General features: G+C 40.5%; 4 protein-coding genes across 6 annotated transcripts; all 4 read right to left on the bottom strand.

Annotated features, from left to right (window-relative positions):
- Positions 1 to 4,193: 4,193 nt before the first annotated feature.
- Positions 4,194 to 37,674, bottom strand: SMAD4 (SMAD family member 4). 2 transcript variants are annotated; one of them, XM_063453894.1, is made up of 12 exons: positions 37,491 to 37,674; positions 26,270 to 26,574; positions 24,747 to 24,921; positions 21,688 to 21,717; positions 15,791 to 16,009; positions 14,620 to 14,739; positions 14,094 to 14,207; positions 12,859 to 12,909; positions 12,405 to 12,588; positions 7,264 to 7,432; positions 6,241 to 6,379; positions 4,194 to 5,817 (listed from the first exon to the last, which is right to left on the bottom strand). In XM_063453894.1, exons 2-12 carry the CDS (start codon positions 26,507 to 26,509, stop codon positions 5,606 to 5,608), a joined length of 1,653 nt encoding a protein of 550 aa, XP_063309964.1. In that variant the 5' UTR covers positions 26,510 to 26,574; positions 37,491 to 37,674; the 3' UTR covers positions 4,194 to 5,605. The 2 variants fall into 2 exon arrangements, with proteins under 2 accessions (XP_063309964.1, XP_063309965.1); XM_063453895.1 differs by lacking the exon at positions 37,491 to 37,674 and adding an exon at positions 27,392 to 27,542.
- Positions 37,675 to 39,852: 2,178 nt separating this feature from the next.
- Positions 39,853 to 50,545, bottom strand: ELAC1 (elaC ribonuclease Z 1). Its single transcript, XM_063456819.1, has 4 exons — positions 50,497 to 50,545; positions 44,960 to 45,162; positions 42,110 to 42,577; positions 39,853 to 40,899 (listed from the first exon to the last, which is right to left on the bottom strand). The coding sequence occupies exons 2-4, from the start codon at positions 45,114 to 45,116 to the stop codon at positions 40,430 to 40,432; spliced, it is 1,095 nt and encodes a 364-aa protein (XP_063312889.1). The 5' UTR covers positions 45,117 to 45,162; positions 50,497 to 50,545; the 3' UTR covers positions 39,853 to 40,429.
- A 3,452-nt stretch (positions 50,546 to 53,997) lies between these two features.
- On the bottom strand, positions 53,998 to 97,896 carry ME2 (malic enzyme 2). Its single transcript, XM_063453893.1, has 17 exons — positions 97,693 to 97,896; positions 90,544 to 90,661; positions 89,312 to 89,445; positions 88,285 to 88,434; positions 87,647 to 87,722; positions 86,572 to 86,733; positions 85,111 to 85,214; positions 82,489 to 82,598; positions 81,171 to 81,268; positions 80,312 to 80,425; positions 78,610 to 78,724; positions 74,852 to 74,994; positions 73,356 to 73,458; positions 69,630 to 69,700; positions 67,797 to 67,895; positions 67,090 to 67,223; positions 53,998 to 54,098 (listed from the first exon to the last, which is right to left on the bottom strand). The coding sequence occupies exons 2-17, from the start codon at positions 90,649 to 90,651 to the stop codon at positions 54,062 to 54,064; spliced, it is 1,758 nt and encodes a 585-aa protein (XP_063309963.1). The 5' UTR covers positions 90,652 to 90,661; positions 97,693 to 97,896; the 3' UTR covers positions 53,998 to 54,061.
- Positions 97,897 to 161,398: 63,502 nt separating this feature from the next.
- Positions 161,399 to 287,852, bottom strand: MAPK4 (mitogen-activated protein kinase 4). 2 transcript variants are annotated; one of them, XM_063453891.1, is made up of 6 exons: positions 287,664 to 287,852; positions 232,438 to 233,827; positions 187,005 to 187,149; positions 174,390 to 174,551; positions 168,939 to 169,140; positions 161,399 to 165,631 (listed from the first exon to the last, which is right to left on the bottom strand). In XM_063453891.1, the coding sequence occupies exons 2-6, from the start codon at positions 233,020 to 233,022 to the stop codon at positions 164,950 to 164,952; spliced, it is 1,776 nt and encodes a 591-aa protein (XP_063309961.1). In that variant the 5' UTR covers positions 233,023 to 233,827; positions 287,664 to 287,852; the 3' UTR covers positions 161,399 to 164,949. The 2 variants fall into 2 exon arrangements, with proteins under 2 accessions (XP_063309961.1, XP_063309962.1); XM_063453892.1 differs by lacking the exon at positions 232,438 to 233,827 and having other exon boundaries at positions 287,664 to 287,851.
- Between the last annotated feature and the right edge of the window lie 506 nt (positions 287,853 to 288,358).

Raw genomic sequence — 288,358 nt, 5'->3', positions numbered from 1 at the left:
TGTAATTCCTTAAAACTACCGATTACTGACAACCTTTATATTTTTAACGAAGCATTCTCCATGCCGACAGTCATGCATATCCGGGGGGACAGGGTGAGGAAGGCTAGGGGGCAGGACCTGGAAGTGCCAAAAAAAAAAAATGTGAAAACAAAACGAGACTTGGAATACAAAGACTTTATAGGTGTGGACTGAAAAAGATGCTTGGAACGCCAAAACCAGAAAGGCTCATGAGAGGTATATTGAAATCAGGTAAGAACAAATAATGCAGGGCGACTATATTGACTGCGGAAGCTTGAACATGTTTCAACAAGAGTAAACCAGCTTTTACACCTATGCCTATATATTTTTTCAGTTTCTTTAGTGTATATTTTGTTCATAATATTAATAAAGATCTTTTTTTATTAAACTTCTGAGAATTGTACAATTTAATCTACCACCCCACATATAGACGCATTGAAATACAGAAAGAGACTCATTTGTTTATATATATATATATATATATATATACATATATATACACACACACACACACACACACGTTTTATATAGTAATTTTGGTGTAACTTTTTGTCACATGTATTCATTTTTCATTTACACAGACTTATTTTTTTTTTTTTTTAAGTGCTCCACTAATTAATGATAACTTACTTTTTTGGTTTGTGAGCTTACCCCATTTGAGGCACTGTGTGATGCGGAGAACATCCCATGGAAGGGCATCTCACTAATTTATACAATGTTAGTGAAAAATAGATGCTCACTTTTATTCCTGTGGGCACGAGGAGGAGCTGGGAATTAAATTATGCTTCCAACGCACAAATTTAGTAGCTCGACCACTGGTATTTAGTACCTGTACCGCTGGTATTCAACACAGTCATTACATGCTAGGATGCCACAAATACCTGACCAATAGTGGAGATGCTCAAAATGTATAGGCAGAATGTTACACATATGGTAGGAGTGCATGGGGGTACAAGACTTTTGGAAATTGATCTACAGAATTCGCAAATGCTTGGAAAACCCTGCCCACCTTTACGCCCTGTTTTACATTATTACAACACACTACTCGCTCCCTTAAGGCATACTGGACCTTAGTTGTGACTTGCTTACTATGTGCTCCTAAAACAAAAACACAGCCGACTTAGGTTAGTGCCAATCTTTCAATCGATGGGTGGCGAACGTGGAGCAGATTAGGTAGTTTGAAAATATGTCGGCCACAAAGGAGGTCAAAATGCAGATGTATACGAGCTGCGGTTTTATTTTTGGCTGGATTTTGACGCCTCTCTTAAAGCACAGACCCTTGTAACTTCTCTTTGGTGGATGGGACCCAGTGCCTTCACCACCAGTGAGAGGGGGAATGGTCTTATCTTTTGTGTAGATAAAAACTTTTTTTCTTTTCTTACCTGGGGAGGTAAAGAGCATTAACAATATAGGGAAACAAAAGGGATTAAATGAAAGCAGGGAGAGATGTCTGCTTCCCTTTGCACGCATGCTGCCTGCAAAGGAGAAGTTCATGATGCCAGTCACCAGCTTATCATCAGGAAGCCTGCAGTAGACTTAAAAGCTGCCTAAGTCATTTATGCTAGGGGTACATCTAGGCCCTGGTCCAAAACTGATAAGATCTCTGCATACATAGTGTTTCAAGCAGAAATGCTGCACATATTGACTCCTACCACCGTGACCAATTCTAAAAGCAGAAATGGTCATGGTGGTTGGATTAACCCTTTAAAAGGCAATTTGGCATACCAAGGACTTGGATCCTAGTGGGAACAGATGAAATAGTACATACGAGTAAGAATTGTCAATAAGGCATGACAAATGTAAGAATATAGCAAGCCTCCCATGTTAACATTGGGGTACTGTGACGTAGTGGTTGTCTTAACACAATATAGTTGTATGTTGGAACTGAATCTAAGATAGGGGATTTTAGGTAGCATTGTAAAATTATATTTGTTGTGTGCACGCTGTTCCCCAATCTGCATTTTGTATATATTTTAGTCTTTACAGCATCACCTCTACTTACAAATGCATGTTCTAGGTGTGCCCTTACTTTCCCATTTTCTTAAGTAGATTTCAACCTACCCTGGAACATGTTATGCAGACACACACACACACACACACACACACACACAAAAAAGCCAAATTAGACCAGTCTCCTGATTTTCCTATCAGTTACAAAACAAGTTATGATTAAATAGGCAGATAACAAGTGGTCAACCAAGAAGTGGCAATATGCATGCAGGGAAAATACTCCAGGCAAAAGATGCATAGATATATATATACACACACACACAACTCATTATGAAGAGTAAAAAGAAATAAAAACGTTATAATAAACAAATGACTGTTTATTGAGAATTAGTAATTTGTTAGAACACAAGTCACTTTCTACTTTTCATGTCAACAAATAATGACGCTACAATTGATGCAGTATATAAAAAGGAAAACAGCGTAATGCGATCAGATATGTGCAAGGTTCCTTCAGCATTTTATTTGTACTAACATCTAAATAAAAAGCATACATATCCTCTTTTGAATAGATATATCATTGCCACTACTTTCTATACAAGGCCATTCCCAAATGACATGACCATCCATGGTATTGTGTATATGATATTACATATGTAGTAGTTAGGTTTCTTTTAGACAAAGGGAACATGTGTAAAGACTATGTTATTCATCCCAGAATACAAGTTAAGACAGATTGGCAACTTAACCCCTTAAGGACACATGACGTGTGTGACACGTCATGATTCCCTTTTATTCCAAAAGTTTGGTCCTTAAGGGGTTAAAAACATTTGATATATACAACGCATGATATTACAATAGTTTTCTTTTCCCTCTCTTTCTAAAAATGTAATGGGGCAACTTGCTCAAAATGTACAATTTGGTATTTAAAAGTAAGAACAAATAACAAAATATTTCATAATTTTACTTTTGTCTGTTACATCTTGCATGTCTGCAAAACAAAGTAGTAAAATAAAGTATGGTAAGCAAACTATGGCACTTAATATACGAAACAAACAAATCAAGGAATAGGTGTGTTGTAGTCACCAGCTAATGATTAACACTCAAATCAATAAAGTTCAATTATACATTAGCTGTGTAAAGTGTACCACATTAAATGCTGGGGCTATGAACCAGGTCTATTTAACCCCTTAAGGACCAAACTTCTGGAATAAAAGGGAATCATGACATGTCACACATGTCATGTGTCCTTAAGGGGTTAAGTACTAGACCTCCAGCTATCAATCTACAACTATTTTCAACCCAAAACACAAACTAGTGAAAGTTGTATTCTGCAAAGACCTCAAAGGCAGAGTGTGAATAACCCTGCCATTTGATCTATGCATTGTGTTAGCCAGATCACTTGTTACTGTACAGTTATTTTAGGTTTACAGAATATACAGTATCTTATCACCTTTGCCATATGCACCCATGTGCTCGTTTAGTCCACAATGCTCACTCCCCATAGTGATGTACACGGAACGCAGGGGAACACTGGTAAGCGCGCACACAAATAAATAGTCCAGGAAGCAAACTTCTGGTCAAATAAGTTTGCTGCAGATTTTAATAGCATAATGCATGTATATATTAAAATGACAGCATATCCAAAGGGTCCTTGTCACCCACACACTTATAGAGGACATATAAAGTATTACAGTGGTATACATGCAGTACATAAAGAGAAAATGTTAATCGGGTGAAAGACACAAGAGTACTAACTTGGTTAGTCTAGTCTATTATCCAGCCAAAATGCCCACTTTTAAACTGAATTTCCTACTTGGTGTTGCTTCCCAAGCAATCATGGCCCTACATTATTTGTAGGTTTATTTATCGAGAGAAAACCCAAGTTGATTAAACGTTTGTGTAAAAAAATGAAACAAAATATTTCCTAATACTGCCTTCCTTCCAATTTCATAGTCATGCTACTAATTATCTCTTCCCATACTCAAATTGTATATCACTTCTACTCACTCTTCTACAAGTTAGACATATTAATGGCGATCAGTATGATCCGAACATTTTTATCATGCAGCTATGATTTAAGTAAGACTAGCTTTGTACATCTCACCATTTCATGTACTAACAACCCCTTTCTAAAACATTCTAGTACCCAGTCTGCTTAACTATGTTTGGATTTTACATACTCAACTGTTCTTACAGATTATCTGTCATCCAGAAGTGTGTGGATGACAAAATCTGCTTTAAATAATATTTCATCTAAACAGTTCTTGCAAAACTGCAAGTAAGTTTATAGATTACAGTGGAAATTTCATGGAGAAAAAAAAAATAGAAACACACAAAAACAACAAACATATGATATGTTGCAGCCAATGTGTGCTAGATGTTGCAATGGTCAGGAACATTTAGTTTAAAACCTATGTGTTTATATTCCTTTATCCAACCTTAATTGATTATGTGACTTGGTGAAATTAAAGGATTCTAGAGTCGCCAAACCACCACCTAGCAGTGTATATCAGGCTGCACCAGTTTTGCAAACGGTTATACCGACTAACAGACATCTGCAAGGTAGCCAACGGTACAAGAGGCACAGATTTGAGTGACAATAATTAATCCAAGATTGATAATAACTTTTATACTAAATGGCTATGGTCATTACAACTACATTGCAATGTAGCATAATATATATATATATTTGTTTTTATTTATTTTGTTACAACATATCAAAAGTTATGTCCTGATAATTACCCTTTTAATGCTACACTTACATTTGGATCTGGTTTCTGCAGCTGGCTGAAATGTGGTAATGTTTACGTTAAATCTACCAATTGTACTAGCCAAACGGGTAATAAATGGAATGCATTATACCCCAATGTCACCATGTCACCTTTGCACGACAGGTGCACCTTAACACAGGGCAAAAATAATTTCCTTGCCAACATTAGTGTTTTGTTTGTTTTATAATAACTTTCAAATAAGATCCTGTCGCCGAGTAATCTGCATTATACCACAAGAAATGCTTAGTCAGCAACACATTATTTGCAACAAAATTATTTCAATTTCCGGGATGGTCCCCAAATTCTTGCAGTGCAATGTATCATTGCCCAATCAATCAGGTAGCTTAAAAAAGCCCTTTGTAACTCTCCTTATATACATACTGTAGCATGCAAGAGCTATATACATCCATTTAAATGTTATGTATAAGACAGTTGGGTGGTAGAGGAAGCTTCAAACCTTAGACCTCCATCTTGGCTACTCTCCCACACAATTATTTAGGAAGGATTACATTTAAGTGAGTTAAGGCAATAACCATGGGCCAATTTAAAAAATTAACATTCTTGGGTCAGTGAGTAATGAAATAGAGGAGCACCTCTAAATTAAGACCATTTTACTCCTAATAATTATGAATTTTAAGTTACAGTAAGTTACATTTTGTCAGGGATAAAAGAAAACCGTTTATTAAAAAAATAAAATAAAAAAAAATCATAAAACACTTTACTATAAAGCAAGGAAACATTTTAATTACACCCAAATTTAAAGTAGAAGATATGTGGGTATTGTTATGATTACAAACATAATTGCAGTCTTCCTTTCTGAAAATGTATTATTTACATTAGTGATGGTGTCCAGTAAGGAGGGGAGATCAGTCCAAAGGCTGTGGGTCTGCAATTGGCATAGTGTGAAGGACTTCATCCAGAAGCTGGAGAGCACGATGCAAGTGAATTTCAATCCAACAGGGAGTCTCCTTAATACTCTGTCTGGGGTAATCAGGGCCCCATCCCTTAACAAAACTCATACGCAAGATGCACAGCCTGCGGAGATCATCTACGCCAATTCCTGCAGCGGCTGAAAGACCTAAACAGACAAACAATATGTTAAGTAGGCAGGTTAGGTAATACTTTTAAGAACAAGGATAAGGCAAACAAAGCCACTTTTTGTATATTAATATTACAGAAACGTGGCAACATTAATGCATATTAACCAGGTCGATCTTGAGCTTTAAAAAGACATGCATCCCTCTGAGGCAACTGTTATAGGTAAAAGGACACCTTGCGCCCTTATGATGGCATTGTTGAGGGCAGAGCAGCCTTTTAATAATAACAATTATAATAATAAAAGGCAAAATAAAATCTTTAATTTCTTGAAGTGATAAAATGATAGAACACCATTGTCATAAACTTTAAAAAAATAAATATATGACAAAAATGTTCCTTTCAGAACAAATTAATTTACCCTGTACAGATACTTATGTTAGTGGATGATAAATTCACTACTCACTAATGGCTGGGGCAATTCCGCCAACAGATCCTGGCCCTGGTATATTCCCGGCTACTGCAGCTGCTTGTGCGGCGGCTGCTGCCTGTGCTGTTGCTGCCTGCTGCTGCATCTGTCGATGGCACTGACGTAAATCAAACACCTAGAGCAAAAAAGAGACAAAGAGAATTTTAGTCTACATACTGCCTGGAAATGTCCTTTAATACAAGTCTGCTGACACTAGATTAATGTGCTTGTTTTTTTAAATCTTTCTGTCATATATTATATATATATATATATATATATATATATATATATATATATATATATATATATATATATTATATAAAATAATATATGTGTGTGTTTGATGAGCTGGTCTCGGTGCAGTGTCCCTGCCGTTTTGCTCATGCAATCTAAAACATTGGAATTTGGAAGAAATGCCAATGTTTACACTGTGAGGCTAAACACACTTCCCATGGCTGTCACTCCAATAGCCACTAGATGGTGCTTTTGCCTCCAAAACAAGACAAACTCAGTTCTTGACGTTAAACAATCTTAGTAGAATGCTGACAGCGCCAATGTGAGCGTGGCTGCGTTTTACCAAGAAGTTTCTGAATTGGCGGACTGTGGCAATTGCTGCTCTATAAAGCATTTGACTGGACAAATTGGTCATCAAGCGGTGGCAGATTGGGCTGCAGTGAAGAGGCTGTATTTGCATTGGAATACAGGTGAGAAAAGGGTTAATTCATTCTTTTTTTTAATATACATATGTACTAAAAAGGGGGGCCAGAAATATTAACCCCTTAAGGACCAAACTTCTGGAATAAAAAGGAATCATGACATGTCACACATGTCATGTGTCCTTAAGGGGTTAAAGAACCCTCTATTTGGGCCAAAATAAAAAAAAAAATGTTTTGGGAGACTATGGTATACATGTAAGTAAAACATTTGACAATAAAGCCACGTTAGTAGGATATGTATTCTCATATCCATTTAATAAAATGTCTGTAAAAGCTTGTTTGAGCAGAATATACACTTCATTACCTTTATATAAGCACTTGGATAGATCTTGTGCACAGCATCCCCAGGAGCACGGCCTGCTTCCCTATCCAAGTAGTAACTCTGAACAAACACAGCATGGTCACTGAGGCATCGAACCCAGACATCTCCTTCACCCTTACACTCCAGCTGAACACCTTTTCCTATGTGTAACCTGCAATGCAATAAGAATTTTAAAATACATTAAAAAAAAACATTTAATTGCTCTAAGCACACACGACTCACAAAAGTAGAAGTAGGCACTACTTCCTACCATGACAACAAGTGCATTCAGTGTGCAATCAATCATATATTATTTAGAATACCAGTCATCAATGTGCACAAATGGGCAAGTAATCACCAGCAGTAAAAAAAAAAATTATTTCACACAAGGGTGTAAAAAGATGGAACCATCCCATGAATAAAATGCTTACTAATAGAAATAATTAGCTGTTTATCCAATGTATATTATATTACTTTTGTGCAACAATAAAGGTCAAACATATAAAAAAAAATAAAAAAAATTCAGATACATCTATATAAGAGTGGAGGTATCCTTTTTTAGAAAGTTGCTGTTATTGCCCATAATTTTGTGTGCCTAGCTAATGCTACAAATCAGGTATCTTTGCCAACTTTAGCGAAGTGAACATTTGTCTGCATGTAAAGAAGTTTGTGGGGCTAGTTCACATGCACGGCAATCTTAATGCTGATCAGCTCCACACAGAGATATATCGGTTTAACCCCTTAAGGACCAAACTTCTGGAATAAAAGGGAATCATGACCTGTCACAAATATCATGTGCCCTTAAGGGGTTAATAAATATGTATGGGGAGTGTTTAATGTCTTCATCTTGAGTGTGAAGACGACAAACATTGGTCCTGAAGACTACAGAAGAACAAAAGAAAGGGTCTTAAGTGGCTGAGTGACAGCCACTAGAGATTCCTCTACAGAGCAATGTAAACACTGCCTTTTACAGTAAATATAGAGTTTGTCCCTGCAGTCTCCACAATGTAGTATTTTCCCCTTTCCCCCAAAAAACAGACCTGTATTCCATAGAAATGGCAAACCATAGGCCTCGGATTCTGAATCACATGCAGCAAAAGGGTAGGCCAGAAATGACAGTGGAGCCCTAGAGGAAGCTGAAGAGCCGGGGGAGAGAGGTACATTTGAACTCTCTGAGCGCTCACAGGAACATGTTGTATAGGGCACTTCTGTTAGCTCAGTGCAGCCAGCAGAAAGAGGAAGAAAATCTCACTGGCCGTCAATGGGGACTTTTGCATTAGCAGGCTATTCTCCTGCTACTATACTTTAGCTATCCAAGTATTATTTGAAACTTGGATTCCCTTACCACAGTCCAAACTTACCAGATTCACTCATGTTATCTGCCTAGTGCTGACCTATGTTACGCAAACCTCAGCTCCACTCCAAAACTGAATGGGGCAGCTTGGAGAGGCATAGGTGAAACACGTCTCGGTTACCATCTTAAAGGGACACCATAGACCGTTTCATCTTATTGAACTAGTGTCCAAGCCCACTGACCCTGCCTTCCATTACACATCTGGATTCCTTACACAATACACCTCTGGGCCCCATAGTTCAGAAAGGGTTTATAAACCCTTACTGTATTCAGCCGATTACAGTGCCGTTCTCACTTGGAGCTGGATCGGTGCTCCAGCTCCTCTGCCGGGAGGGAGCTAAATCATGAGCGCATTAGGCCCTTTCCATAGGAAAACAAACAGATGCTAAATGTCCTCACCCAGAGCCGGAGGACGCCCAGCGTTATTTAACCGACCAAAAGTCAACAAGAAAACAGGGAGCGCCTCTAGTGACTGTCTGATGGAGGCAGTTTTAGTCCTGCAATATAATTACTGCGGTTTATCTGGAACGACAATGATTTACACTGCAGGACTAAGGGGGCTCTGGGACCTTGCCCCCAAACCACGTTTTAATGCTAAACAACACAGCAGCCCATCCTCTCTGTAAGGCTTGGTCCAATGATTAAGCATTATCTTGAGCCCTTTAAAGCCAATTTGAATGGAAGAGTGTGCTTAAGGAACTCTGTATCATCAATATTTTTCTACAGATTGTATTTTTTCCTGCAAAAAAAAATTTTACAGCATGCATATTATGCAAGGAATATAGTTTCCTTAAGGCAGGAATATTTGAAACTTTAATATGCATGGAAATTGTCCTAATGAATGACAAGTTTGTAACAAAGACATATAAGCTAGCTATGATACTAATTGACCCTCCACTAAGCTATAAAAAGCTATAAAAAATTTTTTTTAAATATCCTCTCGTTCTAACTTTACAGAAAGTGTCTGTGTGAGTCCGAAAACATCTGTCTCAATGCAGTTTGACACTTTTGCTCTAGGATTTCATGAGGGTGATTTTAGGTATTCATCACACCTTTCTTTAGAATATTTGTTCATGTTCCCTCCTCAAACTATGCGGCTAGAAAACATGATCTTTTGTTCTACAACAGCTGACATTTTTAATCCAGCTTCATGACAAATTATTTCTGATCTCATTTGGAGTGGGATAGGATATGGAAAGATTGGTTGAATTTCTCCAAATTCTGGCAAAAGGAAAAAGGACCAGTGGTGACACTGGGAAAACCAAAGTAAGAAAATAAAATATGTGATTGTGGTGGTGGTGGTGGTGATAAAAAAAAAGTAAGTACACCTGCTGACACCATAACCAATACTCAACCTACGAACCCAGAAAACAGTGAAGGGGTAACACGGTATTAACTTACCATTGCGGCAGAGCTCTAAAAAATAAGATGATTACAAAATTTTACATGATTATTCGCAAAAGAGTGATACAAAACAAATATCTGAAGCACTTCGAGAGCTGCAAAATAATTAGGTGTGTTTCAGCATCTGATGGTAGTTCCCAGATTACAGATGGAGAAACATGTAGTTAGACTGTGTCAGGATCTAATTGCCACCGGTGCAACCAATCGAGAGTCTAACAAGCATCGATACTCATGTGATGAGATTTTGTCAGCTATGCCACAATTACAGTGTCAGTGATGTAAGAGGAAAAAAATTCCTACCCATTTATTCAGACCTGATTACGATTAAATAGTTACTCTTAAGATATTTGTTTATGCAATTAATTAGGAAAGGAAATAAACCAAGATTGAGTTACCTATTATTAGGAATAACTATATAGCATCTACAATGCTGCATGTCTATAGAATGCAATTAAGTAATAACAGCAATGAAGGTTGGTACAAGATGGAGGCCAAAGCAGGGAAAGTTATACGTTTAGAAGATCTGGTTTGGAGTACAAAGCTGATAGGGAAAATAAATTATCCCAACACAATTGTAACAAACTTGTTGAAGAATTGCGAAAAAATTAAAACAACTTTACAGATTAAAAACTAAATTCCAATCCATCTTGATTTGAAATTTGTTGAACAACACGTCAGCGACCTAAATAAGTTGATACAAACAGGGGTAAAATAGGAGATCTCCGTTATTAAAAAATGGAGTACTTAGATCTTTTCCCCAACTGAGCAGTGAATTCTATTTACCATCTAGAGAACTATTTACCTTTTTAAGACTAAAGAGTTTTTTTACATCACATTTAATAAAATTGGATTAGTCCGTGCTGAATGTAATAAAATTATTATTCAATTCAAAACCTCTAGAAAAAACGTTCTCAAAAGCTTTAGTTTGGAGCAGATCACTGATGAAAGAAAATAAACCCACCACTTTAAACATATGGAAAAAATAACTAAATATTAACATAGAAACGAGTAAATGGGTGTCTGCTTTGACAAGCCTTTCTGAAATTACTCTTTAAATTTAATAGAATCTTACTTTAAGGTAATCAATACATGGCATCTAGTTCCAGAAAACATGCACAAGATGTTTCGTACAGAAAGTCATTTATGTTGGAGATGTGGTCTATTTGTGGATACACATCTACATATTTGGTGGAACTGCACAAAAATAAAAAGATTATGGGAAGAAATATACCAATTTATTTTAAATAACTTAAATTTTGAACTAAACATTACTCCAGAAGTAGCTTTACTGCATTTAAACTGGCCTCCTATGATCTCTGTGAATAAACTAATTATACCCCACTTGTTTTTAGCAACTAAAATTGTTATATCTAGAAATTGGAAAAATGAGAATAGTATTGCTTGGTTACAGGTTATAAATCAACTTAAATTTCAGATCAAGATGGAACAATTGTTAAATTCACAGAATTTTAGAAGGAAAACCCTCTTTGGAACACATGTTGGGAATTAATAATTAAAACCTACCCTCAATCATCTCAGTAGAACATTTAGTGGCGTCAAAGTAAAGATTGGAATAAGATAAGGAAGTAAGTCAATGAAAAGGTTAAAAAAAAGTATATAATATTTTTATAGCAGATAATTTGTTCCTGCATAGTTAATTTCCACGGACATGATTAAAAGTAGTTAGTTTGAACTTTCTAGTTAAGAGAAATTTAGAAAAAGGCAATCCTTCTCTTTTGCATTTTGTAGAGACAAGCAGTCTGTTTTATTCTGTTTTTTATTTTTTGTGTATGTTATTATGTGTGTGGAGGTTGGTTATTATATGTGACGGCCTATCTTCATGTTAATGCGAAAGTAAAATTTTACTTGTTACACAAACTGTGATAAAAATAGATATCAAGATATCATATGTATATTATGTGCTAAGAACATAAATATTAGAGGCCGCACATTGTTATATACCATATATATGTTTTAATGTATGGAAATAAAAAAACATTTCTAATAAAGATTAAAAAATGAAGATATTGGTTTAGGAACTAAATGTTTTAAAATTAAACCCTGCATATAAAATAAAATTTTGGTGGTTCAAAAAAAAAGAAAATTAAACTCCTAAAAAATGGCTTATTTAATAGAAAACTGACTTTCAAAGTTCTGTCATTATACCAGTCAGTGGTCCCCAATGGTCAATGTTTTCTTAATACTCAAATAGCAACAGATTTGCAAAATACCTAAATCCTATACCATTTGTTTACTTTGAGCAGTGCGTTGGAAAGGTCTGATATAGAATATATAAAAAGAGAGAAGCTTAAAAACGCTTATTTTATTTTAATAGAAATATTATTTGGGGCATTTTCTAACTATTCAACAACAACAACAAAAATACCTTGCACGCTCAATGGCTTCTGTTCTATGCACGTTGGAAAGTTGACCTAAGCAAAACCGATCACCTCCAGATGGATCCACGTAGCCATCAACCGTGACAATAGGGCAACTTGAAGGAACTTTAAAGGTCTCTCCCACTTGAACGTCCATTTCAAAGTAAGCAATGGAACACCAATACTCAGGAGCTGTAAAGGAAAGCAGGTCAAATTTTTTAATTTCTCTTCCCAACGAGAAGAATTTATTGTAGACTATCACAAAATTCTAAAGACTATAAAACTTTATAAAAGTGAGATCATTCTTCATTTGTGTTATACATCAGTTGAAAGCAGGTACAAGTTGGTAGTACACATTTATAAATAGATAGATTTCTATATCTCTCCCTATCTAGCACTGAATACTGAACTATTTTGCATTCAATACAATAAATGTTTTCCAAGATGATATGAAATGCTTACCAGGATGATTTGAAATGGGAGGCTGGAATGCAAGTTCATTATGCACTGGCCCTATAAGAAAGAGAAAAAAAAAAAGTGTATTACAAGTTGTTTTATAATATAAAAACTACTAACATAGCTGTTTGACATGCACATGGTTGTTCAGGCAGAAAAGTTAATAGCCTACTCATGGAATAACCAAGTCTTTAACGTTTCTTCTTCAGCCCTGCCCACTTCAATATATATCCACACAGTTTATTGTAGTTAAGGTCCGGGACCACACTTACCCAACTGAACATAAATAAATTCTCTGCTAGGCCCTCTAACTACAGCCAGCCTGGCCACCAGCCATTTAATATCTAATTTCCCTCTATGGTAAAAAAAAAAAAAAAGGAGTATCCACCAAGGCAATAATAGACATATCATATCATAATATTACATAGTTGTGTGTGCAGGATCATGGTACCCTTCCTCATGCTGAAGTGTGGAGGGGTCTATTAAGGAAAGCATGCAGGATATGACAATCAATGAGCAGGTTATAAATAGGCTCCTTTAAACAGTACTTCTAGGAAAAAGTGATGGGTATGTAAAAGAGGAGCAACCACTGGTTCTGCGCAATAGCTAAGATATTGTGACATGATTTATTTTTCCCCTGGGTAAGAAACAGGATTGAGAGAGCCAGAGGAAAATATTAACTGGAAATGGCATAAGAGTTCGCTAGCCAAAGTAGCGGCACGAGTGGGCCTGTCAACCACATGAAGGTAGAGGTGTCGACAAGTGAGTGCAGAGAAAAAAAAATGTTTGAAAATGTAAATAATTCAACGCAGTGCACCAAATAGTGTAAATTACACTGTAGGGTAAAATATTTAATCAACTTTTTTTTTTTTTTTTTTTTTATAAGGCCATGAGAGTCCTTTCACAAAAGTATTTTCGGCAAGGAGCAGCACGGAAAAAAATGACTCAAACAGAACAATTCTGCACTGTACTTCTTGGGTTTGAACTAATGATCTGAAGAACATCTCCAGGGCAGCTTATGTTTGTCTGTTTAACTATACACAACTAACTGCAGTATAACTAAACTAACTATATGCAATTAAAACTTTATTAAGCCTCCCAAAAAAGCGAGAATTTCCCTAAATAACCACAAAAAAAATAAAAATTAGAACAAACAAGGGTTTGGAAAAATTAAAACAACTCAGAAAATCAAATAAGTGAATGGTTCTGGTAAGTGTGCTAATATTGAAAAAGAAACTTACAGTAATGTCCAGGATGGGGCATGGGTGGATGATGCTGAAGATGTCCGTTCTGGTGGTGAGACATATTAGGTGTGTAAGGTCCTGTCCTACTTCCACTCCAGGTTGTGGTACTGTCTATAATATCATAGATAACATGGTTACTAAACCGGCCCTTTCTGTGGGTCTTACTATTTTTGCGGTGTAAGCAATATGTCTCACAAATGGAGGAGGTCAGGGGGAGTCCACAAGACAATGTTATGGAACAATGCAACAGACAAAAACAAAAAGATCAAGCGGATGTATGATGTAAATCAGCCATACAGGCTTCACAGAGTGTAAGCCTTGACTTATAGGCGAATGCAGCAAAATGTAAATGTCATTATGATGTTTATTATAATTCCCCCCCACCCCCCAAAAGGACAAATCCAGATTAATTAGCACAGGATAGTAAAAGAAAGAAAGATAGACACACACTTAAAATAAGCTTCAAAAGCTTGAAAATGTAAATACTTTGCCAATGCTAATCCAATGGTAACAGGTCACTTACTGTGATGGTATGTCGCAGGAGGAGCATTGAAGCCATTTTGCTGGGTCCCTTGGGAAGGCACAGACGCAATCTGCAAAAGGCCATCGCTGTGAGCTGCTGCCAATAAACTAGCAGGCTGACCTATGGCAAAAGAACACAAACCGGCTTTGAACCTTCTGCTAAACAACATGTGGCTACTATGCAATGCAAATCTGTGCAGGAATCCAACATGCTATATATATATATATATATATATATATATATAATATGTTTGTTAAGGAACACTTGCTTTTTTAGCTGCGATCAATTTTGGCATACAAAATAAGTATTAATCGCAAGGAATGTAAAAAATGTATTTCATGATAAAGCCCATACAATCCAAATATTCACATTTTGAATTATTAGGTGCTGATTAATTTAAATAGCATACACAAAAAAAGTCTAGTTTTAAACTTTGACGAGAAAGTGTTTACCTGACAAGGTTAGACACCTGTATATTTAAAGGGACACTATAGTCACCAGAGCAACTACAGTTTATTTTAGATGTTCTGGTGAGTATAGTTGGGTCACTGTAGGCTTTTTGAAGTAAAGATTTTTTTCAGAGAACAGGCAGTGTTTACATTGCTGCCTAGGGGCACCTCCAGTGACCACTCCTCAGATGGCTACTAGACGTGCTTCCTGGGGAAGTGCTGCACAGTGTGCAGCACTGACCTTCGGTGTCTCCACACTCAGCATGGAGACACTGAACTTAAATGCATCTCTATGAGGAGATGATGACTGGCCAGAGTGACGTCTCAGACAATCCGAAGATTTCCTATGGGAAAGCATTGAGATTGGCTCAGACCATCACTTCTGATGATGTCAGCCAAGGAGGCAGATCAGGGCAGAGCCAGCACCAGCAGACTGGAATAAAGGTAAGATTTGACTATATTTAGGTGGTAAGACATTTGTGTTCCTGACCCTAAAGTGTTCCTCTAGGATCAGATCGAACTATAGAAAGTGTTGTATCTAATTGACATTCATAAATGAATATTCCACAGAGCAGTATTTTTTTTAATTGATACAATATTTGTCATGCAGTTGTATCAAAGAAACTACACACAAACAGTGTTTAAAATGTCCATTAACATATCAATTTAGTGTAAACATTACAAACAATTTCATTAAATGGACTCGTCTATGCAAGTCTTACTTGTTGAAGCAACAGGAATGCTGGAGAAACTGTTGGCATTGGGTGTGGTGGGCTCACTGGACCCCAGCAGTGCAGAATTGCTGTAATTATCACTAGTTGATCTATTGCTGGGGGGATGCTGGATGGTCTGAATTGAATGTCCATCTGGGGTTGTTATTGACTGTTGAGCTTCAACATAGTCATGGCCATATTCATCCTTCACTTGCAGGCAAGACGGAGCTGGAATGAAACAACACAAACTTCACAAACCACATATACATACACAATAACTTCAAGCAAGCATCTGTAAAATGTTTCCCAGAGCGGACAGACACCCCTAGTTCCTACACGGAAACAAACTGGTGCAAACCTTAGTCACTTAGTCACTTAGTGGTGTTCCAGAATTCACATTAAAGACAAAGTGGTTGCAGATTTCAGCTTTATTTTGAATATCGCTCCACAAGATACAAAATTTTTTTTTACTAATGGCACATTTGTAATTTACAAGAGTTGAGAATTATGATGTAGCCTTTTACAATGGCAGTTCCAGAGATACAGACATGTCAATAAGAACCAATAAGACTGGAGGACAAACAAAAAAACCCGATGGCTAAAGGGACTCTATAGTCACCATATAAAAGCAAGAAAGACAGGTCCCCCAGCCTTCCTTCTTGCTTTTATATGAACTTTCATTAATTAAAAAAAAAAAATCGGTGGTTTTATATTAAAAACTTACCTCCGTTCCAGCGCCGAGCTCCCCGCTAGGCCGCGCCCCCTTTTTCGTCAAAATGACGAAATCGCGGGGCCCAATGGGACGGCTTCGCGCTGGACCAATCGCGTTCTTCATAGAGCGGCATTGAATGCCGCCCTATGAAGAACCTGAGCGCTTTACCGCGCATGTGCGCGGAATGCGCGTTCGCGAGCTGAGCTGTCTGACTGACAGCTCACTTTCTAAAATTATCAATAAGGGGGGGGGGGGACCTACTGTCCCCCCCCGGCCCCCACCCCTGTGCGGCGGGTGGGGGCCCTAAAATTATCAATAAGGGGGGGACCTACTGTCCCCCCCCCGGCCCCCACCCCTGTGCGGCGGGTGGGGGCCCTAAAATTATCAATAAGGGGGGGACCTACTGTCCCCCCCCCGGCCCCCACCCCTGAGCGGCGGGTGGGGGCCCTACAATTATCAATAAGGGGGGGACCTACTGTCCCCCCCCCGGCCCCCACCCCTGTGCGGCGGGTGGGGGCCCTAAAATTATCAATAAGGGGGGGGACCTACTGTCCCCCCCCGGCCCCCACCCCTGTGCGGCGGGTGGGGGCCCTAAAATTATCAATGAGGGGGGGGACCTACTGTCCCCCCCCCCGCCCGGCCCCCACCCCTGAGTGGCGGGTGGGGGCCCTAAAATGATCAATGAGGGGGGGGACCTACTGTCCCCCCCCCCCGGCCCCCACCCCTGAGCGGCGGGTGGGGGCCCTACAATTATCAATAAGGGGGGGACCTATTGTCCCCCCCCGGCCCCCACCCCTGAGCGGTGGGTGGGGGCCCTAGTTAACCCTCCCCCCCCCACCCAAAAAAAATATCTCCCTACCTACCCCCCTCACCCTAAAAATAATGAGGGGGGACCATTAACTAAAAACCTGTAAAAAATAAAAAATGAGATAAAATCAACTTACCATTCGATGTTTTCTTTCTTCTAAAATCTTCTTTCTTCAGCCCCAAAAAAGGCCAAATAAAAATCCATAATAACCGACGCAATTAAAAAAAAAAAAAAAAACGAGCGCAAATAAAAATAATCCATCTTCACCCATGGAGGGCTCCGCGCAGACTGAGCTCCGCAGGGTGGGGAAGGCTTATAAAGCCTTGCCCCGCCCTGCAATTAGGCTAAGAACACTCTGATTGGTGGGTTTGAGCCAATCAGAGTGCTCTTTGTCATTTTACAAGCGTGGGAAAGTTCTTTGGAATTTTCCCACGCTTGTAAAATGACACAGAGCACTGTGATTGGATGGATTTCAAGCCATCCAATCACAGTGCTCTTTGTCATTTTACAAGCGTGGGAAAGTTCTTTGGAATTTCCCCACGCTTGTAAAATGACACAGAGCACTGTGATTGGATGGGTTTCAAGCCATCCAATCACAGTGCTCTGTGTCATTTTACAAGCGTGGGAAAGTTCTTTGGAATTTTCCCACGCTTGTAAAATGACACAGAGCACTGTGATTGGATGGATTTCAAGCCATCCAATCACAGTGCTCTTTGTCATTTTACAAGCGTGGGAAAGTTCTTTGGAATTTCCCCACGCTTGTAAAATGACACAGAGCACTGTGATTGGATGGGTTTCAAGCCATCCAATCACAGTGCTCTGTGTCATTTTACAAGCGTGGGAAAATTCCAAAGAACTTTCCCACGCTTGTAAAATGACAAAGAGCACTCTGATTGGTTTAAACCCACCAATCAGAGTGTTCTTAGCCTAATTGCAGGGCGGGGCAAGGCTTTATAAGCCTTCCCCACCCTGCGGAGCTCAGTCTGCGCGGAGCCCTCCATGGGTGAAGATGGATTATTTTTTTTGCGCTCTTTTTTTTTTTTTTTTTTTAATTGCGTCGGTTATTATGGATTTTTATTTGGCCTTTTTTGGGCTGAAGAAAGAAGATTTTAGAAGAAAGAAAACATTGAATGGTAAGTTTTTTTTTTATCTCTTTTTATTTATTTATTTTTTTACAGGTTTTTAGTTAATGTTCCCCCCCTCATTATTTTTAGGGTGAGGGGGGTAGGTAGGGAGATAATTTTTTTTTTTGGGGGGGGGGGAGGGTTAACTAGGGTCCCCCCCCTTTGTATTTAGGGCCCCCACCCACCGCTCAGGGGTGGGGGCCGGGGGGGACAGTAGGTCCCCCCCTTATTGATCATTTTAGGGCCCCCACCCGCCGCACAGGGGTGGGGGCCGGGGGGGGACAGTAGGTCCCCCCCTTATTAATAATTTTAGGGCCCCCACCCGCCGCACAGGGGTGGGGGCCGGGGGGGGGACAGTAGGTCCCCCCCTTATTGATAATTTTAGGGCCCCCACCCGCCGCACAGGGGTGGGGGCCGGGGGGGGACAGTAGGTCCCCCCCCTTATCGATAATTTTAGGGCCCCCACCCGCCGCACAGGGGTGGGGGCCAGGGGGGGACAGTAGGTCCCCCCCTTATTGATAATTTTAGGGCCCCCACCCGCCGCACAGGGGTGGGGGCCGGGGGGGGACAGTAGGTCCCCCCCTTATTGATAATTTTAGGGCCCCCACCCGCCGCACAGGGGTGGGGGCCGGGGGGGGACAGTAGGTCCCCCCCTTATTGATAATTTTAGGGCCCCCACCCGCCGCACAGGGGTGGGGGCCGGGGATAATTTTAGGGCCCCCACCCGCCGCACAGGGGTGGGGGCCGGGGGGGGGGACAGTAGGTCCCCCCCCTTATTGATAATTTTAGGGCCCCCACCCGCCGCACAGGGGTGGGGGCCGGGGGGGGGGACAGTAGGTCCCCCCCCTTATTGATAATTTTAGGGCCCCCACCCGCCGCACAGGGGTGGGGGCCGGGGGGGGGGACAGTAGGTCCCCCCCCTTATTGATAATTTTAGGGCCCCCACCCGCCGCACAGCAGTGGGGGCCGGGGGGGGGGAAGGAGAGTAGGTCTCCCCCCCCCCCCCCTTCAACCACTATTGTGGACAGTAATCGTCCCTGTGGGTTCGGGCTTCAGCTGTCAGCTGAAGCTGAAGCTGTCAGCTGAAGCCACGCCCACAGCAGTGCTGACAGGCTGTCAGCACACAAAGCGCGTTCACAGTGCTTTGTGTGCTGATAGCCCGTCTGATGCATTCACCCAGAATGCATCGGACGGGAGGCCTTTTTAGGGCCTCTGAACTCGGAAGTCCCTCTGGTGGCCGTCTGATTGACTGCAACAAGAGGTGTTCCAAGCTTCCAATGTAAACACTGCATTTTCTCAGAAAATACAGTGCTTACAAGAAAAAGGCTCCGGGTAGCTGTAGCACTCACCTGAACAACCTCATTAAGCTGAAGTTGTTCAGGTGACTATAGTGTCCCTTAATGTTGGTACCACATTTGTTTGTGAACTACATTTCCCATGATACCCATCTATTTTTAGGCAGCCTGAAATTAATAAGAAATGTAATTTGCAAACATTGGGGTGCAATGATTATCTCTTACTGACCTAAAGAAATCCCATCACTTCAGACTACAATAATTAAGCAAAAGATGTGTGCTATTAAAATGAAGCTTTATATCAGGGTTGCCTTAAAGGTAGATCCCCAGATGTTGTGAAACTCCAATGAGGCTTTGCATGCCTTTAGAATGCCAAAGCATCACGGAAGCTGTCGTTTTAAAACATCTACTTTTTGGGCACCCCTGCTTTATATTATATTTTTTTTTTTTAAATGGCAAAATTGCTATTTTACTTGAACACAACTTTAAATTAAAGCTAATTAAGAGTTGTCACTTAAATTTAGAGATGATTTGAAAAAAGTGAAATCAATATGTCATTAAGAAGGCACTCTACCATGACGTTGCAGATATTAAAACATAACTACCCTATGCTATAGTGCAAGGGTAGGCAACGTCGGCACTCCAGATGTTTTGAACTACATCCCCCATAATGCTGGCAAAGCAACATAGGAGGTGCAGTCCATAACATCTTGGGTGATGGAGGATGCCTACTCCTGCTTTGGTAAATGTTATACTTACACTTTATAGTTTTTGTGTTACAGAGGATTGTGTTTTTTTTTTGGTTTTTTTTTATCAGCAAACATGAGTGGAAAGGGGGGGAAAAAAAAGATTGTGTACATATACATGATTTTCTACTGCCTAGCAATTTGGCACCTTTACCATTGAGATGGAATTTATGGACTGCAATAATTATCACAGCTAGATAACAGGCAGAGAATGCTTTAATTAAAAATACGATCAATATGTATATAGTAAGCACGCAATAACACAGTTCATCTACTTAAACACTAAATGTCAATTTTAAAGAAGCTTTTACTTTTAGCAGTTTTAAACTATAAATAGTGATTTCGCAAGTGTAAGCAATTTTTATGGACACATGAATGTATTTATTTATATTACCTAAAGGTTGCACTAGCTATTAAACACAGTGAAGGTGGGAAAAAACATGTGAACTCACAGAACAATGAAGTGACCGCATTTGCAATTCATTGGCTGAGATCGCCAGGTCACCACTCTTAACCAATGAATATAATTCTGTTCAATAAAAGTTGCAGATAATTCACATTAGCCAGCTCAGAACTCTAATCCCATGCTGGCTGATGACACCGCAATGATGCTGCTGGACACGGAGTTACACCTCCAGCAGCAAAGCAGTTAAACTCTGTATGTGTATGTATGTTCATAACAAAACGCTGAAACATACAGACTCCGAGCACCAAGGCCACTTCAAATCACACAAGTGGTCACTATACATGGTGTAACGGTAACTCATTAAGTAGTTTATATGCCATAGTAGAAAAAAAAGATAAAAACGACAATAATCACCAGATTTTAAAGAAATTAAATCTAACTTTTGGTTGTGCAAAAATCTTTGTAGTGACATTACTGCTTTAAATGGAACAAGTGCAATATTATCTAAAGTCACTTCAGATACATTAGTGACATCACAAATTATTGTAATGTCCTCCAGTGTACAACTCAGAGTGAATGCCAAATGAAGGGCTCTGGAGTCCACAGGAAATACCAGACAAAAGGGACAGGAAGGCAGGAAGTACATGACACACATGTACAACATTGTCCAAGGCATTGTATTCCTGTGGTTTGTTTTTGGAAAAGTGAAAACTGCTTGGCACACAAGGCAAATGCACCAATAAGTGTACCTATATGCACTAATTACCTCAACAAAGGCATCTAGCAATCATGCAGTTAAATATTATTTTACCTACCTGAACTCTGCAATGTCAGCCCAGAAAGATCTATTGAGAAAAAACAAACCGTTAATTTTACTGAGCTATTCAGCAGCACAAAATAATTTTCAATACATGAAATTATAACCAACTATGAAGCAGGATGGGTGACATACGCAACGTATTTAAGACTATAGCAAACAAAACATACACAAGGTGTATAGTTGTGTAGGCGCTTCCAACTTAAAATAGACAATAAAAGTAAGTGTGACAGAAAGGTGTAATCCCTTAACACCTAAAGGTAAAGTGAAACAATTAAAATAATTCACACCCACTTAGGAAAATATACAGAGTAAAAAGGATATACCACCTATTGCAGATATAGATATGGTGGTTACATCTGTAAAACAAATGAGACATACATAGTGTTTTCCATATCGGTAAAAACAAACAATTGTATCATATGAGGATTGAACTCACAAAGATGGAGCCTCTTGGGCTCTATGTACTTCGCTCTCGGGTGCCTATTCAGGCTTTCGATAATTTTCAGTTGAAGACCCAGACTCCACAAATTCAAGAGTAAATAAGGGTTTATTAATTGATGAAATATTATATAAAATATTAATATAGGACAAAAATAGGCAGATATATGTATAAAATACAGCGTGGTATGGTACTGCAATAATGGCCAAAATTAAAAGCAGCAAAGCACCACAGCATATACACAAAGTAACAATACCGCCAAATGAAAGTCCCAGTAAAAAGTCCAGTAAAGTGCATTTTTTTTTCCAGGAATTTAGCACTGAGGAAGGCCCTATCTAGGGCTGAAACGCGTTTGCACTTTACTGGACTTTTTACTGGGACTTTCATTTGGCGGTATTGTTACTTTGTGTATATGCTGTGGTGCTTTGCTGCTTTTAATTTTGGCCATTATTGCAGTACCATACCACGCTGTATTTTATACATATATCTGCCTATTTTTGTCCTATATTATTAATATTTTATATAATATTTCATCAATTAATAAACCCTTATTTACTCTTGAATTTGTGGAGTCTGGGTCTTCAACTGAAAATTATCGAAAGCCTGAATAGGCACCCGAGAGCGAAGTACATAGAGCCCAAGAGGCTCCATCTTTGTGAGTTCAATCCTCATATGATACAATTGTTTGTTTTTACCGATATGGAAAACACTATGTATGTCTCATTTGTTTTACAGATGTAACCACCATATCTATATCTGCAATAGGTGGTATATCCTTTTTACTCTGTATATTTTCCTAAGTGGGTGTGAATTATTTTAATTGTTTCGTATTTAAGACTATACATTGATTAGGGATGGTGGACAATACCAGCCGTGTTTCCAACAGAGAAAGGGATACACACACTTTATGAGAATATTTTGAAACTTTATAGCAGGGGTTCCCAACCCAGTCCTCGAGCTAACTCCTCAGCTAGTTTGCTGACAACAGTGACACTAAGGTTGCAAATTGCTTAGAGAGAAAATTAAGGCCAGCATGTAAAAGAACTGGTGATATTCCCTGGCGTGGGACAGAAAATAAATAGGGCATTTATTTTGTTAAATTATATCTATAAAGAAGAATTACAATCATATTTTTGCAAGTAATAAAGGCAGTTACCATGGAAATGGTTACTACACCAACTTTCTCTCTAAATATAATCCTCAATACGTGTGTCTACAGTTCAGCCTTTTTGCAACTAGGTGTAACAAGATTGCCAAGCACTGCTGAGTTCAAATTTTAAATGAGGAAACCACTTCATCAATATTTCACATCTCTGCATGAATTCATGTCAAGGAGAGACTTTATGACTGAGAACAACATGTCCTTCAATGTAAACATAGTATGATTTAAGGAAAAGGCTAAACAGGCAAGGCATAGTCAACGTTTCTTTAATAAAGTGGATCACAAAAAGGCCAAATGTCCATCATGGAGATGCAATTAGTTTTAACCATATACATAAGAATTTTATTCATTAAATTATATTTAGAGAAACATCTACTTTTCCCAATTTTAGAACTTTGACCCACAATTATATCCGTTATGCTAAAAGGTAGATTAAAAGCCAATGTATGAATGAAATTATACTTTTATTTCAAGCGTCCAGATTCTCAGTTAATTTGGATACAACACCCAGAACACTGCCTGCAATATCTGAATGCCGTGCGTGTCCGTGTACGTACAGCCCACACTCGAGAATTAAAGCACCATTTAAATATAACTTAATCTATAAATATAAAAGAATATGTTAAAGATTTTTTCTATACACTGCATTAGCAAAACTGCTAGTAAATGTATACAGTCTGCGGATACTTACTCTTGTAACAGGATGTGACATCAGCCAACTGGAGCAGGGGGTCTGGGTTGAAATCTATGTCTTGAGCAATGGTTGGGTAACTCTCTATATAACATTGTATCAACAATAAGCAGATATTGAAAAAAAGCTTATCCAAAATGATGGGAAATTTTGTTTTAAATCAGTGAAAGAATTACAAACAGGAAGAAACTCACAGGCAACGTAAATCACTGCCATGGTTTCAAAAACAGAAAAAAAAATAAAAGATCAAAGAGATTTAAGCAAGAAAGTGATGTAGAAAATATTGCAAAAATAAAAATGGGCTAAGATAGTCTGATTGCACCTCATATTTTAAAGTTACACTGTGCTAATTATGTTAATTATATTTCAATTGAAGAGGGAGTCAATGACCACCTGTGAGTTAAATAATTGGTTTCTATAATTCTACTTAATTTGGATCCTTTGGAAACAAAAGCCTTCAGCGTGTAAGACACTGGAGGAAACCCATCCTCGTTTAACATTACAATATATGCAATGGGGAAAAACATTAGGTTCCATGTGAAGTTTACATAGATAAAGAGTATAAGTGAATGCTAATTTCTTTCTGTAGATATACCACAAATGGGCACCATCCGTGTAAATTAATTTTGTCAAAGCAAAAATTACCTTATTTCCCTTTTTTTATTTAAATTTTTACAAACTATAAGCAAATACGCTAGTATTTATTTAAAGGTTGAAGATCCACAGTCACATACTGTACAATGATCAATCAGGAGCACTTACCTATTCCAGGAGACACAACCCTTTCGTAGTGATAGGGATTCACACAGACACTGTCGCACTTGAGATCAAATGCATACTGACAGTATTTAACATGCTTCAGTTCATTCTTGTGAAGATCTGGCCAACGCCAGAGACGAGCATAAATTACATGAGGGAAGCCTTTCCTGCCAGCCACCTAAAATGTAAATACATAGTTATTGAACACAAAGGAAAGTTATTCACTTTGCCCCATGTTCTCTCTTTACATAGACAAACCATTACATTGACTGTAAAACCAGCAGCCAGCTGCCTTACATAGCACTTTGGTTTTGGTACTAAACCCCTCATGTGTCATTTCATACAGTGGCAGCCAACGCAGGAACAAGTAATTCGTAGAAAACAACTTACAGATGCAAGCAACATAGTGAAAAAGGAAAAAGCTAAATACAAGCATGAATCTGACTTACATAAAATGCGGGGGGGGGGGGGCTTAAAAAAAAATAAATAAAAAAAAAAAAAAACAGATATACAAATCTAGATGTTAACCAATGTAATTATTTATAGAACATAATAAGACACTACCACAAAGACAGTATTTATCTATGTGCTGAGCAAAACAAGAGATCAATAAATATAAATATTAGTCTGGATGGCCAGAGAAAGAGAACAATATGACATATATTTGTCGCTGAAAGATTGCTTTAAATCCAAAGTAAAAGGACATAAAGAAGTGAACACCAGAGATTAAAGGAACACTATAGTCACCTAAATTACTTTAGCTAAGTAAAGCAGTTTTAGTGTATAGATCATTCCCTTGCAATTTCACTGCTCGATTCACTGTCATTAGGAGTTAAAATAGCAGCCCTAGCCACACCTCCCCTGGCGATGATTGACAGAGCCTGCATGAAAAAAAAACTGGTTTCACTTTCAAACAGATGTAATTTACCTTAAATAATTGTATCTCAATCTCTAAATTGAACTTTAAACACATACAGGAGGCTCATGCAGGGTCTAGCAAGCTATTAACATAGCAGGGGATAAGAAAATCTTAAACAGAACTTACAATAAAGAAAGCCAAAATAGGGCTCTCTTTACAGGAAGTGTTTATGGAAGGCTGTGCAAGTCACATGCAGGGAGGTGTGACTAGGGTTCATAAACAAAGGGATTTAACTCCTAAATGGCAGAGGATTGAGCAGTGAGGCTGCAGGGGCATGTTCTATACACCAAAGCTGCTTCATTAAGCTAAAGTTGTTCAGGTGACTATAGTGTCCCTTTAAACACATGATTCTGAGAAAACCAATATATTCCTCGAATATAGCTTGTTTCCACTGATGAATAACTGAACCATGAAAAACTGAACTGTACCATGTTTCTGGCTGCTAAAAACACCAATACGTTTATTTAAATGGCCATTTCATTTGGGGGTGACCTTAACACAATATATGCCACTGTTATCAACCCACAAATAAAATTCAAACAACACAGAAGATACACACACACACACACACACAGCCTTATACATGCTTTAACAAAAATGTATTTACCTGAAGCCGGCCATCTAAAGTTCGTTGAATGGTGACACATTTGCTGGGATGAGCGCCATTTGTAGTGATTGCTGTAATCAATGAGTCCAATTCATCTTTCTTCTCTTTTAGTTTCTTTACAAGACTTTCAATTGCTCGTTTAGCAAAAGTCTCACTCTCCCCTCCCTGCCGATGGCACATCAAGCTGTGGACGATGCTTAGGCAGGCATCATTGCTTGTGGGCGTGTTCGTAATCGACATGTTGTCAATAGAATCCAGTTTTAATTCCTTTACAAAACTCTTCAATAATTAAACTCTGCACCAACCTAAAACACACAAAACACAATGTTAGGTTAAAAGGTTTTTTTTGTACAGCAAAGGATAGGCCCTCAAACGCACAAAAAATAAATAAAAAGCAGATTGGCTATAAATGCACGGTTCCTAGAATGTATCAATACCTTGTGTACTATTGTATATGTTCTGCATTTATATGGCTCTCTGTGATTATTGCTTGTATGAGGCAGTTCTGTAAAATTCTGGTGGGATTTTAAAACTGTGATGAAGTAATCATTATGCATACTTGAGTTTACATATATAGGTGCTCTATAATGAATACTAAAGCTACATTTTTGTTAATGATGATTAAAAAGAGCCTGACCGATTTAAATGATAAGTTTAAAAAGGACAGCTTCCCAGCACAGTAATCAGCAAGTGTCATTTGTACTGCTCCATGAAATGTAGGTACAGAGAGCAGCTATTCTCATTTTGTGCATTTTAAACTGATTTGCAAAACACAGGCCACAACAGTGAGGACTGAAATAACTTGTGGTGTGCTGAAGATGTTTAGGCTGTTTTGGAACAAACCTTGCAATCGATACCAAATACCCTCTGGATAAACTAGATCATTGCATTAGACAAACTCTCTAAGGAACAGCTGGTTTTACTTTTTTTTGCTGTTCAGAATATAAGTTTTGTCTTAAAATGTATAATAAATAAATGAAAAGTACAGATAACAAAAGCATACCATGTCAATACAGAGTGTACAAATACTGGAGATTTCTATATTGCACTATTCAAACAGCTGAAAATGTATTTGACAAGCTTATTTTTAATAAAGTTCTACCTAGTACTAACCATACTTACTGATCTTGTGCGCTCAAGCTATGCTTTGCAAACTGTCCACCACCATAGTGTGTTCAAACTGTATCCAACTCACTTACAAAATATTAGTGTAACAATAAAACAATTTTCTGCTTGGTAGAGTCTCTTTATGTACATGTGTGGAGGGAACATTTCCGTGTCCCTTCTCATGATACAAAACCATAAACAAACACACATGGAAAGTTCTGCTCTGACTAAGCCAAAAATAACAGGGGAGAAAATAGTTTTGACTCAGCAAAGTGCCAGGCAAATGAAAGCAGGGTTTGCATTTTAACCCTTGGCATCTGGGATCATAATGCATTGGGGCTTCGGGCCAGTTGCAGTAATTTAGTACTTGAAAGCAATCTAAAAAAGATAAAAAACAGAAGGTGCATTACTCTTCTCCAATTAGAGGAAACATATCTGCTTTGTGGCAGATATTCAGTAATGTAAACCATTTACTGAATTTGATATCTTAATGGGCTTTGAGATGTGGAGAGCACATGGGGAAATCCAATAATACAGTCACATATACTACTTATAGCAGACATGAGCCACTAGGATCCCTCTCAGAGTGATGCAAAGCATGAACGTCAATGTAATCAATTCTAGTAAAATATAGAACCTATAGGCCAAAGCTATATCCAATATTCAGAATACCATGACATACTGAAGCCTGGCAGTTTGCCTCAGGCTGCTAATCTGTAGACAGGCACAGCGAGAATACTTGTTTAACCCCTCAAGGACACGACATGTGTGACATGTCATGATTCCCTTTTATTCCAGAAGTTTGGTCCTTAAGGGGTTAAAAAGGATCCAAATTGAATCATGGACCAAGAAAACAGGTTTGCACAATACTATATTTCTAAACACAACAGAACTATGAAAAAAAAAATGGCAAAAACAGAACAAATACATATTGTTTACGGTAACTGCTTGCTATTAGATATACTGTACTGTGAGATAATCTCAGCCAAGAGGAAGGGCTGGTGTGGAGCCAAACACCGCCCTGACCAATCAGCATCTCCTCAGAGATTTATTGAATCAATGCATCTCTATGGGGAAAGCTGAAAGTCAGTGTGACCCAAGAAGCACATATAATGGCCGTCTGAGGAGTGACCATTAGAAGTGTTCCTAAGCTATAGTGTGAAAATTTCCTTTTCTCTGAAAATACACTGCTTACATTAAAATGCCTGCAGAGACAGCCTATACTCACCAGAAAAACTACATTACGCTACGGTTGTTTAGGTGACTATAGTGTCCCTTTAATGCTGCAGTTCATCATCATGATAGTCTATTATGCTTGAAGAGGCTGTCTGAACTGCAAACAAATGACTATCACAATCATTGAATTAACTTGTCACTTGACAAATCTGGGGATATGCACTAAAAGTTACTATAGAAAAAGTAACTTTCATTTGGCTCAAGTTGACTGAAAGACATTCGCCTGAGGTTCACTTTATTCACAATCAACCAAACAAACACTCCTGCTATCACTCACAACGGAACAGAGACCCCATCTAGTTAGTAAATTACCACACAATTATCAATTCCTAAATTGGTGAAAAATTATGTCAAAAATGGGACTCATCTCTAAAGTAACCCGTCAACGGTTCTCCAAAATCGAGCCTTCATGCTAGAATGTCTAGCTAGACATTTTAACCTACAAGAGATTGGTTTTCAAATATACCAATAACTTAGAGTGGGCACTAAGGTTATCTTGTTTACCGCCTTAAAATAGATAGATTCATAGTAAATTTTTCAATTACCTACAGTTTGTTGACTTTCCCCGGTACTACAGAAGTGTGGAAGTCTCCTGTTTTCTCACATGTTCTTGTAGTTGTATGAATATAAACAGATTGATTCAGATTTGAAATATACTACTATTACGAAGGTACAATACTCCTGTATAGCTGTATCGAATGGTATGTGCCACCACAGATGACTGAGTGCTTGCAGGTAGGTACCAACTGCTATATGTGGTGAGTGTCCACAAAGTACTTGACTACAAAAATAAGGAATTTCCTAATAAGAGTTTTCCAGTGGCCTACCGAACTAGGCTCTTGGGGTTTCCCCCAACCTAGACATATGTTTAGAGGGGCTTAATGATCAGTGGGTCAATTCCTTTGGTCTATATAGTCAAAATAGTTAATATATAGACCGTAGGCTGATCTTAACAGTTAACTGACCAGCAGCTGAGTGGAAGTGAAAATATGGCCGAAATAACCAAGTTTGTATTTTGTGAATAGACCAAAGGGTTATGCAAGTAAGTTGTTGGTTAAAATATCCATGTTTGGGTAATTGAGCACCTGACTCCTTCAATTGTTAACATAAGCACAAAATAGGACTTCAGAAAAACGGCTGGGGACAATATTCTTTAAAATTACAAGTCTGTTCCTCTATGAATCCCTAAACTGAATGCTGCAGAAGAACTAGCACAGAAATCACTTTTTTTTATCTATAGAATAAAGAATATATCCCATGTCTAACAACAGTATACGGATTTTTACCCTACTGTATTTTCATTTCCACCAGTATTGAAAGCGTTAAAGGGACACTATAGTCACCTGAACAACTTTAGCTTAATGAAGCAGTTTTGGTGTATAGAACATGCCCCTGCAGCCTCACTGCTCAATCCTCTGCCATTTAGGAGTTAAATCCCTTTGTTTATGAACCCTAGTCACACCTCCCTGCATGTGACTTGCACAGCCTTCCATAAACACTTCCTGTAAAGAGAGCCCTATTTAGGCTTTCTTTATTTCAAGTTCTGTTTAATTAAGATTTTCTTATCCCCTGCCATGTTAATAGCTTGCTAGACCCTGCAAGAGCCTCCTGTATGTGATTAAAGTTCAATTTAGAGATTGAGATACAATTATTTAAGGTAAATTACATCTGTTTGAAAGTGAAACCAGTTTTTTTTATGCAGGCTCTGTCAATCATAGCCAAGGGAGGTGTGGCAGGGCTGCATAAACAGAAACAAAGTGATTTAACTACTAAATGACAGTGAATTGGGCAGTGAAATTGCAGGGGAATGATCTATACACTAAAACTGCTTTATTTAGCTAAAGTAATTTAGGTGACTATAGTGTTCCTTTAAAACAAGAGTACACTTCAGATCCATGGAGCCACATTCAGAAATGCATGTCTATGATCCTGGAATGGGCCTGCCCACCAATATATAGAGCAAATAGATTGTGTCATCAAGTATAGCTGTCACAGGGTTCCCTACTTCACTTACAACATTTCTGAGAATCAAGTATATTTATAAGGGAGATGCAATTGGATCTTTATCTCCAAGGTGTTTAGATCGCATTAATGCATGTGTATGTATATGTATATGTATATGTATATGTATATGTATATGTATATGTATATGTATATGTATATGTATATGTATATATATATGTATATATATATATATATATATATATATATATATATATATTTTTTTTTTTTTTTTTTTAAATAAAAATGTTATGTATTTTGAAATTGATGGGACAAAAATCAAATGCACCCTGAAAACCCACAAAGGGATAAAATGTCAATACCAAACATTAAGGCAAAATTGGATAATAAAAAATAAATAAAAAAGACAAAACAAAACAAAAATTCTAAGTGCAAACACTCAGCACCTCAAGTGCTGCAATACAGAACAACAATCACCTCTCTAGCCCTGGTGGGGTTAAATCTGGCCTCTGTTCATTGAGCGCTGCAGAATAAAATGAGAACGCATTTACAAAATGTGAGTAGGCAGTGTGTCTCTGAATGAAATTAGAGACTGAGTGGGCTTAAAAATGGGTAGGAGGGAGACACATATAGCCAATGTCTGTTATGCTTCGGATACATAGAAACACGTTATGTGTAGGACCTTATAAAATAAATATCCTTATAGCAGGTTTATGAATGGGAGAAGCTTTGTGCATGTACATCCACCCAACCATTACAACTATCCTACAGTTTACCCCGGTTTGCAGTCCCCTTCAAATTCTTCTACTGCACATAAGAAATAAAATAAAAACAGGACAGACCAGTTCCCTGAGAGGCCACACATACAACTGGGGTTCTGGAGGGGAGCACATAATTTATTGCTTAAGAGGGAGGGAGAAAATCCCTGCTGTTGTACCGCTATCCATATGGGGAAAAGCAATCCCATAATACTGCAAACACAAAACATCTTTTGCATAAACAACATCCACAGGATCTATGAAAATTATTTTACCAAAAGACTACCTCTCAGTTGTTGCATAACTACTATCTTAAAGGATGGTAAATCATTATGGAAGTTTCAGTTCTTCAAGAGCTGTGGATTTCACTTCAAGTCACTTGTGGTTTAGGATCTTCATTTTTGCTCAGGACCCAGGAGATGAACACGTGATCTGTATTACTACACAAAACCCCAGGGAGCTTAAGAGAGGACATTTGGAAGTAGTTTTAAATCAAAACTGCAAAAATCAGGGACCCTGAAGATGGACAGAAACACACTCTTAACTGTACTCACACACCTAAACTCAGTCCCATGCAAGCAAAACTACTCACTCAAACCAATATACACTACAAGTAAAAGGCATAACCAAAACATACATACTTATCCGGTTAATCCCCCACCACACACACCTTAGATTTATTTAGTTTAGTCTTTACCATGGTGGAGTAATAGATGCTAGGGTTCAAAGCTATGTTTCTAACAGGCCTAAAAGTTACTCGCTACTGTAAGCCTAGACTGAGTCCATGGCACAGTGCCATGAGAAAAATATGAGCCCTGGTGAAGGTCACTATAATAATAACAACAAAGTATTTAACCGGGAAAGGTACAATCATAATAATAATAATGAAACACATTTCACAATAAACCAACACTCAAAACTATAGCCTGGGGACTAGAGAAATGTGCAAGACACTCCAATCTAAAAACTACTTCTACAATATACAGGTAGGGACTTCCATCAAGTGCTGAGTAAGAACTGTAAACTCATTGAAGATACCTGACAGAATGACTATAGGGAATCAGAAATGTAGTACAAAACAGATGTAGCTCACTTCTGGCACCTTAACCACTACACAGTCAGTTGGGTTCTTCCTGCGTACAACTCTTTACGCAATTCAGTGCATATTGTGTTGCATTTGTACAAAGCACATGGCTTATGTATAAGCACCCATCAAATAATGTTTGTCATTTTGCTTAAAGCTATGAATGTATCATTCATGAATGTAAATACTGATCAATCTAAATCTCCAAGAGTTGCCTGTACCACCAGTTAGAAGAGTGTTTTTTTTTGCAGTTCCTATCCTAAACATCTACAAAAAATGCACTTATGCTTTATGTCTGTAAGTTTGTAAAATATTAAAGAATGAAAAAGGTGGATCCTGTGCAGCCAATTGTTTTACATGAATTGTCAGAAGACTGCAAACACATTGTTTATTCTATAGATCTAACTTGCTGTTCTAAAAAAATAAAAAATAAAAAAATATGCACACACATTTCAAATATGGCACACAGAAATTGCACTGACAGAATGCCTGTAAGAAGCCACAGCAGACGTTGAGATGTATTAAAGTGGGTGATTGATAATGCAACTTTATGGTTTTAACCCAATTTAAAGGATAACTATCATTATATAGCATTTGTTATATATTCTAAAAAAGGTATAAAATCTGGTTATGCACTTTCATTGTCTGAAAGGAAAACATTTAGCAAAAACCCTACATTGACTCCCCTGTGAAAACCACCACCTTTCAGCAAATACTAAAATAATTTTACAGGCCTGCAGAATTTTTGTAAAAAATAAATTTAAAAAAATCTACTTGTTCAAGGGACAAAAGCAGTAGCCCAATCTTTTTTTATCCTAACACAAAATCATTTTAATACAAAGTTCAAGGGCCCTGGACATGGCTATTTACTAAATAAATAAATAAACTGTGAATTTTCACAAGTAAAATCTGAATGGAAAAACAGAGGTTTAAAAAACAAAACAAAAAAAAAAAACTGGTTAATGTAATACAGTAAAAGGGCACTGTTTTCCATTGCTGCCACAGTCCCCGCATTCTGTAACTCAGAGAGCAATGGACCACAAGGAAACAAATACTGGGGTCTGCACACCTCACTCCACCAGCCATAGCACCAATAACCACCAAGGCACAACTGCTGTTTGCCTGTGGCAAGGCCAACAGATGCAAAATACGATCAGCTGACGCTCTTAGCCGGTGAGTGCAGTCCTGCATTACTCTGTAATACAATCAAAATTCTCTTTCTGGAGAAGGCAATGTGGTACCTAGATAACTTGTCAAAACATAACATTTAACCGGGAAAGGTACAATCATAATAATAATGAAACACATTTCACAATAAACCAACACTCAAAACTATAGCCTGGGGACTAGAGAAATGTGCAAGACACTCCAATCTAAAAACTACTTCTACAATATACAGGTAGGGACTTCCATCAAGTGCTGAGTAAGAACTGTAAACTCATTGAAGATACCTGACAGAATGACTATAGGGAATCAGAAATGTAGTACAAAACAGATGTAGCTCACTTCTGGCACCTTAACCACTACACAGTCAGTTGGGTTCTTCCTGCGTACAACTCTTTACGCAATTCAGTGCATATTGTGTTGCATTTGTACAAAGCACATGGCTTATGTATAAGCACCCATCAAATAATGTTTGTCATTTTGCTTAAAGCTATGAATGTATCATTCATGAATGTAAATACTGATCAATCTAAATCTCCAAGAGTTGCCTGTACCACCAGTTAGAAGAGTGTTTTTTTTTGCAGTTCCTATCCTAAACATCTACAAAAAATGCACTTATGCTTTATGTCTGTAAGTTTGTAAAATATTAAAGAATGAAAAAGGTGGATCCTGTGCAGCCAATTGTTTTACATGAATTGTCAGAAGACTGCAAACACATTGTTTATTCTATAGATCTAACTTGCTGTTCTAAAAAAATAAAAAATAAAAAAATATGCACACACATTTCAAATATGGCACACAGAAATTGCACTGACAGAATGCCTGTAAGAAGCCACAGCAGACGTTGAGATGTATTAAAGTGGGTGATTGATAATGCAACTTTATGGTTTTAACCCAATTTAAAGGATAACTATCATTATATAGCATTTGTTATATATTCTAAAAAAGGTATAAAATCTGGTTATGCACTTTCATTGTCTGAAAGGAAAACATTTAGCAAAAACCCTACATTGACTCCCCTGTGAAAACCACCACCTTTCAGCAAATACTAAAATAATTTTACAGGCCTGCAGAATTTTTGTAAAAAATAAATTTAAAAAAATCTACTTGTTCAAGGGACAAAAGCAGTAGCCCAATCTTTTTTTATCCTAACACAAAATCATTTTAATACAAAGTTCAAGGGCCCTGGACATGGCTATTTACTAAATAAATAAATAAACTGTGAATTTTCACAAGTAAAATCTGAATGGAAAAACAGAGGTTTAAAAAACAAAACAAAAAAAAAAACTGGTTAATGTAATACAGTAAAAGGGCACTGTTTTCCATTGCTGCCACAGTCCCCGCATTCTGTAACTCAGAGAGCAATGGACCACAAGGAAACAAATACTGGGGTCTGCACACCTCACTCCACCAGCCATAGCACCAATAACCACCAAGGCACAACTGCTGTTTGCCTGTGGCAAGGCCAACAGATGCAAAATACGATCAGCTGACGCTCTTAGCCGGTGAGTGCAGTCCTGCATTACTCTGTAATACAATCAAAATTCTCTTTCTGGAGAAGGCAATGTGGTACCTAGATAACTTGTCAAAACATACTATAGTGGATTGACATCTTACTGTAGACCAGCACACTCCTGTCTCCATAACCACTACATCATCATGAATGACCACTTCCACGTTTAGAAGTGTCATGGTTGTAAGAATCTGTATGTGCAGCTGCTCACACTGAGATACTTGCATGTTTGTGCTGAGAGCTAGTAGCACACCTGGCACATGTGACTGGCAGTTTGGAATGCTGTTCCAGACTGCCAAATGTAGATTTTGCACAGAATTGACATCTGTTGTCAGCGCGCTGGTCACAGACATGGTCATCTTCTCCCTTGCAGGCAGCGGGTTTGCAACAGTAAAGCTTGTTAATTCCATCCCTCCTGTATTGAATAGTTTTTTTTTCATTTTTAAATGACCTGTCCTGTCTACCCCTTTTCCACCCTCCCCATGCACCCCGAGGTGAGCAACATTCCAATCAAATGCTTCTCTATAAGAAGAATCTGTCTGGTAGACAGCCACTAGAGGTGCTTCCATGATTTTGCTGGTCTTTAGGTCACATATGTGACGCTGGACATCCAGCTTCCCTTATATTCCCATAGAAAAGCATTGATTCAATGGTTTCCTGGGCGGAAGCCTAATGCGCTGGTCACACATGAGCATTAGAATACCCCCCCCCCCCCCCCCATCGGGTGACGTCTGAGGAGCGGTGAGGGACAACAGTGCTGGAACCAGGTGATAAAGATAACCCTTTGGCTGACAGATAACCCTTTATTATCTACCCGAAGAAGGGACTAGATGTAACTATTGTGCTAGGAATACAGATTTGCATTCCTTGCACTATAGTATCCCTTTTAAAAGGGCTTTCTAGACACTATAAGAACTAAATGTCATTTAATTGGTTTGAGCGCCTGGAGTCCCTCTATTCACACTTAAACACAACCTTTTCAACCAAAGCATGGGCTGTGACCCAAAACAACCAATGACTAGAAACTAATAGGCTGTAGAGTTGGATAGATTGGCTAAATGGGCTTCAAGGAAAACTCCAAGGACCGTAACAACTTCGTCACTGGCGCCAGTTTACCTTCTGGTCGTTAGACCAATAAAACGGTTTAACCCCAAAGTGTTTAATTCAGAGCTGGTTAACTTACTCCTCTCTTTCGTCTGAGGCTTTTATCAGAAAGCCTTGGACAATGCAGCTTTCAGCCACCAGTAGCCCCCTATTTACAAAACAGCTTTAAAAAAAACATTTTTCTCAAGCCGTTTTGTAAATGGGGACCGACTGATGGCTTAACCCCTAAAGATAAGCATTTAATTCCAACTAAGGCTATATGGTGTCAGGAGGTTCTAAATAAATTATCTGGTAGCCCAGAAAAAAATATATATATAATACATATATGTATGTTCTGCTTAGGCACAATTTAATGTTCCATATTTAAGTTATATCACATACAAAACCAGAAAGCATCAACTGCATCTGAATAAAGATAAAGTAAACATTACCAATTCTAACTTGGGGAGAAGGAGGCATAGACCTCGATAGGTTAACCTCAGGGCGACCATAGTATAAATGGGGCTACTTCGGATTAACAGCTGTGGACTACACTTCCAATAACGCTCTCCAAGCCAGGAGTATATCAGAGGATTGTGGGTAATGCAGTCCATGGCTGGGATAGTGGTGGTGGCTGGATTTACCGTGGACTGGCTGTATCGCAGACCCCAGGATGGAGAGGGTTAATATTATAACAATGTTACCTGGCACAGCGAGGCTCTCCCAGCCAGGGGTATATCAGAGGATTGTGGGTAATGTAGTCCATGGCTGGGATAGTGGTGGTGGCTGGATTTACCGTGGACTGGCTGTATCGCAGACCCCAGGATGGAGAGGGTTAATATTATAACAATGTTACCTGGCACAGTGAGGCTCTCCCAGCCAGGGGTATATCAGAGGATTGTGGGTAATGTAGTCCATGGCTGGGATAGTGGTGGTGGCTGGATTTACCATGGACTGGCTGTATCGCAGACCCCCGGGATGGAGAGGGTTAATATTATAACAATGTTACCTGGCACAGTGAGGCTCTCCCAGCCAGGGGTATATCAGAGGATTGTGGGTAATGTAGTCACTGGCTGGGATAGTGGTGGTGGCTGGATTTACCGTGGACTGGCTGTATCGCAGACCCCCGGGATGGAGAGGGTTAATATTATAACAATATTACCTGGCACAGTGAGGCTCTCCCAGCCAGGGGTATATCAGAGGATTGTGGGTAATGTAGTCACTGGCTGGGATAGTGGTGGTGGCTGGATTTACCGTGGACTGGCTGTATCGCAGACCCCGGGATGGAGAGGGTTAATATTATAACGATGTTACCTGGCACAGTGAGGCTCTCGGCCTAGTCCGCTGGCAGTCCGGGCCCTGGAGGCGGTAGCGAGGTGTCGGCGATGATACGGTGCTGTTATGGCTGCTCTCCGGGCGGCGCAGGCCGCAGATAAACAAACCTCGTACGGCTCGGGAGTGCGCAGGAGCGGCGACGGCTACATCCGGGACACTGGGGAGAGGAGGGCGGGAAGGAGGAGGAGGGCGAGGCTAGCATGCTATAGACAAGAGGATGTGGGCGGGGCTAATAATGCATAGGCTAACAAGAGTGGGCGGTACAGCTAGTAGGTGGAGCGGGTGAGAATAGAAAAACGGGGAGGGGCTAGCAGAGTAGGAGAAGGAAGGGCTCACATACTCGCGGTTTCTCTCGCGTTGTTTTACACACAGGAAGTGGAACTCAATCAAAATACAGCAGTAAATTGCCCTAGTGGTACTGGCTTATTGGTTGCTATAACAACCCTATAGTGATCACTAAGTAAATACTCTGCTGTGTATGGTTGCCTGTAATGGAAGGTCCTCACTGGCTACCCTTTCTCGTTGCCAGGTTCACCATCACTACTTGGTGCTGGTGGACAATGCATGAAAAGTGCTGACCCCATTAATTGTCTGGGATCCATAATCCCCATGCAAATAAATAAACCAGTGTAGTTCAATGGACTAAGTGCTGAATTGTAGCAAATTAAAAACCTCAATGGCAACAATAAAAGATAAAAAATAGTCTGGTTGTGATATAAATCCCAATAAAATTCCTTTCAGATTACTACGCGATTAATACATCAGTTTTCCTCCTGGTGCATATTAATTCTACATACAATCATGTACTTCCCATCTGCACTAAATACGACAGGTACTTGCGGAAATATGGCGGATCTAGCAATCCTCATTTTCCGGTTAGAATTACTGGGTTAGTCAAATGTTCAGTCCATTCAGACTGACCAAACGTGCAATATTATGCAGAATGCGGACTGATAGAAACATAGAATGTGACGTCAGATAAGAACCATTCGGCCCATCTAGTCTACCCAATTTTCTAAATACTTTCATTAGTCCCTGGTCTTATCTTATAGTTAGGATAGCCTTATGCCTATCCAATGCATGCTTAAACTCCTTAACCTCTACCACTTCAGCTGGAAGGCTTTTCCATGCATCCACTACCCTCTCAGTAAAGTAATACTTCCTGATATTTTTAAACCTTTGCCCCTCTGATAATGCTAGTTCTGTGCTTACTATGTGTCTGGCATCAGCACGTATAGCCTGCTGGTGCAAAAATAACCAATAGAGGGATTCCCCCTAGGAGGTCCATCCCTAGTTCAGCCTCTCGCACGTCTTTCCTCCTACAGCGAGGGGGTATGACATCCCCAGAGAAGGATTGGGCTGCAAGGAGAACTTGGTATTGTAGTGGAATCATAGGTAATACAGTAATAAAGGAGTCTGCCAATAAGATCCAGTGTTCTATGCCTGAAATTAAAGAATTTATTGGCAATGCCGGGCAAAAATATTTTTTTCTATGACGCAATGACTAATTTTATACATGAGCTAAGCAACTTTTAATGATTAGTATATGCAAACTATCAAATATAATTTTAAAATGATAGAATTTTTTTCCCCTCACATATCTGCTTTATAAAAGGTTACTTAGCAACTACCAAAAAAACATCCTCGCCCAAAAATTCAACAACAATCCGAGTTTTGGGGTGCTATAGAAAATAATTTGTAAAGTTTATTTTAAAATTCATAAAGCACAGCTAGTACAGAACATAAAGACAAAAAACAATGTTGTACATAGACATATATATATATTCAAACAAACAGTAAAATTCAAGCACATATACATAAATATATAAAATGTATTTGACAATCAGCTGCCTAAATTTAAATATTTTTTTCCAGAACAACATACCCAACATATTAGAAATTACCCCTCACAAGGTGTTTAGAGTAAAGCACACTTATGCTTGACAGGAGATCAATCCCTGTAGCTACCTAAGACGCCAGATAGTCTGCTTCAACTGTGAAAAATACAGTACAGATTTTTTTTTTTTTTTTTTTTTAATCATTACTATTAAACTGGTATTACCGACTGATAGATAATACATTAAATATGCAAAATAAAAATTGGATACACACTTTGAAGATCCACCAAAATTTGCTGTTCATTCTTGCAAGTACATTGTCTGGCAGACTGGCCGCAGTTAGCTCAATTCATAAAAACAATGCAAATTAAGTGATACAAACATCCCGTAGTGTGCAACCTAATTATTTTAGTGAGTAAGTCTTATCACAACTGCACACACTGTCTCAGAAAGCTACAAGACAAACTATACAATTTAAAAAATATATATATATATATTCACTAATGTAACATTCAGCTCTTTATAGCAGAGAAAGGTGTGGATTTGTAAAGAGGAATGAGAGAGCTGAGCAGATGCAGCTTCATAATGTGTGAAAAATACATTCATACAATTGTTGATAAGCTATCAAAGGAAATGTTTGGAGTATCCATTTAAATTATAAGTATGCTTCTTTTGTAGCAGCTTTGATGTCACCTGTGCATTTCCGGTGTTTACCTATTGGGTTGGAAAAACTGATCTGTGATGTTTCATCTGTATTACGATTTTAAAATTTACAATCCAGGACAAGCTTTTGATTTCTTACATCACTAACTGTTCAGCTCCAAAACAGGAATCAGTGAAACCATTTACTTGTCAAACTGTAGTGGTGCCTTCTGGGTTCTTTTGACGATCTGTACTTGTACTTGCCGTAGTAGTCTCCATAGAACAAGGTTATGATCCAGTATCTTGAAGTGGCTGTAGATTGTATATTTTCTACCAGGTGTCCCACAAGAATGTTCAATCACTCACTTGGCACCACTTTGAAAGGGTTAATAATGATGGTAGATAGACTGTGTACTATAATATGCTTAGCAGAACTTCTTATTTCTGCTTTTTAATTGGAATTGTAATAGTTAAAAAGTCTTCTGCTAAAATCACGTCTTGACTGAGTAGATAATTCTCTGCTTGCTTCTTAAGGACTGAAACGTCTTCATCTCCTTCAGAGACCATGCCAGGAGGTTTATATCTTTGACTAAAGTGAGTCAAAATCAGCTTATGTGCCCGACACAGATTGGCAAACTCTGCTGCCATTTTTGGCGTGCTATGACCATGCTCTTTTGCTTTGTCCATCTGAGTGTCATCTAAAGTTGCTTCGTGAATTAGAATGTCTGCCTCCTGACAAAGCTTTGCACTACCCACAGAGCAAATGCCTGAGCAGTCTCCTAAAATGCACACTTTTCTACCAGGAATAGGATCTCCCAAAACATCAGAAGGATGTACAGTTTGGCCGTTCTCTAAGGTAACTGTAGCTCCAAGTTTCAGTTTTCCACATAGAGGTCCTGGCTGAATTCCTTAAGTAAAATAAAAAATAAAAATAAAAAAACATTCAATGCATTAAATATGTTACACATACAACACATTCTACGAAAAGTGCAAACACATGGGTCACCAAAATATAGATCTCCATATAAGGAAAGGCTGGGATGAAGAGGACATCTAAGCTTCCCCTTGCAGGTGTACTATCAGCTCTGCCTGCTAGCATAGAAGGGATTAGATCTCAATCCAGCACACACTAAAAATAAAAATAAAAATTTGCACAGAATTAACATTAAGCAGCCCGGAACAGAATTCCAAAATGCCCAAGTAACGTTTCTGTATGTGCATCATTTTAACCCCTTAAGGACACACGACATGTGTGACATGTCATGATTCCCTTTTATTCCAGAAGTTTGGTCCTTAAGGGGTTAAAAGAAACACTGCACATAAAGATTGCTTACTACATTACCACCTCTAAAAGCAGAAGAGGTCACGGACGCTGGAGTAACCCTTCAAGAGCAGGGTTAGAGAATTCCTTTTTTAATGTGATAATCCTGACAGGCTGTCAGTCCTGGAAAGGTTAATAACTTGTTAACCTGCTAAAGGATTAACCGTGCTGTAAGTATTTTTCCTCTTTAAAAGGGAACCTGTTATCTGACCTTCCGCTCCCATGCTGCTGTGGAGTGGCAGTGGAACCAAAGTATGCAAAAAAAATAAACTAAAAACAAAATTACAAGAACCTCCCTCCCCCCCCCCAAAAAACAAAACAAAAAAACAACAACAACATTTAAGGTAAGCAGTGAGATGTCTTAGACTAGCATGTCACTTTTGAGTTTTTCAGAAAGATAACATATACATGAAATACTCAGTGGGACTAGATTGGACAGCAAGATGTATGGGAAAATGTATTTCTTTTCACGCATCACATGAAAATTTTATGGAGAATTTCACGGTATTGTCGGATACTCTATAGACCTCTGGTTTTGCTCTATTGTGCATGCGAATTGTAGATGAACAAGGTGCAGCTGCTCATTACTCCTACACATGTTCGGTGGCCGTACTCAGTACTGTGGAATACCACAAAACACACACTATTCGTCCTTTGCACTGCTCCTTACACACAGTAGGAATATTCTTAGATTGTGTCATGATGGTAGCCACTATGGGCTGGAATTACCCTCTACTGGTCTATAAAAATGGATACATTAACAGAATTAGGCAAGAAAGAATTAGAGAAAATATTACCAAAGTCTTTCAGTTTTTTTACATCTAGTTTTCCTGGTCTTTCTTTCTCACGAATGATGAAGCCAAACGATGGTATACGGTGAAAAAGTTTAATAGCTTTCACTGTGAATTGTTCATTTTCGAACAGCATGTACGACCCATCTTCTGGATCTTCACAAATGGTCCTCCCTTCAACCTCTGATGCCATCTCATTATCTATTCCAGATCTAGAGAAGTCCTTGAACTCTTCTACAGGACATTGATCTTTTGAGGGAATCAGTTCATGGACAACATATGGAAAAGCAAGCTGTGAATGAGAGATTTCTAGACTCCTGAAGACAAAGTCCCTCAAGCCCACAGGACCATAGATTTCAACATGTTGCTTGACTGCTGTAGAGCCACACTGTAGGCTTACTGTACAAAGGAAGCCAGGAAGCCCAAATAAATGATCGCCATGAAGATGGGTTATAAATATCTTCGTTATTCTACCTAAAAAGAACACAAGAAAAAAAATTATATATTTTAAGAAAACGCATATCAAAAACAGATTTAATAATATTAGTGAAATTTATAAGCCAAACAACATTTAAATCAATATATTACATTTCTAGGACGTATTGCAATGCCAGTTCCATTGAAAATATTCAACTAGTAAAGAGATAGATCAAACATTTTTACAGACTCCAAAGTCAAGTCAAGCAAGCAAAATGATGTGAGACCATTCAAGGAATGATGACTACATATTAAGTCTGCATGAAATAATTATATATATATATACACACACACACACACACACACACACACACCATTGTTTTTCCTTGACAAATTTCCGGTATTTGTATTATATTTGTAGGACTTATTTTCAGGCATTTTTATCCCAATTTACATTGCAGCCTTTTCACTGAACACATTTTTAGAAAGTACAGTTTAACACCCACAATCATTAGCCAGCTGGTAGGCCTTTGTCCAAGTTCATTTTTACCATTGCTGGGCTCATCTATTACGGTATGTGTTTATGTATTATTAAGTTTGTTTATTAATTCAAACAAATTACGGCAAATGTTCCATTTGGTACAGATTATGGGAACAGGACCTGATGGGACAGGAGCGGCTAAAATGCTTCAACATGATACAGAAACAAAATGCTTAAATAATTTCATTGATTACATATATGTATAACGATTTGTCTTTACACACTGCATCACATGAAGTCTCACAGACCTTCGCTGCTATGCAACATTGACAGAGATCAACAGAAAATAAAACGGAACAATTGTTGCATGAAGTCTCATGATATGGCAGACATCACTGGGTAAGACGGCATGTACAATGTAATAGAAAAATACACAACAGAACCCGACTGAACAAATTACTTATCCTATGTTGTATCAAGGCTGTTCGGTTTTTAAAAACGGCAAGGGGAGAGAAACATATGGGATAACTAATATCTTACACTTCATTCGCTGCTTGGATCTGCAATATATTCTATGACTTGTATAATGGAAATTGTTATGCCAAAATATACTGATTCACTAGATGGCTTGGAAATTATCGTTCACTTGTGTCTGAATCAATAAAAACATTTGAGAAAAATTAAACACAAAAACAAAATAAAAAATGCACTAACATAATTCTATGATCCATATACATAAAGCAATATAGTTTCTATTAAATCACATGGGCTTCGATTTACATATCCAGATTATTCACTGGCAGACGATGGACAAGAGAATTGCAAATTTTTGTCTAAAATAGCCTAACTAAATACATTATTTTTCTTGTCTATTCTCCACAATTTCTAGATTTGTAACTAAACTCCATGATTTATTTTTCTTTTACATTAACCCAGATATGCAATGCACATTTAAATAAAAGCACTTGCTGACAGATTTATTTTTAAGACTATGATGAAATTGACTAAATCTCAAGCAGCCAGACTGGCTGTGTGGGCTCTGACATCCGATTAGATTTAGTAAAGGTTGCACCTGCTGATCTTGGTAATGCTGGGGGACAGCTGAGCCATCAGCATGTCATGAAAGTTTATTAAGCAGGCATGTAGCACATGGTAAAGAATCTATGATATGCTATCTTTAGGTTTAAAGGCCACTTCTTTGGGGCACAGCCAAAATCAACCCCCTTTCAGTTAACCCTAATTGACCTCTTTACATTTTACCATGCAATTTCACCATTACACCTTCACCCCATTGTCTACTTTTCCTGTACCAACAGCCAGAGTTATTCTTTCCTAGTTCCATCTAAACAATCTTTTCTTTTGTGTAGGATTCCTTTTTTTCTTTATAAAGCAACTTGGATAAGAGACTAAATAAGCAATGTTAAAGGAACACTAACATTAGAAATACAAACCTTTATTTCTAAAGTTAAAGTGTTCAATCAAGTTAGATTCAGGGCCCCTCCTAGTAAATAGAAATAAATAGTTTTTATTTATATTTATCCATCTACTCACCTCTCAGCTGAGAACATCATTACTGATATTCTCAACCAATTCAATGCTTCCCTCTAGGGAAGCACTTGGGGGCTATTGTGAATGTGTGGCAGCAGCTGTGCTGTACCAATGTGCATCTCCACATAGAAATGCTTACACTCAATGCAATTCTAAGGTGTCTTCTTGCAGCCAGAAGACGTCAAACGTCTGTCATTAAAAGATTGCAGGGCCAATGTAGCAAGCACCTTTAATGGTTGTCTGAGTCTGGTTTCCTTGGGGCCGACTGTAAACACCACCTTTTCAGTGTTTCCAATTGTTAGACTATTGGGACAGTCTCTGCACCAAAAGCACTACATTAAGTTTAAAACTCACTCAGGACTACACTAAAGGCCACATTATTATATGTTTTAACGCAAGAGCTCACAGACCTGCTTTAAGGGGGCTTTTCATGAACTGCGTCTGAGTTCCCTCACCACAGTCAAACAGCCAACATTCTCCCTCTGTACGAAATACAACTGCAGAAGCACCTCGACACGGGGATGGATAAGCAGAGCCTGTTCCCAGGAAGGTTACATCCATAGACATCGCTGCCAAGTCAACCTTTCACCTTCCGTAGAGGCCCAGTAAAAACCTGTGAAATGGAGTACAATGTGTTTTGAGAAAATCTGCATGTAAAACATATCTAAATTACACAATGCTTTTAAAATACATTTGTCATGAGAAACATGGCTTGGAGTTACATAAAGAGAATATAGTTTCAGCTATACATTGTGCTAAGGAAAATGTTAGTATATTTATCTAGGAAAAATTAAACCATGCATAAATTATACCTTGATGATGTTTGCTGCTATACACATATGGACATCCCATCTACAAACTATGCTAGGCATCCCACAAAACTCAGCATGTGCATGTACTTAAGGAATTGCCATACAATGATGCAATGCTTTCCTATGGGGGAAGTCCTAATATGATCGTGGTGCATGCCGCATATGTGCTTTCGAACCCTCTGGATGAGCCTGAACCAGCACAGAGTGACATCAGCGCTGGATACAGGTAGAGGGGATGAAATGGTGGGTCGCATGGTAAACCACGCTAAGGAAGACACCAGGGTGATTACTGCTAGTTTCCACTCCTTATTGGATCCTCATAGTTTGATATATTGGGATAATATGTTTTTTAGGCTTGAGCATTGCCGGGGTGCTCTCCGGCTGTGTTTCCCCCCCCCCCGTTTTGAGGTGATCCCCTCGACGCGGTGGATACCCACCCCCATAGCTCCCGGCAATCGGTAAGACCTGGACAACGTGATACCTTGTTGATTTTATAGAAGGTGCAACTAAGCGATTGATTTAGCACAACTGTATTTTATCTTGGTTTATCTTGACTGTTTAATTTTTATTGTTTGATCTCACTTTATACGAGAGCTGCACTTCCGTACACTAAAGCTCACCAAGTGAGACGCACAACGCACCAAACTACTAAAGTGTGTTAACTGCCCCATTACAATACCTTTTTTTTTCTCTCTCTCTCTTCTTCTTCTCTTCTTATCAGTCCCTCTCCCCCGCAACACCGACTCTACCTGTCCTGCCGCAGGGGGTAGGAATAACACCCGACACCCAAGCCTGGGACACGTAGACGACCCGTACCTTTCGGGACCAGTACCCCGACACATCGCACAATAACACTAAATGGAACTCAGATTCACCTGACTTAATGTAAATGGGCTCAACAGTCCCACTAAACGCAGACTCCTCTTCCGTGAACTCAGATGTCAGAAAACAGACATTGCTTTCCTCCAGGAAACCCACCTACCGCGCACATCAAAGACACTACTCCAAAACCATATCTACACCAGGGCATTCGCTTCCCGAACACTAGGCAAGAGATACGGGGTTGAAATACTTATACACAAGAATTGCCCAATTAATATCACCCAGACACACTTACCATATGATTAACATCTATGCACCCAACACCCCCAGCAAAGAATTCTGGACGGAATTGGAGACATTGATCTTAGGACTCCCTAGGGGGTTTGTACTACTACGGGGAGACCTGAACGCAACACCATGCCCGGCGACCGACCGGAGAAGTGGGCTCCGCCTCCCTAGGTCGCAGAATAGAGGAGGACAGGACAAGCTCTTACACAATTTCATTAATCCCACGGGATTGTTGGACCCTTGGAGGATCCAACACCCGAGTGAGCGGCATTATACCTTCTATTCGGCGGTACACGGAACGTACTCCCGGATACATATGTTCCTTGTCAGTCAACCAGTCATGCCATGGATCAAAACCGCAGAAATAAACCTAATCTCGTGGTCTGACCCCGCCGACATTGCACTCACCTTAAAACTCCCTGGCCCACGCGCCCCTTGGAAATGGAGGCTGAATGCCTCCCTGCTTAAAGATCCCCAAATAAAGTTGACGATACAGCAGGAATTAACCCGCTACTTCCTAGAAAATGACACTCCAGACATATCCCCCACAACGTTATGGGCAGCCCACAAAACAGTGGTAAGGGGATTACTGATAGACTAAGTGAGCAAAGAGATGATCCGCACCAAATGCTTATTCTATGAAAAAGCGAATAAGATGGACACACTATTAGCCCGGGCCCTTAGACCCAAACGAAGGTACACGAATATCACGTCCATTAAAGATTCTCAAGGCAAAGTTTTAACCAACCCCAGGGACATAAGCAGGGAATTTACGAAATTCCTAGCCCAGGTATATGACCACTCCCCCACACTCACGACTACAAACAGCACATACATGGCGCAAATTGCCGCCTTCCTGCAGAATGCTAAATTGCCACGACCCTCAGCGGATGTAACTTCACACTTAAGGGCACCCATCGAACATGATGAAATAAATAGAGCCATAACGGATCTGAAGGGGGGTAAGGCCCCGGGCCCCGATGAGTTTGACGGCTCTTATTATAAAACCTTTCGGGAAGAACTTATACCTCACCTAGCCGACATGTTCAAGACATGAACGGATAATGACTCACCAAGCTCCGATCTCTCAACGGCTGATATAGCCCTTATCCCTAAACCAGACAGAGACGACTCTAATGTGACGAATTACCGCCCTATCTCCCTTATCAATTTTGATCTGAAAGTATTTGCCAAGATCCTTGCTACCAGACTCAACCCCATCCTTCCAAAGCTCATTCACGCAGATCAGGTGGGCTTTGTCCCAACCAGGCAACTTTACGAAAACACAAGACGAGCAACAGACCTGATATGGTGGGCTACTAAAAAACGAGCGCCTTCTCTGGTCTTTTCCATGGATGCAGAGAAGGCGTTCGGTAGAATCCAGTGGCCATATATGTTTGCCCTCCTTGAGGAGCTGCGGCTCCCCACTGTATTCGTCAAGGCGGTCCAAGCACTCTACACTAGCCCTACAGCCCAGGTCATGGTGCCGGGAGCACAACCGATCCCTTTTGCACTGAGAAACGGCACTCGACAAGGATGCCCTTTATCCCCCCTGCTGTTTATAATAGCTTTAGAACCCTTACTCCACCAAATTAGAACACAAGACAATATCAAAGGCATTCGGGTCGCATCTGAGGAATTTAAAATTTTGGCATACGCAGACGACCTATTGCTTACCATCACAGACCCTAGGGAATCACTCCCTCATGTCCTCGACATCCTAGACACTTACAGGCAGGTAGCCGGATATAAAATAAATCTAGATAAATCGGTGGGTATGCCATTGGGGGTCCCCGATACCGATGTCCAGTGGCTGCAAAGCAGGACAAATATCAAAATAACAACACAACCAATTAAATACTTAGGTGTTAAACTCACATCGTCCCACTCCGACTTGTACACAGAAAACCACAAGAAACTGCTTAGTACGTTACGGAAGAACTTAGATAACTGGCACGAAAAGCCCATCTCGTGGCTGGGGAGACTGCACACAATTAAAATGAACGTCCTCCCGCGTCTCTTGTTCCTCTTCCAGGCATTACCGGTGACAGTTACTAAAAATGACCTTAAACCCATGCAAACCGCGATTGACCACTTTATCTGGGACGGAAAGAGACACAGGGTAGCAAGACACACGTTATACACACCAAAGAGTAGGGGGGGCCTCGGACTCCCCAATCTATACCTATACTACCTTGCAGCCCAATTGGCGCAGATAGTGGAATGGCATTCCCCACCGGACACCCACCGATGGGTTGACCTTGAGACAAGCCAGATGTGCACTGACCTGCCTCAGTTTTGGATCTGGGTGCCCAAACCCGACCGCCCAGAGCTCCACACGACCTGCCCAGCTATCCTTAATTCCATAAGAATATGGAATTTAACAGCGCACAAATATGCACTAACGCACCCTACATCACCCCTCACACCGTATCTTCGCAATAAAGCATTGCCGCCAGGTATGACCCCTAGGGACTTTAGAGGCTTGGAAGACACTGGAGTTCAACGATATTACCACCTATTTCAGGCAGACTAGTTCCGCACCTTTGATAACCTGAAGACCCTAGCGCCCCTCACAACCACAGACCACTTTAGATATCTACAACTTAGGGACTTTGCCAAAAAACCCGCCATTGCCAAGGCAGCCAGAACTAGGCCCACATTCCATGAAACACTGTGTATGACTGAGGGACCACGTACCGGCCTCATTACTCGCCTATATACACAACTGAGCGCTCCGACTAGCGAGACCCAAACACCTTCCTATATTCTACAATGGGAAACTGACCTCCAACAAACACTAGAAAGTGGGGAGTGGCAGGACGTGTGGGAGGCTGCAGCCAAGTCCTCAGTCTGTGTCATTCACCAAGAACAGTGTTACAAAACGCTCATGAGATGGTACACGACTCCAGTTAAATTGCACAGAATGGGCAAAACACCTACAGAGGATGTGGGGAGAAAGGCACTTATCTCCACATGTGGTGGACGTATCCAAAAGCGGTCCAATTCTGGAGCACCATAGCCACACTTCTGACGACAGTCCTAAACAAACCAATCAAACCTGACCCCTGGACGTTCTTGATAGCAAAACCGATTGACAGCCTACCTAATAGGGAACAAAAACTATTGAATAAAATCAACCTGGCAGCCAGGCGTGCCCTGGCGCAGACGTAGCTTCAAATGGAAACCCCTCACATGGACAGGGTACTTTGTAATATTAAGGAGGCACACCTAATGGATAAGCTCACAGCACAGCTGCGGGATACATACCCTCTCTTCATTAAAGTGTGGGAACCATGGGAGGACTACATCAACGCTCACTAACACACCCCCCGCGGCGGAACCCATTCATCCTCATCTACTCCTCCCCCCTCTCTATTTTTTTCTCCTTCTCTCTCTACCACAATGTTAAGGTCATGTATCAAAATACGCAGATCAAGGCACGTATCTCAGTGCTACTCAACGGAAAACTAACGAGCATGACCACCGATTGTAGCCTATGTACTTCGAAATGGGACAAGCACTTATGTTTTGTCTTCTCTCTCTCTTTAGGTTTTCTATAAAAACTAAAAATGTGACAATGTTTGGAAAGTACCTGTTGTACAAGACACGTCATGCCAATTGCGGCTTCTGCGTATGCCTTCATTATGTGCGACAAAGATACTGTGAATTCTGTCACGGCATAAATAAAGAATAAAAAAAAAAAAAAAAAAAAGCAGACTTCTAGTAATTATATTCTATCATATTAAGCAGAGTGATGCTGATTATTAATAATAATAATAATCTCACTTATTCAGCAGAGACAAATCAGAAAGTAATAATAATTATGTTACTTTAGCAGACTGATAGTGATTAATAACCAGTATTTCCTGGTTAAATACGTTATTATTATGATTACTATTGTTATCAGTCTGCAGGTTCTGAAACCTGCTATTAATTAATAGTATTAATAATATTGAGTCTTCGTGTGTACATGAATAGCAGTACAGTGATGGAAAATATATTAATTGTTTGGAGATACTTACTACAGTCACTGCGTTGACAGACACGTGTTACCGATTGAACACGGAAGTCGTAATAGTACACAGACTTCCAGGATATAGTTAAAACACACTGGAGGCCGCCATCTTTGTACACCCGGACAGTGTTACAGTGAAGCCACCGGAACTCGAGCTCTCTCACACATCTCAGCAATGTGCAGTTTAATAGTGGCTGCAATTATTGTTATCAAACATTATCTATAACCATAATCTAAATTAACACGCACCCTCAGAAATGGCATTGCTTATACCACAGAGTTACTTCTCAGTTAATTCTATACTCATTTAATACAACGTTCTAATTTATTAGCAAATATGTGAACGTTCTAGGCAGGGTTACAAATAGTAAGTCCATATTCTTGAATTCTAAAATACATAGCTTCATGTTGATGGTCAGAACATGAAAAGTGCTGTTTAGGAGTGTGTAGAATTGATAAAGGCATCAGTAGCTTCAATAAAACACAGCCTTGCAAAGTAAGGTTAAACACCTAACAATTAAATAATGATTGGGGGGGGAGTTAAAAAACAGAGCCTGATGATTTCAGCCTAGATTTAGAGTTTATGTTTTCAAGTCGCTACAATTTTCTGTTTTGTGAATAAATCCCCCGCTTTGCTAAACAACATCAGCAAAATGGCCAATTAGCAAGGAAAATCGATAAACCAAGAAATGAGGACGGAGGAATTGGGTTGACTAATTTATTGTTTTCTCTCTTAAAGCATATAAATCACACCAACTACAGGAAGGTCACATGTGCTGTATTTTAGCATGTATAAGAGATGGGTGTCCATGAAACATGGTGAGTGTGGCATTCTGTTAAAGCTAACAGGAGATGAAGTTTAGATCAACCAAATGTCTCGAATCTGGCAGGACAGTCCCGATTTTGAGACGCTGTCTCGATATCTTGGATTTGTGGACACTAGGGACCAGTTCCTAGAAGGTCTGGTGCATTAGTAGGCACACTTGTGCTACATTAAAGGCACTAGGACCATGTAGAGAGTGCCATAACTGGGGCATTGGTAGATGCACTCACGCTACGTTAAAAGCACTAAGACAGGGGTAGGCAACCTTTTAGCAGCACTGTGCCGAAATATGATTGTGATGTCCCGTATCGTGTCGGTCCTATTTCTTTAAATTGAGGTGTGTATTCTGCTTGTGTTATTTATACTGCATTTGCTTTGTATCATTGTATTTGTGCGTATATGAGCTATTATATTGAATATGTTCATTAATAGTTTGTGGTATCATGTATAATACCTATGAATTTGGGCTGTGTATGTGGGCTGCTTGTGGAATTGTGTGTGGATGGATATGTCACATTGTGTATTTGGAAGTGTGTATGTGTGGGGCTGTTTGGGGTATTGCATGTGAGAGGCTGCATGTGGGGTTGTGTGCATGTATGTGGATTGTTGGTGGTTTTGTGTTTGTGCGGACTGTGTGTGTGTTTGTATTATTTGTATGAGGGGAGGGTTATTTTGCAGCTCTGAGGCTTCCCTGGGTTTTAGTGGGGACTAGGCTGGCCAGGTACAGCTCAAGGACAGAAGCTGCAACAGGAGGCTGTGGGCTCTTTAAACTTCAGTGTGGATTCCTATTCACAAGTGCTGGGAGGAAGTGATCTGAGATCACTTCCTCTACGTGCTGCATTGCATAAATGGAGGATTGTCCTTCACCACTTTTTCGTATTAGCAGATATCTGAAGTTTCACTGGGACTCCTGACAGGCCAGAGACTGTTTGGCTCTTGTAGCCTTGAGTGCCGTGCATGGCACTAGTGCCGTAGGTTGCCTACCCCTGCACTAAGACCTTGTGTTACTAAGTGTGTCATGAACTAGTCAGCTTATTAGCCAGTCATATTGGTGTGCATTCTCCTCCCTCCTTTCTGAGCAGGTTTGTCATTTTCAGCAGTGCCAATCCCGATTTTACATACCCCCTAAGGTTGGCAGGTATACGAGTAGTTTGGCACTATCGTCTAGCAAGTGGAGTATGCATAATTTGGACAACATTGCGCGAAAAAAGTTGGGACTGTTGATTCCTGTTGAGTTATCCAACAAGGACTATTTTACCACTGTAGAACTGAGACTTGTGCCGTTTCAGTGTCCTTTCTCAGTCTTCTACATCGGTTTTGTGTCTAACTGGAAATACCTACTCTGGTCAAAGGGAATACCAATTCAAATCAGATAAAACGGCCAGCAAGGTAAGCATTTGTCAAAGTAACAGATAAAGTTTGCAATTATAAGGTTCATTAGTTTAAGTTATTTCTGACTCTTATGGAGCATTATACCTCCCAGACATCACGATTCTGACTGTACAATTCCTATTTTAGAGTCTTGTCTTGACTTTGTTCCCTTGTGTGCCCCAGAAAATGTAAGGCAAGCCCATCATTAGCTTGTATGGTCAGAGCTCTAGGACCCTGCAGAGAGTACTGAAACAGCAATCTTTGCATGATCTGCCCTTGGCCAGTCCGGCCTTCCCGATTGGCATGCAGCCTGGCATGCATTCACACCAGGATGACCTGCCAATTCTTCAGGTGGACCAACCCCCTTTCTGTTTCAACACTTCAAATCACCTATCCTATTGCTGCCACCAGGTGTCTGAGATGGCACTCTCCGACTGTTTGTATAGTACATTTCAATCTTGGAAACCTTATAAATATTGCTTTTAATGAGTCATGTTATCACCATATAACCGTTCACAACTAGGGCAGATACCAGCACGCTTCTAACCTTTTAGTGCACAGAAGCATGCATCGGACATTTTGGGTGGATCTCCACTGGGAAAGGGAAATTTACAGAAAGTAACAGGAAAGCGCATGAATGGACACTTATATTACATATTTCATTTCTGTAAAAGATGGAATGTTCAGCCTCAAAAACGTTTGCCATCAACAAACTCGAGCAAGTATGGCCCATATATAGTGCAAAAGATTAGTAAACATTACTTACAGCTATGTTCCCATTACAAAAATGCCGCAATGTACAGTGGAAGTGACATCACACACATTTTTTTTATTGGAATAAGTACAACATGTCAGCATTTTGGCCCATAGAGACAGCTGGTTAAAAAAAATACAATACAATTCAAACATTTTTAACGATAGCGATGTAAAGTCACAATTTTACAGATTATGCTGATAGTTCCTTTACTAGTCCAAATAGAAGCAAAATTAACCTAGATCCTCCAGGTTTGGCTTCTGGGTCTATATAATAATATTTTTGGTTGCAGCAGTAGCGTCAAACATCCACCTCTACCACGGAGTAACATCAGTCCATCTCTGGGCATGACGTCCACAATCTTTCTGTCCGTACAGTGACAATGACTTTAGGGTGGAGGTATGTAAAAACCCTCAGCTATGGTGATTAATGCTAGGATTTGTTGTTATTAGGTCCAGTTTTAGACAATTTAAATACTCTAGATTTCCAAGATTAGAAAAGAAAACAAAAAATACAAAAACCAAACACCATGCATTGAGGTATGCATATTCAATATTTTATTAAAAAAAATAAATAAAAATCATATTTGTAACAGTTGGCTATTGCACGTCAGGACAAGGATTATCATGTTGACTCCGAGGACTCAAAGGGTCCTGATAACCTGAAAGTTGAAAAACAAAATATATTGGTGTTTTTAAATACAGTCAGGAAATACAGCTACTAGATGCATACTTGCAAAGACAGAATATTCAAGGATATAATCTTTCAATGTAGAGTAATATGTGCTTGATTCAAGGATAAATCTGACTGCCATTCTGGGGTCAAGAAGGAATTTTTTGTCCTAGCTTGTTGCAAAATTGTGCTTCAAACTGTTTTTTTTTTTTTTTTTTTTTGCCTTTTGGATCAACAGCAAAAAACAGGTGTGAGGAAGGCTGAACTTGATGGACGCAAGTCTCTTTTCAGCTATGTAACTATGTAACTATGTAACTTCTACAATCCACGGATGAACATTTCCTAACCTGATCAAATGTTATCTACAGAAGTAAAGTTTTCAAATTATGTTGATAAATATTAAAAGAAAACGAATGTGTATGGATGTACAAGTAACAGTGGTAGTAAAGTGCAGGAGTAGTAATTCACTAAACACCTTCTTAATGTAGTACCATACTAAGGATATCTACAAGTGGGTGACCATGAACCATGAAATTTCAAACTCGGTGCTTCCAGAACTAGCAATCCTTGAAGAATGATCAAACTCAGATCAGCAAAGCAACAGCTGACAAACTAAGGCCAGTCTTTGATAAATCCTCTGAACTCACCTCCATATTGGCCTCATAAGCGGTAAAAAATATAAGAAGAGATACTGACAGCAAACAAATTTTACTAAGAAGTAAAATTCGTCTCTAAGTACATTTTACATAAAGTGGAGCACCACTGTCACTTTCCATATTTTGAAAAGACCCCAGATGGTGACTGCTCTGCTTACATTCTGGTGGCCTGGTGGGGCACGGGAAGGTAGTTCTTACTTGCCTGAACTTGACCCTTGCAGGAGCCGCCATTTTTTTTCGGTGAGGTCCTCTTCAGCTCCTGGCACTTCATCTGCTAGGAGCCGGCATCAGTACTGTACTCCCGCACATGCGCAAGAGTGCAGCACTGACGACTATGGAGGGTCTGGTGATAACACAGAATCCTCCATGAAGATAGCCTTTTCCCCTAAGCCATTATTAGTGGCTGCTGGGGGCTCCACCATTTGTCAAGCATAGGCAAAATACATGAGACAAAGTTATCCTTACTATGAGATCTTTTGACTGGGTTGTAATTTCAATGAAATTCCAACACAGTGATTATGAGCATTTCATAAAGATTGTAGCTTTATGACATGCCCATTTTTGGGAAAGAGGGGCAGAGAGAGTCACTTTGAAAATATGCTATAAAAAGTGTACTCTCACTATAGTTCTGCATATATAATCAAATCCTAAAAAAAAAAAACACACACACACACACACACACACACACACCTCCCAGCCTCTCTACATTTAGGGAGAGCTGGAGTGGATTCTTTACCTTGGGTTCAGTGGGGCTGCTAGGCAGGTGGGCGAGCGAAGTAGATGGCAAGGTAGCTGTGATTTTAATGCTATGCCTTGTTATGCTCGCGGTAAATACATAGCTGGAAATACACTGCCCATGTCCACCACGCTCTGACACTCCAGAAATATAACCGCATTCACACACCAACACATTACGCAGAAATACACCGCCATGTCAACACTAGACATATGCATTCAGATTTCATACAATTATGTTTTTGTCTAAATTTCTGCCAAATTTCAGAATTCGGAAGCTTTCAAATTTGGCAGCATCCGACATGGACCAAAAATGTATTCATTTGGAAAGAATTGAACTGAATTATTTGCACTTATTAGTTTTCATATAAAATTAGGGACTTCTTTATTAAGCAACTTAAGCAGTTGCTTCATAAAGTTAAGAACCCCACCCCTCACCTTTAATTTTTGATAGCGCCTTCATTGGGTACCCTTACGTGGGACTGCATATTTAAGGATCCAAAATTAGGATGGATATTTTGGTACCCTAATGGTGTGGGATTGCCCTATTTAAAGTACCAAATTAAGGTGCCGTTCACTAGTGCACACTGTAACATACACTCTAATTTATCCATACATGCACACAGTAATGTCACTGTCATTTACATATGTGCGCAGTGTTGCTCCCTAATTTGGAGTTCTTAAATCAGGCAATCTTAACAGGGTACCAAATTAGGGCACTCTCTGCTAAACAGAGCCCTGATTTGGTGTTCTTAAATTGGGCAAGCTCTCAGCAGGACACCAAAAAAAGGGAGCTACCGTATTTGCTAAACAGTGCAGTACCAAGCTATGGCACATCTACTAAATAGCAACCTGATTTGGTGTCCTTAAGTAAGGCAATCCCACATAAGGATACCAAATTAGGCGTCTATCTACTAAACTGTGTCATGATATGGTGTATGTAAATTAAGTAACCCACATAAGGGAATCAAATTAGGAAGCCATCTTCTAAACAGCACACTAATTTGGTATATTAATATAGGGAAATGCCTCAAATGATATTAAATTAGGGAGCTCTCTCAAACAGCACATTATAAGGAATAAGCAATGTCCAAATTTCAGATGTTTCCGAAACATTTTGACCAAATTTTAGTTCATTTTAAATGGGTATGATTTTCGACTGACCGAATTACCAAATCTAAAAGAAAACTAACCAGATTTTTTTCTCTGTGTACATGTCTAGGCTGCACACTGCTGCTTCAAAGAAAAAAAACACGTTCACACACACCAACTCTTCACAGAAATACGTCTCCATGTCCACACACAGACACAATGCACCAACACACATCACACACTGCCACCAACATCATTATTGGGATTATATTTGAAGCTTTGCCTAAGGACCTTAAAGTCTAGAGCCATCTCTGACTATACACACTGAAGCAGGCTTACACCCCCCACCCCCTTCCCTTGTTTGTCTTTTACATCCTTGTGTAACTTGGTGTCCCCCCAGATCTCTGACAATGCGTTGTCATGCAGAGCAGATCATTTTGAGAGAAATTGCAGTGATATATGATGTCACGCTTTGCACATCTTGCAGCCTCCATCGCTTATACCCATATATTTAATCTGCCACACGAGTAGAACCATCCCTACAGAGACTTTCCTACAGGGCCACGAGATGCCAGTCCGCCCTTGCCCATGGAGAGCATTTAAACAGCATCTGTCCATTGTGTGGCATATGAAATTAAATGGGTAAGCAGATGTACTATGGCAAGTGTGGTACCCGTGTGTCTTGCATGCATAGCAAACATTTGTGTATGTGTCCAGCTTCTTCTGAGAATAAATCTATGCTTTAACTGGGGCACCGCACCACGTAATCAATATGTTGTCCTGCAAGCTCACCAGTTCTGTGCCTTTTAAAAACTGCACTACTACAGGCTAAGAAAAGTAGGCATTGAATCGTAGTACTATTGCAAATCATTCTAAAGAAAGATAAAACCTTGAATGAAAATAATGGAAGGATGTAGCAATTTAAAAAGGACATTCATCAACTGACTTTATTTTTTTGTAAACCAGCAAACACATGTACAAACCAAAATAAAGCAAGAAGAACTTAATGCAATAAAGACTTGTAAACTTGGGGGGCGGAGCAGAGCATCCAGATTGAGAGGTTGTGCTGCACTTCAGCTACTGCTCATTCTTGCTCTTTTAGAGGGTAATCCCCCCAAAACCTGGCGCAATCGCTCACTGGAGAAGATCCATCATGACCGGGACACCCGGGGGAATCACCCGATACCAAAATCAAGCATGCAACCCCCTGGGGACCCGACAATATATCCCGAGGCCTACCGGAGATCAAGCAGCGGGGAGACAGCCGCTCCACGCGCTGACTGTCCTAGATGTAGATACCTCCTACCCCCCCTATAGACGGATGGGGGTCATCTCGGTCCACATCAAGCGACTGGAGAGGCAGTGAAGAGCAGCAGCAACAGGGCAGCCATGCACATGGCATTCCCAAAATGGCAGGGGTGAGCACGCCGAGTGAATCATCAAAATACCACACAGGGGTGCCGGGCTACTCAGCCAAGCTAAACGCTATATTTGAAGCCTTCTGGGTGAAACTGGAGATCTGGGCACGGCCGACGAAACTTTGCACATACCGGAGGAAAGAAATACTCGAGCAACCCAGCCGCAAACGAACGACTCCTCACACACATGGGGCCCCAACATGGCGCTGCAGAAGGAAATGTCTCTCGTACCCTGCAACGCCATCTCACCCTGTGGTCAACTGCAGTGCTTATCACCCTGGTTTCCTGCTAATAACTGCAAGCATAGAATTTACCGTAAAGGGACTTTGCTCAGCCCATACAGGGAATCGGCAGAATGAAGCATGGGGTCCAGGACTTAACCTCTGGTATCACACATTATCACTCTCCAATGCCAATACCTTTTGAACACTTGTTTTGCTTATAGTCATAATTTTACGTTTTCAATTACTGAGACACATTTTGCAAATTATCTTTGTATTAAGCAAACCACACGAACTGCTATAAGGACTAACCATGCTCTGCAACACACTAAAGCAGGTTCAGTCCAAAATGAAAACTCTGCTATTGACCAACTACTCGAGCATGTGTGAATTGTGGCAGCACCATAGACCTGGTAGTTGTTAATACCTTGTATTATCTACCCACCTGCAGACCAAACAGGACCTAATATAATGTTTAGGCATGACCTCATATATACTACTTGAGCATGATACCTTACTCAGGATAGCATAGTATGTACTCATGACCTAACGCTCTACCAGTTAAGCTCACTTGCATTGAAGCTTCTCAGTTGCTATTAAAATTTTGCCGACCTAATCAACAGGACATGTTAAGCATGACCTAATGCACTACTAGTTAAGCGAGATAGCATTGAAGTCGCACTGTTAATTTTGCTGACCTAATCGACAAGACATAACTGATCAAACTTGTATGCAACGTATTGTATCAACCTTTACCTAATAATACCAAAAATTGTGCATGTTTCTCTTAAACCCCAATGTAAACCACAAAGTGGGCTCGAGGGAACACAGAAATCATTAGCTTCCGAATCACAACTTGGCAAAAGATTAAGAGTCTTGCTGCAACTACATCCTTACCTTGGTGCATTTAATACCAGGGCTATTTGCCACAATTACTTTGTTTTCTGTAAAGGGACATACATCACTTAAGAGACAAAGATTTCATTAAAAACTTTAGCTTTGAATGGAACAGTTGCCTCACCCTGCAGACTGAAAAAAGCAGGTAAATAGGATTTATTTTCACCTGCTTCTTTCTTATGCTTTCCACACCCACTCCAGGGGTAGACGGATATAACCAATCAGTGTTCCATCCCTAGGAATGCTGCAAACGTGCATTGGGTATGGCTCACAGATTGACACACGTGCAATTGGAAGATCTGCCCATCTGGCACAATCCTAACAGGGGGAGAAGAAAGGGAGTCTTATCAGTGCCATTCATGCAGTGCATGCCCCAGTATCAGGTTTCTCACTCCTGCTGCTGTTCAATGATTCCCTGTTTCTGTAATCAGTGGACTGGTCTGAAACTGAGAAGACTGGATAGCAGGGAGGGTGGAGGCTGAATAAACTCACCTATCTGACAAACTGACCACGTTTATAGATTACCTTTTAAAGTTAAATTGTTTTAGATTTTCTTAAAAGTGTTTCATTGCTGGTTTACAAAATAGAATTGTCAAGTGATGCAGGTCCCTTTTAAAAGTTAACCTGACTGCAATCCAATCCTTGCACTATGCCTGCTCTCTGTATTTTACAATGTCCGTCACTCAGTGCTATGAGGCTGGTGCTCTATGGGGAAAGGACTGCAAGACTTTCTTATGCACAGGAGTCTAGATCTGCAGCTACTGTAAGTAATATTTTCTATACCCCTCCAAAAATATGCAAAAGAGAATACAAGCATTTTTTTCTTTAAGAGTTTATTTACTAAAGGTTTATACTATAGGCACCACAACTACTTTATCTGAATGACTTAGCTCCTGCAATGTAAAAAATTGCCGTATTAGAGATACAGATGTGATGGAAGGCTGTGTAGGATCTGAAATGCCCCTTTTATATTCCTCATTTTAAATACCCAAACCAAGTACTGTGAAAATCAATGTTTTGTATACCATGTTTTAAGATATATTTTTCTATGCTTTAAGATGACTGATGGCTATGGAATTTGCTGAGCTCAACAGAATGACGATACCTCCCCCAGAGACAAACACCCTTATCACCCTTATACCCTTGAAGAATAAGCCATGTGTCAACAAAGGAAGAAATGAGAAAACACCTAGTTACTAAAAGTATCCAATGAAAAGCTTACAACACAATTCAACAAAATGTTTACAGCTTAGGTTATACAATGTATATGTGCTGAATGGGACAATTTGTGGCTATAAAAGCCACGTCCAGACTGCTGTAATACAGAAGGATTTTCCTACTGAACTTCACGTGTCAGTGTGATTATTTATCTTCTCATGCATGAGCTATACCTTGAACGTATTGATTAGGACTGACAATATACAACAGAGGGCAAAAGAATCTATTTCACAGAGATGTTGATTGCGAGGCTAGAAACATATCTAGTGGCTGTTACAAAGTTACGGTCACTGAGGACAGTCATACTGGATTCAATGCTTCTTGACCACGATGCTGCTCTATGAGAAGCACATGATTGGACAAAAAGTCATAAAGGAGTCCAGGCTGCAGGAGACGAGAAAGCAGAGTAAGAGGGCAGCAGCAAGGACAATCTCAGCAATGGAAATAAGGCAAGTAAAGGATTCTTTACTTTAAATTTGTAAAGATGAAAAAAGGTAAGGCCCGGTTGTCACAATGAAGCCAAAGAATCTCCCACCTCACAAAATGAATAGGACATTGTCAAAGGTCATCTTAATTCAAACCATATTTATTACCGTAGAACACCACATCTGTGCAACGGACAAGGTAAAATGAAAAAAGTAGTTTGTCGAAAAACACAAGAGTGTAATGCACACACACTATAAAAAGGGGGAATACTTCCTGCAGGGTGCTCCAGGCAGGGAGCGCAAATTCCTGGAGACAGAAGAAAATAAATATCCAGGCACCTGAAGTTTCTTCTAAAAGGCAGTCTCAAAACTTGATAAAGGCTCTGAGAGGAGCCGAAACGTTGTCTCCAATTTCTTGTTTTAAATAAAATGACTGCCTTTTAGAAGTAACCTCAGGTGTGCTTGGATATTTACCTTTTTCATCTTAAACGGAAGAAAATAATCTGTGGCTGCTGAGAGTGTACAGAAACCACAGAAACCAGCCCCTACATTCTCTTACCCCCTTAAACATCCCATTATCCCACATGGCAACAAATCTGCATCTGAAAACATTAAAGCATTTTTGAGGTAATGAAGGTAGGAGAAAGGCTTTTTTTAATATAAATACATTTCCACAATACATTCCATATGCTTATTTCAAAACTGTTATGTATAACCAAGTGGTACTGTGCATTTCACTCCATAACATTTTAAAAGTATGGAGGGCACCAATACAGCTTTCTCTTCACATATTAACAAAATAAAACAAAAATATTGAAGAAAAAAAAATTACAAATTAAAAAAAATTGCCTGAAAGCAAACTTTTAACACAAATCTTCACCAATCTGATTTTTTTTTTTTTAAACTTGTTTACTTACACAGACATTAAGAATTACTCTAACAGGTTCCAACTGGCCTGTTCTTATTCACCACATAACCATTTCCGAATACAGGCAGTCCTCATACCAATACATGGGACTAGCTCTTAATATCAAAAAACACTATATTAAAAGGATGTAGACAAGAAAAATAAATATGGGAAACAGCTAAATCTAAAAAGAACAAAAAAAAAAATAGTGTGACACAGTTGGACCGTATTAACGTGCGCTATCATTGAACGCACTGATGGGTGCCTCCCTCGATGATGTTGGGGGGGCTTAAAATCCCACTCCACGGTCTGTATTGCCCACTCTATGCCCACGCGATGAGTTTGGTTAGGCTGCTTTCTTTCCTTGTTGCATGTTTTGTGATTTTATATGACCTTGGGTCCCTGAGGAAGTTCCAACTTATTGGTATGAAATGCGTAGGACCATATCCACTTAATTTTTTATTCTATAGGTGTTTTAACACCTATTTTTATATATTGCAATCAAGTTGCGGTCCTTTTCCCAACTTGCACCTGGAGTCCTAATTTCGAGTGGGCATTACAGACCGATTTAAGGCCCCCAACATCATCGGGGGAGGCACCCTTGAGCGCAACCAACATTTCTATCTTGTGAGTGCATTCAATGATAGCGCACGTTTATACGGTCTGTGTTACACTATTATTTGTTTTTGTTCCTTTTAGATTTAGCCGTTTCCCATATTTCTTTTTGTCGTTTATATTCCGTTTTCGAACACTATCTGGAAAGTGATCTCAGGGAGGCTAACCAATTTTATCATTAGATAAGTATAATTCATACTTATTACACACTATTCACACTTCAAATATTGTTGAGATAGTATTGTTTTGAATTTATATAAAAAGGATGGCCTGCAACATTTAAATAAACTGTATTGTGAATCCCTTAAAGGAACACTATAGTCACCTAAATTACTTTAGCTAAATAAAAGCAGTTTTAGTGTATAGATCATTCCCCTGCAATTTCACTGCTCAATTCACTGTCATTTAGGAGTTAAATCACTTTGTTTCTGTTTATGCAGCCCTAGCCACACCTCCCCTGGCTATGATTGACAGAGCCTGCATGAAAAAAAAAAGAAACTGGTTTCACTTTCAAACAGATGTAATTTACCTTAAATAATTGTATCTCAATCTCTAAATTGAACTTTAGTCACATACAGGAGGCTCTTGCAGGGTCTAGCAAGCTTTAACATAGCAGGGGAATAGAAAATCTTAATTAAACAGAACTTGCAATAATGAAAGCCTAAATAGGGCTCTCTTTACAGGAAGTGTTTATGGAAGGCTGTGCAAGTCACATGCAGGGAGGTGTGACTAGGGTTCATAAACAAAGGGATTTAACTCCTAAATGGCAGAGGATTGAGCAGTGAGGCTGCAGGGGCATGTTCTATACATCAAAACTGCTTCATTAAGCTAAAGTTGTTCAGGTGACTATAGTGTCCTTTCAAGCCGAGTTAATAGAAGTCAAGAACAGTGTATTTTGAGTTCACATGGCCACTTACCTCCATATGCATTTCATACAAATAACAAAATATATATAACTATATCTTAATTCCTTAATGAACAATGTCAGGTTAAACATGAAGTGATTTTTCTACCTACGGATTCTTGATGGGTGATTTACCATTTCTTGGATGATATTATTTTATTATTATCATTTATATAGCGCCAACAGATTCTGTAGCGCTTTACAATAAGTCATAGTATATATGGTTATGATAAATCATAGTATATATGCATATACAATGTTATTTATCAGATGTGTTATATTACTAGTTTATCAAACATCCCTGAGAGAACTTAAAATGTTACTATAACCCTTTTGGGAGGGGAAAGGTAAATCCATAGGCGGATGAAGCTCTTGGCAATGATATCTCGCGCCCCTTCAAGCTCAAACACTTCACACATTGATTCCTACCACCAAGACCACTTCAAATAACTGAAGTGGTCATGGTGGTTGTAGTAATTAATCTTTTAAAATTGAATAATGTCCTTTTTAATAACCTCAAAGGAGGTTTGTATTGACAGATCCATCAATAAAAAAAATGAATTAAAAAAAATGGACAGGTACAATAAAAAACAGGAGACACATTTATCAATACAATGGTCAATTGTAAGTTCTAGCTCTATCATTAGCACTGTGATATGTAGCTGAAAAGAAGCAAGACTACCTCTGTCCGTTTGGAGACTGTAAGTTGGGTCTCGGGGAGTGGTTTAAGGAACACTGGTCTAAGGGTGGCCAAAGGGCTATTTAACCGTAGATAATTTCCATTACTAATTTGGACAGACTTGGCCATCAACTTTGAAAAAAAATTACAAAAAATAGGTAGTTTGGGTGTTTTCTTTAGTTTGAATTTAAGCTGAGAAAAAAAAATAAATAAAAGCCTATGGCATGCATTCCATTTTTTTTATTCACTTCAGTATTTATTAAACACTTTATAAAACAATACAGTAGATCATACATTATCAATTTTGGCAAATTATTGTCAAATGTATATCTACCCAAAAAAGTGTCTATATCAATTTGAAAAGTCAGATTGTCTGCCATTAGAATTAGATGCCAAAAAGACAGATTCCTCATTAGTGCAGTTAAATTATTAATCTGAAAATAATGAAGGAAAATGAATAATCTGATCTACGGTAGCTAGATTTTTCTGCGAGTATAAAAGTAAAAATCTGTTACTTTGTGCCCTATATAGAAGCCTCCATTAGATTATTTCATATTGACTTTTACATCACTGTCCAATTAAACAGTATTGATTTTACAACCATTAACACAATCAGATGATCTCACAGTGGATGTCATGAGGTCATACTAATAAATAATGAACAAAGAAAATACACACCACACAGACAGTGATGTATTTAAAGGGAACAATATTGAAGTCTTACGAGAGCAACGGACAGCTTAAAATTCGACTTGCTCATGCCCTACTATACACTAGGCCGAGTACGACCCACATAGCACCATTGACAAACAACACAAACACACTACATGGCCTCATCAGAAGTACTACAGTATAAGGGCAACAGGGAAGAGCAATGTGCTTTATGTTGGGGAATGTACGATGAATACATTTATTTACTTCTTCCTCGTAACCACCCTTCTTTTCTGTACCCTTACAAAACTTGAAAAAAATAAAAATTGGTAAATTAAAAAAAATAAAACATTTCAACTTGCAATAATTAATACGAATCTAAATAAAAGAGTAGACAGATTAACTCAAATATTGATTTGGAAAATGTTTAACAGTTATCCATTTGTAACAAGACAAAACCAGCATCAAGGAGAGACAGAAGAAAACTAAAAACACAGTCTAAACATGCCAACCAGAATACAGCTTTGCAAACTTCAAAACATAAATCAGGGATAAAAAAAATAAAATGCACAAAATTATGAATATACATACACACACACACACACACACACACAATCTTACAGTCTTTAAAACTCATAAGGTTCACATCATAACATGCACAGTAGCAGACAGCATATAAAAGCAGCACTTATTTTTTCCGGGCCCCTAAATCAATACAATATATTTTGTGGTCATTTCTTCTAAACCCAAGTTGGAATTTAGCTGAATGTAGTTCTAATTAGGGCAATATTGATTTGCAATTCCATTACAACAGGGATACAATTACACCATTATGTAATGGTAATTATTGTGCCATTTTAAATCCTACATCAGAGACGTTGACCCACGCCCACACCATTTGCATTGTGAGCAAATATAAATATCTTCGGTTTCATTTGTATTATTGTCTTCTAAAAAAAACACAATCAATTTTACTAAGTAAACTAAACCAGGTTGAATGTGTAACATAGCAGCTTCTGCCATACGAAATTATTCAAATTCACTCTACACATTAAACTTTTAGCAACTCATCTGATCCATTCTCAAAACAGAAAATAAAAAAATAAAACCATAAGTTAGTTTAAAAAAAACACGAACATGGAAATTATCTAAACGCATGTTTTACACTTAAATGAAGCCACAGAATTTCTTTAAAGGACTTAATTTTTGAAAGGTGGGCGTGATTTGGAGCCAAATCACTTCTTCCCTGGTCAATTTGTGATGTCACTTCCTGCCTGAGAGATGCAAGTGTATCCTTCCTTGGACCTCCTGAAGTTGTCAGTCTACAGTTCTTAGAATGTTAGTGTGTGATCAAACGAGAACTGATGGGGGCATGGTGTTCTACATCAACATATCACAAGTCAGTTATGAAATACAGAGTGTAAAGGTCTTTCTCCTACTGCTAAAAACCTCGCTAATGGCCTTCCACAACAACACAGGAATAGAGAATATTCTGTAAATTAAATGATATGAAATCCACTGCTCGCTTGCAAGACATTTTAAGACTATAAAATACTCCATGAGAAGGCGTTCATTAGAAATGTGCAGCAGTGCCTTTGAGAACAATTGTAGAGTCACAAAAAGCAGCAGTTTCAGTTACTTCTTTGTCTGTAGATAGAAGCTACAAATCCCAGAGTTTTGCAACAAAAAGAGGAACTTGAGTTATTTTTATTCCCAACCCCCCATATTGTGTTTTTTAGAAATCCCACCCTGGCTTAAACCCCTAAAAAAGTGCATCATTTGGAATGAATGTAAACACCTCCGTCCACAGATAATTTCCGGACTGCTCAGGGTTGACCCTGCACACAAACCAAACTATATACAAGATAATATGAAAAGGTAAACTCTTTCAAACGAACTTACAAACTGGTATAGTGGAAATGTGTTCATTTGGTACTAGATTATAATGCCTTGAATATGAATGGAATCATTTGGATACAAATACATACAAATGGACACATGACAAACAGGGGAATGCGATAGGGTTTTGAGGTTGAAACGGATTTTGGTCTTTGTGAGATTGTTTGTTTCAAGGCACAGGAAGTTTAGAATTTCTAACACAAACTTTTTGTTCAGAATAAATGCTCAGCTTCTAGATATTTAAATATTAATTATTTCAAACCAGATATCGAAACTTTAAAAAAAAACATAAAAAAATGTCTGAGGGTTTTCAATTTCGAACACAAAGCAATTTTTCCTATATCTGGGAGGAGCAATATTAATATACACAGCTGGGTTTATTATTATTACAGTTGAGGCCTTCTTTCCAGAGAGGATGTACGGAGTCTCAACTTTGTTCTACACCACGTTTCCTAGTTTGATTCAGTAATGCCAGACCCTCGGTATCCAACATGAACATACATGTTTAGAATATTGGGACTTGGGGGAATGCTGAGCTAATGTTGGTTCTACCAGATATGGGAAAAAACGTGTTCTTTTGTGCATTCTTAGGTTTAAAAATGAAAATTTCCAGAAGACCGTGTGGTTAGCAACTAGAACATTCTATGAGGTGTTGATGCATACTCGGGCCAGTCGTAGATATCTGGCAAGAAAGAGTCATAGTCTGTGTTCCACACTTTAGACCTAATATAAGCATTCTTGTCCATGGGTTCGGGGTACTGGAATGCCATGCCATTTCTATATACAAATTCCATGACCTAGAAGACAAGACAAAAGCATTGTTAAACACAAAAATAAAGTTTGAGGTGAGAAGACTCAATAGATACAAAACATGCTACAGTTCAAAAACATTTGGGAATGTTTAAGAATAATTCCCAACAAAAAAAGAACAGTATAAAAAAATAAAATAAAAAGACCATAATCAAAAAGCTTATGAAGTAAAACAATATAAGTTTAAAACACTGAATGTAAATATACAGCTAATAAAGTTGAAGTGATTTTGATGCTTAGACTGTTCCCAAGTTATGATATCATGGTGGGAAAAATAACTTAAAAATTCAGTTTACAGTTGTGCAGTAAAAATAAATGAAAGAAGAAAAAAAAAAAAATCCAAGTAAAATCATCAAAAAGCAATTCCTAATTCCATGATTTGTGCACCTTGCCAATAAGCCCCAAAATGGAACAATTCAGATCTAATGAGGTTTATGTAAAAATAGTGAGTTTTGGTGAGTCGACAATCAACTTATTCTATTCGTACAATGCTAGAGAAACACAAATCTATTTTATCTGGGAAGGAGCAAGGCAAAGAACACAGAATAGAATCCACCTACTTTAACCGCAATGCATATGGAAACCTCTCGAATATTAGACAGTGGTGGGTAAAGACGTCCTTGGTCCAGCTCTTCAGGAGTCAACTGTTCTGCCAGAGCCTACAGCAAACCAGAGAATCAGTAAGTATACCAAACATATACGAGACATGGGATGGGAATAGATAATTTATTCAGTAAATAGTGAACTGCGATGAACTTTGAACAAATTAGCAAAATTTAGAAGCGTATACAAAAAAAAAAAACCCAATCAAGGTTATTCACTAAAATGAGAATTGTTGGGAATTCAATATGAATGCCAAATTGTAGACCCACATTGGAAACATAAATGTTAGGAAGAATTTTTCCAATTCAGTTATTTTGGCCTTAGATTTAAAAAAGCTTTTTTAATTCACCTTACATCCCCCCAAATTCTCACTTAAATAACCCTGAACATGTATTTTTACCCCTCTATTCTACCCAGCACTGCAATGCACAAAAAATACATTTATTTATTAAAAAAAAAAAATCTGTAATTCATTGCCATTCAAACCAAAAATAATACTTGTCTGCAATTAATTTCCAAGACTGAAAAATGTCACAATCACATTAGTAAGACAATCAGCAAATGAACACCTTAAAGGTTGCAGTGAATTGAATTTTTTTAGTAGACACGTGAACCATGATGACAAACGAACAGTTAAGGTGCTGTTCAGGTTAAAATATAATTAATGCATAAGAAAACAAATTGCAATAAATGCTTTATTTAATAGTTTCAGGAAATCTCTAACAGACAACAGTACAACCACCACTACAGCTTTGTAGAAGTTACAATAAGGTAAGCCTCTGGTGACTTCTTCCTACTACCCTCACTGATAAGCTTGGCCCTGATTGGGAGCACGTCCCCAAGCAAGACAATCCACCTCAAATGACGCAGTCATGTTGGCTCAATTACCAGCACATAAAGGTCGGAATGGAGTGACATCTGTTATGCTGTGCCTGTATTCCTGCAGCAACTGAAAGATATGCTTGCTAGAGTAATAAGACAAAACGTAATAGAACTTTGTGTAGGTGGATTCTCCTGATCTCCCATGTCACTCAACCCTCGACTTAGACCTCTTGCATAGACTTTTGTGCCAAGAATTGATTGACAAGTGGGGGAGGGATCATAATAAAAAAATCTAAAGAAAAAAAAATTATTATTAAATCGGTACTGAGCTATAAAAGTTGAGTTGGACTGCGAATATTTCATACTTTAAATATTATATTTTCCAGAATTGTAACATAACTGTAATCCCAATTTTCACAGACACTGCGTCTGCGCTTTTTAAAGAATAGTTGGATTTTAACCAAGCTCAAAGTCCTTCCAAGTGTTAAATGAATCAGAGATAATCTGGTCTCTATGTACGAATGTTTATTTCCCAATTCAAAGCTTTTGTGAGAACTAAACATCACTTAAAGGCTAAATGAAACAAGCTCTACACAAACTTAGCAACTGTTGCCATAACAGTCACAAACCTCTACCCCCTGAATTCTGGAAACTGCACTCCAGTGACTATCTGAACAAAGCAGGTATAACAACTCTACAGAATGCTGACAGTCATACGTTTATCAAGGTTAAAGACAATATACAGTTTAAATATGTTCTTTCCTTTCCACCCCCCAATTCTGAATAGAGTTCAAATGATCTGAATAGAGTTAAAATGTGAAACGACAATACACATTTTCTAATACACAATTGATCAGATATAATTTAGGGGTGTGGTATGTATATGATATAGTATAGTTGGCAAACACGCAGCACACCTAATAACAGGCTGTCGCATGGAGAAGTTAAATTGTTACAGTTCTACCCACCTTTGCAGCTTCAAGAAATACCCGGTCACTTATGTGACGAACACCACTTAGAATGACGGCCAGAGCAACACCTGTGTGGAAAATAAAAAGCCTTTAAATTAAAAAGTTTTAGAGCTGTTGATATCATCAAGTTAAAGCAATTTACAAAGGTAAAGACAAATTAATTTCAAAATCCACGTTACATTGTACCGATCCGAATATTAAGAAAATAGCGTTTCCAGGATACGCAACCAAAACACTATTTAGTTTTTGTGTTAAATGGTGTAACTAAGGGGGGGCGGGGCCCGACTGCAGAGCTGAGAGGAAGCAAACCTCAGCAGCTCCTCCTGAGTACAATGATTAACTACCCTAATGACAATTCAGCGAATCAGAAAGATCATCAAATGAGGGGTGACTTCAATCAGCATAAAATTATATCACCAGAGCAGCAGTGGGGGCAACCCTCGCCCAACAGGAGACTGAGGCCTACAAGCAGGGCAGGCGCAGGAGAGGCAGCCGCTCTCCTGCTGCCAAAACAGCATGGATCTCTGCGCCTGTGCCCTCGTTCCCCCCCCCTTTGGACCGGTGGGGGTCATCCCGGTCTGCCTTTTGGAGGAGAGCACTCACCGACAACCGACTCCTGGGCACATATCAGATAGGTGGAAGCCACGAAGCCGAACCAAGATGGCCGACGGCACCACTTCCAACACGATGCCATCCACACCCAGCGACTAGGCAGCAGCTTTCCAAGCACGATTTGACGCTGTATGCCAGCGATTCTGGGAACGCTTGGAGAACAGGCGCCAGCCACCAGCCCCAACACAGGTCTGCTTTATGACCAGAGCAACACAGGCACAACAGCCAGCCAAGAAGCTGTCCTCAATATGGCTAAAGACCGAGGCGCAGCCGGAGGGGCACCGACTGGGCAAAGCATCCAACGGAGCTACCTACTCTCACCATGATGGCCCATCGGGGACTAGAGCCACACGGGGGGCAACCCCCAATCACCACCCACACCTGCAAAGGAGAGCGCGACGCCACACAGAAATATGCAGCCCCACACCGGGGGAGGACTCAGCCCCAGTAAAGAGGCAAGTCCGTGGACTAGTGGTAAAGGCTCACAGAAAGTCCCCGAGCAGGAGGGGTGCTTCACCGGCACTGCGCTGTGAAGCTCAAGCGGAGGCACAGGATATCAGGGCGCAGCTGAAGGGGCACGCCGTCATCCTTTCCAGGCCCGCCAACAAGACCTCCAGAGTGGGCATTGGCTGAAACGGCATGGACTCCCTCGTTATGTGGCCCGCAGCTTTTGACCCGGCTCTCACAGTGAGGACTCTCTCCACCTACTAGAGGCAACAAACGCTGATTAGCTTAATGTGTGTATTTATGGTGTTTTAGATGCTGAACTAATGTAGACAAGTTAACTCCTTTGATAACTGAAACGTACATGTGGCCTATAATGTTTTGCAGATCAGTCGCTTGACATGGTGCTGACACAAAATATGATTATTATAACTAGCCTGTGCCTTAAATAGTAGCCAAGAGGACCTACCTAGATAGCACTCATACATTATACTGTATATAACATGCGACTAAACAAGGTTTTTGTCTTGCTTCTGCACGGGCGGTGTATGTCTCACTTAACTTGCCACAGCCTAACCCTAAGAACCCCATTCCAGACACGCCTGGTCTGGAAGACTCGGGCTAACACACCCTTAAACGTAGAGATATACCTATGTCCAGGTTCAGAATGTGTAAGGTTCTAATATGTACCAGATGTTTAAATATTACCAAGTTTTATATTACTTATAGGAGGCTATGTCAAACCACGTTTAAACAAATCTCATTAACAAATTCTTGATTGACACACCGATATTTAAGTTTAAGCAAAGTTCAGAATGTTTGTTGTATGCACTCGTGTTTCTCACAATATTTAAAAAAAAAAAAAAAAAAAAAGTGCAAGCTCACTCTAATACCCCAAACGTAACGCTTATTATGGGGCCAGAGGATTGCTGTTGGGGTACCTCAGGCGTGTATGTAATTACTTTATGCACTGCAAAAAAAAAAAAATGGTGTAACTAAAATTCTTCCGCTTAAAGCGGCAAGGTCACCAATTATAAACTTCATCTAATAATTTTCTAAATAGCTCCCTGTGTGTGAATCTTTTTTTTTTATATATTTTTTGAGAGCTTTACCTTCCTTAAAAGTGGCACTGTCACGCCGAACTTACCTTTCTCCTATTGTTTCCCCTTCTTTTCCTCTCTCAGAATCTGTTCTTTTCATTATTTATGATCTAGATTTTTTTTGTATTTTTTTTTTTTAAACATAGGAAAAAATAAGAACTACTTTGTCTTATGTAATTTTCTACGCTTTTCTTTCTTTGACACAAAGAGGAGCCAACCAGCTCCATTTCCGGTGTCAAGGAGAAGGGGGGAGTACTTTCTCTGACATGGGAAATGGAGCTGGCTTTAGCTCCTCCTTAGGTCAAAGAAAGTAAAGTGTAGGAAAAATAGATAAGATAAAAGTACAGAGTACTTTGTCTTATTTTTAAAGAGAACTAGATAAGAACAGATTCTGAGAGAGTTTGAGAAGAGGAAACAATAGGAGAAAGGCAGGGTCGCTTTAAATGCACCAATAAAAGTATGGACTACATTTCCTCATATGGAGCAGTCATCTTCTTGAAGCTCCCAGCAGTTTGTGGCTTACCTGCTAAATAGCTCCCGTTTAACCATTAACCTGGGGTGAGACACACCGACACCATCTCGAGGTATCACCCTGCTGCCCCAAAGGCGAAAAAAAACCTGAACTGCAGGCCTGCAACCTACTTCACGCCAGGCTAGATTCCCACCTAGACATATCGTCAACGACAGACCTCTGCCAAGCAGCTGAGTGGGATCAACCCGACGTACATAGTTGGGAAGCAGACTATGGGGACACCGCACTCAGAAAAAGCCAGCTGACACCACGGCTGAGTCAAGGAATATTGGAACCCTTCTACAACAATCACCACAGCAGGCCCGAGGCCTCTGCCCTCCCTAGAGCTGACTGAACCACCTGCACAGCCCATAGACGCCCCGACAACCTTCTTAATACACCTGGAGGGACGTGAATTATGAATTATGCCTCTGGTACACTTCATGTTGACCCTCATTAAACGAGCTTACGCAACATCTTAACTTTTTACTCACGAGCCTTCATTTTTATGCTCAGTCTGCCAGCTCAGCTTTATTACGTGTTGCCTACTTGTTTCACTCTGGTTTATCTCCCCATATCTGGAAAGTTTTGTACGTTCAGGGCCTAGCTCTAAGAACTATACGTGCAGGTTTTCACTTAGCTGGACCTGCATTGTGCTACTCTCATCCCACCTCATGTAGAGCATGGCTTACCCCATCAGCATTTAAATAAACCCATCGTCTCCCTGTAATGTTTAGTGTGATCGTATTTCTATCATCATTACAGACTCCACATGTTCTGAATGTCAAGACAGGCTCATCCAGCATATTCATTTTATCGACGTTTTCTTTTTCTATCTTGATCATAAACACGGGGAAATCTTTAATAATAAAATACGTTATGGCTGATATAACCCTGTTTCTTCTTTCTTTACTATATGCTCATGATGCCTCAATAAAACAAAATTTGACATTTAAAAAAAAAAAAAAAATATTAGTAGAATGTTTAGTCGTTAAAAACGGATGTGTCAGAATCCTAGATTTCATAAATCAGTAAAACCATTAATACCGATCTCACCTGGGAATATGTAAGCATTGTTCCCTTGACCTGGTTTGTAGGATCTTCCATCACTTAAAGTTACCGTATCAAATGGACTCCCACTGGCAAAGAGACAGCGTCCCTATACAGAAAATTAGCACATGGTAAACATGCAATTCAGCAGCAAACTTCTAACTGCAATTCATAGGCCCTTCCAATAAACCCTACAGTTTACAGGTGAAAACGATCTCCATCATATATTTATTTTTTTGTCTAGTACTCCCAAACTCTGTTCTAGATGAGCACCTTTTAAACTCCATTAAAAAGGAAATTGTTTGAAGGGGCATTTCAGTTTAAAACTACAGAAAGACGATTGAGAAACAGAAGGTTTAGAATGAAGGTGGACAGTTTACTTAATCCAAGGACACCAAAGAAGTCTTGCCTCTTCATCAAGGTTAACACAATATAAGAGTTAGCTTTATTAAAGAGAAAAATATATGGTTATTCACTACTGTGAGAATTCAAAGTGAGTTACAAAAGGACAGAGTAGCTGAAGGATAGCCCAGCTCACTCCAACATCTTTTCCAAGTCGTCGATTTTGAATTAAAATGTGATATTCACTTTAGTAAATAACTATCAGAGTTTGTTCCCACACCGTGTGTTAATGCGTTCTCAAACTTTTTTGGACTCGACTTGCAGTTATTGATGTAGCAGCTACCCAATGTTGGGTCAGGACCAAAAGAATATTTATTTAAAAAAAAAAATGCAAGAAGAATGAAGTGTTTTTTTAAGTGCATCTCCCCATCATTTTTTCTCAAGCCATCTCCCACCACCAAAAGCATGGCCCCTTAAACCACCTACATGATAATTAAATTAAACAAAAAAAAAAAAAAAAAAAAAAAAAAAAAAAAGAAGAAGAAGAAGAATGAAATGGAACCAAAAGACTCACTGCACCATAACACATACAATAAGTCGGAATGGTTACAATGCCCCTTTAGAACATGCTACGTCAGCATTTTTCTGTTGGTGCCTATGTTGCTCCCCTACACTGCCATGGCCGTTAGACTCGCCTCACCTTCCAAGCCAAAAGAGACTCAATTGAGAGGTATTTTGCTTTTTATATGGTCAGGCGAGCTTAAACTTTAATGCTTATTGTACGGCCAGTAAAAATAGCTTGTCAGTAACTTCTTGGCTCTGTTTTAAAGGCACTTGAATACTGTTGTTTTAAAGGATGTAGACCTTGATGCCACCCACAAATAGTGGGAGTTCTTCAGCCAACTCCATGTGTGCCCTATTCAGGGTTAATATGCTTGTAGGAATTCAGAATACTATCTTTTTGATCATGAATTTTGCTTTGAAAAAAGGGAGGGCTTGAAAAGGCTGCAGACAGCAGGTGTGCAGCTTTTACAAGCTGTTTTTTTCCCCATTTACCCCCAAAGAAAACAAGCAGAAATTTAAATAAATACATTTACAACTGCATTGGAGTGCTCATTAAGATATTCACAACTCTAGTCAGAATGGCTCAACATTCTCACCTCTGTCAGTGTGTATGCGTCCTCGGCTGTGCATTCAGCCTTAACTGTAGGGTTACTCAGAGCAAAGATGATTGGTTTCTCGTTAATCGAACCCATTGCTTTGATTACATCTTCTGTAAAGAGTGGGCCAGCTCCTGCGACACCTACGAGGAAATTACACAGGAAAGAAGAAATGTAACCTGGGTTCTGCCTGCTCTATGAGAAGCACAGAATATGGAGTCAAAAGGAAAATTCATACAGCTTAAAGAATTGGTTAAAAACCAAAAAAAAACAAACACATACACATTCATCTGCAACGCCACTGCAGGCAACAAACGTTACCATCATAGTGTGTAGGGACAACCTTACATAACATGGTTTAATTATTTTAAATACCAATTAAAGTACACTAAATGCAATATATATATATATATATATATATATATATATATATATATATGTGTGTGTGTAGTATTTAGCAAAGATAATATATATATATATATATATATATATATATATATATATATATATATATATATATATATATATATATAGTATCTTTGCTAAATACTACACAGCATGGGTCATGTTAAAAATCAGCTCAATGCAGGTACAACCCTCCCCCCCCCCCCCCCCCTGCCAGGTATATTGCTATACTACCATTTTGATAAAGCCTTTTTAGGTGAAACGCGTCAATGGTTTTACCGTATATACTCGAGTATAAGCCGAGTTTTTCAGCCCATTTTTTGGGCTGAAAAACCCCAACTCGGCTTATACTCGAGTCAAGGTCTGTATTATGGCAATTTGCATTGCCATAATACAGACTGGGGGGAGAGGGGGGCTGGCAGAGCTGTAACTTACCTGTTCTGCAGCTCCTGTCAGCTCTCTCCTCCTCTGCGCCGTCCGTTCTGCTCTTCTGTCAGCTCACACTGGAAGTCTCGCGAGAGCCGCGGCTCTCACGAGACTTCCAGTGTAAGCTGACAGAAGAGCAGAACGGACGGCGCAGAGGAGGAGAGAGCTGACAGGAGCTGCAGAACAGGTAAGTTACAGCTCTGCCAGCCCCCCTCTCCCCCCCACTGAACTGCCACTGGACCACCAGGGAAGGAGAGCCCCCCTCCCTGCCATATATCAAGCAGGGAGGGGGGACGAAAAAAAAAATATATAAATAAAAAGAAATAATAAAAAAATAATAATACTAATAAAAAATTAATAATACAAAAAAAAGGGGTATAAGGACCACTATGGGGGGGGGGGGGGGGGGTATAAGGACCACTATGGGAGGGAGGGGGTGGGTTAAGGACCGCTATGGGAGGGAGGGGGGGTATAAGGACCACTATGGGAGGGAGGGGGGGATAAGGACCTCTATGGGAGGGAGGGGGGGATAAGGACCACTATGGGAGGGAGGGGGGGGATAAGGACCACTATGGGAGGGAGGGGGGGGATAAGGACCACTATGGGAGGGAGGGGGGGGATAAGGACCACTATGGGAGGGAGGGGGGGGGATAAGGACCACTATGGGAGGGAGGGGGGGGGATAAGGACCACTATTGGAGGGAGGGGGGGATAAGGACCACTATGGGAGGGAGGGGTGGGATAAGGACCACTATGGGAGGGAGGGGGGGTATAAGGACCACTATGGGAGGGAGGGGGGGTATATGGACCACTATGGGAGGGAGGGGGGGGTATATGGACCACTATGGGAGGGATGGGGGGGGATAAGGAACACTATGGGAGGGAGAAGGGGGATAAGGACCGCTATGGGAGGGAGGGGGGGATAAGGACCGCTATGGGAGGGAGGGGGGGGATAAGGACCACTATGGGAGGGAGGGGTGGGATAAGGACCACTATGGGAGGGAGGGGTGGGGGTATAAGGACCACTATGGGAGGGAGGGGTGGGGGTATAAGGACCACTATGGGAGGGAGGGGGGGTATATGGACCACTATGAGAGGGAGGGGGGGGTATAAGGACCACTATGGGAGGGGAGGGGGAAGTAAGGACCACTAGGGGAGGGGAGGGTAAGGACCACTAGGGGAGGGGTGAGTCAGGACCACTGGGGGAGGGGTGAGTCAGGACCACTGGGGGAGGGGTGAGTCAGGACCACTGGGGGGGGGGTGAAGGAACACGGGGGTGGGGAGGTAAGGACCACTAAGGGAGGAGGAGGGGAAGTCAGGACATATGGGGGGGAGGGGGCGGCAAATTTTTTTTTGCCTACGGCAGCAAATATCCTTGCACCGGCCCTGCACACACTGCATTCATACACACACACTGCACTCATGCACACACACGCTGCACTCATACACACACACATACTGCACACACTGCATTCATTATACACACACTGTAAATAAATATTCAATTAATATATTTTTTTTAGGATCTAATTTTATTTAGAAATTTACCAGTAGCTGCTGCATTTCCCACCCTAGTCTTATACTCGAGTCAATAAGTTTTCCCAGTTTTTTGGGATAAAATTAGGGGCCTCGGCTTATATTCGGGTCGGCTTATACTCGAGTATATACGGTACATTGTGTATTTTAATAATAAAAGTGATTTTGGTTACCTTTTTTATAGGACCAACTCCTACTTTATTATATTTTACCTTATATACAATTTTATTATTCCTGGCATTTTTATTTTTATTTTTTATCTTTTATCTTCAATTACTCGTATCCTGAGTTAAGAAATCCTAGGTGGGGATTATTCCACCGGCGCTGTATTAATAGAGCAGTATTTCCTGCTCTATACTTGTAAGTATATTTTATTTTTATTTTATTTCTATATACTTTTCCTACTGAGAGCACTATTGTTGTTTCCCATACATTTCGGAGTACCAAGGTTGGATTGACGGACGATTCCTCCAGTTTATCCGGTAGCGGGGATCATACCGCTAAAACGCCCAAAAGTCTAGAGCTGGTTCAAGGTCCTGCAAATGTGAGTGTATTATCCTATTTTTTACTCTTCATTTTATCCTTGGAGCCGAAATACTTCACTATTGGCAGTTTGTCGTGTTTCCTATTTTGTCTCCACATATACGGATTATCCTACTACCCGGACGGATCAACTCCTGAGGACTGTATAGATATCCCACCAAGTTATATCAGTGAGACTTTTTATTTTTATACTGTAGTTTTATCATTTCCAAGGACTCTTTTTATATATATTTTTCTACATTTGTATCTAGAGACTTATCCTTGCCGTTATCATCGTATTGTGACCATTTGGTCTGGTTTATACTGTATTACAACTTTCTAGCGCAGCCCGACCCCCCCCCCCCCTTTTTATTTCCAGTCTGTTTTATTAGGGTTTTGTGGGATTCCCTAATTAGGGTTGCAGCTTTTTCTGTTATTTAGCGCAGACTCTTCTTCTCGTTTTTTACACCTGCAGAAGCCTGCTTAGAATACCCTATTATTCTCCCCCATTTAACAATATGTAAACAGGAGCTATGGTAAGATTCACAGGTTCATGAGCTCAACTGTCACTTCATTGAGATAAAAGTAATTTTTGACATAAAAAACCCCCACTTCAGACTACTATAACAAAGCAGCATTATTACATACAGACAGAACGGAGATTATGGTGCTGTGACAGAAAATTGACATTGTATGCGCAATAAGTAAGGCATACAGATCTAGAGCAGAGTTACTAAACACTGATTCACAGGATTGCATTCTACTTTTAAATATACATCTCTACTTGCCAGGCTAGCTCCTTATTTGTTACCAGGAGAATCAGAGGGAGGAAGCTTTAGCATTCAATGTATTAAATGATGTAAAACTCACCAATTATTGCAGTTGGCTTTAATACATTCACCGCATCAAGGAAGGTTTTAATCGTCTGCTCTGGAGCAGGGTGTGCAAAGCACTCCTGATTGCCATCTGCGGTTTCTTCTCGACCCTGTTAAAAAAAAATAAAAAAAATTATCTAATGAAAAATAAATAAAAGATAGATACACACACACATACAAATATATCTCAAAACAAAAATAGCCACATTTCTGCACGGTTTCATTGCTGGTCAGGTCTGTGATACTTGTCTGGTTTGTCATGGTTTGGGAAGCTAAGAGATTAAAAAACAGGATTTTGGAATCCAGAGAGAGATGATTTACCTATAAAGCCATTATAGAAATACCATGCAGTGTGAAATTCCTGATTAAGCCCCTCGGCTCCAGCCTCAGGCAGCTTATAAGCCAGCTGTAAGTGATAGGATTGCTGCATTATAAACAGGATCCTTGGAAAAGTCAAATTATGTTCAGAAATAATGTACTAAAAAATAAAATAAAATATACAAAAGTTATGCCAGGATCGGTCAAAAGAAAATAAATAAATACATGAAAAAATAATAATAAGAAGAATTAATACCCCACTCATTGTCATATATTCACTCAATGTCCTATATAAGGATGTGCTTTTTTGTGTACTTCACCACTTTATCTTAAGTTGTTACTAGATGTCTTACAAGTAAACAATAAAGGAAGTTTCCATCCTGTATAAACAAAATATCAGAGCTTCTATCAAAACAAAACAAAAAATAAATAAATAAATAAACTATTCTCCTTTGTCCTGTGTGTCTCATATGTACATGTGAGTGTAAAATGGGAAAATCAATAAGATGTATATAGCTCCATAGGTTAGGTCCCAAACAATGTAGAGGAAGCCTGCTTACTTAAACATTGCTTACAAATTAGCACAAAGTATGGATCGGCTTCCTGCTAGAAGTGTAACGAATGCTTAAAGGAACACTATAGTCACCTAAATTACTTTAGCTAAATAAAGCAGTTTTAGTGTATAGACCATTCCCCTGCAATTTCACTGCTCAATTCACTGTCATTTAGGAGTTAAATCACTTTGTTTCTGTTTATGCAGCCCTAGCCACACCTCCCCTGGCTATGATTGACAGAGCCTGCATGAAAAAAAAAAACAGGTTTCACTTTCAAACAGATGTAATTTACCTTAAATAATTGTATCTCAATCTCTAAATTGAACTTTAGTCACATACAGGAGGCTCTTGCAGGGTCTAGCAAGCTATTAACATAGCAGGGGATAAGAAAATCTTAATTAAACAGAACTTGCAATAAATAAAGCCTAAATAGGGCTCTTTACAGGAAGTGTTTATGGAAGGCTGTGCAAGTCACATGCAGGGAGGTGTGACTAGGGTTCATAAACAAAGGGATTTAACTCCTATATGGCAGAGGATTTAGCAGTGAGGCTGGAGGGGCATGTTCTATACACCAAAACTGCTTCATTAAGCTAAAGTTGTTCAGGTGACTATAGTGTCCCTTTAACAGAAAAAGGTTACCAATCGCAGATACTCATCTTAAGCCTCTAGTCTCACCTGAACCAATACGTATTTAGATGAAAGGTGAAATTATATAAATTGTCCCGACACCAGTTTCTTTAGGGTTAGCCAACCTATAGGTTAGGTGCATCTACCTTTGACTGGCATGTTGCAGGAGCCAAGACTGCAGTCCCTTCTTTGACTCACCTGAACCAATAGACCGAATTTGTCAAACATCCAGATCGTCTGCCGAGCTGCTTCTGCTGAGAGACCACTTTCCATCATTGCCATAACTATGAGGTTTGCAATCCCAAGAGCAGCCTGGTCAAAACAGGAAATGTGCATTATACATCAAATTAAATGTGCACGATCTGCCAGATTCCAGTTACAAAGCATGGTACAAAGTTATATCAGAATAAGGACCCTCGTCATTACTCAATAAGCAGTTACCATGCGTGTCCAACTAAAAAAACATTATCCTTCTTTATGGAATAATAGTAAAAACAGATACAGGCATGCTGGCATCGTAACCGCAATAGAACACTGTAGTGGGTATGGTGCTTAAAGTGCCTTTTTAACAGATCCTACAGACCCTTGTGGAAACGGTTAGGTTAATTTACAATTATGGTGTTCAATAGAGCCCCTATGCATAAGGTACTATACCGCTAATTATCCTATACCTCAGGGCATTCTAGGAAACTTTAGATATCTAAATATATTGTTCCTGGAAAATGCTTTGCTAATTACTATATACCCAACAAAGAATACTTTTCCTATAAAAAGTAGACAGACTAAAAAAAAAAAAAAACATAATAATGAAACAGTGCATATAAAAAGTAGACAGACAAAAACAAAAAACGAATAACATAAGAACAAAAATGAAAGAGCATACAAGTAATAATGAATATATCTTATTGCAAAGTGTTTAAAATGACCACTTGTGCAGAATGGTGGGTTCATTTATTTATGCTTAATACCCTTTGGAGTTAGTAAATACCCTCAATTACTTTCATTAATAAAGTTCACACATTACCACTCCATTAAATGCATTATTTAACATTCCTACCTCTCCTGCTCCGAGGAAAAGGACGATTTGCTCGGTAATTGGTTTTCCGAGGACATTTTGTGTTGCGAGCAGTCCAGCCAGCGCTACGGAGGCAGTCCCTGGAAACATTAGAGCACAATACAGGTCATCTATGCATTTATTTTCTGCAATGAATGGGTTATATAATGCTTAGACAACCTCCATGCAGTGTTGGGGCAGTAATCTGTCCGAAGTTAAGGGAAGTTACACACCCCACTGACACTTGTTCAATATTTGTGACAGCAGTTAGCTGCTCCTTGGGATTGTAACTCATACTAATCTCAGTCAGCAATGAGTCACACACTACCCTAACATACTATAGTATATATAACCCCTGCGCTACCAGTAAACATTACCCCATGGCTACAACTGTTAAACGTCATCAACGCAGAAGCAAACTTATCCATCCTGTCCCCAAATGACACCCAGAGTATCTGACATTTTTAGCTTGTGGCTGCGCAATTGTGGTTGCAGGAGGCCTTGTGCTGATGCCTGGGTACTCCATAAAAGTATTAAAGAGCAGTTCAATTATGCTCCTTGTGTCATGCCATTGATGTATAAACACAACTGACAATCTCTACTATACACTACAAAACAAACACGAGGTAGGAACAGCGCTAAACAACTAAACAAAAAAGCATATAAGAGGCAGCACACCTGAAATAGGGGATTCCCTCTAACCCTAAAGGAGAACTAGACAAGTATAAAAAGGAACACGTAGCGCCAAAAGTTAGTAAATAATATAGAAAACAGAATATAGAGTACAGAAGTTGGCTGGAGATACAGTAACAAAAATATATATCCGATTTCCTCAATTCCAACTCTCTTCTTGACCCTCTTCAATCTGGCTTCCGCCCTCTTCACTCTACTGAGATTGAAATGAAAATTTGCTCTCCCTCTTATATATCAGAGGAGGACATCCCTATAGTCCACTGACGATCTAGAAATCCCAGTGTCTGGTTTGTTTTGTTTTTTGGTGGGGGAGGGGGGTGCATGTCCCATTTGCACAATCAAACAATCCTGACAATCTTTTTTTTTTATCCATACTTTGTGTTCACCAAGCATCATGTTTTTGTAGTTTAACACAGAGTTGATTTTTCAGCTTGGATGTGAAAGGGTTAAGCTAGCCAAGTGTTGTGAATGTTTTTATTTTTAGGTTTCTTTACAGAAATCTCAGCAGATATCTGGGCCACTAAGAGCACAATACTATTAGCACTTGTTAAATGAACAGTAATAAACAAATTTCTTCAAATCCACCAAACACACAACATAATTCAATACTAATGAACAAAATTCATACCTTGAATATCATCATTAAAGGTGCAATATTTTTCTCTGTATTTCCTAAGGAATCGAAAGGCGTTGTGGTTCCCAAAGTCTTCAAACTGGATGAGTGTATTTTGGCCATAACTATAAGATATAAGATCACATTATCAGCATAAAAAAAATCTCTCAAAATGCATCCTTTGGTACATTATCAGATTTAAGGGGGAGGAGAGTTATAAAAAAGGGCCATTTACAGAAACGTGGGACTTTAAATCCACTAACAACTGATTTTTTTTGCTGTTGGGTGCTGGGGAATCCTCAGTTTATTTGTTCCAACCATTTGAAAGTGGTTTGACAAAACCCAGTGAGTGTGACTGCACTAAGCGTAAGAGGATATTGCGCATAGAGGCTTCCTTTAAAGTGCTACATTAGATTTAAAAAATACTTTAGTAATTAGTCATTAAGGACAGAGTCTGCTAATGTAATATACATATGTAACATTAATGACAAAGAAATCAAACCAAATAAAAAAAAAAAAAAAAAGTTTTATATATTAACCCCTTAAGGACACATGACATGTGTGACATGTCATGATTCCCTTTTATTCCAGAAGTCTGGTCCTTAAGGGGTTAAACGTTCTCCCAAGGAAAAAAGGAGGGAGAGAAATCTGCTCCATAAAGCCTCAGTTTACATCGGTCGAAATCTCAATAATGGAAAAGCCAGTCTTTAGACTAGACTAGATTATCTGATAAAAACAAACAGGTATCTCAAGTGCATTAAAACAAAATTAGAAAGGGGGGTTAAGCAACCAGCAACAGAGACACAAGCATGCCGCATGAGCTCCGAGACTTTCAACTTCAATAGCCCAATTTGTGTTGACCCTACCCGAAGGAAGAAGACAGATCTGTATTTTATTTGTATCTCCCTAACATAGACAAACACTTGAAAAAGCTTAAAGCAGCCGTGAGTGAAGTTTGCCGAGATATTGGTTGCCTGTTGCAGCAATCTCAGAGGCCCACAGCTGGAATCCTGCTCACTCCTCAGAGGAGGAGGCCTTAGGACACACAATGCACACAGCTTACCCAGCTGGCTCCCACAAAGGGTTACCCTGCCCCAGCAACTAAAGGAGATATCTGGGAAGATCGTGTGGCCCTAACTGACCGGATTAAAGCTACGGAGGAGGATATAGCTGTATTGGGCCTTCGACCATCTTTTGGGACTATGCAGGCAGGAATTGACTCCCTGGATGAGTATGGCAAGCGTAGGACTAGAAAGCTCAGAGAGGTACTGGAGGATGTGGAGGAGGGAGAAATGCTTGTTTGTTTCCTTCCTTCCACATATGCAGGCCAAGGGCATAACCCGGTCTATAGGCTCCCTAGATCATCCACAGCGCTAGCAGCGTCTTTTCTGCAACATGGTAATTCTTTTTCAAACCAGGGAATGGAAGACTGCACCAAAGCCCCCAACCTCACATGCTTAGGATCTCTCCACCATTGAACCATTTGTTCCAGTGGAGTAGGAATAGAAAAGGAAATCATTTTGTTTTCCATCTTCTCTTTTTGATTATGCAGTTCTAATATACTAGCCTTACACCGCCATCCCATATAGTTCTAGTTAGTATCTGGAGGTATTTTTCACCTAGCATCCCCCCCCACCCAAATGCTCTGGGGTTACTAAAGGTTCTAACATCAACATCGTGGCCCACCCAAGGCTCTTTGTATGTTAATGTAACTATTTACATCAAGTCTCTGGGATCTTTAATATTGCTATTTATTTAATCAGTGCTCCCGGCCTTCACCAGGGCAAACCCTCCCTAGTTTGGGGCTAGTTACATGTCTAACAATGGTCCCCTTATGGTCGATACAACACACAGTGATACACATTAAGATTTGTCAGTAAACCTATTAAGCTATAGCCTGTTAACAAACCTTACAAATGGTTTGAGCTATGAGCACACTATTCACCTCCTATTGATCTATTCTAAAACAAGATGCTTTAAATGAACCAGTTTAACCTATATTATGCAATGTAGATGGGTTAGTTAGAATTTGCTTACTGTCACAAACTGGTATTTTCAGCCATGTGTTACATCCTATCATCTCAAAAAAAATACAAAAATGATTGACATAAAAAAAACCAAAAACTAAATTAGAAGTTACTAAGCACAAGGGTTTTTAATGACAAGCAATTATTAAGTTCTATATAGGAAGCAATAAACAAGGACATTAGATTATTTTCTACTATAACTGCTTCAGTCTACAATTGCTATGTTACATAATCCCAGTCCTGCACTAAATACATAGTAATCATAGTATTATGAGAAATAATGAGAGTTCTAAATAGGATTGCTCTCCTCTACATTATCTTTATTATTGTGTAACTATGTTAGAAGGGCGGGATTGGGGTTATGTGTAAAAAGGAATTCTAAAGAAAAAAAAAAAATAGATCTGAACAAAACCCAGATCAGATTAGCTTTCCAGCTAGGTATATATAGGGCTTCTATATTTAATAGGGAGATCCTATACTAGCCAAAAATTAGACATTTAAGAGAAAAGATGAATGTCTAAGACCAGGAGCTGCAAAAAAACCTGACCAACAGGTTTTGAAAACTACAAGTCCCATGATGCTTTGCCGGCCTTATGGTACTTTCCCTTACCGGTCTGTGACAGCGTCCATAAACTCATCTATGAGTTCATCGTACAGCTCAGTGCGATCCCTCTTCTGGTAAAGTCCCATATAGAACGGGTCCTTCAGCAATGTCTAGAGGAAAGAAGTAAAATGACTGCATAGTAAATGCCTGCAATTATACAGTGCTACAATACAACACATGCTATTTCATTATTAACCCTTACAGCGACAAAGCATAGTGCACCAGCACGCAGATCTCACCCTTCTGGCACAGAGAAACTCATAGGACTCATGCATTCTGTAAGTGAAACCAATGACGTCTTATCGATTCACCTTAGGTCAATATTGGCCTATCTGAATCATGCAAAAAAAAAAAAATCTTCCAAAATCACTTACCATGGGGTGTACCATTTAAGGACAAACAGTACACAATCAGCCAGATTAAATAGCTTTGCATTTTAATGTTAATAAACTAAATGCCAAGTGTACAGATTTATCTGAATATACGTTATTACTGCATTCATTCTCATGAAGGTCATTGACAAAATACCGACACATTGTGAGTAAAAGAAATCCAACAATACATCTAAAATCATGTCAAAGCTTGAACGCTTTCTTCATTGAAGTGTTAGTGTCACTTTAAAAAAAATGTTTGTTTGTTTTTTTTAATCCCCATCTTACACTTTTTAAATGTTTATCTTTAGTTGGAATCAGGTTTTAAATATACTAGTTAGGAACCATGTTACTATAGCGATGTGCCTTGTGGCTTCTATGGAAAATCTGGACTAGGTTTAACATGGCTGTCTTAATGTATGGTGGTTAGCTTGTCTTCTAATACAGATGTACCAGTGGCACATGAGAATAGAAAGCACTGTGTGCGCAACCAGCTTGCTGCATTGACCGACTACTGTGCAAAGGGCTGCAAGTTCACTCAGTTCACTAAAAGCACAAGACCAGGCACAGTTTAATCTAGATATTCTAGAACTTGCACCAGTATGCAGTAGATAAATTGGTAGGTATGTGGTACACTTTTCCACAGGCTCGGTCTATGAAATAATTTGGCTTTGTTAAGCTTAACCCCTTAAGGACACATGACATGTGTGACATGTCATGATTCCCTTTTATTCCAGAAGTTTGGTCCTTAAGGGGTTAAACCTGCATTTTACAAGTATAAGGGTGAATGCCCGCACTCTGGGCCAGGTCTTAAGTAGTCTCTGTGTGGGTCCATGGAACCCAGGCAGCACTTTAAGAGGGGCAGCAGAGTCTGCAGCAAAGCCCCAGGAAATAAGTGTGTGTGTTTGCCAGTGTGAATGGGTATCTGTAGTTGTGCATGTATGTGTGTGTTCTGTGAGTAGTTCTATATGTGTGATACTTAGGCATGTTTATGTGATTGGTGAACTAGTTATGCATAACAAATTAGTGTATGGAGAGGGATTTGTGTAAAAGAAAATAGATTGGCACTGTATATGATCGTAATATAAATATTTACCTCATTATCAGTGCCGACATCGATAACGACAGGAAGGCATTTCTGAGGCCGAATTCCACCACATGCAGAATACAGACACAATTTTCCCACTGGTATTCCCATTCCATAAACTCCAAGGTCTCCGAGACCCAGAATTCTTTCGCCATCAGTTACTACAACAGCCTGGAACGAACAAAAAGAACAATCTCAAAAACGGATAATTTATAGAACTCATCATTTATAAAACTGACTTCTTACCTGGTGGTCTCCAGGCACGGCCGCCCACCTCCTGCAATATAGGGCTTTTTCAAACCAAGGAATGGGAGACTGCACCAAAGCCCCCAACCTCACATGCTTAGGATCTCTCCATCATCAAACCATTTGTTCCAGTGGAGTAGGAATAGAAAAGGAAATGGCCCTCAGCCAATGAGATGGCCCTCGGCCAATGAGGTTTGAATTGAGGCGAGCCAAGGCACTTCTGACACCATAACCACTGGAGCAAATTATAGTAGTTATGGTGTCTGGAATCCCCTGGCACTGTCCCTCCATTCAGTGTGAATCCATTTTTGAATAGTGTAACACTGAATGAGAGTCCCTAGCTCCTCATAACCCTGCCCTCACAGAAGGCATAGCTAAGACACAGTTTGCACATTTCCTTGTAGTCACACCGATTGGTTGCGGCCATGGCACTGACTGGCTGATTGTGATCAGCTGACGCCATCATCCAAATCACAGATGCTCATACTAGTGCTTACTTATTAGCCCAAGCAGCACAGATGAGGTGGGTTGTTAGAGATTCTTTCTAGAACTAAACATTAAAAAATGTTTAATGCTGAATAGAAGAACAGAACCAAGGGACTGCAGACACTATAGCCACTTTTAATGAGACAAAGCCGTCATGGTGCCCACATTGTCCCTATAGGTTTCTACAGTTCCATAAGTGGACCAGATACATCTTGGTACCCATAGTCTATCCTGCTAACAAGTGCCTGCTGATAACACTACATGTAGGTAAAAAGTTTAACTAAAAGCACTAAAAAAGTGCTATGTAGCTCACTAGTAGGGCACAATTAAAATATAGGACCCTTCATCTTACCTTTACATCGGTTTCCGGCCAGTTGTCTAAGATTGATCGGATATGTCCTTTGTCGAATATTGAAATGTAAAGCCCCCTGGGGAAAGAAATAAAAGGTTATGTATACGCTTTCATAGTTTTGTCAAGCTTCTCTCCCAGGTCACCTGATACAGTGTAACACAGAAAGACAGGAAGAGACACACCTGTGCTTCCAATAAATCATTTAAGGCATCACATTTACTAAATGTACAAAGTATCTCCAAGCAGGTGGGGGGCACCCAGAGGTATTGACTTCAGTATGCAAGGAGCAGTCAAAAGAGGTGACATCTCACTGTAAGCATATGGAAAGGTCTGGATCCCAAGCTGGAGACCAGTAAACCTTGTTCCTGTAACAGTGCCATTACTGTATTATATTAAAGTACCACTGTGCTCATATGTTGGGTTTTCCTACATGACTGACGGTTATTCAAAATGAAGAGATGTGACTACTTTCAGTTCCCATCTCAAGTCTTTCAAAACGTTCCTAGAGTATTGAGTAGACCAGACAAGTCAGCTGGATGGTGTAGACAGTGATTAATCAGCTGTTTTTAACTTCCATAATATTCTAACTAAACCCCTGTAACAGAACTTGTTTTGGTCTTCGTTTAATATATACTTACTTTGGCCTACGGAATATGTGTCCGTACTGCGAGCAGGCCAGACCGACTGTGGGCGTGTAGACAATTGGCATTAATCGTTCAATATCATCCTGCAAAATTCTATAGAAGAGCTTCTCATTTCGCTCCTGAATTCCCATTACGTAAATGTATCTAAAAAAAATGGCATAAAAAAGATAGAACAGAAAGATTGTAAAAGTCACTGTAAATATGATATTACTGAAAAAGATTGTAAAACCTCTTGAGAAATACAACACATAACATGTTAAGCCTATATTTTTTCTGTGGTCATTTTAGTGATTATTCAGGTTTTATCATGTCCAAATGTCATTAATTAGTATTTTAAAATAATAAAATAAAATATACACCTTGTGACACTACTCAACAAGGGTGGATAATGTATGTTTTACAAATAAAATAAAAAAATATATATTTTTACACTTTAGGGGGTTGGGGCCAGGCTGCTATAGTTACTGATAATATTTCCGGGCTGGTAGATGGTCAAAAGATGCTCCTCTATATGGAGAGAGGGGAGGTAAATAAGCACTGCAAGCAATAAGTTGGGGTGATGGGAAAGCAGTGCTGCTAAAAGAAGGTCAGAATGGCCTACAAAGAACTTCTTCAGCATGGCCAAGCTGGCAACCGACACCCAGTAATAGCCTTATACAAACACAAGTGAGCCTAAACTCACATAGGACATTTAAAGATCCCATTCCAAAATGGAATGACCAACTCAATGCATCAATTCTAAACAAGCTCGACATTCCATTCGGCCTTAAGAAACAGAGTGTAATGACCGCAAAAAGCAACCTTTGGTCCTTATGGTGGGTCTCCAATAAGAAAACCCAAAAACAGACAGAGGCCTACTAGCTGCATGCTGGAATGGTACTGGAAGATCCAGGGGATGTCATGGTGTCAAGGCTACATCTTATGTTTTATTCACCAGTCTGTTGCTATCCATTATAAGATGTTTCTACCAATAAGCATTAAGTATATATTTTATTGATGGAAACTCGTTTGGAATACATACTTTTCTAAAGGGTCCTCCATTTTTCTCAGGTTCTTGTGAAATCGAGCAGCTTGAATGTCTTGGGTCTCTATTTTGGAAGGTAAGAGTCCCTGAAGTCCAAGGATTTGCCTTTCTTGTAAAGTAAATGCCATTCCCTATATCCAGAAAAAAAAGAATTGATTGAAACATTCTGCTATGCGGGCAGCGGGTTTTAGCAATGCCGGTGTTTACATTCTAGAAGCCGTTTTGAATAACATTTTAGTTGCTTACACAGCTCACAACAGTATGAATTATAAAGAATTCAAAGTTAGGCTACAGTAGCTAAATTAAAAAAAAAATCCCCAAGTCAGCCATGGTTTTCATTCAGCTGTTTCTGCAAAAATGTTAAGTGTGAAATGTTGAAAATGCAAAAATAATTTAAGGGAATTATCTTGTTATACAAATATAATGTTGGTGTTATGGTCTGCGGCCAATTAAAAGCACAGGTATTTCTTATGCAAAGAAAGTGATGTTAGAGGGAAAATAAATTACATACAGCAATAAGCCCTTTGTTGTATTCAAGAACTTTTCATAAAGGTCCTCTCATTTTATGTTCCAAAGCAGCACAATCAAACAACATCTCACGGAAGGCCTGAATAAATAAATGCAGCGATTGGAGGGTAGAGGATGACAATATTTTAAACTTAATATTGGCTCATTTGTGTTTAGCAGATTACAGGGAATTAAAATGTAAAAAAAATTAAAAAAAAATACACAACTTATCTGATAAGACCTGACTGGTTTAGGCACAAACAGATAAGACGCAAGCTTTGAGATCATTAGTTACCTCTCTCTGTATAAATCATCCTTCTACATCTATATAGAAACAGCTATATATATCAGTCTATATCTACAGATGTAGCTGGATGTAATGTAATATATATACACACACACACACACACACATACATAAATGTCCATGTATATAGAGTTTTGTAGCTAAACTTGGGAATTGTGGAAAACGGACAAAAGAATTGCAACTTTTTGGCTAAGACAACGTCTGATTCCTGAGACTTTTCACCTCAGATTAGCAACTAGCCTCTTTGGGTGAAGAAACTATACACTTAAAAAAATAAATACAATGAAAACGGCAATGCATTATAGGGAGACATATAATGTTAGTCCATAAAGTGTTTTATACATAAACAAACATAATACACCGTGTTTAGGACAGAATAAAGCCCCCCATATTACAGAGACCTCAATTTCACATACCTTGTTTGTCCTTGGATTTAACATAAGAGCTTTGCCCTTCTCTTTGGTGTGCACAGTCCGACATGCTGGCAGACTTCTGCTTGCGACTACTCTCAATCTGGATAACATTTTTATAGGTCTTAAAAAAAAAAAATATTAAAAAAAAAAAGTAAGTACAGTTGGGTGAGGTTAAGAATATTGAAATTCAAACATTCATGCTGGTTTACAAGATTATAAATCTTCAAATAGATTATTAATTGTAATTAGCAGCATTTACAGAACATAAACATATTGTGGAGTGCTTTACAATTATACAATGTGGATATTTGACAAGTGGTTTAGAGGATAGAACAGAAAAGAGATGAAGGAGGACTTCACACATTCCAGTCTCACACAAAAGTCATGCACATTGTGAGAAAAAAATCTTTTAACATTCTCAAAGAAAAAGATATTGAAAAGAATACACAGACCTCTCATGTAAAAGGCACTTGTTTTTTATGAACACTGCAATTGTACATCAATTGCGTATTTTTACTTGCACATGTAAAATTGCATGTAAAAGCACGTTAAAATATAAAAACGGTTTTGTACAAAAGGATGAAGATCGGGCTGTGCCGGGAATGCACTGAGCACAGACTGCTACTGGATGAACCCAGCACTATACGTCACACCTGGACTGGAGATTATAAATATAAACACTCATCTCTAACATGTTTTTATCGATTGAGGCTTGTACATATTAAAATGCATGTGCTGGAGGGCAGAGATCTATTAACACAACGAGGTACCATTTCTATGTGCTTAAATACTAATTTTTTATTTATACCAAAAGAAAGTCCTTAAAGCTAGGAGTCTGTAGAACCAGAAGATCAGGTTTAAACATTAGAATGACTCGCACTTACACTAATTAAGAACCCCAGCTGAAGTCACAGTAGGAAATATATTTAGAATATCAATTCTATTCTAAGACAGGACACATTTCACTGAGAATATGCAACATAGCCTTGTACTAAATAAATGGACAATTCAACAGTCCCTGCGCATGCAATTATTCTTGCCAACTGTTGCAGTTATGAAAAACTCAAACGAAATCTTTAAAAAGCAGACATCACCTTCCTGAATGTACGATCGGTAAAGTGCATAAATAATAGATGTTACAGTGATTGACTGCTTTCCTGGAAGGACGATCGCTGTAGGAACCAGGGTCACACTTTATTACACAGGCATCATTGGGAGAAGCATCAATAGTCTAATTAACTCAATACACCCAGATTGATTAGAACTCTGTATTGTAGGTCAAATTCTCAAAGAGTTAAACCCTGAAAACATTTGATTTTTTTTTTTTTTTTTTTACAAAGTAATTGTACCAAAACAACCTTATCATCTTCGGTTTGCGCATTGTATGATGCTCCACCACTAACCTCTTTTCCAAAAGAAAGAGATCCCCCTCACCCCCCAGACAAGAAATGTATAGCAGAACATTAACACACAATAAATAGATTTCTTTTAAATTCATAATTTGATGATGGGAAGAACCATTTTAGAATGAGTGCAGTAGTCAGCTAAAATATGATCTGAAACTAGTTAATTTTTTTGTGAATTAAATTCTGTCCCTTGCCACATTTTGAAAACTTCCCATCCACCTAACCGTATAGCAGCTCTCCAATAGAAAGCGACGTAAGGAGGACCAGGATTGTCTGAGACGCTTACTGTATGTCTATGACAAATGGAGCAGATTTAGAACCCCTGAGTTTGCTGCAAAGATGGAATAGTTTTTTGTTGTTGTTGGTTTCCCTTTGCATTGTTTAGATCGGGGTCCTCAAACTCCAGCCCCCCAGATGTTGCGGAACTACAACTCCCATGATTCTCTTGCTATCTATGTAGTTCAAAGAATCATGGGAGTTGTAGGCAGCAACATCCGGGGGGCTGGAGTTTGAGGACCCCTGGTTTAGATGCATAAAATGAGTTTTAAATTCTTAGAACAATCTGTACTCTGATTTCGTTGAACTCATTAATCCATTGCGTCTATTCCTTTTAACCCCTTAAGGACCAAACTTCTGGAATAAAAGGCAATCATGACATGTTACACATGGCATGTGTCCTTAAGGGGTTAATCACACACCAGGATTAAACATTAATTACACGAAGATAATGAATAGCAGTGTCTGCTGTAAATCTCAGGAATTCGGCTTTTCAACCAGGAACTAAACTACTTCTGTTAACTACAGGTCAATTTCCTTGATCCCTCTATTACAGGGAGGCTCCAAGTCAGAAAGATTACCGGTAGATAAACACAGTAAGCTAGGGGCTATCAGGAAACAGACTGAGAGCCAAACAGCCACTAAAGAGCCAGATTCTGATGCTCTGGTGACAAGAAGCAAGCTGTAGTATATGGGTAGTTTTAACACCAGGCTATTCAGACATATCCCAACCAAACCACATTGTTAATTCATTTCATTATTATATTGCACGGATTGCAACAGCAGTAACTGGATGCCTGCAAACTTTTTCCAAGATCAATAAAGTGAGACGTATCTACTCTAGGAACACAAAACTCTGCTTCAAGATAGCGATAACAAGAACTTGTCTGGGAGCGAGAAGAAAGGATCGAATCAGAGCCAAGTAGCATACAAGATAAAATTTATTTCGTAAAGAGGAATTGTCATTTTGGAGAAAATGGCAGAATTGAATAGCCAACAGGAAGTTAGTTATTAAGTCTGCTTATATAGGTGTGTTTTTTTTTTAATCTAATGTAAGACTGTGCTGGCACAGCCTGGCATTCCATGTAAATTCATGTTTCCCTTATCTGTAAGTGACCTCAGATACCGCAGGTGCATTCAAGGAAACACGGGAGAATTTTGGCCATCAAGCAGATAATTATCAGAAGATGCCAGCACAGGTTATGCAGAAATGCTAAGAGTATAAATGAGTTATTTTTGCCTCCACTGTCCTGCTAACCCCAGCATACACTTCAAAAGCATTTACGGGACTGAGGGAACAAAATGCTAAAGGCCTTACCCCCTCCCCCACTGACTGCACAGGTGGAGGTAGGTCTTGCTGAAATGCCTGGCCCTTCACATTAACCCCTTAAGGACCAGACTCCCTCTGGGAAATCTGAACAGACCGGACAATAAGGATGCATGCCATTAAAGGGGCACTACGCAGGCTAACCATTACAGATTACTGTTTTGGTTATGTTGTCCGGTTGTCCTTGTGTCAGTTCTCAGTTTTATGTCAAACTCTTTAGGAAGAATATAAGCTTTACTAGAGCTCTGCCTGGCCCCCCAGGAGATCACCCCAACTTTGGACTCATTGATAATTATAGATTATCAGGGAGGCAGAGGATAAAGACGGTCCCTGGCAAGAGACACACTACATGTCAAACTGTTCCTAAACAGAAATTTCTGAAAAATGGGCAATGCCATTTACAATAATCTAGACAACATAACCCTTAGAGTGAGCTGTAACAGTTATGTTAGAGTTCCCCTTTAATCACCATCACTCTTTTTACCTCATCTATAAAACCAGTTTGTTTTGGTGATGGCCCAAATGTCTTTACCCAGGCATGTGTTGCAATAAAAAGGATTGCGAAGATTAACAAGGTGTTCTGGGCATACTTCCCCCACTATTTCATACCGGATTGCAAATCTGGAATTTACAGCACCTTTCAGGAAAAATGTGATATATTACAAGTTGCAATCACCACTAGATTTCTATGTAGACTATTTTCCTGAAGTAACATATTAAGGACGACAAAAAGAGAGTGTTTAATAAAATCAAATGCTTTGCACCATGGAAATGATTATTAAAAAGTATGATATATTGTGTTATTTGGGTCAATTCATACTTTTTAGATACCGTAGGTCTAATCCTGCCTCAGAGATATAAATCTCAGGTTATATCAGCATTATGTGATTTACAGCTTCTGAAAACACAGTTATTTTCTTATTTTATTGAACAGATCTGCATGGATTAAAGTGTGTAAGCTCATTGAGCAGGGCCCTCGACCCCTCTGTTCCTGTGTGTCTAACTTGTCTGGTTACAACTACAGGTTTGTTCGTCCACCCACTGTAAAGCGCTGCGGAATTTGTTGGCGCTATATAAATAAGAACAATATCTTTACTGTTCCTTAAAAGCCATGAACAAATCAATTATCAAAATTAAAACATATTACTTTAGGGGTTATTAAAAGGGATCTGTCAATTTTGGCAGTCTTTGCATAATTCACAAAGACACCTGAAATGGACTGGTCTGGTGGTCGTGGGGTACTGTGGAAGTGAGTTTTACTTACCGCTGGTTGTCCCTCGCAGCAGCAGCCATCTTCATGATGAAGCTCCTCTTCGGCTCCCTGGTGTGCCAGCTGCCAGGAGCCACGTCAGTGCTGCACTCTCGCGCATGCATTCAAGTACAACACTGAGGTCAATGGAGGATCACGCAAGATCATCCATAAAAACAAAACAAAACAAAAAAAATCATCCTTTGTGATGGCTGCTGGGATTGGGCAAAAGTTGATGGCGGAGATTCTCCTTTGGTCAACCTCAAGGCAAGGTTTACCATAAGACATATTAGTCCCTACTTTGTCTTATGGTATCTCTGGATTGTGTTAGAATATCAGTGAAATTCCAACACCGTCTTAATCAGTATTTCATAAAGATTATTTCTTTATGAAACACTAAAAAGTGGCAGATCCGTTCTAAGTAAAAATTTACCCCCTCCTCAGAGGTGGCACAGCGTGGTTTAGTGGGTGTTACACAAACTGTAACATACATGCTCTATTCCCTCCTACCGCACGTTTACTATTTGATTGGCACAGCTTGTGCAGTTTCCCTACACATTGGGTATCAAATGAGAAAATGCCTCTTCCGCAAGACAATATCTACGAAGGCTCCATAAATAGCAGTGCTGTACTCTTGAGCATGTGCCAAAATACGCACTGGTGTGCTCTTCCAATGAAGCACCAGGAGCTGAAGAGTGAAGATGGCGGTGGACAGCATCAGGCAAGTATAACTCACCTCTACTGCATCCCAAGTCACCGCAACCCCAAGCAATGATGTCCCCAATCGTGGTTCTTTGCAAAATATGCAAAGACTCCAGAGGGTGACAAAGCCATTTTAACAACCACTGACCTAGATGCATAGACCCTTTGTCCTTTTAAATTGGTGTGCCATCCTTAAACTTTTGTGTTGCTGTACACAGGGAAACAAAACCAAAAAACAAAACAAAGGAATTAATCCACTTGCTTATCCGAAGGATCTCCTTAGAAAAAAAGAAATGTATGTCTTTACACACAGCATTCAGCCTGAGCCTTATGTAACAGAGCAGATGGCCCTCAGAAGGATTTGGGGGAGGAAACATAATACTGGGTGTTCTAAATTGACTATAATAGTCTTTAACCCACCATCATGATATATAGGTGAGGGAACTTCTGCATTACAGACTCTGGGAGGCCTTGTTTAATCAATCCCACATCCCTTTTTATTTTTTTGCATCTGATTTCAGTTCCCCCTCCTACGTCATTGACCACATGCTTTGTTGTGCAATTGGTTACTACACAGAAAAAAAAAAACACACACTTTGGCATTAACTCAAAAAAAAAAAATGCTGACCTAGGTCATAAAAAAAAAAAAAAAACTCATTGCAAAGCTTTGAAGGAAGAGTGATTCGGTTTCACCAACAATAATCTTAACCCAATATCTGTTTTTTCCAGTTCATTCTTGCAGATGGGAAGTGCTCACGTGCTAAATTGTAGTTATTTATAGATTGTGTCTCTAGTGTTGTTAATCAGAAAATGAAAGGTCATTCACAATAACAAATGGACTCGCAGCATTGCCCTGGCAAGATTACTTTACATAATGCTTTCATAAAGGAGATAATGGAATGAATAATGATGGTTATGTGAATCAAGAATGGCCCTGTAGATGTCAACACATAACCATTTGATTGGAGACGAAAAAAAAAAAAAAAAACAGAAAGAAAAAACAAAAAAAAAACAAAACACAAAAACAACTGACTTACATCCAAATGAAAATGGTAGGTATGTCTATATCCCATTGTACAGCGCTACGGAGCTTGCTGTCGCTATATAAATAATAATACTAATAATAATATCTGCACACTCAAAAGTTTTTGGGTTAACATAAGCTCCCTCGGCAGGATATGCCTGTTTTATAGAAATCACCCAAAGATGGGTTGTTATCCTACCTACACTCTCCATGTGTTGTTGCACTATATTTATTAATCATTCTATGAAACATACGCCTAGATTCCAGGAGGGCCAGTGAGGGACACTCCTAATCTAAAGGCATCAGTAAATTTGTCAGTTATCACCACAACAACTTTTTTTTTATTTTTTTAAGTAGGAAATAAATACCCTACTAAGAGGCACAATACAAAAATGTGTACATGTATGTAGGTATACATGTCCTGTGGGTTCTTATAGCACCTAAGGGTATTTATTACACTGAAAACACAAATGGGGGTAGGGGCATTATTGCACTAGAAAGAAAAATAAGTGTAAAGAAGTAAGTCTGAAAATACATGTGGATGTGATCTCACTGGAAAATTCTGAAAAACGAAAAAACAAAAAGAAAAACCCACACAGCTATGCCAGCACTGCATGCCTTCCCTTTAACCCTTAAGGACCAAACTTCTGGAATAAAAGGGAATCATGACGTGTCAGACATGTCATGTGTCCTTAAGGGGTTAACCTGAGGAGTGAGCTGCTAATCAGTGTATAGTAATCACTGCATCTGTTGTGCTGATACATAGATAGATATTGGACAAATCCATGGTATGTCCTGTGTTAACACATTGACTGATACAGGCACACAGATGGGTAACAGATAAGTCCAAACAGATGGGATGGTTATTACATAAACCCACACAGGAAACAGTAATTATTACATCTAAATCCAGCATGTGACAAGGAATCTGAGGGTTCTATGGAACCATGTACTAAGAGTAAGAAAGGTTCTAATCATATGGTTTTCTGGGGCTACTCCCTAGTATAAAAATAAAAATTAGATAATTAGAAGGGCTGAGTTTCCATCACACGATGCATACCATAACACTTTATCCTATAGGATTCACAGTCAATGGTACCCCAATAATCAGTGGTACCCCAAACCTGGAAACTGGCCTGTTACAATCACATCCTCCGTTGGTTCTCACCTGCAGATGCGGCTCAGGCCTCCTCTAGGCGGCAGGGACAGGCAGCAGTGTCACAGTGTGAGAGGAGATAGGAAGTTTGGGCTGCCCAGCTCACTGTGTGCAATAATTAAATAATTAATAAAATAAGACTCGGACAGATCCCACCTCCCGGCAGCTGCCGCTTCCCTTTCTACAGCCAGCCGGACTGGCAAGCACTCTGCTAGGGGAAGATGGAAAGGAGGGAAAGGGGCGGGGCTAGAATGTTCACCGCTAAGTGACAACTGAAGGGAACCAATTACAGGAAGGACAAGAGTGTGTGTGACTAACCATCTTCAGGAGTCAGATACTGGGGGTAGGAGGAAGCTGGGAGATGCAGAGCATGGCTAGCTGGTACTGTACCTTTATATGGGTTAACCCTGTGAGTGCCAGAGGGAAGCATGGCTAGCTGGTACTGTACCTTTATATGGGTTAACCCTGTGAGTGCCAGAACAGAGCATGGCTAGCTGGTACTTTACCTTTATATGGGTTAACCCTGTGAGTGCCAGAACAGAGCATGGCTAGCTGGTACTGAACCTTTATATGGGTTAAACCTGTGAGTGCCAGAGGGAAGCATGGCTAGCTGGTACTGTACCTGTAAATGGGTTAACCCTGTGAGTGCCAGAGGGGAGCATGGCTAGCTGGTACTGTACCTTTATATGGGTTAACCCTGTGAGTGCCAGAGGGGAGCATGGTTGCTGGTACTGTACCTTTATATGGGTTAACCCTGTGAGTGCCAGAGGGGAGCATGGCTAGCTGGTACTGTACCTTTATATGGGTTAACCCTGTGAGTGCCAGAGGGAAGCATGGCTAGCTGGTACTGTAGCTTTATATAGGTTAACCTTGTGAGTGCCAGAGGGGAGCATGGCTAGCTGGTACTGTACCTTTATATGGGTTAACCCTGTGAGTGTCAGAACAGAGCATGGCTAGCTGTTACTGAACCTTTATATGGGTTAACCCTGTGAGTGCCAGAACAGAGCATGGCTAGCTGGTACTGTACCTTTATATGGGTTAACCCTGTGAGTGCCAGAGGGGAGCATGGCTAGCTGGTACTGTACCTTTATATGGGTTAACCCTGTGAGTGCCAGAGGGAAGCATGGCTAGCTGGTACTGTACCTTTATATGGGTTAACCCTGTGAGTGCCAGAGGGGAGCATGGTTGCTGGTACTGTACCTTTATATGGGTTAACCCTGTGAGTGCCAGAGGGGAGCATGGCTAGCTGTTACTGTACCTTTATATGGGTTAACCCTGTGAGTGCCAGAGGGAAGCATGGCTAGCTGGTACTGTACCTTTATATGGGTTAACCCTGTGAGTGCCAGAAGGGAGCATGGCTAGTTGGTACTGTACCTTTATATGGGTTAACCCTGTGAGTGCCAGAGGGTAACATGGCTAGCTGGTACTGTACCTTTATATGGGTTAACCCTGTGAGTGCCAGGACAGAGCATGGCTAGCTGGTACTGTACCTTTATATGGGTTAACCCTGTGAGTGCCAGAGGGAAGCATGGCTAGCTGGTACTGTAGCTTTATATAGGTTAACCCTGTGAGTGCCAGAGGGGAGCATGGCTAGCTGGTACTGTACCTTTATATGGGTTAACCCTGTGAGTGTCAGAACAGAGCATGGCTAGCTGTTACTGAACCTTTATATGGGTTAACCCTGTGAGTGCCAGAACAGAGCATGGCTAGCTGGTACTGTACCTTTATATGGGTTAACCCTGTGAGTGCCAGGACAGAGCATGGCTAGCTGGTACTGTACCTTTATATGGGTTAACCCTGTGAGTGCCAGAGGGAAGCATGGCTAGCTGGTACTGTAGCTTTATATAGGTTAACCCTGTGAGTGCCAGAGGGGAGCATGGCTAGCTGGTACTGTACCTTTATATGGGTTAACCCTGTGAGTGTCAGAACAGAGCATGGCTAGCTGTTACTGAACCTTTATATGGGTTAACCCTGTGAGTGCCAGAACAGAGCATGGCTAGCTGGTACTGTACCTTTATATGGGTTAACCCTGTGAGTGCCAGAACAGAGCATGGCTAGCTGGTACTGTACCTTTATATGGGTTAACCCTGTGAGTGCCAGGACAGAGCATGGCTAGCTGGTACTGTACCTTTATATGGGTTAACCCTGTGAGTGCCAGAGGGAAGCATGGCTAGCTGGTACTGTAGCTTTATATAGGTTAACCCTGTGAGTGCCAGAGGGGAGCATGGCTAGCTGGTACTGTACCTTTATATGGGTTAACCCTGTGAGTGTCAGAACAGAGCATGGCTAGCTGTTACTGAACCTTTATATGGGTTAACCCTGTGAGTGCCAGAACAGAGCATGGCTAGCTGGTACTGTACCTTTATATGGGTTAACCCTGTGAGTGCCAGAGGGGAGCATGGCTAGCTGGTACTGTACCTTTATATGGGTTAACCCTGTGAGTGCAAGAGGGAAGCATGGCTAGCTGGTACTGTACCTTTATATGGGTTAACCCTGTGAGTGCCAGAGGGGAGCATGGTTGCTGGTACTGTACCTTTATATGGGTTAACCCTGTGAGTGCCAGAGGGGAGCATGGCTAGCTGTTACTGTACCTTTATATGGGTTAACCCTGTGAGTGCCAGAGGGAAGCATGGCTAGCTGGTAGTGTACCTTTATATGGGTTAACCCTGTGAGTGCCAGAGGGGAGCATGGCTAGTTGGTACTATACCTTTATATGGGTTAACCCTGTGAGTGCCAGAGGGAAACATGGCTAGCTGGTACTGTACCTTTATATGGGTTAACCCTGTGAGTGCCAGGACAGAGCATGGCTAGCTGGTACTGTACCTTTATATGGGTTAACCCTGTGAGTGCCAGAGGGAAGCATGGCTAGCTGGTACTGTACCTTTATATGGGTTAACCCTGTGAGTGCCAGAACAGAGCATGGCTAGCTGGAACTGTACCTTTATATGGGTTAACCCTGTGAGTGCCAGAGGGAAGCATGGATAGCTGGTACTGTACCTTTATATGGGTTAACCCCATGAGTGCCAGAACAGAGCATGGCTAGCTGGTACTGTACCTTTATATGGGTTAACCCCTGGTCCCATCTGGGTGATTTTTGAGTATGTTGCTCACCCAGATCAGGGCTACCAGGGGATGTAATATTTAGGTGTGTATCTCTGGTATTAGGGGTACATCCAGAAAACGGGGAGAAATGTGTCCTGTATAATGGTATTATGTGTCATGCTGAGGGGAGGAGATGTGGGGGTGGTAACTCTTGTATGATTGGTTTACTGTATAATTATTGTAGGTGTCTCCCTTGCATGGGAGAATTGCTTAAAAGCTGAATATGTGGAATAAATCTTCAGTTCTGCTCCTGATACTGTGTGTTGTCCAGTCATTGGGAAAGGTGATGGGATTCTCTTGGATTACTTCTTATATTATTGATGCTGATTATCCTGGGTTAAATTCTTGTTCCTGCATTTCTATGGAAATACCAGCGGAGACATCTATGAGAAACTAGGTCTCTGCTACACATGGGCTTGTCACCAGGGGGGTATCTCAGGGATCTGTACTTGGACCCATTCTCTTTAATATTTTTATTAGTGATATTGCAGAAGGTCTTGATGGTAAGGTATGCCTTTTTGCTGATGATACTAAGATATGTAACAGGGTTGATGTTCCAGGAGGGATAAGCCAAATGGCAAATGATTTAGGTAAACCAGAAAAATGGTCAGAGTTGTGGCAACTGACATTTAATGTGGATAAGTGCAAGATAATGCATCTTGGACGTAAAAACCCAAGGGCAGAGTACAGAATATTTGATAGAGTCCTAGCCTCAACATCTGAGGAAAGGGATTTAGGGGTAATTATTTCTGATGACTTAAAGCGGCACTATCATGGCCAAATCCCGTTTTGTTTTTTGTTTTTTTAACCCCCCCCCTCCTGCCTCCACTTCATCCAATTGACCCCCTAGTCACCCCCAAATGCCCCTAAACCCCCCATATTACCTATTTTTAATCTTTATTTTCTGCCCCGATCTTTATTCAGGGCGCCGCCATCTTTGTGTGGGTAGAGGAAGTCCCCGTGGGTCACGTCATCTGCCCACACTAGACAGACTGTGAGATTCCCGCACATGCCCAGTGAAACACCTGGACATGCGAACGGGAATTTCATCTATTCATTCATTCATCAGAGAGCCGAATGAATGAATAGAAAAAATCAGACGAACAAACAAATACCAAATATCAGTGTTCGTTTGTTCGTTCAGTTTATTACAAGGAGGTAGCTACCTGCGCGCAGCTCCCTCCTTGTAATATGTACAGATAGAAGCGGCAGGGTGCTGTGCTCCCCACCACTTCCTAAGCCCCCTATGTCCTCCCCCCTCACTCTATGGGGGTCAATATGACCCCCATAATAGCATAAGGGAGATTAGAATCTCCCCAATTCCCCTACTCGCTATACCGCGAGTAGGGGCATGTCCACTAAACAGTGAGCAGCCTACGGGTCGAGGCCATAAAGATAATGAGGGGGGGAGGACCTACTGTCCTACCCCCCGGCCATAAATCACAATGGGGGGGGACCTACTGTCCTCCCCCCCGCCCCCACCCATGAGCGTTGGGTGGGGGCCATAAAAATAATGAGGGGGGGGACCTACTGTTCTCCCCACCCCCACCCCTGGGCAGAGGGTGGGGGCCATAAAACAAACCTCCCCCCAATCAAAGGTGACTAGGGGTCCCAAGCCCCTAGTCACCCCCCCCCCCCCCCACCCAAATAAAACTATCCCCTACCTACCCCGCTCACCCTAAAAATAGTGAGGGGGGAATAAAATAACTAACCGGTAAAGAAAAATTCTTCTTTTTTCTAAAATCACAAATAAAAAAACCATCATACCCGTCGAACTTAAAATAAAATAAAAAACCCGAGCGCAAAAAAAAATCCGGACGAAAAAGAAAAAACCCGACGCTAAAAAAATTAATCCATCTTCACCCATGGAGGGCTCCGCGCAGACTGAGCTCTGCAGGGCGGGGGAAGGCTTATAAAGCCTTGCCCCGCCCTGCAATTAGGCTAAGAACACTCTGATTGGCTGGTTTAAGCCAATCAGAGTGCTCTTTGACATTTTACACAGTGTGGGAAAATTCCAAAGAACTTTCCACGCTGTGTAAAATTACACAGAACACTGTGATTGGATGGATTTCAAGCCACCCAATCAGAGTGCTTTGTGTCATTTTACACAGCGTGGGAAAGTTCTTTGGAATTTTCCCATGCTGTGTAACATGACAAAGAGCACTCTGATTGGGTGGCTTGAAATCAGTGGCGTGCACACAACCCATGGGGGCCCCGGTGCGATAACTGATCCGTGGGCCCCCCCACGCGCGCGCTTACTCTGCGCGGGCAGGGGCGCAACACATGGCTGCGGGTACCTGGTCACAGGGCTGCGACCCCTGCGACCGCGGTATGTACGTCAGTGCAAGCATAAATACATACACTTAAAGGACCACTACAGATACCCAGATCACATCAGCTCAATGAAGTGGTCTGGGTGCCAGGTCTCTCTAGTTTTAACCCTGCAGCTGAAAACATAGCAGTTTCAGAGAAACTGCTATGTTTCACTGAGGGTTAATCCAGCCATTAGTGGCTGTCTCATTGACAGCCGCTAGAGGATTTTCTGCGATTCTCACTGTGAAAATCACAGTGAGAAGACGCTGAACGTCCATAGGAAAGCATTGAGTAATGCTTTCCTATGGGCGGTTTGAATGCGCGCGTGGCTCTTGCCACGCATGCGCATTCAGAGCTGAGAGTCGGATCGGGGCGGAGAGATCCCCAGCGCCAAGGGAGTCCGGCGCTGGAGAAAGGTCAGTGCTTAAGACACACACGCACACATTTACTAACAAACACACACTCAGTGACAGACATACATACACACTCACTAACAGACGCACAGAGACACACACTCTAACACACTAACACGCACTCACTCACTAACATACACTCACACACACACACACTCACTAACATAGACTCACACACACTCACTAACATACACTCACACACACACACACTCACTAACATACACTCACACTCACTAACATACACTCACACACACAAACACACTAACATACACTCACACACACTCACACACTAACATACACTCACTAACACACACACTAACATACACTCACACTAACATACACTCACTAACATACACTCACTAACATACACTCACTAACATACACTCACACACACACGTTTTTTTTGTTTTTTTTTAATTTAATTCCCCCAGCCTCCTTACCTGTGGTAGAGCTGAGGGGATTCCCTGGGGTCCAGTGGTGTCACCCGGCTGGCTGGTCCTGCGGGCGCGCAAGGGAGCACTCTCCCCTGAGTGCTTCCTCTTCAGCTCCCTCGCGCGCCGCGTACTGATACCGGAGCCGGAAGATTACGTCATCTTCCGGCTCCGGTATCAGTGAGGGAGCTGAAGAGGGAGCACACAGGGGACAGTGCTCCCTCGCGCGCCCGCAGGACCAGCCAGCCGGGTGACACCACTGGACCCCAGGGAATCCCCTCAGCTCTCCCACAGGTAAGGAGGCTGGGGCGGATCGGGGTGGAGAGATCCCCAGCACCAAGGGAGTCCGCACACATTTACTGACAGACACACACTCAGTGACAGACATACATACACACTCAGTGACAGACATAAATACACACTCACTAACATACACTCACACACAGTAACATACACTCACACACACTAACATACACACTCACACACACACTAACATACACACACTAATACACACACACTAACATACACTTACACACACACTCACATATACTCACACTAACATACACTCACACTACCATACACTAACATACACTCACACTAACATACACTCACACTAACATACACTCACACTAACTGATGCTAATGCTGATTATCCTGGGTTAAATTCTTGTTCCTGCATTTCTATGGAAATACCAGCGGAGACATCTATGAGAAACTAGGTCTCTGCTACACATGGGCTTGTCACCAGGTGGGTACCTCAGGGATCTGTACTTGGACACATTCTCTTTAATATTTTTATTAGTGATATTGCAGAAGGTCTCGATGGTAAGGTATGCCTTTTTGCTGATGATGCAAAGATATATAACAGGGTTGATGTTCCAGGAGGGATAAGCCAAATGGCAAATGATTTAGGTAAACCAGAAAAATGGTCAGAGTTGTGGCAACTGACATTTAATGTGGATAAGTGCAAGATAATGCATCTTGGACGTATAATCCCAAGGGCAGAGTACAGAATATTTGATAGAGTCCTAGCCTCAACATCTGAGGAAAGGGATTTAGGGGTAATTATTTCTGATGACTTAAAGCGGCACTATCATGGCCAAATCCCGTTTTTTTTTTTTAACCCCCCCCTCCTGCCTCCACTTCATCCAATTGACCCCCTAGTCACCCCCAAATGCCCCTAAACCCCCCATATTACCTATTTTTAATCTTTATTTTCTGCCCCGATCTTTATTCAGGGCGCCGCCATCTTTGTGTGGGTAGAGGAAGTCCCCATGCGCATTCAGAGCTGAGAGTCGGATCGGGGCGGAGAGATCCCCAGCGCCAAGGGAGTCCGGCGCTGGAGAAAGGTAAGTGCTTAAGACACACACGCACACATTTACTGACAGACACACACTCAGTGACAGACATACATACACACTCACTAACAGACGCACAGAGACACACACTCTAACACACACTCACTAACATACACTCACACACACACTCACTAACATACACTCACACACACTCACTAACATACACTCACACACACACTCACTAACATACACTCACACTCACTAACATACACTCACACACACAAACACACTAACATACACTCACACTCACACACACAAACACACTAACATACACTCACACTCACTCACACACTAACATACACTCACTAACATACACTTATTAACATACACTTACTAACATACACTCACACACACACACGTTTTTTTATTTTTTTTATTTAATCCCCCCAGCCTCCTTACCTGTGGGAGAGCTGAGGGGATTCCCTGGGGTCCAGTGGTGTCACCCGGCTGGCTGGTCCTGCGGGCGCGCGAGGGACCACTCTGAGTGCTTCCTCTTCAGCTCCCTCGCGCACCGCGTCATCTTCCGGCTCCGGTATCAGTGCGGTGTGCGAGGGAGCTGAAGAGGGAGCACACAGGGGACAGTGCTCACTCGCGCGCGCCAGCCTGGTGACAGCAGGGCCAGCCTCGGGGGGCCCTGAGGTGGCCGGCTCTTGGGCCCCCCAGGAGAAGAGGCTGGCCCAGTGGGTACATACGACCCCAGTATGTTCGCCACTGCTTGAAATCCATCCAATCACAGTGCTCTGTGTAATTTTACACAGCATGGGAAAGTTCTTTGGAATTTTTCCACGCTGTGTCAAATGACAAAGAGCACTCTGATCGGTGGGCTTGGAATCTAACCAATCACAGTGCTCTGTGTCATTTTACACAGCGTGGGAAAGTTTTCCCACGCTGTGTAAAATGACACAGAGCACTGTGATTGGATGGATTTCAAGCCACCCAATCAGAGTGCTCTGTGTCATTTTACACAGCGTGAGAAAGTTCTTTGGAATTTTCCCACGCTGTGTAATGACAAAGAGCACTCTGATTGGCTTAAACCAGCCAATCAGAGTGTTCTTAGCCCAATTGCAGGGCAGGGCAAGGCTTTATAAGCCTTCCCCCGCCCTGCAGAGCTCAGTCTGCGCGGGGCCCTCCATGGGTGAAGATGGATTAATTTTTTAAGCGTCGGGTTTTTTCTTTTTTGTCAGGATTTTTTTTTTGCGCTCTGGTTTTTTGTTTTATTTTAAATTCGACGGGTATGATGGTTTTTTATTTGCCCTTTTTTGGGGGCTGAAAAATGAAGATTTTAGAAAAAAGAAGACGTCAAATGGTAAGTTGAATTTTTCTTTACAGGTTAGTTATTTTATTCCCCCCTCACTATTTTTAGGGTGAGGGGGGTAGGTAGGGGATAGTTTTATTTGGGGGGGGGGGGGTTGACTAGGGGCTTGGGACCCCTAGTCACCTTGATTGGGGGGGGGGGATTTTTATTTAGGGCCCCCACCCACCGCTCAGGGGTGGGGGCCAGAGGGGGAGGACAGTAGGTCCCCCCCCTTATTGTTTTTTAGGGCCCCCACCCACCGCTCAGGGGTGGGGGCCGGGGGGGAGGACAGTAGGTCCCCCCCCACCATTCTTATATAGGGCCCCCACCCACCGCTCAGGGGTGGGGGCGGGGGTTTGACAATAAGTCCCCCCCATTGCGATTTAGGGCCCCCACCCGTCGCACAGGGGTGGGGCCAATAGGTTGTTGTTGTTTTTTGTGTGTTTGTGGCTGCTCACTGTTTTTTTTTACAGTGAGCAGCCACAGGCTGCTCACTGCTTACTAGACATGCCCCTACTCTCGGTATAGCGAGTAGGGGCATATTATTTACTAATACTAAGTAATCTTTACTTAGTATTAGTAAATTTGACTGAAAGACCAATTTAGGTCTTTCAGCCTTTTAGTAGATAGCTTCCTAATACCGTGGGAATTAGGGTGTTATCTACTAAGCGGCTGCAAGATGCAGCCACAGCAATGAATAGGATCGGAGTTTCATTCATTCGAATGAAATTCCGATCCGAACAAAGTCCCGAATTGCGTTCTAACACGAATGGAGAAACTGTTAGAACGCAATTCGGCAGTTTTGCCGGCATTCTGTCTAAGTGACAGGAAGCATCGTGGGAACAGGGAGGAAAGCTAAGGATCATGGGAAAATTGCTGTGACCACCGGAAACGAAGCACTCTTTGCTCCTCCGCTGGTCACCGCTGGTCACTGCGTAGGAAACCTCCAGAAGAGAAATAGTCCATACTTTTTCTTAAGTTTTAAAGAAAACTATAGCAGATAGGAAGAAAAGAAGAACAGATCCTGAGAGAGGGAGAGAAGAGGAATCGATTGGGGAAAGGTAAGTTCGGCATGACAGTGCCGCTTTAAAGGTAGACAAACAATCTAATAGAGCAGCAGGAAATGCTAGCAGAATGCTTGGTTGTACGGGGAGAGGTATTAGCAGTAGAAAGAGGGAAGTGCTCATGCCATTGTACAGAACACTGGTGAGACCTCACTTGGAGTATTGTACGCAGTACTGGAGACCGTATCTTCAGAAAGATATTGATACCTTAGAGAGAGTTCAGAAAAGGGCTACTAAACTGGTTCATGGATTGCAGGATAAATCTTACAAGGAAAGGTTAAAAGAATGTGGAGGAAAGACGAGACAGGGGATATGATAGAAACATTTAAATACATAAAGGGAATAAACACCGTAAAGGAGGAGACTACATTTAAAAGAAGACATAGTCTATTTAATGCCTGATACAGCAAAGGTGCTTGTCCATGCCCCTGTCCTCTCTCTCCTTTACTGTAATCCACTTCTCAGTGGTCTTACGTGTTCCCAACTTGCCCCGTTACAGTGTATAAATAATGCAGCGGCGAGGCTCATTTTCCTGTCCGCCCGCACCTCCCACAACTCCCGCCTTTGTCAGTCCCTACATTGGCTTCCCGTCAGATAAAGGACTCAATTTAAGATCCTGATACTTGCTTACAAATCTCTATACAATGCTGCTCCGACCTACTTATCCTCACTAATACACAAATATGTCCCATCTAGGCCCCCATGCTCTGCCAGAGACCTACGTCTAACCTCTATTTGTATTCCAACATCTGACGCTCACCTTAAAGACTTCTCTAGGGCTGCACTATTCCTTTGGAACGCCCTTCCCCTCTCTGTTAGAATTTCACCCAATCTCCATTCCTTTAAAAAATCTTTGAAAACTTACTTGTTTTGGAAAGCATATCAATAAAACTGTGAACAACTTTCCTCCCGGCACCCTGATTCCCATCCTGAAACTGTTATCAAAATAAAACTATAAGCCCTCAATGAAGACCATTCTAACAACCTACTTTTCTACTCTACCCTACCTTTTGTGTCACATTACCCCACTCCCTCTAGCATGTAAGCTCATTGAGCAGGGCCCTCAATCCCTATGTTCCTGTGTGTCCAACTCGTCTGGTTAAAAATACTTGTCATTTAGTTCACCCATTGTACAGCGCGGAACTTGTTGGCGCTTAATTTTTAAAAAAAAAAATTAATAATAATATTAGCACTGGACCACCAGGGAATATATAGGAGCCAGCAGAAGCACTGGACCACCAGGGAAGGAAGTCCCATGGAGTCCCGTCATGCAAGCGTTGGAGGCAAGCTCCTTTGGAGCCATACTGGGATCCAGGGGGAGGCAGTTAAAATGTGCACTACAAGACCACAGGAGAGAGAGCTGAACTGAGACAGAGGGTAAGTATGTCTATGTGAGTTAGTATTTGTGTGTGCCAAATGTATGCATCTGTGCATGTGTGTCAGTTTATGCACATGTGTGTTTTTGTGTGTATTGGTGTATGCATCTGTGCATGTGTGTCAGTTTATGCATCTGCACATGTGTGTTTTTGTGTGTATTGGTGTATGCATCTATGTCAGTGTTTGTGTGTGTATGCATCTGTGCATGTGTGTTAGTTTTTATTTGTATTGGTGTATGCATCTGCACATTTGTATGTATTATTGTATGTATATGTGCATGTGTGTCAGTCTAGTGTGTGTGAATCTGTGCGTGTATGTTAATCAATGTAACTGTGTATGTATGTTAATCTGTGTGTGAATCTCAGACTAAATCTTTGATTATATGTGTCTGTGTGCTCCTGTGTATAGCAAGGTGACTCTGTATTTGTGTGTGTGGCAATGCATATGTATTTGTGAATACACATTTGCATACATACACCAATATTACACACAAATACACCCCTGCATTTAAATGCCAACACTGTACACAAAGGCAGTTGTGCATTCAAATACCAACTCTACACATAAGCATACCCCTGCATTTGCATGCCAACATTACAGACAAACACACCCCTGCCTTCATACACTAACACTACATAAAACATCTTGCATTCAAAACAACAAAGCTATACACAGCCCCGCATTTAAATGCAAATACTGCACAGAAACAGACCCCCTGCATTCAAACATCAACATTATACACAAACATTCACACAGGTATACTCCATACAAGATCACACCTACATTCACAGACACTGCATAACAATAGAATGTGCAAGAATAGGTAAATAGCAGATCCACAGCTTGCAAAGCATATTGGGATTTGTACGACAGCTGAGGCTCTACTAATTGGCCACCTCTCCTCTATAGTAGATAATGAGCCCTTAACAGATTCTGCACTGGGCCCTGAGGTTTCTGATTACATCGCTGACTGTGAAGCTTTGAAAGGGAGTTCCCCATGGATCTGCCATGCCCAGGGCCGTCTTTAACGCGGGGCAAACGGGGCAGCTGCCCCGGGCCCAGTTACTCCTGGGGGGCCCATAGCAGCTGCCCCGTGGCCCCGCCGCCCATAGCCTGCATAAGAAAAATTCCCTCCCTACCCATGGGCCCGCGGTGCTTGTATTGCGGCTGCACCGGGGCCCATACTCTAAGGGTGCTCACCGGGTGGCCAATACACTTAGGGCCACCCGGTGAGCACTTTTCAGCACGGGCCCGGTCGGATGCTGTGGCCGTTTAACAGCACGACCGGGCCTCCTGCTTTACGGCAGCCTGGGAGGAAGTGACGTCCGGGAGTCACTTCCTTCCTCAGAGATGATGACCCGCGCGGGAGGGAGGCTGAGCCAGGAGGCAGCGAGGAGGGGGACTGAGCAAAGAGAGCCAGTCCCCAACTCCCAACCACCCAAGGCAGCACACTGAACCCCAGGGAAGGTAGGAAACTGGAGGGGGGCTTTACAGTTTGCCCATGTGTATTTACAGTTTGCCCATCAGTATGTGTGTGTTTATGTCTGTCAGTAGGACTGTGTGTGTCAGTGTGTGTCAGTCTGTCTGTGTGTGTGTCAGTCTGTCTGTCACTAGGTCTGTGTTTGTGTCTGTCAATAGGTGTGTGTGTGTGTGTGTGTGTGTGTGTGTCTTGTCTGTCACTAGGTCTGTGTGTGTGTCTGTCACTAGGTCTGTGTGTGTGTCTGTCACTAGGTCTGTGTTTGTGTCTGTCAATAGGTCTGTGTGTGTGTCAGTAGGTATGTGTGTCAGTTTGTCTGTGTGCCTGTCAGTAGGTCTGTGTGTGTGTGTCTGTCAGTAGGTCTGTCTGTGTGTGTGTGTGTGTCAGTGTGCCAGTATGTCTGCCTGGGTATTAGTATGTCTGTGTGTGTGTGCCACTATGTCTGTCTGTGTGTGTGTCTGTGAATGTATGTCAGTATGTGTCTGTGTATGTGTCGGTATCCATATGTCAGTATGTATGTGTCAGTTTGTCTGTCTATATGTGTCTGTATATCTGTGTGTCTGTATGTGTATCAGTGTGTATCTGTATGCTGTCTTTGTGTGTATCGGTGTATCTGTGTGTGTGTCTGTGTATCTGCATGTGTGTATATGTGTCTGTATATCTACATGTGTGCCAGTGTGTATATCGGTGTGTCTGCATGTTTTTCAGTGTGTGTGTGTGTGTGTGTGTGTGTGTATAAATATCTATGTGTGTGAGTGTGTGAATGCGGAGATGTATGCACATATACAAACACTACATACAAATGCACCCGGCATTCAAACTCCAACACTATGTACAAACACACACCAAAATTATATGTAAACACACCCCTGCATTCAAAAACCAACACTACACATAAATACATGCATGCAAGTACGCCAACACCACATACATTCCATACAAAAACCTGTTTACATTCAAACACATAAAAACAGCTTAGTGCTAAATACAAACCTTCAAACATGGGTAAATGGTAGAGCCCCAGCTGTCAATGCATTGCTGGAGTTGCACGACAGATGGGGAACTACCTTTTAATCACCCGTGCGATAGGGAAAAAAAAAAGGGAAAAAAGGGATAGGGAAAAAAAATTCTTGCACCTCTCTACATTAGGACTGCCACTGCGTTGGGGTGGAGGACGGGATTGCACACCTGGGGAGAGGGTACCAGGGGGCCCAAGCAAATGCTTTGCCCAGGGTCCAATCAATATTAAAGACGGCCCTGGCCATGCCCCCCCAAAGCTCAAAACTACCCTCATATGTCCCCATTCTTACAGGGTGGCAGTGACACACACATTAAAATAGTAAACCCGGAACCCGTGTTTCCACCCCAGGATAATTCCTGTTACAGAAATAAATTAGTATACAAAAATGTGAACGGTGCGAGCATTCAATTACACTTTACCCTTTACGATACGATAAAGGACCACAGAAGGGAACAAGCTTGGAGCCAGAGAGAACTAATGCTGGGTTGATAAGCTGTTAGTCTGAGCCAGCTTTTAAAAGTGGCTCATGACCATGTGAGTTTTTCCATCAGCTGTTTTAAAAATGATTGAGCTGTTACGTTATTACCCTATATATCTTCTATTCTTGTCTATAGGTCTGCAAGAGAGCTTTTTACGTGTGTTTAAAGGGTAAAGTGTAATTGAGTGCTCTCACCGTTCACATTTTTGTATACTGTATTATTTTATGTGAATAAGTGACTCACATTGGTGATTGTAGCACCTAAGTTTTAAATTTTTTAACCTTAATCTTTTTATATTCACTTAAATAAATTAGTATATTCGATTTAAAGGGAAACTATAGTCTTCATCTCAATTAAGTGGTCTGGGTGCAGTGTCCCTGTCCTTGTAGTTCTGCAGTGTTAATAATGGCAGTTTCTTTTTTTAACTGCAATGTTTACATTGCAGGGTTAGGTCCACCTCAGTAGGACAGCCACCAGAGGCGCATCCACAGCACTGACCCAGTAAAATTCGGGCACATGACGCAAAAGTCTCCCAAAAGTAAACATTGACTATTGGGAAGTTTGAATGTGTGCGCAGTGCTCACTGCGAATAAGCATTAGGTTGTCAATGATCCTCTATGAGGAGCATTGGATTGGGAGATGGTGAGGTGGACTGCGCCGAGGCGCTGGAAAAGGGTAAGTAAAACTTGGTCAGAATGCTGAAACCCAAGGGTTTAGTTACAAAAGTGAGGATTCAAAGTGAAATTCAAATTTAAAGGGACACTATAGTTACCAGAACCACTACAGTTTTTTTTTACTGCGCATGCACATAGCCTCGTAATGCTTTCTCATAGGAAAGCATTGGATTGGCTGAGATCATCAAGATTGGCACAATGGGTCTGTCTGTGTGTGTGTATGGGTTTGTCTGTGTGTGTGTGTATGTGTATGGGTCTGTCTGTCTGTGTGTGTATGGGTCTGTCTGTGTGTGTATGTATGGGTCTGTCTGTGTGTGTATGTATGGGTCAGTCTGTGTGTGGGGGGTCAGTCTGTGGGTTTGTATGTGTCAGTGTGTGTAAGTGCCTGAGGCATCTCTCATCTCATGACCTCCCCTGTACTCACTCACCTGTCCTAATGTCACCTGATGGCAATGAAACTGAGGCAAGGAGCGGTCCCCTGCAGCATCCAGTATATATCCCTTCTCCTCTGCATAGTCATAGAAGAAAATGGACTTAGGATCCTCCTCAGAAGCTGCTCCCCGTGGGGCTGTCCAACAGGATCCACTGCCACCAGTGCAACAGCCACCACCACCTGTGTTTGCAGCCAGATTCCCCTATTGCCCAGGAAGGTCCAACCGAACTTAGGAACTGCTGAAAACTGTTACTATAAAAAAAGAAAAGTGTAGCTAACACAGTCCATCCTGGTGGCCATCGACTGACAACGTGATGCTTCATCATCTGGCACTTTGAGCAGACACCATCACTGCTATAACCGACAGCCATTGCTTCTTCTGCCCCTGCCCCAACAAATCACCATCCTTAACGGCGCTGAGGAGCAGGACCCAAAGCAGCTATTGGCACATTCATAGACCTTTGAGCAAAATTAGACGGTAGTCCAATGCCCCTGCACCCCCTAACTTATTATATTTAATTTATAAAGCAAGAAAACATAATCTGCAACACTGTATATTTAAAAAATATATATATTTACTATATTTTGGGTTACAATCAAATTAGTGTTATGGGGTGCAGAGGCCTGCTTAGACATCCTAATAGATAACTTTCTTTAATAGTTCTCAAATATGCATCATTGATACATAGCAATTGTAGTGGACTGGACCCTGCACCAGAGTCTGCCCAAGTTTCCTGGAGGGGACTGCTTGCTCGCCTCCTGCCCTGTGATTATGGTCCCTGGGAGATATGGCCCTTCAAGTACAATATTTGGGCATAATGGATTATGTATGCCCTTTAAGAACCATCTGGGGACATACTGTGAAGTTACTGGGTGACCACTATTTCATGTATCAGAGGCACATGGTGAGAACAATGGATGAAGCACATGGTGAGAACAATGGATGGCGGCCATTTTAACTCACAGACATTGTTGTGACTTTTCTACACGGTGCCATCTCACCGGTATTTGGCACACAAAGACATCGTGCAGTAGTTTTAAACTATACAACAGGGGACACATTATACAGTAATTATTTTTTATATAATCTGTATATGTTCTGCGGAATCTGCATTAAACTGTATCTTCCAAACTACTGAATGGATCTGGGTGAGTTTTGGATATGTGGTTCACCCAGATCCCCTGGTTCTGAGGATATATATTTATATGGGGTTATTGCATGTTTTGGGGTCCCTGTGATATTTTTTACAAAACTGTATTCCTCTGCCTGTGATAATGAGATTACCCATTGTGTTCAGTAATCCTATTACAGGCAGAGGGGAGGATTTTGTGTGGGAGTGTCTGTGTGTATTGTACCGATTGATTGGTTGTTTTGTCCCTCCCTGTGGGCGGACCTGTATTCTCAACAACTGTAATAAAAACCAGGCTGGGAGTGCCAGCCTCAGTTCCTGTTTTAACCCTCAAGCTGAAGTGTCATCTCATTCTTGGGGGAGGATTTATTGCATGCTGTTTCAGTTGACTGCTAGGAGTGCAAACCTATTCGTATGGTTCTTATTCAACTGTCTACAGCATTCAGAGGCTTGAGAGGATTTATATGCTTCTCAGATTCGGTGGTTGTGGTGTCTGCTGCAGTACTTGAAGTCCTCAGGAGCGCTTGGAGCATCAATCAACGGAAGGTACCCAGTCGGGGTGCCAGGTGATCCGTTACAGCAATAATTACAGAACACTCCACTACCCAAAGTGGGGACTTTCCTCCTCCTTCCAACGTCATCGGCTGAATGCGCATGCGCGGCAAGAGCCGCGCGGGCATTCAGCCAGTTCATAGGAAAGCATTCTCAATGCTTTCCTATGGACACTGGCGTCTTCTCACTGTGAAAATCACAGTGAGAAGCGCCTCTAGCGGCTGTCTGAAACTGCTATGTCTACAGCAAGCAGGGTTAAACCTAGATGGACCTGGCACCCAGACCACTTCATTGAGTTGAAGTGGTCTGGGTGCCTATAGTGGTCCTTTAAAACCGTTTGCAAAAGCTGCAGTCTAGTAGAGCATGCCTGCCACTTCCTTTGGGTAAGGGCAGCCAACAAGAAGGAAGATCCCCTCCCCGGCTGTTTGACAGCCAGGGGGGTGTTTCATTAATTATTTTTAACCCCTTCGGCTCCGAGGGGGGCACTCCAAGACCCTATAGTGCCAGGAAAACGTGTTTGTTTTCCTGGCACTATAGGATACCTTTAAGCTTATCTGCATTTTACTCATGGGTTTATTCATTAATTAAGTACTCTAAGCACCATTACAACTATAAAGCGTTTAGTTGTCTTGAGTCCCCTGGAATCGTAATATATAGAAACATGCTCTTTTATATGGACAATACATAACTTCAAATGGCATATATTATTTATTATGGCACAATGATGCGCCTTTAAATTCTGAAAATAACTATATTTGTTATAATTGGCTTTATTTGTGCATATAAACATTTTATGATATTTGTGACAATACAAACAATTAAGAAAAACTGGTTGTGTACGAGCTTAAAGAAAGCTTAAAGTGAAATAATAATACAGTAATGATACAAAGGGTGTAAAAAAAGGTGTACTCCTTTATCACCTTTATATAAGATTCATAAGAAATACAACAATATACACCCTGTGGCGAAACCAGCTTCGCCACTGTGAACTGGAGAGGCCTGGCTGCTAGCCTCCTGCCCTGCGACTACGGCCCATGGACATATTGCTCTATAAACACTATATTTGGGCATGTAATAATTTATATTGCTGCTACTGGCCCTTTAAAATCAGCGATGGACATATTGGGACTTTTGGGACTAATGTCCCTTTAAGACTTTGTAACATATCACAGTAATACTGTCTTAAATATTATGTAGGTATTTATGTGTTCAGTTAAACTGGGGATATGTAGAAATGTGTGTTTTATGTGTTAAATGTATCAGTATGTAATTTTATGTCTTTTACTGTCTTTTTGCAACCATGTGGTTAATGGAGTCTGACTCTAGTCCTAGATAATTGGATTACTTCTCCAATTATCTCCAGGGCAGAAGGGAGGAAGCCGGGATGCATTGTGGGGGATGTTTTACTTCTGTTTGGGCCAGATTGTGCCATGCTGCAAGCCAGGGCCCAAAAGATACTTTTAGTAACTTTTAAACCCCTGGTCGGATTCATGCCATTTTTTAATATGTTGTTCCCCTGAATGGATTGATTGTGGATATGTATTTTTATGTGAATGTGATGTATGGTTTTAAAGTTATGAAAGTTGTGTAAAAGTATATTTTACTCTGTATGCATAATGGGATTATGTGTCACACTAAGGGGAGGGGATGTGTGGGAGGTAACATCTAGGTCATTGGTTCTTTTATGCCTCCGCCTGGGTTTGGCCTGTATGTGTGAGTTGGAAATAAAAGCCAGACTGGGTGTCCCAGTCTAGAGGTCTTGCTTAACCCTCAAAGCGATGTGTCGTCTCGGTCTTTGGGGGAATGGGATTGTATGCTGACTGCCAAGAGTGTAAGCCGATGTCTGCTTTTCTTGTTCAGCTGTTCCAGTGTTCGTGTGGTTCCAGTCGGGAGAATGGTGTTTGCAGTAGCTGCCTGTGCATCTGGAAAGGGGATTATCGCCTAAACTGGGTTTTATCCTCTTGTAAGTGAAACGGTCCGTTACAATTGGTGGCAAGCGGCGGGATCGTTCCTACAACCAGAGGGACAGCTACAGACAACACCATTTCTGGATTACAAATTGAGGGCAACGCTAGTATCCGTACAGCGACCCTATCTACAAAGGAAATCAGGAAAATGGAAGGAGACAGAGTCGCAGCTGCTGCAGCACCTCCGAGGGAGGAGGAGGAATCCGAGTTTGCCAGGGAATATAGGAGCAGGATGGCTCTATTCTCACCAGCCCGAGCGGAGCGGATGGCAGACCGGGTCTACAACGATGTACAGGCGTACCTCATGCTGCGAACGACGCAGAGGAACCAACAAGCTGCGGGATTGTTCCCACAGCCAGAAGGACAGCTACAGAACACCAATTCCTTGGAGTTACAAATTGAGGGCAACGTTAGCACTCGTGCAGCGCCCCTGGCAGCAGAGGTATCCAGCGACTTGGAGCAGACAAGTATGGAAGGCTCTGACGCTGAAGATGATTTTATGGCCAAGGTGAGGCAGCAAGTGGCCCAGTATGGGGGTTATATATCCATGCACACATTCCAGGGGATCTGGAACCAGGTCATGGCTGAGCAAAACTCAAAGATGGACGAAGAGTATGATGAGCAGGAAGAGTGGTACAGCAGCAGAGTAGAGGCTGCATCCGAGGAGGTTAGCCGCCCCCCCCCTGAGGCGGCAGGAAGAACCCGAAGTAGGGGTCCTCATAGATTGGTCCTGTGAGGAACCACAACAGGCAGGTGGAGATGGGACCGAGGTCTCTCTACCAGCCCTACAGGGATGCTGGGCAGTCGGCCCAGATCCCCAGCGGCAGTGTGTAACCCAGGGAGCTGATGGTGTCGTCCATCCTCCCCAGCGGCAGAGTAAGTCCCAGGGAGCTAAAGGTGTCGTCCTTCCTCCCCAGCGGCAGATTGTATCTCAGGGAGCTGAAGGTGCCGTCCTTCCTCCCCAGCGGCAGTGTGTGTCCCAGGGAGATGAAGGTGTCGTCCTTCCTCCCCAGCGGCAGGCTGAGTTACAGGGGGCAGAGTTTGTTGTTCCTGCCCCCCAGCAGAAAAGTGATATGCCAGGAAGGCAGTGTGAAGTAAAGGGAGAGGAGAGCAGCGTCCTCCCTCCCCAGCGGCAGTGTGTGTCTCCGGGAGCTGATGGTGTCGTCCATCCTCCCCAGCAGCAGGCTGAGTTACAGGGGGCAGAGGTTGTTGTTCCTGCCCCCCAGCAGCAAAGTGATGTGCCAGGAAGGCAGTGTGAAGTGAAGGGAGAGGAGAGCAGCGTCCTCCCTCCCCAGCGGCAGTGTGTACCCCAGGGAGATGAAGGTGTCGTCCTTCCTCCCCAGCAGCAAAGTGATGTGCCAGGAAGGCAGTGTGAAGCGAAGGGAGAGGAGAGCAGCGTCCTCCCTCCCCAGCGGCAGTGTGTACCCCAGGGAGATGAAGGTGTCATCCTTCCTCCCCAGCGGCAGTGGGTACCCCAGGGAGCAGAAGGTGCCATCCTTTCTCCCCAGCGGCAGTTTGCCATCCAGAGAGAGGAGCTTGTTACACCCTCTCTCCCACGGCAACCTAACCCACCAAGGGGAGCTGTTAAGCCCCACAGCTGTGCAGATGGGACCGTAGTCTCTGCACTTACAGCACAAGGGATAGGGACGGTCGGTCCTGTTCCCCAGCCTCAGTGTGATGTATCCAAAGGGGAGACAGTCGGTCTCCCCCTCCGGCAGTCGAGCTGTGCACCTAAAGGGGAGACAGCCAGTCTCCAGCAACCAGGTGCCCACCAGACTACTCCCGTGGTAGTGCTGGCAACAGGACAGAGTACCGCTGGTCTCTGCCCCCTCAGCAACCCACCAAGGCAGCCTACCCGTCTCCCACCCAGCAGTGGTGAAACACCAGAACTTGGACAAAATCCTTCCTCACCCAGATGTAGTAACCGGTTAGTGTGGGTGGGCTGCTCTGTTATTTCTGTTTCGTGGGTGGGTTGCTGGACTAACCAGGGCACTGACCGGCAGAAAGTCAGGTACCCTGTTAGTCTAATTGGCAAAGGGGAGAAATGTGGCGAAACCAGCTTCGCCACTGTGAACTGGAGAGGCCTGGCTGCTAGCCTCCTGCCCTGCGACTACGGCCCATGGACATATTGCTCTATAAACACTATATTTGGGCATGTAATAATTTATATTGCTGCTACTGGCCCTTTAAAATCAGCGATGGACATATTGGGACTTTTGGGACTAATGTCCCTTTAAGACTTTGTAACATATCACAGTAATACTGTCTTAAATATTATGTAGGTATTTATGTGTTCAGTTAAACTGGGGATATGTAGAAATGTGTGTTTTATGTGTTAAATGTATCAGTATGTAATTTTATGTCTTTTACTGTCTTTTTGCAACCATGTGGTTAATGGAGTCTGACTCTAGTCCTAGATAATTGGATTACTTCTCCAATTATCTCCAGGGCAGAAGGGAGGAAGCCGGGATGCATTGTGGGGGATGTTTTACTTCTGTTTGGGCCAGATTGTGCCATGCTGCAAGCCAGGGCCCAAAAGATACTTTTAGTAACTTTTAAACCCCTGGTCGGATTCATGCCATTTTTTAATATGTTGTTCCCCTGAATGGATTGATTGTGGATATGTATTTTTATGTGAATGTGATGTATGGTTTTAAAGTTATGAAAGTTGTGTAAAAGTATATTTTACTCTGTATGCATAATGGGATTATGTGTCACACTAAGGGGAGGGGATGTGTGGGAGGTAACCTCTATGTCATTGGTTCTTTTATGCCTCCCCCTGGGTGTGGCCTGTATGTGTGAGTTGGAAATAAAAGCCAGACTGGGTGTCCCAGTCTAGAGGTCTTGCTTAACCCTCAAAGCGATGTGTCGTCTCGGTCTTTGGGGGAATGGGATTGTATGCTGACTGCCAAGAGTGTAAGCCGATGTCTGCTTTTCTTGTTCAGCTGTTCCAGTGTTCGTGTGGTTCCAGTCGGGAGAATGGTGTTTGCAGTAGCTGCCTGTGCATCTGGAAAGGGGATTATCGCCTAAACTGGGTTTTATCCTCTTGTAAGTGAAACGGTCCGTTACACACCCAATGTGGATACACATAAAATATACTTATTGTGTAGGAGCAGCACAAGTTCAATACATCTGAAAATACAGACAAAATAAAAACAGTGCTTTCTGTATAATAACAGTAAAAGTGAGATTAAAATAAATGCAATCAAACTCACAAAAATAGAGCTGTGCCAGGCTCTATATAGTCAGCATGTAGGGTGCTGTCAGAGAAAGAGACCCATGACAAACAAGTTCCTGAAGCTACCTGAGAACATCTGGTGAGAATATCTATTTACTGGTAATTATCCTGAATTCATTAATTAATTTTAATTAATTAATATTTTCTAGTAGCATGATATATGACTGAATAAATCACGATTAGATTTCAATATTTAGAAATCTTATTAATAAGAAATACATTATTACACTTTTTACTCTGCAGGTAAAAACGATGATTAATGTATTTATGTGACATATCACATGTTAGCATATCGTGATATTTATCCAGCTGTATTGATTTGCTCTAAAATAAGATAAAATATCTGTTAGGCAAATTAAAACTCTGCTTATATACATAGCAAGATTTTCTCTTAATTGGATGGATTCAAGGAAGTGGTTACTGACTGTTTAAATATTATTTTATTTAAAATTACATAGGAGTAGATCTTAAATCCCTAGAAGAGGTCTAGCCAGCATTGAAAGGGTTATTTCTAACTGCCAGCTGAACATTTTTATGGCTCTACGCTGCAGCTCTGTGTGTGAGTTTCACTTCGTTTCTCTGTGAAAGACAATCGTAAATCTTGTCTTGACGGCCTAATGCTGTAGATTCTAAACGTCTTAGTCATTGGGAAATGTTTTTAAATTGCCACATTGTATTGCATATTGTTTTATACTGAATATCCATTGATTATTATCACGCATGTTACTCATTATTATTATTTAAAATGTCACAATAAAAATTATCTATTTTTATAACAATTTGTGATTTTATTTATATGGTTTACATTTCACTTATAACGATACGTTCTTTGAGATCTGAGAATTAAATTAGTGGGTAATTCTCTCTGTTTACTATTACTATCCCATAAATATCCCCACAGTGCCAATACAGGCTAAACGATAGAGTACCAGGACAGGATACCGGATAGATGAAGTAAAAAACTATTTATTTCCTATTATTAAAAAAGAATATAAGGACATAAAATAAAGCAGGGTATAAACACAGAAATCACCACTAAAAGTCCATATAGTCCAATTTTTAAGTAGTAAAAATAGACAGCAGACGCGTTTCAGTGCACTGAGGAAGGCTAATAGCTGAAACACGTATGCTGTCTATTTTTACTGCTTGAATTTGGACTATATGGACTTTTAGCTGTGATTTCTGTGGTTTTTTTTTATATCCTTGTATTCTTTTTATATGTTTGTGTTCCTGACCCCTTAGTGTTACTTTATTTCATGAGAGCCACCAGGTGCAGTGTATTGCTCCTTGTGCACTGGACAGTCCTCCCCATCTCTAGCAGCCCCTCCTCACCGAGAAAAGGAATGAACATCTGATACCGAGTCCTAAGGGCAGTGAGGAAACATCCCAGCACCCTGGAGAAGGTGAACTGGTGCATTCTACTCACAACAACCTTAGTCATCTGGAAACTGATAGATGCAAGGAAATGTTTGCAGCTTAACGTTTGTTATCCCAGGTACTACCTAAAGGCATACAAACTAATGAGACTTGTATGGGCTAAGTGATACCTCTCCACTATTTCCACATCTCTCAAGGATTACAATAAAACTCTCTGGTGTATGTTGTAAGGAGCCATGCATCTCCTATGTGCTATTTGTGGTTTTAACATTTTCCACAATGAATAAACCATTGTGTGTATTTGTATGCATGAGTGAAGTGTGAAAGCATGTGTTTGAATTCTCACTTGCGTGTATGTAGAGATGTGAAGATAATTGCATAATTTCATACAAAATGACAGTGTGTACTGTCATTATTGTATTGTGTATTTTGTCATTGGGTAGTATGGCAAGGGTGAAAATGTTTTGCTTGTGTCGAGTTTATGAATGTGGGGTATGTTTATGCAATGCTGGAGTGTGTGGCCGTAGGTTTAAGTGTTTTCAGTGTCTGTGTTATCTGCTTTGGGTATCCATATCCTCCTACTTTGGGTGTCTAAGACCTCCAGATTTCTGTGTTCATGTCCCCCAGATTTGTGTTCCAAGATTTCACCCAGCTCTTTATGCAAATACCCGCCCCCCGCCCACCCCAGGTTTCTAGGTTTCCCAGCTTTCTATGTTTCCCAGCATGTAACCCAACAGCTTTGTGTGCCTGTGTTTCCCATATTTCTGTGTCCCCAATTTTTTCTGTGCCTATATCCCTAACCTTTCTATGTCTCCTAGCCTTCTATATATTATATTCTAAAGTGTCTTCAGTGTCAACTAGTTTATTCTACACAAAGGAGTTTCTGCCCTCCAGCCTTTTCTCTTCCTCATCTCTGGTCTCCCCTAGCTTTCTATGTCTTCTAGTTTGGTGTACCCATGTCCCTTACTATTCTCTGTCCCCCCAGCCTTCTGTCTAGCTTTTTGTTTTCCCAAGTGTCCCCCAACTTAATCAGCCCCTAATATTCTGTGTTTCTAAGTATTCTGTCTCCTCAATGTCTTGTGTTCTACAACTTTCACTATCCCCCAGGTTTCTGTAACTCCCAGCCTTTACTGTCTTCCAACTTTTATAGTCCAGCTTTAATCCAGTTTTCTGTGTTTCCCTGGTTTCTGTCTTCTTTATGTTTCTAGGTCCACCAACTGTCTCCTCTCATTCTCCTAGCCTCCTGTCTCCCTTAATCTGCTGCCTCTAGAAGCTGGTCTGATTTTTAGAGTTGGGAGGCAAAGTTTAAGGACACATTACTGTGAGTATTATTGCTGTGGAGTGCAGAAAAATTGATAAATTTGAGCTCCTACAAAAAAGGGGCATTATTATAGAAAAAAGGGAGAGAGGGTTTTGGGCCCAAAATAGGGACTTTTGCTACTATATGAGAGACACTTAAGAGGTGTAAGTCACTCTCTAATTCTGACACTTCTGCATTCAACTTACACGACTCTCGGCTCTCCAGACACTTGCGTAATGTTTTTGAGATCACTCACGTGCATTAATGTCACATTGTTTTCAGCTGACCAAGCACTTGTGTCAATGTTTGGGCTCGCTCATTGATTTTGCATCAATTTCTCACCAATCTATTCCATCCAGGCTCTGCATACTTTTCACCAGCTCATGCTTGTGTTGTTCTGGCCTCAAGTAATCCTAAAATGATGCAACCCTCAATACTCACACCTTTTATTCATTATTAGTTGTTTTGGTTTATGATTTGGCTTCCCTTTCTCTGCTTATTTTACCCTTTTGGGTTATAGCTCTTGTCATTAGTTCTGATACGTCCTATTACTACTACTAAGTGTTAAAGGGACACTATAGTCACCAAAATAGCTTTAGCTTAATGAAGACGTTTTGGTATATAGATCATGCCCCTGCAGTGTTAGTGCTCAATTCTTTGTCGTTTAGGAGTTAAATCACTTAGTTTATATAGCCTAGTCACATCTCCCTGCATGTGACTTACACAGCCTTCCTAAACACTTCCTTTAAAGAGTCATCCAATGTTCACACTTTATAGGGCAGTCTGTTTAACTTAGAATTTCTTATCTTCTGCTCTGTTAATAGCTTGCTAGTCCCTAAAGGGGCCAATGTATGTAACTAAAGTTAATTTTACATAGCATATGATTGAAAAGTAAATCACATATGATTGAAAATTAAACCATTTTGCTTTCATGCAGACTGTCAGTCACGAAAGGTGTCACTAGGGTTGCATAAACAGAAACAAAAGTGATTTAACTCCGAAATAGCTGAGAATTGAGCAGTGAAACTTCAGAGGCGTGATCTCTACACCAAAACTGCTTCATTAAACTAAAGCTGTTTTGTTGAATATAGTGTCCCTTTAACCCCTTAAGGACACATGACGTGTGTGACACGTCATGATTCCCTTTTATTCCAGAAGTTTGGTCCTTAAGGGGTTAAGGCCCTGTAATACACCTGTCTATCATTTCCAACTGTAATTGTAGAGGTTGCTGACCTATATCTTGCTGAGGATCTTTATAGCCTCCTGACAAGAGATAGGAGAGAACCTTGCAGTGTGTTAAGTTCATAAATGCTGTTTTATACTTTATAAGTTTTTGTTGCGAGATGTTTTCTTTAACATTTTGGTAGTCACCATGTCACTTTCTGTATATCTGTGTGAGTCTCTAAAAATGAAGTGGTAAGCATTATTTCATCTTCTATGATGAATTTCTCAATGCTGATGTGTGGGACAGCAAAATGCTCCAGTAAATTCATGTGATTGCTCTATATATTGACCACATACCGTTTCAATTACTAAACTACGGTAAAGTTGACAGTCACAAGTTTGAGCTGACGTCTGACTGTAACTAATCTTAGACAGAGGATCCAAGTTACGTTTCGTAAATGCAGATTTTGCACTATGCAGGGGAAATAACTAATGTAAGTGTTTAATTATAGCTGCAGCAAAGCTTGATCCAGCCACTGAGGGCAGACTTCGTGCTGTAATGTAAACAATGCAGCACTAAGTGCAATAGGGTCACAGCACACAGACTACTTCAATTAGCTGTAGTGGTCTGGGTACCTACAGTGTCCCTTTAAGCATATGTTATGGTCCCTTTCCTAGCCACTATCCCAATTATGTAACAGAGCCAGATGACACATTGTATAGATAATGCATTAATAATATACAAAATAATGGACTAAAACAAGGTACATGTGAATAAAACAAAATATAAGTGGAGCTCTAGTTTACCTTTACAGACAGTAATATTGTATGAGTTGATAAGGTGCTATTACAATAATCTTCAAATAATAAACAAGCAAATCTTAGTGCAGATGGTTGTTACAGAAATAAGTGAAAAATGAATTGTAGATGGGTAACTCACAAAAGTAGAGCCAATAACACACTTGGCTCTAATGGTAAGCGTCTCAGGATCTTCTAAGGGAGCTCCAACACCCTCTTTATGTCTCCTCCTGATCTCCTCCACCTTGAACCAATTTGGTAGGAATGGAAAGGGAAACTCCAAAGAAGGTATGAACAACATTTATTGAATTAAAAGTAATCAATATAAAGTAAAAGATTAAAAATCAATTGATAAAATAGCTTAAAATAGATCCAAAACGCGTTTTGCCAGTAGCTGGCTTCCTCAGTTGGTGTAGTGATCGCTACGTCCTCTTGTTCTTTTATATGCTCATAATTATGAAATTGACGGCATCTGCCGAACCGGAAGTTCACTGTGGGGAACGCATACCAGGCTTGTTGGAACGCAACTACTCGACTTCCTTGTTCTTCCATGCGTTCCACTGCCATGAATCATGAAGATTGGCTATTTCACTTCTTTTTTCTTCGTGGAACGCAACACATGCGTTCCACTATCGGATTGTGTACTGTCCAGCATAGAGTCCTTAAATAAATCGTCCATTAGGTCTCAATTGACCCAGGTGAATGAGAAAAATATAAAACAAAGAGAGAACATAGTAACATCATTAATAATGTATAATTTCCAATATAATAGTGCTTATTAAACATGAATAATATACCCCTACAATCATGAAAAGAGTTTAAGACAAGAATGAATAAAAATCTGGAAGGGTAGAGAGAAGATTATATAGTACATAAAAAAATATTTTTTTTTTTTTTTTTAAAGTTTACAAATTAAAAAAAAAAAAACGGAGAAAAGGTTCTACAAGTAAGGGGGGATATTTATGACAAGAAATGACACAATTCAAAGTCCAAATTTAGTCCATAGGGGACCATAGTATTAAAATTAAAAATAAAAGTAATTTCTTCTATACCAATTTTCTTTATAAAATCTCCACCCCTCCAATTATTTTTTAACCAATTTGAGTGCACAAAACATAAGACCCTGTGGATTTTGATGGTGATAGTGCTTCAAATGTTGAGAGACGCTGTGTGTTTCAACTCCTTTTTTAATATTTCTCACATATTCAGAAACTCTGACATGGAGACATCTAATTGTCCTCCCTATGTACATTTTATTACATGGACAAATTAATAAATAAATGATTTTTTTAGAGAAACATGTCAATTGGTCTCTTATGATAAACTCTTTATTAGTTTTTAAGTGATAGTTTTTAAGTACCGTATATACTCGAGTATAAGCCGACCCGAATATAAGCCGAGGCCCCTAATTTTACCCCAAAAAACTGGGAAAACGTATTGACTCGAGTATAAGACTAGGGTGGGAAATGCAGCAGCTACTGGTAAATTTCTAAATAAAATTAGATCCTCAAAAAATTATATTAATTGAATATTTATTTACAGTGTGTGTATATAATGAATGCAGTGTGTGCGTATGAATGCAGTGTGTGCGTATGAATGCAGTGTGCGTATGAGTTCAGTGTGCGGATGAGTGCAGTGCGTGTATGAGTGCAGTGCGTGCAGTGTGTGTGTATGAGTGCAGTGTGTGTGCGTATTGAATATTTATTTTCAGTGTGTGTATATAATGAATGCAGTGTGTATGAGTGTAGTGCGTGTATGAGTGTAGTGCGTGTATGAGTGTAGTGCGTGTATGAGTGTAGTGCGTGTATGAGTGTAGTGCGTGTGTGTGTGTGTGTATGAGTGCAGTGTGAGTGCAGTGTGTGTGTGTATGAGTGCAGTGTGTGTGTGTATGAGTGCAGTGTGTGTGCGTATATATTAATTGAATATTTATTTCCAGTATGTGTATATAATGAATGCAGTGTGTGTATATAATGAATGCAGTGTGTGTGTATGAATGCAGTGTGTGTATGAGTGCAGTGTGTATGAGTGCAGTGTGTGTGAGTGCAGTGTGTGTGAGTGCGAGTGCAGTGTGTGTGTATGAGTGCAGTGTGTGTGTATGAGTGCAGTGTGTGTGTATGAGTGCAGTGTGTGTATGAATGCAGTGTGTGTGAGCGCAGTGTGTGTGAGCGCAGTGTGTGTGAGCGCAGTGTGTGTGAGCGCAGTGTGTGTGAGCGCAGTGTGTGTGAGCGCAGTGTGTGTATATGAATGAAGTGTGAGTGTGTGATGCAGTGTGTGTATATGAATGAAGTGTGAGTGTGTGATGCAGTGTGTGTTTGTGTATGTGTTGGTGGGGGTGGGCATTTGATATATTATTAATTATTATTATTTTTTTTTATATTATTATTTTTTTTATTATTATTATTTATTATTTAATTATTATAAAAAAAAAATTGTAATTATCTTTTTTTTTTCGTCCCCCCTCCCTGCTTGCTAGCTGGCCAGGGAGGGGGGCTCCTTCCCTGGTGGTCCAGTGTCATTGGTAGTTCAGTGGGGGGAGAGGGGTGCTGGCAGAGCTGTACTTACCTTTCCTGCAGCTCCTGTCAGCTCTCTCCTCCTCCGCGCGGTCTGTGCAGCTCCCTCTGTCAGCTCCCAGTGTAAGTCTCTCGAGAGCCGCGGCTCTCGCGAGATTTACACTGGCAGCTGACCGAGGTGCTGAACGGACGGCGCAGAGGAGGAGAGAGCTGACAGGAGCTGCAGGAAAGGTAAGTACAGCTCTGCCAGCACCCCTCTCCCCCCAGTCTGTATTATGGCAATGCAAATTGCCATAATACAGACAATTGACTCGAGTATAAGCCGAGTTGGGGTTTTTCAGCACAAAAAATGTGCTGAAAAACTCGGCTTATACTCGAGTATATACGGTAATATGATGTATGATGTATGATGAATATGAACTTGAAATATCATCCGATGGAATATATGTAAATAAAGGAAATCAGATATAGTGAAGTTTGTTATAAAAATACAAAATCACATTTATTGGTCGCACTTACACATAGGAATATTAAGAAGAGCGTGTCTCCATATAACATGGAACTCCTGAAGAGCGTGGTCAGAAATCCAGAAGCAAATCCAGGAGCAGGTATATGGAACTGCCAAATACAGGTAAACAATAAAATACAAACTAAAAGAGCATAAATCAAAAGCCCATAAGGAGAAGAAAATCCAACGCGTTTCGTCCAGTAAAATATGGGACTTCCTCAGGGATATCACTGTATTCATCCTTATGGGTATATATAATGCAGGTAATCTAAGTTGATTCGGAACATCCGATGCTTGTCGTGCGTTCCATCCGTGGAACGCAAAAAGGCGCAAAACCGTCTGTAAAACAAGGTGTCACGTCTAAACATTTGTTATGAAGGAACACAACTGCAGATTTCTTATAGTTTGAATATTTATTATAAAAAGTAAAAGGTATTGACGTTAAATCCAATTTACAGGTACTGTAGCTTTAAGTAGTAAACGATAACTGAAGTCCACAATTACAGGCACTGTAGCTTTAAGTAGTAAACGATAACTGAAGTCCACAATTTACAGGCACTGTAGCTTTAAGTAGTAAACGATAACTGAAGTCCACAATTACAGACACTGTAGCTTTAAGTAGTAAACGATAACTGAAGTCCACAATTACAGGCACTGTAGCTTTAAGTAGTAAACGATAACTGAAGTCCACAATTACAGGCACTGTAGCTTTAAGTAGTAAACGGTAGTAATTAGCAGACACTGAATCAGAAAGAGTCTCTTAGTAGTATTAATGAATTAGGTGATAAGAAGTTACAATAGCCGTTCCATAGTATTTAACTGAAGCAAGACAGATGCAGCTAACTGATATAGAGTATGAGTTGAAGTTAGCTGTAACTGGTTTGTTTTATCGAAGGACTTTGGAGACAGGAAATAACGGCTTTGAGATGCAACGCTTATCACAGAGGTTTTACTTAGCTTCCGGCACATAGAACACTGGTTCCCGAGATCTCCTCAGAGGCGGTTATCATGAATGGAGAGAGTCAGCTTTAGTCGTGGATGAGGAGAGGTGAAGGGAACTTGAAGTCTTCCAGTCCGGTCCGGTAACAGAGGCTTTCACAACGAAGTTGTAGCCGGTTCGTGAGTACGGAACGTAGTTCAATAATCCAGCGTCGATCAGCTGGTGCGGTCGGATTAAATAAGGAGACCGTGTCATAAAGGGGTGTGGCTAGGCTCCGTGGAACCAGGAAGTAAGAGGATACCATAGTTAAGGCATGACAGTACCCTCTCCTTAATGAGCAACCTCTGGGTGCTATTGACTTGGTTTAGAAGGGTAACGCTTGTGAAATTTGGAAATCAATTTGTCAGCATGAACGACAGAGGAGTTTTCCCATGTATCTTCATCAATTCCATATCCTTTCCATCTGATGAGGTATTGTAAAGAGCCACGATGGATCCTTGAATCCAGTATACTTTGAATTTCGTATTCTTCTTCACCCTGGACCAATATGGGATCAGGAGAAGTAGTGACATTTCTTTGGAAAGGGTCAGGATGATGAGGCTTTAGCAAGGACACATGAAAAACAGGATGTAGTTTCAAAGTAGGTGGAAGTTTCAATTTAACAACATTACGGTTGATAACCGATATTATTGGAAAAGGACCAAGAAAAAGGGAACTTAACTTCTTTGATGGACGGTTTGTAGAGATGTTCTTTGAGGAAAGCCAGACAAGATCACCGATTTCATAAGAGGGTGAAGGTTGTCTTTTTGTATCAAAATACTTCTTTTGATTGGAGGAGGCCAATTCTAGATTTTCATGCAATTTCTTGAATAAAGAGGACATATGAGAGATTTGATTCGAATCGGAGAGGTTAGATGAAGAAACTGTCTGAGCAGGAAATGAGGAGGGATGAAATCCATAATTGGATAAAAATTGAGTCATTTTGCTGCTGGTATGAAAAGAGTTATTATATGCGAATTCTGCCATGGGTAACCATGTTATCCAATCGTCTTGTAAGTGAGAACAATAACATCGTAGATATTGCTCTAAGCATTGGTTGACTCTTTCAGTTTGTCCATCTGTGTCACGTCTAAACATTTGTTATGAAGGAACACAACTGCAGATTTCTTATAGTTTGAATATTTATTATAAAAAGTAAAAGGTATTGACTTTAATTCCAATTTACAGGTACTGTAGCTTTAAGTAATAAACGATAACTGAAGTCCACAATTATAGGCACTGTAGCTTTAAGTAGTAAACGATAACTGAAGTCCACAATTATATGCACTGTAGCTTTAAGTAGTAAACGATAACTGAAGTCCACAATTATATGCACTGTAGCTTTAAGTAGTAAACGATAACTGAAGTCCACAATTATAGGCACTGTAGCTTTAAGTAGTAAACGATAACTGAAGTCCACAATTATATGCACTGTAGCTTTAAGTAGTAAACGATGACTGAATCAGAAAGAGTCCTTTAGTAGTATTAATTAATTAGGTGATAAGAAGTTACAATAGCTGTTCCATAGACTTTAACTGAAGTAAGACAGATGCAGCTAACTGAGATAAAGTATGAGTTGAAGTTAGCTGTAACGGGTTTGTTTTAACGAAGGACTTTGGAGACAGGAAATAACAGCTTTGAGATGCAACGCTTATCACAGAGGTTTTACTTAGCTTCCGGCACATAGAACACTGGTTCCCGAGTTCTCCTCAGAGGCGGTTTATCCTGAATGGTGAGAGTTCAGCTTTAGTCGTGGATGAGGAAAGGTGAAGGGAACTTGAAGTCTTCCAGTCCGGTCCGGTAACAGAGGCTTTCACAACGAAGTTGTAGCCGGTTCGTGAGTACGGAACGTAGTTCAATAATCCAGCGTCGATCAGCTGGTGCGGTCGGATTAAATAAGGAGACCGTGTCATAAAGGGGTGTGGCTAAGCTCCGTGGAACCAGGAAGTAAGAGGATACCATAATTAAGGCATGACAGTATCCCCTCCTTAATGAGCAACCTCAGGGTGCTATTGACTTGGCTTAGAAGGGTAACGCTTGTGAAATTTGGAAATTAATTTGTCAGCATGAACGACAGAGGAGTTTTCCCATGTATCTTCATCAATTCCATATCCTTTCCATCTGATGAGGTATTGTAAGGAGTCACGATGGATCCTTGAATCCAGTATACTTTGAATTTCGTATTCTTCTTCACCCTGGACCAATATGGGATCAGGAGAAGTAGTGACATTTCTTTGGAAAGGGTCAGGATGATGAGGCTTCAACAAGGACACATGAAAAACAGGATGTAGCTTTAAAGTTGGTGGAAGTTTCAATTTAACAACATTACGGTTGATAACCGATATTATTGGAAAAGGACCAAGAAAAAGAGAACTTAACTTCTTTGATGGACGATTTGTAGAGATGTTCTTTGAGGAAAGCCAGACAAGATCACCGATTTTATAAGAAGGTGAAGGTTGTCTTTGTGTATCAAAAAACTTCTTTTGATTGGAGGAGGCCAATTCTAGATTCTCTTGCAATTTCTTGAATAAAGAGGACATGTGAGAGATTTGATTCGAATCGGAGAGATTAGATGAAGAAACAGTCTGAGCAGGAAATGAGGAAGGATGAAATCCATAATTGGATAGAAATGGAGTCATTTTACTGCTGGTATGAAAAGCGTTATTATATGCGAATTCAGCCATAGGTAACCAAGTTATCCAATCGTCTTGTAAGTGAGAGCAATAACATCGTAGATATTGTTCTAAGCATTGGTTGACTCTTTCAGTTTGTCCATCTGTTTGAGGATGATATGCAGATGATAGTTTACGTTGGATATGAAGAGTGGCACATAATGCATTCCAAAATTTGGAGGTAAATTGAGTTCCTCGGTCTGAAATGATTTCGTCTGGCAGTCCGTGAAGTTTGACTATGTTATCAAGAAATATTTTCGAAAGTTCAGAGGATGTGGGTAACTTCTTTAAAGGAATGAAATGAGACATTTTCGTGAAGCAGTCTACCACCACTAAAATGGTGGTATGATGATGAGAAGGAGGTAATTCTACCAAAAAATCCATAGAAATGGATTGCCAAGGTCGTTCAGGAATTGGTAATTTCAATAATTGACCAAATGGTTGATGATGGACATGTTTTGATCTTTGGCATACAGAACAAGATTTGACATAAGATTCAATAGTTTGGTCTTGACGAGGCCACCAATAGTATCTCTTAGACAATTCAAGGGTCTTTTTTATACCTGGATGACCTGCCAGAGGAGAATCATGAATAAACTCGGGTACTTTAATTCTGAAAGAGGGAGGTACGTAAATCCGGTCTTTAAAATAGTAGAGACCGTTTTTCTTGGATAATTTAATTGATTTAGGGAGTTCAAGAGCATCTTCACTGAGATCTTTAATGTCGTCAATAAGAGAAGATAAGAGTCCAATGACTGTAGACGGAGGAGGTTCAATTTTTGTGTCTTTATGGATCCTGGAAAGGGCATCAGCCTTTTTGTTTCTAGACCCAGGTCTAAAGACGATTTGGAAGTTGAACCGGGAAAAAAAGAGATTCCATCTTACTTGTCGAGCAGACAGTGTTTTATTGGAGTGAAGATATTCGAGATTTTTATGGTCAGTATAAATGATTAAAGAGTTCTGAGCGCCTTCAAGAAGGTGTCTCCAGGTTTCTAAAGCCACTTTGATACTTAATAATTCTTTTTCTCCTGTAGGATAATTCTTTTCGGCAGGAGATAATGATCGTGAGAAGAAGGCGACAGGATGAAGAGGTTCTTGAGGAGTTTTGTGTTGAGAAAGGACAGCTCCAATTGCAAATTCCGAAGCATCCGTTTCAAGGACATAAAGATATGAAGGATTTGGAAGTTGAAGAACAGGAGCTGTTGTGAACTTTCTCTTTAATTCATTGAAGGCAGTTTGAGCCTTCTCGTTCCAATTGAAGGGATGTTTTTTACTGTTAAGTTGATTGAGTGGGTGAGCTATCTCAGAGTAGTTTTTAATAAATTTTCTGTAGAAGTTGGCGAACCCTAGAAATCGCTGTAATTCTTTTACTGTAGAGGGAACAGGCCAGTTGATGATACAATCGACTTTTGAATTATCCATACTTATTGAATGAGGGGAAATAACATAACCTAAGAAGGTTATTTCATTGACGTGAAAAATACATTTTTCGGGTTTAGCGAATAGTTTGTGAGTTCTGAGTCTGGATAACACCCATCTGACATGTTTTCTATGTTCATCAGGAGTGTTGGAGTATATGAGAATATCATCTAAATAAATGATAACACAGACGTCCAATAGGTCTCTAAAGATATCATTTATGAAATGTTGAAAAGTTGCAGGGGCGTTGCAGAGGCCAAAAGGCATCACCAGATATTCGAAGAGGCCATATCTTGTTCGGAAAGCAGTTTTCCATTCATCATTAGCCTTTATCCTGATGAGGTTATATGCCCCACGAAGGTCAAGCTTAGTGTAGATGGTAGCAGTTTTTAATCGTTCAACCAGTTCATTGATGAGGGGAAGAGGATAACGATTTTTAACTGTTATTTTGTTTAAAGCTCTGTAATCAATGATAGGACGTATAGTCTGGTCTTTGTTTCTCACAAAAAACATACTTGAGGCAGCAGGTGAAGTAGAGGGTCTAATGAACCCTTTCCGTAGGTTTTCATCCAGATATTCTTTGAGAATTTGCAATTCAGCCTCAGAGAGAGGGTAGATGTGCCCAAAAGGTACTGGGGCACCAGGTATGAGGTCTATAGGACAATCGTAGGAACGATGAGGTGGGAGCGTTTCAGCTTCTTTTTTACTGAATACGTCTGAAAAGTCTGAATAACAAGAAGGTATAGTTGATTCTTTGGAGATCTGAAGAATGGGAATTTGTTGTAAACATGTTTCTTTACAATAATGGGAGTTAAAGGTGAGAGAGAAAGGAGACCAAGAAATTTGAGGGTTGTGGTTCCTTAACCAGTTGATCCCTATTATAACGGGATAGAGAGGTGATGGAATAACATCAAATACTAGAAATTCAGTATGAATATGATTGGTGGTTACCTTTAGAGGGATGGTTTCATGAAGAATCGGTCCCCAGGAGATAAGGGAGCCGTCAATCACTCTAATAGGAACAGAAGTGTTTTTACGAACACAAGGAATTTTATTCTTTGTTACAAAGGTTGAATCGATGAATACTCCATTTGCACCAGAATCGATGATAGCTTCAGTCATAATTCTCACCTTATCCCACTGTAGTATGAGAGATATAGGAGTGAACTGAGTGGTTGGTGTAGAAGGGAGTGCACTTAAGATAGCAGAGGCATAGGCTTGCCTACCGGCTTTTGTCCGTTTCAATAAGGGACAATCTGGAACCAAATGATCTTGAGAAGCACAATACATACATAGGTTTAATTGACGTCTTCGGTTCTTCTCTTCAGGAGTGAGAGGACTTCTTATTACCCCTATTTCCATAGGTTCGCTTGGTAAGGAAGTCTTTTCAGGAGCTTTTGAGGGAGTGAAAGGTTTGCGGTCTTTAGAATGTAAGAGGGCTTTTTCGGCCTTTCTTTCTCGTAATCTTCTGTCAATGCTGATTGATAGGTGAATTAGAGCGTTCAAAGTAGTAGGGAGTTCTGTTCTAGATAGTTCATCTTTTACAGCTTCAGATAAACCAATTCGAAATTGGTTGCGCAATGTGATGTCATTCCATTGCGTTTCTACTGCCCATCTTTTAAATTCAGCAATGTAATCTTCAACGGGTCTATGTCTTTGCTGTAGAGTTCTGATTGTTAAATCAGCTGTGGCTTGTTTGTTAGGATCTTCATAGAGAAGAGACATGGCTTCAAAAAATTCATCCAGTGAGTCTAAGATGGGGTCATCGTTTTCCAGAAAGGAATGGGCCCATGACATAGGTTCACCTCTTAGAAAGGAAATAACCGAACAAACCTTAGTTCTTTCTGTAGGATAAGATCTAGGTTTCAAAGCAATTAATAGTTTGCAAGAGTTAAGGAACTCCCTGTATTTAGAACGATCTCCAGAGAACTTTTCAGGGTTACATACAGCAGGATCACTAGCCGAGTGCAGAATAGTATGAGGAGTATGAGTTTGTAAATCTCTGACATAAGTGAGAATTCTTTCGTTAGTAACTTGCAGGTCTTGCACACCTTGGGCTAGTGTATCAACTCTTTGATTCAGCGTAGTTATCGTAGAATCGAAATCTGCTGGATCCATTACAAGGGCTGGATTATTCTGTCACGTCTAAACATTTGTTATGAAGGAACACAACTGCAGATTTCTTATAGTTTGAATATTTATTATAAAAAGTAAAAGGTATTGACGTTAAGTCCAATTTACAGGCACTGTAGCTTTAAGTAGTAAACGATAACTGAAGTCCACAATTACAGGCACTGTAGCTTTAAGTAGTAAACGATAACTGAAGTCCACAATTTACAGGCACTGTAGCTTTAAGTAGTAAACGATAACTGAAGTCCATAATTACAGACACTGTAGCTTTAAGTAGTAAACGATAACTGAAGTCCACAATTACAGGCACTGTAGCTTTAAGTAGTAAACGATAACTGAAGTCCACAATTACAGGCACTGTAGCTTTAAGTAGTAATTGGTAGTAATTAGCAGACACTGAATCAGAAAGAGTCTCTTAGTAGTATTAATGAATTAGGTGATAAGAAGTTACAATAGCCGTTCCATAGTATTTAACTGAAGCAAGACAGATGCAGCTAACTGATATAGAGTATGAGTTGAAGTTAGCTGTAACTGGTTTGTTTTATCGAAGGACTTTGGAGACAGGAAATAACGGCTTTGAGATGCAACGCTTATCACAGAGGTTTTACTTAGCTTCCGGCACATAGAACACTGGTTCCCAAGATCTCCTCAGAGGCGGTTATCATGAATGGAGAGAGTCAGCTTTAGTCGTGGATGAGGAGAGGTGAAGGGAACTTGAAGTCTTCCAGTCCGGTCCGGTAACAGAGGTTTTCACAACGAAGTTGTAGCCGGTTTGTGAGTACGGAACGTAGTTCAATAATCCAGCGTCGATCAGCTGGTGCGGTCGGATTAAATAAGGAGACCGTGTCATAAAGGGGTGTGGCTAGGCTCCGTGGAACCAGGAAGTAAGAGGATACCATAGTTAAGGCATGACACAAGGTTACTCACATTACTTGTTCGAGGGTTCTAACAAGTAGACCCAAGATCATAACTTGGATATCTGAAAATAATGGTCTAAATGATGTTAATATACAGAAAACCTAACTACTTGCTCACTAATAAAACAAAATATGTGAATCCCAGAGGGGAGCTATAGAAAGCTCAAAATGTCAAAATACCATACTGAGCCATCTAACATAAAAGTGCCTGAGGTAGGATAAAATAATGCCAGTGGCTGATCCTATCTAGAAGGTAAATACCAAGACCACCCAGTATAGGACAAATCCTTTTATACCTCTAAAAGAATGGCTGTAGTTGCAGAATATCTACATAAAATGTAACAAAGTGTATCCAGTATTAAACTATAGTAGCTTTTGTATGAAGATTGCAACAAATAGAAAATAGAAACGCTAGACTATATGAGAAAACTGGACCGAATACTGATATACTCAGCATAAGGTAGCTCAAAGTACTACACCTGGTGGAGTCTTACTCCCCCCGAATGACTTAGTAACTGAAACTACAATAGTCTTAAAAGTAGTCTATCTTTCTAGTACTAAAATAAAGGAGTAGGACAATAAAGCTGATAAACTAAATGTAGCCACTTAGTAAAAATTGCTCCCTGATAGGTAGAAGACTGCTGACTATGTTGCTGAAACTGCAAATATCTTATAAATAGTCTATCCTTCTAGTACTCAAAATCATGGAGACAGACCATGTAGCTGAATAGACTATATGTAGCCACTTAGTTGAAATGCTCCCTAGTAAGTAGAAAACTGCAACAATACGGCTCCTAATAACGGCTGACAAAACCCCCCATAATCAAAAAAAACGTGCTAAACAAAACGTGCAAAGGGAAAAAATAACATATTGCCTAACGCGTTTCGGCGCTGGATATACTTTGTTACATTTTATGTAGATATTCTGCAACTACAGCCATTCTTTTAGAGGTATAAAATGATTTGTCCTATACTGGGTGGTCTTGGTTAGGTTTTCTGTATATTAACATCTAATAAAGTAATCGTTTATTTATTTATGTTTATTTTTCATTTAGACCATTATTTCCAGATATCCAAGTTATGATCTTGGGTCTACTTGTTAGAACCCTCGATCACTCTTTTCTTTCTTTTCAAGTTTAACCAGGGTTACCCCCTATTTTGGATATCTGGTAGACATCACACATTCACCTCAATTGGGAGTCTGTGTTTATTTGTGATTTTTTTCACATTACTTGTTGCAGCATCTGAAAGAATTTTACAGACTTTAAAGAAACAGAAATTTTTACACTGACAAGATGTTATCGCTAGCAAATATTCATTCACGTTTTTTTTTTTTTATTATTATTTTGCTTCCCCAAGTAAATACTGTTTTGAGACTGTAATACAAGAAAATTCCAGGTGAAAGACGTTTCTGAGCTATAGCAGCCACTACATATGGCATTAGCAATCATATTGTGTTCAAGGTTGTTCACGTCAAAAATAGGCAATGAGGATACAACACATCTATATCTATACATTTAATAATCAAATGTATACATATTCATTGTACGCTGTGTACACAAGCTCTCGGAAGTCTTTATCTAAAAAAAAAAAAAAAGATATTTTCTTTAATCAAATTTATTCTCCCCAGAATGAGCATCTTGATTCAGATGCAAACATATCACGGATGGCTGGTACATTTATTATTTAAATCAATATAGAAGATTCATGGCTAGAATACTCTAATCAAAATCATAATTAACAGAGGCCATGCAAGGTAGAATTCGGATACTTGGAGATACAGGCTAAAAACATGATCTCCCTTGAGCCTGTGTTTCATTTAACATACACCAAAAGTGCAGTTGTTCCAATTCACCACTTGGTGGTGCTTCATACACAATTATAAGTTCCTGTCCTTTGTGCAATATGTCTATGGATCCGGGAAATACAGAATACAGCACACTCACTCACTAACCACCAGCTTCTAAAACTTTTTTTTTAGACACCTGATTTAGGCAAAAATAATAGGAATTTAGTTACCGTGTTCGATCATACATTGCATTAGACTGCCACAACACCAATATACCCCCTTTTTGGCAGATTCTACTTTAACAACCAAATGACTTCTCTTATGAGATTAACCCACCTAGACTTCTATTTAATATCGTTTGATTAAGCTTTCCGAATGACTTAAAGGGACACTATAGGCACCCAGACAACTTCATCTCATTGAAGTGGTCTGGGTGCAGGGACACTGTCACCTTAACCCTGCAATGTTAATTATTGAAATTTCTGAAAAAATGCAATAATTACTTTGCAGGGTTAAAACTGCCTTTAGTGGCTGTCAACATCCTGTGTCAGTAAGATCTCCATAGGAAAGCAATGCAGCAATGCAGCAATGCTTTCCTATTGGGAGGGCCTAATGTGCTTTCCGCACATGCACATTAGCGCCCCCTTCCCCAAGTCTTACACTATGGGGGGGGGGGGAGGGGAGGAGGGGGGCAGGAGCAGTGAGAAGTATAGGTCTAGGAATATAGATTTGGGGGCGTGGGGGGGGGCTATTTAACCCCTTAAGGACCAAACTTCTGGAATAAAAGGGAATCATGACATGTCACACATGTCATGTGTCCTTAACCCCTTAAGGACACATGACATGTGTGACATGTCATGATTCCCTTTTATTCCAGACGTTTGGTCCTTAAGGGGTTAAGGGGTTAAATATATAATTTAAAATATTTACATTTAAATATATAATAATAATAGACTGTGGCCCGGGGGGATGACGTAGGACGCGTGTGCGCGAGCGCTACGTAAGGGGGGTGGAGGGAGTGAAGCCCGCCGAGAGTGCCGTGGGAGTCGGATGGCGGACGGAGGAGATTTGAATGAAACGCGAGATCTATGATCCAGGATTCATGATTAGCCCGGTCGTGCCTTCGACCCGAGTGGATACATGTACTGCGGGAGAAATAGAGGCGCCCTATTATTGCTGAGGTCGGGGCAGAGACCTGTGAGCATTGGACTTCTTACTCATAACTACACGCTTAAGCTGCTGGCTGTAACTTAAGGCTGATTGGCGGATGCAGTTTAAGGAAGACGGGTGAGAATTATACCAATTACAACAATTATACATATTGGTACTCAGCACTCAGCACCCGACAAAGCAATACAATATCTTGGAATTTTTTTCTTGTTTTCCCCGCTGCAGTAATTCCCCCCAGGTCTAGTTAAACGTGGGGTGGTAAAAATAATTCAACGGAAAGTGAAAGCGGAAGAAAAGTAAGACAGAGAAAGTGATATTTTAGTTTACTTTTCTTTTTTTTACATTTACATGCCTTCATAAATATAGAAGGAATTGGGAAACGGTGTATTGGAAGCGAAGGAGGGGGAAAACCCATGATTTCCCATAATTTATCCTAAAACTGAACAGTGTTAAACACCATAGCTTGGAAAAAGTAAAGAGTGCATATAAAGAACCTCCACCTATGAATGCATACTCTTAAAGGAAAAAGGGAAAAAATAAAAAAAGGAGTTATGAAGATGAAGTAGAGAGAAGGAAAACTAATTTTAATCAACCAATTATCTAAGGGTGTAACGTGATACATAAATTAAAACGTCAAAACGTCACTAAAGTTGAAGAAATACGTTTACATTGACTAAACGGACTCACGCTGATATATTTTTGGCGATTTTTCTTTTTTGTTGTTTTGTTTTGTTCCTTTTTGTGCTGCACGATATCACTAAAACTACGTCAACTAGAAGAATTCAAGAATAAAAATGCCATGAAGATGAAGTAGAGAGAAGAAAAACTAATTCTAATCAATCAAACAATTATCTAAGGGCGTAACGTGATACATAAACCAAAACGTTATTAAAGCTGCAGAAACACGTTTTCGTTGACTAACTATCTCACACAAGGAATTAAGCTGATATACTTTTGGTGATTTTTTTTTTTTTTTTCTCTGTGCTGCATGATATCTCTGGGATTATGTCAACCAGAAGAAATCAAGAAAATAAAGTGTCCCTTGGCAAAGATAAAGATAAAGAACATAAAGAGAAGGTTGAAAGAAAAGAGAACAAGACGGAGAAAAGACTCTCTAATTTCTTTTCCCCCCAAACAGATAGATCATTCCCAGAGAGTTCTGTGAAAGAAATTAATTTGACAGCGGGAGAGAAAAAAATATCCCAATTAGAAACATCTCAAATGGAAAACTCGATGGTTACGCCAGAATTTTTAAAAATCTGCCTAGACCAGCAACTATTAGCAATAAAACAAGAAATTCTCAGCAATAATGAGGATTTAAAAAAGGAAATTAAAGAGATAGGCCTCAGAATTAACCAAGTCGAAAGAAAAATGGATCTTATTGACTCACTAATTAAAGACCAACAGCAGCAACAGGGAGAAATAAACAACAGCTACAATCAAAGATAAATGATCTTGAAGACAGATCAAGACAAAACAACTTAAGATTAAGGAACATCCCGGAGAGTATCACACAAGAAAAAATAAAAGCATTCTTGGATTCATACTTCCTGGAACTGGGCATTCAGAAGGATGATAATTATAAATTTCTAGAGAGATATCATAGAATTCCAAAACCTAAAAATCTCCCAATGGAAGCTCCCAGAGATATTATGGTTTGCTGCAACTCATACTTATTTAGAGAAGAAATAAGAAAAACCTCAAGGCAAGGCAGTAAAAAAGAAGAATATGCGAACATAAAAGTTCTCCCAGACTTATCATATGAAACGAGGAAGAAAAGGCGATCATTCGCTTCGGTTCTGGAGACACTAAGGAAAAATGATGTTAGACACTTCTGGGCTTTCCCAGCAAAATTAATTATCACTCATGAAGCAAAAACTCTGGTATTTGCCAACTCAGATTTAGCCAGGAAATGGCTACAGGAGGTCCACATGCAAAATTAATCAATAAGTTTGGACATGCCAGCGGATCGACTAAGGGATGAATTTTTTTTTTTTTTTTTTTTTTTTTTTTTTTTTTTCTCTCTCTCCTCTGATGTAAATATAATAACCAGATATACTATACTGTAAATGGCTGACAAGGTATTGATCTGATCGGGTTACTTACAGCTTATAAAGGCGTATAATCTAGCAGTTGGTACATGGGAAATTGCAATATCTATACTGAAAATTGTTTACATAATTTATATAATTTTTACATAACAGGGGAATAGGTTATGGTATATATAAATGACACTCACGTGAAAGTATATCCTCTCAGAGGAGAACGAGATTACCCACAGATAATGATAGATATGGACACTTTTGGGTGTAATTTGATTAGTTAAATTGATAGGAATCCTCTGTATGATAGAACACTGCTTCAAAATAATCTCTAAAGCACAAATATTGAAATCACTAAAATAAACTTACTAGGTAGTAGTGAAGAGTAGGAGAATGTACACATATCTTTTTTTTTTTTTTTGTGTTTACTGTATTTTTGGGGGTAAATTTAAGGGTTAAATTGGCTATCTGGTCCACAAGATATTGTATGGATAACACTTTAGACTGTAAAGACAGATTTTAGTAATATAAAACTGTTATAAAGAAATTGAAATAATCACACTTAAAGGCACTTTTGGCCAAAGGGAAATGGGATAATATATATATAAGTACATTTATTGGAGTAAATTGAATAGTAAGATGAATACACGAGATGTTATTGGTCTAGAGTAATTTTTAGACCATAAGGAAAGTACGATGTATTATAGGAAATTGAAATTATATTGAAAGTAGTTTTCACAACGTGGTTTATGATTGATATGTACATAAAAGGTTTTTTTTTTCTGGTTTTTTTTTTTTTTTTTTTTGTGTGTTTACTGTATTTTTGGGGGTAAATTTAAGGGTTAAATTGGCTATCTGGTCCACAAGATATTGTATGGATAACACTTTAGACTGTAAAGACAGATTTTAGTAATATAAAACTGTTATAAAGAAATTGAAATAATCACACTTAAAGGCACTTTTGGCCAAAGGGAAATGGGATAATATATATATAAGTACATTTATTGGAGTAAATTGAATAGTAAGATGAATACACGAGATGTTATTGGTCCAGAGTAATTTTTAGACCATAAGGAAAGTACGATGTATTATAGGAAATTGAAATTATATTGAAAGTAGTTTTCACAACGTGGTTTATGATTGATATGTACATAAAAGGTTTTTTTTTTTTTTCTCTCTTCCCTTCTCCTTCCCGCTGGGTATATATGGACACCAGCGGCACTCTCGGGGAGGGTTTTCTCATGCTCCCCCAAGTAACTCCATATTTCGTTGTGGAGTTGTGGATGTATTCCCAGAGTTCTGGGATGCATTTTCTGTCTTCCACTAAGTGGGAGTGGAGACGGAATTTTTTACAAAAAATGTGGGTATGTGTGGCCTTATGTTCGACTTACATGAGGTCATATGAATGTAATTGTTATGTGCTTTCCTCCCCCCCCTCTTTTTCTTTTCTTTTTCTCTCCCTCCCACCGGGGGGTACGGTCTCGAGTTTCAAAGGCTTAGACTATGGTTAAGTTTATGACGCTGAATGTACAGGGCCTGAATAACCCAACTAAAAGAGCCATGGTGTATCAATATATTAAAAAGGAAGGTGCAAAAGTTGTATTACTACAAGAAACTCATTGGCTAAGGAAAGATATAAAACGTTTCATCCCCAAAAATTTTAAAATCCAAATCTGCTCATCATTAGAGGATAAAAAGAAATGTGGAGTAGCTTTACTAGCGACAGATGATTTAGATATTCAAGTCACATACCAGGATATAGATAAAAATGGCAGGTTCATCTTAGCCATATGTAAAGTACAGGATGAAGAATTCACTATTGTAAACATCTATGCTCCTAATACTAATTCAGTTCAGTTTATACAAATGGTGCTGAGTAAATTAGAAAAAATTAAAAAGGGTAAAATCATTATAGGAGGAGATTTTAATTGTATTCTGGATGGCACGTTGGATAGGAACTCATTGGCAGGGGTAACGCAAGATAAAAGGGGAAAGAAATCCTCAATGCAATTTTCAATGTTGATAAATAACTATGAATTATTAGATCTTTGGAGGATAAACCATCCATCAGAAAAAGACTATACCTGCTTTTCGAAAGCACACTGTACCTATTCTAGACTAGATCTGTTTTTGGGTTCGTTAGAGGTCTCATACAAGACTAAAAAGGTTTTGATTCATGACGTAACCTGGTCAGATCATAACCCAGTAATACTTGATCTCACTATCTCACCAGATATTAAAATTAGAAATAGTTGGAGACTAAATGAATTCCTTCTTAGGGAGGCTCAAGATATAAATACCATAAAAGAATTAACAAACAATTGTTTTGAGGAGAATAAGAATAAAGGAACTTCAGATGCCATAGTTTGGTGTACATATAAGGCCGTGCTGAGGGGACAGTTTATTAAATTAGGTACAATCAAGAAAAAACAAAAAGAAGCTTCCCTGACAGAATTATATGTGTCTCTCTATAAACTAACAAAACTTAACAAAAATAATCCAAATATAGAGATAAGTGAGAAAATAGGATTAATAAAAGATAAAATCAATAAAATTCTACTTTTACAAACCTCAAAAAAACTCGAATATCTAAAAATAAAATGGTACTATAAAGGAAATCGAGCAAATAAAATGCTCACAAATCGAGTTAAAGGTGCGAAATTAAACAAATTAATACAAAAAATTATTACAGATGATGGCATCCAATTAACGCCTGAAAATATAGGTAAAGCATTTAACTCATTTTACCAAAAATTGTATAATCTACCTGAACCCCCTTATAAACCAGAAACATACTTTCAAAATAAAACCCTAAAAAAATTATCAAGGGAACAACTGAATTCTATTAATGAACCCTTTTCAAAACTAGAAATAATAAATGCAATAGAGTCTTTAAAAAAAAACAAAACCCCGGGGCCGGACGGCTTTCCAAATATATTTTACCAACAGTTCCAGGACGTGTTGGTAACACACCTTGAAGATCTTTTCAATAGCATAGCTAGAGAAAAAGATTTGCCCAACGAATTACTATATGCTAATATAATTCCCATACAAAAGCCAGATAAATCGACGGAATCAGTGGGGAATTATCGTCCTATATCCTTACTAAATTCCGATATAAAAATATATGCAAGTATTTTGGCAAAGAGATTACAAAGAGTACTCCCGTCCATAATCCATGGAGACCAGGTTGGATTTATGAAGGACAGACAATCAAATAATAGTATAAGGACAGTGATTGACATTTTGGAACACGTTCAAGAATCGGGCACTCCATTGCTGGCCCTGTCATTGGACGCGGAGAAGGCCTTTGACAGGGTCAGATGGGACTTCCTTTGGGAGGCATTAAAGGCCTTTGGTTTCGAAGGCTGGATTCTGAGCGCTATCATGGCCCTGTATAGCTCCCCAATGGCAAGAACAATCGGTAGGGGAATAACCTCTGAGTGGTTTAACATAAGAAATGGGACAAGACAGGGGTGTCCTCTGTCCCCGCTGCTATATTTGATATATATAGAACCCTTGATTTGTGACATCAGGTCTAATGAGAAAATAAAGGGAATAACAATAGGTCAAGAGGAACTTAAAACTTTACTTTATGCAGATGATGTCCTAATCACTATATCAGACCCTATATTATCAATAGACGAATTGTTAAAGGCGATTTATGAATTTGGGTACTATTCCAACTTTAAGTTAAATGTAGATAAGACAACTATTCTTGCCAAAAATATAAAGAAGGAAGAGAAAATATATATTAAAGCGAAATATAGTTTCGAATGGGCAAAAAAATGTATTACCTATCTAGGCATTAAGATTTCCAGTAATCCTTTTAGGATTATGGAATATAATGTTCTACCTCTAATGATGCAAATTAATAAACAACTAAAGGACTTGAGAACAGCAGAGATATCATGGACAGGTAGAATTAACATTGTAAAGTCTTATTTGGTTCCTAGATGGAGTTATATATTCCGTATGTTACCATTGAAAATGCCTAAACCATGGCTCATGATGATTCAAGCTGCTTTAGACAAATATATATGGCTGGGGAAAAAACCCAGAGTTAATAAAAAAATTCTGAATTTAAAGCCTAAATTGGGAGGGATGGGAATCCCTGATATTATGGACATATATGAAGCTTGTTCATTTGCGCATGTTATTTCCTCTATGAAAGAGAGTTCTTGTGGTGAAACATGGGAAAAAATTGAGGCTAGGAAAGCGGCAGTTCCGGACTTAACGACTTTATTCTGGAGTATAGATAAGTTTGAGAAAGATGATATGGGTATAATCCTAGCTAACCTATTGGGTCAATGGAGAATCTGGAAAAAAAGACTCAAGATTGAAGATAAAATTATCATTGATCTACCACTGCACGTATTGGCCAGTAATATGGAGGATTTAAATCTAGAGCCATGGTTAAGCAAAGGTATTAATAGAATAGATCAGCTATTCCAACAGCAACAAATTAGACCTTTTGAGGAGATTAAACAAATTTTTTTGCTTTCTTATAGAGAAAGTTTTGCGTATTTAAGGATAAAACATTTTCTAATGAGACACAGAATAACTGAGATTTCCGAGGGATTACAACTTTTTGTAGACTTGATAAACATCAGACATAATAAAAATTTAGTGTCTAAAAGCTTAAAACTTTTTAGTAAGTATAAGGCAATCCCTGAATTTCCAGCCCTAAAAGCATGGGAAAGAGACTTACAAATTATAATTACGAGAAAGGAATGGCTTAAGGCCAATAAAGCGGTACTGAAAGCTTCACATTGCCTAAACCTAACGGAAAGTCATTATAAAGTCATCAATAGATGGCATTATGTTCCAACTAAATTAACAAAAATATATCCAGGATCTCAATATCTCTGCTGGCGTTGCGCTTCATTGAGAGCAGACTACGTCCATATATGGTGGTCATGCCCGATTATATCTTCATTGTGGCAAAAGGTAGCGAAATTCTGCAGGGAAGTAATAGAGGTAGATCTTGATTACACCTGTAGTTCTATGATATTGCACTTGGGCTGGCCTATAATTCCAAAGGATAAAAAAGAGTTAATAATCCACATTCTCATTGAAACTAAAGCTACTCTTGCAAGATTCTGGAAAAACCCAGACTCCCCAACTTGGGAGCTGATAAAACAGCAGGTCTTGAATAACTGTAAAATGGAAATAGGGATATTAAGACAAGAACACTACTTTAATCCGAGAATTGAACAATGGCAGAAATGGATTATAAAATTAGGTAGAAGAAATGATTTTTAATTTACACTAAGATGTATATGCTATGGATCTGTGGCTGGGGGTGAACCCTGTGCATTCACCTTTAAGATACTTGTGGTTATGAGAAACCTGATTAGTAGTTAGAAGGATGTGTGTTGCCCTTCGGGTTCTTAAGACTGACTCGGGACTGACCCTCGGCGGGAGTGTGATTTTCTTTTTTTTTTCTTTTTCTTTTTTTTCCCCCTAGGTTTTGTTAATAGAGGGCCAGGGCAATAGGGAAATCTAGGGCAAGGTAGAAACATCTAAGAAAGGGACTTATAACCAAGAGGAAGGAGGAAAGGGGAATTAGAAAAGGAAAGGGCCTTAACAAATTATTACACATACTTAATACCATCTTCTTCAGAATGAAAATTGCCAAATTATGACTGAAACGTAATACGTTTCATAGAGTCTTCCCCAGTCTTTCTCTCCATGACTCTTGCAACAACACATGATGTGGGTCTTAAGGTTATGGGAAAATAAGAACGATAGACCGATAGGTATACAAATATAAGGCTCTGTAGTATAAAAGGACGGTTGGAGACAAGCATCTCTTGAACCCTGGTTATTGTGCTTCATAGCGCTGGAAAAAGTTTGTTCCCCCTAACCCTCTCCCCCTCGAATCTTGGTATAGCGAAAGGTGTGTGTGTGTGTATTGTTGTTTTATTGGGAAAAAATTGACATAGAGAGCTTGGTGCTTCTTAGTACAGGCAGATGGAGTCTGACCACCTCATTAAGATAGGCTGTGCAAGTTTACAGAAAAGAATTTTTATTCTTATAAACTGGTCATTTGGGGATGGGGAATGATGGTAGAAAATGGAACCGAATACCCAAAAATCCATATGTAATGTCAACATCGGAGAATAAATGTTTTGATTTTTTGTATTTGTCTGTTGCATGATATGGAATTATTGTTAGAAAAGAAGGGGAAAACACAAAAAGACTGGTTCTGAATAATAGAATTTGTACTGCAATTGAAAGAACTTTAATATGCAATTTTTGTACCATATCTCTTTGTAAAATGACAATGTCTTTGTATAAATGTTTATATATATCTATGTTAAAAACTTAATAAAATATTATAAATAAAAAAAAAAAATATATAATAATCATAATAATCATCACATATATATAATCAATAACCAATGATCTGGCACTCTGCCTAAATATCCACAAATAAATGATTCAACCAGGGTGCTGCACAGTGCTCCAATATAGAAAAATGAGAGCACTCATTGGATTTGAAATAAATCACTGCATTAAATTTGCATTACAGAGAAAGTCAACGTTTCGACCTCTAACGGGTCTTTATCAAGATGCTGTATATAGTAAATTACAGTATACATATAACCCATATAATTAAGAAAAATAACTTACGAAGTGCTTGTGAATGTGACCACCCAGACCCGCTCACTGATGAACCGATTAGGGCACCTGCAATGTGCATAGTGACATGTTCACGTGTCTGCGTAATGACGTCAAAGTGCCCTGAACGTTCAGAGATGCAGAGCGTCCTGTTGTCATGGTGATAACTGTGCCGTGATCATGCATGGAAAGGTGATATAATTTGAAAAATCACGGGGGAAACCCAGAACCATAAAGAGCGATATATAAATAGTTCAGCACATACAAACCTAAGTAATCAAACTTAAAAACTTAAATCAAGGCATATGAATCTATCTATGGGGAAAAGATATGGGAAAGTGATAAGACAAAACATGTGAGGAAAAAGGCCAATGGGAATAAAACTCATAAAAAGATAATAAAGAGGATAATAATAAAGAGAAGGTGTATACAGTGGGAGAGAGCAGTAATCTGAATCTAAAAGAAATAAAACATACTAATAAGAGTAGGTGTGAGTGAGAAAGAAGCAGAATGGAAAAATGGAGAAGAGGTGATAGCAAAAGAGAGTGAGAGAGTAAAGGACACAAAAAATGTGTTAAACAAATATGTAATAATTGATCAAGAACATGCTGACTATTCTGTGCTGCTGATTAATAACATAATCCCAAAAATATATATCTAAAGCTGATCCACAAGCCACAACTAAACTAATTACAATATAAACAGATAATATTACCGTGGCGGAATATACTGCATAGTTTGTGTGTTTCTCTTTTTGTCAATTTCAGGAGTTATATTATCCGAATACTCTGCATTCGACTCCCGAACGAGGACCACCCTGGTGCCCCATTAGAATGTTTCTCACCTCGTAACTTAAGTGCGAAACCGCAATGGAAGTAATTAATGAATGCTCAACTGGGTGGCCGCCAGTTCGCATAACCGAACACACGTGATCGACAATGTAGTGGTGCCCATTTTGTCTCCCGAACGTGGGCAGCGGTACTTTGTCATCAAGTGCCTGGAACTCTTTTCGACTAGTCACTCGCACGAACGCCAGTAAAGGTTATACCACTACCCGCCTATTTCCCGACCAACTATGCGAATGACGTTCGGGAGATGGGAACTATCGACTAGGGGAAGCATTCGTACACAGAAACCAATAGAATCCCTTGCATGGTTTTCGCACAGGAACCCCCAAACAGAGACTGTCCGGGGCACCTATTTTTCTGGAACTGTTTTGGGCTACCCCTTGTGTCCGGCCGGTCAAAACTTTACCCCGTGGCAATCCAATTTCACCAAACCGATCTGAGTGATATTTCGATATGTTTTACACTCAGATCAGGGCTATCCGGAATATAACTTATGTGGGGTTCCTAGTTATGATGGGTACTTTTGGGGTCCTGAATATTTTGTATAGAGTTTTCTTTGTACCTGAGAGATAATTGATTTAGAGGTTTTTCCTCACGCAACTATCACTCAGGCACAAAGGACCCTGTGAATGAAAACCCTGTATTGTTGTGTGGGAAACCCCAGGTAGGGGTCTGTGCATAAAAGCCATAAATCAGTTGGCTCCCAGAACTATGTTTCGCCTGGTTACTGTGGGAATGGATGTCTGTATGCTTTAATGGTTCAGTCTGGCTGATAGAAGGAATTAGCGGAGGTTACCAGTTGGGTTACCCGGGGCCCTCTACAATGACCTAAAGTCACTGCTTGTTACCCGTGTAATATTCTTATTGGGTATGCTGAGAATATAACTAGGCTAATAAATAGACCTACAATGGTCAAAACCAATGACTTCAATCAAAACTATATTGTATTCAGCATAAGTTCATGTCTTTTATCAGATGTTAAGAAAACAATTAAAAGAAACATATTCATTCAGAACCTTAGGTTGTACTGTATCCAACGTTTTAAAGTGTTTCTCTTTGAAGCAATAATTTTGATCTGTCCCCTCCTCTATTCAGAATAGGGACATGGTCTATTGCTATAAACTTAAAGGGACACTACAGTCACCAAAACAACTGTAGCTTAATGAAGTAGTTTTGGTGTATAGATCATGCCCCTGGAGTCTCACTGCTCAATTCTCTGCCATTTAGGAATTAAATCACTTTGTTTATGCAGCCCTGGTCACTCCTCCCTGAATGTGACTTGCACAGCCTTCCTAAACAGGAACTGTTTACTGTAAACAGTCATCTAATAGTTATACTTCCTTTATTGCAAATGCTGTATAATTCAGAATGTATCTCCTGATCTGTTAATAGCTTTCTAGACTCTGCAGGAGCCTCCTGTGTGTGATTAAAGTTTAATTTACAGAGAAGGAAATAAAAACTTTTAAAATTAGTTACATCTTTTGTTTTTATGCAAGCTGTGTCAATCACAGCCAGGGAATGTGTGGTTAGGGCTGCATAAACAGGAACAAAAGTGATTTAACTTCAAAATGACAGAGAATTGAGCAGTGAAACTTCAGAGGAGTGATCTATACACCAAAACTGCTTCATTAAACTAAAGGTGTTTTGGTGACTATAGTATCCCTTTAAGTGTAGGTAGTCTTTGTTGAAACTCCAGAAAGTGCTTTGCCACCAGCTTTTCAGTCTTTCCATCCCTGAAGGCCATCGTAATTCCTGATCTATGTCCTCTGATCCGATCCCGTCATGTTAGATCAGTCTAACCCACTTAATACAATCCACAAGGGCATGAGATAAGGTAAATCACGATCACACAGACAAGTGATGTACTGTTTAATATGGATTCGTTGTCCTGAATGTGGATGTGCGAATAAACATCCCGTAAGCATATGTCCACATGTGACACATGTGAATACATGTGTATTCCTAGATATTCCTAGACACAGACGGAACATTTAAAACAACCTCTCTCACCGGGGGTTGTTTTAGGATCATAGATACAGGGGACATCTGTTTTAACTAATATCTCTCTGAAATTTCTATTTCGTTGGAATGCCGTATGTGAATATGATCTAAATATTGGATTAAGAGTGTTGTCAGAGGCCAATAGGTCCATCTTTTCTTGATGGCTTGGGAAATTGTATTACTTTCCGAATGGTAAAGTAATGATATTGTTATTTTTGGAATGTCCATGTTCCTTCCCTTTACTTTGGCATTACCCTTCTCAAAAATATTTCTGGCTTTCTCTAAGACCTCATACAATGTTACCTTGTTATATCCACGATGAGAGAGATAGATAGAGAGAGAGAGAGAGATATGTGAGTATGACAATATATAAAAAAGCCAAAATATGAAAATATTTTTCATAATATTAAATAATTCTAAAGGTTCATCCAAAAATATTAAATCATTTAGTTTTAACTCTCTAGTTAAAAACCCTCAAGGGGTTTTAATGTAGCAGCTGGCCAGTGCAAACACACAATGCAACAAGCAGCATCCCCCACATACATGTCCTAATATATATGCAATACCACAAGTAGCATTTAAAATTAATAGATCCCTAGACACATCTATCATTATTTTAAAATATCCTAGGCAATGTAACTACAATCTGTCAGGGGTATGGAACTGGCATGGGGTGGGGGAATGCAAACAAAGTATTAGCCCAAGGGTGCCTTATGACGTTGCCAAGCCTCTGAGGATGCCCCTAGTAATGACGGTATAGCTTTCAAAATCATGTTTCACTGTTTAAGAAACTTGAAATAAAACCAGAATGTATTTTAAAGGAGTTGGTTATCTTATCCGTTAAAAACATCAGTGGAAATTCCTTTATTTAATTTAACTTTTTATGAGAAATTTTTACTTATTAAATGTTGAGTTCAGAAAGCAAAAATAGGTCTATATCTAATTCTGCCTATAATCTGAAACACTGATCAGCCACAATATTATTAAACGACTGGCATATGAAGTTAATAGCATTGATTATAACATTATAATGACACCTGTCAAGGGTTGGGATATGTTAGGCAACAAAGGAACAGCGGGGGACATGAGCGTAAGTACATAACAATGGACATGGTTGTCTGGTCTGATGAATCACGTTTTATTTTAGATCAGCTGGATGGCCGGTGTGTGTGTCATTTACCTGGGAAGAGATGGCAACAGGATACACTACGGGAAGAAGTCTCACTGGCAGAGACTGTGTTATCCTCTGGGCAATGTTCTGCTGGGAAACCTTGGGTCTTGGCATTAATGTGGATGTTACTTTGGCACGTACCCTCCCATGTACACTCTTTAATGAAAATGGTATTCCCTGATTATTATTATTGATGGGTAGACTAACATATATGCAATTTTAACCAGCCAAGTTTGACGCACAGAAACAGAGGGGTTGAGGGCCCTGCTCAATGAGCTTACATGCTAGAGGGAGTGGGGTATAGTGACACAAAAGGTAAGGGAAGTACTAGGGGAGTAGACTGGAAGAATAACATATTCAATGAAGACTTAGTGTGGGTCATTTTGGAGCCATTAACAGTTTAATTGATACGCTTTTGTGAAGAAGTGAGTTTTTAATGATTGGAGACTGGGTGAAAGTCTAATGGAAAAAAGGGAGTTCCACAGGAATGGGGCAGCCCTAGAGAAGTCTTGAATTTGAGCATCAGAGATGGGAGTACGAACAGAGGATAGATGCAGGTCTTCAGCAGAGAGTAGGGGCCTAGACGGGACATACTTGTGTATTAGGGAAGATAGGTAGGCGGGAGCAGCATTATGTAGAAATTTAAAAGCATCTGATGTTAAGTATGGGCGTATGCGTGCAATGTTTTTGAGATGGAAGCGGCAGGATTTGGTGATCAACTGGACATGAGGGGTGAAGGAGAGGTCGGAGTCAAAGAGAACACCTAGGCAGTGAGCCTGCATGGTGGAGATGCTGGTAGCACCATTAACATAGAGGGAGACAGAAACAGGAGTAGCAAAACTTGAGGGAGGAAAGACCAGAAGTTCTGTTTTGGACAAGTTAAGTTTAAGGAAGTGGGCAGCAATCCAGTTAGAAATAGCAGAGAGGCAGTCAGAGACACTAGTCAAGAGGGGCGGGGAAAGATCAGGGGAGAACAGATAGATTTGCGTGTCATCCGCATATAAATGATATTGGAAGTCAAAGGAGCTGATGAGTTTACCAAGGGAGGCAGTATAGATCGAGAACAGTAGGGGACCAAGGACTGAACCTTGGGGGACACCAACAGAGAGAGGTTGGGAGGAAGAGGCAGAGAAAGAAACACTAAAAGAGTGCTGGTTGAGGTATGAGGAGCACCAGGAGAGAGATTACGGAGAATGAGAAGAATCTGTTGATGATCATCAGTATCAAAGCATCCTGCCACACAAATAGTTCAGGAATGGTTTGAGGAACCAATCAACATCTGTGGGATGTGCTGGAACAACTAATCTGATCCATGGCCGCAGCTTGCAGGACTTAAAGGACCTGCTGCTAACTTCTTGGTGCTAGATACCACAGGAAATATTCAGAGGTCTTGTGGAGTCCATTTATGATGCATCAGAGATGTTTTGGCAGCATGAGGGGGATCTACATATTATTAAGCTGGTGTTAATGTTGTGGCTGATAAGAGTATGTAAAGGTTATGTTATTTGTTCTTGTCACAGGAGGCAATTACTGTTACAAATGTTTAACATAATTTCTTTAATCACAGAAAAATATAAATAATATGAATGATTGATGAGCAAAATCACATGACCAACTGGCTGCCAACTTGCATGTGTCAGCTTTGCGTCACTAAGAAGCAGGTTATCAATTAAATAACCCATGACAGCTCCCAAATTGATCCAAGACACCTGTGACGTATATCTATTTTAGGGTTTTCTTTTTATAAAGCTCTGTAACTAGGCCATCATAATCATCAACTCCAGACCTATTAGACTCTTATTCTACCTCTGGTTCTTGGAATGTCCCTTTGATGAATCCAGTCATGGATGCACAGAATCCCCATAAATCACAAAATCATTACTTCCTTTTACCTATATAGCAATAAATAATCAGATCATCCTAATACTCCTCCTTAGATGACCAAGGGAATGCTCCAAGCACCATAAAAACTACAACTATCTAGAATGGTTATGGTGCAAGGAAGCCCTGGCACCTTCCCAATTTTAAGTAAATTGTTTTGGAATGGTTTGACTTCCCATCTGAGGGCTGCGTTTTGCCTCTCCCCACCTTCATTCCTTCATATAGAGAGCTAGAAGCTCATAAACAGGAGCTTTCATTGGCTCTCCTAAGCTACACCCAGAACTGCTTCTAACGTACCATAGTAAGGAGTGGAGGCAGTGATTGACGCCTAGTAGATGCCAGGTAAGTGGTCTGTAACAGAAACCTTCCGATACCTTGCCACTTGGAGAAGACTGCAGGCCAGCCTCCTGCCACCGACTATGTGTCAAACAATTCTTAAATATTTTTCTTGATTACAATGGAAGAGGAGTGTGTCAGGGCACTCCTAGAACCATAATCAATACAGTATGCCATAGTGCTTATGGCGCATGAAATGGTCTAGGGATGTGCAAGGGCAAAAAATTTGGTTCGTTTCGGGACTTCCGCAATTCGGCAATTTGGCAATTCGGCACTTCGGAAATTCGGCGAATGTCTGAATTGACGATAATCGTCTGAATTTAAATTCGGACCAAAACGAATTGCACACGTCTAAAATGGTCTTTTAACAAGATAGAGTATAAGCTGGTTACTTGAGTCTCTATCTAATAGTCTATATATAGATTTTATGCAAAACAAAATTAATCATTATTATGATCTATAATGTCAGACATGTTTCTTACAATTGAGCTACGTTCCATTTGTAAATGGTTTGACAGCTTACTGTGGGTCTTCCTATGCTTTGAATAATGGCTCCTATGATTCTCCGTAACTAAGATGCTTTGTAGGAATTGTTGACACCTACAAAGGCAAAATATTGCCTGTCCCTTTAATTCCTTGTTCTTTATCATTTATAATTTGTTTTATGTTTACTACAATATTCAAAACTACATTCATTTAGGAATAAAGTTTTTTTGTTTGTGGTTTTTATTTTTTTATTTTTTAAGAATCCTCAAATTGCAAAAAATAAATTGCAGAATACTTTATCACGCCTGCAGAGAAGATATTTATTTTACTTCCTTTATATGGGCAGAATATTGCAACTAGTTCATCTCCCCAGTAATCCTCAGATTACAGCCCCATGGTTTGTTACATATTGGCCCAATTAATTATTGATGGTCTTGTTATTACAGCACAGAAATGTCTTTAAGGCATAGAAACGGAAATAACATTGCTCCCACAGAAAAATAAAAACAATAATATGAGATTCAGGCTGGGTTCAGGAAATGATTGCATGTTTCAGCTCAAAACCAGAAAAGGAATTTCATGCAGACACATGAGAATATTGACTTTTCAAAGAAGATTTTCTTTTGTTATTTTTTATTTATTCCCAGATAGATGTGCTGCCTGTAAGGCCGTAACCACTGAAGACCAACCTGACCTTTTACTTCAGTGTCCTCAGCTCTAGGTAGGTTAACCGCGGACAGCCATCTGCAGTGACACAAACTATATGAAGCTAAATATAGTTGAGTCAACATTCGATCCATCACTGTAAAGAAAAGATACTCGTGTGGACCTAAATTCATGCAGTGCATGGCCCATTGATGTATGTGTCCATTATAAGATGCATATCTACACAGATGTCTTTTTTTCCCATCTCGGCAGAAAACCAGATTGATTACTCCAGTAACTGAACGTGTACAAGGTTTATTGAATTATTAATGCTTTTCAGTTACTCGTCAATCAGATGAGGTGAAATTATCATGTTTAGGGATAAGAGATCATATATTCCACACACAGAATTCTTTGCGTAAAGAAATACATTTAAACCAGTAAGAGCATTTGTGAAATAGTTATAGTTTGACACGTAATTGACAATAAATAATAATAAGGAAAGAGAAGCCCTGAATATAGTAACCGTGGCATACCGAAGTAATGCTATATCAGTCATAGACCAGGGAAGACAAGTACCCACTGCCTTCCCCGACAGCCCTGTGCTGGCTGGTGAGTTTAAAAATCTCCCCAAAGAGTCCATCATAATTTAATATTGTTTAAAGGAGAGCTGTGACTTCACCGGATTTTTAATATTATGTTTACTTATCCACATACTTAATAAATATGAATTTTTAGGTTGTGAAAAATAAAACTGGGCACCTCCGTCTTGGTCCGTGTCAATCATTGTTATACGTTCTGTCATTTGCTACTGGCAGTCAACATAGAGAAAGTATACAGAGAAAATGATAAATTAAACAAAGTTTCTATTTCTCCACCTAATTTGTTTTTCTTAGCTTTGCCTTGTGGGAACTGGTTTATTATTAATATCTGTAATATATATAGCATCTTATGAAAAACAAATGTGAACAAAAGTTATACGTGATTTTCAATGTTTTTGTTCAATGGTGTAATTACCAGAGATGTTCACATTTAATATTTAGCTGAGAGTTCTCTGAACTGCACTAGAGGGTCCATAAGGAGCGCATCCGCAACTACACTCCAGGTAAAATATTGAGTGTCAGCTTTCATATGTGAAATTGTGCTGGATATCTGGAATTCCTAGTTCCCTTATGGACTAGTGCCTGGAAGCTTGTTCAGGTTCAAGTTTTAAATGAACCTGGCTAAACTATAAAAGAAAAGCCATGGTCAATGCCTTTGGGCAAATATTCTAATCTCAGTGACATGCGTTGGAGCAAGAAAACTGGTGGGTGGTATATTCCTAGGCTCTCATGTATAGGAAACAAAATTAAAAAAATAAAACCTTTGAATTCTGAGATGGTAAATGTCCCTTACTTGCTGGGACAGTCTCGAGTTTCAGACTCCTGTCCAAATACAACTTGGTCGTTGGTTCTGTCCTCTTTTTAAATCTATAAAGTAATAGAGGTCCAGGCACTCCTTGGTTCAAGACAGGTACTTTATTAGGAACCACAACAGCAACATTTCGACCCCAAAAGGTCTTTGTCAAACTGACAAAGACCTTTTGGGGTCGAAATGTTGCTGTTGTGGTTCCTAATAAAGTACCTGTCTTGAACCAAGAAGTGCCTGGATGTCATGACATGAAGGGGTGCTGCCCTGCAACAGCACAGTCCCTTTAAGTGTGGGAACCAACTTAGCAGAGAAATAATTCTAGGACACGATAAATGGAGTAATAAAGAAAATGTATTAAGGCAAGCCAAAAGGATATAGATATATATAATATATACAAAACAAAATATGACAATGCCACAAATATATAAATATATACAATAACCCAATATATACAATAGAGCAGGCAGAGTCCACGATAGTCCTAGGCAAAGGTAAAGGCTTAGTCAGGTTAGTGCAGCCACCAAGTACAAAATGAACATCAAGGGGCAAAGTCCTAAGCAGGTCACACAGAAATAATGCAGCAAGGTCAGAATCACTGGAGAAGGAGTCTAGACAGGAACACTGCAGGCGAACACTGGAACAGGAGGCACAGGACACAGGACCATAAGGACATCGGAACACCAGATCAGGAAACACAAGATACTCAGGATACTCAGGATACTCAGGAAACAAGACACAGGAGACAGGAGACATGAGCCAGAATCACGGGAGCCAGGAAACAGCAGGTACAGGGTCAAGGATAGAGGATAATGATCTGACAGGGAGTGAGGGGAGAAACCAGAATATATAGGTGCTAAACAAGGGCCAGGTGTAGTGCCTAACGAAAGGAAATGAGAACAGTGCCAAACAGAAAGAGTGGTGAGTGCGAGTACTGCACGAGGGCATGTCGACTAAGGAGTGTTGTGACACTGGACCTCTATTACGTTATTATTTTTTGGAAATCTGGTGTTTGATTCTGGTTCAGCAAGCACCCAGGCTCAAATTTATGGGAGTGAGTGCAGTTCCACACCCACTACTCTTCTTAAATCTGTCCAGAAGTTCATTGTGATTTTTATACTATTAAAAAGCAGAGATTGCAAAGTACACAACTAAGCAGATGTTCGCTAGTATAAACAGAAGATTATATCGATGTGGGTGGGTCTAGCTTGAATTTATTTGATTTATCATTTATTTTGAAAATTACTTTTTCAAGTCATCATAGTTTATTCTTCATAAATAATCCCCTTATTTGCCAGGACATTTTGACTATTGTTAATGCATCAAAATATAATTTTTCAAATATTAATTTTGATATTACACATTATTCTAAAATAAAATTAAAAGGTAAATAAAAAAAGAAATTTTCGGACATTTGATATTATGGTGTTTGCTGCAGATCCCAAAATGTGCAACTTCTGTAGTGAACACTCACCCGTCCAAGGAGTGTCTGAACCATTCCAGCAATCCTGGCCTTCTAACTATTTAAATTGTGCAATTTATATGCTATAAACAAAGAGTTATTTGAAGGGGGGAAGTTTTGGGTTGAGTTTTAGCTATAGTTATAGTTATAAGCAAAAGACAGAATGGAAATTCTTCAGATTTTGTCATGGCATGTCCCTTTTATTGTCTTTTCACAATTAAAGGGGCACTATAGACACAGGGGGCACTTCATCTCATTAAAGTGGTCTGGGTATAATGCCCCTTTCTCCTTAGCCCTGCAATGTAAAACAGAGAAACTGTAATGTTTACACTGCAGGGTTAAGATTGCCTCTAGTGGCTGTCGCTTTGCACGAGGATGTCCAGTCCTTTCAAACCCCCATAGGAAAGCTTTGATTCAGTGCTTTCTTATGGGAAAGGCCTAATGCGTGTAAAGTGCTTACCGACATGTGTATTAGATTCTCCCATTGTCAATGTTGGAGAAGGAGGAAGGAGCCAACCCCAATGGACCTCTAAGCTGGGGGGGCAGGGGGACCATGACAATAGCTTTAGGGCAGAGGGACCACATAGCATTAGGAATACCATTTTGTATTCCTAACGCTGTAGTATTCCTTTAACTCTTTGCAGTCCAAAGCAATATTTTACAAGAAAAATGGGTCTAGTAATAATCCAATTTATTTAAATACATTGATTATGACCTCAACAGGTTCTACTGACGCATACTGTATTCCTGGTAGTGTGGTCCCAAAATGTTATACGCATTTGCATGACACTGAGGAAAAATAAACGATAATCTAAAATCTTACGAGGTACATTATTGAATCATTACAGAGTCTACATACATTAATATTTCTTGTAGGGACAGTTGTATCATTATTTGCCATTGACAGACTTGCATTGATTGTAATAAATCAATTAAGTGTGACTCATGGTGTGAAAACTGGCAACAAGATTAGATTTTCTGCCCCATAATTCACATTCTAATACAAAGGTCGGCAATGTCGTAGAACGTAAGACAAATAGAATTATTCACAAAACTGTGAGCTTGACAAGGGAATCGCAAATAGTAGGCCAAAAACAAATACCTTATTTGCAGACTTTGTCCTGTTGAGCTATTTTGTAAAAAACATATGTAATTTCCTGAGCCCTTCTCCCACAATGTAATATTTAAAGTGTTATTCACTAACGTGTGATTGTTGGTAATTCTATGTGGATTCAAACTGAATTTCAAATTGTAGGCCAGAAAAGCAAAATGTTTAACATGTTCTATGTCAGTTCATTTTTATTGCAGTTTAGCTGTTTTTGCCTATAATTTGTAGTTATAGGAAATTCCCATCGATTCACACTTTGATGATTACCCTTATAGTGAGTAAATTCTCCGGTAAGTATTGGGTTTTGTTTTTATGAAGTTGGTCATATCACGCTGAACTACACAATACTGTGCTATATGCCGCTGAAGCATGCATAACTGCCCACTGATCTTGTTTTTATTTCTGCATATACCTGTGTGTATATATTGGTATACCTCACATATTATCTGTTCAAGTATACGTCTCTGGTTGCTATTTTCCAAAAAACTTTGTGCACTTGCACCTTTTGGATTTAGATTTATTGGAGGTTATTTAAATCAGAACTCCTTGTAGGTTGCTGCATCCTCATAATATTATTTTATCATTATTTAGCTGATTCCTTATTGCGCCAACTTGTTCCTTACACATTTTTTTACGTTATCTGTGTGCCTGTGTTATCTCTGTGTGTGTATGTGATATTTGTGTGTATTATATTTGTGTTTTTTTTTTTTTTACATATTGAGTGTAGGGCATAGGGTATAAATTTGGATATACCTTTAATTCAAGAGAGGTGCGTGCAGACTCTGTAACTGCATGAGTTCAGTCAAAATACAGTTTTCTTCCTCAGGAGAAAAGAAAATCCCAATCCACAAAAGAGAAAAGGAAAATAAATCTTTTACTGAAGCAACATCACAGTTAAGACTTTACAGGAGAGAGGAATGAATTAATCTGACGCATTTCGTGCCTAGCCTGGCAATTCCTCACCAAACCTACTATTTTGACTGAACTCCACTTCGTGGTTTAGTCGATTATACACAGTAGCAGTCAATAGATATCATTAGCATTACTAATTGTAATAACCAACTATGTGCCTATTCTAAAATAACAAAAAATTACACTTGGAGGGACATTTCACTCTCCAGGCACACTCTGGCCACCAACACAATTCAGATGTACTTGATTGTTCTTGATTATTGGTTTGGCTTCATAGTCATGCTTTATTCTTCCCTGCAATCAAGTCTCTTTAGTTTTGCTTAACACCACCCCTAAGCCATACCTCTCCTTTTAACTAGACATTTTTTCTGATTGCAAGTACTCAGGGCACATACTCAGCTCAGCCAATGAGAACCCATGGTGAGCTAAACTGTTGACAGCCAATCACTGCCATCTAGCCCCTTTCACATTGATACAGATTTAAAATACTATACAGATAACAAGAGGACAGTGATTGCTGTGGGTGGAGTTAAAGGGACACTACAGTCACCAGAATAACTACAGCTTAATGTAGTTGTTCTGGTGAGTATAGTATGTTCCTGCAGCCTTTTTAACGTAAACATTGCATTTGCAGAGAAAAGGCTGTGTTTAAATTACAGCCTAGGACAGGGATAGGCAACCTTCGGCTCTCCAGATGTTGTGGACTACATCCCCCATAATGCTCTTACACACATAATGCTGGCAAAGCATCATGGGAGGTGTAGTCCAAAACATCTGGAGAGCCGAAGGTTCCCCACCCCTGGCCTAGGAAAATCACTTCTCAGACGACCACTAGAGGTGCTTCCTCGGTCACTGCCATTCAGAGTCTCCACAGTCTGCATGGTGACGCTGAACTTTCCCCATAGAGATGCATTGAATAAACACACCTCTAGGAGGAGATGCTGATTGGCACAGCACCGCGGTTTGCCACGCATGCGCAATAGCCTTCCATTGTTTTCCTATGGGAAAGCATTGCATTTCTGAAATAATAAAATGTGATTGTCAGCTAAGGAGGTGGATTGGGGCTAGGCATACACGAGGAGCCTCGAGCGGCGCTGGAAAAAGGTGAGTAAATCACCTTTTTAACTCGAGGTTGGGGGGGGGGGTTCGGGGGCGACCACCTAAACGGTGGTTTTAGAAACACAGTGGCAGGAATACACGTTTGTGTTCCTGACACTATAGTGCCTCTTTAAGTCGGTAACTCATTTCTCATTGATCTCTCATTGACTGAAATATATGGCATGCCTTCCAATCGGGAAGCAGTTTTGTGATAAGGGGAAGCTTGGCTAAGGGAGCTTTTTTTTTAGCAAAACTATTCAAGGTTTTTTAAGTATGATAACTTGTTGATATTGGTTGAATTAATTTATTTGCATGCATTATTAGGAAGTGTAACACATTCAATATGATATCTCTAGCTGAGTGGGTAGGCTTAGGGGTACCTAGGGATCCTTTATTTGTCCAAAAAATGGAAGGATTGCACCCATTGCTTCTTGCTCCTGTGGTTAACGTACATAGATTGTCGATTTAATTCAACAGCTCTTTATTAAACTTAAAAGTCAGACTCTGAAACAACACTTGGCCTTAAAAAGTTGTTTTTAATTGATTATCGATATCTAGACATTAAAACATTTAATTTTTACACAAACAAATTAAATTAAACAATAATCTATATAGTTTTTTTTCAAATGTACCCTGATCACAATAGAATCCAATGTGAAAGATCTTAAATACATTTGTATAAATTGTGGATAAAATAATATTACCACAAACAAAACATTCATCATGTATTATAAACTGTAACTGTTAGCATAACCATTATCTTTAACAATCAATCTCCTGTAATATATATGTTGTGTTTAAAGGAACACTTCAAGTACCATAACCACTACAGCTTATTATAATAATCATGATGCAACAATGTGGTCCCTGAATGCGAAAACATTAAATCTAGGTGGTTTTCATCTTCATTAGCAGCACCCGGGCTTGGATCTCCTACCAGTGACATCTTACTCTGCAAGTTCGTCTTTCTTGCTTGTGCAATTGCTACTGTGAATATGCATGCGTATAATGTAGATCTGTGCTTGGATCAGTGCATGTCACTCTGAGCAGGCCAGGGAATTATGCTGTGAGTGTGCAGGCTCAGAGCACATATTCCTATAAGGGAAAGAGAGTGACTACCATGGAATACGCAGACAGTGCACGCTCACACTGAACAAGTACTTGTACTCCTTATATGACATCCAGGGAAGGAGAATGGAGTCTGAATGTCTGAGATTAACATGAAAACCATAAAAACAGGTTATTATTTAGGTACATCTTCCTAGTCTCAATTCTGAAATCCAAAATGCAGGCTGGAATAGCCATGCTGTGACAAAAGCTAAGACGGAGAATAGTTCATGATCAGCTACTTTATCCTAAGTTTTACCTTTCAGATGTCAATCCACTACAATTAAGAATTCAAGGAATCAAGAAAACAGTCAAGGAATATACCCGTTTTGTTTGTCTTAAAAAAAAAAGAAGCAGTTATTTTATGTTGGAGTCCTATAAATGCTTTCATACACAAGAAGACATATTTTTCAATATTAATATTTTTTCCAACTGTACACCTGTGCAATAATCTGGCATGACAATTTATAGGGCTGGTATAAACATTTTTTTAATTCCCCATCTAGTCCTGATAACCATTACAATAAACTGCACTAGTTTTGTTGCTTAGAGTGTCCCTTTAAGATTAGTAATATTTTCCTGCTTTGCTTTAAAGTTTTTTATGAACCGAAGTTAAACCAGGGATGTCAGAGGGTCGTAAACAAACCAGGTTTTCAAGAAAATACTTAGTACTTAATAATAAAAAATGTTAATTGTGTAATTGCGTGTTAGAGAAATCTGTGCTGCATTACTGTCAAGAACTTAGTTTGAAAGTCCTGAGTTTAACTTTCATTCTACATTCTCTTTTCATACGTACAAACTCTAAGAGATGGAAATTTTGATAGTGAACAGCAGTAAAGAGAAGCTGTTGCATATATACAATGACATGTTATGCCTGGACCAGTCACGCAACAAAAAGTGTGTGATGTGAGTATTATTAGGTGGCCGTACAGGTGCCACACTCCTGCATCTCTTTTATGAGCAATGTTGGACAGCTGGCTAGTGTACAGTACAAGAACGTTAAGGGTTACACACAATGATGGATATCTCTTGGACATCATTTAGGGAGTGCTCTTGGAACTAAAGCCTCAAAACATAAAATGTAACTTTTTTAACAATAACACCCCAAGCACTACTACAGTAAACTGTAGTGGTCATGGTGCCAGGAGTGTCCTGGTGTTCCCTTATTTAAGGAGTAGTACCATTTTAGAACAGTAGCAATTCTTACCTGAGAGCCCCATGTGCCGTTTTCCTTTCTAACCAATATTTTAGCAGAATTACCTGCAATCAGTGTATGAAGGGATAGGGTCAAAGGACATATGCAGACAGTGGTCTTTAGAAATATCAATCCCAATATACTATCACTCTGTACCCCTCACCCTGTCACACTCACCTCCTAACTCTGTCACAATAACCCCACTAACCCTGCCACAATCACTCACACCCCTCTCCCTGCTACACACCTTTTCACATTCCCCTCACCCAGTCAAACACACACCCCTAACCTAGTCACACTCACCCACCTCACCCTGCCACAGTGTACCCCTAAATACTTTATCACAGTCACCCCCTGAAGATAGTGGTCGTTATATACAGTCACCTCTCACATACGAAACAAAACCTCACCATTAACACAACGCACAACACACAAAGCACAGGTAGCCTTCCCAACACACAGCACAATCTATTTAGAAGTTGAGGTGGCAGGCGGGCGGGTGCATGCTGGGATCTCACGAACACCAGCCACATGCACTGGAAATTAAAAATAGGGGGGCTCAACTGACCATAACCAATACAGCAGTTATTAAGGTGCTTGGGGTGTTCCCTTTATTTATTAAACTCTAATGGTAAGAATGATCCTCACCTCTCTCCCACATAGAGTTTTGTTGTCCAACCCACCACAAAGGACGGTAACACAGTAAGAGGAACTTTTATAAGAGCAGATTTTCTTTAATGCGTTTATTAACAGCAGAACCCCTTGGACCCTTTACCAATGATAACACTAATCTGTAGGCTTCGTGAGATGCTGGATTCATTGCTTTTTAAAGCCTGCTAAAGCCATCACCCCTGACAAACCTACAAACTGTATATGGGACACTAGCTCCTAGGGAGAATAAAAAGGCAGTCACAATGTATGAAACAGCAACTTCAAGCAATGGAATCCCATACTTGTATACTTTGTAGGACCTACACTGCAGGTGGAAATATACCAAACCCTTATGACGTTGTATATTTTCTTGTGGGGGACAGCAAGTCATTTACAGCCCTCATGCTCTTAAATAAAGAGGCATCAGATGAGCAGATCTCTTCTCCTTGTTAGAATTGAGGTAGTGACACAAGATATAATATTACGACTCAGTCAATCTCTCCCAGAATACATCAGCATGGGTGCAAGTATCGGTGCTATGTGTTAGCCCTGAATTTGCATGTCAACTGCACCTAGGTATAAGAAAGATCTTTACCAAATCACATATTTTACAACTCAGTCTTGCCAATCACTGGCCTTTACAATTCAGTCTCACCAATCATGACCCATCAACAACCCCCTGACCTACACCCTTCTATCCAGTAGTGCTGATTTTGGTGCCCTTTGAGGTATAAAAAAAAATGCAGTTTAAGGTGTAGTTAATAAAAATGTTAATAGCGATTTGTCAAGCTCAAAATTAAATTACTTTTTTAAGTAATAGCAATCATTAAGAATGAAACACATGTTTAAGGTTTTCAAATTCAAAACAGAATACTGAGCGATGGTTATCTTGTAAATTTTGTTCAGACATGAAAACACTTCAGGATCAATAGTTCCATTTCAAAAGCCTTTCATACAAACTACAGCTACATATGCACACCTCCCGTCTCTTTAAATGAAATTATTCAGAATCATGCTATGCAGATAATTACATTCTATATACCTCTCAAGAGGGGCAGCAAGAGATCAGAAGGCGCCTTTTGGCAATGCACCATATATTAGATACAAACCGTTAATGTAAATTGTCCACTGATTAAAAAATGTGCTCAGCAAAATATTCCATCTGTTACATGGTTAGTGTATTTGAATTGATATAGTATTAAAATAATCACACATTGATACTCAAAGACATTTCTACTACCACCTGTCCTTGTGAAATACTTCCTTTTGTACAATTTCATTAGGGTGCTCTGCAATGCAGGCCCCATTAATATCACTGAGTTTATTGTCTTGCAAGTCCTCCTGGCTTGTACATAATTTTAATGCTCTAGTGATAAAAACGTCCAAGTCAAATGGAGACTCTGTATCCTTGCTGGTATCATTTGGTGCCTCCTGTAGAGGAGAGGATGATTGATGATGTTCTTGCATTTCAGGTAGGGTACTTGGTGGGCATTCAAGACCTGCTTGTGTGCTCTTAACCCATTGAGCTATTTCCAGAAAAAGGTTGGAGGGGTCATCTTCAGGTGGTGTTTCTCCAGTAGGTGGAATTGTTCTTTTCCAGTTAGATAGGTCCAAAATCAATTTAGGTTCAGAGTAATGATGTGGCTTGTTGTCTCTCCATAGCAATTTATCCAAGTAGGATGGAGATCCAACTTTATATTCACATGATCTACCACAATCTCCCTCAAAAACACGATCCATAGAAGAGTGGGATTGTTCCAAGAACCGTTCCGAACTGCTCTGAGAGTATTTGCGAGGATCGACCTGAGCCTCCTCCACTTGTGATTCAGATCCAGCTCTAGGGTCTCTTTGGACTTCACTCATACCATGGCTTTGTTCTTGCTTCCAGTCCAAGTCAGAGGACAAACTCACCTGATACCTGTGAAGAGGAAACCGTTAATGCAAATATATAGTGCTAAAACCTGCCTAAAATTACTATTTCATAAAAAATATATAAATCTGTCACTTCTATACATTTTGTCTTACTCAAATTACATTTAGAAACTAGAAGTATTACTAGTTCTTGTCGTTTCATTGCATGGAATCGATTTAGATAACGTAATTAGTTTGGGTAGCTTTATGCCTTGTTGATCTTGGTGGCAGAGTTCCAACAATTATTAATTCACCTCAAAGGAAGCTGCCAGGACATAGCAGATTTAGAAATGGAACGGGTGGAGAGGTGTATATTAATATTTTTAATTCAAACATGGCAAGATGCATGGAGAGGTTTCAAATCTACTTAAGAAGATGGACTTTGGGTGTACCTCAACCCTAGTTTAAAATGGAGTGATTAACACAGTATCATATATTTAGCGATATTACCTTTCTCGCCCTGTATGGATAGGGAAATTGGGGGGTAGGTCAGCTTGGTATTTGGGATATTTTAAGTTCAGGATGAATAGTTATGTTTTTGTATTTGGTATTGGTAGGTTCGAGCTCAGAGCCTGGGGGTGTAGAAGTATCTCGGTATACCCCTTCAGTTGGAAAAGGATGCCCTTGGTGGCTGTGTTAACTATTTATGTTATTTATATTAATCGTCTTATATAGTTGTATTGCTATTATTTATAGTTGGGTCATTGTCTGTGGGTGTAATTGTATTTAAAGGGTTGTTGGCTTTTAATATGTCATATTAAGTGTTTCTTTGACAATGACCTTTATTTAATTTATTTTTAAAAGATTAATTAAAGCTGTGATAATTATCAACCAAATATCTGTGCCCGTGTTTTTATAGGGTTATGGGGTACATTTTTGGAATATGCCTATGGGATGACTATGCACATGTTATGTTTGTTAATTAGAGGATCTACGTTTGACAGCCTTGGTTTATATTGTAGAACAATTACCATAGGTTCTAATTTAGCATCTAAAACATTCTATTGTCCTTGATATGTTCATGACATGGTTCCTTTAAGCACATAGAAGCCTAATCTGCTTTGTGGGGGGTGAGCAGTTCATAATAAAAGCAATCTCTTGGATTGCATTGATGGTACACTCTTGCTTCTATTTGTGTGTGTGTAATGCTGCCTATACATACACTGAGTGGTTAAAATAGATGAATTTAGTTAAAAGCATTTGGGAATCCTGTGTTTGCCCTTGAAGGCAATGTGAATTTAAAACCAGTCATTGCCTCCTCTTCGCACAGACTATTTATAGAAAGTTTATGTACCACATTTTCTGCATGTCCCTTGATAGTCCTTCATGTTAGCAATGTAACGTGTCTTGCTGTATTAAATATAAAACATAGTAAGTGCTATCTCTAGCCCGTGTAAACTTTAGAAATGGCTTTTTTCTTTTAGTTGAAAATTAAATTTATGTAAAATCTAATTATCCTCCCTGTAGCTGTGTATTAATATGTATGCAGAGATACCAGATCCCGTTCTTACCTCCTACTAATATGTATGCAGAGATACCAGATCCCGTTCTTACCTCCTACTAATATGTATGCAGAGATACCAGATCCCGTTCTTACCTCCTACTAATAGGCATGCAGAGATACCAGATCCCGTTCTTACCTCCTACTAATATGTATGCAGAGATACCAGATCCCGTTCTTACCTCCTACTAATATGTATGCAGAGATACCAGATCCCGTTCTTACCTCCTACTAATATGTATGCAGAGATACCAGATCCCGTTCTTACCTCCTACTAATATGTATGCAGAGATACCAGATCCCGTTCTTACCTCCTACTAATATGTATGCAGAGATACCAGATCCCGTTCTTACCTCCTACTAATATGTATGCAGAGATACCAGATCCCGTTCTTACCTCCTACTAATATGTATGCAGAGATACCAGATCCCGTTCTTACCTCCTACTAATATGTATGCAGAGATACCAGATCCCGTTCTTACCTCCTACTAATATGTATGCAGAGATACCAGATCCCGTTCTTACCTCCTACTAATATGTATGCAGAGATACCAGATCCCGTTCTTACCTCCTACTAATATGTATGCAGAGATACCAGATCCCGTTCTTACCTCCTACTAGTTTGTATTTCCCTACTCTTACTAGTTCCAGTTTATATTAATTACAACCATCAGACAGGTGTCTCTTTTACTGTATTTCAATGGACAGGTGTGTCCACATTGTGTACGGAATGTGCTTCTTACCAGTTTTGTAGTTAATCAGATGCTTTATAAAACTCTAATGTCCTAGTATCAATGTTTATGACTTAAAGTATACATGTCATGGTACACACAACGTGAGCTAAATTAAAGATCATTACATTTCATTTATACATTCTACTAGAGTATATAATGCATATATTTTAATTTAATACGCTTTAAAGCTCTGGTACGGAAGTCTTACCAAGAACACAACAGAGAGGGATCGGGACTGGTGGGTGTTACAACACTATAAAACCCATTGACGTCTGGTATTATTAGAATGATTGACAGCAGGTGAGTAATAATATAATAGCTCGTAAATAAAATTAGAAGACATCATATGCTAAAGTAAACCTGTCACGACAGGTACCAGGTATATTTTTTACGTTTCTGATTTATAACATTATGCTGGTCCAAGCTCAGTCAATTATTACCCAAGTTACTAGGTATCAAGATATACCAAAGTGGTTAATAATCTTCATCTACCAGATTTCTACTTAAGAAAACCAGTAGAGACAAAGTCTTCTTATGCTATGAATTTACATTGTTTTAATTGACTTAGCTCATACTCTCATTGGGCCTGCAATGTCTGTAATATCATTATAATAGTTTAAGTTCAAGCTATACCAACTAAGGATCCGTTTACATCAGTTTTATTCCCAATAAGATCAACTCTGCATTTGCTTCTTCCCAGGTTAATAGATACAATGCCATTGAGTTGGGTATATCTCTAACCCTTGGTATACTAGAAAACTATTGAAACTATATATGGTTTTCCTGGGTTAACAATTTAATATTACTATTAAGGTGGAGTTTAAGACTGGAAAATCTATGAGGGTCTAACGTGGATATAAGACTAGCAAAATAACTCTTTAATAATAATACGCCTTATTATTTTACACTGAGTATTGTAATCTTGTATATTTATCTAATTCTCTAACATTCAGTCATTAGTAAATACACCCCTAAATTGCGGTTGAAATGCTGCAAGCCTAAAACACACATAACATCTAATGGGCACAGAACTAATATTTACATGCAGACTGTTAGATTTCTACGTGAAAAGCCATACCTGTCCCAATTAGAGAGTTCGCTTTGGCTGGCTTCCATCAGCAATATATCATCAATCTCATCCTCGATGCGGAACGGGTGACTGGAAATAGGTTCATCTTCAGGACATGAATATGGAGCCATGTAAGTGTGCTGCAAGGCTGCCTCTGCTGTTAATCTGTCCATTGGATTAAAGGTCAGTATCTTCTCCAAAAAATCCACACCTATGAATAAAAAACAGCAACCGTACCACTGTAAATGTATTATTACTTGAAATAATTAATAACCAAAAGCAATAAAACATTTCCACAAAAAGACACAATTAAAACGGTTAACCGCATTTTCATATTGTGCTAGTTTTGTGCAATTTGTACTAAGTATTCCTATTATAATCTGCTATGCTTCCATTTATTTCCTTTACAGTTTGTGGATTTGTTACACAGGCAGGTTTATTCAATAAAGTGTGAATTGTCATGATTCCAATAAGCACAGTAAAAGCCAAAGACGTTCGGGCACACAACCACTTCCTTAATGCAGCTTTTTATTAGGTCAAGGTCCGTCAAGTTTGTGCATTCCTTGACCTAATAAAAAAATGCATTAAGCGGTTGTGTGCCCGAATCTCAATGGGTTCTAGAATTAAATTTCTGATAAGTCACATTTGAGTGAATAATGCTGCATGTGATTGATTGTGTGGAATAAACGTACCTTTCACAGGACTTCAAGAAGACGATACTTCCAACAGGCGTATGAAGAGGTGCCAGTTCTCAATCCAGAATAACCGATGACTCTAAGTTCCAGCAAGTAACATGCTGATAATTTCTGCATATCTAATGTTGTGGCTCTCTAACTTTGGTCAGTTTAACCCCTTAAGGACACATGACGGAAATATTCCATCATGATTCCTTTTTATTACAGAAGTTGTGTCCTTAAGAGGTTAAAGGACTTTTGGATATTGACCTCATAAAGGGGCTTATTACTATTTATACATGTAGTGCTGGTGCTTCTGCTAAATTACCAATTTTACATCTGGCTCCAGAGACTTGACTTTACTTAATATAGTAAGATGCACAAATGCAGTTAATATGCAATAAAGCTATCGTAGTGAGTCTAATTGACAACTTTTGTGGGTGCATTTACATGTTTTAAAATACACTTTTTAAAAATAAAAAAACAAACCTTATATTTGTGTATGAATACAAAATAAGAACCAAACAAACACAACTCAAGCTGTGTATGTTATTGATTTAGTGCACCTAAAGCCAAAGAGAAAACAAATCAGAATTTACAGATAGCCATAAAGGCTAGTCACATTAAAAGGAAAAGCTGTACAGTTACAGACTTAGAAATACATATTTCTATAATGTCAGTGATTTAGGAGGACATTTCAGCCAAGATGTTCCCACCTACCATCATGCACTTAAGACACACATTTTTTTGGTTAAGAGTATTTTAATGTAAAAAATTTCAATTAAAATTAAATGTTAAATCCTGATTTTCCTAGGGGTCCAAATTAAGCAGTTAATAAAAATATACTTCTACTAGTAACAAAAAAAATCAGCATTGGAGAAGTTGGCAACTTATTGGTTCTACAAATCTAACTGGTTGGAGAATTGGCTGGGCTATGAAGTTACATTTTGGCTTGAGCCCAGAGTTATGGGATTGTAATACAGAGTCACTAATGAGCCATTGGATACAAGACCAAGGCTAGGATATACAATCAGTCTTACAGGCATTAGGCTCATTGGGCCTGTGCTGACAATTATGATAGGCCTGATTACAGAATGCTATCAACAGAAAACCCTAAACCGGTAATGCCTCCCAAGAATTATATTGTTGTATCTGGTGGAGGTGATGTTGAAGGAGAACTCACGAGGTGTAGCTATAAGAAATCATATACCCTATGCGAATCTCTCACTTTTATATAACAATTCTATATCCCTTAAGTTGAAGCCGGATGCCAGTGGTCGGAGTGAGAGGGTCAGTGATGTGACTTAAAGGACCACTATAGGCACCCAGACCATATAAAGTTTATGTACACTTGAAAAAGCCCCTTGTGGTGAAACACATTGTGTTTTAATCTAAATAAAAGTATATTTTTTTCTGACTACCTAATATTTTGGATAGTCTCTTTAATTTTAAATACTTTTATATTTATCCTAATTTTTTTACCTGGCATATCCTAACATCTGAAGCTTTTATACCATCTAAAGAATCCATGGTGGGGATTGTTCCACTCAGGCGCTTTACTCAGAGCGGTTTGTCTGCTCTGTAAATTGGAAGTACATCTCCTATTTTATTCAGCACTGTTTTAATATAGAGAGCACTATGGGCCTTCTCTTGTGTTTCCTATGACCTGCACTGAAAATATCGTCAGAGGAGTATCCTACATGTGGGGAGTTTAAATACCACTGTATGCTGTTTTAACTCGAGCTGCTTATAGCTCCCATAAATGTGAGTTGGCATTTCTTAACCTCAGTGTTGTCTGTGGCCACACTCCTTTAAGTTACTGCACCATTGGTCCCCCCTGTGTGTTTTTTTTCTTTCATATATGCTGATGAGGATTTGACCCAAGACGTCTTGAGAATTTCTGAAGATAATACCTGTGAATTAGAGACTTTAATTTGCCTGTTTCCCTGTTATTTTTTTCTATTTATTTTATTTATTCACTTTGTTCTTGGCGCACCCTGTACTTGAGGGGTTTTGAGGGTTACCCTTCCTTTCAGGTGTGCAGCCTCCCCCTCCCCGTTTGATCAGTTTGTATAGCGCTGTTCCATCCCACTTTTTTCTTTAGGTTGAATGTAGTATTGCATGTGTGGAGATAATGGTTGTGATGTGTGCGTAGGTAGCTTACATGTAGTATTTCATGTGTGGGGATGATGGTTGTGATGTGTGCGTAGGTAGGTTACATGTAGTATTGCATGTGTGGGAATGATGGTTGTGATGTATGCGTAGGTAGGTTACATGTAGTATTGGATGTGTGGGAATGATGGCTGTGATGTGTGCGTAGGTAGGTTACATGTAGTATTGTATGTGTGGGAATGATGGTTGTGATGTGTCTGTAGGTAGGTTACATGTAGTATTGAATGTGTGGGAATGATGGTTGTGATGTGTCCGTAGGTAGGTTACATGTAGTATTGCATGTGTGGGAATGATGGTTGTGATGTATGCGTAGGTAGGTTGCATGTAGTATTGCATGTGTGGGAATGATGGCTGTGATGTGTGCGAGGTAGGTTACATGTAGTATTGCATGTGTGGGAATGATGGCTGTGATGTGTGTGAAGGTAGGTTACATGTAGTATTGGATGTGTGGGAATGATGGCTGTGATGTGTGCGAAGGTAGGTTACATGTAGTATTGCATGTGTGGGAATGATGGCTGTGATGTGTGTGAAGGTAGGTTGCATGTAGTATTGCATCTGTGGGAATGATGGCTGTGATGTGTGGGTAGGTAGGTTACATGTAGTATTGCATGTGTGGGAATGATGGTTGTGATGTATGCGTAGGTAGGTTGCATGTAGTATTGCATGTGTGGGAATGATGGCTGTGATGTGTGTGAAGGTAGGTTGCATATAGTATTGCATGTGTGGGAATGATGGTTGTGATGTGTGCGTAGGTAGGTTACATGTAGTATTGCATGTGTGGGAATGATGGTTGTGATGTGTCCGTATGTAGGTTACATGTAGTATTGAATGTGTGGGGATGATGGTTGTGATGTGTGCGTAGGTAGGTTACATGTAGTATTGTATGTGTGGGAATGATGGTTGTGATGTGTCTGTAGGTAGGTTACATGTAGTATTGAATGTGTGGGAATGATGGTTGTGATGTGTCCGTAGGTAGGTTACATGTAGTATTACATGTGTGGGAATGATGGTTGTGATGTATGCGTAGGTAGGTTGCATGTAGTGTTGCATGTGAGGGAATGATGGCTGTGATGTGTCTGAAGGTAGGTTGCATGTAGTAGAACATGTGTGGGAATGATGGTTGTGATGTGTCCGTAGGTAGGTTACATGTAGTATTGCATGTGTGGGAATGATGGCTGTGATGTATGCGTAGGTAGATTGCATGTAGTATTGCATGTGAGGGAATGATGGCTGTGATGTGTCTGAAGGTAGGTTGCATGTAGTAGTGCATGTGTGGGAATGATGGTTGTGATGTGTGTGAAGGTAGGTTACATGTAGTATTGGATGTGTGGGAATGATGGCTGTGATGTGTGCGAAGGTAGGTTACATGTAGTATTGCATGTGTGGGAATGATGGCTGTGATGTGTGTGAAGGTAGGTTGCATGTAGTATTGCATGTGTGGGAATGATGGCTGTGATGTGTGGGTAGGTAGGTTACATGTAGTATTGGATGTGTGGGAATGATGGCTGTGATGTGTGCGAAGGTAGGTTACATGTAGTATTGCATGTGTGGGAATGATGGCTGTGATGTGTGTGAAGGTAGGTTGCATGTAGTATTGCATGTGTGGGAATGATGGCTGTGATGTGTGTGAAGGTAGGTTACATGTAGTATTGCATGTGTGGGAATGATGGCTGTGATGTGTGTGAAGGTAGGTTACATGTAGTATTGGATGTGTGGGAATGATGGCTGTGATGTGTGCGAAGGTAGGTTACATGTAGTATTGCATGTGTGGGAATGATGGCTGTGATGTGTGTGAAGGTAGGTTGCATGTAGTATTGCATGTGTGGGAATGATGGCTGTGATGTGTGGGTAGGTAGGTTACATGTAGTATTGCATATGTGGGAATGATGGTTGTAATGTGTGCGTAGGTAGGTTACATGTAGTATTGCATGTGTGGGAATGATGGCTGTGATGTGTGTGAAGGTAGGTTGCATGTAGTATTTCATGTGTGGGAATGATGGCTGTGATGTGTGTGTAGGTAGGTTACATGTAGTATTGTATGTGTGGGAATGATGGTTGTGATGTATGAGTAGGTAGGTTATATGTAGTATTGCAAGTGTGGGAATGATGGTTGTGATGTATGAGTAGGTAGGTTACATATACTATTAAATGTGTGGGGATGATGGTTGTAATGTGTGCGTAGGTAGGTTACATATAGTATTGTATGTGTGGGAATGATGGTTGTGATGTGTCCGTAGGTAGGTTACATGTAGTATTGCATGTGTGGGAATGATAGCTGTGATGTGTTCGTAGGTAGGTTACATGTAGTATTGGATGTGTGGGGATGATGGCTGTGATGTGTTCGTAGGTAGGTTACATGTAGTATTGGATGTGTGGGGATTCTGCTTTTGGGATTGTGTGCATACAGTGAGGCTCGTTGTGGGTTTGCGTGTGTGGATGGAGCTGTTTTGCAGTGAATTATGTGAATATAGAGGGCTGGTTGTGTTGCGTTGTGTGTGGATACACTTTTAATGTTTCCACACCTACATCCCCCCAAATAAGTACTGCAAGGTCCCGCCCCCATTTCCCTGTCACAATATAGAAGATTCTCTAGTTGGATTCCTTGTTGGCTCACCTTCCATATTTATTTCGGGAAGCAGCTTTCTCAGAGGTCTTTTCACTTCCCATGTGGCATTGACGAACGATGGCATTACTTTCAAGAGTTCATCCTTATCTTCCTTATGAATGACTGGTATAGTGTCCAGGATGAGTTGCATCTGCTCCAGTTCGTGGTGTCCTGTACAATTAAAGCATGAAATCTCAAGCATGTACTCTCCAAAGACATATATAATAAGATATCTGGAACATAGAATTCTGGAAAAAGAATGTTCCATAATTATTGGAAATCACATGCAAACCATTTGCTTAGGTGTCCTCTTTAATGTGTATGTTCTCATAAAATTTAGTTTTAATCAATGTTGGTCATATATAGTTGAATTAGTTGTATATTTGCATTTTCTTTCTGTTTATTTTACCTGACCGTTTTTCTTCTGGTTGTTGAAGGAAACCCAGCAGAGTTTTTATCCAAGCTCAGTCATAAAATAACATTGATTTTCCCTTCTGCGGTTTTTCATTGTTAAGATGTTCATGTTCCCCTTAGTCAAATTCCTTCTCAGTTTTATGTTATTGAAACACGTGATATAGTTTCACGTTCTCACTGTTATGCTAGGCATACAAATAATAGACATGTTTACTCTCTTTATAACCCCCTTTCTCCTCCAAGAATGTTACATGGGTGCACATAAAAAATCTTGGTGTACTCTTTTCTCTTCCCATTGCCCTCCTCAACATACCCCAACTTGGAACTGAAAACCATCTTTGTTGTTAATACATAATATGCTCCAGATCTGTTCTATGTACCAGCAGTAGACAGCTTTGGCACTTCAGATGTTCTTGAACTACTTCTCTCTTGATGCTTTGCCAGCATTATGAATGAAGGAGAATTATTCCACAACATCTGGAGTGCCAAAGGTTGCCTACCCCTGATGTAGACCATTCTCTCATCACATCATTTAAAAAAAAAATTATTGAAAAAATCAATTGCTAGAAATATCAATTGCTAGAAAATACAGTGGAACCTCGGTTAACGAACGCCTCGGTAAACGAAAAATTCGGTTTACGAATGAAAATTCGTAAAAAAAAAATGCCTCTGTTTACGATTTTTTTTCGCAATACGAAACAAGTGTCCCGGTTTATAGCTCCACCCCCTGCATACTGAAGTGTGGGTAGCACGTGAGTGTGTAGTGTGGAGGTGTTGGAGAGGTTTTGGAGCCATTTGCAGCAAGTTGTTGAGCCTTTTGGAGCCATTTGCAGCAAGTTGTTGAGCCTTTTGGAGCCATTTGCAGCAAGTTGTGGAGCCTTTTGGAGCCATTTGCAGCAGGTTTTGGAGCCTTTTGGAGCCTTTTGCAGCAGGTTTTGGAGCCTTTTTGGTGCATCTCAAGAAGTGGAAAGGTAGGGAGCTGAGCTTGGTTGTTTGCATGCCTTTTACTGTGTGCTCTGCATTCTGGGGGTGATTTCCATGCCAGCTCATGTGCTGTGCATGCCTGTTACAGTACTGTACTGTGTGTTTTGCAATGTGGGGTTGTTTTCCATGCCAGCTCATGTGCGGTGCATGCCTGTTACAGCTCATCTGCTGTGCATGGCTTTTACTGTGGTTTCCATGCCAGCTCATGTGCTGTGCATGCCTGTGACTTTTTTCTCACCTCCGGAATGCATTAATTGGTTTTCAATGCATTCCTAAGGGAAACCGTGTTTCGGTTTACGAATTTTTCGCAATACGAAACGTCCCGGAGAACGCATTAAATTCGTAAACCGAGGTCCCACTGTAATAAAATATAGATTAAGTAAGCATGTCAATCAACTCTGAAGAGAGACATAGAAAGAAAGCACATTAACTATAGCCAGTTCTAGTTTGAAATGGTTCCTCAGTTGGAGCTGTTATCATTGTGAGTAGTAAATTACGACATCCCCAGCACTGAATCTAACTACACAATATATTCCTTTATGTATCTGTAATGGACCGTTTCGCTCACAAGAGGATAAAAACCGTTTAGGCGATAATCCCCTTTCCAGATGCACAGGCAGCTACTGCAATCACCAATCTCCCGAACGGCAAACACACGGATTCACCAACTCCCGAACAAGAGACACACGAACACTGGAAGCAGCCGAACAGGAAAAGCCCTCTGAACAGCTTACACTCCTGGCAATCGGCATACAATCAAATTCCCCCCAAGAATGAGACGACACTTCACTTTGAGGGTTAAGCAGGAACTGACTGTCCTGGCACATACAGTCTCTTTTATTCCGAATCCACAACCACAGTACAGCCCACAGGGTATTACAGAACAACCAATCAATCCAATACACACAGACACTCCCACACAAAATCCTCCCCTCTGCCTGTGATATGATTACTGAACACAATGGGTAATCTCATTATCACAGGCAGAGGAATACAGTTTTTACACAATATTTACAACTTCTAAAATATACATGTCACAAACATAAAACATACATTTTCATAATCAACATGCGAGAAATAAACAAATACTCAAAAATTAGGGCAATCGGTTCAGGGGTTAAAAAGTTATATGGAAGTCCTTCAGGACCGACCGCAAGCACATTATCATGCCCAACAGTTCCATAGATTTGGGCTGTGCGGTCGGTCTATTTCAGGCTAAAAAAATGACTAAGTCCAATTCGAATGAGCGTTCGAATCTTCGAACGGGACTTAGTCTCTGCGGCTGCAAAATCACCGTGAGAGAAGGTAAGGCTCAGCAGTGTTCGCGGAACTGTGTAGCCGATTTCAGTTACATGAATTTGGCTACACATACCGCTGACCGCATGGAATGAACCAAGATGGCCGCCGCCACGTGTTCGTTTTTCGAATGGCGGCCACTTCGACTACTCCAGCACTTTGACGGCATTCGAAGTGCCAATTTAAAAGTACAAACCCTTTCTTTGGGAGTTAAAGGGCCAGCAGCAGCACACCAAAATTCCATTATGCCCAAAACTTGTAATTAAAGGGCCACATCTTCCCGGGCCATAGTCAGAAGGCAAGAGGAGGGCAAGCAGCCCCCTCCAAGGACACATGGTGAGGTCGGTTTCGCCACATTATCTAATGAAAGCAGCCTTCAGCAAAATCAGTGGTTCAAGACCACCAGGTATTAGTACATAAATGATTTCAGAATTATGTATCGTTTTCTGAGAATCCCGACCTCATTCCTGGTTTCTCTGGACTCTCTAGGCAATACTAGTTACTCAGGAAAACATTTCACCTCAACTGTTTTTTTTTCTTTAATTTTGTTGTGCGAGCATTGACAACATGCTTGGATAGCCATGACAGCTATAACAAGCTCAACAGAGTATAACATCAGCATGGCATACGTGGTGACAGCACAATTTTTAAATGTTAAGAGTAGATTGCAGATTAAAACAACAGAGTGTTAAAGTATGGAGAGAGTAGTTTCCACACTGACAGTAAGATTTGCATTGGCATAAGTACATTAGAACTAGAATGAGTGTTCAGATGGAGGTATGATGGTCGTTTGCATGTCACGTTTAGTTATATCTATGGAGAACCATGCCCCCTAAGGGATAAGGCCGATATGCCTTTGATGTGAAGGTACAAGGAAACATCATTTATAGGCCATGTGGGGGCCGGTAAGGCAATATAGGAGGAAGGGACTAACACATGGCCTAGGCTACCGTAGGCAACAAGAATGAACAAAGGGTACTGATGTGGTACCTAATGCTCCCTGACAGCCCCCTGTTAGTAAACAAACTGTGAAATTGTCGGATAGGAGCTAGGGGGGGTAGGTGGTGAAGTGGAGCCAGCATATCCGGGTTATGCTCGGTTTCAGTGGAGGGTGACCGCAGGGTAACAGTCCTGCAGTGAGCATGCAGGAGACCTGGGGTTGTGCATTATCATAGGTCAGTGTAAGTAAGACTGGGGGTAAAACCCAACATAAATAAGAATGAAAAGAAAGGAAAACATGAAACACAAAAGTCAGTGGTTCAGATGTTCTTCATCTCTGATGCGCCCCTGGAAGCTGGAACAAATGGGACGATGTTGGCTGGGTCCCAGGCTGTAGTGGTCGAGGGGGATATGAGGCCCATATCTGCCAGGAAAGTGTCCATCTCCGCGATGTCCGCCACTCTTATATTCAGTGCCCTGATGCTGTATGAGGAGTGCGTGTGATGGTCCCCAATGGTACGTCACCACTTTGGCTGCTAATGTCGCTGTTTCGCCATTGTAGGGTTATGCGTGATAGGTCAAAGAATAATGTTAGGTCTATGTCTTCAAAGCGGTAGGGGTTCTTCCCCTTGATAGCACTTATGAAAGCAATTTTATCTTGCCCATTTTGAAATTTGACCAGGAGGTCACCTGTTGCAGAGCCTGTGAGTTGTGGTGACTTGGGGAGGTGAACATGCCGTCCAGCTGCAACCCTTTAGTTTGCTTAGGGGGTAGGTGGGCCGCAAAGAGCGTTTGCAGGAAATGGGGCAGCTCAGCTGGGGACACCGTGTCTAAAAGGACCGAATTTTAATGTGCTTCCACCTCTGTTTGTCCTCCATAGCTGCTAGATGGTGGAGAGTGTAGTGTGAGCTTAGGTAAGGTCCTTAACCTGCTTCTGGAGCTCTGTCACCTGTGCTGTTTGAATTTGAGTGATTCGCTCCACAGCCGTGAGGCAAACAGTAATCCACTTAACATCCTCCCTTACCTAGGAGATCTCCGCAGAAAGTGTCTGGCGTAGGTTGGAGAGGAGAGTAGTAAGTATCTCCGTGGTGACCGGGAAGCCCGCCGCCAACTGCGTGGGCTTGGAAGCCCTTAATACCCCAGATTCTCAGGGCTGTGAAGGGGAATGTCGTCCGAGCTGTCGGGTATTCCTCAATGTCATCCACCATGTTAGGCCCTATCGGGCCATGCGGCCTCCGCAACAAGTCGCCTATATCCGCGGAGTACTGAGGCTGGCCTGTGCGCGTCATTTTCGTTTTCCTACCCATCGGTGTAGGGATGTTTCCAGGCTGTCAGCAATGTGGTAAGTTGCCTTGTGGGGCTGATTTGGGGCTGTTTGGGGCTTCAAACGTCGGAGAGCAGTAAGTATGCAACTGATCATGCCGAGACCTGGCTCCACCCCACCTCAACTGTATTTTTAACCAATTTCTTCTAGCAAACACTATAGATTGTTGAGAAGGGTTAGCCATTATAAATAGATCGTATTGTAAAACCTAGGTAACTCTATGGTATCTCTAGTGGTGTCAGTTGCTGATCAGTTGGTTGCCACATCTGTAATATACAGATGTGTCTTTCCTATACTTACACTACTGACTTTTATGTCAACTCAAGTGTGATTATTCAGTAAACTAGACATTGCCAAGGTAATGTCATGTTTTAGGACATCACAGGCGAGTTGGAAAACAATGAAAATGGGAAAATTTCCAATTCTTCAATATTGCCCTAAAATACCAATTACCAACAATGAGATGTGCAACATGGACTATAAAAAACTGGAGCTCTACAAGCGAGGATAACGTTAGCAATCAGAGCATCTTGAAATTATAGAATATGCTGAGAAAAAAATAAATAAAAGAAAATCACGTTGATAAGTGAGTGTTATAATTGAGATACATTTTAGTTATGGTCTGCTTATTGGCATTATCCAAAGCCTCAACATAACTCCTGCAGTTACCGATTTTAAAATAATACAATTATGAGTCTGGGATTCTATTGGAGATAACTAAGCAGGGTACTGAGAAATGACGTCAATGAGTGACTGTCAACGGTCATTTCTAGGTTCATGGAGAGTCAATAGTGAACCTTGTCACAGAAGACATCCATACAAGCTAAAATTATGAGCAAGACTGAGTGTTCATGTCAGATGTTGTGAGGCTATATTAAGAAAACAACATACAGTTATTCTGACCGTATAGTTTTTTCCTGTAGCGAGGCATATGGGACCTAATTATCCTGCTGTGGCAAATAGTGTATTGCATAGCAATTAAAAAGACATAGACGGGCTCCGCAAAGCTTATTTAATGACTACATCTTGAACAAAGTAGATTTCACTTGAACAGTACCCTGCTGAGACACAAATGTCATCAAAGATATAGATATAAAACAAAAAGAAATTATAACAAAAGTTTCAAACGGTAATTACATTTATAAAAAATTGATCATGTGAAAAAAGTGATAAAGATTCATATTTTTATATACGATTTTAAGCAGCCAGATTTCTGTTTAAAATAGACAGATTATTAAATATAAAGATGGAGAATAAATATGATATACTGTATGAGTTTAGTTATTTTTGCTTAAAGTGGCACAGTCACCTTAATTTTCCTTTCATAAACCAGTTTAAAACAATAATGAAAATAAATTGATAGTATTTCATCTGTAACTGCCACTTGGAAATTTGTCAGTGTTTTGGTACGGAGGTGGCCATCTTGGAAATGCATCAAGATTTTCAGTTGACGCTCTCAACCAATGAACGATGTTTAAACCGGGTATGAGTTGGTATCATAATGCTGAAGTTCGAACTTCCACTTTAAAAAACCAACTCAGGGTTGAAGAACCACAGGCACCCAACACAACAAAACAAGAGAGAGTCATAAGGTTTGACAGATTACCAGCAGATTGTGGCCATGGACTCCTGGCACCATCCTGGCATAATCACTATAGCATGGTGTAGTGCTTATGGTGCGTAGGGTGAGCCGTTAAAATCCCAAGTACTTAACTTAACCAACTAATCTATGTAGCATCTACAGCAAATACATTTAAAAAAAAAAAAATCCTAAGTATAAATAAAATAGAAATTTTATCTACTGAGTATTCTTATATCTATTTGGGAGTACCTAGATATTTAGTTCATATGTTTAGCCAATATGTATGCATGGATTCACATATACATACGTGCACACTCCTTCATATATTGTACATTAATTACTCACTTTTTATATTTCCTGTTTCACCTCAACATTTGAACTCCTTAATTTTGTAATTAAATGAAACCCCCCCCCCCCCCACTAGATTAGGCCAAGTTTGATCGACATTTTAGAGTCCGTTGACCTTGTGGAACCTGAGTAGAGTAATTTAAACCCAGTGCTTGGACAACTTTATAAAACTGCCTATAAATGCTGTGCTTATATACCAGTGGAAGAGAAATGCATTTATAATCTTCTTATATGTTTACATCATTGTCTGAAGCACCGTGTAAGCTGCTTACTCTTTACAATGCATTTAAGATAAATAAAAATGGTGGAACCCAGTTAATCCAGGATTAATTTTCCTAGCTTCCTCAATGAAACTAGACTATACATACCTAAAACTGCCTATTTGTCTGCGTATGGACCCCTGTCTCTATGAGTGATGGAATGCAAGCGTGTTTTCTCCTACTGGATATGATTTTATGAATGATGTTAGTTGATAGTTATAGGGGTAATTATACGTCAGATCTAGATTAGCCTTGGGTAATCGGGGGTTGCTTTATTCACTTAAAAACAATATAGAATTTAAAGTTTGCTGGAGTGGCTTTCAAACATTGGGAGGGTTTAAAGGGGCACGATAGTTTTTAAATAGATAAAGGGAATTAACACAGTAACGGGGAAGACTATATTTAAAAGAAGAAAAACTACCACAACAAGAGGACATAGTCTTACATGAAAGGAGCAAAAGTTTAAAAATAATATCAGGAAGTATTGCTTTACTGAGAGGGTAGTGGATGCGTGGAATAGCCTTCCAGCTGAAGTGGTAGAGGTTAACACAGTAAAGGAGTTTAAGCATGCATGGGATAGGCATAAGGCTATCCTAACTATAAGAGAAGGCCAGGGACTAATGAAAGTATTTAGAAAACTGGACAGACTAGATGGGCCGAATGGTTCTTATCTGGCATCACATTCTACTTTTCTATAGAATAATAATACAATTAAGGTTTTATTTACCCTTTTCCTCGGCTGAGAGCATTGACTTTAAGGCCTTCCTATGAGCAGCCATGTGCATGTAACTGCGTTTACTCAATCAGTGCAGCAGACGTGCCTTTAGTGGCCTCTACAAAACTGGGCAACTTCACCCAGACCACTTGATTGAAATTAAGTGGTCTGGGTGACTTTAGTGGTCCTTCAAGCTAAATATATATTTGATTTTAAAAATACTACATTTATTTGTAAAGTGTGAGTGTTTAATTTATTCTAAATGGGTCTGCTCCTTGTTCACAATTAATGTTGATAAATGCCACACACAATAGTTTTCAGACTGGTTTTAAAAAAAAAACATTTATTTCTATAGCCACACATGAATCTTATTTGACATGCGATCTCAAAAGCTTTTTATTTAATGTTTTATAATTGCCTTTTATAGGTTGTTACTACATTAGCCATGTGTGGCCTTTAACTAAGATGTAATCAGAAATGTAATATATAATGCTTTTCCGTGCTTGGTTTTTAAAGATTGTTATTGTATTAGCCAAACCAGCAGGATAATTGTATTAGGAATTTAAATATGGTTATTCATTTATTTTGCATTGCTCATTTTAAAAGGAAGTGCAAAGTACAAAAAATGGATCTGTTTCTAAATAAATAAATTCTGTCCTATGGAAGTTTTAAGCCTATAGGAGACATACCATTGTGGCGTCCATGTGCCAGGATGACAATCAGCCCTGCAGGGCAGTGAACCAGGGCAGTTTATGTACAGATTGTTGCTGAAGCACTCTTGTGCACCTAAATTTAGGACAGCTGAAAGCATGAAAGTGGGATAATTTTTCTTTGTTGGTTGGGAAGGTAAGTATTAGAGACCCTAGGCTGCTCTGGTAACAATTAAAGAGATTACTAATGCTAAACATACGACTCGATTTAATATGTTTTAATAACATGTTCAAATTATTTAATATTTTTGTATACATTTAAAACATTTTTTTTTAAATATAAAAATTATAAAATATGTATATATATATATAAATATCAATAATTGTTTGAAGTGCACTCACAGGACTCAGAATTATTTCAAATCGTGCTGTTTATTCAAAGCATCAAATTTCCAGTAAATGGTGTCAACGTTTCAGTCCTCCAGGGACTTTGCCCAATATTTCTATGAAAATCTGAACAATATCATCTCAAACCCGAAAATTTTTTTTGGAAAGTCATAAATAAACTACAAACTCCCCCAATCCACTCCCAACCCTCCACTGTCAAAGTGGATAACCAAACCCTGAAACTTCCCTTAGATGTAGTAAATGCCTTTAACAATTATTTTGTCAGATGCTCTACTGCCCTGATTGCCAAGCTAATAAATGACACGCATCCTGAAACTACAAATGTGGATCAGGTCTCACTAAATTTGCAAACGCCCAATATAGACAAGTTAATTTGTAGACCTGTACCTGTTAGTGTCATTGAAAAACATCGTAATAATCTAAAAATGAAAAAACAGTCCCGACCTGATCAAATCCCAGCAATGCTGTTGAAGCTCAGTGAGCCGGCAATTGCTAAACCCGTCGCAACTCTAATTAACGAATCCTTGGTGTCTGGATACATACCCAAACTTTGGAAGACTGCAAGAGTAGTGCCTATCCATAAAAGTGGTGACACTACTTTGGTTTCTAACTATCACCCTATATCATTGCTCCCAGTATTGTCAAAAATCTTGTAAAATGTTTCCATACGCAACTATGTGAGTATTACCAACAATCAAACTATCTGACCCCTGATCAATCGGGCTTTCGCCAGAATCACTCCACTACAACTGCCCTCTTAAAAGTTTGCAATGACATCCAAACTGGCATGGAACAAGGAGACCTAACTGGAGCTATTTTCCTTGATTTTGCTAAGGCCTTTGACACAGTAGACCACGACATTCTACTGCACAAATTTAAAAACTCAGTTATTGGTGATCATTCGCTAAACTGGTTTCGATTTTATGTATCAGATCGCTCGCAATATGTATCCATTTCTGACAGCGACTCCCACCCTCTCCCAGTCACGTGTGGTGTTCCCCAAGGTTCCATTCTCTGCCCCGTACTATTCACATTATTTATAAATGATCTGCCTAATGTCTGCAAATCCTCAAATGTACACATGTACGCAGATGACACGGTAATCTATGCGAGCAATTCCGATCTACCGCAGCTTGAGGCTTTGCTTCAAGACCAGTTTACAGAGGTAAAAAAGTGGATCGCAAAAAACAAACTCTTCCTGAACACTGACAAAACTGTCACAATGATCTTTGGAACAGTACCTAAATTACACAAATTACACAATTCCCACCTATCCATCAAAACCAATTCAAATGGCACACTGACCGCAGTCCACTCTTTCAAATACTTGGGTATGATGTTAGACCCCAATCTATCTTTTGGCCTGCACATAGAAAAGCTTGCATCTAAACTTTATCCAAAACTAGGTGCCCTGTACAGAAACAAATCCTGCCTAAGCCCTACAGTAAAGGAAAAGATTGTACAGCAAATGCTGATGCCAATCATTGATTATGGGGATGTAGTATATGCATCTGCATCGCAATCCCACATTAATAAACTCAATACATTGTATAACTTGTTCTGCCGATTTGTGCTACAATGTAATTACAGGACCCACCATTGTGACATGCTAAAAGAACTAAACTGGCTGTCGCTGGAATCCAGACGCACCCTTCATCTTTCCAGCCTTGTGTTTAAGAGCTTTTCTGGGAAGCTCCCACCCTACCTGAACACAATGCTTTCCCCGGCTGTTCCCACTTCCTATAACCTCCGATCCAGTACCAACACTTTACTTAGTCTACCTCAATACAAAAAGAAAGCGACCTGATTCTCCTTCTCCTACAGAGCTCCGCAATTGTGGAACGACCTCCCGCACAATTTAAAATCTTCCCTAAGCCTAAAGTCCTTTAAGAGATCCCTCTCTACATACCTCAAAACAGAACCAGAATGGTTGATTATATATTTCCTACCTGTTCTATGTTAAATTTTGTATTTATTGTGTATTAATATTGTTTTTGTATTTTATTGTACCCTAATTGTAACAATGCAATGATTTTTGGACCCAGGACATACTTGAAAACGAGAGAAATCTCAATGTATCTTTCCTGGTAAAATATTTTTTTAATAAATAATATTACAATTATTTCTAAAAATATTGAAAAGTTTATCCAAAACTATTAAATAGCTTATCCAAACATATCATATTGAGGCCATTGTGTTCTTGTGTTGAATTTAACCCAGAGTTAATCTAGGTTTATTGAATATACACTTTTGGGAGCAACCATGAACCTGCCGCAATAGAAATAAAAAGATTGTAAAAAAATATCTGTTTGTAAAAATAAAAAAAAAATTCAATCTTATCATCTTTACTAGCATGCCTCTCCAATACAGCAGATTAGGTTCCAGTTCACCCAGTAAAATATCACTGTAAAAAAAAATTCTATTTTTTTTCATTGCTAATGCAAATAAAAACCCTAAAATAAGTTTACACTATTATATGTATGTTAAGTGCAGACCAAAAATAATTACCGGTATGTAAAAGTAAAAATAATAAATAGAAACAATGCGTACACTGTACATATTGCAAACCTTGAAACTTTTTGAAAGTAGATAAGAGAATTAGAATTTGAATATGACTAAAAAACTCTATATTAGCCAAGCACCGCAAAGCGAGTTACTGTTGTACTTGCCTTTTAATCACCAATAATTAAAGGGAATCTCCAGTGCCAGGAAAACAATCCGTTTTCCTGGCACTGGAGGTACCCTCTCCCTCCCACCCCCAACCCCGGTTACTAAAGGGGTGAAAACCCCTTCAGTCACTTACCTGAGGCAGCAACGATGTCCCTCGTCGCTGTCTCCTCCTCTGCGCCGCTCCTCCTACTGATTCCGTCGGCCGGTGGGCGAGACTGATCCCGCCCACTGGCCGGGGAGACCTAATGCGCATTAGCGCTCCCCATAGGAAAGCATTGAAAAAGATTTTCAATGCTCTCCTATGAGGAAATGAGCGACGCTGGAGGTCCTTACAACGCGTGAGGACGTCCAGCGACGCTCTAGCACAGATAATCTGTGCTATGAAGGAGGAAGTGACCTCTAGTGGCTGTCTAGTAGACAGCCACTAGAGGTGGAGTTAACCCTGCAATGTAATTATTGCAGTTTATAAAAAACTGCAATAATTACACTTGCAGGGTTCAGAGTAGTGGGAGTTGGCACCCAGACCACTCCAATGAGCAGAAGTGGTCTGGGTGCCTGGAGTGTCCCTTTAAATTAGCAGCTATAAATGAGCTTGTTCAAAAATACTGAATGACAAAGTTGCAATACAATAGAAGAAGCAATTGTTTGCTAATTTTGTTATTGCTTGTACATGTATCCTACTGTGCAGAGTTCCCACACCATGACCTGGGTAAAATTAATGATGGGTCGTGGGTGTAGCAAGTCAACAGAGGGTGTGCCAGCGACACCCTAAGTTACAGGCTCTCGCGTGAAAGGGGGATGCAATGGATGCATGCAAGTTTGACTCTAAGCTGTGGCACTCCAGAGTCCAACCCAAATTCGAGACTGTCCTGCAGATCCAGGACTGTTGGGTAGTACGCATACATCTATGCTTTATTACCTATTGAGATCCAACACTAGATTTAAGTACATCTGCCAACAGGGGCTCATAGTACATTGCCCACAATGACAGCGGTCTGGAGCTGTCAGTGAAAATATATGAAATATACACTTACCAGCAAATAGCATCCTTCCTGTTAGCATTTCTGCTAATATGCATCCTGCGGCCCACATGTCAATTGCTTTGGTATAGTTGTTTGGGGACAGGAGAAGTCGAGGCGATCGATACCATTTAGTTACCAATCCTTCAGAGAGATAACCCTGGAACAGAATACACGTGTAAATTAGCTGCAATTAGAGCTGTAATTTACTACTATACGTCTCTAGAAAAGAGCTATCCTCGCTCCTCAGCACAATCCCTATTTCAACATACAGGAGCTTCAATGAATAAACAATCAATTTTATTTTGCTGAGGGTAATATTCATCTAACAGTAAAGGTTATTATGAAGTGCTGTTAAACAATGATTGATAAAGAATTATATATTATTATCCCATCCTAGTGTCATGAAATATAATTAGTACAAATAATTGAAAATCAGCGGCTTTGCTATGAAAATTTTTTCATTTACTTGTTAAAGGGAAACAGTTTTTTCTCTGGATATTACATCATTGAATAAAACTTATATAATATCTATTAACTCTTCTTTTCATAACAAGCTATGTTTTTCTTTTTTGTTTTTTTTTAATGTATATTAAAGGGACAGTATAGGCACCCAGACTGCTTCATCTCATTGTAGTGGTCTGGGTGTATTGTCCCTGTCCCACTAAGTCCTGCAATGTATATCATTTCAGTTTTTTGAGAAGCTGCAATAATTAGATTGCAAGGTAAAGACTGCAATATGACTTTTGGCCGCCTTCCTGATGCTGGACGTCCTCACGCTCTGCATGAGGACACCCAGTGTCTGTAAAATCCCTATAAGAAAGCATTGCAGCAGTGCTTTCCCGTGCGAGGGCCTACTGCACTCGCGGTGCTCTCAGCGCATGCTCCCATGCACCAAGGTACATTAGCGCTGGAAATGGGAAAGTGACTAAAGAGTTTGTGACTGAGGGGGACTAAGGGGGGCAGGGACACTGCACCCAGATCATTTTACTGAGATGAAGGGGTCTGGGTACCTATAATGTCCCTTTAATCAGAACAGTTAATCATCCTATTTGTCACAGTGAAAACCCACCCTGATACATTGATTCATTCTCTTAATATAACTTCACGTCAATCTACTATGTTTCTTTGAAGTATTTAGTATTGCCTACAGAACTAAGAGCATTGTTTTACAGAAACCAGAAGAGATATTCATAATATATTCATTGTCTAGAGCAGGGCCGGATTAACATAGGGGCTGATGGAGCTGCAGCTCCAGGCCCAGGCCCATGGAATAGGCCCATTTAAAAAAAAAAAAAAAAAAATTTTTTTTTTTTTTTTTTTTTTTTACACACTACTCTTAGGTTTGCCACCTGACAGTTTTTTTTTTTTTACTGGCACAGCCGGTATTTGAGGTTGCCTGGCCGTCCCGGTATTGCAGTAATACCGGCAATACAAATGCAGGTAATTTTCTCAGAATAAATGGAGATTACTCTGCAATACCAGCACCGGCCAGTAGGGGTCACTGTGTGTGGAGAGAGGCAGGGATAAGAAGTTACAGCATATCCCTGCCTCTCTCTACTACTCACTGATCCGTGGTCCAGGCAGTCCAGACAGCAGCTATACAGCTCAGGTAAGTGAGGGATGGGGGGAAAGGCAGCAGGGACACATGGGGACACTGAGACACTAGGGGACACAGACATTAGGGGACATATGGGGACACTGAGACACTAGGGGACACAGACACTAGGGGACACATGGGGACACCGACTCTAGGGGACACTGAGACACTAGGACACAGACACTGGGAGACCTGGGAACACTGAGACACTTGGGGACACTGGAAAACATGGGGACACTGGAAAACATGGGGACACTGAGACACTAGGGGACACAGACACTAGGGGACACTGAGACACTAGGACACATGGGGACACAGACACTGGGAGACCTGGGGACACTGAGACACTTGAGGACACTGGAAAAGATGGGGACACTGAGACACTAGGGGACACTGGGACACATGGGGATGCTGAGACACATAGGGATGCTGAGACACATGGGGATGCTGAGACACATGGGGACGTTGTGAGACATAAAGACATTGGGAGACACTGAGACATTGCAACATGGAGATGTTCCCATGTCCCCCAGCCAGTGTCCCTAGTGTCTCAGTGTCCCCAAGTCTCCCAGTGTCTGTGTCCCATGTCTCTCAGTGTGCCTAGTGTCCCTATATGTCACAGTGTCCCCATGTGTATGTCCACAACTGTCCCCATGTCTCCCCAAGTGTCTGTCTCCCAGCCAGTGTCCCCTAGTCTCCCAGAGTCCCCTAGTCTCCCAGTGTCTGTGTCCCTAGTGTCTTAGTGTCCCTAAATGTTTCAGTGTCCCCATGTCTCCCAGTGTCTGTGTTCCTAGTGTCTCAGTGTGCCTGGTGTCCCCATGTCTCCCAGTGTCCCTATATGTCCCAGTGTCCCTATGTCTATGTCCACAACTGTCCCCATGTCTCCCAGTGTCCCCATAAAGTGACATGGGGACACTTTATCAGGAAATATTACTTTACTGAGAGGGTAGTGGATGCATGGAATGGCCTTCCAGCTGAAGTGGTAGAGGTTAACACAGTAAAGGAGTTTAAGCATGCGTGGGATAGGCATAATGCTATCCTAACTATAAGATAAGGCCAGGGACTAATGAAAGTATTTAGAAAATTGGGCAGACTAGATGGGCCGTATGGTTCTTCTCTGCCGTCACATTCTATGTTTCTATGTCTGTCTCCCAGCCAGTGTCCCCTAGTCTCCCAGTGTCTGTGTTCCCATGTCTTAGTGTCCCCATGTCTCCCAGTGTCTGTGTCCCTAGTGTCTCAGTGTCCCCATTTCTCCCAGTTTCCCTAAATATCTGTGTCCCCATTGTCCCGGGTCTCCCATTGTCCCTGGGTCTCTCTGTGTCCCCGGATCTCTCTGTGTCCCCGGGTCTCTCAGTGTCCCCGGGTCTCTCAGTGTCCCCGGGTCTCTCAGTGTCCCCAGTATCCTAGTGACATGGGGACACACTGAGACATTGGGACACTGGGAGAAATAGGGACACAGACACTGGGAGACTAGGGGACTGGGCGACATGGGGACACTGACAATGTGATACATAGGGACAGACACTGGGTGACTTGCGAGACTGAGACACTGGGAGCAATCCATCTATACAGCAGAATCAAACTGTGAGTAGTTTGTTGGTGGTTTTACAGAATTTTCTCTGATGTCACTCCTTGTGATTTACATCATGTGATGTCACGCATAACTAATTAATTATACAAATGATTAAGGCTGGTATTTTTTTCCAAGAAAGGTGGCAACCTTAACTACTCTTCACATACTCTTGCTTAAAGGAGCACTTTAGGGTCAGGAACACAATCATGTATTTCTGACCCTATTATGTTAAAACCACCACCCTGGCCCCTTCTTGCCTCCCTAAATATAGTAAAATATTACTTGTATTCAAGTCTGCAGCTGCTGGCTCAGAAGTGGTGGTCTGAGCAAATTACAATACTTCCCCATAGGATTGGCTGAGATTGTCAACTAGGCAGATCAGGTGCAGAGCCAGCACAAGTCCAACATTGCCCTGGCCAATCAGCATCTCCTCATAAAGATAGATTGAATCAATGCATCTCTATGAGGAAAGTTCAGTGTCTGCATGCAGAAGGTGGAGACACTGAATGGCAGTGCTGCACACTAGGCAGTACTGCCCCAGGAAGCACCTCTAGCAGCCATCTAAGGAGAGGCCAGTTGAGTTATTTTCTCTGAAAAGACAGTGTTTACTGCAAAAAGCCTGAATGGAATGATTCTACTCACCAGAACAAATCCAATAAGCTGTAGTTGTTCTGGTGACTATAGTGTCCCTTTAAGTTTGGAAGCTTAAGAGGGATGTATGGGAACAAAACTTGTGTGGACTGGCTGACATTAAAATTAGTTTAGGTAATGCAGAGTTTGGTCTCTCTAACACTGTGGCATGTCCCCTTTCTTCTACACTCACTACATACACCTTTTCTCTGTCTCAGACTATATACCAGGAACTTCTGCCTGCTAGTAAGAAGGCAAGGAGACAAGTGGACCAGCGAGTGCTAGGGGACAGTCCTTAGAAAGCATGGAGTGAGCGCATCATTAGACGCATTTATGTCAAGCTCAAGGTGCTGCCTGCATAGTATGATCTTAGTTGGACAGCCTGGATGATTGGCAGGCAGCCTGACATGCATTCATGCCAGACTGACCTTCCAATTCTTTGGACAGACATGCCCCCTTTTTGGGCATGTTCACCCCTTTTGGCAGGTCTTGTCACGTGATTCGCACCAGTGGCACACCCTTTTACCCCGCCCATTGACTTCCTGCTTCACTGGACACTGCTGTTAGGAGGTATGGATTTACTTGAAAGATGAAAGTATGAATTAGAGAGAGATTAGCATAGAGCAGTGATGGCGAACCTATGGCACGCGTGCCACAGGTGGCACGCCGGGCCCTTTCTGTGGGCACGCGGCCGTAGGTTCGCCAATAATGCAGAGTAGGCACCTGCCTTCCCGAAACGGCAGGCGCCTACTCTGCTTCCGGGTCGGGAGGCAGGGGAGGGATCTGTGATGCAGCTCCCCTGTCCTCCCGCGAGCAAGCTGTGTGGAGCGTTGCCGCGTGTTACCATGGCAACGCTCCACACAGCATCGCGCGGGAGGACAGGGGAGCTGCTGCAAAGATCCCTCTCCTGCCTCCCGACCCGGAAGACTGCTTGCCCCCACCGGACCACCAGGGATGGATGTGTCCCCCCCTTCCTTCATTAGAGGTAAGAAGGAGGAAGGGGGGGACTGATTTAATATACTTTTTTTTATGCTGACAGGCACACACTGCACTATTACTACTGTGTGTGTCTGCTCCATCTGTACTGCCCACTAACAGTGATTGTGAGTGAGCAGGGAGGCTTAAAATGTAGGTTATGGTCTGCTCTACTCCACCTTATTACCCTGCCTTTCACTAAGTGACCCTTTTTCCATGATCGTATAAATCCCACTACCGTGTTGCTCTATTTAAGGCTTTCAAGAGTCGCTCACAGAATGAGGGAAGCCATGAGTTTAATTAATAATCCCCCCTTAACCCCTTAAGGACACATGACATGTTTGACATGTCATGATTCCCTTTTATTCCAGAAGTTTGGTCCTTAAGGGGTTAAATAAGAATAACCCTGTCAGGTCCCAATTATGTCTACAACTCACAGTGGTTATGAATGAGTGCTTTGGGGGTTAGTGCAGACATGGCTGCTAAGACTGCCTTTGGATCCCTTACAAACCTGCTTGCGAGGCTTCCCTGACACACAATCCCATCCAGACACACTCATGCATATGTTACCAGATACAAAGATATACACACAGGTACATGCACTTATAGACAACCCACTGGTTGCTCTCCCAAGAAACACTCTCAGACACTATCACACATGCTCATAGTTACAGAGATACACACAGATATGCATTCCAGACATGGGGAACAGAGTATTGAGAACAGAGTCCGAAATAAGGCTGAGATTGAATAAGTGAGAGTTGGATCTTACCATCATTTTTTTTTTTATTTAATTACTTTAGCCCTACCCCCCACACACACAGTACCCCTACCCCCCCACACACAGCACCCCTATCCCCCAGCATCCCACCCCTGCCCCACACGCAGCTTCGCTCCCCACCCCTACCTTCACACACAGCACCCCTACCCCCCCACACATAGCACCCCCCACAACACACACAGCACCCCTACTCCCCACAGCACCCCTACCCCTGCACAGCACCCCTGTCACACACACACACCACCACTCATACACACAGCACCCCTCACACACACACACACACACACACACAAACCCTCAGACACACACAACACCCCACACACTACACCCCTCAATGCAGTATGTGTGTGTGCATGTATTCCACAGTCTGTGTGTGTGCGCGTGTATTCAGCAGTGTTTGTGTGTATTCAGCAGTCTGTGTGTGTGTGTGTGTGTGTGTGTGTGTGTGTGTGTGCTCAGCGGACTGTGTGTGTGTGTGTGTATTCAGCGGACTGTGTGTGTGTGTATTCAGCAGTGTGTGTGTGTGTGTATGTGTATGTACTCAGCGGACTGTGTGTGTGTGTATTCAGCGGACTGTGTGTGTATTCAGCAGTCTGTGTGTGTGTACTCGGCCGTCTGTGTGTGTGTGTGTGTATTCAGCAGTCTTGTGTGTGTGTATTCAGCAGTCTTGTGTGTGTGTACTCAGCAGTCTTGTGTGTGTGTACTCAGCAGTCTGGTGTGTATGTATATTCAGCAGACTGTGTGTATGTATTCAGTAGTCTCTGTGACTATGTATTGCATTTGTTGGAGATACTAATAAATATAAGCTTAATTTTATCTATTTATATCATTATTTAAAATTTGTATTATTGAACTCTCTGCTGTTGTGTTCTTTCAAAACAAAAGTTGTTCATTAGTTCGGACAACAGTACGAGTTGTTTTTTCTAAACTTAAACCTCTGTATTGAGGTTTAATTACCGTGTCGGCACTTTAAGGAAAAAAATGTTGGCATGTATTGCGGTTTGGGCACTCGGGCTCAAAAAGGTTCGCCATCACTGGCATAGAGTATGTGTTTTCTTATAACTGCATTCTATGAGTTTCCCTCCAGCACCATCTCCATCAGATACATGATGCTTGGGAGGTATGACTGTTTTAGTGTTTTTGGTCGATAAGATTCCGTAATTAGGCCCATCATAATTGTCAGCACCAGGCCCACTGGGCTCTTAATCCGGCCCTGGTCTAGAGGCAATGGTACGTAAGTAGAGAGAGTCAACTCAAACAAAATTTTGGCAAATGTCTGTAAGAAAATGTGGGGTCTTTGACAGGTGGGGCCCATGAAGTAGTAGTGAGCCAAAAGCGAGGTACCAATAGATGATAAGATAGTCTCGTAGTCAGGGTAAGCCAAGGTCGAGGGCAGGCAACGCAGATTCAGGAACGGTATATAAGGCAGATAGGTTAAGGGCAGGATAAAAAAGCATTCACAGAAGTGTATATACCGAAGAGCACAGTATAACTGAGCACTGAGGTAGAGGTTAGCTGGGTTTATATAGGGGACAGGTATCCAACTCTCACATATCAATGGTTAAACAGGGATTAGCCCTTTAAGATGTTTCAGATGTTCTGTCCATTTAAGAAGCTGGCTGTCGGGCGTGCACACGCCAAGAGTGCTTATGTATTTGGTTATTATATTAGTATATTCTGTACCTTTAAAACCAAAAGATTGCATATAGTGTAATATTGTTATTTTTATGAGGGTATAGGAAAAAAATTGGAAAAGACCTAGCTCTGGTATGGACTGCTTTTAGGTCCGTTGTTGGGCGACCTCCCCCTCTTTTTATTCCACTGTTTATGCAGTTTACACATGGGTTCGGCTGGACCCGCGACGTGGTGAGGAGAGAGCCGCGACACCGCGTCCATGAGTCAGAGGGATGCCGGCCGTCTGTCCTTGCAGTTAGAGCCGTCAGAGTCCTGGGCATGCAGCGAGAAGGGACCGCAGCAGGAGTAAATGGAAATGTGGCGGGGGACCCCCAGGTAAGCATGGCCGTGACAGAAAATACTGTACATGAGATATGAATCAAGCTCTACGTAGGTCAAATGGCATATCACGCATAGAGGTAACAGAAGGGTGGCGTCAACAAAACAGATGCAAATTCACTTCAGGCCATGGGACATCTGGCCTCTCCAGATGCTGAGGACTGTTATGGCCTCTTATTCTCCTTAGTTTACATACTAAAAAACCTTCTAAAATATGCATTGGTAATTTTAATATGCCACTTGGCCATGCAACAGGCTTGTTTTTGCCATGGAATAGAGTTGTTTGTGAACCTAAGTGTTTACTACTTGAAAACAGAGTCATGAATAATGGAGAGTTTTGGCAGTAGAATCCAATATTGCTCTTTGGTATGATTCCACTCTAATGGTGTTTGGGGACAGAGATTCTATCATGTTCTGCTCAATCTGTTACCACCAACTGGCAAGAGAGCTAAAATGCAAGATTGTATTGGAACTGTAAAAAAAAACTCCTGCTCCCTTGCATTGACCCACTACCAACAGGGGTAGTCAACACTCTGCACTCCAGATGCTGTGGACTACATTTCCCATAATACTCTTACAGCCAGCATGCTGGCAAATCATCAAAGGAGATGCAGTCCAGAACATCTGCAGTGCCAAAGGTTGTCTACTCCTGCCCTAGAATATACGGTTAGAGAGAGAGCCAGAGCGCTTGACGATAAGTACGCAGGGACAGTTATACCCTCAGTGACTTCTGTATTTTGTTGCTACATGTATTAGTAATCATTAGAGATGTCCCGAATAGTTCGCTGGCGAATAGTTCCTGGCGAACATAGCTTGTTCGCGTTCGCCACGGTGGGCGAACATATGTGATGTTCGGTCTGCCCCCTATTCGTCTTCATTGAGTAAACTTTGACCCTGTACCTCACAGTCAGCAGACACATTCCAGCCAATCAGCAGCAGACCCTCCCTCCCAGACCCTCCCACCTCCTGGACAGCATCCATTTTAGATTCATTCGGAAGCTGCATTCTTTTTTTTTTTTAATTCTTTATTTTTGAAGTGCAGTGAACATACACGTAGTGACAATGACATATGGTGCGATGCAAAACGTTGGAATACAGACTTAGAGTTATGAAACAAAATGTCAAGAGGAACTGCACATTTTTAAAATATAAAACAATCACGCTAGGTAAACTTGTCTTCATATAAGTGAAAAGCATGGCATAGGGAAATCGTCAGACATGTTAAGAGTGTTCGTAAGTTTGAATACACATGCTTGAACTGAAGAGGGGTAAGGGGATTGACACCACCAGTTATAGATCAACATGTGTGAATCAGAATATCAAAACTAGAAATAAGTAGACTAAATAACCTCTTAGTGAGTGCTGTTAAATGCTAGACAACTGACTACACCTCATAACAAGGGCATTTTAGATTCTCAGCAGCAGAGATGTTTTAGCCAATTCCTCTGCCGGGTGCACCAGGGGATCGCTCAAACCATGAGGGTCAGCAGGTTGGCGCATCAGCACCCTTGCTCCCCGAGCCCAGTCCACTGTGGAAGAAGATGCCTGGTCGCCCCCAGCCCTCCAGCTTCAGTATAAGTAACCTGTGAGGTTCTGGGATCAGTCCTGTTCAGTCGTGGGCGGCTGGTTGGCATGCCATCCCCCCTGGCTCTCTGTTCTGAAGGAGAGCACAATGCTGGGGCACCTCTGGAGATCTCTTCCATCCTAGGTGAGGTGAGTAGCAAAGCCCTCTGTCGTGATTCAATCCGATTCCAGAAGGCTGCACAGAGAGCATCAAAGGCTGCATGGAACTTAGCTTCCCAGTGTGGGCTTGATTGCTCTGGCGGAGTGGCGGCCATCTTAGCTGTGACACGATGGCTCATTTTGTCAGGGTGAGTTGTGGCCATTTAGCCTTGTGGGTTACTTTAGTCTTTCCCTGGTGGGGACCGGGATAACCCCCACCGGTCCAGAGGGGGGGGGGAAACGAGGCTGTAGATATGAGGTGCAGACACGATGAGAGTTCCAGGCCGGGAGATCGTCCGCTTCTCCCTGCCACAGAACCCCCAGAGCAGATAGGCCGCAGGACAGTGCGTAGTCATAGGCTGCTACAAACTTGATCGGGTAAGCTCCCTGGTGTTCAGGAACAGGTAAGTGTTCAGTGAGCAACCTCCAAAGGTATTATTCCCTCTGTGGGTCTCACTTTGCAGGCTGTATGCAGGGAGCTCACTTCATGCACGTCCGTCCGCCATGCTGGCCAGGCCCCGCCCCCCCCTCCCCAGAAGCTGCATTTTTAGTGAGAGGAGGGACAGTGTAGCTGCTGCTGATTTAATATCTGGTGTAACAGTAGTGTACATTTAAAAAAAAAAAAAAAAACTTTTTTGACAATGAAATAATAGCAGCCAGTTTCCTTCACGCGTGTGCGTTTCAGGGCCTGCCAGGACACAGTGTCACACCAGTGCAACTAATATCTGGTGTAACAGTAGTGTACATTAAAACAAAAACTAGAAATTGGCTGTGAAATAATAGCTGTCAGTTTCCTTCACACGTGTGCATTTCAGGGCCTGCCAGGGCACAGTGTCACACCAGTGCAACTCATATCTGGTGTAACAGTAGTGTACATTTAAAAAAATAAATAAAATTTTGACTGTCATAGATTGAATAGCAGTTAGTTGTCTGCAAGCGTGGGTGTCAGGCCTACAGCGTCTACTCTGCCAACTTCTGCCAGTGCACAGTGCCACTCATATCTGTTGTCACAGTAGCTTGCACGCATAGTACCACTAATCGAAAAAAAAATGACAGGCAGAGGCAGGCCACCTGCAGGGGCCGTCGTGGTCGTGGTGCTGTGATTCCCTTTGGCCCTAGAATAATGCCCAGTGTTCAGAGGCCACGTACCCTGAACTCGAAAAGTTCTGAGAGCATAGGCTAACACAGGACACCCAATCTTCTACAGCTTCCGCTCGGAACCTTGACGCACCATCCTCCTCCAGCTTAGCTTCGGGCACATCTCAAGTTACCACTCGCTCGCCTGCCGCCACCACCAACACTAGCACCACAGTCGCTTCATTTGATCTGTCAGAGGAGTTATTTACACATCAGTTGGAAGAAATGAGTGATGTGCAACCATTATTGCCAGAGGATGTAGATAGCAGGGATATGTCTCAGCAGGCAGCATTACACACATGGACGTACGGTGTGATGATGATGATGTTGTACCCGCTGCTGCTTCCTTTGCTGAGTTGTCAGATCAGGCCCGGACTGGCCATCGGGCACACCGGGCAAATGCCCGGTGGGCCGCGATGGCCATGGGGCCGAGGCCGGCAGGGGAAGGTCCCAGGACTTCCCCTGCCGGTTTATGCAGGGCCGGCACTATCCGAGCGCCGGCCCTGCTGTATTCCATGACGGGCCGGTGGGGAGATCAAAGATCTCCCTCACCGGCCCACTTGAATAGATATGCGACCGCCGGCGGGGAGAGAGGCAGGGAGCCAGCCCTCCCGGAGAGAGGACCCGGCGGAGCTCTAACTTGCAGCTCCACCAGGTTCCTCTCGCGAGATCCGTAGCGTTGCCATGGCAATGACCGGATCTCGCGAGAGTGAGCTCTAGCCCGCAGGGAACACTGCCATTCTGCCTCCCAGCCCCAGGTACCAGTCCCCCCCCCTCCCAGGCTAAAGGTAAGAAGGGAGGGGGGGGACATAATGCCTGTTATATTATTTGTTTACCCCCCCCTACAAACAAAATCCATTCTAACATTTATACAGCAGTCACACCCATCACACTCAGCACTCTCACACCCATCACACTCAGCACTCTCACACCCATCACTCTCACACCCATCACACTCAGCACTCTCACACCCATCACACTCAGCACTCTCACACCCATCACACTCAGCACTCACACCCATCACACTCAGCACTCACACACCCATCACACTCAGCACTCTCACACCCATCACACTCAGCACTCTCACACCCATCACACTCAGCACTCTCACCCACATCATACACAGCACTCTCACACCCATCACACTCAGCACTCTCACACATCACACACAGCACTCACACCCATCACACACAGCACTCACACCCATCACACACAGCACTCACACCCATCACACACAGCACTCACACCCATCACACACAGCACTCACACTCAGCACTCTCACACTCAGCACTCTCACCCACATAACACACAGCACTCTCACAACTATCACACACAGCATTCTCACACACAGCACACACACACAGCACTCTCACACACAGCACTCTCTAACCCATCACACACAGCACTCTCACACCCATCATACACAGCACTATCCAGGGCCGTCTTTAACGAGGGGCAAACGGGGCAGCTGCCCCGGGCCTTGTCCCTGCTGGGGGCCCAAGACAGCTGCTCCGTTTGCCCTCTGTCTGCAAATTATGGGGGCCCATCGGGTGGCCCATGCACTTAGGGCCACGCGGTGGGCCTGTGTCAGCAGGGGCCCGGTCGGGCACTGTGGCGCTTTAACAGTGCGACCGGGCCCTTGCTTTTCGGCAGCCGACTTGGAGGAAGTGGCAGACGCGCGTCACTTCCTCCCACAGAAACAGGAGCCGCGCGGGAGGAAGGAGCTGTTCCGGAGGGGGCCAGGCCGGGAGAGCTTAACTCCCAGCCACCCCAGCCAGCCCACTGGACCCCAGGGAAGCCACCCTCGAGGAAAAGGTAAGAAACTGGAGGGTGGTTATCAAATTTTGCATGAGTGTCTGAGTGTGTGTGTGTCAGTATATATGTATGTGTGTATGTGTTAGTGTGCCAGTGATGTAGAATTATTAAAAATCTTTATTGTACTTGTATTGAATTATTGTACTAACTCCATTTTAACTTCATACCGTGACAAATCCTCCATTTTGTCCTCATAACCTAACTTCTTCATTTTAAAACTACATTACATGACAGAATTTCCCAGCACATCTAACAATGGACAAAGACTGTATTTTCTATAAAGACATGACTAACTCAGGAACTGCTGACTTTCCCCTAACTCGCAACATAGTATAATTTGAAGGCCATGAGAACACAGTAGTAATGAAATGTTCTATTCATAAGAGACCTTGCACCTGGCCACGAGATCTGAGATCACTGACCGTGTAAAATGACGCTCCAGACCCCCTTGTCCCCACCCGTGTCCAAAAGAATACCACCTCTTGGTGGGTGGGCACGGGACTAACCACTTAGTTTTTGAGCCAATTAATTATACTGATAGGTGGACACTAATTCAGACACTTAACAATTACCGTATATACTCGAGTATAAGCCGAGTTTTTCAGCCCATTTTTTGGGCTGAAAAACCCCAACTCGGCTTATACTCGAGTCAGAGTCTGTATTATGGCAATTTACATTGCCATAATACAGACTGGGGGGAGAGGGGTGCTGGCAGAGCTGTACTTACCTTTCCTGCAGCTCCTGTCAGCTCTCTCCTCCTCCGCGCCGTCCGTTCAGCACCTCGGTCAGCTCCCAGTGTAAATCTCGCGAGAGCCGCGGCTCTCGCGAGACTTACAGTGTGAGCTGATAGAAGGAGCTGCACGGACGGCGCAGAGGAGGAGAGAGCTGACAGGAGCTGCAGAACAGGTAAGTTACAGCTCTGCCAGCACCCCTCTCCCCCCACTGAACTGCCACTGGACCACCAGGGAAGGAGAGCCCCCCTCCCTGCCATGTATCAAGCAGGGAGGGGGGACGAAAAATAAATACAAATATAAATAAAATAATAATAAAAAATAATACTAATAATAATAAAAAATAAAAATAAAAAAAGGGGGTATAAGGACCACTGTGGGAGGGGGGGGGGGTATAAGGACCGCTATGGGAGGGAGGGGGGGGATAAGGACCACTATTGGAGGGAGGGGGTGGGATAAGGACCACTATGGGAGGGAGGGGGGGTATAAGGACCGCTATGGGAGGGAGGGGGGGATAAGGACCACTATGGGAGGGAGGGGGTGGGATAAGGACCACTATGGGAGGGAGGGGGGTATAAGGACTGCTATGGGAGGGAGGGGGGGGATAAGGACCACTATTGGAGGGAGGGGGTGGGATAAGGACCACTATGGGAGGGAGGGGGGGTATAAGGACCGCTATGGGAGGGAGGGGGGGGATAAGGACCACTATGGGAGGGAGGGGGGGGGATAAGGACCACTATACCACTATGGAAGGGAGGGGGGGATAAGGACCACTATCGGAGGGAGGGAGTGGGATAAGGACCACTATGGGAGGGAGGGGGGGAGAAAAGGAACACTATGGGAGGGAGGGGGGGATAAGGACCACTATGGGAGGGAGGGAGGGGGGGGGGATAAGGACCACTATGGGAGGGAGGGGGATAAGGGCCACTATGGGAGGGAGGGGGGGATAAGGACCACTAGGGGAGGGGAGGGGGAAGTAAGGACCACTAGGGGAGGGGAGGGGGAAGTAAGGACCACTAGGGGAGGGGAGGGTAAGGACCACTGGGGGAGGGGGGTGAAGGAACACGGGGGTGGGGAGGTAAGGACCACTGAGGGAGGAGGAGGGGAGGTCAGGACATATGGGGGGGGCAAATATCCTTGCACCGGCCCTGCACACACTGCATTCATACACTGCATTCATACACACACTGCACTCATACACACACACACTGCACTCATACACACACACTGCACTCATACGCACACACTGCATTCATTATACACACACTGTAAATAAATATTCAATTAATATATTTTTTTTAGGATCTAATTTTATTTAGAAATTTACCAGTCGATGCTGCATTTCTCACCCTAGTCTTATACTCGAGTCAATAAGTTTTCCCAGTTTTTTGGGGAAAAATTAGGGGCCTCGGCTTATATTCGGGTCGGCTTATACTCGAGTATATACGGTAACCCAATTAATGATGTTTATTCACTAATATATTGATAATCAATGATGACGTAAAATGCCTCTTAAAAGGGCCTGCGCGCCCGCTTTGCTTCACTTGCCAATAAATTTTCTCGAAGTTATTTTAACCTGAACTCCGTGTGTCAGACTTAATTACTTCAGCGTATATACGCAATTCAATTTTATTAATTTGGACAGGAACAGATAGACATTTAAACATTTTGGTTTACTGCTAAAAAGTACCATAACACCAGTATGTCTGCCAGTGTATCTGTATGTCTGTGTGTGTGTGTCTGTCAATGTCTGTGTGGTTCAGTATGTGTGTATGTGTTAGTGTGCATGTCTGTCAGTGTATGTGTGTATGTGTGTCAGTATGTCTGTCTGTGTGTGTGTGTGTGTGAGAGTCTGTCAGTGTGTCAGTATGTCTGTGTGTGTGAGTCTGTCAGTGTGTCTGTGTGTGTGTGTGAGTCTGTCAGTGTGTGTGTTTCAGTATGTTGTTCTGTCTGTGTGTATGTGTGCCAGAATATCTGTATGTCTATGTGTGAGTCTGTCAGTGTCTGTGTGGTTCTGTATGTCTGTGTTTGTCAATATGTCTGTCAGTGTATGTGTGTTTCAGTATCTCCATCTGTCTGTGTATATGTGCCAGTATGTCTTTCAGTGTATCTGTATGTCTGTGTGTGAGTCCGTCAGTGTCTGTGTGGTTCAGTATGTCTTTGTGTATGTGTGTTTCAGTATGGCTGTCTGTGTCAGTACGTCTGTCAGAATATGTCTCTGTATCTGTATGTTGTCCATTTGTGTTTGTGTGTGTATCTGTATGTGTCAGTGTTTGTATCTGTATATCTGCATGTGTGTCAGGTTGTGTATCTGTGTGTCTGTATGTGTGTCAGTGTGTGTGTCGGTGTATCTATATGAAGTCAGTGTGTGTACCTTTGTATCTGCATGTATGCCAGTGTTTGTATCTGTGTGTGTCAGTGTATCTATATGTAGTCTATGTGTATCTGTATGTTCTTGTGTGTATCTATATGCGGTCAGTGTGTATCTGCGTGTGTGTGTGTCAGGTATTGTATTTGTGCGTATCTATATGTAGTCAGGGGGGCCCAAGTAAATGCTTGCCCAGGGTCCAAACAAAATTAAAGACGGCCCTGGCACTATCACACACATTACAAACAGCACTGTCACACACATCACACACAGCACTCTCACACACCACATTCTCACACACAGCATTCTCACACACACACCACACACAGCACTTTCACACACATCACACACCGCACCCTCACATACCGCACCCTCACACACAGCACCCCTCACACAAATCATCCATCACACACAGCATCCATCACGCACACATACTGCACCCCTCACATACACACAGAACCCCCCCAACACACTGCACCACACACATACACAATAGTTCCAAACACACAAATATATATATATATATATACATACATACACACAGCACCCCTCACACACATACTGCACCCCTAAACACATTACATTCCAGACACACACTAGATCCCTTACACCAACTCTGGATCATCTACACACATATACACACTAGATCCCTATATACAATCTGAATCCGTTATAAACACACACTCACTAGATCTCCTACACATTCTGGGTCCTTCAAACACACACTAGACTCCTATACACATACACACACACACACTACACTCTTAACATACACACTCTGAATCACACACACACACTAGATTCCTTGTAAGTAAACACATACTACACCCCTAAACACACACTTTCTACAAACACTACATCACCTATACACACACTCTATAGCCTGTTTGCACACATGCTACATCCCCTTTACATACATTCTCTACAGCCCCTAGCCACATATGCATCACATTACACCACAAACACAACATGTCTAAAACTAACCTTATTACACAATACCACACCACAACCAGCTCACTCTAAACACACGCAATACCACAAGCAGACTCCAAACACATGCACAATACTCTTTCCTGGCATTTTTGTCTCCTGGTATCCAGTTATAGAGACACCAGAGACAAGTTGCAAGGAAACACAGTGCAAGCATGTTATTAAATTTGCTTGCACTGTGCAGAACAAATACAGTTTTTTTTTCTCATGCTAGAGCTCTTCAGCAGAGCTCTGCGCATGGTCTGCCCTGGAAGAGCATTGAACCAACATGCTCACTTTGAGAGGGGGCGTGCTTGTCATTAGTGATGACAAAACACACCTCCTTTGACCCGCCACCTTCTTAGTGGGCCGCTGGGATAAAAAAATGCCCGGGCCGAATTTTTCTCCCAGTCCGGCCCTGTGTCAGATACAAGTGAAGCGGTTGATGATGACGATGCGTCCGTGGATGTCACGTGGGTGCCCGCTAGAAGAGAAGAAGAACAGGGGGAAAGTTCAGATGGGGAGACGGAGAGGAGGAGGAGACGAGTTGGAAGCAGGGGGAGGTCGTCGCAAGGAGCTAGTGGCACAGTCAGACAGCATGCATCGGCACCCAGGGTCAGTCAGACAGCACACCAATCAATGCATGCTGTTGCCACCACCAGAATGCCGTCATTGCAGAGCTCAGCAGTGTGGCATTTTTTTTGTGTGTCTGCCTCTGACAACAGCGATGCCATTTGCAACCTGTGCCAAAAGAAACTGAGTTGTGGGAAGTCCAACACCCACCTAGGTACAACTGCTTTGCGAAGGCACATGATCGCACATCACAAACACCTATGGGATCAACACATGAGTACAAGCAGCACACAAACACAAAGCCGCCATCCTCCTCCTGGTCCAGCATCTCCGGCCACGTCAACCACTGCTGTCCTCCATGCCCCCTCTCAACCATCCGCCACTCCGTCTCTCGCCTTGAGCAGTTCCTGCTCATCTGCCCACAGTCAGGTGTCTGTCAAGGACATGTTTGAGCGTAAGAAGCCAATGTCACAAAGTCACCCACTTGCCCGGCATCTGACAGCTGGCTTGTCTGAACTCTTAGCCCGCCAGCTTTTACCATACAAGCTGGTGGAGTCTGAGGCGTTCCAAAAATTTGTAGCTATTGGGACACCGCAGTGGAAGGTACCCGGCCGAAATTTCTTTGCACAAAAGGCAATCCCCAACCTGTACTCGATTGTGCAAAAGGAAGTAATGGCATGTCTGGCACACAGTGTTGGGGCAAGGGTCCATCTGACCACTGATACCTGGTCTGCAAAGCATGGTCAGGGCAGGTATATCACCTACACTGCGCATTGGGTAAACCTGCTGACGGCTGCCAAGCATGGAATGCGTGGCTCTGCAGAGGAGTTGGTGACACTGCCATGACTTGCAGGCAGGCCTGCTGACACCTTCTCTACTCCTCCTACTCCATCCTCTTCCATAATCTCCTCGGCTGAGTCCTCTTCTGCTGCGTCTTGCTCCACATCAACGGCACCCCCCAGCTCCCCAGGTACTATTCCACATCCCGTATACGGCAGTGTTGGGGTTGACTTGCCTGAAAGCAGAGAGTCACACCGGACCAGCACTCCTGTCAGCCCTGAACGTGAAGGTGGATCAGTGGCTGACTCCGCACCAACTGGAGATCGGCAAAGTGGTTTGTGACAACGGAAGAAATTTGTTGGCGGCATTGAATTTGGGCAAGTTGACACATGTGCCGTGCATGGCACATGTGTGTAATCTGATCGTACAACGCTTTGTGCATGAGTACCCAGGCTTACAGGACGTCCTGAAGCAGGCCAGGAAGATGTGGTTCTATTTCAGGCGTTCCTACACAGCCATGGCGCACTTTTCAGATATCCAGCGGCAAAACAACATGCCAGTGAGGCGCTTGATTTGCGACAGCCCAACACGTTGTAATTCAAAACTCCTAATGAAAAAGCCGTTAACGACTATTTGTATAACGGGGTGCTAGGACAGCCTCTGCGGAGCTGGGAATTTTTTTGCCACGTTACTGGACGCTCATGCGCAATGCCTGTAGGCTCATGCGTCCTTTTGAGGAGGTGACAAACCTAGTCAGTCGCACCGAAGGCACCATCAGCAACATCATGCCATTTGTTTTCTTCCTGGAGCGTGCCCGGCGAAGAGTGCTGGATCAGGCCGTAGATGAGTGTGAAGAGGAAGAGGAAGAGTTGTGGTCACCATCACCACCAGAAACAGCCTTATCAGCATCGCTTGCTGGACCTGCGGCAACGCTGGAAGAGGATTGTGAGGAAGAGGAGTCAGAGGAGGAATGTGGCTTTGAGGAGGAGGAGGAAGACCAACCACAACAGGCATCCCAGGGTGCTCGTTGTCACCTATCTGGTACCCGTGGTGTTGTACGTGGCTGGGGGGAAGAACATACCTTCAGTGAGATCACTGAGGACGAGGAACGGGACATGAGTAGCTCGGCATCCAACCTTGTGCAAATGGGGTCTTTCATGCTGTCGTGCCTGTTGAGGGACCCTCGTATAAAAAGGCTGAAGGAGAACGACCTGTACTGGGTGTCCACGCTACTAGACCCCCGGTATAAGCAGAAAGTGCCTGAAATGTTACCGAATTACCGCAAGTCGGAAAGGATGCAGCCGTTCCAAATAAATTAAAAAGTATGCTTTACACAGCATATAAGGGTGATGTCACAGCCCAACGGGAATCTAACAGGGGAAGAGGTGAAAGTAATCCTCCTCCTCCCAGGACCACGCCGGCAAGGACAGGACGCTTTACAGACGTGTTGTTGATGGAGGACATGCGGAGCTTTTTAAGTCCTACGCATCGCCACAGCCCTTCGGGGTCCACCCTCAGAGAATGACTCGACCGACAGGTAGCAGACTACCTCACCTTAACTGCAGATATCGACACACTGAGGAGCGATGAACCCCTTGACTACTGGGTGTGCAGGCTTGACCTGTGGCCTGAGCTATCCCAATTTGCGATAGAACTTCTGGCCTGTCCCGCTTCAAGTGTCCTGTCAGAAAGGACCTTCAGTGCAGCAGGAGGTATTGTCACTGAGAACAGAAGTCGCCTAGGTCAAAAAAGTCTAGATTACCTCACCTTTATTAAGATGAATGAGGGATGGATCCCAAAGGGACTGACAGTGGGCGATACATTCAACAAAAAAAAGGCCTGATGAGGGGGACATAACAGGGATTAAACTGATAAGAATAGTACTACTTAACACACCACTCCTATCTGGTGGCACATTAGATTACACGCGCAGTTCCCCAAATTTGAAGTAGGAGGACTAACCAAGCATCTTTTTCCATCTCCCGGTTCCTAAAATCGATGCCATATACACGTCCCCTGATAGGGGACGTAACAGGGATTTAACTGATAAGAATAGTACTACTTAACACACCTTATAATAATGCAGAGAGAGGCAACTCAGAGAGAGGAGTCTGAAGAAGAGGAGTCAGAGGAGGAAGGTGGCTTTGAGGAGGTGGAAGACCAAACACAGCAGGCGTCCCATGGGGCTTGTTGTCACCTTTCGGGGACCCTTGGTGTTGTACGTGGCTGGGTGGAGGAAGAGACCTTCAATGACATCAGTGAGGACAAGGAACGGGACATGGCTAGCTTGGTATCCAACCTTGTGCAAATGGGGAGTTTGCGGTTGTGCAAATGGACTGTTTGCGGTTGTTTGCGGTGCGTTAAACGGGGAGTTTGGTCTGTCACTGTGAAGCGGGCGTAACCCTTACACTACCTGATCGATACAACATCATACCTGATGTTTTAAAGCACGTTATTCCAAACAATTTAGGAATGTTAGGTGATTTATGCCCTTTATGGATTAAAACCAGACTCTGCATCAACTATGTAATTTTCCATGGGAGTTTTGCCATGGATCCCCCTCCGGCATGCCACAGTCCAGGTGTTAGTCCCCTTGAAACAACTTTTGCATCACTATTGTGGCCAGAAAGAGTCCCTGTGGGTTTTAAAATTCGCCTGCCTATTGAAGTCTATGGCGGTTCGCCCGTTCGCGAACATTTGCGGAAATTCGCGTTCGCTGTTCGCGAACGAAAAATTTTATGTTCGCGATATCTCTAGTAATCATATATGAAATAATTAGACAAATTAAACATCAGTGTTTAGTCATGGAGAAGGCATCTAACTGTGCTTTCACCTTTTCTATTATTTTAAACAAAAATGCACATTTCAACGCAAATTAATATAAAACAGCATGGGGGTTCAGTTATCAGTATTAGCAGTCACAAGAAATAGACAATTTGGCAGTGATTCTAGCTATAATAAATGTCTCCCCTCAGAAGATACATATCTGTAATGTTTTAATATAACTGTTGATGTTCTAGTCCTTCTCTGCGTGTCCCAAACATGCTGAGCTAGTCTAACAGAGCATCTGGGAAATTATCCAAAGATCTGTTCTCGTCATCTGATTCAGAACTCATACGAGAAGGCAGAGATTGAACTAATGTTTTCTAGACTTTGCTTGTATGTGTATCTGTACTGCAGCTTTTGTTTGATGGCGAAAAATGAAAACAATCTTGGACCCAAGAAATATAAAATTATTGTTTTTTAAATTGTTCAACTAAATGACTAGCATGAGAAAAAGGTCTTGGTCTGTTTATGCGATAGACAGACAGACAGACAAACAAACAGATAGATGTCTTCAAAGAAATATAAAAAATGAATCAATCCAAAAATATTGTAATAAAGTAGAATTAAACTGTGGGCGATATGGGTGAACTGAACATATAAAAGTGATACGTATCTAATTATGAGTTTTATCCTTCTCGATCCTCTATTCATCAAACATCTGTAAGCTTCCCTGACCAATTCCAAGTTGAGCACTCAATTATTTTAATCTCCACATGTTGCACAGTTCTAAAACCCGCAAAACAAAAATAGAAACACATAGATGCAATTGGATAGTATCTTACCCCACAGTTCATGGCATGCCTTCAAAATTCAGAGCTCCAAGTGAGGAAAAAATGCAGTGTTCAAAAAAAAAAAAAAGAAGTAAATTAGACAAGTCCAAAGGAGAACACTATAACCAAACAGCTCAAATTACAGTGTAGCATTTATTTATCCAACAGAGTAAAAAGACAAAATGTTAATTATCTCCATTATTCATTGCTTATGAGTAAGCATTGGTGTTCTGCGAAATGCGTCAGCCATAATGTTATAAACTGCTGTCAGTGAATAGCCTCACAATACCTTGGCTGCCTTATTGAAATTATTTACTTATGGTCTTTTTACTCTGTTGTATAATAAATGCTACGTTTTAATGAAACGATTTGGTTATAGGTTCACGAGTGGACCTGTCTACTTTCCTTTTCCTCTTTGACACCCTGCATATTCTTCGTGGCCCTGATTCCCAAACTACAAATACTGCAATTTGTATATTTAGATATGGGTCCGGTCTACTTGGCCATTTCAGAATAACCTATAATTACTACAAAATAAACATACTGGAGAAACTGAACAGGAATACTGGATGTCTTGCTTAAAAATTGGTATACTCTTGTTACGGTGGAAGAAATTGTAATTGTCCCAAACATGGACAGGAAATATGAGGAATAGCCTACAAGAGACTTCTCATAAAAAAGTCAAAGTTCTATATATTTGGGGAGGATGGTAACAGATTATACTTGAATTTTCCCACTCACCTAGGGATATGATGGCAGATACAGAGGTTTCAGTGCAGATCCAGCAACTTGCCAGGTATAACCGCAATTTATACTGAATATTCCACAATCCACATAAGTGAAATGTGAATAAAATGTAAACTGTAGAACAAAATAGGGGGACAAATAAAACAGACACCACCAGAATTTTCTAGTCACGAGTTTATAAGATGACCAATTTGGCCAATGCTGATCTCATCAATCAAAAGCGACAACAGTTATAAAAGCTAAATGTAGGACAAACAGTGTAAGAAGTGACCAGCCGAGGGCCAGAATCCCTAATGATTGTCGATTGGCTGATATTTGTTCCACACTGATTGTTCGTCCAAGCTAGCTGGCACTCAGCTATCTAACCTCTGCCAAATTCACACAGATTAAAACTGGAAACCTGGAAAAACACAACACTGAATAGTTGTGCACTTTTTAACTCTAACACAAATGCTAAACACTTCTTAAAGAGACAATGACATTTATTGATAATATTGGTTTGATGCATAAGATGCAAGCTTTTTTAATTAGTTACGCACAATGGGTTAGGCAAATCTTTTTATATCATGACATTATAGCATGTAATTGGTTTTATATGATTAAATATGTCCTTGATTTTTTCTGAAAGAAGACTGTACCGCTACAGAGATTAATCTAAAATAACAATTGCATCAGTATGTAACCCGGAGGTTCTCCAAATCATTCTAAGATATAAATGATACCAACACAGAAAAGAGATACTTAGAGAGATTGATGAATCTTTTTCGAGTTAGTTTTCTTAAGTTGCATTTGGTGTGTAGAAAATATTAAACTAAAAAATTGAGAAACAAAATGTGTTTTGGTTTTCCTCCCATGTTTTAGTAATAAAATAACTATTTATTCTGGTGTTATGTATACGTATAGGGTGTCTAAAGAAAGCCCAATTTTTCCTTTAAAAATTATAACAATATGTATGGGTGCAAAACAGAAACAGTGAAATTGCAGTAGAATTTTAAAGCTTACCAAAAGTGCTAAATAAACCTTGATCACAAACATGTCACAGTTCAAGATAGCATTGGTCCTCAAGGGGTTAAGTCATTGGGGGAATTGGGACAATCAGTTATTCTATGTCACAGATGGGTCTCGTAAGGTTTCTCTGAAATGATGGAATTATGGTTAACAAAATTACCTTTGTCCAATTCTTTTTCTGAATTAATTTAAATAAATTTGTATCTAAATTGACCAAATTTGAGATAGAATGTGTCAAGCTGGAATATCTACATCACTCCTACTTCTCCTCCCTGTCTGTCCTTTGGTGGCTGGCTGACTTGCAACTTTGAGATGAACACAATGGATATCAAATCTAATGAATGCAAATGACTCTTGTATTGACCTGGGGACAAAATCTAGTTTTGTAGTAAGTTGCCATTTTCTTGCCACAGCCCCCTGGGGCAGAAGATAAAAGGAAGATAGACAAGAATAAAACTAGGATTTTCCATTATTCTTTCCTTCTATCTTTATCTGTTTATTGGTGATATTGTTTTCTTGGCCATCTTTTTATTATACATCTATGGACTATGACATGTTTTGTGTCATGATAAATGTTTCTCTATTTAGTTCTGCATTTGACTGCTATATAATCACATTACCTGCAGAGCATTTTAAATAATATTTGTTTATTTAATAGATGTTGTTTTAAACTGTGGTTTTATGGGTGTTTAATCTGATTTGCTGGGGTAACCCAAGATTGACACCCCATTTTTAGATTGACTTGGTGATGGCAGTTTTTAATGCTAAAGATAGGTGTTGTTGGTTTTTATGTGTCTTATTTTGGGTCTAGTGCAGACGAATTGTGATCCTTTCAGTGAAGCAAGTCACATGTCCACATTAAACTAGTAGTGGTGTCTGTGACACTCTATGCATGATCTGCTCTGAGCGGGCTGAATCAGGGAGGCTGCCAGTCAGCCTAGTGTGAATTCAGTCCGAGCTGGAACAGCCCAAGCTCTCCACGCGTTTACAGGCAGGCTGCCCAAAATCACCAGTTATGCAAGTGTTGTTACTGGCACAACCAATCATAATGATGAGATCACCACACCAAATAGCACCACTACAGTGTGGAGCCGAAAATGGGGGAAACAGCAAATTATCGCACGTCTATGTGTTTCGTTTAAAAAAATGTTTTCAAGACCCTATAGGCCTGCCTTCTGTGGGACAAGCATTTTACTTAGAAGGCACATCCTCTGTGCCATGGGAATCCTGTTAAAATATGTCTCTTTTTAGAATTACTTTCTCTTTTATCAACCAGTCCAACAGACCAGCTTTCTGACCTACTAGGGAACCTTTAACATGATCACTGGGCATCTAGAATTTGCCCAGTAAAACCAAGTCTGGGAGTCAACACCCGGGTATGAGCTAAACTGCAGAGACAGTTCCATTATCAATATTGCACTGTGATATGGACCATATTGCCTAGTAAGGGTCAGATGTTACTAGTCGTAAAGTCACTGCTGAGTCATGTGCATGTCTAGCATGGCTCTCCCTGGTTCTCTTACTTTTTTACAAACAGGCAATCACTAAGGCACGTGTATAAACAATAAAATACACTAAACATCTCAACTAGAATAAAATATCCACTATGAATAGTCTAACATTATGCCTCATTAAAAAGCATAATTGCATGCCCTGTCTTCTAGGACATGTTCCTTTCTTCATCATATATAGTTTTTCTTTCTACAAACAGGGCTGGTAGCTTATTTTCATCTTAACATAATATGTAAGGAGTGAGTCTTTTGTGATAAATGAGGAAAACCTCTTATCATTCAATCTTTTCAGTTTCCTGTGGCAGACATCCCATTTTTGAGCTGGACAGTTTATCTATAAAAAAAAAAATACAGAATTTTCTTATTATGTTCGTTTGAGCCTGTCAGGTTACCTGGTGATGACTTGCTTCACTGTGAATTCCAGTGGGACACTTTCACTTACATAATTTCGGAACCATCTCATATACAGGCACATATTGGATGCTGCAAGAATTATGCTAGCAATAGCAGCTTCTTTTTTTCCAATATATATTGCATTATTCATTGTAGCACATGCCATGGTGCAATTCTTGCTTTTCTGACCTCTGAACCCTTTGACATTGGCTTGTCTTATCACTTGCTTGACGGTGTGTTCTCACCCTCATGTGACTCATGTTCACCCCATGATTCTCCATTTGAGATTGTGTTTATTTGTTCTTTACACTGCGTGTTAGGGGTCACTTAATTCTGACAAATCCACTGCACTTGCTTAGCCCAAAATATTTTACATTACATCAGTCTCCCCATTAAAAAAAAAAAAACTACTTATGAGAGAAGTTTACAAGTGCTATAGAATGTAAAGCGAGCATCCTGATTCACTGAGCCTCTTCCTGATTTGGTGGGAGCCCACTGTAGAAGATGAAAAGCCTAGAGATTTGCAGCAAATTTATGACATGCAGATGTAATTTTTTATTTATTTTTTTAGTAGATTTACAAAAAAAATTTACATTTAAGCATATGTTTGTATATGGTGTGACAAAACTAGATACTTTGGTTCCCAAAATTCATTTTTCTACATTCGGTAGCTAAATCTACCGAACGCTGACCACCCCCTGGCTCATAAAGATCAAAGAAAACTGCAGGAATTAGTGCTCTCCCTGTGTGGCCACTGTTCGTATAACCGAACACAGTTCAAAGAAAACCGGAGGAATTAGTGCTCTCCCTGTGTGGCCGCCGTTCGTATTACCGAACAACACGTGCTGGAGAAAACGGCAGTCATCTTGTCGCACGACATGAGGCAGCAGGACTTGGTCATCGAGTGTCTGGAACAATTTGGAAACTCGACCACGCGAACACCAGTCAACTTCGCGAACTACTACTTCTTTTCAGAGAATATAGCAGTACCAGAGAACCGCAATGTTTACATTGCAGCTCTAAGTCTGCCATCTGTGGCTGCCTATCAGACAGCCACTAGAGGGCTTCCGGAATCCAAACCGACCTTTGGTCGGTTATCTAACGCTGGACTTCCTCACGGACCTCCAGCATCAGATTTTCCCCATAGGAAAGCATTGAATAATGATTTTTCAATGGGGAGGTCTAATGTGCGCGCAGCCATTGATGGGGGGCGGGAGGGAGGAGGGCACTGCAGGATCCTGCAGTCTGGCACTGGAGAGTCCCTTTATGAACTCATCTCAGCCTCTCACAAATAGACATTTGTGATAACACTAAAAAGGATATGAAGATTCCAATTAATAATATACAGAAATATCAGATTTCTGGTTCACTGCGAATATAAATTAAACCCCAATACTTCCCAAGATGAACCAGCCTTTCTCTTCCAGACTGGCTGCCGATTGGGTAAATGTTTAAATATTTGTCTTTTTGTTGTCATGAGCAAAATGATGATTATTATTATTATTTTATTATTTATATAACGCCAGCAAATTCCGTAGCGCTTTACAATGGGAATCCTGTAAATTTACTTGACCTAGTTTACTAGAAATATATTAAAACCTAAGCATTGTTTAACCCCTTAAGGACACATGACATGTGTGACATGTCATGATTCCCTTTTATTCCAGAAGTTTGGTCCTTAAGGGGTTAAAAGAGATTTTGAATGCTCTGTTGATTGCTGTAATTGTTTGCGAGGTGAAAGGTAAATTTAAAAACACTTGATTCTAGCAGGATCTAGCACGTGAGCAACATTGTAAAAGGAATCTGGGGCAGTTTGAGATCAGCAGCATTATAAAATAAGTTAATCATAACTGGATATTACCTGCTTTATGATGTATCTCTGGTATGACATAGCACATACTGTGAAATACAATGTCTGTGTTGTAACTATATGCAATGTTTGTAGCATTGAAAAGAAATACAAATAGTTTATTGTAACATTACAGCTCTGGTGTTGAAAGGGCTGATCTCGGATAGAATGTAGCACTGTGCTTTCATGCCCTTGTGAATTCTGCATTAAAGGGACACTACAGGCACACAGACCACGTCATCTCAATCTAACGTCATGTAACTAGTTTTAACCCTGCAAGACAAACATTGCTTCAGATAGTAATCATATCTGATAAGGGCAGGGCGGTATTTCAAAGCACTTGCCCACAAGCCCCCCTTGGATTGTGTGCGATCATAAGTCTTGATGATTTCAGCCAAGGAGGCAGGATGGAAGCACGGAGAACAGCAGTGAGAAATGGAAAGTAAAATCATCTTTCCCCTTCGCATGGGGGGGGGGGGGGGGGGTAACCTAACTAGTTAGACGGGCAGTATAGTGTTAGGCATACACTATAGTGTTCTATAGCACAGATAATTTGACTTTTAACTCACATGATGAGGGGGAGACTTATAAAAATGACATGTCATAGGTAGGTTCAACTAGTGGGTGCCTTATTTCGCAGCACTTATGTAAAACTTCCTAACATATTATCTAAAGGCAAATTAGATCAGAGATGGGGTAATTCGGAGCATTGTGGATGTAAATCAGTAAGTGTACTATCATCTATAGTTTATCAAACTAACTTAAAGTGTATCTGGATGAGTCCAATAAGCCAGTTTGGTCTACAAAAAGTGCCTTTAACAGCTCAATAATTGACCAGGGTGCCTCCTGATTAATAGGGGACCTATAGTACTTCCCAGAGAAGACAGTGATATCCTCCAAAGTGTACGAGAAGATGCCTGTTCCCAGAGTTTTGCATGCATTATGGATAATAATTATAATAATTTTGCATATGAAATAATCAACAAGGATGTCTTAACAGGAATGGTCAAAGTACATCTGGTTCATTTACCACGTTGAATTAAAATCAGCATTGTTCATAAGATGTCCAAGTTAAAGTGCTACAAACTTAGAACATGCAAGGGATATTTTTCTATCGGAGCATACTGTGTATAGCAAACAGAGCTACACTTCAGACAGAATAACATTCAGAATATTACCGAGATGGGTCCTCTCAATACATTAATAAACAGCACAATGGAAAACCTTCTCCGGAGCACATGAATGATTTATTGTTTTTTTTCCCAAAGAGGAAAATATGTGAGTGCCATCTTAAGAAAGCCAGTTGTACATTGAAGAACATTGGGGATGTTCTTTAATTTGATTCATCCCTACACATCTCTGTCCTCCCATTGCAGCTTTTTCCCTTGAGCCTAAATGATAAAGCATATCTTTATGTCTTGTAAGCAGCATATATCACATATGTTCAATGCAGAATATCTATTCCTGGAACAAAAAAAAAATCATGTTCATTGATATAGACATAAAGAGTTCCGGGGACTTATATGAGTCTTCCTTCACAGTTCAATAAAATGCAAACATTTTAAATACTATTATTTTTAATTTATACAGTGTCAACTTATTCGACAATGTTATTCCACAGGAGGGGACACTGAAAGCATACTTAAGACAATATAAATAATGAAGATGTCATGGCTATGCTTGGAATGGCTTATAATCGAGTAGGATCCATGGATGTTAAAGTGAAATGTCCTTCTGGACCTTCTTGGACTTTCTTGGAGCACAGTGGTATCATTGCATATTATATCTAATTTATGTGACAAGGAAATTTGGGAGAGCATACATTTGGTGTACAGGGTGTACATTTTAATGATGTTATGCGTTTTTAGGTTAGACTTAAAGGGACACTATAGTCACCAGAACAACTACAGCTTGTTGAATTTGTTCTGGTGAGTAGAATCATTCCCTTCAGGCTTTTTGCAGTAAACACTGGTTTTTTGTTTTTTTTTTAGAGAAAAGGCAGTGTTTACAGTACAGCCTAGGGATAACTCATCTGGCCACTCCTTAGATGGCTGCTAGAGGTGCTTCCTGGGACAATGTGCAGCACTGACATTCAGTGTCTCCACCCTCTGCATGGCAACACTGAACTTTCCTAATAGAGATGCATTGATTCAATGAATCTCTATGATGAGATGCTGATTAGCCAGGGCAATGTTTGGCTTGTACTGAGTCTGCCCCTGATCTGCCTTCTTGACTGTCTCAGCCAATCCTGTAGGAAAGCATTGTGTTTGGCTCAGAGAATCACTTCTGATGATGTCAGCCAAGGAGGCAGATCAGGGGCAGAGCCAGCAGCAGATTCAACTAAAAGTAAGATTTTACTATAGTTAGGAGGGCTAGATGGTGGCTTTAACACTATAGGGTCAAGATTAAGTTTTTGTGTTCCTGACTCTATAGGTTCCTTAAATAAAGATAAAGGGCTCTCATGTGTTTAAGGTAAATGTAACAAAAATGGGTAAAATTCCAATTACTGTGCTGTGTAAATTTTAAAGAAACACCGCAGAGGAGGTAGCTTTTAGACACACCTGCCATCAGAGTTTTTTTCTCACTGTGCTACAGGATGTTTGTCTCAAAGTTTATATAACAGTGCTGCTTCATTAAGGTTGTTATAAATTCTTCCACCCGTTTCTCCATCATCCGTGTCTACCTTGCAGTAGAATCTGCATATTGAGAACTGCTGAATACGAACTCAGTCATTTCAGGAATGTGACCTGGAGCTGATTTTACATTGCCTGCACGGTGTAGGTCATATAATATGATGCCGGCTTGCCAATATTTAATTGTCCTGGAAGTAAATAATACCAATAAAGAGTTAAATTAAAAATGCTTGTGTTGAGTCCAGGACAATTAGCTCTATGTTTACAATTATGTAACCATGTTATTCTGCACAAATATTCCATTGCTTGCTTTGGGCAATTTTCAGTGCTCTGTGATATATATGTTTTTGTATGGACATAGCTTTCCAGGACTCGTATTTACATTTCCTACAGTCCGCTGCTTCTGGATTTCTTGGCTGTCACATCAAAATTATGTCTAATTGCTATTTACTAACTGGCGTAATTCATCTGCAAAGGCATGAAAATCACTCCATAGAAACTGCATCCAGATTAGCAATATATTAGATAATAAGGTGGTTTCAGAGGTGTTAGAGCTATTTTTGTTTTGGAATAAATGTATTGAGCTCTTGTGTAAGGTCTTACTTTGAAAGTGGTGTCATTGAAATTAATCATTTCAGTGTCACGGTGAAGTGCAATACAGTATATAGCTGTGACTCCTTTCTCTGAATCCACAATGGAGACAATATTAAATGAATTGTGAGGTCCTGGACACCATATGGTCCTGAGCTGAATTACAAACACACACCGAGTATATTCATCGATTATGAGGATCGAAAATTATTGTCCAAACCCGCAAAACTGGGGGAAAAAAAACCCTCCAATTAGCTATTTTATCACCTTCTTATTTTGGTCTACGAATTACAATTCCCTTGTCAATTCCATGCCTCCCAACTGTCCCGATTCTGGCGACGCAGTCCCGATTTTCACTTCCTGACCTGCTATCCCACCTTAATCCTATGATGTCTTACTTTTGGGGACACCAGGGAACTGTCCTTAACAATCATAGCACGAGCACCTCATTAGATGTGTTTGTGCAATATTCAGGGCACTAGGAACCTGTAGAGAACACTGAAATAGTGCTTCCCGCATTTCCTGCCCTAGGTGGGCCTTTCTAAAAAATGGGAAAGCAGCCAGGCCTGTATTCTTGACCTGCCATTAACTCAGGTGTATCCGCCCCTTTCTGGAGGTTAGTGATGTGAACACTTCACTGGTCCACCCCTTTACCTCTCACCGGCATCTCGATTATTAGTACGCCAGAGTTGGAAGGTATGCAATTCATTTCAGTGTCCACTTTAGGGAATAAAATATCTCGACTGGAAATAAACTGATCTTTACCCATCTGTAATTAATACACCTGATTAATATATGTATAAAAAACAAAAAAGGTTGTACAATTAGGAATTAGAAAACGCATTTCATGACAAAACAAGGCAGCAAAAAAATTATTGACATTTTGACCCCCTTTTGGTTTTTGCTACACTGTTTATAAACCATGCTTTTTAAATCCTGAGAGTGCAACTTATGATGTTTTTATTTATACTACCAACGCGGTTTGCACCCCGGTAGTATCATTTTTGTATATACATACAAAATATTTTTTTCTACATATATATATATATACATACACAAATATATCAGTTTTGTATATTTTAAGCTATTTGAAAGCTATTAGGAATATAATCGGATGCTCATTTTCATATTATCCGTTTATTTAAGGAATACATTAAGCTTTGCTATTAATTATATGTGAAACATATCACATGCTCCCTCTTACTGGGCTGTTGTATTCTCTATTCATTTAATCTCACCCATTTATTGAAGTATTGATTTATGCAGCCAAGGTGCTTGTTAAATATATTGCAATGGCTTTTTCTTCTTTACTTTCGGTTACATTATCATTGAATGCACATATTTTAGGATACTTGAATATAATTAGGCATCTCTTTTCTTGGTCATGTGTGTGATTCTTTTTGAATTAGCATCTTAATTGAAGTATAAATCAGATTTTATGTTTGGACAGATTTTCAAAGAAAAGTAATGGTTTCGTAACGTTTCCCTGCATTCGTAAAGCGCACATCTGTTCTAATGCACCAGCACAGAGATTTAAAGAATTGCTTTGTGTGCCCAGGAGCATTTAATCTCATGACTGGAATTTCAACCAAGAAATTAAACGTACAGTGTTAATCTATAGCACGCATAGATACATTGTATTGTCTTATTATATAACGGTTGGCACCGTAAAGTCCATGACTGGTTCCTGGTCACTGTTCCTTTTGTATTGCAACCCATGCTATGGTTTTAAAAACCTCTATTTTAACCCCACACATGTCATGATTCCCTTTTATTCCAGAAGTTTGGTCCTTAAAGGGTTAAGGACACGTGACATGTGTGACATGACATGATTCCCTTTTATTCCAGAAGTTTGGTCCTTAAGGGGTTAAACAGCATCCATTACAAAGAGGGTACTAGCATAAATACAGGATGCCGTCACATTCTATGTTTCTATAAATAATATCAGGAAGTATTACTTTACTGAGAGGGTAGTGGATGCATGGAATAGCCTTCCAGCTGAAGTGGTAGAGGTTAACACAGTAAAGGAGTTTAAGCATGCGTGGGATAGGCATAAGGCTATCCTAACTATAAGATAAGGCCAGGGACTAATGAAAGTATTTAGAAAACTGGGCAGACTAGATGGGCCGAATGGTTCTTATCTGCCGTCACATTCTATGTTTCTATGTTTCTATGAAGTCTGAAATACAATGCCTGTCTGTGCTCATTTGCATGTCAAGCTGGGAAACATAATTTTTTGGGGGGATTTCTGTGCCCAGGGGGGACTTCTCAAAGTCCAACTTGAGGTACACAGGTGATGCAAAAAAGTATTTTTTTTATTTGCATTTTGGGGATGTTTTATTGTGTTTGGTCTCACCACAAACATTTTGGCACCTGGCTACATTCAGAAGTGGTCCTCGTTCATAAGCCCCAAGACATTTTGGATTTTGGACCCGTTATACAGCTTTGCCATACCATGCATGCATTGGTAGTGTGACCCTGTTCCAGCCCTTATTTGTCAGGAGCAGGTGACATGCAAGAATGTGCTCTGGCATGAAACATGAATTCTATCTGAATTATATTAATCAATTCAGGCCACTTAACAGCACAACAACCATTGAAAACATATAAATATAGGAAAAACAGAATGGACTTTGAAACAGGACACTATTCCTCTCATCTCTTACACCTTGGCTGGTTTTACTGTACTATAAACTATACAATAACCTTTTAAAAAGATTTTTAAAATAAGCTAAAGAATGGACTTTGGAGCAAGATACTTTTACTCCAATTTCATACACATACATTGATATAATCAACAGCAAGCTACCTCTTCATATCAAGAGCATCCAAGCATAAATTATTGATCAACTATTTGTGGATCCACCGGACTATATATGAACTACCATTTATCACTACTCAATAAGTTATATTTATAGGGTGTATATAGGATACGTTGTACATATTTTGTGTTTATATTATGATTTTTTTTCTATTAACTATTGCATTGTGAATGAATTAAAAGAGTGTGCACCATTCTGCATATTTGGCAATAGTAGTCCTCTTTTTTGATTTTTTTCGGTTTTCTATTAGTGTACATTAAATTAATTTTTGCATTTCAACACATTGATTATTTTATTTTATATGCATACTATATGTGATTGAGTGCAGTATTAATAGTGATTTATTTGTATATATTATTGAGGTCCTTATAGGGGGTTACCTCTAATACCTGCACCACCCTGTAGTAGAGTGCCATTTTTATTATTGATCATTTCACTCCTGCAATTTAGGTGCAACATTCCCAACTCCCCAAAAATCTAATTGAAACATCATAACTGTCATGCATGCTACTTCACAATTTTATTATGTCTTACAGAGACAGGAGCCGAGTTTTACAAGTGTCGCTGTAAGAAAGGCAAACCTGAAGCTATTCAGGGCAAAGTGTTAATTATACAGCAGGAACACTTCATTGGTTCCACATTTCAAACTTTGTCCTTATGTTCCTTTTGATAAAGGAAGGTTTATAAAAGTACTGATTGATCTTGAAAGAAATGAATCTAATGTGTTGATATATTCCTCCCTTAGACACCAGACACAAGGATTACGCACATCACACTTCACCAAAACCTCTTATTCCAGGGACCCTCTGTTAGACTTTCAGTGTTCATAAACTCTTTGGAATACAAAATGTTAAATAGACATTTATTTCAGTGTATGGATTGCACTGTTGTGGGAAATTGCCATTGTCACCCAACCTTTCTAAGATAATGATAAGTACAAAGGACAGGAAACCATGAACGGTGCACGCTTGGACGGCCACAGCAGAGATTATCATGATTTTCTGAGACATGGAAAAGTACTGAGCAACAGCCAGTTTATTGCTCGTTTCTGAAACCATGGAAGTTTCACAATTATGGAGAATGGAGAATTATTACTATTATTAATATTTATAGCACCATAATAATCAGCAGAGTTGGTACAGAGTATCTTCTTAAAGGGACCCTATAGGCACCCAGACTACTTCAACTCATTGAAGTTGTCTGAGTGCAGTACCCCTGTCTGTTTAACCCTGCAATGTATAACACTGCGTTTTTTGAGAAAACTGCAATGATTACACTAGAGTCACGTCCAGGTCCCTAACAGAGTTTTATTTGAGTGGCAGAATAATCCTCTTCATTTTAGATTTGGGATGGACAGGCTAGCTGGTCTAATTGGCTAATTGAAAGCCCTGTGGGACACGTTATCTGCCCACACTAGATAGCAGCATGAAATTCCTGTGCATGCTCAGTTAAACACTGGTGCAATCGCTATTTTGGATGTTAATTTCGTCTATTCATTCATTGGTCAGAAAGATGAATGAATAAAAATTTCAGACAAACAAACACGGAATGTCGGAGTTCGTTTGTTCGTTCGTTCAGTTTATTACAAGGAGGGAGCTACCGGCTCACAGCTCCCTCCTTGTAATATGTAAAAATAGAAGCAGCAGGGAGCTGTGCTCCTCGCCAGTTCCTAAGCCCCCCATGCCCTCCATCACTCTAAGGGGGTCAATATGACCCCCATATTAGCATAAGGGAGATTGAAATTTCCCTAATGCCCCTACTCGCTATGCCTATGTCCCCTCTGCTAGTTAATAGAGGCCCCACCATGGAGCCATTAATTGAAAGTGGGGGGCTTATTTTTTATTTTTTTTTAACAACAGTAAGCAGTCACAGGCATAGCGAGTAGGGGCAGTCTCCCTTATTTACTAATACGAAGTGTAGCGGTACTTACCCTTTCCAGGGGCCGGCCGGGGTCCTCTGTTCGAGCCGCGCGCAGTCCTGCTGCTGCACGAGCCGCGCGCGGCTCATCCGACGGCTGGAACAGGAGGGCGGGCAGTGACCACGAGAAGCGGCCACGTGTCCCGCCTGACTCTAAGAGCGTGCTGCGGGTCTCGGGCGCGCTCTTAAAGGGACAGTGGGAGCCTAAATTGGAAAAGGCCTCCCATTGGTCCCTGTCATACCACACTCCCCATACACTTACCTTTTGGGGGCGTGGATATGACAGGGGCCAATCAAAATAAGTGTTTAGTTATTTATACTCACCTTTTTCCCTTAGTTCCTTGCCCTATCGTGGTTTCTGTTTCAGTTCCCTTTAGCGCTTGTTGTGTTCAGTTGTGTTCCACTTGACCTTGGCTTTGTTTTCTGACTACGTTATCTCTTTATCCTTATCTGTTCTGTTTTTTCCCGGCTTGCTGTTTTCTGTGTACCAGACCCCGGCTAGTCCTAGTTTACGCTGTCTCTTTGTGCCCTTGACCTCGGATCGTTCCTGACTCTGTACTTCTCCTATATACGTCGAGTCCGGCCACTCTAAGGTCCTGTAGACGTATCTCCCCTCTGTGTTGTCTTCTGTTTATCTGAATCCTGCGTGTTGGGGTATATTTTCGTTACACTAATTAATTTTTACTTAGTATTAGTAAAGTTGGCAGAAAGACCAATCTGGTTTTGTTAAGAAAAACAACATTCCCATCAACGATAAGGAGATACCCTTGGCCGTTGAGGCCATAGATGGTAGACCATTAAGTTCTCCAGTTGTTACTCATGAAACTGTACCGTTACACATGTATACAGGGGTTTTACACTTTGAAACCATTCGGTTCCAGGTCATCACCTCTCTCTCTTCACACCTCATGTTAGGGTACCCATGGTAGCGAAGCCTGCCATGAGTCTTGTACTATTGAAGTCACCCCTTTGAATTCTATTAATGTTCCTACTACTCCTCCTTTGTCTACGGTTATACCCCCTCAGTACTTATTTCTCAAGACTGTCTTCGATAAAAGGGAGGCTGACAAATTACCGCCTCACAGACCCTACGATTGTGCGATCGATTTATTGCCTGGCACTATACCTCCAAAGGGCAGGGTGTACCCTTTATCTGTTCAAGAAAACCGTGTCATGGAGGATTATATTAAGGAATCACTAGAAAAGTAGGTTTATTAGGAGATCCTCTTCTCCGGCTGGAGCGGGGTTCTTCTTTGTATCGAAGAAAGAAGGTGATTTAAAACCGTGTATCGATTATAGAGGTCTAAAAAAAATCACTATCAAAAATGCATACCCTATTCCTTTAATCACGGAATTATTCGACAGGCTCAAACATGCTACTGTATTCACTAAATTGGATCTTAGACGTGCATACAATTTAATACGTATTAAGAAAGACCACAAATGGAAAACGGCATTCAACACTAGATCTGGCCATTACGAGTATACTGTTATGCCATTCGGTCTATGTAATGCCCCAGCAGTATTTCAAGAATTTATTAATGACGTCTTAAGAGACTTTATTCACACATTTGTAATTGTGTACTTGGATGACATATTATTATATTCTACAGATTTACACACTCATCACAGACATGTTACAACAGTTCTGAAGACCCTTCTTGATAATGGTCTTTATTGTAAACTGGAAAAATGTATATTTGACCAATCCGAAGTCCAGTTTTTGGGGTATTTGATTTCCGCTAAAGGTTTTCGTATGGATCCCCAGAAGCTTTCTGCTGTCATAGAATGGCCTCTACCACAAGGTTTGAAAGCCATTCAGCGTTTTCTTGGTTTCTCTAACTATTATAGACGTTTTATTAAAGGTTTTTCCTCTATTGTAGCGCCTATAACCTCTATGACAAAAAAGAATGGCAATACTCATGTCTGGTCTCCCGAGGCACTTCAGGCTTTTGAATTTCTTAAGACTACGTTCACCTCTGCACCTATTTTACAGCATCCTGTCCCCTCACTGCCCTATATTCTTGAAGTGGATGCTTCCGATATCGGGGTAGGTGCTGTCTTATCCCAAAGAGAGTCGCCTTATAAGCCATTGCATCCTCGTGGCTTCTTTTCCAAACAAATGTCCAAAGCCAAAAAAAATTATGATGTGGGTAATCGCGAACTCCTTGCTATTATTTTAGCACTTAAAGAATGGAGACATTTGTTAGAAGGAACTAAGGATCCTATCCTCATATTTACGGATCACAAGAACCTATCCTACCTTAGTGAGGCTAAAAGATTGTCTTCTAGGCAGGCTAGGTGGTCACTGTTTTTGTCTCATTTCAATTATATTATCACCTATAGGCCAGGTGATCGCAACACTAAAGCAGACGCTCTATCCAGACAGTTCGAAACTGCTGACAAACAGGAGATTGAGGTTACTCCCGTCATTCCCCCCGACAGGATAATAGCTACTACTATATTGTCTATTTCCTCATCCCTCTTGCAGGCCATACAAGCGAAACAAAGCATGGCCCCTAGCGAGAGGCCTACTGATAAACTATTCGTTGATGTATCCGAGAGATGGGAGATTCTGTCGTTGTATCATGACACTAAGACTGCTGGACATCCTGGTATTTCCAAAACGGTGTCAGCTGTTTCTCGGTATTTCTGGTGGGATTCCTTACGCAAGGATGTCACCGACTATATAGGTGCTTGAACTACTTGTGCCTGTATGAAATCTTCTCATAGAGTTCCCTGTGGGCTGTTGCATCCGTTACCCGTTCCCGAGAGACCTTGGTCTAACCTGTCCATGGATTTTATTGTTGAATTATTGTTATTGTTTTATTGTTATCCTAATGATAGTAGATTGGTTTTCCAAGATGGCCCACTTTGTGTCTCTTCGCAAGCTGCCCACGTCTAGGGAACTGGCACTTATCTTTGCTAGAGAGGTGTTTCGGTTGCATGGCATTCCCATATCTATTGTGTCCGATAGGGGTAGCCAATTTATTTCCAGGTTCTGCAAAGCCTTTTGTTCAGAAATGGGTATTACTCTCTCATTTTCTTCCGCATACCACCCCCAGTCTAATGGAGCTGCTGAACGTGCCAATCAATCTCTGGAGCAGTACCTTCGTTGTTTCGTATTCCTCCATCAGAACAATTGGTCTGACCTTCTTCCTTGGGCTGAGTTTGCTCGGAATAACGCTACTCATGATTCTTCCGGCAAAAGTCCTTTTCACGTTGTCTATGGCCAGCATCCCATTGTTCTTCCGGCTGCTTTCTCCTCACAGGGCATGCTAGTTCTGGATGAGCATTTGGCTGGTTTGCGTAATATTTGGGAGCAGGTTCAGCGTTCTTTGGTGGATTCCGCTGCTCGCCAGAAGGTGCAGGCTGACAAGCATTGCAGGGCGGCTCCTTCTTATGTCGTGGGGGACAGGGTTTTGCTTTCCACGCGAAATATTCGCCTCCGGGTGCCTTCTATGAAATTGGCTCCCCGCTTTATTGGTCCTTATCGTGTTTTGCATAAGGTTAATCCTGTTTCGTATGCCTTTGGTCTTCCTAAGAATCTGCGTATTCCCAATGTCTTTCACACTTCGTTGTTGAAGCCTTACGTACGCAACCGCTAGGACGAAATTCTGTGGTTTGCCAGCGTCCTGTCTATATGACAGGACGTTTGGGAAAACTGACAGGAAGCATCGCAAGATCACGGAGGAAATGGTGAGTATTGTGGGAAAATGTTTTGACCCACGGGAAGTGGGTCAGAGCGGGTCGAGCATAGGAAATATACATAAGACAAAGTAGGGTCTACTTTGTCCCTACTTTTGTCTTATGTTTTAAAGAAAACTAGATTATATAGGAAGAAATGAAGAGAGGGAGAGAAGGGTAAGCAATTAGGGAAAGGTAAGTTCGGCATGACCATGTTGCTTTATTTCCATGTCATGATGTTGTGTGCTTTGCGTTGCCTGCATAAGCTATCGTGGCATTAGAGGCCTGTTGTAAACTTTTTGCACATCAAAAATAAAGATTTGACTAAAGAATCACTGATCAACTACTTCAAACATTTCCTACCATACCATTAGGACTAAAACCTTAAAAGATAATGGGTTTCATGCAATATACCAGACAATCTACAACCACTTTTTTATTCTTTACTTTAAATGAAGATAATTGTTTGATATAAGCCATCAGTCTGAACAAAAAAAAAAATCTGTTCTACAATCGTTATTAGCCCCATTTCAAAAGCAATATGTCTGCCAAAAGAGCGTGTTTTCTTCCTGTAGCTAGAATTTGTTGACTCTTGAAAAGAAGCTCACTGGGCGCAAATGGACATTTGTTTTTTTGGTTAGCGATCATAACATGGGTGGGTTGTTAAAATAAAACTGTAACTTTCCTAACAATTATACCATTGAATAAAACAGTGAAAATCTCCCATGACTTGTGCACTTTTATTAACATCATGTGGAGTTCTTTTTTTTTTTCCTTTTAAATATTTATTAGAGATTTCGCAAGGGATGTCCAGGCACAGATAGGGTACATAATGCAAATGAGGAGAACAGCAACATTGTTTGTTTCTCCACTCCCACTAACTGTAACTGGCAGAAAAAAATCTACATTTATAACAAAGATTCAGATGTATCCAACGGAGTTACAAGATTGAGGTATGTTAAGCAGGGTGTATTTCTACACTGAGTTTTATTTCTCATACAACATAAACACAGATTTGCTAAATATAGGGAGTAAGTAAACATATGGAGTTATTCACTAAAATGAGAACTCTAAGTGCATTTCAAATTTAAAGGGACACTCCACGCACCCAGACCACTTCTGCCCATTGGAGTGGTCTGGGTACCAACTCCAGAGATCAGCTTAAAATGTTACATAATCACCACAAATGTATTTGTGCTAAATATCACTACCTGCATTATTTATTTTACCCAGTATAGGAATTAATCATGCCATAATTTTCACAAATGTACGACAACTCTGCAAGTGATAGTTAACACCATACTCTGGCTACTCCATTGGCATTTACCTACAACTGAACAATTGTATTTGCATGATTGTTTAACTGAAAGAAAACAAAATCTGTAAAAACGAACATTGTCTAAACCTGTATTGTTTGGGTTAATGAGCTGGAAGGGATATCCATGTTGCATTAGAACATTATTTTTATAATTGAATTACGAGAGGAAGGAGCAGGGAGCTCACAGCTTGCAGCAAGGAACAGATGATACATAGATAAATACATATGTCAGTAGGAGGCGATTACTTACTAAATCTGTCACAAAGCAGAAACATTAAAATAATACTGATTTCCAATACAAATATTTGGAGGCTGGATATTGGACACTAAGCTCAGAAGAGTTTTATTTCAATGGTTCCATGAAAGCCATAAAGACTATAACGGCTGCAGGACTCTTGGGAACATAAGAGGCAATTGGTGTTCTATTTCTGGACCACAAATTCATCTTTCACCTTCCCGGTAGACAGTCAGACCGACAGTAAACTAGACAAACTGACAGGTCTATTGTTTTTATAATTCTTCATTTTCAATATTAAAGTGAACCTGTCACTAGTTTATTAACGTAAGCAAAATCGTCCCCAAATATACTGGATGCATCATATATCACAAAGATATTGTATTCAATGCACATTTTTTAGAAATACCCACCTTATCAACGCCACCATTTTCAAATCTTTGTGGGTGTTACTCTTCACCTCCGGTCCATCTCTTGCTTCTGTTTTTTGTTTTTTTTTTATCTGTCCTACTTGGGGAAGCTTCTCCAAATGGGCAAACCTCCTGTGTGATGCTGAAACGCTGGCTATATTGGCAGCATGCTGGAGTCTGACTTCAATCTGTTCCTGCACTCCACAGCCAATGCCAGCAGCGTCAACTAGGGAGTTTCCATAGCAACCACAGTGCATGCGCTGGGAGTGCTATGCTTGGGAGAGCAGAAGGACCGCTTGTGGAATTCTTCTCTGCTCTCCTTTGTTAGTCAAATCATCGGCATACAGTCTATGCTGACGATTTGGCTGAGAGGTGGGAGAAAGACCAATGTTTAAATTGGTTTTTCTCCCAAATTATACATTTGCTAGAAAAACTGGTAGCACAAGGTATAGATGACATTTGGTGGTCTTTAAAAAAAGAGCATACATTAAATTGGTCACGACAGGTATATACCCTCGTACAGTAAACCGAACAAGCAACGCAAGCAATACCATATTTATTAGAAGATATTAAAGACGTCATGTGATATGTAGAATAATCATCCTACTTAATCTTAAAATGCTTTAATGAGAACAAGGACACAGAACCCAAAATTGGTGGTCAATAAGTCATAGAGAGAAACAGATGTTTGTACTGGATATTACAGCTCAACCCAGGGATTTTGGTGGACATAATTTGTGATAATACATGACGCCATTAACAATGTAAAATGCGTGAGTCTCCCAGGTGGGTGGGGAACCCACAGAATATTAGGAAAATTAGCAGATTAGGTAGCCAAACTATGTAATTCTATAATTTGACCCGTGAGACAGAGAGATTTTGATTGATTGACTCTGACTAGTTTAGATCTGATAAGGTTGGTTATATTTGGATCAAAACTAAGCCTTACGTATTCAATGGATGAGCCCTGGAATGTTATTTACTATTCAGAATCTATGGAGTTGAGAAAAACCTCTGGTAAAATGGATAAACATGGCATCGATTTATCAAAGTTGATGAAGAAGCCATAGAATGTTGAATACGTTTTGACAGTCCCGAAAGTATCATGCTAAGATATTAAAAAGTAAGAGATGATAATGTGGATATCATTCTAGAAAGCCTTTTACTTTTTAGACCTTATCCTGTATTCCCCAGTTGTCATTTACTTTATGTATAATAGCAAGAGGAATGAGTGGGAATAGAATTCCAGCATTGTCTTGTGTTATGTACCGCAGGTAGATTGATATTTAGCAAACGGCAAAACATATATCTATATATTTTACCTTTTTAATAGTCTATTTATGTATGTAAGTGTTTTAAGGAAAAATATTTTCTTTTAAATAAAAAAAGAAACGCATTTCTTATGAATATTAATAGCGCACGGCTTGTTTAAACAGTAAAAACAACGTGTCCCCATTTTCTGTTAATCATTCTCTGCAGTATGCTGTTAGTCTAGAAAAACACAGACTATGTTCAACATGCCTCTTAGCAGGATAAAACTCCTCTCAGTGGTTTTCCTCCTTGTATTTAATGTTTACAAAACTGCACCCGCAACTAAGTCCTCTATTTCTCCCCACACTCTCTCTAAGAAACTCTCCTTCAATGTTCTCGCTAAGAAACACCTCTCATGCAGGCTAATATTGAATATTCTAGCTTGTGGGGTCTTTAAAAAAAAAATAAAGACTATGCAGCCCATGATATAAACCGTATAAAAGAATCTGTCACTCTCGCATGTGCTCTGCTGGCAAGAAGCCGGATATAAATGAGTGATAGCAAACATGATGTCACTCTGCACAGATGCCAATTAGTTGACAATGAAGCATGACAGAGATATGGAGGAGTTGTACTCTCTAAGGAAAAGCATGATTTTCTCAAACAGCGGTGTGGAGAACAGGAAAATGTCTAAGCAAGTGTAACAGAAGGTTTCCTAAGTCTGTAGTGGATTATATAAAAATAACATTTTAAGACAAATAAGGATACAATGAACTATATATTATTATTATTATCATTATTATTTATATAGCAACAAATTCCACAGCACTGTACAATGGGTGGACTAACAAACATGTAATTGTAACCTGATGAGTTGGACGCACATGAAAAGAGGGGGTTGAGGGCCCTGCTCAATGAGCTTACATGCTAGATGGAGTGGGATAAAGTGACACAAAAGGTAAGGGTAGGGTAGAAAAGTAGGTTGCTAGGATAGTATTCACTTAGGGCTTAGTGTTTTTTAATGACAATTGCAGGAAATGAATCAATTGGGAGTTGTTAACAGTTTAATTGATACGCTTTCGTGAAGAAGTGCGTTCCAATATGTTTCGACAATATTTGAATAATTATCAGATAGGGGGGAAAAAAATATTTGTCAATCACGGTTATTCTGTAAAAAAACAATTAGTGACTTATTAACAGAACCAATGGATATATAGCCAGTTCATCACCTAAAAACCTTGAAAGGCTTAAAGCACTTTTCTAGCAATTAAGCAACACCCCAAATATTTCCAAGGGCTAACGTACGACTAGAACAAACATCATTAGCACCTTTCCCAAATTACACTAATTAGAGGGCAATAAAGAAACACACACTGCTATGTCCACCTATCACTTATAAGCATCATGCAATGTCTGTAACATTCAATCTGGGTTTCTGTCAAAAATTCTGCAAATATGCAATTTCTTGTTGTTGTTATTATGTGAGTTTAACAAGGCACACACACACACACACACTCTCCCTCTCTCTCTCTTTCTTTCTCAAATCTATTATGAAACATCAGGTAAGTGTCAAATGATTCACTGTTTGTACCCTAACTGGGGGATGGCGCCAGTGGACCTAGGGCAGCATAACCACCACAGCAGGGGTTCTTAGAGTGCACCTATATATTTAAAAGAAAAACTACCACAACAAGAGGACATAGTCTTAAATTAGAGGGACAAAGGTTTAAAAATAATATCAGGAAGTATTGCTTTACTGAGAGGGTAGTGGATGCATGGAATAGCCTTCCAGCTGAAGTGGTAGAGGTTAACACAGTAAAGGAGTTTAAGCATGCATGGGATAGGCATAAGGCTATCCTAACTATAAGATAAGGCCAGGGACTAATGAAAGTATATAGAAAATTGGGCAGACTAGATGGGCCGAATGGTTCTTATCTGCCGTCACATTCTATGTTTTTTTAACCTATAAATAATATAGGTATATTGACATTGAAATCAGGAGAAGAAAAACAACCTTGTGATAGTTCAAATTCCAACTGCATTTTATAGAGTTCATCTTCAACTCAAAGTGCACCTGTCACACAGTTTACATTTTATTACACAATAGATAGTGCAATTAGATTTATACATTGTGGAAGTCAGGTACAATGTTATTCCTGTATTTAATGTGTAGCCTTTACTATTATGCTACTGACTGCACAAGTGCAATAACTGAAGCCGATGGAATGTATCCATTTGCTCCATAACTATTCGGTCCATAATAAAGATTTTACTAGTGATATATAGAGGCAACATTCTTACGGTCTAAGCCAGGGTTTGATGACATATATGGTATATGTTCCAAGTTTGGGATTGCAGGCTTAATTGCAAGCAGTCTCAACTGTTTTCACCTTTCACAGTTTAACAAAATGAGTATTACAACACGGTACCTTAGTTGGGCAATAATAACATCTATACTCCTTGTGAAAGCTACACACATCCTTAATAGTTACATAAGAAAATTAGGCAATTCGTACAATGCTCAGCAATTGGTTACATGAATGTACTATGTAGGTGAGACGTCTATATCATCAGAGTATACACTTACTTGCAACAAGACAAAAACAGAAAAGGAGGCACTAAAATCTACAGTGTTTTGACACTAAATGGTAATCTTGTTCACTGCAAACAAAAAATTAATTTGTCTTAGAAAACAAAATTTACTCAAGTGGACAGAAATATGTCCACGTGATATTTCGGTTCAGAAGAATTTCATACATGCAATTGTTTCGGGAAAAATTATTTGGGTGATCTAAAAAGGTGTGAAAATGGGTCAAAAGACAAATTCACCTGCTTTTTAAATCACAGAAGAAATAATCAATGCAGTAAAAAAAAGTATTTTTATCTATTTATATATTATGTATTTATTACATATCATTAAATAACATATTTTTCCACTGCTCCTCTTTTTTCCCCTCAATATTCGTATTCACCACTTTTCACTTTATCTGTGAATGCAGTAAACATTTAGTGGCTGTTCCTTAACTATCGATCATTTTTCCCCATCAATCAACTAGGCTTTTGGCGCCATAGGTAAAACTCAGAATCATGAGTCAAACAAAACTTTTTTTTTCGTGATACTTTCCTAAAGCGACTCAGAGTTACAAACTTTGGAAGACACATATTTCGCCCAAAATTCTGACAAATTACAGTTTGTCTGAAATGGAATGCTCATGTCATGTCACATGTCTCATGTGTCCCATTGTGCAGCACTACGGAACCTAATGTCGCTATATAAATAATAACATAATAATAATGTGAGATAATATGATGATTAATACAGCCACGCTCAGAATTCTTCCAATTAGGTTATTCTGGCCTAAATTAAAAAAAAAATGTAACTCCCCCCATGATTTATCAGAAATCAAGATTTGCAATATTTCCTGATTTGGAAGTATTCATATAAACATAAAACGTGTACACATTCCACAATGTCTGCAGTTAATCCAAAGTCAATGTACAGTTTTTAAGCAAAATACAGGTGTGGAACTGCACTCATTCCCAGGTAATATGTATCCGGGTGCAACCAGGCCAGTCCCAGTACCAGGAACTAAACATTTGATAAGGAAAAAATAGATGGTCCAGGCACTGCAAGATACAAAATAGGTACATTTATTGAACCCACTGCCATTCACAACGCTTGGACCAACTGTGAGTGGCAGTGGGTTCAATAAATTTACCTATTTTGTATCTTGGATTGCCTGGACCATCTTCTATTTTTTCCTTATCAAATGTTCAGTTTTTATCCATAATGAAATTTTAACAACTAAATACCTTGTGTGAATAATGCTGGTCCACAATCCTCGCCAACCCAAAGTCCCCAATCTTCAAGACAAGGTCTTCTGTACTGATGAATATGTTGGCTGGTTTCAGATCCCTGTGGAGAACATTGGCTGAATGAATATACTTCAGGCCCCGAAGCAACTGGTACATAAATAGTTTAGCGTGATCCTCACTCAGGGGACCTTGTTCCAACAGCCTTGCCAGGTCGGTCTCCATGTGCTCCTGCACAATATACACCACATTGTATTTTAGAATATCTCCTTCTAGATCAGCTCCTCTTGGACCCAAAACTGCATGGACCTTCACAATGTTATCATGGTTAAGTCGGCGGATGATCTTGATCTCTCTCAAGGCATGTTTCATGCTGCGCGCATCCCCAATAGTGATTTTTTTGACAGCAACTTTCCTTGAGTTTTTGTTATCGGTGGCAGACAAGACCAATCCATTGACCCCAAAACCCAAGGGCTTAAAATCCACAAAATGGCTCCCTAAGTCGTAGCCATACATGTTGGCAATATAATCACACTTTTCTGCCATTTCAATATAAAAATGTGTAGTCGTATGTAAAAACAACATAAAATAAAAAAAAATAAAAAAATACAATCACAGCTTGTGTGGCTACTGCAGCCAACCTACAGGAGATACATTTTCCTTTTGAGCTATTACCCAAAGCAAGAAAAGCCCAAAGCTCCAATTATGAACAGGCTTCCAAAGATGTAGAAAAGAGTCATTAAAAAAATAGTGAATTTTTACATATAGAAAGAAGCTATTTTTTTTCCAAAAATGCCACTAGTATTTTAATCTACTCGTATGAAAAAAACAAAACAAAAGGAAATGTGATCCTCTCTTTCTTCTAACTGCAGTATTCCTGTTTCTGTTGGTCTGCTTTGTACAGTGAACCATTTAAACCAGTTTCTGCTCTTGTAACCATTTTACTGACAGGTAAGACTTGACGTCAGTTTACGAGTCGTTACACAACAAACCCACTTCGTATCCCATTTATTATCTTCATGCACATACCTCTGCATTTATTGATTGCAAGGACCTGTGTGATTAATCTTAGCAAAGCAGTCCATTAATTCCTAGAGAGCCACCTGTATTGCAGTCATGATTAACCAGATCTTTATCGGAGTAGAACAAACCTTAACTCTCGCCAACTCTTATTACAATCCATGATTTACTTGATCAGTCAGCTTCATGAAAGATCTTTCTGAGCGGAGCCTATTCCTTGTTGGTGTAGTTCAATCAAGCACTCTGCTGATGGCACTTCTTTAGCCGAAATAATGTATCCTTGATCTTTACAGTTCGAGGTGTCTGTGACTCTCAGCTGTTTCGCATTGTCGTGCAGACAGTTTCTCCTGCTACACTTTTATCATTGGTTCTGAAAGCAAGGACAAGATTGATTGAGATGATAAGAATAATAAATGTTTGCAAGTTATGTCAATTCTTGCTGTTAAAGGTTAACATGAAAATTACGTGTGAAGGTGATTGACCTTTGATAATTCATTAGCCATACTCGCCTATTCTAAAGCATTCCTGAAGCGGCAGCAAACACTTGTTCGCAATACAGTTTCGCAATTGGAGAACTATCATAAACTTGCCGCTTTAAGAATAAACTACATAATGGTCAATGTTGATTGTTTTAGAAGAAATTTTTAATCAATGAGTTGCAGGGAGTTGAAAACTGATAAAATTTAGGCTAACATAACTGATTTGAAAACTCCAACTCCAAGTTAATACTACTGTCACAGCCTGTAACTTTTTGCCTACATTTTGCATTTCAATTTTGAATTACTACAATTGGGGTGTTAATAAAAAAAATAAAAAAAAAGATAATTAATAACAGATTTATGCCCAACTACCAAGTTTTTAAGGTGATAAAAAAAAAATACTTTTTTAATAAAATGTGCAAAAACATTTGTAGATTATTTTTATTCATGAGAATAATATTAAAAAAAAAAGGTTATGGGTAAGAAAAAAACACCATAATTGGGAGCCTGCACACTAAATTCAGATTTTTAGGTAAAGGAAATCTTGACGCTGCATAAATTGGGTGGAATTATTATGAGCAGCTTTGATAGATAAAATTCCAGTTACCTGTCTGATAATGCAGGTGCAGTACGGTATCCTTATGTGGGACTTCCATAATTAAGGGTACCAATTAGGGACTTATCTACTAAGAAACTGAAATAGCAAAATTAAACAAAGCAATTTTTCTTAATTTTGATCTTTCAGCTGTGTTTAGAAGATAGCTTCCTAATTTGGTACCCTCATATTGGATTACCATATTTAACCCCTTAAGGACCAAACTTCTGGAATAAAAGGGAATCATGACATGTCACACGTGTCATGTGTCCTTAAGGGGTTAAGGATACCAAATTAGGGAGCTGTCTGCTAAACAGCCCTAGTTTGGTATTCTTTGGAATAATGGGAATACTGGTGTCTGAATTTTGAAAAACAAACAAAATTGTTTTGAACGATAATTTTCAAATTTTGGACAGACCGGAATTTGAAAAATAATAAATTGAAATGAAACAAAATGCATTTTTTGCACGTGCACATGTAGAGTTTTCATAACTATAATTAACAACAAGAAAAAAAATACAAGGCTTAGAGATTGAATACAGCTATTTCTTATAGCCATTGAATTCCCTCCGGGATTTTGAATGTGGAGCAGTATTTTAAATAGAAAGACTTCTCTTGTGTACCCACTGACCCGCTTTCCCCAAGAAACAGAATTAAATCACTCACTCACAAACTACATTTACACGTGCACACAAATGAAATGGCTAGCTCATTTGGCATGATTTTACGTGGTTATCTTAATATTTCAAATGGCAATGGGGGACACCTTTGTATAAAGGAAAGGGTCTGCAGGGGTGGTTAGAGGTTATTACTGAGAAGATTTAGATTTACAGGGAAATGTCAATGACTGGCATGGACATAGATAAGAAGGGTACACATGTGCACACAGAGAAGAATGACCCTGGTACGCTCATAGAGGAAGATGCTCTTGGAATCCACAAAGAGCAGGATGGTCTTGGGATGCGTATAGAAAGAGGTACCCCAGGTATAGACACACATAGAAGGGTGCAGTGGTGTATTTTGGATTTGTGCTGCCCTAGGCACGACTAAATTCGGGCACCCCCAAAATCTAAATTTCACCCCCCCAAATTCATTTCAAGGCCACTTTTTTTGACTGACTGACACATGCCCTCATTGATAAATGCACTGATATACACTCACTGACAGATACACAGTCATTGGCACACACATTCAGTCATAAGCACACACTGTTTAACCAACACACACTTTCACTAACAGACACACACTGACACACCCACTCACTGACAGGCACACACTCTCAGATACACATAAAATGACATACACACACTGACACACACTCACAGGCACACCTATTCTCCCTGAAAGACACACACACTTTCACTCACTCACAGACACACACTGACAGCTACACTCACTCACTCACTCACTCACTCACAGTAAGGTGGACAGCCCCAGAACACAAGGCAAGTGAGGCATTTGTTTGGGAGCTTGGGTGGCATTTTTTGGCACCCCCCCTGAAAGTGCCGCCCTAGGCAAATGCCTTGTTTGCCTTGTGGTAAATACACCCCTGGAAGGGTGTACCTAGTGTACACACAGAAGAGCTTAGCCCTGGTAAAAATGTAGATGGTGCCCATACTGTGCATGAGCTGACCCTTATATGTACAATGAACAAAAAACTGTGTCAATCATGTATTGGAAAAACTATACAGTTTATAACCTGTTAGGACAAGAGCAGGTTTAAAATCAGATACAGGATGAACAAAAACTCGGGACTGCCCCCATAAATCCAAAGCAGTTGTTCGGTATATAAGCTTGCCAGAACAGTTTTGATCTGCAACACAAGAAATATCTTATGCAAGGAAACAAGGAAAAACACACAGACAAATGATTCATAACCCTTGGCAGCACAAGACAGATAAAAATTACATAAAGGAGTGTGAATGTCCAGATTTTATGAAGGAGACATCCAGCCAGGAAAAAAATCGATGAGAATACTGGCCGCTCATGAGCCAGAGGCAGGCAGTGTTTGCTTCCTACAGAGAGTGTCTCTGCCTGCCTGCATGACGGGGTTTGTTTAGACATATTGTAAGCAGATACAATCAATACAACAGACAACATAACAGAGGTAATGGAATGGCTGGTACAGAAAGCAATTGGGGTCATAGTCATCCACACCATAACAACTACATGCTGCAGTTATCATTACCCAGCGGCCAATGTTCCCAGCTGGTGACCAGTAAGCTACCGCTGTTTAGAAGTGTAGTCACCAGTGACGTCTGCAGGGAATTGACTCTATCTTTGTAGGATTCCGCGGTTTCACTGGCTCCTCCATAGACCTAAATAATGTACTCTCACTGAAGTGCTAGGAGCAGAAGAGGACTGGCCAGAAGAAGTTAAGGACACCCAAGAGGTACAGGTTCAGGTAAGGTAAATTCACTTTTGCCTGCCCCCCTGCCCCCCCCCCCCCAGCCTCTGGATCCCCAGTAGGGATGGAACCATCGGGGGTCTTAGCAAATTATGCTAAATCCCCAGGCAGTTGGTTTAAGGGGATAGGGGCACTTCACCCATACTATTTCAATTAGATGAAGAGGTCTGGGTGCCTATAGTGTCTCTTTAAATCACGATTGTCCTACAAAATGCATGGCACTTGGGAAGTATGACTATCAGACTCTAGAGTAAAACATTTTTCTTCTGTGTTCTTCAAATTGATCTTCTTCAAATTGTTTTCCAAAACACACACGACACCTCGGGAATATTTTGCCACAGGTGAAAATGAAAAAAACATATTACATCTGAAACATAAAATATTTTATTGAAAGAACAGGGTGGGAGTGGTGCACGTGGGGGTGAAGGGGTTTGAGATGTTTCTTTTTAAAAATTCAGTCAGCCAACTCCTGTAATGTATGAGAAAATAAAATATAACAAACTGCAAATTACCTGTAGCAATATTTGTTCAGCAATATTGACTAATTAATTGTTTCTTCCATAGAGGAAATTAGAAGAATGTTGCCCCCTCCTCTATAATTTAACATATACATTTTTGTGCCGGGAATAGAATAAAGAAACCACATATGCCGATAACACTTTATCAATAAAAAGGTAGATGTATACATATACATAGATTTTTTTTATTTGTTAAATTAGTATAAACCATTATATCATACTGTTTATGTTTTTCTTCATGGAATTTTTACATTTAGTCAGAGGAGTGCTAATATGAGGGCAGGGGACAACTTGATGTCCAGGCCACTAGTACAGGAGAGGATTGATGGCTGCTGTCTGTATCAAAGCAGAATCATGGACTTTATATATATTTTAGTCTCAATATCGGGCTATTATTTGCTAAATTTAACCAGCCCTCCCCTGCATACTCACTCTCCTTCTATCCATCTTCTCCTATCAGAGTTATCTCACCATAACTCTGCCCCTCCTCTATCTACAGCACACCATACTTACTGGGTGTCATTGGGGTGACAAGCAATAATTAAATGTTAGCAGACAGCATTCAATCAAATGTTTTATTTTATTGGACACGTTTAAAAATAAGTACCTTGTTCAAATATTTCCTATATAAGTTTCTTTTTTTTTTTTTTAGTATTAACCTATTGATAATTAATATAAATTATTATTATTATTGGCATTTATATAGCATCAACAAATTCCGTAGCACTTTAGAATATTACAGGAGGGGGAGATTTAACTATAAATAGGACAATTACAAAAATTTACAGGAACAATACAGGAATACAAAATTTACAGGAACAAAATTTACAGGTCAAAGAGGACCCTGCTCAAACAAGCTTATAGACTAGAGGAGGAGGGGTATAAAACACAATAGGACAGGAGATAACAATCAGAGTGGGAGTGAAGCAGACCTGGAGGAGAGAGACAGGTATGTGAGGTAGAGGATTGGGGTAATGCATCCTTGAACTAAGACTGTTAAACTAATTCTGTGGCTTAGCTAAGTCGGCAAGGTTCCATGCACATATCTAGGAAATCTTAAGCATGGAACCAAAAGTGGGGACAATTTTGAAAGGGTGGAGTCTACAATATACAAAAACAGTAGGGTTAGAGAAACAAAACAGAGGAGATATCGAAACAGATGCCCATTGGATGGTACACTTCAGGCTTCCTAGGTCCCATGGACCAGGACCTTCTTTATTGGTGGGCACCCAGGCCCAGTTACTCCTGGGGGGCCCAAATCAGCTGCTCTGGTTTTTTCTATGGGCCCTCCATGTGCTTGCACGCTAAGGAGGTCCATCGGGTGGCCAATGCACTCAGTGGGCATTTGTCAGCAGGGCCCTTGCTTTTCTGCAGAATGTGAGTGACAGCCACAAGTTACTTCCTCCCAGAGAAGACAGAGCCATGCGGAACAGAGGACCAGGGTGTGAGGAGGGGGCTGGAAAGCCAGACCCCCAACTCCCAAAAGCCTCAGGCACCACACTGGACCTCAGGGAATCCACCCTCCAGCAAAAGGTAGGAAACTGGAGGGTAGGTTTACAGATGTAAATGTTGCATGTGTCAGTATGTATGTGTGTGTCAGTATCTATGTAAGTGTGTGTGTGTCACTATGTCTGTCATTGTATGTGTGTGTCAGTATGTTTGTCAGTGTCTCTGTGTGTATGTGTCTCTGTGTGTGTGTCAGTATGTCTGTCAGTGTGTGTGTCAGAGTGTGTGTCAGAGTGTGTGTGTCTGTCTTTCAGTGTGTGTCTGTCAGCATGTCTGTCAGTGTCTGTGTGTCAGTATGACTGTCAATGTATGTGTCTGTGTGTCAGTATGTCTGTCAGTGTATGTGTCTGTCAGAAGATGTCTGTATGTCAGCATGTCTGGCAGTACATGTATTTGTGTATCTGTATGTTGTCAGTATGAGTATCTGCATGTGTGTCAGTGTTTGTATCTGTGTAATTGCATGTGTTCAGGTGGTGTATCTGTTTGCCTGTATGTGTATTGCTGTGTCTGTATTTGCATCAGTCTGTGTGTCTGTATCTGCATCAGTCTGTGTGTCTGTATCTGCATGTGTGTATATGTGTCTGTATATCTCCATGTGTGTGTATACCTGTGAATATGCATGTGTTTCAGTGTGTGTGGGTATGTGTATCATAGTGTGTGTATGTGTATATGTGCATAAATCTCAACATTCAAACGCTAACACCACATACAAACAAGCCCCTACATTCACACAAGCATACTCCAAAGAAAAATAAGTTTACATTCAAACAAATACTGCTCAGTACTAAACACAATTCTGCAAGCATGGGAAAATGGGAGAGCCCTAGCTGTCAAAGCATAGTTGGAGTTGCACAATAGATAAGGATCTACCTTTTGGCCAACTTTGCAATGGTTGGGGGAAAAACAATTCTCACACCAGGCCCTTTCTACTTTAGTGCTTTGGGGTGGATGGCGTGATTGCATGCCAGGAAGGGGACAGGGTGCAGGGGGCCCAAGCAAACAGTTGCCCAGGGTCCAATCAGTACTAAAGACGGCCCTGCCATGGACCCAGGACTTGATAAAGGCATGTGGACAGACATTATAACACCAGCATTAATCAGATGATTATCTGTGCTTCTCAGCCAAAATTATGAAATCCTGCCCAACTCCTACGTCCCCAAGCAATGCAATGGTTATTTACAGCACATATGCACTCCCTGTCGGATCAGCCTTGACTAGAAGTGCTTGTTTATGACGTTGCCTCTGACTGAAGACCAGCTTTCTGCTCCTGCAACCACTGAAACCTGCGCTCATTATATATGGCTTTTTGTTTCGTACCACAATGCAATTTTTAGTTTTCGATAACTACATTTAAATGTATTCTGAAGGTTGTGGTAAGAATATGGGCAGATTGAATCTGACAATTAGCCATATTTCCAGTCAAATGTTTTCAATGCTACACTGTGATTAAACATCGAGGTTACCCCAAATTAGATCGTTTGAATGGTTTTCACAATGTAATGATTTCAGTCAGGCCACGGTGGTTCTCTTGACTGTTGGTCTGAAACACTGCAGCATTTTGTTCGCAATCAATAGCAATAGTCTCATAATCACATTAGTACATTGCAAATGAAGCAATGTTCTTGCAGTTTTGCTCAAGGAAACACTAATGAAATCACATCACATAATTAGGAGGAGGAAGTTGTAGCACTTACACGGCACCCTCGATGAACAAGCGTTGCCTGGCACATGAATTATGCAATACTTAGACTTAATTACATTGGCAGTTTCTATACATAAATTACATATTGTTCCTGGAGATTATTCTCTTCCTTTTTATTCCCCATGCTGATCTGAATGTGAATTTACAGGAAACAATAGAGAAAGCGCAACCGTAACCCCTTAAGGACCAAACTACTGGAATAAAAGGGAATCATGACATGTCACACATGTCATGTGTCCTTAACCCCTTAAGGACCAAACTTCTGGAATAAAAGGGAATCATGACATGTCACACACGTCATGTGTCCTTAAGGGGTTAAGGGGTTAAAGGGACACTCCATGCACCAAGACCACGTTTACACATTTCAAAGCCCTGGGCCTAAATAATTATGCTTATGTTTATTTGAATGCTCAATTGTATATAATGCTTTAATGCTTACTTGGGTTCCATGGACTACTCGGATTCTCGTTGCCGCCATTCATTGGTGTTCTATCTAAAGTAGAAATTCCCCTTGCAAGAGACGCTGTCAGCTATTTAATTATGTCCAAACATAGGTAAAAATTACATAATTAGCATGAAGTAAGAACTTCTCTGCTAGTACTATAAAAAAGAAGGACAGACCAGATATGCCAAGGAGACCCAAGCAAGTGTGTGGTTAAGATGCTTAGACTGTCCCTTTAATGTTCTTGTGGATGATGAAACAGACAGCATCACAACATAATACGAACACTTTGCACTTTACACAATTGAACTAGGATAAAACACATACCAGGACGTGGTATTCACCAGGAAAGAAATCAGCTGAAATCTTGTCACCCATCCATACCCACCAGGACTGACCAGTATCTGATGTAGGCACAGGTCAGATCCCATAACTTCTCCACTGCAGAAAGATGACTTGGTACTAGGGTCATGTATATATTAAAGCAAGATGAACAAAATAAAGATACCTCCTTCTTTTAAATGTATTTCATACAATCCGTGCAGCAACAGAACTATGCGCCATTACAGTGTTCTCCATAATTGCAGCCCACACTTTGCGATCACCAGGAAGGGCAGTCTGTCCACTTACATTACATCACTGGGCAGATATATGAGAGACTTGATAAAGTGTGACACAAAACACGTAGAGCACCATGGCTCTGCCATTTTGTTTTGTCTTCTCCACTGTATGTCTAACTAAAGGATTTAATTGAAGAAGATAATAAAAAAATTTCTACTTTTGTGAGCAGTGGTTGGAATATTGTTGGGGTCACCACATCTCATACTTTTAGTACTAGGGTTGTCATAATCTTCTTCCACAAAACTATGAAAAACTATGACATAGGTATTCCCCCGGAGACAACTGAGTCTCTCCTCTGTATTCCAATACCTCAGTTGTTTCTCCCCTATATCCCAATCTCCCAATTGTGTTTCTCTTCTGTAACACAGGTATGTCTCTCCTCTGTTCCTTAGTTGTGTATCTCCCTTTTATCCCATCCACCAGTTTTTTGTTATATTTATCCTAGCCTTTCGTTGTGTTTCTCCTCTATACCTCTGTCACCCGGTTATGTCTCTCTCCTGTAACTCAGTTCCCAGCTCTCTCAAATGTATCCCATTCCTCCAGTTGCAGAGATACGCAGATGACACGTCCTTGCTGTGGGTAGGCCTCCCTTTTCTGGAGTCATACAATTCATGGTATACTAATTCATGGTACAAACAGGGGCGTATTAGCCGCGAGGCAAACAAGGCATTTGCCTTGGGCGGCATTTTCCAGGGGGCGGCAAAAAAAGCCGCCCCCCAAATGCCCAAGGCAAATGTCTTGTTAGCCTTGCGGCTAACAGACATGCCGGATGGGCTGCTGGGCGATCGGGCGGCACTGCCTGCCTGGCTGGCTGGCTGGCGGGCGGGCGGCGAGGGAGCACTTCCCCTGAGCTGTCTGCTCAGCTCCCTCGCCAGCCGCAGAGTGAGGCTGGGAGGCGGAGCCGGAATATGACGTCATATTCCGGCTCCCAGCCTCACTCTGAGGCGCGCGAGGGAGCTGAGCAGACAGCTCAGGGGAAGTGCTCCCTCGCCAGCCGGCCGCCGGCCCGCCCGCCAGGCAGTGCCGCCCGATCGCCCAGCAGCCACTGGACCACCAGGGAGGAAGAGACCCCCCCCCTCCCCAGCATTCCCAAAGGTAAGGAGGCTGGGGGGGGGTGTTAAATAAAAAATAAATGTGTTAAAAATAAATAAAAAAAAATGTGTTAAAAAAAAATAAAAAAAAATGTGTTAAAAATAAATTTAAAAAAATGTGTTAAAAATAAAATGTGTGTCAGTGTGTGTGTCTGTTAGTGTTTGTGTCTGTTAGTGTGTGCCAGTGTGTGTGTCTGTTAGTGTTTGTGTCTGTTAGTGTCTGTTAGTGTGTGTGTGTGTCTGTTAGTGTGTGTTTGCCTGTGAGTGTGTGTGTATGTTAGTGAGTGTGTGTGTCTGCTAGTGAGTGTGTGTCTGTTAGTGTGTGTCTGTTAGTGAGTGTGTTTGTCTGTTACTGAGTGTGAGTGAGTCTGTTAGTGTGTGTGTGTTTCTGTTAGCTAGTGTATGCGTATCTGTCAGTGAATGTGTGTGTATTTAGAATGCGGGGCGGGGGGAAAGGTTGGGTGGGGGTGGCGCGGGGGGAGGGGGCCTAGGGCAGCACAAAACCAGGATACACCACTGGGTACAAAAGGTATACAGTTATCACCTCTGAAAGATATCGTTAGAGGTTACGGCTTGGATTGACATCAGTGCACCGATGACATTCAGGACTATGTCACCTTCTCAATGCCCTCAGCGATAGAGGAAAGCACCAGCTGCCTCACAGATCTTGCCACTTTGATCATTGATAACTGGCTTAAATGTAACCCAGATAAGACTGAGTGTATGCTTGTTGGCTCAGCCACCTGTCTGCAACCAGTGTGATCAACTTGGTTTATAAATGGGGTTCAACTGACCTCAGTATAAGTATGAAGGGTGGAGTCCATCTTGGCGGCAGTTTAAACTTGTGCAAGCATCAGCATTGTCAGTACTGGGCAATACTATCTACACCCATTATTACTCACACCAGACCTCAAATCACTGATTCTTGTATTCATCTCAAGCCTATTATGCAAATGCACTGTGTAACGGATCGCCTGGCACCCCGACTTGGTACCTCCGTTAATGGATGCTCCTAGTGCTTCCTGAGGACTCCAAGCACTCTGGCAGACACCACAATCACCGAATCCGAGAAACCTTTAAATTCTCCCAAGCATATGAATGCTGTAGACCATTGAATAGGAACCATACGAATAGGCTTGTACTCCTAGCAGTCAACTGGAACAGCATACAATAAATCCTTCCCCCAATAATGAGACGACACATCACTTTGAGGGTAAAACAGGAACTCTGGACTGGCTCATCCAGCCTGGCTTTTATTACACTAATCCACATACAGGCCACACCCAGGGGGAGGCATAAAATAACCAATCACCTACATGGTTCAGCCCACACATCCCCTCCCCTCAGATAACATTAAACTCAATTATCCGGTACACTTTTTCAGCCAAGTTCTGGATGTACCCCAAAACCCGGGGGTACACCTTTAAATCCAGCATCGCTGGATAGCCCTTATTCAGGGGGACAACATATTCAAAATTCAAGTAATTCGGATGAATGGTTCGTGAGATATGGGGTTCCAAAGATTTGACCGACCGCATGGGTAAAGTATCCGAAAACAGTTCCATGCATTTTGGCCCTGCGGTCGGTCACAAACAAGGGAATGAAAACAGGCGAATTGCCTGTGTTATAGAGCCTGGAGAGGGTTTGAATGAATTCCCTTGATTATGGGGCTCTTTCTACCGAACGGCGGGTCATTCGGTAGTTTCCATACGAATTTCTGGAAGTATGGAGGTCTCAGCGGTGTTTGCCTAGTCAAGTGTCCGATTTTAGTTCCAGACACTCGACGGCAAAACACCGCTGTTCGGTAGTTTAAGATGGCCGCCGCCACGTGTTTGTTTCCCGAATGGCGGCCACCCAGAGGACAAAGACCACACTGCACTGATTGCCAATTACCTGTTTGCAACATTGTTGCAAACGGTAATTGGAGGCACACTCATTCCTGGGTGGTCTGGTTGTTCGGTAGTTTCACTCAATATACTGAATGGAGTGATTCTACCGAACAATCAGAATGCTGCATACAAATCACCCAGGATAAACTTAACACATCTATAAATACATATATAATATTACAGGCAGTACACTTGAATATGCTTCACAATCTTAAAGGGACAGTAGTCCCAAAAGTCCCAATATGTCCATAGATGCTGTTAAAAGGGCCAGTAGCAGCAATATACAGTACAATATGCCCCAAATAACCCAGGGGCCATAGTCAGTAGGTAGGAGGCTAGCAAACAGGCTTCTCCAGGGCCCAGTGGCGAGGTTGGTTTCGCCACACACTGTACACAGGTCTTCACAAGATCTTAATACTAACTCAACAATGAGATTGAGAATACAGTTTAAAGGTGTTTTAATTACATACAATGCGAGGGATGGTCTAGAACCCTTAGTCACAAGTTTGCCTACAGGGAACATAGTGGTCACTCAATCTGAAAAACCCAGCCATCCCTTATTCTTCCACCAAGATTTCACCCCATGCACAGTACTGTGTCCCATCTGAAGCCCCGTCTTCCCTTAAGTCCAAACCCTTGTGTTCTTCCTTTACCATATTCTCCTCCTAACTGTCCCTGACTCAAAGCTATGCTTTATATTAGTAATTGATCTTGATGACCTCTTCAATGAGGACCATTATGATGATGATGATGATGATGGTGATTAAATGTATATTTATTTTCACCCAGTCTGAATGACTGGTCTGGGTGCCATGTCCCTGTCCATTTAACCCTGAAATGTAAAACATTTTTATAACTAGCTTTTTTATTGTAGGGTTGAATTCACCTTTAGTGGCTGTTACTTGGTCACGTGATGTGGAATCTATTGGGAAGAATAAACAGTGGTCCAGGCACTCAAGGTGGAACCAAAATATGAAGATTTATTGCAGCAAAAAAGAGCAACGTATAGACCTAATCAATGTTTATTTCCAAGCTGGAATTCATTAAATACAAAACGTTGCCTATGGGGACACTTGAATGTTGTGCAGCTCTTTCCCTCCATGTACATTAGGTCACCAAAGCTCCTCTACGAGGAGCACTGTATTGAACCATTTACAAAGGATAGGACAGATTAGACAGCTCCCCCCACTCTTACTTGCAGAGCCAAGCAAAGGGAGAGAAAGAGCTATCAATCGACCTGGTATGTTTGAGAAAAAATAAAGCAATATATAATATAGAGATATGCCTATAGTTAAGTCCAAGTAACTAGGTATCTAAAGGTTACACACAACAATATTAGAAACACTAGCAAGATATGTATCCTGGCATAAACAGTAAAAACTGTAACTTTATTTGAGCAGACTAGAGAAAGGATACATTAGGCAGTGTCTAATAAATGTTGGTGAAAACAACTGCGAAATTCCCAGTGGATATGTCTGAACACCAGAGGGTAGGAATTAAAGCATAAAAAATGCTATACTGTGTAAATATCCCTGTTCGGTGTCCACATAGGAGAAACGAAGGGAAAAACGTAGTAGATTAGATACCTTTGAATCTTACAGAGGTTGGACAGTTAGGTAAAGAGGGACAGAGTTGCACAGTGATAAAAAGGACATCGAGTGCCCATTGTACAAAGGCTTAACAGGATAGTTGTGGGGTACCCACAAAAAGGGTATAAATGCTTTCTGGAGATTAATGGGATTTAAATTACACTTGAGAGATTAGGCTTTGGGATCAATAGTGCTAAAGAATGGTATTTTTCCTGGAAGTCTTAGAACAATGAGTAGCAATGAGTATCTTATCAGCAAAGAACACTAACATACCGGCTCCAGTTGATAATAGTGGGAGTTGCGAAAACGATTGAAAAGGACAAAGCTAAATTTTTTTAATCAATAGTAAATCAATGGTGAAGGTAAAAAGTTCAGCGACTTCACCGAGATCAATTATGAAAGTCTGAGCACGCCGCACGCGTATTAGATGGCCAAGATTAGTGGCTGTATTTTTTTTTGTAAGGTCCAGTTATACAAACTAAATAAAGGGAATAGAACTACATAAGACACAATATTATTGTCCGTCAGTGTTCACAAGTTATTAATGGAACGCTTCAAATACCATAACCACTGAAGCCCACTGCCCTGCACGGGAAAGCAGGAGTTTCTGGGCTCCAGAGAAGGAAGTGACTGGCAACCATAACCACTACAAGCTATATTGGAGTGCTCCTTTCACAAACTAAAAATTGTGATGAATTGAAAAGGTAACAAATTAAAGGTCAAATTTGTGGGATTTGAATAATTCTTAAATTCAGCTATTTTGACCTACAATTTGCAAGATCCTAGTCAATTCTCCAGAGTACTAAATAATATATATTGCGTGCATTTGAGCGCTGAGCTGATCTTTACTCCATCAAGAATGACAGGACTGGCTATTCTCACTCATTTCACTACCTAAATAGCTTTGTTTTAAAAAATAATGGAGAATATTTTTGGAATTTGGGACACGTAGACAGCATAGAAATGTAGGATCAAGCAGCAATTTTGTAAATAGAAAAGGTAGTGTTTACATTACTGCCTAGGAATGCCTCTAGTGGTAGTCACTCAGATGGCCATTAGAGGTGCTTCCTGGGTTAGTGCTGCACAAGGTGGTGCAGCACTGACGTTCAGCGTCTCCACACTCTGCATTGAGGTGATGAAAGTTCCTCAAAAATTTGCATTGCTTCAATGCATCTCTACGAGGAGATGCTGATTGGTGCAGAGCGGAATCCTGTGGGAAAACATTGGATTGGCTGCGATCATCACGTTGATTGATCTCAACCAAGAAGGTGGAGTGGGGGCAAGGTCAGTCGCGAGGAGATCCAATGCTCGCTGGAAGAAGGGTAAGTAAACAGAAAGAATATTATCAGCAAAGCCTTGTTATCAGAATACATACAAACAGAATACATGCTCCTGCTGATAATAGTGGGAGTGTTGAAAAGGACAAAGCCCTGCTGACATGGGGGCCGGGGCATAAATATTGCTGTTAGAACTATAGTGTCAGGAATACATGTGTTCCTTTAAAGAGTAAACTATTCTGCCTATAGGTATTTGTAAGTCAGACAGCATTTTGGGGGGACACAGTTTACTAAGAATGTTACCAGGATCATGTACAAAAACGGTATTTATACCATATACTGCAGGTACAGTTACTATGCTTATACCAAGCATCTATACGACACACACTGCACAGTAGCCCTGCAGCGTTCTTTGGGCCCTCTATCCCCCACTCAGGCAGCTAAAATGCATACATTACAGTCTGAGTTTATTGGAAGTCAATGTAAGTGTCATATAAAAGTTACATAAAAATGGCAATTACTGGTGTTTTTATCTAATCAGCTACGCCAGTATAGAAAACTCTCCGGCTAAGTTGAAAGACTCCAACAGAGATGCATAGAACTGGCAATGGCGATTTCTAAGTATTAGATAGACTAGCAGTTTACAAACATAAATAGAAAAAAATTATGCGAATCCTTATGTGTGCCCTGGGCAGGTACAGTGCTAACAAAGGACAAGCGGGTTAGCTAAATACTTGGGATAGCAGCTGTTAAACTGTCAAGAAAGACAGAATGTCAAAATGTTAACCCGTGTGCCAAATAATTCTACCCAGAAACACAAATGTAAACCAAAATTAAATTGATAGGTGTCCCAGTGAGTTATTGCAGTCTAATGAATCACATGTAACACACCATTTAAAACCCTATATAGCTATCCATACATATAATCTAACAAATATTATATATTAATCATTTTTTGGTAAAATGTGATGGATGCAGGAGTTCTGTGGCTTAAAATAATTGTCTACGTTAAAGGGCCAGATTTACACATGCAAGTTCATTTACATCCATTAGATTTCGCAGGCGATATTATTTTACTGTGCGGAATATGTTGGAGCTATATATATACAATTGTAATTGGACTTCCAAAAGCACCTTTTATACCTGAAATATGATTGCGCGTCCTAGAATCCGGCAAGCATCCCAGCTGCTACACTGTAACTAGGACACTAGCTCAGTAATATTTCAGAATGATAAGTTGATATGATAAATGCTTTTGCAAGTACAGTAAAACAATCTCACTGTCGAAATCTAATGAAGGAAAAAGAACTCCAGGATTGGCGGTTTTGGTTTGAAGAGTTGGACTCAAAACATTTGAAGCTTGCAGATATAATTGCCCTGCAAGTTTGAATCCTTTATGCTGTTAAATCGTTCGTGCTGCAGCTGTCAAGCCATGTTCATATTTGTCACAGAGAAAAGCGCTAGTAAATCTACCGTATGAAATGTGGAAACGTGAGAAACTCTTTTACTGCTTACACTAATTTCTAAAATACTAATAAATATCAGCACTAACTAAAAGGGACACTATAGTCACCGAAACAACTTTAACTTAATGAAGCAGTTTTGGTGTATAGGCCCGGTGATCTCACTGTTCAATTTTCTGCCACTTAGGAGTTAGATGACTTTTGAAGCTGTCCATGCAGCCTGCAAGGGGAAGAATTTGACATCTGTTGTCAGCGTGCAGTGCCTGCTGACAACATATATAATGAATGCACTGAACCGATATCAGGCAGCCCGTAACAGAATTATGGGCTGCCTAAGCCACATGTGCTGAGTGCAACCTGCCCCTCACACATAATTGCCAATAAATCTCAGGATTCAAGTTAAAACACTACACATACTACAACCATGACCACTTTAGATGACTGAAGTGGTCATGGTGGTTGGAGTAACCCTTTTGGCTAAAGTTGTTTTGGTTACTATAGTGTCCCTTTAGGTGCTGACCTACTGCTCAATTATGTGAGACACTAGGAAGAAGATCACAGTAGGCGCGGTGTCATCACAACCTCGAATGATTGAACATCCATATGTAACTGCATCTGCATCCCCAGCAAGTAAGAATTGAATTTTTAAGCAGGATAAGCAGATACTGAGACCTTCCGATATAAAATTATAGGAAGGAAAGGCAAAGGGGGCAGGATTGCTAAATAATTTTAAACGAAAATCTGCAAGTGATATTTTTTATAGAATTAATAAGAAATTATACCATAGAAACTGGTAATCGTCATAACGAAAATTCAAACTAAATCAAACCACTGTGTGTTTACTGTGTCCACAACCCCAGGCTCCGTTAAGTGACTGGAGAGATGGAATATTTTTGCGCAGTTGGTATAAATAGATTTCTAAAAACCTGCTGGAGGAAGTGCATGATATATTATGCTTAACATTGGTATGTGGTTCGGGGAGGCTCATGTGCTGTATAATCTCACCATGAGACGCAACAAGCAGATATGGAAAAAAACAGAGAAGCACAATAAAAATTAGAATATGCCAAGTACCTCGGTGAGCAGAACATTTACTGAAGATGTATAAACAGTATCACTCATGGCTTCCCAAGGAAACTTCCTAAAAAGGTTGTAGCCCCATTTTTGTTTGAGCTACTCCAGCATTCTGTCGTGGTACAAGATGGTATAGCACATCCTGCGCTTAAACTTCATGATTCTTAAAGTGGCAATGTCACTGCTGAGTTTTTTTATTAAAAAGAAAATAGAAATTAAAATATTCAATTATATTCAGTAAAAATCCAATGCAGTCTAAAGAAATATGGAAATACGGACTACGCTATTTTGTGTGCGGCAGATAAGTGCAAAACATGGCAAAAACTGGCTCTTTAATTGGCTCTACTTGCTATTTCCCATCAGCTATTACTCATGGAATGGCACTATCACACACAATATGATATAATACTGCAATAAGAACTGCACGTCTGCCCTTAGAGACACAACTATGTAGTGTTCTTGTAATTTGAGGGGGAGGGAGTTGGGGGGGGGGGGGGGGTGATGAGAGTTAATATGGTTAAGGGAGATGCAGAGCTTGCAATTCATGATATAGAGGCTTTTATTGAACAGTTTGATGGCAACATATGAAATGAGCCTCTTACATGGATTTCCACTAAAGTCAGCATTGATGAGAATTAGAAATGGATTTTAAATTTCATACCAAAACAGCTTAATTGGAGGCATAGTTAAAGTGGAGAATTTTTCAGATTCAGCTATTTTTGCCTTAAATGTAATATTGACTTTGAATTCCCAACATTATGCACTTTACTAAATAACCTTTTAAGAGTTTCCACACAATCTACCATAGACCTACCATACAGTGGCGTAACTAGAAAACCACTGGATCACGGTGCGAAAAAAGTCCTGGGCCCCTTCATGTGTCTAATTCCCTCCCCCTCAGCCCTTTCATGTGTCTCATTTCCTCCCCCCCAGCCCTTTAATGTGTCTCATTTCCTCCCCCCCAGCCCTTTCATGTGTCTCATTCCCTCCCCCAGCCCCTCCATGTATCTCATCCCCCCCTCCCCCCCAGGCTTTTACATGTATCTTGTTCCCTACACCACCCAGTCTCTCCATGTGTCTTATTTCCCCTCCATGTGTCTTATTTCCTCTCCATTTCTCATTTCCCACCAACCCCTCCATATTCCTCATTCCCTCCCCCCAGCCCCTCCAGGTGTCTCCTACCATCCCCCCAGCCCCTCCACGTGTCTCCTTCCATCCCTGCACCCTTGGTAGGTATGCCACTGCTCAAGTAGACTCAACTGCAAGAAGCCAAAGAAAGGAAGAAGGCAAAAACAGAACTCTGGGTATGTATATCTTGCCCTATTCACCACAATGCAACAGGCATCCCACTGCAGGACCTATGAGCCGCATCTGGTCACACATGACCTAGTTTCACTAGTCATTGTAGATAAAGCACAATTTTATTGAAGTTGTTATAGTGCCTACAGTCCTGACCCCCCTCTCCTTCCACCCAAAACTCTTTAGTTCTCTAATTAGAGGGTTTGGAAGTGGGGCTTCAATCCATGCTTCAAACCCCTCTGGGTATGGAATATTACTTCCCGACTCTCATATCGTAACATAGTGTGACATAACGCACACATGTGTAGTGCCATTACAGTCGGCCATATAGAATCATTGTATTCAATGATTCTCTATGGCAGAAGCTTAGACGCAACGCGCAAGCACCTCCAGGATGAAGCAACCAGAATAGGAGGTAGCGGAAGCATCAAGGGAGACTCGGCACTGGAGAAAAGGTAAGTAATTCATTGGATTTTAATTCATTTACTTTGTTTTTATTTGACACGTGGGGAGGAACCTAACTGAAAAGGAGCGTCAGACTGTAACGTTAGGAATACAAATAAGCGTTCATAAAGCTAGTGTTCCTTTAACCCTGCAATGTAAACACTGCCGTTTAAACAATAGGGGCCACTCCTCTCAGACCACTTCACTGAGATTAAGGGTCTGGTTGACTTTAAGGGTCCTTTAAGGAATCGAGTGGAAGAACCACTGATGTGCAGCAGCCACGAAACAGGGGATTATTTTATCCACCTGTTAGTTTTGAGTTTTCATACATACACATGAATTTTAAAGATCTCTTTAATTTATTACAATGACATTACATGAGTCTTCGTTTAGATTTTGTGCTTAATTGTGAATGTGGGATAATGCTGTACGTGTAGATATCATCACCCACAAGAGTTATTATCATGTCTGGAAGCTAAAAGAAGTGAATCAGCTTCTTATTATACAATGAAATCAATGTCTTAAAAAATACATCTTTTTATGAGACTTGACAAGTAAAGTGCTTTTATTCCTCCCACTGCAGAACAATTTGATTATTAAGCTCTGCAGTCCCAGCATTAAATATGTGTAGGATTCCAGGCATCAGAATGTTAAATCTTTAAACTTTAAAAGAAAAACATTTTCAAGCAAATGTGTTTACGGGTTTTGTTTTTTAACATTTCTACCAACCCCCCTTCCTTATTAAATCTTGAAATCCTCTCCAATTTGCCTTCTTTCCCACTGTTAGCATAATCCACTGTCTCTTCACATGGAAATCAAATAAATTTAAAAGATGCCCACCTGTAAACTTCCTGCACTCACTGCATATGCACAGGCATACCGCTGCAGGGGTGACTTCTATTCAGAGCGGACAGGAGCTCAGCCAATCAGGAGACTCTCATTCTATTCCATGGGTTTATTAGATATTAGAAGTTCCATTCATCACACACCACTAATGCGATCAGTTTATGGACTGCCCTGTTCAAAGTTTTGTAGTACACGGAAAGGGGCATTTTCATGTTATTTTGGTTCATAGATCAAAAAAGAAGTAACCAATAGATGGGGAAAAAAAGAACGAACAGTAAAAAAAAATCTATATTTAAATAATTATGTGTTTATTAAATATATACTATATAAACATATGGTTATTTTTAATGCTCCTTTATTCCATGTTTCGCTTGTTTCATATGATGATTTGAGTCATGGAATTCAGACGAATCGCCAATCGCCTGAAATTCGGATGAAAGGTGAGTCGTTTGAAACCGAACGCACAGTTTGAAATGTAATCTCAGAATTAGTTAACATTGCCTGTCCAGCGTCACAGGTAGCCCTAATTTTGCATTGGGACAAATAACAGCAATTTAGACGGGTGAGCTTGAATGTAAGATGTGCTCCAGATAACATAACCAGAGAATTCTAGTGTTCTTTTAACTGTAGCTTTCTTTTCACCCTTCTTGTTTTCTTAGTATCTTTTCTCTTATTCATCTTTCCTCCAATTTTTTCTCTTCCTTATTTTAATAGTAATCCACCTGCCTTTTCATAAACGTACAACTACAGAGCATTGGAACTTGTCAACTTTGTACTCTGGCACAATGTTCTTATCTTTGTTTTGTACTGTTGCCTGTACTTAATAGATCACTTCAACCACCATGACCACTTCAGTTACTTGAGTTGCATCCCCCGGCACACGTGGACTTCCCGTCTGCCTAGAATCAATTTCCTCTGTCCCACCCTCCTACTTCCTTTCATTGCTGAAATAGTTTTTGGGTTTTATTTAAATCCACTCCCTCAATGCGCTCTGAGCCAGTGAGATGGTCCAATCAAATGCTTGGAACTAAAGAGGGCAGGGATGACATCGGACAGAGGCTTGGAGAGCAGAGCTGGGAGCTTTGTCTAATGCTTGATTGAGGCTAGTTTAAAGTCTTTTTTTTTTAGGTTTTAAAGTGGGGGACCTACTTATTAATAGAAATAAAAAATTGGTGAGAGCACACTGAATATGTTTATAAAATTACACACACATGTAATTTTACCAGAAATAGGATGAAAGCTAAAAAAACAGAATAATGGACCACAGTGAAATCTGTATATATAATATTTAAAACAGATTAAAACAAATAGGTCTCACTCACATATTGCTGAGCCTATTATAGTGGGCTCGGACTTTCAGCGCTGTGGAATAAATTTGGTTGCGGAGATCAAGTGCTGGGACCAGATATATGGAAATTCCACTGGATACTAAATCTCCCCTTCGGATTGCCAGAAAGCAAAAAAAGAAGGCAGGTAAAAAGTAACCAGAAAAAACGTTTATTACACTATAAAAAATATATGGATAAAATAAAGATCTCGAATAGCCAACCGCACGTTTATTTCTATTTGTATTCACTGTATTTTGTGTGGTTTGGGTGACCTACACTAGGTGATTGTAGCATTTTAGTTCTTTTTAACCTTTTATACCTATTGCTTTTCACCTAGTTATTAATGCCCATTAGGGCATCGCAATTTTAAAACTAAGAGGTGTCTTAAAAAGGGAATAACCCTTCAAATAAAGAAAAGGTGGGTTGTACATCTATAATTTGGTAAACAAGGGCAAGGGGTAGGTAAATACCTACACTGCTTTGGAAACCTAGTACTTAAGTCAAACCTGGTACCTCTGGGGTAGATCTGGAAAGTTATCAGGTACAAATGCAAAGTATTTTGGAACTCTATACTCCTCTGTGAGTCTGAAGGACGTTGTTACATAATAAGAGCATAATGGGAAAGGTTACCGAGCCCAGCACTAAGTAAAACTGGCGGTTTCATTTGCAGTTGACCTTGGAGTAGATTAGAGGTCAATTTAATCTTCACTAGCTATGGAGCTGAAGTAATATTGCATTCGGTTTTACATCAGTCATTCCAATTTAATTAATTCCTTGAAGAGACATCTAAGGGCAAAGTTTATGTATGTGTTGATCAACCTTTAATGAAGGTTTTAACTTCCAACATCCAACAGAGAACACAGCATAATTTTGATAGTGAGCATAACAATACAATATACTAAAACATTTATAGACAACGTGCAGAGCTATTTCATCCCACGCCAGCAATATGAGTGAGAAATATAAATGTCAATGTGACACCTGGGGAAGTCTCTTCGCTACACATTGAACTGACAGCTGGCTTTGGCTAGCTTGAGCAAAAATAGCCAATTTTTTATTTTTTTTTAATGGTTAAAGTGTTCTTAACTTAGCTATGTTGTTTTAGAACTTCCACAATCCACTGTTTACTAACCCCACTATTTACAAACTACTGTGAAATAGAGAAGGTTCAACATTATGAATAAATGTGCCTGAGCCAAAGATATGAAAAGAAACTATAGGCACCATAACTGCTTCACCTCATTAAAATGGTTATAATGTCTGTGTGACGAACTGAACCTCGTCACGGGTGCTTGGAGGGGCCTGCTCGTCAGCCTCTTGCCAAAATACTACGGGCCAAGTCAACAACTGTAAAGACCCATATTTTATTCCCTCTGGTTCCCCTGGTTCGGCACTTTCCATAGAACCGAATGCTAGCTCCCTGGCTGCTGTTCGCATGCACCAAAACCGAGAATAGACTTCAGGGGAACTTAATGCCCTGGAACTATTTTCGGCATGAAGACTTCACGGTTCCTGGTCGGTCCCCCGGCGGCACTTAGCCGCGATTCTATGGAACTGTTTTGGGCATGGGACCATGCGTGTGGTCGGTAAAAACTATGACTTACAGGAAATTCCTAAACCCCTGAACTGATCTGGGTGATTTTTGGATATGTTGGTCACCCAGATCAGGGCTATCAAGGGATGTAACTTTTGTGGGGATTTTATGTGTTTTAAAGTATTTTGGGGATTTTGTAAAAATGTGTGTTTTTTGTGTTTGGAGGTAATTGAGTCTAGTATAGTGCTTGACTCAATTATCTCCTGAGCAAAGGGGAAGGCTTACTGTATTGTATAACAGCGCGTCAGGGCCCCCTGAGATGACATCAGACGCTGGGAGGAAGTGACTGCCCCGGTCACTCCTCCCAGCTTACAGCGGGAGCTGCACGGGAGGAAGGTGAGGATTGAGTCAGAGTGGGAACTCTGACTCCCATCAGTCTGAGCCACCACTGGACCACAGGGACGTCACCCTCCTGCATCTAAAAGGTAGGAAACAGGAGGGTGATTGAAACATTTTGTATATATGCCTGTATACGTGTGTGTTTGTATGTATGTGTGTGTGTTTGTGTATGTGTGTCTGTATGAATGTGTGTCTGTATGTATGTGTGTGTCTGTTTGTGCGTCTGTCTGTGTCTGTTTGTGTGTGTATGTCTGTCTGTCTGTATATGTGTGACTCTGTGTGTGTTTGTATGTGTGCTTGTCTGCGTGTATGGGTGGCGGAGGAAAGACGTATGGAAGGGGGATGGCGGGGGGAGACAATGTATGGGATGGGGAGAACAGGCGGGTGGTGGTGCCGGGGATAGACGTAGGGGGGTGGTGAGGGTCCAGGACAATTCTTGCACCGGGCCCTGTGGTTTCTAGTTACGCCTCTGCTTATAACCCTTTACTTTATCAACAGCAATGTATACATTAAGGGGTAAAGCAAGTCTCTACAGGCTTCTTTACAGCCACAAGAGAACTCGCTACTTCCATCAAATGCTGCTCTCTATGATAAACATTGGCATGGAAAATATTGCGGTTAATGTCGTCATGCTTGCTGACATCACCAGATGTGCAGCTAGAGGCTGTAGTGGAGGAGCCCCGTCTCTGGAAACAAGGTAAGTAATATTTACTTCACTTAAAGGGACACTATAGTAACCAGCACAACTACAGCTTATTGTAACTTTTCTGGTGTCTACAGCCGGTCTCTGCAGGCTTTTTAATGTAAACACTGACTTTTCAGAGTGAAAGCATGGAGACATTAAAGGTTCCGCCTAGAGATGCATTGATTCAGTCTCTGCACCTCTGCAATTTTGCTGCAGATGCGCATGAGCATGAGCCTCCCAATGCTTTCCTATGGTAAAGCATTGAATTGACTGAGATTGTCAAATCTGAAGTTCTCAGCCAAGGAGCTAGAGTAGGGCAAGGTCAGCCTCTACGAGACTAGCGCTGCAAGGAAGGGGAGTAACACATTTTAAAAGTAAGCAGATGGGGGCCACTGACCTAAACAGTGGTTTTACATGTTTGGATTCCTGCCACTATAGTGTTCCTTCATTTTTACAGGGCAAAGTGTGCACATTGCAAGAAGGGAATAGTCCCGAAAAACCAATTGGTTTTATTTATTTAATTTACATTTCTCAACAAAAAGTCTGGCAAGGCTTCACTAAAGCAAGAATTTAAGGTAAATCAAAGGGAATTTCAAAGTTCAGGACAAAGTAGCTGAGGTGGAAGCATACTTTGAACTCTAGTTCTGCTATTTTGGCCTTATATTTGCAATTCACTAAGAATTCTCACTTTAGTAAATAACTCTGTATATGTTATGGTGCCATTTACTTTAACAGAGAACAAATGTTTTGCTTGCCTAACCCGGTCATATGTGGAGCATGTTCTCAACAGTGTGGGCATGTAGTCGTTGCGCTCCTGAGTTATAATTTTACCCCATAATCCCAGGGAAGGGGAGGAGGGGGAGAAGGGGAATGCTTCGGTAGTGGAATTAACCTGAACACTTGATAACACAAACATTGGAGAGAGAGAGAGAGGAGTCCTGATCGATTGCCCATGTAACAAGAGGGCTCCAGCTCCAGCTCGTCGGGGGACAAACGGTGTCCCCTTCATATTGTCACTTGTTGGTGTTTGGTCCTGCAGTTGACAGAGAGTCCTGTTGTAGCCCAAGGGTTGGATCGAGATCGAATTTTGATCGATGTTGAATACAAATTTTGTGCAGGTGAAGGAGAGCCGTGAAGGGCTTCATCGCGCGGCGCGAGGCCAGGGTCACCCCTGATAAATCAGCGTAGAATGAGAGCTGCATACTCTCAAACACATATGGCGTTTGGGTCTTGTCGCTTGAAGGACTACTGATCTGTCTCCGTGGCTCAGGAAGCGCACCTGGAGGTCTCTCGGTGCTGTGGCCGGGGCTTTAGCCAGTCGTGGGAGGTGGAACATCCCCTCCAGGGCTGTTTGTTTGGCCTGTCTAGGGGGTAGGAGAGCGGACAGCAGGCGACGGATGAAGTGCGGTACCTCTGCCTCCGGTATCTCCTCCACAATGCCCCTGATCTTGAGGTTCAGGCTTTGCCTTTGATTCTCTGCTGGTCAATTATGTGAGTGTGCTGTTGCATGTCATGTACTGCTTTTTGCAGCTGCGTCGTGTTTTGTGTGTTTCGGCGGGTGTCGGCTTCCAGCGTGCTCAGGTGGCATGTCAGGACTTTCAGGTCTCCACGGATCTGGGCCATGTCGGCTTGTATGATGAGCTGAAGCCCCGCTATCAGTTCTTTCATCACTGCTGTGGTCACCGGATCGGTGTCTGCTTGTGGGTGAGACTGGAGAGGAGCAGTCAAGATGGGTGAGTGGTGTATTTCAGCCTCACTTGTGAAGTCATCCGATATATCCGAGCAGTTGTTGGTGTAGTCAGCTATGTTTGTGCCCATGTTGTTGCGGGCCTGCCACCATAGGTCTTCGATATTGCCGCTCAGCCGAGGTTTATCGTGCTTGACCTTTTTAGTTTTTCAGCCCATCTCTTTAATTGTAGCCAGTGGTTCAGTTTGGTACCATTTGCCAGGAGTTTGGGCCGCGTTAGAGGATCCAATGTGGGTGATTAGTACGGAGCTCCGATTGCATGTGGCCATTCTGGTCAGTAGCTTGGCTCAGCCTCCTCCCCCCCCCCCCCCCCCCCATTAGTAGGCTTTTAAAACTTGTAATTAACAAAATATTTTCAGCACTCATTTAAGCTTTACTTGTGTCCCTCTGCTCTCTGGTTTTCCTCTCCCTATATCCCCCTCTATCCCTTTACATAATCTATCTGCCTATATTTCCTCACCTCCCACTTGTATCCCATGCTTCCCCACACTTGTGTCTCTCTGTGAATGCCACATGATGTGTTCAGGTACCGAGGATCGTTCGCGTGCCAAGACTTTATTTACGCAAAATTTTAGTTCGACTTCCACATTGTTCGAGAACGGGAACGTTCTAGTTCTGAGGTTCCACTGTATGCAAAAAAAATGCAAAAAAGCCAAGGTATTGAAAGTGGGGTATGTTTAGTCTTTTTTAGTAGCGACTTAGTCACAAACACTGGCCGAAGTTAGCGTTCATATTTGTTTTTGTGTGAAAAAAGCAAAAAACTGATATTTGGCCAGTGTTTGTGACTAAGTGGCTACTAAGAAAGACTGGACATACCCCACTTGCAATACCTCGGGTTGTCTACTTTTGCAAATGGTATGCCATCATGGGGGTAATTCTCATTCCTGGGCTACCATACGCTCTCAAAGGCAACATAACTAATCTGGCAAATTTCAATGTGAAAAAAATGAAATGCAATCCTTATATGTGACTCTCTAACTTTCCAAAACACCATAAAACCTGTACATTGGGGGTACTGTTATTCTCGGGAGACTTCACTAAACACAAATATTAGTGTTTTAAAACAGTAAAACATATTACAACAATAATATAGTCCATAAACATGCCGTTCGTTTGTAAAAAATGCAAAAAACGTTACTTTTACTTAAAATATCATCGTTGTAATACAATTTACCAGTTTGAAGCACTAATATTTGAGTTCAGCGAAGTCTCCCGAGTAAAACAGTACCCTCTATGTACAGGTTTTATGGTGTCTTGGAGAGTTACAGGGTCAAATATAGTGCTTGCAAATTAAATTCTCTGCACTTTCTCCCTGTGTTGTCAGGCATGTCAATCAAATTTTAATTAATCAAATCACATAATTATGTTAAAAGATTACTTAAATATACATGTAGAATTTTAATATATATACATATATATGTAATTAAATTCTATGTGTATACTAATGTAATCTTTTATGTAATTATATGTATTTATCTATTTATATATATTTGCGGTTATTTATATTTTATATATAGATAGATATATATAGAATGTCAATGAAAAAGAGAATTTATCCCCCAATGGCTTAAATTTAGATTTTGAGTTGGCTCATTTTTTATAATACACTAGCCCTCATTTTTTGATTTCTTACATAGTTTTTTATATACTTGTTTTACATATACTTTTTGATATATGCTTTTTACATTTATATTTATTTTTATATTTTTGGTCCTTCCACCCCACCAATCTTATTCTATAGGGGCTATATCCATATAAATTGGAGGTGATATACACCTTTAAGGCATTACATATTATGTGCCTATATGTTGTTTATTAATACACATATATATTTTTTCTTTCAGTATGTACTACTGCTTTATTGTTGCTATTTGCACAAGCAACTATGTCATTTTTTGTACTATTAATCATTGTTTATATGTATGTATTCTGCAAGATATGAAAGATGCCCATTCTTAATATGGAGCTCTTTGCATCATTTGGGCAAATGCACTAACAAACTGATATTGACATTATGCATTATGTACCTATAAGTTGTCAATCAATTAAGTCCCTCTACTATATTATTGCAGTTATCTGTATATATAACTATGTCACTTTCCATATCACAAGCTACTGCTTATATGTATGCACTTCAAGGACTATACAAGGTGCCCATTTACAATGTGGAGTTTCCAGCTTCAATTGGGCAAATGCATTGAACAGAATTAAGCTGGAAAACGAGCGCCGAAATACCGGAAGTGACGTCAGACGCCGGTCACCCGAACTTCCGCCCACGTGACCGGCAATCAGAAAAGCGGAGAATTTAAAACGGAACAGCAGCTGGATGTTTTATGCACTGATGAAAACTCGGACTGAGTTGAAACGCGTCTGTATGACTGATTTTGTGTGTCACCATATGGGACCTGCACAGCTATTTTTAAACTTTTATTTAATAAATGTAATATTTTTTTATCATCACTTGCTGCTTTTTCCTGCTTCTGGGGGACATCATCCAAGATTCTCCATATAGCCTTTTAAGGCACCCTTGGGCACTATATACAGAGCCTGGCACGGCTCTGGAATTCGTGAGTGTATTCTATCACTTTCATATATTTCTTTTTGTATATACAGTCTATACTATGTATCTTTTGTCTTTATAGGAATTTACTACATGGAACATCTCCCATATGTACCTGTATATATATAAGTATCATTATTTCTTATTTTATACACAGGGAGTGGTGTGTGTGTTTGGCACTTGTTGCTTTCAAATACTCTATTATATATAGAATGTCATTCTAAGTGTATTTTGTTACCAATATATATATATTAATAACAAAATACAGTTAGAATGAAATTACATATGCATATATAGTTTATATTAAATTTTGTTTCAATATTTTATTTATTTATTTTATTATTTTATTTATTTATTGTTTTAATTATACGTATATATATATAATATATATATATATATATGTAGATCTATTATATATATAATATATATACATATTATATATATGTAACGTCATTCTAAGTGCTTCATATAGCAGGGTTAAAACAACAACAACAAAAAATGCGTCCACGCCACTTCATTGAGATGAAGTGGTTTTGATGCCTTTAGTGGTCCTTTAAACGGCTGATTAGTAGACTTAGTGTATCAGAAGGTTAGAACAAATCAAATTCCTTTTAACCTACCCCTAAATTAATTGATCTGTCCTGCGGAGTCTTATTCAATGAATTTGTGCACAGATCTACTCATTAGTTTCATAAATAGTCACACCATTCACACAATGAGGGAGCAGGTAAAGAGATCAGCTATAACTAACCATGAAAAATCTTTATGTGACTGCTGGCTGAGTCCCCAGTGCCTCTCCTTGCTCTGTAAAATATCTTTCCCTGCGGAAAATTACCACCAGTGTGCTTCTCAGAAGTTGTAAACCCAAAATGATTCACCGCAATAAAATGGAGCATTTCAGTTTATTTATTACACTGGAAACTGTGGCCTGCGCATTGTGGTTGTTCAATAAATTGATTCAAAGAAACCAGACATGTTTACCATTTGAACAATATGAATCATTCTGAACTATAGAACGAGTTCAAACCTCTGGGTAACAGGTCGAATTCCTAGCAGGGTTAATTACACCTTTCAGCCTTCTGAAATAGAAAGTATGAGCGCTAATGAAAGAAATTCTTAACGTATCTTTCCGTGTAAAAAAAACATTGAATATTGTTTCCTAAATAGAGACGTTCTGAGCCTGCTAATAAAGCAATATTACAGAAGAAACATTTGAGGATTGATAATTACCTTTTTTTTTTCTTGTAAGTACAAGTGCCAGAAAGGTGGAACTGTTACTGTATATTGCACAGCTTACACTGAAACATTAACATTTTCTAAAGCTTATTTGTATCCAGTTTCCACTTTTACGTTCTCAGTAATCTTCTCCTGGAAAGTGATCTCACATACTGCGCTCATCATTCTAGACTCTTTCAGCAGCTCTAATTATCCGGGAAACACGGACAGCCTCTCAGGCAGCAAGAGTTTGTTTTTCTTTACGAAGAAGGCAAGACAATGAAAGGCGGAATGATTGTCACTTGTATTCTGCATCCTTGGAACAGTCAGTGCTGTCTCTGATCTGTGTCTCTGTGATGAATATATTCCAAAGAGATATTGTAGCCAATCAAAACAAAGCAGTGCAGGGACCAGCAAGCTCTGGGTATTAAGCTGTTATGGACTGCAACTTTTAACATGCATATATGACAATAAAGCACTATGGGAGTTACAGCTTAGAAATAGGGGCTTCGTAACATCAGAAGCCACGGCAGTGGTGTATCCTAGAAACATAGAAACATAGAAACATAGAATGTGACGGCAGATAAGAACCATTCGGCCCATCTAGTCTGCCCAGTTTTCTAAATACTTTCATTAGTCCCTGGCCTTATCTTATAGTTAGGATAGCCTTATGCCTATCCCACGCATGCTTAAACTCCTTTACTGTGTTAACCTCTACCACTTCAGCTGGAAGGCTATTCCATGCATCCACTACCCTCTCAGTAAAGTAATACTTCCTGGTATTATTTTTAAACCTTTGTCCCTCTAATTTAAGACTATGTCCTCTTGTTGTGGTAGTTTTTCTTCTTTTAAATATAGTCTCCTCCTTTACTGTGTTGATTCCCTTTATGTATTTAAATGTTTCTATCAGATCTGTGCATCCTGGTGTTAAACTCAGGCGCCCCCTGAGTTTAACCTCTTCCTCCCCAAACACACACACACAAAAAGGGGGGTGGGGGGGGCACAATCTTTAAGTGCATGATATAGAAACACTGAGGTAGACAGTATAAGAGAAACACACAAGTCACAAATATTTAACCAGGGGCTCTTCCTTTCTGCAATATACATAAAAAATAGTATCTGTGGTGGACCACCTGGCACCCCGACTGGGTGCCTCCACCAATTGATGCTTCTTAGTGCTCACCTAGTACTTCCAAGCACTACACCAGATACCATAACCACCGGAGACCCTTAGCTTGGCTGGGGTCTCGCTGTCGTCTACCCACCCTCGACCCAAGTCAGGGATCCAGGTTCCAGGGGGTAGACCTCTCCTCCTCCAGAGAGTATAGCAGGATTGCTCTTACAAGAGCTAGTGATATAGCTGGTATAGCTGTTCCCTACAATCACGAGACGAGGCTCTGTGTTGAACTGTTTAATGGCAGGCACAACAGGCCTAATATGCAAGTCCCCATGCAAGAGGTTTTATGTAACATATTCCAGGGGCATTCCCCACTGGAACTGAGAAGGGACTGTGACAAAGTACACACTTTAATTATATTGGGTCTTAGGTCCAAGACACTCCTACACAAAACAGGATAATCCCTAACCTGTGCCTGAGATATAATTAGGTCAGGAACTGTACTAAACTCAATTATCTCCAGGTACAAAAAACACATTTTACAATACTCCAAAAGTACCCCCAAAACATATGGAAATTCCCTGATAGCCCTGATCTGGGGGATCAACATATACAAAAAACACCCAGATCGGTTGAGGGGTTCGGGATTTCCATGGAAATCATAATTTGCCTGACCGCACAAAAGGCTCCTGCCCAAAATAGTTCCAGAGAATCAGGGCTTCCGGTCTGTCTAGTTCGGTAGTTTAAAAACCGAACATAGTAAATAGTGTTACCCTGGAGCTTGTTCCCCTCATCCAAAAGAACGATTCCACCGAATTTTACCCTTCTAAGTTGTGTAGAACCGAACGCAGGCGATCATGGAAGTCCAGGGGTGTTCGGGAGTTTCCGTGTCCGATTTTAGTTCCAGGAACTCGACGACCAAACACCGCTGACTGCGTTTATGCGAACAAGATGGCCGCCACCTTGTGGTCGTTCATGCGAACAATTAGAACACTGCAGTTAGAATCGTTGGCAAGTGTTAATAGGGTTTAACAAGCTCCCAGGTGGTCTCTGGTTCGTGCGTCTGTTCGGTTCCCGAACCACATAATCCCAATTGCAAGAACAGAGCCTTTTTAAAAGTATATTAGCCAGGGCCTATCGTAGGGGCCATAGTCCTGAGGCAGGAGATAGGAGGCTGACAATCAGGTCCCTCCAAGAACACGTGGCAGAGGCATTTTTGATGCATTATCTGCTGGTTTTTCAACGTAGCTTCCAACACAATGAGATATTAAATGAAGACGGGGCTAGATTGAGTCTATAGGGAGCATGCCTCTGACATGGCTTTCATCCCTGGTGACACCAATTTAGGAGGTACTGCCCGAAATGGAATGGGTTCTGTAAAAAAGGGACATGTCTGAGAATATTCCTTGATATCCCCAGATGCAAGGCACCAGGGAGAAACCTGGGGTGGCGGGATAGAATGCTGAAATCAGGACTGTTCCATCAAACCAGGGACTGTTGAGAGGCAAGTTCTCAACACTACTGGCATCAAGGAACTCCACCAGGTAACACTGCAGGATATCAAAGTGACATGTGACTACATTCTCAGTCTTTATGGTACTCGCAAGAACTTGATTACCCAAAAAGCAGATATGGTATTTGCCACTATAACAACAATTTGTGTAATGCAAAGAGAGCGTGGGTTAGCGACAGCATAGGATGTTCTAGGCCAAGCCTGTCAAAGTCTAGCACGGGCACATAAACAAAGTTTAAGTTTAAGTGGGTCACAAAAAACACAAAACCTTAAATCTTCATAAAAACGTTTGTTTTGAAAAGTACAGTATAAAAACAAAACAGCATCACCCTCTACTAAACCTCAGTCCCCCCCTATGTACTAATTCCCAGTTCCCCCCTCTATACTAAATGCCAGCACCACCCTCTACTAAACCCAGGCCCTTGTTTACAACATTAGCAAACAAGCAGACACTCACATTGCCGATGCCAGTATGCGACTCTGGAGTCCAGCCTCTGGTATACCCCCAATGGCGCCGTCCACACCATGTGCCAAAGCGGATCCTCCCACTACTCTTTGAAATCCTGTGAAGGTGGAGCACGTTGACATCACGTCGGATTGTGATGCGGCGTTGCGTGCCTCCGTGCACCTCCAGGTCCTCCACTGTCCAGCCGCGGCCATCACAACACTGACCAACACACACTGACCGACACACACACACACACTGACAGATACACACTCACTGACTGTAACACACACACACATGTCCACATTCTTGCACACACTAACACACTAATTTTCTTTATTGCTCCTTATTTTTCGGAGCTGATGTGGGGCCTCTCCCTGGGGTCCAGTGGGGATCTTCTCTTGGGAGCTCAGTCTTCCTGCTCCTAACTGCTTGCTCACGCACGCAGTTTAGTGATGCCGGGTGCTGGAATGACGTCATATTCCGGCACCCATCATCACTGCAGAAGACATGCGTGAGGGAGCAGAAATGACCAGGAAGACTAAGCTCCCAGAGACCTCTCCTCCCCGGCCAGGTGCCGAGTTTGACATGCTTGGTGTAGAATAATTCCAGAATCATCAAAAACTTGCTACTATCTGCAGAATTTCATTAATTAGCACTGTTACATGAATGGGAACCATTGAATAATAAAGAATCTGAGATTATTTCTCCCTGGGGATTTTTATTCCTTCTTAGTGAATACAGAAAGTCCCATAGAAATGTCACAAGGAAAATGAAAACAACCCATTAACAAATTCAGCTCTGGTGGTAATGTGTTTTGCTAGCTGCCCGTTTATCAATGATCAGCTATCTATGAATCTCCAGACTGGGCAGGTTATAGCCGGACAGCCTGGGAATTTAGCATATCGCTTCCTGTGACATTTCTTGCATCTTATTATACTTAATAGCAAGCGGTTTCTGATGAAGATGAAATGCTGGCTTCAAGCAGGTACACAGGTCACATGACTCTATTATGCCTCTTGTGTCACCTATAACAAACCCTAGCTTGCTGTCGGTTAAGATGAATTACCCTGGGAATGTGTAATATTTATTTAATGTTTGGAGGATGAGAGACAAAACTGCTGCAACCAGCATGGCTGAATCATGTTAAATAATACAGACAATCTCTCGGAGGTTATGGTGGGGGATGCTCGTACAGCAATACTGTAATTTGCTATTGATTGACATGGAAATAGAAACATAGAATGTGACGGTAGATAAGAACCATTCGGCCCATCTAGTCTGCCCAATTTTCTAAATACTTTCATTAGTCCCTGGCCTTATCTTATAGTTAGGATAGCCTTATGCCTATCCCACACATGCTTAAAATCCTTAACTGTGTTAACCTCTACCACTTCAGCTGGAAGACTTATCCATGCATCCACTTCTATCTGTAATAAGCACCATGGATGCAATATGTTTGATATATCAAGAAGAATAAAAAAATAAACACTACAAATGGAAAAAAAAGCTGAATTAAACTTTCATTTGCTATACGGTGCATAACATGCTAAAATGATTACAGAATTGTTTTATATCTTACTTTTCAGATAAATTCTGATTTAGTTTAAATGCATGAATTGTGAACCTAGTAAAACATAAAGGAAATGCTTGTTTACTAAACAGTGGATGATAGAAAACCAGATTGAAAGGTTTTTATTTAAGTCTCCAACTCTTGAAATGCAGTTTTCAAATGTTTTGTACAGTAACCTAATGCCATAGTGATCTTGATTTTAATATTGGATATTGTTCTTTTTAGCTACTAGGAAAGGTGGTTTGTAATGGTTTCAATAGCTTGGTTTGCAGCTGCGAATGAGAGATGTCACGGAACTCGGCGAAGCTATTACATGTTCAGTAGCTGTGTCGCCACCATTAGGATTTGACAAGCAAGGATGGGTTGTCCAGTAGACCTTTCAGGCATTCTCAGCGGGCTATGCATTGAAATCCTTAGTGAGTCACTTCACAGCAAAAAAAAAAAACAACAACAACTCAGTGCTAAAATATAATTAGTATTAAAATTAGTAAATGAAAAGTATCCGGTATATATGTAATTGGTTATTTTGAAGGAACACTCCACTGCCCAAATAAAAAATAAATAAAAATCACTGTTATGTAGATATTCTCAAAATAAAAATGTGCGTGCATTTATATTTTTATTGGGGATATATCTAAAACCAGCTAGCAAAACCTGCAGTTCTCTTGTCTGCTGCCTTTGGAAGGTCTCACCTTCTAACCCCGCCCAGACTTTCTGTGGCCGTCCAATCACAGACTTCCCAATATAGCTCAATGAGAAGTCATTTTAAGTCAGGTGCTCTGAGCAATTGCCGCCTCTTGCGGTCAGCTGCATTGAGCTAATGAAACCAGGAAGTAACCTTACCTGTTGTCTGCTTGAAAGCCAGGGTGTGTAACCAGGTTAATTTAGAAAAGTATCAATTTCTATTGAAATCTAAACTTTTTGCAAAATGAAAAAAAAAAAAAAAAAAGAGGATACACTCTTCATACATAAAGCTTTTCAGCAAGCTAAAGTTATTTAGGGGTCTGGAGTGACGATTTAATTTAAAATCTTGCAGCCATCTCCACTCTTTCAGTTATCATGTGGAAACAGGAGAATATATAAAACAATCATATCATAATACCATAATACCATTTATTCATAACCACTTTAAAAACACCACATCGCCGCAAAAGGTCCACACCCACTGTCATCTCATCCATGTAGTATCCACAAGATAAATCATAAATAGTGCATCTTTATTACATATAAAAGTATAACATGACATCAAAATAGCAGGCAAACCTCATAAATAACAGGGTATCCAAAATACAGAAAAAGTAGTAAACATACCACAAAACAATAATCACCAGTCCAAAAATAGAACCCTGTGCCTGCTGGAAGTGGGGGAGGGAGAAATAAAAAAGATAGGTGAAACACCCAAGAGGGCTCTGTATGTGTTTCACGTCTACTCTGATAACCATTGTCCTTGACCTCGGCATTCTCTCTGACTCCTTAACCATTAGCCCGACCAAGGACCGGGATACGACTTTGTTGTGTTATAGTCTGTACGTTTCAGTTCCACTCTGTGCTTGACCTTGACCTTGACCTTGACCTTACCAAGAACGGGGGAAATGCACAACCAGCCTAATGGGGCCATAAACACTCCTTTAGCATGTAGTGGTTATGGTGCCTAGACTGACCCTTTAATTTCTGCTTAAATTAACTGGAAAAGGTGAAAATAAGTGCAAACTACTATCAATTGTAAAAAAAAAAAAATGAACAATAATAATAATTAAAAAATTATAATGAATGATTACTTTAAATTATGATACATAATTAGGATAAATGCACATCATAAAGGGGGAGGGTGAATATATGTTATTAAAATCCAACGTCCATGCGCTCTAAACAACTCCTGACACAGACCTTCACAATAAAATCACCTTCATTATTATTATTATCATAATTTACATATTCCGCGGCGCTTTATATTTTAATGTCGAAAATTAACAATAGATGAGACAATTACAAAATGTTACAGGAACAATAGGTTAATAAGGACCTTGCTCGAAAGAGCTTACAATCTAGAAGAGATGAGGTGTAAAAACACATAAAGGCAGCGTGTGGGGTAGCAACCAAATGATAGTGTGGGAACTAGCAAAATTAAATGGTGAAAGTAGAGTGTTGCCTTTTAAGAGAGCAGGAGATAGATTTGTGAAATACAAGCTGTTATGGGACGCCGTAAGCTTTTCTGAAGATGTGTGTTTTGAGGGAATTCTTAAAAGATTGAAGACTAGGGGAGAGTCTGATGGTGGCAGGCTGTTCCAGAGAAGACGAGCCTCCTGCGAGACATTTTGCAAGCGCTAGTTAGCAGTAAGGGTGCAAGCAGCGGACAGGAGAAGGGACATATTGAAGAAATGTGGGTGTTGAGTTGTTTAGAGCTTTATAGGTAAGGGTTAGTATTTTTAATTGAATTCTACAGTGTACAGGGAGCCAATGCAAGGATTGAAAGAGGGGTGAGGTGTGAGAGAAGCGGCGAGAGAGAAAAATTAGCTCTGTAGCAGTATTAAATACAAACTGTAGCGAGGCAGTTTCTGACAGTTTCTCCTGTTAGGAGAGAATTTAAGTAATCAATGCGAGAAATTATCAGTATGGAGTAGTGGCCTTTGGATTTAGCCACAAATAGATTGTTAGCTACTTTAATCAGAGCAGTCTCAGTAGACTGGAAAGGTGGTAGCCAGATTGAAGAGGGTCAAGGAGAGAGTAAGAGATGAGAAAGCATGCCAGATGTTTAGACGAGCTGTTGCAGAACATTTAGGAGATATGGGACGGTAGTAACCAGGGCCAGCCTTAGGGGTGTGCGAGCTGTGCGGCCGCACAGGGCCCCATGGCACCAGGGGCGCCATGGGGCCGACACAGCTTGCAAGTTCTACTGACAGGCAGGATGTTTTAGAGATTGCAAGGTGCCAGGACTCTCCTCTCACCTTGCAGATGGAAGACTAGCTGAGCTCTCCTTGCAGTGTCTTCCTTGCTGTTAGTGTCAGAGACCGAGAGTGCACACAGGGGATTTCTGACTTCACACTGTCTGCAGGAGATTCAGTGAGTCATGGGAGGCGGAGTTATGCTCTCTACTCCCACATAGAGAATGGCTGCCTGCCACTGAGCAGCTCTGCGAGGGAGTGCACAGGAAGATTAACAACTGTCCAGCACAAAATGGTAAGTTAATAAAATGGACACATTTTGGGTGAGATGAAAGCACAGTATGAGGGAAATAGAGATTGGGAGACAGTGTGACAGAAGGACTTTGATGATGAAGTGGGTGTCATGTGGCTAATAGAGGTTAGAAATGGAGGGGGGCAGGGGGATAATAGGGATACAAAAGAGGTAATACTTGAGGAATGGGGTGGAATAGGGACAACAGAGATTAGAACTGGGAGAAGCACATGGGGATAATGGGGATACAACAGTGGTTAGAAATTGGGCAGATGGGATAAGTGAGAGATGTGTGGATATAAAAGAGAAACAGCTGGGCTAGAAGTAGGGGGAGACACAGTTTGGAAAGTGTTGGTATAAGGAGAGACAAATAGGATACAGGATAAACTAGAACTGGTGATGGGAAATGAGTGATAGATACAAGTATGGAGATGTGTGTGCAGAGCATGAGTGACAGTTATAGCAAAGGCTAGGTGAGAGACACCAGTGAGGGAAGGATGGTTAATAGACAAGCAGGAGAGAGATGGATTAAAATAGACAAGTGTCAATATGAGTAGAATGATAAACATAGGAACTACCGTATTTATCGGCGTATAACACGCACCGGCGTATAACACGCACCTCATTTTTAGAAAGAAATTCCAGGAAATTTCCCCCCCTCCCATAGTATCCCCCCCCCTCATCCCATAGTATTCCCCCCTCATCCCATAGTGTCCCCCCCTTTCCATAGTATTCTCCCCCCCCTCCCATAGTATTCCCCCCCTCCTATAGTATTCTCCCCCCTCCCCTCCCATAGTATTCTCCCCCCCTCCCCTCCCATAGTATTCTCCCCCCCCTCCCCTCCCATAGTATTCTCCCCCCCTCCCCTCCCATAGTATTTCCCCCCCTCCCCTCCCATAGTATTTCCCCCATCCCCTCCCATAGTATTTCCCCCCCCTCCCCTCCCATAGTGTACTTTCCCCCCCTCCCCTCCCATAGTGTACTTCCCCCCCTCCCCTCCCATAGTGTACTTTCCTCCCCCTCCCATAGTGTACTTTCCTCCCCCTCCCCTCCCATAGTGTACTTCCCCCCCCTCCCCTCCCATAGTGTACTTTCCTCCCCTCCCATAGTGTACTTTCCTCCCCCTCCCCTCCCATAGTGTACTTTCCTCCCCCTCCCATAGTGTACTTTCCTCCCCCTCCCCTCCCATAGTGTACTTTCCTCCCCCTCCCCTCCCATAGTGTACTTTCCTCCCCCTCCCCTCCCATAGTGTACTTTCCTCCCCCTCCCCTCCCATAGTGTACTTTTCTCCCCTCCCATAATTACTTACCTGTCCTGAAGCGTGGGCCGGCTTCACAGCACGCACCGCGGTACAGGAACTTTAATTTAAGGTTCCGGTTTCCGGCGGGACTGAAAGGAAGTGTGCACACTATTGTGCACACTTCCTTTCAGTCCCGCCGGAAACCGGAACCTGAAATTAAAGTTCCTGTACCGCGGTGCGCGCTGTGAAGCCGGCCCACGCTTCAGGACAGGTAAGTAATTATGGGATATCGGCGTATAACACGCACCCACGATTTTTCCCCTATTTTCAGGGGAAAAAAGTGCGTGTTATACGCCGATAAATACGGTATATGGGAAGAAACACATTGGGGAGTAATGGAGGAGAGACAAATAAGCAGAAATAAGGGAGAAAGATATGTGAGAATATAAGGAGATATAAACCTGCGAGAAAAAGGCAAACTAGTTAAAAAAAAATTAAATGTATGCACATTTTCAGTCTCTGCATTTACACACACGACCACACCCAAACAGTTACAAACATACACAGTTTCATCTATATTTTTACACACAGAAACCGACATTCCCCACAGATTCTCACCTAATACAACGTAGACGTACTCTAAAATCACAAACACTGACACTACAAACACACTGGCACTAGACACAGAGAACAGGAAGTGGCCAGAGAGGGATGTGGCCAGGGGGCACTGTGAAAATATTTTGCACAGGGCGCCTAAAGGTCCAAGGCCAGCCCTGGTAGTAACATTAGGAAGGCGGTTCAAGAGATAGATTTTATAGGATAGCTTAGACAGTAGAATGTTCAAGGAGAGCAGGGACAATGTCAGAAGAGAGTGGTTGAAGATATGCGTTAAGGACAGCACAAGATAAGGAAAGAGAGGTCTGATAGGGTGAGATGGGATGGGATCAAGTGGACAACTGGTGGGGCGAGAGGAAAGGAGCAGCATAGCCACCTGGAGGGTTGGAAGGGCACAGTCCAAGTTTAAGAGAGATGCGCAAAACGGGGAGAATTAATTTCTTTACAGATTAATCTTGTCAGTAAAATAGCACACAAAGCTATCAGCTGAAAGGTTAGAGGGCTGGCCACAGCAGGCCAAGAAAGGAGTTGAAAGTATCAAAGAAAGAGATGCCTAGGATTGTGGGAGCATGAACTAATGAGAGAAGAAAAATATGATTATATATAAGGGTGAGAACTACTCTGTATAAGCCCAAAATGATAAAAGTCTGACAAGGTGCAAGACTTCCTATAGCAGCGTTTAGCTGACGGAGAGCATATCTGTAGGTAGCGGGTCGACTTAGTGTGTCACTGTTGGAGGTGAATCCTCCTTGTGGTGTCTGATTGGGGCTGCAGTGTCCAGGGAAGATGTGAGTGTTGTGTTGTAGAAGAAGATAGCCAGAGAGGGATAGGAAAAGGTAGGGATGGATGAGAGGTCAGAGAACTAATATTTCTCCTGAGTTAAGGAGGGTTAGGTTGAGGATGTTGGGTGAGATTGTTTTTTTAAGAACATTAATATGTATTAACCCCTTAAGGACACATGACATGTGTGACATGTCATGATTCCCTTTTATTCCAGAAGTTTGGTCCTTAAGGGGTTAATATACTCACATAGATAATACAGATTCATACATGGATACATACTGTGCATAATGACCAGTGAGCAAAGATCTGCAGATCCAGATCTGCATAGATGATACATGAACACAGGAACAAAGCATGTTGGAAGTGTGGCCCCAAAAAAGGAAATTAATCTGGGCTTGTACTAAGATCACTAAGCAGACTAAAAGCGTCCAGTGACAGATCATTAAAATGGTGTTACTGCCACTTTTTCAATGTAATGTAAATACATTATATATCCTTTTTAACCTTGCATATAGTTATTAAAACTCATAGCAACCAGCCAGCATCTTAATTTTCACAACAGTTGATTAATCAACCCTTTGTTGCGGCCCTTGGAAAACAGAGAGGAAGCCCTTTGATAGCCGCAGCTGTAGGTCTTTGAATCTAACTCAATGAAAGGTCAGACCTGCTGTCAATTTGCTGTTCTACAGAAATAAATACTACGGGCCAAGAATAATTATTTGCAATATTAGAAGCCCGAGTTAGGAAAACCATTACATATCAACCATTCACTATATTCCGCTATGTCCAAATGATATTGTTCTATAGAGATGTTTAACAACAGCGTCGTCTATATGGCAACACAAGATCTATTATAGAAACATTTAAACATATATAAGTGGAAAATAGCAAAAAGAAAAACATAGGGTACAATCTATGAATGTGTAGAGTGAGACAATGTATACAAAAAATGGTTTCCAAGATGATTTTCCACTTTTATAACTTTGAATTTTTTTCTATTACCACAATTTGTATGCATTCATTATACAGTGCTTATATATTTATGCTGATTTAAAAAAAAAAATTGTCCTATAAAATAAACAAAAACTGTAATCGTAAATCCAAAGTCAATGGAATGGAATTAGGGAGTTATCTACCAAGCGGCTGCAAGAGAAGTTCCGAAATTCTGAAGTTCCGAAGTGCCGAAGTTGCCGAAGTGCCGAAGTTACCGAAGTGCCGAAGTTACCGAAGTTCCGAAGCGAACCGAAATTTTTTCCCATACACATGCCTATTACACATTAGAGCAAAGTTTACATTTTGTTTAGTGGCAAAATCACCTGTGTGAAATTGCATGATTTAAAGGCAGAAGACACTTAACGCTCCACCTATTGTCACGTTCTGCTATAAACTGGCACTTACAATGGACAAAGTGGTCCCTATGGTCCCTATATGTTACTCCTTTTTAACAAACACGTACCATTACAAGGACATTACATTTTATTATGACATAATACAACTATTTATTTAACAACATATTGCAACCATTAACACACACTATTAACACACTGATGGGGGGGGGGGGGGGGGAGGATATAAGTTATAAATGGTTATAAAGAAAGAAAAAAGAAATGAAAAAACATGGCAATTCCACTTTAAACATTATTTAGGTTGTTTGTGTGCTAAATGTAATATACAAATACAAGGATTCTGCCATTTTACACTGTACCAATATAACTGCTGGCCCAAGCATGGTATTAAAACTGCTGATGAACAAGTAATAAGGTGACTTCAAGGTTTGATGAAATGATGCAAAATACTAAAGTCAGGATTGAGACATGTTTAAAGGTCCATCAACCCAATTATCATCTTCCATGTTGACATGTTGACTACTGCAACTTTTTTGGCATTTTGACGTATGCTGCTGCCTGCTGCTTAATTTATTAGATCTCTATTAAATCAAGAATACATATTAAAAATACCTTATGGTGATTTGCAGTGCCATAAACAACTCTGATTTCTCATATATCTTTGCCCTTTTTTATTAAGTAGTGCCCTATGTGGCTCCCCCACTTTTTCACGATCTTAAGCTTCCCATAGGTTTGCTTCCAATCTTGTTCCTACTTTTTTATCGGCCTTCCACTATCCGTCAAAACTCAACACTAGTCTTTTGCCTAGTGCAAAGAAGTTAAATCGCTAAATCCAGAATCAAAACACACATGAAAGAAAGTTCCTGAATAGAAATTGGAAAATAGCCCAGGAGTGATCGGAACATTGAAAAGGCTAAAAATGACAATCTTTATTAAATACTGACATTAAAATATACACATCTAAAACCCTCTGTGAAATGTAGCTAATCTGCTCAAAAACACCGCGTATTAGAGCTACAAAGAGTATACATCGTGGGATGCAGCAGATATGGCCCCGGTTCACTACACAATGAGCCTAGGTAAGCTTTGGGTGGACTGCATCTCCATGGCTAGATACACTACAGAGTCCCTAATACTACTTCAGCACGCAATACAGTGTGTGCTACAATCCCATTTTAGCAGCAAAGCACAACATATGCGTTGCATGGAGCTGCCATTTTTACAATAGCTAATAGTTAAATCCATGTAAATGCTACATGTCACTTATATGGCACTAAATTTAAACCTTAAATCATGCATCAAAGCAAATAAAACCATTTTAAAAAGCAAGACACACGATATAAAAATATTCTTTTGTATAAGCAAAGTTTAATTGAAATGAACTATTCAGCTCGAAATTCACCTCAAAATGTACACAGATATGCATCAGGCATAGCACAAAGTAGTTTTGTTAATATATTGTATAAATTGTCAGCATACAGTGACCTTTATTTTGTAATATTTCACACAGGGTCTGCTATTTTCTCACATACAGGTTTTAGATAAATAAAAATGGTCAAATAGCTTGCTTATAAGTAAGGACCCTGAAGGCATTACTAGCAGTGAGGCTTACTGAAAACGGCAATAGAATGTGACTAGAATGTCTGCATTTATAATGCCGACATGCAGTAACTACAGTTAAATAAAATATTTCTAAAATAAAAGGTATTTATAACTTCTATAGCAAGCTTTATCAATCTCTGGACTGCTAATGTAATGCTAAAAGTGAGGGACAGAGCTTATGACAATGATTAACGGAGAGACAACGCAGAGATGTCCAGGTCAAGACGGAGGCACACTGTTACAGGACAGAGGTAAGTATATTGGTGCGGATACTAAATTTTATTTTTCAGACTATATAGAGGATAAGTAAACATAACACTAAAATTACTCATTTAGGTCTAAGAAAATCAACACTGACTGCTACATTATAAAAAAAAGAGGTTTTGACTTTAAAATGATAAAGGCCCTTTAAATTAGACATCACTAAAGCACATCACAATCAGGGATTGTTTGGGAGATAAGGAAAATGATTTGTATTGTCTGTCATGTAGGTTCAATAGTATTCAGTTACTAAATTAGGTCCGGCTATCAACTGCCCAGAAAAACTAAAAAAGGAAAAAATGTCATAGCCCTAAAATTATTTACGAAAGCATTTGTTGCATATTTTAAGCTCTCTAACTGAACAGCAAATTGTAGTGATGTTCTCTGTCCTGATGGAGGATTAAAGGTATTATTTGTCACTACTCATTACAACAAAGCTTTGTTTTCATTTTTTTCCCCCTTACTTGGGTCCAACATCTACCTGACCATCGTCACAATTCAGCTTGTTCATTGCCTATCGGATGAAAGAATGACACATGAATGAAAAAAACAAACATTTTAATGTCACCAAGAAAGAGTTATTATTTAATTATCATAATTATATTACATACTGAAACATGTTTATTTTCATATAAAATGTAAACTTATATGTAGGAATATAACATTAATATGTTTGAGGAGTGTGAGTTACATGGATACTGGAGACCGATACCATGCTTAATTTGAGATTCTGAGCTATGTAGCATTTGGGGGATCTGGGTGGCCAAGGAGACACGAGGTAAGGGAGCAACAGACAGCACCGGTGATAGTGTGGTTCATGAAGATGCTCCCACTTTCTTTGGACGTTGGGGGCCGCCAGACGAGTGGTGGAGTGTGACCGGCTCCCAGTGATGTGGAAGATCCAGGTGTCCTGGGCGGCTTGGATGGGGATGCATGATGGGACAGGCGGGCTGCCCCCTTTAATACTGCTCATTATTCCACCCATTTTTTCTCCCTTCCTCTCTCTCTCCTCATTTCCCTTGACTTTATTAGATGTCACATCACTCCTTTTCCTTCCCTTCACTCTAATCTCATCATTGTATATTGACTCCATTGTATAACTATAACTTGCCTTATTGTTGACACTACTTTGTGTGAAATACGTCTCATATTTTGTGCTGTATACCTTCATGCTTTTTGATGTGAGAGCTTTTTATCTTCGAACATACATGACTATAGCCTACAAAATCAGGTCCCGGGAGTAGCCATATTCCTTTCCTAGCAGAGTAAATTTGAGGTACATGGAGTGTCACAATCACAGGCCACATTCTTCTATTTGTATGTAAACAGGATACTAAATAATTTAACATTTTCCCATATATCCATGAACACTCATAACAAAGGCTTGCAAGGCCTATATATATATATATATATATATATATATATATAAAACTAATTCTGTAATTAAAATATATATGCTCCAGGATTTACAAAAAGATGGAAATTGTGCACATTTACATAATTTTTATTTTTATTTATTTTGTCATCCTTTAATTTGAAGGAAACATTCTATAGCGTAGATATACAAATATACTCACCTTATTCCCCCATGGCTGATCTCAGCCAATCAGCTGCACTTCAGTCCTGCAATCTTTGCAGATTCTCAACCAGGAAGTCCCTCTAGTGCTGTCCGTGTGTCACCCACTAGAGTTAACATTAGGCAGCAATGTAAGAAAAGGCAGTGTTTACACTGCTGAGCCTGCAGAGACAATCTCATCTCATTGCCCCTGAATCCCCTACTGTAAGTTCAGAAAGGTTTTGCACAAGGGTAGCCATGGGAACCTAACCTGTTATGGCAGCCAGCCAACCATGTCATTAGTATATAGGTTGACATCAGCATTTTTTCAGGGTTGTCACCCACAGTATGCCCTCACTATGGCCAAAACCTATCCCATCCCAAAAATATACCTCATCATGTTAGGAGACATGAACATCTTGAATACTTAATTTACTTCTGTCATTGTCAAAAATGTAATAAAGAAAGATAAAGATCGGTTTTACAACACACAGTAGGTGGGAAACATACATTAAAAGGGAAAATGTTTTTGATTGATATTCAAATTCCCAAATACACTTGGCAACTTGCAGGATCTAGGTGTCTGTAACGACATGCTAATTGTAGGGTGTGAGTAGATTATCAGCTCAAAATATGCAACTTCCTCGATAATGTGTTTGGAAAAAAATAAAAATAATTCTCACTTTTACTTTTTCTCTTCTGCTTTCCTCATATTAGATAATGAGAATAAAGCATTTTGGTATATTCCAATTTCATCAATTTGACTTTGCCAGAAGTACTATTTTCATAGACATTCATTTTGCTAAAATTTAGCATGTTCAACTAAACATCCTCATTACCAATGCTACAAAGCCTACTAAATGAATTTAGGATGGTCTCAGTCCGCAAAGTTAACCTCTCTAAACCTCAAGCCCTCCCTACAGATTTCCCATGGGATGTAAAAGAAAATCTGTAGATGCACGATCCACACTAGTGTACACGGATCTCAAAATACTTAACATTCACAATATTGTAGCTGTTAATTTGGGAAAAGACATAGAAGTGCCCTGAATTAGAACTAAAGAAATGGAAAAAAATAAACATCTTACCTAAACCTTTATACCAGGGGTCTCAAAGTTAATTTACCTGGGGGTGACTACCACTTTGTAGTAGGGGGCTGAAATGGCACCAAAGCTGATACTTTCAGGCCCCTGTTTCATACCTTCTTTAAATAATGACATTGAATGTGTCAGATGCTATGTAAATCTCAAGATTTTCACCATGCTAAAAAAAGAATCCGTTCCGAACAAGAGGTGGGTTGGGACATATGATAGCATAGCACAAGTCAACATACATGCTTCTATAGCTCCCCAGGGGCAAGTTTAAGGAGGTTGATACAGCAGATACAATGATGATGAGGCTCATGGAGGATGTGCTACCTATTCAGGTCCTCGAAACATTATGGTCCATCCATGGCCAAATTACTACCTGCCTCCCAAAATGTCCTTTAACATTTGGGAAAATTACTCCTATCTCTGCTTGAATTATGTTAGCTTTGCATAATTCAATATTTGCACTAAAGTTGTCATTTTGCTCCTTAGCAGTCAGCCAATGGTTGTAAGGAAGCCAATGATAAGGAAGGGCTTATCAACAAAGAGTCATGTGAAGACAGGTTATCCATACCTGCAGTACAATACCAGAATGTTTGCAGGGTTGCAAGTGCTATAAATGTGTCTTGTATATAATGGGCAGTGTAAGAAGACCATTAAGTAGGTCCTAAGTTTCGAATAGGCACTGCCTTTGGTCTTTGCATTACTTGCAAAGACACCCGACAGGGGATGTCCGGATGCAGGGTACAAGGGACGGTGAGTTATACTTAGTTGAACCTGTCCCTCGCGGTGGCCACCATGGTCTTCTTGCTGGTCCTGTTCTCCTCCTGGCAGGAGCCAATGTCAAGTGAGAGCGTACAAAACTGTGGTCTCTGGAGGAGACTTTTCCCTACAACCATCACTACGGAAAGGCTGGAGGAAATTAACATAACTTGACAAAGTAGTAGTCCATACTTTGCCTTAGTATATTTTTTGACTGCATTGGAATTTCAGTGAAATCCCAACACCGTCAATGTGAGTATTTCATAAAGATTGTAACTTTACGAGAAATACTCATTTTGGAGAGAGGGGGGGGGGGTTAAAGTGTCGCTTTAAAGTGGCTCTGGCACACAAAGTCTCCCCCAATCCTCTATGGGAAAAATGTTATGCCTCATACTAGCCCCCCTCAACTCTCCCAACAACATTTAGTGGCCATGCTACTTACCTTATTCCAAGTTGTGTCAGTCGTGCTGGATCTTTATTTAAATCTCTGCCATCTTAGTATTTTCAAAATGGTGGCTACTGGAAATCACCACCTCTGCCCTTCCTAAGGTGTGCCCTATTTTTCCTTATGTATAACTTTTCACATAATCATTAAAAAAAAAAAAGGGAGCAGCACAGGGGGACTGGTAGAACATATATTTTTGTAAATACGTGACAGAGCTGCTTTAAAATGAAATTTCTGAAGGCTATATCTTTATTTTTCAGTCGCCTCAACCGATTCATTTCACTAGAGTATCTCCTGTTTTACTAGGTTTCCTGATGCCCATTAGTCTCTCTATAACCTTACAGATCACTAAATATACACTGCAATCTCTGCTAACAATTCTAATGCCTATTAAAGACTACACTGTGTGAACAGTTAAGATAGAGAAGATACACCTGCATTATCAAAATGAGTCCAGGACCTAAATCTAGGACTACACAAAACCAGAAACACACAGCTCAATGTAAATCTTATTAGATATTATGTACTGAAGTAAAACTGGAGCAATCCTGTGGTACGGTGCTAAATGTGAAGAAGCACATAAACTTCTGTGGTTGCTATGATGATTCTTCCACTTTAACCATCTTGTTCCAGTTTTGACTTATCAAACTTGGCAAATTCATGTTTTTGTTTTGTTTTGCTTTTTTTTCCCCCTCCCTTTCAAGAAAAGCTCTGTCACAGCTTGATCTTGATCTTAGCAGTTTTCACAAATGACTTTTCAATTAACACTCACCAGTAAATCCAGCAATAGCAAAGAATAAATCTCAGAAGTGAGAACAGGCACACTAAAAATATCTAGGTTATTATTATGATTCTCATTTATAATGAAACACCATTTCCATAATTCCTGGAAAGTATACAGTTATCTGCTGGAGAATGGAGACATCTAGACTTTCCAAACTGTTTCTATAATTCTGAACAAAACTAATTTCTGATTAGCACGTTTACAAAAAGTAATTTGCTAACCAACTCAAAGAGAAAGATCATAATTTCGGGTTAAACATTAAATAGAACATTTAAGGAATGGAAGGTGTTAAAATATATTTAGGGATCAACGAAGATGCAAAATGTTTTAACATTCCGGCACCATTCCGGTACCCCTTTTAACTGTTTGCGGCCATAAAAAAAAAAAGGCTCTCAGTTCCACAAAACAGTCAAACTGGTATAAATTTAAAGGAACACTATAGTGACCCAGTTGTCTGGGTGCAGTGTCCCTTTCCCCTTAACCCTGCAATGAAAACACTTCTCTAGAAGTGCTTCCACTGCACAGACCGAGTAAAACTTGATGGGGAAGCCACATAGGAAAGCATAGATTATATTCTACCTATGGGAAAGTTTGAATACGTCCGTGGTGCTTGCTGCTCGCTGCGCATGTACATTAGGTCCCCAATGCTCGTCTTTGAAGAGCACAGGTTTGGACCCCGCCAGAAGAGGACATTCTACTTTGTGACCTCACCTAAGGAGAGGAAACAAGGTAAGTAAAGGAAGGTTTTTAACCTCTCAGTGCCAAATGATAATAGTCCTAGGGATAGGGACACTATAACGGGAATAAAGATACAAATTCCTAACATTATAGTGTTTCTTTAAGACTTACACAGATCATCAAATTTCAGGCAGCTAGTGGCCGAGTATGGGGATGATATACCCATGGAGACACGCCGGGTGATCTGGAACCAGGCCATGGCCGAGCGAAACACAAGGCTGGACCGAGAATTCCGGTTGGCGAAAGAGAGGAAGTATGCTCAGCAGCAGGAGCGTTACAGCAGCCGAGTAGAGGCTGCATCCGAGGAGGTTAGCCGTCTTTCCCTGAGGCGGCGGGAGGAACCCGAAGTGGGGGTCCTCATAGACTGGTCCTGTGAGGAACCACAACAGGCAGGTAGAGATGGGACCAAGGTCTCTCCACCGGGCCCACCGGGATGCTGGGCAGCCGGCCCAGATCCCCAGCAGCAGCCAGAGTTGCCAGGTGGGGAAGCAGGTGGCCCTTACTCACAAATGTTGAGGGGCCTCACAGATTGGTCCTGGGAAGACCCACAGATGGCAGGTGGAGATGGGACTGCGGTCTCTCTACCGGCCCTACAGGGATGCTGGGCAGTCGGCCCAGATCCCCAGCGGCAGTGTGCGTTACAGGGAGCTGAAGGTGCCGTTCTTGCTCCCCAGCGGCAGTCTACGGTGCAGGGAGAGGAGCCCGTTATCCCCTCTCCCCAGCGGCTGAAGGTGTGTAAGGGAGAGGAGTTTGTTATTCCCTCTCCCCAGCGGCAGCACAGCTCACCAAGGGGAGACAGTAAGCCCCTCACCAGCGCAGATGGGACCGTGGTCTCTGCGCCCTGCCTACAGGGAGTACAGAGGGTCAGCCCTGCTCCCCAGTGGCTGAAAGTGTGTAAGGGAGAGGAGTTTGTTACCCCCTCTCCCCAGCGGCAGCTTAGCACACCAAGGGGAGACAGTAAGCCCCACACCAGCGCAGATGGGACCGTGGTCTCTGCGCCCAAGTTACAGGGAGCTGAAGGGGTCGTCCTCCCTCCCCAGCGGCAGTGTGATTTGTTGGGAATTGGGAGCCCAGTCTCCATTCCCCAGAAGCAGAGTGTCCAGCAGGGAAGAGAGAGCCCAGTCTCCTTTCCCCAGCAGCAGGACACTGTATTGGGAGTAGAGACAGTCGGTCTCCCTCCACAGAGTATGGAAGTATGTATGGGAGAGGAGCTTGCTACCACCTCTCCCCAGCGGCGGATCAGTAATGTGCAGGGAATAGAGAGCTCAGTCTCCTTTCCCCAGCGGCAGTGTGTCCTGCAAGGAGCAGAGACCGTCAGTCTCACACCCCCGCAGCAGGACAAAATAATGAAAGGGGAGACAGCTGGTCCCCCTCTCCACCAGCAGAGAGAGTGTCCGGGAGAGGAGCCGGCTAACCCCTCTACCCAGCGGCAGTTTACCGTCCAGAGAGAGGAGCTTGTTACACCCTCTCTCCAGCAGCAGCCTAACCCACCAAGGGGAGATGTTAAGCCCCACAACTGTGCAGATGGGACCGTAGTCTCTGCACTTACAGCCCAAGGGGTAGGGACGGTCGGTCCTGTCCCCCAGCCACAGAGCGGTGTACCTAAAGGGGAGACAGCCCGTCTCCAGCAACCAGGCTCCAACCAGACTACTCCCGTGGTAGTGCTGGCACCAGGACAGAGTACCGCTGGTCTCTGCCCCCTCAGCAACCCACCAAGGCAGCCTACCAGTCCCCCACACAGCCGTGGTAAGGCACCTGGACATGGGCAAGATTCTCCCTTACCCAGGTGTAGTAGCCATTTATTGCAGGTGGGCTGTACTGCTGTTTCTGTCTTGTGGGTGGGCTGCTGGACTAACAAGGGCACTGACCGGCAAGAGGTTAGGTACCCTGTTAGTCTAGTTGGTAAAGGGGAGAAGTGTGGCGAAACCAACCTCGCCACTGAGAACTGGAGAAGCCTGGTTGCTAGCCTCCTGCCCAGTGATTATGGTCCCTGGGAGATATTGCCCTTTAAGGGACTGAATTGGGGCTTATGGACTGCTACCATAATGTACTGACCCTTTAAGAACTACTTGTGGGCATGTGGATTGTATAATACTGTCCCTAGCCCTTTAAATACTTTGGGGACAGATTGGTACTTTTGTATATGGCACTTCGGACACAGTCGAAGCTGTCGAAGCTGTCGAAGCTGTCGAAGCTGTCGAAGTTGTCGAAGTTGTCGAAGTTACCGAAGTTACCGAAGTTGTCGAAGTGGCCGGTATCGGACAAAGGACCACGTGGCGGCGGCCATTTTAACTTCGAACACTGCCGACCCTTAACATCAACTCCACTTCGACACTTCGACTAAAGTCGAAGTACAGGCACACTTCGAATGGGACTTAGCCGTTTTTATGCCAGGAATTGACCGACCGCACAGCCCAAATCTATGGAACTGTTTTGGGCAAGAAAATGTGCTTGCGGTAGGTCATAAAAGGACTTCCGTGTAACTTTTGATCCACTGGAGGGATTTGCCTGAATTTTGGAAGTGTTTATGTTTAAAGTATGCGGAGTCTGAATATGTGATTTGTATGTGAATGTGATGTATGGTTTTGAAGTTACAGATATTGTGTAAAAGTTATGTTTTAAACTGTATAATAAGTGGATTATCTCTCAGGCTAAGGGGAGGGGATGTGTGGGTTGTACCATATCTCGGATTGGTTATTTTATGCCTCCCCCTGGGTGGGGCCTGTATGTGTGAGTTGGAAATAAAAGCCAGGCTGGATGAGCCAGTCCAGAGTTCCTGTTTAACCCTCAAAGTGAAGTGTCGTCTCATTATTGGGGGAGGATTTATTGCATGCTGTTCCAGTTTGACTGCTAGGAGTGCAAACCTATTCGTATGGTTCCTATTCGACTGTCTACAGCATTCAGAGGCTTGAGAGGATTCCTATGCTTCTCTGATTCGGTGATTGTGGTGTCTGCCAGAGTGCTTGGAGTCCTCAGGAAGCGCTAGGAGCATCCTTTAACGGAGGTACCCAGTCGGGGTGCCAGGCGATCCGTTACAGTGACAGTGCCGCTTTAAGATTTCAGTTCCTAGCTTCATTCAGTTAGCAAACAAAATAAATAGTGAAAGGTAAAATAATATGGTATTTGAAGAAGGTGCGTGTATATATGAGACCAACAGTGCAGTGTTAGCATCCCATAATGCTTCGCTCTTTTTTACGATCTACCCTTTGTGCAATACAGACCACAGCACTGACATTTGAACTACACATTTTGCAGATGATTTCAGTAGCATTAGGTAAATATTCAATTCTTCAATTTACCTGAAAAGTTGTCATTTTTGTGCATTTTAATTCCACCGAGACAAGATCTGATTCAGATTTATATTTCACCATTTACATATTTTGTCAACCTACTTACTATAAATTTAACGTATTAGACTTTATTTTAAATTGTTATGTTTCTCTCCTCCCAAATGAAAATAATGTATTTTTGAATTTGATTGGATACAGTAATAAGTGAAAACGTATATCTACACATTATTGATAATTTCACTAAAACAATTTAGAGCTGAAATTCCTCCACCTGTACAGAACTCCCATACCATTGTTTTTTTAACATGTACCCTATAACCTACTAGAGTGGGGTGGGGGAATTGATGCAAAGTATTTGTGTTGCAGGACTAAGCCAATAGATTTAGCTCACTCAGCTGTACATTCTGTATGTGCTTGCCCTGGGATGCACAGTTTGGTCCTTCCATTGTTTATCAAAGCCATTAAGAACTTTAATTCCATTCAACACATTGGGATTTGGTAGCAACTGTATATATATATATATATTTGCTTTGGCAAGAAAAACTCTTTAGATTGAAAGCCTGTTTGAGCAGGACCCTCACTACCTTTAAGTCAAACGTGTGACTTCATCCTATTTATATAACTTGTGAAGCCATTGTACAGCGCGGAGGAAAATGTTGGCGCTTTTAAAATAATAATAAAAACTATGAAGGCTACGGGTATCATTATTCTGTGCTCCCACAATGCTTCACGTGACAATGCACAGTGCCTGGATTGTGATGTAAACTAGGCCTAAATGAAAGCTTCAGGTAAGCATAACATGTGATTTTTATGCATTTGCTGAAGGCTGCTTTTGCAGAATATCTAAAAAGAGAAATATTACAGGGGGAGTTTGTTTCAAACAATTCTCTCTTATTCCGCGTTTGACTAATTGCACCAACATCTGACAACACAGCAGCAAGGCTATAAAATAAAGTCTGAAGTGTGAGGAATTCGATGTGAATTTAAAGTAAAGTTTCAAAGTTTTAGGACATAGTATCTTAGGTGGAAAATGTCTGCTCTTTTATGTCAGGTATTTTGTTTTCTTGACAAAATGTATTCATGGTTTTGAAAGCAAAACAAGTGAATTCCCAACATTTTCCACTTTATTGAATACCCCCATTACTGTCAAGCATATTCACTTCTCAACGAATGAAACATCAGACCTGTACACACCGCCCACAATATATTTGGCATACAATTGACATTTTTAAATAAAATGTTAGTTACGGCCATAAATAAAGGAAATTGCTTGAGAAAAAAAACAAATTCATTAAAATTCTTCAAACCATTCACTGAACAATACTACATAGAAACACCAATATTACATAGAAACTAATTAAACTAATTAAAAGTGTGAAACAGTTATTTTTAGGAAATGACAAGATCTGAGATTTTATGTGAATGAAGAATTAATTTTTGAATGACATACATAAGTTCGTAATAAGTGTTTCCTTTGACTTGACTATAGCATATAGTCTATTAAATGTATGAACATATGTATATTGCATTTACATTCAACAATGTTTTACAGGTCCAATTAAATTATTATCACGGTTTCCTAAAAAGTATTAAAGCAAGTGGCTTTTTTTTATAGAGCTCCAACATATTATGCAGAACTGTTCATTGTTAAAGTTTAAATCCTTGTTCTTATTAGAATGTATTTGCATCACTCCAATATTTTGTTATATATGTTCTACTGACAGTATTACAGTCATTTACTTACACAGCTTAAACATATTGTGTAGTGTTATAAAATAAAATTATAATTACATTGCATTTATTGAACTTTAACAAAATCCACAGTGCTGGATACTATATGAGAAAACTTTGGAGTTATTTGCTAAACAGCAAATTATTTTAAACTGAAAACTTAAGGCAATAAGTGCTGATTTTAGACATTTTCTATAATTCTATAGTTACACTTTTGCTATAAAAAGCCTTATTTTGCTTAATTCTTTGTGTATTGACTAAACACCCTTTTTTCACAAAGAAACCAACCAACAAAGCGGGTTGTGAGAATGTATATGAACAAACTTATAATCCATGGAACGACTGTTTTAAATAAATAAAGGGGTTTTGTATTTTACAAATGAACAATACTGGGTGCAAATTAGTGATTAACCCCTTAAGGACCAAACTTCTGGAATAAAAGGGAATCATGACATGTCACACATGTCATGTGTCCTTAAGGGGTTAAAGAACAAGGGGGGTAATTCACTAAATGCAGAATTGTAGTGACTTACAACATTTTTATATAAAAATCATATATTGTGGGAAATATTTAACTACAATAGAGGTTGTGAAAAACTCCTCAATTCAGATGTAGTCACATCTTCCTTATTTTGGCATGAATTAGGTTTCCAATCCGGTATTCACTGAATAAATCAGTGTCATTCTTTGTTGTTTAAACCAACTAAACACATCCAAAGCTTAATGCCATGCAGAAGGGTTTAAAATACATTCTCTATTAAACCAGTATCTGATCCTAATCTTTATCTTTTCTGTTGCTGATAAAGTATCAGCATTTTTATACCTGCATATATTGATATTACTGTATTGTATTCACAGCAAATCATTAGAGATATTATTGGGATATATAATGCCATATTACTATCTGGCATATTCTATACTTTTAATTAACTATTAGAGAAATTGCTCCTTATTTTGAAAAACAATTGTAAACAAAATTTTAAAGATAACTACAACAACAATTTACAGCTTCCCCTATAACTCTTGCTATGTAAAATAAGTCACCTTTATTGTTTTGAGACTGGAAGGTATTACTGCATATTTTGCCTACTACTTTTGGCACCTACAGGGTTAAGTAAAACAGCAAAGAGGACAGCAAAGAGTTAATATTATAATTTGGTGATGTTTCACATCAGGGGGCAGGGTAGAAACACAGTGAGCCCCAGTGATAAGATCTACCTGACACATTGTGAGAATGCTCCAACATTCTATTCTTTTCCCATAATAATAATTATAATAGATATGAACTTGTGACTGCAGAGATGCAATCAGATGATCCCATTTGGCAATTTTACAGCCAGATAAGGATGTGCAATCCTCTTTGTGTCTGGTGATGAGATAATTGTATTGGAGGGCAATAAATGGCAAACAGAAGCATCCTGAAAAGGTACTTACCATTGTCACAGACACCATCCCAGCACAGGGCTGCTCCCTCCTCCATGCTTTGTTCCTCAAGCTGGTGCAGCAGGATGCATCCTGATCCCTCATCCAGCCCTGGTTATTGTATGGACCAGCTCAGGTCTGATGTTTGCATCCCATCATCACCAGCTGATTGCTCTCCCAGGTCACACTCACACACACTGGAGACAGCCTGAGCAGGGAACTCCTCTCCGGACACGCCCACACAGTGACATCACGGCCAGCTGTCAGTCACTGGGCGGACACCTGCTGCCTTCTAGTGCTAAGAGCAAAGTGCATGGACTGCAATAGGGATACACAGAGCTATACAGGGATACATTGATACAGGGATACATAGTGCTATACATTGATACAGGGATACATAGTGCTATACAGGGATACATTGATACAGGGATACATAGTGCTATACATTGATACAGGGATACATAGAGCTATACAGGGATACATTGATACAGGGATACATAGTGCTATACAGGGATACATTGATACAGGGATACACAGATCTATACAGGGATACAGGGATACAGGGATAGACAGATCTATACAGGGATACATAGAGCTATACATTGATACAGGGATACATAGTGCTATACAGGGATACATAGAGCTATACAGGGATACATTGATACAGGGATACACAGATCTATACAGGGATACAGGGATACATAGAG

This window comes from Pelobates fuscus, chromosome 5 (assembly GCF_036172605.1).
Source record: "Pelobates fuscus isolate aPelFus1 chromosome 5, aPelFus1.pri, whole genome shotgun sequence".
Classification (NCBI taxonomy): Eukaryota; Metazoa; Chordata; class Amphibia; order Anura; family Pelobatidae; genus Pelobates; species Pelobates fuscus.
The sequence above is the reverse complement of the archived record's forward strand: the minus strand, read 5'-3'. Positions and strand labels throughout refer to the sequence as shown.

Coding starts and splice junctions, on each gene's coding strand:
- ELAC1 (XM_063456819.1), bottom strand. CDS start 45,116: ATGTCTATGGATGTAACCTTCCTGGGAACAGGCTCTGCTTATCCATCC. Junction 42,578..44,959: donor GAAAAGCCCCCTTAAAGCAG/GTCTGTGAGCTC, acceptor TGTTCTTTTTAG/GTAGAATAACGAAGATATTT. Junction 40,900..42,109: donor AAAAAAACTGAAAGACTTTG/GTAATATTTTCT, acceptor ATTTTACTTAAG/GAATTCAGCCAGGACCTCTA.
- SMAD4 (XM_063453894.1), bottom strand. CDS start 26,509: ATGTCGATTACGAACACGCCCACAAGCAATGATGCCTGCCTAAGCATC. Junction 12,910..14,093: donor GCCCCATCCTGGACATTACT/GTAAGTTTCTTT, acceptor TCTTTCTTATAG/GGCCAGTGCATAATGAACTT. Junction 6,380..7,263: donor ATCCAAGTGCTTATATAAAG/GTAATGAAGTGT, acceptor TTTTTGCTCTAG/GTGTTTGATTTACGTCAGTG.
- MAPK4 (XM_063453891.1), bottom strand. CDS start 233,022: ATGTTGTTTTTACATACGACTACACATTTTTATATTGAAATGGCAGAA. Junction 187,150..232,437: donor ACCAGCATTATTCACACAAG/GTATTTAGTTGT, acceptor ATTCTGTTCCAG/GGTTATCTCTCTGAAGGATT. Junction 165,632..168,938: donor GAACTCTCTAATTGGGACAG/GTATGGCTTTTC, acceptor TCCTCTTCACAG/GTATCAGGTGAGTTTGTCCT.
- ME2 (XM_063453893.1), bottom strand. CDS start 90,651: ATGTTATCCAGATTGAGAGTAGTCGCAAGCAGAAGTCTGCCAGCATGT. Junction 67,896..69,629: donor TATTTCTTGAAGCTGCAAAG/GTGGGTAGAACT, acceptor GGTTTGCTGTAG/GCTCTGGCAGAACAGTTGAC. Junction 67,224..67,796: donor CCATATGCATTGCGGTTAAA/GTAGGTGGATTC, acceptor CTTGTCTTCTAG/GTCATGGAATTTGTATATAG.